This window comes from Acartia tonsa, chromosome 3 (assembly GCF_053477335.1).
Source record: "Acartia tonsa isolate MP-2025a chromosome 3, ASM5347733v1, whole genome shotgun sequence".
NCBI lineage: Eukaryota > Metazoa > Arthropoda > Copepoda > Calanoida > Acartiidae > Acartia > Acartia tonsa.
The window spans coordinates 16890896-17179253 of NC_137262.1; the positions used below are offsets into that span (position 1 = coordinate 16890896).

General features: G+C 31.4%; 10 protein-coding genes and 3 long non-coding RNA genes across 16 annotated transcripts; 4 read left to right on the top strand and 9 right to left on the bottom strand.

Annotated features, from left to right (window-relative positions):
• Positions 1 to 60846: 60846 nt before the first annotated feature.
• LOC145313491 (DDB1- and CUL4-associated factor 8) lies at positions 60847 to 130024 on the bottom strand. 2 transcript variants are annotated; one of them, XM_080152926.1, is made up of 20 exons: positions 129795 to 130024; positions 129524 to 129624; positions 128961 to 129101; positions 127149 to 127223; positions 124721 to 124836; positions 124342 to 124385; positions 123560 to 123646; positions 120006 to 120082; positions 119206 to 119273; positions 118244 to 118353; positions 117273 to 117364; positions 113169 to 113265; positions 112588 to 112704; positions 98907 to 99070; positions 98388 to 98480; positions 97615 to 97711; positions 69692 to 69788; positions 68643 to 68745; positions 68048 to 68157; positions 60847 to 62439 (listed from the first exon to the last, which is right to left on the bottom strand). In XM_080152926.1, exons 1-20 carry the CDS (start codon positions 130017 to 130019, stop codon positions 62327 to 62329), a joined length of 2127 nt encoding a protein of 708 aa, XP_080009052.1. In that variant the 5' UTR covers positions 130020 to 130024; the 3' UTR covers positions 60847 to 62326. The 2 variants fall into 2 exon arrangements, with proteins under 2 accessions (XP_080009052.1, XP_080009051.1); XM_080152925.1 differs by having other exon boundaries at positions 127149 to 127235.
• On the top strand, positions 76117 to 78453 carry LOC145313485 (uncharacterized). 3 transcript variants are annotated; one of them, XR_013877344.1, is made up of 4 exons: positions 76117 to 76212; positions 76598 to 76659; positions 77620 to 77722; positions 78309 to 78453. It is a non-coding gene; the product is annotated as an uncharacterized LOC145313485 (long non-coding RNA). The 3 variants fall into 3 exon arrangements; XR_013877345.1 differs by having other exon boundaries at positions 76136 to 76212; positions 77624 to 77722; XR_013877343.1 differs by lacking the exon at positions 76117 to 76212 and having other exon boundaries at positions 76539 to 76659.
• On the bottom strand, positions 81473 to 87681 carry LOC145313486 (uncharacterized). Its single transcript, XR_013877346.1, has 3 exons — positions 87579 to 87681; positions 86691 to 86791; positions 81473 to 82865 (listed from the first exon to the last, which is right to left on the bottom strand). It is a non-coding gene; the product is annotated as an uncharacterized LOC145313486 (long non-coding RNA).
• A 7-nt stretch (positions 130025 to 130031) lies between the features above and the next one.
• LOC145313493 (cancer-related nucleoside-triphosphatase homolog) lies at positions 130032 to 132042 on the bottom strand. The gene is made up of 5 exons (XM_080152928.1): positions 131933 to 132042; positions 131387 to 131518; positions 130940 to 131091; positions 130689 to 130758; positions 130032 to 130514 (listed from the first exon to the last, which is right to left on the bottom strand). The coding sequence occupies exons 1-5, from the start codon at positions 132003 to 132005 to the stop codon at positions 130405 to 130407; spliced, it is 537 nt and encodes a 178-aa protein (XP_080009054.1). The 5' UTR covers positions 132006 to 132042; the 3' UTR covers positions 130032 to 130404.
• Positions 132043 to 134055: 2013 nt separating this feature from the next.
• On the bottom strand, positions 134056 to 138257 carry LOC145313496 (uncharacterized). The gene is made up of 3 exons (XR_013877347.1): positions 138170 to 138257; positions 136469 to 136553; positions 134056 to 134845 (listed from the first exon to the last, which is right to left on the bottom strand). It is a non-coding gene; the product is annotated as an uncharacterized LOC145313496 (long non-coding RNA).
• Positions 138258 to 138583: 326 nt separating this feature from the next.
• On the bottom strand, positions 138584 to 143275 carry LOC145313492 (uncharacterized). Its single transcript, XM_080152927.1, has 8 exons — positions 143189 to 143275; positions 142380 to 142818; positions 141335 to 141422; positions 140633 to 140749; positions 139900 to 140027; positions 139321 to 139409; positions 139044 to 139168; positions 138584 to 138710 (listed from the first exon to the last, which is right to left on the bottom strand). The coding sequence occupies exons 2-8, from the start codon at positions 142737 to 142739 to the stop codon at positions 138601 to 138603; spliced, it is 1017 nt and encodes a 338-aa protein (XP_080009053.1). The 5' UTR covers positions 142740 to 142818; positions 143189 to 143275; the 3' UTR covers positions 138584 to 138600.
• Positions 143276 to 144423: 1148 nt separating this feature from the next.
• LOC145313489 (uncharacterized) lies at positions 144424 to 199760 on the bottom strand. The gene is made up of 43 exons (XM_080152924.1): positions 199730 to 199760; positions 164991 to 165116; positions 164662 to 164773; positions 164489 to 164528; positions 164249 to 164317; positions 164060 to 164130; positions 163848 to 163932; positions 163632 to 163714; positions 163327 to 163399; positions 162959 to 163025; positions 162727 to 162880; positions 162425 to 162568; positions 161919 to 162048; positions 161463 to 161545; positions 161103 to 161198; positions 160628 to 160773; positions 160333 to 160400; positions 159951 to 160066; positions 159433 to 159627; positions 158953 to 159160; positions 157338 to 157412; positions 156769 to 156842; positions 156503 to 156587; positions 156117 to 156254; positions 155685 to 155802; positions 155159 to 155256; positions 154874 to 154922; positions 154484 to 154572; positions 153917 to 154009; positions 153387 to 153500; positions 152895 to 153009; positions 151267 to 151335; positions 150653 to 150952; positions 150251 to 150385; positions 149658 to 149938; positions 149305 to 149455; positions 149005 to 149070; positions 148463 to 148779; positions 148055 to 148193; positions 147609 to 147691; positions 145915 to 146196; positions 145750 to 145825; positions 144424 to 145625 (listed from the first exon to the last, which is right to left on the bottom strand). Exons 2-43 carry the CDS (start codon positions 165049 to 165051, stop codon positions 145504 to 145506), a joined length of 5070 nt encoding a protein of 1689 aa, XP_080009050.1. The 5' UTR covers positions 165052 to 165116; positions 199730 to 199760; the 3' UTR covers positions 144424 to 145503.
• On the top strand, positions 166284 to 169191 carry LOC145314788 (uncharacterized). The gene is made up of 7 exons (XM_080154867.1): positions 166284 to 166366; positions 166549 to 166673; positions 167009 to 167079; positions 167755 to 167872; positions 168145 to 168258; positions 168728 to 168792; positions 169062 to 169191. Exons 1-7 carry the CDS (start codon positions 166297 to 166299, stop codon positions 169189 to 169191), a joined length of 693 nt encoding a protein of 230 aa, XP_080010993.1. The 5' UTR covers positions 166284 to 166296.
• Positions 170025 to 173314, bottom strand: LOC145315136 (uncharacterized). Its single transcript, XM_080155182.1, has 6 exons — positions 173253 to 173314; positions 172348 to 172438; positions 172064 to 172149; positions 171506 to 171582; positions 170711 to 170810; positions 170025 to 170464 (listed from the first exon to the last, which is right to left on the bottom strand). Exons 1-6 carry the CDS (start codon positions 173289 to 173291, stop codon positions 170339 to 170341), a joined length of 519 nt encoding a protein of 172 aa, XP_080011308.1. The 5' UTR covers positions 173292 to 173314; the 3' UTR covers positions 170025 to 170338.
• P32 (complement C1q binding protein P32) lies at positions 189500 to 195760 on the top strand. The gene is made up of 8 exons (XM_080152923.1): positions 189500 to 189716; positions 191430 to 191518; positions 191903 to 192025; positions 193070 to 193193; positions 193819 to 193863; positions 194044 to 194121; positions 194639 to 194725; positions 195493 to 195760. The coding sequence occupies exons 1-8, from the start codon at positions 189557 to 189559 to the stop codon at positions 195519 to 195521; spliced, it is 735 nt and encodes a 244-aa protein (XP_080009049.1). The 5' UTR covers positions 189500 to 189556; the 3' UTR covers positions 195522 to 195760.
• On the bottom strand, positions 196471 to 212465 carry LOC145313495 (uncharacterized). The gene is made up of 6 exons (XM_080152929.1): positions 212372 to 212465; positions 206538 to 206651; positions 205738 to 205806; positions 200329 to 200401; positions 197281 to 197387; positions 196471 to 196730 (listed from the first exon to the last, which is right to left on the bottom strand). The coding sequence occupies exons 1-6, from the start codon at positions 212456 to 212458 to the stop codon at positions 196659 to 196661; spliced, it is 522 nt and encodes a 173-aa protein (XP_080009055.1). The 5' UTR covers positions 212459 to 212465; the 3' UTR covers positions 196471 to 196658.
• A 27102-nt stretch (positions 212466 to 239567) lies between these two features.
• LOC145315137 (uncharacterized) lies at positions 239568 to 240843 on the top strand. Its single transcript, XM_080155183.1, has 2 exons — positions 239568 to 239778; positions 240041 to 240843. Exons 1-2 carry the CDS (start codon positions 239656 to 239658, stop codon positions 240335 to 240337), a joined length of 420 nt encoding a protein of 139 aa, XP_080011309.1. The 5' UTR covers positions 239568 to 239655; the 3' UTR covers positions 240338 to 240843.
• A 14792-nt stretch (positions 240844 to 255635) lies between these two features.
• LOC145315138 (LDLR chaperone boca-like) lies at positions 255636 to 264636 on the bottom strand. Its single transcript, XM_080155185.1, has 9 exons — positions 264553 to 264636; positions 263926 to 263987; positions 263347 to 263456; positions 263086 to 263158; positions 262037 to 262083; positions 261481 to 261549; positions 258997 to 259063; positions 256313 to 256363; positions 255636 to 255825 (listed from the first exon to the last, which is right to left on the bottom strand). Exons 1-9 carry the CDS (start codon positions 264572 to 264574, stop codon positions 255742 to 255744), a joined length of 585 nt encoding a protein of 194 aa, XP_080011311.1. The 5' UTR covers positions 264575 to 264636; the 3' UTR covers positions 255636 to 255741.
• Between the last annotated feature and the right edge of the window lie 23722 nt (positions 264637 to 288358).

A 288358-nucleotide genomic window follows, 5' to 3' on the forward strand; every position in this document is an offset into this window, starting at 1 on the left:
TTATACTTTAATTTTTGATAACACATCAAGTAAAGAAGGAAAGCTAATAGTATACTCCTATGTTTTAAGTATTTAAAAAAAACAGATCAAACTAAATGAGGATAATTTAAAATTATAGTTTAGATAGACTCTAGTTTATGATATCTACATTCAACAAACCTTTTTTGTACATAGGATCTGTGTCTAAAATGTCGCAGGTCATGATATTATCCTTTCATGAGTGTCCTATCATTCTAAACTCATTGAATATTCTAGTTTGACTGCACAACTTTCATGAACTCCCAAAGTAGCAAATTTTCTGTAGTTTTACAGCGTGATAACCTTGTTTTCTAGGTAATTATTTTGGTGTAATAATACAGTTTAAAGTGTCACTAGAATCCTCCTTTTGTTGTTGTATGTTGTTAACTAATTCCTTACATAATGTATATAACACAATGTACTTGCACAATCTACATAAAGGTGTACATTAACTTACGCTTATGTATATCAATAAACAAGAAAGTAAACTTCCATGAAATCATACAGGCAAACGAACATTGCCAGAAATAAATTACAATGCATTAAATATTTAACAAACTTTCCGTCTATCCCTAAGTTTTTTTTTTAAATAGGAAGGACATACTTAATTAAAGAGATAAATAGCTTATAAAACAGTGCCTACACGTCCTAATTATTCCAAAAATCATTTAAATATTATATCATGTAAAAAAAAGTTACCAAAAAATTTTCATATCACACGGACCTTCGGACTTTCTGGTAAATATTATTGAGTTGCTACGATTTCTAAATTGGACATAAATATTACATCATGCCAAGATAAAAGTCTATAGGTAAACTCTAACTTGCTTAAATTGGCGTAATAAGCAATCCGTCATAGATATTCAGAAAACAGACACAAGGCCTTAAGTCTAGACGCTCAGCTTGTAAATACCACCACAATATTACAGCACAACTGACATTTTCTTTCCATTGCCTGGCTCTCAACATTGTACAACTTCACTTTTGTCGTTTTGCTAATATTGAACACTTTGCAGATGTGATAATGCACTCATTCTACTTAAGTACAGCTTATGGGGTGGGCCTTTGTTTTAAAATATAATGACCTTGACCAAAAAAAAACCTTCAATATATGTATAATAATCCTTTTTGAAGAATTCAAGTTGTAATTGTATAACAACTAGGGAGGTAGGGGACATTTATGAAACATTGATTAGGTTGTACAAACAAGCAATGTCCATTTTTCCCCAAATAATTTTAATCTACATCATGTTGGGTTTCTGAAATAGATGTTCAAAGAAAATTTACCAATATTACTGAACAAATTTTTCTAAATAATCCCTTTTATTATATGGCAGATATAGTTTTGAATTTGTATCTGTATAGTGGGCATAATGTCAATGTAAATATAAGGAAAATTCATTCTTACACCTAATAATAGAAAGTGCAGCAATAGGATTATTTCATTTTTTCATATGTGGAAGTATTTAAATAATTCAAAAATATTTATAAACTTCCAATTTATTTCATTGCAAATTTTATATCTCTTAAAAACTGTCTACTCTTTAAAAGGACTTAAATCCTTTCACTCATATATCAACCTCTACTTAAACATAGTGAGGTGCTGCGCAACTTATACAAAGAAGAATTCCTGGAAATCAGATAAGTACGGAGAAAGAAGCATTTAAATATGTCTGAAGCCAATCCTTACAAAAAAATGTAGAACAGAAATGAAAAATACAAATAGAAGATTTTTTTATTGATTCTTTCTTCGATGAATTCCTTTTAAGAATTGATCTCTGATGTATAAATATATAGGTCATATCTATCTGAATAAAAAGGGCAGAAAGAAACATAGAATCTTTTTGTTCAAACAGCCAAACATTAAATGAACCATAAGATTAATGAAAATGGCAAACGTACAGTTGTCCTAGTTATGTCATCAAACACTCAACAGACTTAAACCCATTAAATGCCAGTTTTATAGTGTTATAAGTCTCGGGAGCAGCTTATGCTGTCTTGGGCTAAGGTTTTCAGCGGCCGAAAGTGGTTAATGTTTACTGTTGCTGTGGCTTATAGCTGATTTTTGCTACAATATTCTCAGCTCTGTCTGTGGCTGAGGCTGCCGAGCCCTGCACAGGGCTTAATTGTTGTGCTAAGATATTCTTTCATCCCATACTTTAACAAATCAACTAAACTAAAAAGTTTGTGGATGTTTGGGACCTAGAAGGTTTTAGGCTATTTAGTTGAGGGGGTTGTTCTACGCTTTTATATTATATGACCCTAGAAAAAAATACGTCAAAATTTTCTTAACAAGAAGCAAAATTTTTTAAAGAATATTTTACTCTAGCATGGAACAAAATATTTTGCTAAAAAGTAGGCTCACTCATAATGTTATATCGTTTTACATGATGCTAATTCGGTTATCTAATGGAATATTTTTAAAGACCACCAATCTCATAAATGTTACACATAGTAGAAGGCCAAAGAAGCCAAAAATTGTATTGTTATACTTATGTTTGAAGCTACTCTGTAACCAACCCTTTGTCTCCTTCCGCATAATAATATATCATCCGAGATTAAATTACAAACTTTGTTATTAGAGGGGAAAGGACAACGGATATGGTTTACAGATAGAAGAAAATAAATATCTTTTTCAGGTGGTTTTTCTTGAATTGAATCAGAACCAAAAATTTAGGTTAAGTAAAATAAGTTTTTTTTATTAGAAATAAAGGGGGAGGGTTATTTAGTGGTCATGAAATATGTATGGTGGAAAGCACCGTTTTTTTTACAAAGCAAAATTTTATAAGCCTTATTTTCTTATTTCATTATGCTTTTAAAATTTCTTTATTTTCCTTTATGATATTTAATATTTATATGTCCTTATTTCAACTCAAACTGTTGTTATCTTTATATCATCTCTCCATATGGTTCTAATTGTTCTTGTTCAATTTCAAATTAATTAATTTTTGTACCTTTACTTAATTTATAAGAACATATATATAAAAGATCAATATAAACTATTTTTCTAAAGTTTTCTAGTTATCTAAAACAAATAAAGATATTATCCTACACTATTTTCATTTCCAACTTAAGACATAACATGGACACAGAATGTTATTGTCAAAAATAACATTCAATAGAAAATCCAAACTGACTGATGGATTTGCTTCAACTCTCATTATAATTTAGGTAATTAGGAGATAATTTTATAGACTTGATTAATGTTTAATTTACTTATATTTATCGATTATTTAATATTTTTTTTTCTTTCATATTCTTTTTGTATTATCTGTCCTTTTTTTCTGGGAAAAACAGACAACTTAAAATACACACAAAGTTTAAAGTGTTTGAAACTACTCTCCTACCCCGCCATGCCTATAATCAATCAGTTGCACCAGTGTCACAGCTCAGTAACAGTATATTCATTATATAAATAATACTGTAAAGCTAGGGTGTTAACTTACAAAGGGAAGCCTTCCCTGAAAAGTTTGAGCCACTTGAAATCCTTCTTGTGAAACAAAATTGATCATTTATTCAGCGAAGGTATTGAATAAAATATACGTATTTTTTGTACTCTTCATGTTTATCCTTATAGGCATTCAGCCTTAGTAGCGTAACTGCTCTAAAACATATGTATGTTTGTTACTCCTCTGGTTGAATGGTTTCCTTCAATATTTTCCTCTAATCTCAAAGGAGAATTTCTATTTTTCTCATAAAAGATAGAACTTAGGAACCCCAGGAAGGGTGAACATACTGTGATGGATTTCCTTTACCTAACTAACTATCTAAGGGAGGAAAGATTACTTAATTACCTATCTATATTTTCTCATAAATTGTTTTAAGAATATTAGAACATAATAAAGAGTCAACAATTATTTTGTCTGATCAGTGATCATGCCAATTGCGTTTTAGTTTTGAGAAGCTAATGTTCAATTGTATGTTTTTTTAATGTAGTTCGAGTCTATTTTGTTGTTGAAATTGTTCAATTAATAAAAACCCTTTACAGTTTGTTGTAAAAAAAATAAACATTTAATCTATTTACTAGAAAAGAATCAAAGAAACAAGTTAAAAGCATATTTTATTTGCTTAAGATGTGTTTTTTGTACGTAGAGAACTTTAAAGCATTTTAGGCATATAGATGCTTTGCTGTAGATAGCTTTTAAAATTTTAAAACTTTTAGAAACCAGATGTGCACTTCAGTGGTTATGATTTTTGAAAGGTTAAGATTGAATCTCCAAGCTATAATGGGAATAAAACTCTACAATGTGTTTTTGACATCTCACAACCTTCTAACATAAACAGAGCTGATTTGTTCCATCAGTAGCCGAGCGCTATTGACCTAAACAACGGCCTAATTGTGATTGGTTTATAGCTTCTATTATTTTTGGTTGGGTTAGAATGTACAAATCCTGTATAAGTCTGGTGCCCCACAGGTACCTGGTAAGCTCAAGGTAAGCTTACTTTTTTATGATTATTATTAACTAGATTCTACTTTTATTAACTTTTTTCATGTTTCTGCGGTATTATTTTTCAGTAGTCAAGTTTACAGAGAGTGATAGGACAATGTATGTTTATTAAGTCTTCATGCATTTCTACCCTCCAATTTACCAGCAACCAAGATTGCTATATATTCCTTGTCCTTTTCCTATAATGTATGCAGATTGAATGTTAGTGGATGTAAAGGGTGGTTAAAGTGGCTGTGGGATGGGTGGTAAAACTTTAACTTTCAAACTTGAAGCAGTTTTATGCACCTTGCTTTGTATTTAGGCAGGCTTGCAGGGATAGATCAATGGGTGACAAATTGAGATTTAATTTTTTCTATGTTTCAAATTCGAATGAAAATCTATCTTTTTGTGGTAAGCATTGTAGTACTATTAAACGAAATTAAACAAATTCTCTTCTATAATGTCTAAGCAACCATTTTTCAATATTTTTTAGATTGTTTAATTGCTAGGAGCTTAAACTATTTTGATAGATTCCTCCAAACAACGTTTAAGGTTTAACCCATATATTATCAGTCTGACCAAACATTAATTGTATTTTGGCCATTTTGGTGCCAATATTTAAATTTATATAGAATATGGATTTTTAGTACTTAGTGGTGTATTTTCCAAATATTTCAAATTTTGGTTGTATTTATTTCTATTCTCCATGATTAATATAAAAGTTTAATTGTTTTTAAAAATTAAAATTTCAGATTTTGAGTTTGCATTTATCTCATATCTAAATCTTTCTTTTCGGTTATTCAAAACAATAAATTAAATTTAAAAAATTCATAAAAAATAAATATCAAATGTTGTGCTAAAGTTAAACTATTATTAAAAAGCTAAAAATGTCCTATGTATAAGTAAAGGGATGACGATCGTAAAAGACTAAAAACAATTAAACTACAACAAGAGCAGGAATTAGGATATTAAGAGAAAAATATTCACATACAAAAGAAATTTATGCTTCCTAATTTTTAATAAATATTTTTTCGCCCCTAACCGCCAGGGTAGGAAGAAGGAGGTCCGAAAAACAGCCCAAACCTACCTTAAGACATTTATAAAGCTTCCCAGAAAAGTTTATTCAGACTAGCAGTTTCCGAAATCAATAGACAAAATATAATTGCTACTGCATATTATAGTATAGGATGTGATTGTGCAATTTCAGGAAGACGAAAATTGTAAATATTTAGCATAATGCAAAAAAATCTTTACTATTATTGTAATGTACATATTATGTTTTTTTTTACATAAAATAATTCGCAGTCTGTCTTTCCATCATTAAAATTTAACAACATCTAATGAAAGTGATGTGCAGATGTTTTTCATACACATTTACTAATCTAGGACACAGGGATAGGACAATGAAAAAAATTGTTTACCTCAAATGCGAAAAAAATAAGCCATTTTTAACTTGTAATTAAAAAGATTTGAGTTTATATTGATCTTGTATTGTCTTCTACTTTCCTGGCAATAATTCATGGGTATGTCTGTTTTTAAAATGCGTATAATAGAGTACACAAGAATTTGTACAATGTTTAATTTTAAAAACTGACTCTAATTTTTTTCGGATAAAGTTAAGTCCTATGGCTGCTACAAAAAGGTTCTGAGATTGTTATCAGGTAAAAGAGGAGAACCCTGATAGGATTGTCCTACTATGTTTGAGTTCCCCAAAAAGCTTATTTTATAATCCAAAATAATGGATTATATCATTTTTTATACATAAGTGTGTATTATAGTTATTTATAAGCTCTTAGATGAGAAACATTTTAGGACTGATTTTTAAGCGTTCACTTCCCCAAAAATTTACTTACGTATAAGGCAAACATAAGGATCTTGGACAAAGTAGCTTCGGACAAAGTATCTTCAGACAAAGTAGCTTCAGGACAAAGTAGCTTTAGGACAAAGTAGCTTCAGGACATTTACTTAAGAAAAGTAGCTTCTTTCCTGAAGCTACTTTGTCCGAAGCTACTTTGTCTGAAGCTACTTTGTCCGAAGCTACTTTGTCCAAGATCCCAAACATAATTCTAAAATTTTGAGTTCTGTCAGTGGATTGTATTATAAAATGCTTACCTGAACAAATCTTAGGGTACACGAGTGTATTGTATATACATATGTGTGACTATATGTGTGTAACAATTGTTTAGATTGATGTAAATGTGTCTCTGGAGTATCTTCAAATACTAGCGCCATAAATTTTTCAGGAAGTTGTATATTTTCACGACAATAAAGTATACACCAAGAATGATAACATCCATAGATATAGCGAAGCATAGAAGTTGAAATATCTCTTAACTTTATGAACAGACAATTGGATAAAGCAAGAAATAGATTTATAGAGTTACTATCAATTGAATGGACATAGAAGGTAATAAAGCACTGGCGGTTAGGTCCCTAGAGGCATCTAAAAAATAAAAAATAAATTGTGGGTTCATTCTTTTCTAGGTGGTTATCCTTTACAAAAAAAGTAGTTTTCTACCCTGGACCTATAATTAGTTTCACCGTAAAGCGGACCCATATTTGTTCCGCGGTATGCTAGATCCTTTGCTTCTGACAAATAAATCTTACTACTTTATATAAAAGGATATGCTCATCAGACATGGAAATACTATAAACCATATCATACTTCTGACTAAAATAGTAGTGTTGAAAATAACATATACCAAAAATATGTCTAATTGATAAACGGACGAATGGACATTTATTATAATAGAGTAGCTTCGCTACAGACAACACATAAAACCCAGTCTTTACTAAATGTAAGAGATAGTATACAAAATATTTTATACATTGTATTTTAGGAAATATAAAAGGGGTATGAATTATAAATTTCAACATTTTCAGTTTTTTTTGTCCATCTGCCATTTTTTCCGAAATACTGATCAAAGAAATGTCTTTTTTACACAAGTTCAATTGTATCCACAAATAAGTAGAGCAACAAAAAGCCTAGATTTTTAGATGTTTAAATTATTTATCGGTTCTTTATATACCTTTAAGCTTATTTTTTAAATTTAGCACTGAACCGATTGAGTAGAGTCACATTATGGGTCCTGGGATGGTTTAAGGCTTTTTTTATTGTTTCCCTTCACCAAGAGGCTTCTCAATGTCCTTTAGGATCTTTCAAGTACTGAACCAATTAATTTCTCCTATATTCAGATTGCTTCACACAAAGAGAATGAGATGGTTTGAGGCTATTTTAGTTTTAGATTTTGGTCTTGGGGTGGTTTTGGGCTTTTTTACTACCCTATCTCCACCTCCTTTAGTTGCTAATGTGATTGAAAATGCGATTTTTATGTAACTGTAATTGTTGAAAGAAAATATTTCCCACACAGAAACGAGATGGTTCAGCAATTTTTGATAAATCCTTTGCTGCTGCAATTCTTGTTTTACAGATAATCAAAGGAAGAACAAGGATGAAAACATCCATACCAAATCAGGTAAAGAATTCGATGTTAATCAGTTGTGAAATTGCATAAAAGGCGGATGCTTTTGTATATGTATGTATATTTTATTTTGATATATGGATTACAAAGATTGCTTTGCTTATAACACTATAATTAGGGTCGGTCCGTCCGTCCGTCCGTAACGCATAGCTTTTTTCGTTAATTTAGGCATGTTAGAATTGTCCTATCGATTTCAAATTTTGCATGGTGATTCCTGTAGTATTTAGGTACGATTTAGAAAGCGTAGCAACTTTATAATCATTACCAAAATGTCCGTACATCCATTTTAAACATGTTAGATTTTTTTTTACTTTTTTAACAACAAATTTTTATGTGATCTAATTATCCGATTGATCTGATTTTTGGTATACTGATTTCTGGGACAACAAAGTACAATATTATAAGCGAAGCAACTCTATAATCAAGTCCTAAAAATGTAAGTATGTCCATAAACATTATTCTGTCCAAAAGGCAAGTTGCAATTAATCTGATTTTTGGTATAATTATTTTTTGAACAACAATTTTATTATGATCTTGCAATGAACAATATTATAAACGAGGATTTTATGGATGTTTTCATCCTTGTTTAATTAAGAAATTACCAAGAAGGTAAAAAAATTAACATATATATAAGGGTGGGTCGATTTTGGACATTTTTTTCTGAGACCAAAATACACCTTTGGATGATATATATATATATATATATATATATATATATATATATATATATATACAGACTTTATGTTAATAATGCTCTGAAATCATTTGGACGATTTTATTCTCTTTGTCATTACGAATGGAGAATATTTAGGCTAGGTCAACTCTAAAACGAATTGTTGAAATCTAGGGAAAGGGTGCAAAAATGGAATAAAATTCTTAGCAACGAGTTTAACATATTTTCTTTGTCAACTAAAATATTTTTATGCGTTTTTGCTCTTATAAGTAGGCATTGTTCAAACACAAGTGAAAATTAATTCTAACACAACAGTATAGCTTGCTGAAGATTTTTTTAAAAGCTCAACACAATTCAATATAAAAATTTAATTAGCAATTTTACTTTACAATCCTTTCTTCCACCTAATATTAGTCAGTTTCATGAGGTATTATTGCTGGACAGTGGACATCTATGATAAAAGTACATTTAAAGTATAACTATTGTCACACAAAGGATATCAATGATTTGATTCATGAATTTGTATAAAGGGTTTGTTTGTCTGTCTCTTTGTGTGTGGGTGAGTGTGTGTGTGTGTGTGTGTGCGTGTGTGTGAGTGTGTAACCTTGAGGTTAGGTTTGGGTGAGTGAGTGACAGCATTTAAAGGACACATGGAAATGGTGTGCCTCAAAAATAACAGAAAGACACTAAGCAAGTCTCAAGTTTTTCTTAAGGAGAATTAATGGGAGGGGTTACAAGAGTTAAGTTGTCATTTTTTTAAATTCTGGGTGGGGTAAAATGAGGGGTTATACATCCCTTTATTCCAACCCCGCCCCTTAAACGTTTTTAAAAGTATATATGTTGTTTTGATTAATACAGACGCCTAAACATTTATAATTAGAGCAAAAAAAAACAGTGTAATTTACAGAATAATATGAACTCCCTCGTCAGATAAAATCAACCATTTTTACAAATGATCAAACACTTTACTAAGGTCTAAATACAATAATTAAATCTGATAAAAAATTGCTGAACAATCACTAACAAAACATTTTAGCGCCTAATTGAAAATGAAATAATTGATATCTGGAAGATTATTTTGCTGAGCTGTGTGGACACCAATGAAATTGCATAAAATGCATTGAAAATCCTGACACACACTTCTTCCTTGACACTCACTCTTCCCACACACGCCATACCTTCTAAAAATAAAGATATTCTTGTTAGTAAAAACAAGGTTAACATAAACTACACATAATTTAGGTTCCAGGACAAACGCAGGAAGGACAAATATCAGAGTGGAAAAAGTTAATTTAGTATTTCTATACAATTAAGCCCACGCAGGGGTTAAGGATTTTAAAAAACCTATTAGATGTTTTAAAATAGGTTAGGTGTCCAATTCGACGTTTTTTCACTCCTGCGTTTGCCAATACAATTATTTTGATTATTCAAATGTAGAGCCTTACAATATACGTGTCTTGGCTTAACCTAATCAAACCTACAATAAGCATAACAATAGGTGCTTTTTCTAATAGATTGATTTAGATCAAATTTAAAGTTGTTTTATATCACCTATGAGTGAAATAAAGATGATTGTTAGAACAGTCCATTTTTAAATCTTATTTTAATTTAGGTAGATTGTGGCACACTTGACACATGCTCTCTCTCTTCTCTTCCTTATTTCCAAATTCTTTTACTTTAATATTACACAACTTTCATACAACATGCAAATCTCACTTTTATATTTATGAATGAGCATAGTATTTCTATATTAGTTCATTTTTGGTTTGTCTTAAGTCCACCATGCAGTGTACTGTTTTAATTATTTATAAGAGAACTTTAGGGATGATGAATTGAAGTACAACCTCCTCCCCCCCCCCCCCTATAAAAAAAGAATACAAAAACTGAATTTTTGTTGAAAATTTTTGACTCTGCTAGTTTGTACAGCTCCATCTAAAGTCCCTATGGTTGTTTAAGAGAACATGATTTGGTAACCAGTGTAATATCCCCTCCCTACCTGATTGTTAATATAATTTTTAAATCGAAACTACTCTATGGATATGACATGGCTGTTCATCTTTCTGAGTATGCTAACAACTACTGCACCAAGTGGCTTCGTCTATAGAACAAAATGGATCTTCAAGAATGTGTATAAATAACAGAACATAAACTCGTTTCGGAAACAATGCGTAATTTATTGGTTTAATTATTAGCAAGATCTTGATAAAAACTTAATGCTTTGCATAAAAAGATGTATAAAGTTTATCATTTGTGACGGATCTAATGCTATTATAGGTAATGCCATTGATCATAGGTATTTTGTAAAATATATTTAGTGGAAATACCTACTAAAAGCCATTTTACGGTTTTTACAAATGTTTTTTTCTTCACTTATAGACAAATATTTCATTTAATTTTTCACCGTTTATAATTTATTTTAATTCGTAGACATTTTGAATTCTGTTTTTAAAATAAATACTATTTATTTTTTTACAAAAGTAATACTAATTTAATTATACACGAGTTAGATTTAATTAAAATTAATCAAATTAAATGCTCGTTGACGGGAAAGTTAGTTTCACCATTTTCAAATAATTCCAAGCTGAAAACCTAATATTAATTAAAATAAATCTTTTCATTTCAATAGGAAAATGGTTTGGGTTTTGTGTGTGTCTGTGTATGTGTGTGTATCTGTGTATACATGTGTGACTGTGTGTGTGTGTGTGTGTGTACATATGTGACTGTGTGTGTCTGTGTATGTGAGTGTATCTGTGTGTGTGTGTGTGTATGTTTGTGTGTGTGTGTGTAGGTGTATCTGTGTATACATGTGTGACTGTGTGTGTGTGTGTGTACATATGTGACTGTGTGTGTCTGTGTATGTGGGTGTATCTGTGCATACATGTGTGTGTGTGTGTGTGTATGTTTGTGTGTGTGTGTGTGTGTGGGTGTACCTCTGTATACATGTGTGACTGTGTGTGTGTGTGTGTGTACATGTGTGACTGTGTGTGTCTGTGTATGTGGGTGTATCTGTGTATACATGTGTGACTGTGTGTGTCTATGTATGTTGGTGTATCTGTGTATACATGTGTGACTGTGTGTGTCTGTGTATGTGGGTGTATCTGTGTATACATGTGTGACTGTGTGTGTCTGTGTATGTGGTTGTACCTCTGTATACATGTGTGACTGTGTGTGTGTGTGTGTGTACATGTGTGACTGTGTGTGTCTGTGTATGTGGGTGTATCTGTGTATACATGTGTGACTGTGTGTGTCTATGTATGTTGGTGTATCTGTGTATACATGTGTGACTGTGTGTGTCTGTGTATGTGGGTGTATCTGTGTATACATGTGTGTGTGTGTGTGTGTGTGTGTGTCTGTGTCTGTTTATGTGGTTGTATCTGTGCATACATGTGTGACTGTGTGTGTCTGTGTATGTGGTTGTACCTCTGTATACATGTGTGACTGTGTGTGTGTGTGTGTGTACATGTGTGACTGTGTGTGTCTGTGTATGTGGGTGTATCTGTGTATACATGTGTGACTGTGTGAGTGTCTGTGGGTTGGCGTGCCTGTGTATATACATATGTGTGCAATGACGTACAAGCTTTTAATGTGATATTTTTCATTGGATGGGGGAGGGGGAGGGTTATTAAGGTAATAAATTTTGTTGCCCCTTCTCCAAAATATTTCATTCCAGGGGGTAAAATCTAATTTTTAGTGCTTTAAAATCACACTCCCCAAAAAATTAAGATGTTTAAAAGGTTTTGATGATGCCCTAAAATTGGTAAAGGGAGGGTAAAATATAATATATTTCCATTTAGTAAATTTTTGATAATTTCTGGACAATATACCCGAATTTTATATCAGCTTCGCTGCTGGAAGTAAAAGCAGAAGTTGTAATAAAGTGTTTGTTAAAATCAGTAAGGAAGTGAAAATAGGACTGTTTATATATTTTACTTGTTCCAAATAAAAACACCTTCTTTTTTTCATTGGCAGTGTTAAACGTTAGAACGTTTAATAAATTTTGGTTATGTTGTATAATTTAGCCAATTTCATAAACTTTTCACCCTAATATTAATCTGCAGAAAAGGTAATTTTGTTCCTACAAGTTAGGGTATACACTCTACATCATAATTCATCTCCATTGTCTTATTCCTTAGGATCCTTTGTGAAATGGATGGTTATTTAAATTTCAAATTCTATATTTGTATAAAATTTAAAATTGGAATAAATTAGGGCTTGGATTATTTAGAAAAGGCGTCGAATTGGGTCATCTCATCCAAATATTAAAATTATAAATGAAAACCAGCACATTTTAATTTCAAAGACAGGATATATATTTCCAAAGATTAAAGGAGGCATGTTTTTAAAAGCATTTTTTTAACAAGCAAAAAGGTTTGATAATTACTAATGAATTTCCTCGTTGGGGCGGGAATTAGCTTCGATTTCATGTGATCATCTAGATCAGCCAGAGCATCATCCGCTTGTTATGGGATACCCACGGATATTAGGTTAAGTAACATCCAACAGGCAAACAACCCATTGATTGTATGACCTTAGTCTGGAAGTCCTAAAAGTAATGATTTGCGCCTGTTTAAGGGTTGAGGCATTCCCTCTACTCTCACTATTAGTTTCACGTGCAAGAAATAGCATCAATAGTGACAATTTTTTTTACCGTCTCTAGAATGGCACAGTGTAGACAAGACTCGAACACGTCACCTACCCCGACGGCAAGCAGGCGTGCCAATGCCGTCCTACTAATGTTCGTTTGTCATACTGTTTCAGAGCTTTGCCTTTATGGATGTTGTCAACCTTATTTACTCAAGCTATATATATCCCAATCCTAGCACAATTACACATTAAGCTCACACAAAGATTAGAACCTTTCAATATATTAATTCAATTTAAGGTCCGACACAAATTGTGAAATTTTGGTTCTAATCTGTTAGACACAATTCTTTACATTTTAATTTATTATCTCAACAAGGGTGATAATAATCCATAAAAGCGAAGTAAAACAAGTCAGACAAACGAAAAACACTAACATAAACAAAAGCTGGAGAATAGTAATGATGTATTAATTTTTTACTTGAATTGAAAGTAATTTTTAACTCTATTGTATCTCTTTATCCTACATGTAATTTAAAGCTATGAAGACGTTTATTGAAATTAAGCACCAATAATTAGTTTTATGTTTAGCATAATCTAATTTAAAATTTGTATCTTGGCAACTAAAAATAAACAGGTTAAAATGCTTGTAATGGAATTAAGTTTGGAATTGATTTCTATTAAATTATATTTAATTAGGGGAACATCGACTTTTAATCTTTTTTTCTTTTTTTAGATTAAAAATATATTTTTAGGAGATTGGATTTATGTGGCGATGTCTCTCTGAAATTACCCTACCCCAAAATATATATAAGCTCTCCTTGGACTTGGAAACCTCTTTATAGTGCCTATAAAAAAGGGGGATAAATCAAAAAACTTTTAGCCGAAGTATCCTGAATTACGTCTTCTGAGAATATTCCATTAATCACAAAAAGAATTTGCTTAACACGAAACTGATTGACTTCTCTATTTAAGGAAAGCTTTACAATAATACATAATTCCCAAGATGGTTTTAGGCTATTTTTCTGCCACCTCCCTCCTTCTTTAAATACGGACCCCCTAAAAGATGATAGGGATGGATATATGGATAATGAATAGTTTGAATTACTTTTAATGGAATATCTAATTGTTAATTCTCATACAGACAGAGAGTCATTGTAATCCCACAATTTCAATTATCCAGGATTATAACTTTTCATCTCATCATTGCATTGGTTTAATTAAAGGAAATTAGAATAATATATTTGGTTTGTGGGTTTAATTGTTAAAAATAGATAAAAATCTAGATAAATACCCTTAAATTCAGACAAAACAAACCTCTCATGTGTAAATGGGATACCAAAGCTACATATTCTTTTATTTACTATGATAATTTATCAAAGTTTACATGTTTGCCTACATTTAAAGAGCAAGGAATAATAACAAAATAGGGCCAAAAAACTGATTTTATTCTTATGATTGTACATATTTAATATTCGTAGAAATGCTAGACATAGTATTTTCGTTTGAATGAGAAACAAAATACATATGGTTTTCATTCTAATCCACAGAATATTAATCGGTTTCGAATGAATACGAGAAATAGTCTATTATAAATCTCAGAATAATAGAATTCTTATTGACAAAAATAGGAATTATGATTATTATACCATGCATTTGAGGGGGAAGGATCTTATATTGAATGAAGTGAACTTCCTGTTGCTATTATATTCTTTCTTGTTCTTTTGTTCTGAACATGATGTAGAGCACTATATTCATTACATTCATTTATCTGGGACACATGCAGTTTTTACTATAATATGTATTTTCAGAATATAGCAAATACTTTTCAATATGTGATAAAAGTTCTTTAAGCTAATCATTTCTTAAACAAATTAAAAATAAGGTTGGGTAGTGTAGTTCTCAATGCCTATCCCCCGGAGGCGGGGGGCCTTAACCATGTGAAATAATGTGAGAGGGGGGAGACAATATAATGTAGCCCAACTTGACATAAATTAATAAAAAAAAACACGAAAAACAAATTCTCCGCCTTATTTTTAATTTGTTTTAATGCTCAACAAGGCAGTTTGTTTGAAAGCGCCATTTATTTCGTAGAAGAAAGGTTACTATGCAATTTACTCAAGTTTTTTTGTACTGTTCGCTTATATCCTATTGTCTTCTTAACTCCGACCATTTAAAGAGGCAAACACGTAAAATAAGTATAAGTATGAGGAGAAGCTGTACTGTAATTAATAAGTAACATAATATTATCTTATACTGTAAGCAACATCAAATACAAGGAAGTGCATTATGTATTTCTAATTGTTTTCCAGCTAACAATATATACTCATTTACAATATATGTTAAGTTGTATGTATAGGATGAACTGAAATTAAATTTCCGAATGTGTACACAGTTTCCTTGGTGTTTCTTCATCCTTTCTCCATATTTACTTCTAGCTAAAAAGCTTCAAACTTCCATAAAAAAATCAAAATTTAAAAAATTAAAATTTTGAATGTATAATGTATAAATCTATTATACATTAAAATTTTGATTTGTTTGGAAGTTTGAAGTTTTTTGTAGTAGTAAATATTAAGATAGAATGAGGAAACGCCGAGGAAACTGTATACACATTCGGAAATTAAATTTCAGTTCATCATGTATAGTGTGCTAAAAATATATTTGATAGGTATATGAAGCTATGTAATTCATCGTTCTTGGAGTATTTACAATCATATCATAACCTTACAAGAAAATCAAACTTGAAAAGACATAAAATAACTTTTAAAATCTTTAGTAGCGAAGCTACTCTATGATTCACTTTATTCTATAAAGAAAATCAACACTTTGGATGCAATTAAACAGTGTTTTATTCTAAATGCACAGTATAAAAAGGCTGATATATGTTGTTCAATAAAAATTAACCTTTTATCATTTCTGGTTATCTATAATACAAAGTAGCTTGATGTCTGTCTGTCCGTCCATCCGTCCGTCCGTCCGTCTGAAGCTTAAGATCTCGGTAACCACTGAACCGATCGGATTCTACTCTTTAGGGTATATACCTATTGGTCCTGTGGTGGTTTTAAGCTATTTTCTTGGGGGGTGGGACACCCCCAACCCCCCTAAAACAAAAAAATCCCCTCCCTTTTTTTTTCTGAAGATTTCCTTGGTCCTTTATGTTTTGTAACAGATTTCCTTGGTCCTTTAACGAATTTCGCCTTAATTTTTTTATCACCTCTGGGGGCAAAGCCCCTAGGGGCGAAGCCGCTAGTATTGATATATGGTACCTCCATAACCCATTTTTATTGGTCCTATTGTACAGTGTGGAAAAAATATTTTTTTTGTAATTGTACCTGTCCCTGTTTCCTTGGAATTTGGTTGCTTTGTGCATATTAGTTGTGAAGAAAAGTTTTATGTAAACTGCTGGATGGAAGATTTTGCATTAGGACAAATAAAATTTATTAAAGTTTGAGATGTAAAAACCTGAACATAAATATAACAACTACTGATTTTAATGTTTCTCCATATACAACTTTATATTGTTACTAGAAGCTTCGCCCCTTGCCTCTAGGGGCTTTGCCCCATGAGGTAATAAAGGTTGCTTTTTAATTAAGTTAAATTTTTTTAATGGGTCTTTTTGGCTCATAAGACTTACCATAGAATGTAATATTGTAAAACTGTCTGGAGTGGTAGTCTAAAATTTTATGTTATTATTGGCATTTGAACTTAAGGACATTCCAGAATTATAGAGCAGCTGCACTTATAAAATAAAGTAAAACTAGGATAAATAATCAGTAACTTGTACTGTTAAGACCATTCCACAAATCAGCATTTCACCATAGGGGGTTGATGCAGGGGGGGGAGGGGACATTGGGATGTTTATTACACTAGTCCCAAAGTTGTATGATAATATTTTCTTGTATGGTCGGTTTCGTGACATAGCATTTTAAGTGGCTTTTCGTCGTCTTTTCACAGTAGCCTTTGTTTTTTTTAGGTTAGGTTAAGTAAATATTATTGGTTGCCCCGCAGGGTTAGAGCTCCCTAAAGGGGCTAGAAACAGGAGAAAAGCTACTGTGAAAATTACACCCCTTTATAGGCGATTTCATGAAACCGACAATACCTACATTTTCTTATCGAGGACTTTTATTGAATTTGATTGGTTGGTTCAATAAATTAAGTGTCCAGACATTTCAACCACTAATTAAAATTTACAGATGGGAAGGGACAATTTCGTGTATCATCATTGGGGATGTTGAAAAATTAATCTGATATTGTCCTATCCCTATAGATCCTTGGGACTGATCTCATTAATTGTTTACTACATACTTTGCCAATTCTTAACAACAATAATTAGACTAATCGGAAACTTTTTTTTCTCTTTAACAACAAAATCAAATTCAGGACTTTGAATTTCCAATATAAAAAAATTGGCTTCTGAGCACTAGCAAAAAGTAGCCTAAGACCATCCCAGGATCTATATGAAGCTTACCAAAAATGAAGAACTTAATGGGTGAAAAAACTTTTTAAAGTTTTGGTCACAATATCTCTATTTTTTTGAGGAAAAATACGATTTGATCCAGCTTATATAAAAAATGAAATTAATTCGATGGAAAAATCACGAAACCTATAGGTTTTCTTCAGCTGTTGTTGGGGGGCAATACATAGTAAAAGTGATGTCCCCTCCATCTGCCCCCAAGATATTATTTTAGATTTATTTTGCTTGTTGGTCAATGTTATACCCTATTCCTGAATATGAACGCTAAAATGTATTTTCATTATTGATATTAAAGATACCAAACATAGAATACCTTTTGGCCAAATAAAATACTAAAAACGCTCTGAAGTATTTCAATTATTGTGATTAAAGATATAAAATTCAAATTAATTTATTAGATAAGTATGAACACTCTAAATGAATTCTATTATCGTGATTAAAGATACCAAACATAGAATACTTTGCACATTTTGCAGTAATCATGATAATATGTTAGCAAGACTAACAAATGGGGGAATAATGTTAGGGTTGTCGTCATATTTCAATTGTTTCTTTTTAAATAAAAAATGCACAAAGATTTCCAATTTTCAAATTTTTCTAGGGGTGATTATTCTTGGGAGTGTGGTGGTGCCCTCCCCCAAAAGAGTCATAAACTTTACCAGGACCTATTACACTGTAAAGGAGAACCATATCGGTTCACCGGTTAGCAAGATCCTTCGGTACACACAGACAGACGACAGACAGACGAACAGACAGACAGACATAACATGTTACTTTTATACAAGGAATTTATATTAGGTTTCCTCACAACCCTTGTTTTTATGTAATGCATCTAAAGTATAGTTATCTAAGCATCATATATGTACAATGTACATATGAAAATATACACTATAAAATATACAAATGGATAATTTATTACTTGGATCTTACACAAAATTTTCCTTTTCTGTATTAAAGTGAAACTTGCAGCAGGATAAAATAACGATTCCACCCTTAGACTCCCTTATCCCATCCCCTTTCATTATACTGGATGAACGAACTTACCAATACACGAGTTCCATTAATTGCCAGATTGAAAATATTTTTTACAGTGTTTGTATTATATGTTTTGTGTGTATACCTAATCCATTTTGTTAATCTGTTGGTAGAGAAGATGGTGATTATTATTACATATAATACGCTATATATTATACATGTAGAGGTGGTTAGCCGCAGCCGTTTTTCCATAAATATGTATGTCTCGCTATGGATGTATCTTATTTAAGGACATGAAAGCTTTTTTTTGGGGGGTGGGAGAGAAAATCTATTTTCTCTAAATTGGTTTAGGCAGGGTAATCACCCTTCCTTGGACGTCAATAATATTATTATTTTTTTATTATCAAATAACAGCTAGAAATCCCTGCATCTATAAATAAAAATGTACAAATATATGTAAATAATAATTGTTATTATAAGTACAAATCACATAACAACAATAAAATCATATATACAATTTTACTTTACTACAATTGTTGAAATCTTACCTTACTTACATGAACAATTCTATGAATAAAAAAAGGAATATTTTCTATATAAACTATATTTATATAAATAAATTATTAAGGAAGTTTTTCATATTCTAAAGTAGAAATATTATTTAGATTACTACGAAATTTTCTATTTTCTTTAAAAATAAAGGTAAAAATTAAAGCAATCTTATCATAGATTAGAGTGACATTAGAGTTGTAATATTGTTGTACATAATAGGAAATCTCTGAAGTATATATCCCAAATCTTCATCTCATTAATGTATTTCCACAATTGATGCAATCAACAAAAAATAAATAAAAAGATAGATGTTGTATAAAATATTTTTGTTATATGTATAACATACAAATTTAACAAAGACATTATTGTCCTTATGTAGCACAGCAATATTAAGCTTGAAAATTTAGATAACAAGGGTATCTAAATGTAAAAATCAGTTTTATTCACAAATAGTTAATTGGTAGAATAACCATTGAAATAGTTGGTGTGTTTGTCGAGGTGCATTTGAAAATTTTAATTTAAAAACCTGTAACATTTCTTTAATTTGATTTAAATATGGCCTTTCAACCTTATTCTTTCATCATAGAACTAGGAGATGTAAATAAAACAAGAATGCTATTATGAATAGGTGGTTTAATATTCTGTCGTACTTGGTAAACATTAAGGGGAAGTAGGAATTAATTTAACCAACAAAGTTCCTAAGTTTTCCTAACATTAAGATTCAAATGTACCATACATAGCCACTGATAATCTTTGTGATCAGTTTATCAGTTTATTATGTAAAGTTGAGACATATTTTCCTCTACGAATCTCAACAAATCAGACAGTCAAATGAATAAAGTGGATGTTAATATGGCCATTTTAGGACTTTTTTTGTAGATGCTTTGCTCATAAACTAGTGCCCAACCATTATTCAAAAATTAAAGAATACCAAAATTGTATCATATAAGAATTTTGGTAAAATTACTTTTAGAATATTTTGTTTGAAATGTACATGCGGACTTTCTAGGAATGATTAAAGAGTTGCTATGCTTTCTAATCGTACTAAACTGTTACAAGACTCATCATACCAAGTTTAGAAAGGAAAAGGGCAATTGTAACATGCCTAAATTGATAATCAGAGATATCCCTCACAGACAGACTAAAGGACGAACTGACAATAACTGTAGTAAAGCTTCGCTTTAAAAAAACTAGATGTATTGTACATGTTATTTCTTTTCTAAGCAATGTGTATTAGAAAGGGAGCATTCCTTGAGTCCTTTAGTCGTGCTCTTTGTAAAAATCTCCTATGCCCTTCAAACCTTAATCAGCTGAATCAGAAAAGACGACATTTCCTTTAATTTTACCTCCTATAGTGCGGCATTCATGTGCGAGAGTTTGTTGTTGTTCTCCATGAGCGCGTTTCTCTTTTGTTTATCAAAGAATACACAATGGAAATGCTATTTTACAAAGCTTCGGTTCAAAGCTGCACCATACATCTTTAATTACAAACAGGAAGAATGAAAGTAAAAGAACAAGGATTAGTTTATCCAATAGAAGAAAAATACATTTGTCTAAAAACATAATAATACAATATGTTTTGGTTCATTTAGACTGTAAAAAATGCACAATCATTTGTTAGCTTTATTAAATTTCAGTTTACACATAATTAAATCAGATAAATAAACAGTTCTAATATTTATAGTGATAGAATTTCAATTTGCTCAGAGTAATCATAAGAAAACAAGGATGACAACATCCATAAAAGCGAAGCTCTGGAAAGGTAGGACAAAAGGGCATTAACACTTGTATAGTGTCAGAACTGAATCATCAGAATATAAATGTATAAGAGTCAAAGCACAATTGTAAGTAAATTTGTTGAAAAATTGCTTGATGCAGGATACTGTTTAAGGACATACTTTCTTTTTTAGGACTTGATTATAGAGTTGCTTCGCTTATAATATTGTACTTTGTTGTCTCAATAATCAGTATGCTAAAAAACAGATCAATCGGATAATTAGATCATATAAAAATTTGTTGTTATGAAAGTGAAAAAATCAACATGTTGAAAATGGACGTATTGACATTCTGGCTACGATAATAGATTTGCTACGCTTTCTAAATTATACCTAACTACTAACGGGACGTGCGGACCTACCCTAATTATAGAAAAGCTTCGATTTTAAAAATAAGCGCCTATCTAAAATAGCAGCTAAGAAAACTTAAACTTCATTTTTATCGGGAATAGTTTTTGGAATATCAGTCATGCATTTTGAATTATGGAGTAGCTTTGTTGGTAAAAATAGAATAAATGTATATATGCATCAAACAAAATAATTTTGCATATTTATATTTTTATGTAATTTAACTGTTATTGTTCCTTTTTTAGTATCGAAGCTACTCTTTAATTCCAAGTATCCGTCTTAACAATTTCGCTTCATATGTATGTTGTAATTTTTGTTTTCCATGAATATATTTTCAATTTTCAATGTTTTTGAGGGAAAATTCTTTGTTATTTTGGATTATGTGTGCATTATTAATGATTATGTGATGTATAGAGAAGGCAGATGATCGAGCAGGACAGGTTTTTTTTCAAAGAACGAAGCTTTTATATAAGTAGGTCTGTTTGGGTAGTAATGTATTTTTGTCTACCTGTATGTCTCAATAATTTTACTTAGAAACTCAATAATTCTATTATTCTGAAGTGTCTAGAAGTTAAGTTTGTCTTATGTGAGTGCACAATCACGTTAATAAGTGTTTTGCGGACAACCAACCCTTTGAATTCACAACCTTTGTCTGGAAGATCCAACTGTGTTAGAGAACTCCCCCCCCCCTCCCCCTCCATAGCTTTAAAATGGATATCATTAGATAAGTTTTTACACAATTTTCGGTAATGGTAATATTTAGTAAGCTAATATATAAGTATTTAGAATACAGCTTCTCTAAATTAGACATAATCATCCTTGTTTAAACAACATGTAGGTAATCGATGCTTTTTTGTTGTCTTCAATAATGTTCAATTTTTTTAGTGCACCATTTTATATAAAAAAAATTTAATAGTAGAAAAAATACAGTCTGTTCATCCATCTGAAGCATATAAAAGCAAATACTAAACAATAGTTAGGCAGAGCTTGGCAGCCAGCCTCTAATTTAAACCCGTTTAGGTGCTTTGAAAAATCTTAGATTGCCATATTGGGGTGAGATTTAGACTTCAAACTAATTTTAAAAATTGTAAAGGGTTGATTTCCCTGAAGCTTACAAGCTGCTGACACACGACTGCCGAGCCCTGATTGTAGGATTGCTACTCTAGTACAAATCAAAGTACCCTCAAATGTTTACAATAAAAAAAGATTACATTAGCAAAAAAAGTAAAAAATTAATACAATGTTGGTAAAACTTTTAGACACCCTAGCTACATAAATCGTTTGATAATGATCCACTAAGATTCCGATAATTATTTTATATCCAACAAGGATGACAACATCCATAAAAGCGAAGCACTGAAACGTTAGGACAAACGGACATGAACACTTATGTAGTGTCAGAACTGAATAATCAGGATATAAATTTAAAAGAGTCGAAGCAAAATTGTAAGTAAATTTGTTGAAAAACTGCTTTATACAGGATAATGTTTATGGACATACTTACATATTTAGGACTTGATTATAGAGTTGTTTCACTTATAAAATTATACTCTGTTGTCCCAGGAATCAATATACCAAAAATAAGATAAATCGGATAATTAGATCACATAAAAATTTGTTGTTAAAAAAGTAAAAAAATCAACATGTTTAAAATGGATGTACGGAAATTTTGGTGATGATTATAGAGTTGCTACGCTTTCTAAATCGTACCTAACTATTAAATGAATCACCATGCAAAATTTGAAATCGATAGGACAATTCTAACATGCCTAAATTAACGAAAAAAGCTATCCGTTACGGACGTACGGACGTTCGGACGTACGGACGGACCGACCCTAATTTTAGAAAAGCTGCGCTTTTAAAAATACCAAGTCCTAACTGTTCCCTGAAGAATTGATTTATAGAGCATATCTCAATAATTAAAAAAATAGCTAATAAAATTTTGGCAGCATACATTTCAATCTAAGGCTTTGATTTCACCAATGTTCTCGTTCTTGTTTTTATAAACAGAGTTTAATTGTGTCCATAGCTGGCAAGGGTTTGTTTAATCTTTGTAAAGTTATGGGTAAGTTCTGCAACTTGAGTTTATTCCAAGGATAAGGTTAGAGGATAAGACAATGAACGATAAATTTATATACATCCCCAAAATAAAGGTGAACTAGATATTTTTTTTAGTTAATAAAAAAAACTACAAGCAACTGCAACCAATGTAAATGAGATATAATTATTCAAATGAGGCACAGCAGTCACTGCCACCCTCTCCAATAAAAATGCGGATTAACGTCACACATATGCGGAAATATGTTTTTTAACTCGTCAAAGTATTTCGTAATTGTCATTGTTTTGTCTAGAGTCTAAGCACAGTACAAATCCCAGTACTAATTTGTGTAAGTATGTTAACAATCTATTGGATACAAAATCAAAACTTTCCAAGACTTTTCACATAAGGGAAGGGAGAATCTACTATGAGACCTCGTAAAACAAAGTGTTTAGTACATTAAGAACCATCCTAGAAAGCTAGAATCGATATATTACTTTCTTAAAACAATTATAAAATCTTATTTTTAATCCCTCAAATAACGCCATTTGGTTGACCCTAAACAGTCGTCGGGGTTGGGGGGGGGGGGGGTTAACGTCCCACACCTCCAGTGTTTTGTATATATTTTTTGTGTGTGTCAAAGATAGAGGTCTATAACTAACTGACTTTTGAAATATGGGTTTGATACATAACTTAGATCTGAGCTGGATCTTTAAATCGATTATAGGTGATTTAAACCGGGGCGATTCATTCAGCGCGCTATCAAATTATTAAATACCAATCTTTAAATTGAAATGGCATGGGCGATTCAGCGCGGTCAGTTGCGCCGAACCGGCGCGGCAATGGTACTCAACTAGTGGCATTGCCGCGCTAAATAGGGGTGATTAAATAAATAAATATTTTTTTAAAATTAGTTTAATATTTTATTGCAAAACTATCGTGAAAACATTTTATAGTTATTTTTAAAATAAATTTTATATTTTTTTTATATAAAACACCGTACTGACCCAGTTTAAGTTAAAAAATTGTTTCGGCACGTATCGATATTTTAGTGAGTGCGCAGGCGATTTAACAACACCGCGCCGAAAATCTTATAAAAATCCATGTTTTATAGGTGCGCTGTGGCTAACCACCAGCGCACCTACGGTTCACCTCTGAATCGCCCTGATTCAGCGCACTATAAAAACGATTTAAAGATCCAGCTCTGAATCCTGACGAGCAAACGTTAAAGAGCTAAAATATTTTTTACCTAAACAAAGCATTATATAATATATATGACCAAAATACTAAAATATTCTATAGTAGTACTGAAAAATATGAAATGTAAGTGTTCAGAGCTGGATCTTTAAATCGTTTATAGGTGATTTAAACCGGGGCGATTCATTCAGCGCGCCATCAAATTATTAAATACCAATCTTTAAATCGAATTAGCATGGGCGATTTGGCGCGCCCAGTTGCGCAGTACCGGCGCGGCAATGCCACTCACCGAGTGCCATTGCCTAACCAAATCAGGGTGATTTATTTAATAAATAAATATTTTTTTTTAATTACTTTAATATTTTATTGCAAAACTATCGTGAAAACATTTTTATAGTTATTTTTAAAATAAATTATATATTAATGTTTTATATAAAATACCATACGGACACGGCATTTTATATAAAATACCTTACTGACACTGCTTAAGTAATAAAGTTGTACTGGCGCGGATCGATATTTTAGTGAGTGCGCAGGCGATTTAACAACACCGCGCCGAAAATCTTTTAAAAATCCATGTTTTATAGGCGCGCTGTGGCTAACCACCAGCGCACCTACGGTTCACCTCTGAATCGCCCCGATTCAGCGCACCTTAAAAACGATTTAAAGATCCAGCTCAGGTTAATTTCAGGTTTCAAGTATATTCTTGACTTAAAGACATAAAATTTTAACCTTAAGCTTATCTAACATGTCTACATGACGTTAAAATCCGCCCGACGTTTTACGAAGTGGCAGCTGACAGTGACTTCTGTCGCCGAATTTGATGTTTTGAAATATTTGATATCAAATACACAGAAAATATATATTTTTGAAAAGATTCTTTTTCTAGCTTGAAAAATAAGAAAAATACAGCCGTTTTAAGGTTGTTTGGTGAAATTTTGAAGCAAATTATGACTTAGACTGGCTTAAAGTTAAAAATTCTATATTAAAACAGGGTAACGGCACAAAACTGCACAAACTTTTGTTACCCTCTTTTTCTTTTGATAAAAAAAAACATCAGTGCATAATATGAGGAAGTGTAGAGAATGTTTGATATCAACTTTATATGTCATTCATCTGTTTGCACATACATGTGTGTGTGTGTGTGAGTGTGTGTGTGTGTGTGTGTAGATGTGTGTGTGTATGATAGAAAATGCTTGTCTTTATGTGTGTTTCGGTTATATACGAATCACGAATGTAATGAAAGAGAATAAGAATAAAAATTTGTCAGTGATTGTGCTGGAAAGTATGTGACGTCATAAAAACACGTCTAAAAAGGAAGGATGAGAGGAGAAGTTGGAAAGGAAATTCCTAAAAAAAGAGATGGTTTTAGACGTATTTCTAGGACGTCACACATGACACTTTCCAAGATTGTTTTTAAAAAAAGATTTATAATAGTTTGAGTTGAGTTACAAAACAAGGCATAGACCGTCTAATCCCTACCCTTTAAAATACACCCTTTATTTTTTTAAATTTAAAATCTAAGGCAAAAAATACATTATATCCAGGTTTAGTGATGATTAGCTTTCAATAAATTTATGTCGATACCATATTCGAAGAGAAGGGTAGATAGGGGCTGTCAACACCCTTCCCTTCCCACTGGATGGCATAAGAATGGAGAGGCCTTCCTTTTTACAGTTGACAAAACCCCATGCACGCAAATAGTCAATACTATGCTTCCAAATTTTTGGACAATTATTTTTCTAAAAATCCCTGAATCCACCCAATCTTTGGCAAACAGAGTTGAAATCAATCAAAAATATTTGATCTCTTACCAAATAGAGGGAGATCATACTAAATCATTTCCTTTCACTCAAAAAACTATAGAATACAAACTCAATTCAGACATTTTTGTATGTGTAGCCTTATTTTTGAAAATAAAGTAACATTATAAATTTTTTGTGATTTATTATGTTAAAACGCTAAAACATTACTACATTGAAAGCATTAATTATTAAGTACGTCCAAAGTCAACGAAAATTTCCAATTATATATTGATAGATTACAATAGTATCGATTTACAACATAGTACAAAGATACCTTTAACGATAAGAAATAATCAAGAGTAAAAAATGTATATATTTATATTATCAAAAAGCCAGCACGTTCATTTTAACATGTAGCTGTGTTAAATATTTTAAAGAAGGTGTATCAACTTTTTTTTTATAGCTAGCCGGTTCTTTTAGTAAGTAGTAGATGTAAAATTTTTCATAGAATTCAGATATGCAATCGGTTTTTTTGTAGACCTCTTATTTTTTAAGTAATTTAAGTTTAAAAAAAAAATTAAGTTGATTTTAAGGTACTAAAATGCAACAAAAAAAAGAAAGAAAATGGCCATTATGAACAAAAATAGTAAGATCTTTAATTTGACACCTTACTTTTTCAATTCTGTCAGGTAATTATTGAAAAAATCGATTTTTTAAAACCCACGAGAATAAAAACTTTGAACTTAATTTTATCATTTCACAGGTAAAAAAATATGGATTCATATATACCTTTAGAATCAGAAAAATATTACGAATCCATTGTAAGCAAAATTGAAAAAAAAAGTTTACAATATAGTATACTAGAGTTGGCTCGATATAACTATCTCCCTATTGGCTAGTTTTCTATATGCATATCTATTTCTCAATAAATCTATTTTCCTCACCCGGCATTACTATCTAAAAGAAAGTAAATATTTAATAATTTAAATGATTTTTAAAAGATTTTTTTAAATTATATTTTTTTCTTTACATTACCATCACCAAAGGGTTAATGATGATGATTACAATTTTAGTTTAATATTTGAACACACAAAATGTCGCCACAATCGAATTCTTTTAAAACATAGTTTTCTTAAATTTATCATATTATAAATTTAAATTTTCTTTTTTATGATTAGAAATTAAATACATCAATATAAGGTGAATAGCAACATGAAATGAAAAAAATGAATTTATTTTTAATAAAGTAAAATAATGGGTCTTATCGTTCTGGGCAATGAGAGTTTATTATGGATTATTGGAGCACTATGAGTTTTAATCATATATTCCTTGGAAAACTTGAGCTCGTTTATAGACATTTATTTCCTATATAGATCTGACATGGATCTTGAAGCAATTAAGCAGGCCGTTTTGTACATGTTAAAAATTGGAAGATTTCATTAAATAAAAGTAATCGCAAATATACTTAGTAAATAAACTACAATAAAAGGAACTATATGAAAATATCATATTATATTATACAGGCAACGTCTTAATTCTTGAATTGAGTATAAAAATGGGAAGGGGGTAAAGAGGGGGTAAAAAGGGAAGACGAAAGTGTTGCCTGAACAAAAAATATAATTGGCCATTCGTTTATTTTTTTTTTTTTTACTTTTTTTCAATTTTGCTTACAATGGATTCGTAATATTTTTCTGATTCTAAAGGTATATATGAACCCATATTCTTTTACCTGTGAAATGATAAAATTAAGTTCAAAGTTTTTATTCTCGTGGGTTTAAAAAAATCAATTTTTTCAATAATTACCTGACAAAATTCAAAAAGTAAGGTGTCAAATTAAAGATCTAACTATTTTTGTACATAATGGACATTTTTTTCCTTTTTTTTGTTGCGTTTTAGTACTTTAAAATCGACTTAATCTTTTTTTTAAAAACTTAAATTACTTAAAAAATAAGAGGTCTACAAAAAAACAGATTGCATATCTGAATTCTATGAAAAATTTTACATCTACTACTTACTAAAAGAACCGGCTAGCTATATAAAAAAAAGTTGATACACCTTCTTTGGGAATCTTAAGATTTGCCAAAATCTTTACTAGAAGCCATAGATTATATTTCAAGGGCTAGTCAAAGTAAGCTACCGGGCGTTTTTCTATAGCAATAAATATCTATCCTCCTCTGTATAAAGTTTTGGCTTTAACCAAAGTATGAATATAAGATTATGTACTTGCATTAACCTATACTTATTAATTGACTTTATCAAACGAGAACACGCAAATCTACTTTTTTAAATGACAGTGTCATACCAGCTCATACCAATAACGAAATTAATTCGGAAAAAATCACGAAACCTATAAGTGTTTTTCAGCTGTCGTTGGGGGGCAACACATCGTAAAATTGACGACCTCTCCATTTGCCCCCCAAATATTATTTTAGATTTAATTCTCTTGTTGGTTATACCTTATTCCTGGTGTCATACATCTTTTAATATGGTCATGGCTGACATATAATTTACCTAGGTTTTACATCGACATTAGTATGTTCATTCAGATGCACGAAAGTTTTAAAAGGTTTATGCAGGGATTTTACGGAATAAGACAATGGGCGATAAATTGATGTTTAACATCACTCCGTCCATGGGTTTAAATAAATTAAATTAATAGTTACCAAATATACCAACATATTTTATATATTTAGTGGATTTATTTTTGTATTCTATAGCAAAACCAAAAACAATTTCTCAGAAATTAAAACTCAAATGATCATATAGAATTTTTAAATTAATTTTGGAACCTTCTTTCATCTTAGATAAATAAAAAGAAAACAAAACCGAACAAAATAATCCAGGAAAACTAAATCCATTCTTAGAACCCAAATAACAATTTTAACTTCGTTTTAATTTTGCAAAAAGACAAACAAATTCGTAGATTTTCTTTTTCCTATCAATGTTTTCCTTTTTCTTTTCACGTGGTAAATTAAATAGTAAAATTCATTTTTTAGAATAAGAGTTAACTTCTTCTTCCCGTCTGCTACTTATAGAGGAAGATTTATCCTAATCTGACCCTTGCGGGGAACCCCAATTTTTGGTTCGATGGTAATATGATACAAAACACATGTAATAGTTATATGGAAAAAAAAATATGTAAGACCTAACATGAAAAGGTGAATATAAAAAACTATGGCAAAAAAAGTAGCGAAGCTCAAAAATAAAATAAAATGAAAAATTCAAACATAGTGCATAACAGACGATATGGTCAGAGGATATTTACAAAAACAGCTACTTAAAGACAAGAGAGAGGGGAGATTCTACTTGCAAATAACAAGATTTTGCTACAAATAAAGTTTGTACATAAATAAGAAGAATAACAAGTATGTTTGACTTAAATTTCTCATTCAGATTCTACATTTCCTCTATTAGTGTAGGTTTTTTTGCTGGTATATAATTTTCAACTTTGGGGTATAGTCCCTTTCGTGACATCGCCTCTAAAGCGGCGTTTCGTCGTATTTTAATAGTAGCTTTTCTCCTATTTCTAGACCATGCACGGCAATCACCTAACCTAACTTAAAATAACTTATCAAAAACTACTGTGAAAATACTTAAGAGGCATTGTCACGAAATGGACTATACCCCAACTTTGTTTCATAAAAACAAGGATACGAACGTAAAAAGGTGAAAATTAAAGTATAGTGTTTGTTATGCTAACTATTATAGTGAAATAAAATATTTCATTGTATATCAATTTCCATATTACAAAAATTTACCAGACAACTCATAGGATTTCGCCACCCTTCCATTTGAAAGATTGCAATTTTATGGAAATAGGATATCCTAAGTCTTTCATTTTCCTTTGTTACTATGTAAGGCGAAGAAACCTTAGGATTAGCCAAAAAAAAACAAAAGCTACAAGCCATAAAGAGATACTTTTTAAAAGCGAAGCTTTTCTATAATTAGGGTCGGTCCGTCCGTACGTCCGTCCGTCACAGAGAGTTAGCTCTTTTCGTTAATTTAAACAGGTTAGAATTGTCGTATCAATTCCAAACTTTGCATGATGATTTCTGTAGTAGTTAGGTAAAATTTAGTACCGTAGCAACTCTATAATCAATACCAGAATGTCCGTACGTCCATTTAAAACATGTCGATTTCTAACTTTTTTGACAACAAATTTTTGTATGTTAAAATTATCCGATTCTTCTGATTTTTTGGAAACTGATTCATATTACAACGAGGTACAATGTTATAAGCAAAGCATCTCTATAAACAAGTCCCAAAAATGTAAGTATGTCCTTAAACAATATCATCTATTTATGCAGTTTTGCAACAAATTTACTTACAATATTGTTTGTACTGATGCATTACTATTCTGCTAATTCAGTTCTGACAATCTACAAGTGTTAATGTTCGTTTGTCCTTCCATTTCAGAGCTTCGCTTTTATGGATGTTGTCATCCTTGTTTATAAAGCATACTGTATGTAAATACATATGTGTGTTGTGTATGCATTACTTTGAATTAGTTAAAATTGAGTTTAACTCCACCTGGAATTACAATACAGAATATTAGCGTCAGCTGCACCAAATATGACAATTATGTCTAAAAGTAACGCAGCAATACTTACAATTTCGTGAAAAATTTATATATTCTTTAAAAATAAGAAAAGATTATAAGGTTTATTAAATGCAATTATACATCATTAGATATTCAAATAATTTAGATGAAAACAGTAAAAGTGTCGAACTATGACGTCAGAAAAAAATTAACAATTAACCAAAAAGAAGCCAGTATTCACTGTGGTAAAATATATAGCGGCCTCTCATTGGTTAATTGTTAATTTTTTCTGACGTCATAGTTCGACACTTTTACTGTTTTCATTTAGATGTATACAGAACCTTTTCTGACAAAACTCTTATTCATTAAATAAAAAAAATTAACCCAGGTAAATTTTAAATTTTTTCATTTATGCCTCTAGATTTTTTTAGAAAGGTAAAATAAGCTACCAAACGAGTCATATATAGATAGTAATCTATGGATTTTCCACAATTTTACAATTTCAGCGCATGTTTAAAAAATCTAAAGATTTCAGAAAAAAAATATTAAGTTATACCTATAAGAAGTAAAATAATAATAACAATAGCATAGTATAGTATATGATGATAATACTTATTAAACACTATAATATGTCTTAAATTCAATTAAAATTGGTGACTTGCATACTCATAAATAAAGAGGTTGTTTGTCTGTCTAGGTCTATTCTTGCTTTAAATATTACTTTTCCCTTTCTCAAATTGATTTATGTGTTCAACTGAAATGCATAGTTTTTATCATAATGGTTTTATAGATTATTGCAGTCATAGTGGGTTGGTTCAAACCTTTTTTTTTCTTTTTCTAAATATTTGAAGTAAGTATTCTCAGGGAACAGGATTTTCCTATATTGTGTTTTAAGATCTCACTAACTGTTGGAGGGAATAGGTGCTCCTTAACCTTCATTATTGATTGTGCTTTTTTACTAACAAGCTTTTTATGTGTCTTGTGATGGGTTTTGGGTTTTTTTCCTGGCCTCATATAGTAGTTTATATTTTTCTGAATAAAATAAGGCTTTGTAGCAATAATAAAAGTGTTTGGTCCAGGCTATAACCAGTGGATGCAAACACATTTTGGCCACATCATTCCAATATATCTTTCAGAACATTTTGGAGAACTTTGCATCTCTATAATTTTCTCTATTGATCAAACCTTATGTGATTTACTCAGCTGTTATAAGAGATTTATGGCTGATTTTTTGTGAAGATTCCGCGCCAATGATCCCTTAACTGGTCTGGTAAGCTATTTGTAATTTTCAAAGGACATTAAATTTGGACTTTTATTTTAACAGTTGCTTATAAAGATAATTGAGCATCTACTTACATTTTGTTTTTGCCTATATACAGCGGTTTTAGTCAATATTGCGTAGAAGATATGTGATTTTCTCAGTAGAAATTTTTAGGTAGATGTGTAAATATTCCGTGAATTTATAGAATTCTTGTCCTTGTTTCATTAATCCCAAGCAATGCCAAATCTCATGTAAATCAATTGAAAACAAAGCCCCGTCTGTAAATAATGGTTTTATTCATTAATGTGTTTTTGTCCACAAACAATAAAGTTTGTTTGTAATAGAATAAAACAATGTATGCATACAGGCAAGGCTGGCATTATCCTTAGTGTTGTGTCATATGAAATAAAACAAAATAATTTTTAAAAATAGACAAAAATAATCAAACGTATGAAGACAAATTTAGTAATTATAGTCTTGCTTTCCTATGATTAAATAGCTAACATGTATCAATTGTTAAACCAACTGCACTAAAAACTATGTTAGCTTATGCTTAGACAAGTATGATAGTTCATCCGATAAAAAAGTCGGAAAGACAAACATTACAAAGTTTTAATTGAGAGCACTTTTAATGCTAAAGAATTTGAATATCATGTAGAAATTATTATCTATTATAAAAAAATTTTCAAATGCAAGATGCCTAATTTAGACGTACTTATATTTCAAGTCTTTTATATAGAGATGCTTTTTTGAAACATTGAAATCAAAAGAGTTCTCTTGCAATTTTGTAAAAATGTTATGAAAATCTGGAAATAATTATAGAGTCAAAATTGTACCCTACTGTTAAAAAAATCATCATGTTAGCTTTATTATACAATTTGTCTAAATTAACTATCAGGGATAACCGTTACAAACGTACTGACGTAGCTTGAATATAATAAAGCTTTGCAGTTAATAATAAACAAACGTTTTTCTAAAGTCTAACTGTCTTTTAATTACACTAAGCTTAAAAATTTGGCAAGTAGCTATCATTACTTTTATTTTATTCAGATGATAAGTTATGTGTCTAATCAAACATATTTCTGCAAGCCAAGCTTTTCCCATAAAACGTCTATAGATTAAACCATGAATCAACAAACCTTTATTTTTAAAAATTAGGTAAAATCTTTTAGTGTGGCAACTCTTTGCTTCAAAATTATATTTTTGTTCCTTTTTTAATTGTCTGATTTGTTTATCTTTGTATAACAATAAATTACTTTAACTGACTTTTATGATAACACTACTTTTTTTGTCTCTTTATAACAAACTAAATTTAAGTCGTATATGTATGTATATAGAGGGTACTTAATCAGAAAAAAATCCGGGAAGGACAAAAACTGTGGATACGGTGACAATTAATGCTTCAAGTTTGGCAGTCTCGTAATTATAAGAAGTTACACAAACACTCCTGAGGCAAAGTAATTTACTTTTCAAGCTGTAATGAACCACTTTTATAGATGCTATCTAAAATATAAAAATTAAATAAATTTCCTTAATTGATATTTTAACTTTTTGTAAAGGATATTTTGCACTAGAAATAAAGCAAAAATTTTAAAACTTGTATTTTTGTATTTGACCAAGAAAGTAAACCTTGATTTAATGTAAAATAGTTTCTGGGGCTATATAAAGAAATTAAAAGGGTTTTGTTTGAGATTAAGTTTTTATAATCATCACAGTGGCTAGACTAACAAAATTACTGCCAATAGATCTTACTCACAGTCACAGACTGGAATAAATATCCTGTAGAATACTATAGTAACAGGATGTTTGTCTGTCTGTGTGTATGATAAGTAAGATATTAAAAGGGGTAGATTGATAATTGTTCTAAAAAATATTTTTAGTCTTGGGAATATTTTTTGCATTTTAGAATAGAGTACACATCTTACCCCTAATTAACTAGGACGTCTAGAGGGAGAGGTGGGTACAATAATGGGGCATTTACTCCATTAAATGTATTTTATATTTTCATTTTTAAGATATTTATTCCTAAGCTTTGAAAGAGGTAAATAGAGATAGATAACTGGGGAGATTTTAACCACTAAATACAGAAATATAAAGAAAAGTAAACTAGCTATAGTGACACTAAAATTATACAATAATTAAGTTCTAGATATTTAAGAATAGATATATAAATTAATGTATTACATATCTAAACCTGTCTTGCAAAACATGAGCAGAACTTAAATAAAAACAAATTTACTGAAATAGTAATATTTTTGACATTCTATGTAGTATCTCCACTCCTTAGGTAAAAACATTTTGTATAAAAAATCGAAATAAGTACACCTTTGAGGATAAATGTAAATGTCTATACTTCCAAGCTGGCTTAGCTAACATTTCTTTAAGGCCTTTAACTGTTTGTTATAAGATACTGTTGCAGTTGCTCGTTCAAAATATGTGTTACATTGCAAACTCATCATTAAGTCTTTCTAGTATTTTTTAAAATGACTTTACTATGTCTATAAACAATAAACTTATAAAAAAAAGGTTGGGTGTTTGTATGCCGCCAGCTTGGATCTCAGTAATTACTGGACAGATTAAATTTAAAGGGAAGCTTCAAGTAGGTCATATATATATAACAATGTATTTAAGGGATTGCAACGAGAAAGTGCCCTAGAATACATTATACATTATTTTTTTTTTATTATTTATGGTTGTTTTTTGACCTCCTTCTTCAATGAAAACCCCCTAGAGGCGCAGCTTCTAGTGTATTATAATGAGACACAAAGTTTTAATGAAAGTTGATTGCATTGCAAAGTAAACCAAAAACTTTTATACCACAACTTTTCATCATTTACATTTAGGTTTGTTAGGCTTTGTTTAAACATTTTTTATAGCAAAGATACTCTATTACAAAGATATTTTATATGACTACAAAATTAAAATTAGAAGAAGAAAAAATGTTTTTGATTTATATGGTTGTCTCTTCTGTAAGAAAGATTGATTGATTTTAACATAATCTCATCATCAGATACATGGATAATTATTCTTCTCATAAGTTTGAGAACAAACATCCGCTCGTCGTCGGGAAATCTAAAATCTCTGCTTAATACCGCGTCATTATTAAAGACGTTAAAAATGGTTCCTAATGCTGCTATGTCAGGTGCGCAACATTTATATTTAGATTAGGGGGAATAGCTGGCCAAAAACAGGCGCAACACATTAGCATGCACAGTTAAAACTTCCAGACAAAGGTCGTGTAATCAAAGAATTGGTTGGTTTATGGGTGCTAATCACCTAATACCCCGGATGTTTGGACAGAAAAGGAGATATTTGGCTTACTCTAGTTATCCTGGGTTGCTGGACCTGACGTTAGAGTGTCATGTTGTTGTTGTTGTAGCCACGACCCAGCGCTCATCCATTTTCATCTTCATCTTGATTTTCATCAAGGAGTCCAAGAAATCTGGCTACTTCTACCGGTTTCAGCCATAAGTCTCTGGTGGTCAGGTTAGTTGGGTTTTGAGTGCAGTTGAAGAGATGGTCAGTATTGTGATTAGGTTGGTTACATTTTGGACAAAAGTCAAGAGTAGGATCCTCCCGAATTCTGGCCATGTAGCTATTCAGGTCATTACTGAAGCCAGACCTGTAGCGGGCTAATAGTGTTCTGGCTCTTCTGGGAAGTTGTTTTTCAGATTTGTCCAAAGGTGGGGCCGGCTCGTCAAGAACTCTGTTGTTTTCCAGGTTAGCAATAGAGGTGGAGACAGAGTTGGTGTGGATCTGTTTTATGAGACTTTTGTACACAGTATTGTCGAGGCCATCAGGAGGAATCATATTATTGATTTCTTCTCCAAATTCTGTGTCCAAGGTTTTTCTCATAAGGCGTGGGGGGTTGGTTACCACAGGTTTGTTATTTGGATGGTGATCTTGTCTGGTGGCTAGATGGAATTGCTTCGAAAGCATGTTGCAATGATCTTTAATTGGCATCATTTTGCATTCAGCATGTAGATGGTCGTCGCCTGTGATCCTAAGGCAGCCTGTGACAGTTTTCAGGGCAGCATTCTGGGCAGATTGGAGTCCGTCCCACATGTCGTCCGCCAGGTTGGGGCTCCAGACTGGGCAGCAGTAGTTGAAAATTGAGTGGCCAATAGCTTTGTAGGTGGTTAGTAGGACTTCTTTTTCCTTGCCCCAATCTGTGCCTGATAGGGATTTTAGAATGTTGTTTCTGGTACTAACCTTTGTCTTGATATCTGAGGCATGTTGTCTGAATTTGAACATATTGTCAAATGTTACACCTAAGATCTTAGGTTTCCTGACTGTAGGAACCTTTTCGTTTTTGATGTAAATAGGAAGGTCAATGCCAGCATCATTAGAGAAGGTGGAGAAGATGGTTGCTGTAGATTTTGATGGTGAGATCATCAGATTACGGGATTTGAACCAATCATCCAGGATGTTAAGATATTGGTTTATTTCGACACAAAGTGGTTGGTAGAGTGGTCCAGAATTCAGGATGGTATTGTCATCAGCATATCCTGTTAGCTTGATGTTGCCAGGTGGTTGTGGCATTTTGGCCATGTAGAGGTTGAATAGCAGGGGGGAGAGAACACCTCCCTGCGGGACCCCTTGTCGCATCTTTCTGAATTTGGACTTTGAGCCGCGAAATTCCACGTATGTTTGTCTTCCTCTAATATATGCACATAGAAAACGCTTGATATGACCATTCAGCTCCAGATTATTGATGTCTTCCATTAAGAGGTCGTGGTCAACAGTATCGAAGGCCTTTGACAGGTCAATAGCAACAGCTACTGTTCTGTTGACTGGTCTTTTCATGTTGAGTCCGGTGGTGATGTGTTGGCTGATGTCATTGAGGGCGGTAGTTGTTGACCGGCCCTTGCGAAATCCGTGTTGGTGGTCAGGTAAATTTATGGCAGCTGTTATTTCGGGTAATAAGACACTCTCTAGTATCTTGGCTGGTGGGGATAGTAGAGATAGTTAGAGTGTCATGGAAAGCAGCCTCGCCTGTATGCAGTAAATGACAGGTCATAAGTCATAAAATCGGGATGAAAATCATATTGAACGTGCAACACAATTTCCAGGTTTGCAAGTGTGTCAGTATTATTCTTGAGATAAATGTTTGCATAAAAGTTTGCTAATGTTGGTAAGATTTACACATTTACCATGGATTCTAAATAAATGGATAATTTTAACTTTTACACACAGAAAAATATAGAAAAAGTGACAGGTAGTGGATTGGTAGTGAGCCAAATTATCTCTTTTTAAAGAATGAAAAAAGCTAGAACGAGAAAAAAATTAATGTGATGAGAAATAATAATTGTTGAGTGTAGATCATACCCCAGTTATAGTGTAGCTCCTCTACTAAAAAAGATCTATTCTTTAGATTTTCCAGCTGTTCCCTTAAAATATGAAATTTTATCGATTTATGTCGTAAATGGTTTTAATGGCTCTTTCCTCTCCTATGTATTAATGTATGAGTTTTATATCTTAATTTTATTCTCTAAAAATAACTTTTCCGAAAATATACTATTGTAAAATACTGTTTCCTCTTCGATTAAAATTTTTGCCACGTAGTCAGTCTCAATAGAGTAAAATAAGTAGAGAAATATTTCACTTTGTTAGAATAAAATAAAACTCTTTTCAAATATATATTAGGAAGGTACAAAAGAATTTAAAAACAAATAGTATTAACTTATTATCAAATCAGGAAATTTAGATATTTGATCTTATAAACGAAAAATAATTATTATAGATTAATTATTTATTTGATTTTTTAGATTTTATAAATGATTTAGGTACAATTTAAAAACAATATTGAAAAGAGCAACAAATCACAAGAAAATACAATATTAATTTCCAAGAATACCTTACAAATACCGTCTGAAAAGCATAAGAACAAATGCAATAGTAACAATAGGTATTAATTAAAAACAAGATAGATTATATATTATAATATCATTTTTAAAAATAACAATCCAAAGCTATCTTTATACATAAATATAATCAATCATGTAACAATCCGAAGCTATCTTTAGTTATACACAAATAAAATCGACCATAATATGGTAATGTGAGGGGGGGGGGGATAATTAAACTTTCATCGGTTTTGGAAAAAAATAGCATGTATTAAAAACATCTTAAAGAAAGATTGCATTCAAACTTTTTTAAAAGTGGATTTCATCATTTTAATATTACTAGAGTCATCTTCTAAAGTTAATTTCTTCGAATCTTGATATCAGGGTGTTGAAAGAGCTTCAATCTTCATGGTAGAGTTGTAAATATTATTGATAAAGGACACTCTGAAGTTTTCAAATCAAAAATAATTTTCAAAAGCCAACAGTTAAGAAAACTAAATAGCGTCCTCCAAAAATACAATTATCAATAACATAATAATCAATAAATACAAAGCACATCAAGTAAACATCATCAAAATTGCCAAAAATCAGTCCATTATTTTAGGCCATATTGACCAATATTTTCCTTAGAAACCTGTCTATATAAATATTAGAAAAAGGCCTATGCGACCAATATCATCATTTTCTTTTATTTTCCCTAAGTGTCTTAAAATTCTAGTACCTAGTGATTTTAAACAATAACGTAAATTGGTATTAAACTTTTTTTTCAGACAGGACAAAGTAAAATATAGAGTTCTATTTTTATAAACTTAACCTTCTTAAAAACAAGAACGATTATGTAAAAAGTACAGATATCAACCCATTAGTTTAATCTAATTTTAAAAGGAAAACCAAAACGGATTTGTAACCCATGAGTAATCTCATATCTAAATATCCACAGAACCGACATATATGTGTTTCATAATAGGCCCTAAAATAAAAGCATGGGTATACATGTTATAATTGAAGAAAATTTATATTTTAAAACTGCTTCTTCACACACAGACACACACACACACACATACACAAAATAACTAACAGAAAACAAAAGTACAAAAAAAGTGCTACAAAAAGGACAATTGCAAATTTAATTTTTTTGCTTCTTAAATTAGTCCAAATTAGCAAGTTCACGGTAAAAACTACACTAAAAGCAACACATATAATACAACAAGTAATTAACACCATGAAACTGCTCAGAGCATCAAACCATATAATTTATTAGAGATCGAAATTAACTATTTTTGTCTGTTTTGTAGCACTTCCACGTAGAAAACACATTTTCAACTCTTTAAAAAAAGCTAAATTAACAAGTCAATTTGTTTAATTTTATTAATAGCTAAGATGGAATAAAAGAGGGCTTCAGACGTAATCCATAATTTAAGTCATTATAAATTATCAAACGTAACTATCGGAATTAAACAATTCTACCAAACAAGGCTAAATGAAAATTAAGTAATGAAATGTGTGAATTTGAGAGAAAAAGATTTTTAGAAAGAAAATTCAATAGATAGTAAAAACACTTTATACAAATGAAACGAACAAATACATCGACACCCGTACACACACATAGACTCATTTTCGTAGTACAAAAGTGCTACAAAATAACAAAAAAAAATTATATTGCCTTAATTATATGAGACATTCTTTGAAAGAAAAATCAATTGAATTTATGATTCCAAAATACTATTTAAGGACACAAAATTCACTGGATCACTTACGCGAATAAATACTTAAACAATGAAACACGACTTTTCTGTTCCTTTAAATAGTATTAAGACTTAAAAACTTCTTTACAAGTATCATTATTTTGTTGACCACAATTTCACTGTAGCTGATTTTAACTTTAGTTTAATTCGTAGCACTAACAAAAACATTTTACGATCTCAATTCATACAAAAAATACTGCCAATATTATAAAAAAAAGTTATGCAGAAAGTATTTAATGAACGCAAGCTTAACAAATTAGATAAATAATATGCAATAGATTTAATGAAAACGAACCATGATTGATCTTATAACGAACACGTGGTAATCCACTAAAATTCATTCACTTTTACAGCTGCTTTTTCAAATGAAAACAAGATTTACCCAAAATAACAGAAAAAAAACCTAATAATAATCATGATGACCTATACAACACGTGGCTATCAAATCAAACGAGGGGGGGGGGGGGTGAATAAAATGTAAATTTTTGGGAACAAGTACAATCTATAATTTAACAAAAAGCACGCTAATACCCTATTTACATGTTGGAATCAAAAATTCTAAAAACAGCTTAAGGAGTTGTTTCATAAATCCATATAAAACTAACTCCATTACTAAATCTATCCAGCGGACAAAACATAAATAAGAACAGGAGCAATACAAACTTAATGAGATTTGTTCGAAATACCATAATATAATAAGGAAGCAAAACTTTTTTAATGACAATTTAGATGTTTTAAAACACACACACAGAAAAAATATATTATAACCTATCGCAACCGTGTCCGCTAATCAAATGAGTGTTGGTGATCCAACAGGGTTAAAACCAGTTTTGTACGAGAGTACACATTGTGTACTACACAAAGAGAGGAGAGGTGGTCAGACCACCTTCCTTCTTGGTACTCGTACTTATTTAAACTTAATTCCCATATATAAAAAAGTTTTTTCAAAATAACCTAAAATGTATAAAAGCTTGACTTCTAAATACTAATTTTATTCTACAGTATCTATGCAGCATAACCTAATTTTAAATACTTCATCTATAAAAGTAAGCTTTAATTTTGAATGATAATTTAATAAAAAAAGAAAATAGTTTTTTTCATATAAAAATGTTAAATATTAAAATTTATGTATATCAATATATTTTAAACACCCCCCCCCCCTGCTGATATTGTCTCTTGCTAAAAAAAAAAATCTCTTCCAGTTTACTTTTAACATCCAACTAAACTCAAGGTTGATCATATTATTTTCTTCTTTTTTCTTTTTTTAGCAACATTTTCTGCCTTTATAGTTCTACAAATTTCTTTATTTTTACCTATCTTTTAATATGTAAATTAAATTAATATGATTTATGTCATTTAGACTGATGAGGGTGCAATGTCCACCGAAATATATTTCAATAAATAGCTGGGAAGTTAAAAGACTTTTTCACTTAGTGAATTTATCATTTAATTCTTGAAATTTAAGAATCCGTTCATAAACAGAAATTAACTTCTTTTATATTGATTAATCGGCGTTATCCTCTCAGAAATTTTGAAATTGAAAAAATATTGAAGAAAAAAATTTCTAAGAGGATAATACCGATTAATCAACATGTACGTGTACGTGATAGCTAAATAATTATCATAGTTATTTTAAAAGTGTTTTACTCATTTCTAAATTCAACATTAACTAAATTCTACTGGATCCAATAGTAATTTTGTACCACTCAGACAAACTCTTAAATTAACATTCATTACAATTTTGTATTTCCATTTGTCAGTGTCAAGTTTGACATAACTAAACAAATTTTGTCGAGTCCTCTTAGTCAATGTTTTTTTTCAGTAGAATAATTCTTCAAATTATTTACTACTAGCCGCTACGCCCCTAGAGACATATAGGGGCACTTAAGGTTGGGGGGGGGGGGGGAGGGGTTTATTTTTTCTAGGGGCAATTCTAACAAAATAGTTAAAAAATCTTCTCTGGACCAATGAGAAAAGAGAAACATATTGGTTCAGCTATTAGCGAGTTACTTCAGTAGAGACACACACACACACACACACGCACAGAAAGACAGACATTGTGTTACTTTTAGATAAGGATAAAATCAAAATAATAGCGTAAATTCAACCATCGGACGATTGGTACAACGTAGTAGTTTTCAAGGCGATAATGTCCTTTTTATTTCGAAAAAAAAGACCTTTGATTGTACGACCTTTGTCTGAAAGTCCAAACTTGTGATAAAAAAATCGCCCGTTTTAAACCAAGGAATTTCCTCTACTATTACTGTTAATGTCACTAATCTTACAAATTGATTTTAGGATTCTTGTGACGTCAACGGTGAAAAAATATAGTCCCACCTTAAAAGTATCATTAAATTTATTTTAACAATTCTTTAACTTTAGCAAACTTTTAGATGTAATACAATATAGTGATTATTTTCACTGATTTGTTCTATTAAATCGTTACAAAATCATATTTTCCTTTTTTGTTGTTCTTTCTGTACTATCAAACCTGTGCATTTTAAATTGAAATATTTCTAAACTATTGTATAACTAGAAAAAGTCACTAACAGAAAATGTTTTGAAAAAAAATACCAAATATTAGGTTAATCTTATTTTAACAAAAAAAGTTTGTAATGCTATCTAAATGTAATGAGCAATGTTTTAATCCAACGCTTTTAAACTATATTACGATTCAAAGCCCCGTTCAATAGCTAATCTAATCTTACTAATCACCTTTTTGTTGTTTAAGTTTCTCTTTATGATATATCTAATTAAAAATAGTAATAAATTAAAGTCAATAAAATAAAGTAAATTTCACTGTTTTACTAAAGTCAAACTGTAATTAATAAAATTTTTACTAATTTAGCCGCAAATGTAAGAGAGTAGATGCAAAGGGAGCAGAATATTTTTCAAAGCCTCTTACCTTTAAAAAAAATATGATTCGACACCTCCCTGACCAATTAGGGTGGTGTATCTTTTTATACAGGTTTTAACAAGGTTCAAGACGTGTAAAAAGGTTTTAGATACTATTACTAAACAGTGAGCAACTTATAAACCCAATGGACTTTTTACAAATATTTTGCAATGGTAGATTTTGTGCTTAATTACAATTGTTGTGTTGTTCTATAAATGATTGCAAATAATTCTGCACTAACACTTTTTTTACACAATAACACACTATGGGTTAATCTACAATAGACCAAATATTGAACATTTATTATTTTTATTCTCCAATTAAGGGAAGCTTTACAAGTCCCCGGGATGGTTTAAGACTATTTCCTACACCCTTTCCCCCTTCCAACGTACATCCCTGGATGATAGAGGCACAGTCGCTAGTTTTATCTTTAACTTTAAAGTTTTTAAAAAGTTTTTTGGGGCCATCAAATAAAATCATATGGAAATAGTAGAATTGTCGAAGGACTAATCAATAATCATAATTAAAATCCTCCTTAGACAAATTTTGTCTGTGGGGGGGATAAGGGGTTGAAGATTAATTAATCTCCTTACTCCTTCCCTACCATTTATTTATTTTTTAAAATGTTTAAAAGTCATTAATTAAATAGAATCTTCATAAAGAAATTGATCTAATGCTATTAAACCTAAAGTAGATATAACCAAGAAGTAATGTAGCAAGTTATAAAGGAGAAAACAGAGAGAGAATGCACTAATTTATAGGTTGCCTAAAAGTTTATTACATTTTTTTTTCAAATTGAATATTGGTCATTGTTTTTTTTTAAGTAGCGCATGTTATGTTTGTTATTGAGAGAGTGCTTCTTCTATCAAAGGCTTTTAAACAGCTGTAACCAACTATGGCAACTTTGGTTTGTTCTAAATCCTGAAAGATCTGTGTGAGTGTTATAAAAAATGTTGTAGCATTGCTTATCTTGGTTGGGATTGTATGTTTATTTTATAATCAACTGTAAAACAAAGTTATCTACATTTATAATTTGCGAAGCGGAGAATTAAGAAGAAAAAAAAACTATTATAAAAATTTAAGTAAATTGTAATATGCGAACGGACAAAGTAATTTAAAGAGTAGAAGGTTGTAGATAAAAAATATAACTTTTAGGAAAAAAATTTAAAAAGCCAAAATTACATTTCTGATATTAAAACAAAAATTCAGCTGAATATTTCATTCTTTTATAAAGAATTCACTTATACAGACAGTCGGACGACCGAAGTGAATGCAGAGAGAAATAGAGAAATCTTCACTAAAAAGTATAGAAGAGTAAATGAATTATCTTAATTATATTACTAACAATAAACCAATCAGGTAACTTATATAATTAATTCGATCATTTTTTAGGAGAATCCTAACAAAAAAATCACCTGCTTGACCAGCCACTTAAATATCATCTGAGCGTACTGGACGAACAGACTGACAGACAAAAGAACACATAGATTAGCTTCCCTACTAGTAATTATATACATCAAAACATAAACAATAAACATATCTTATACTACTACTTTATAGCTTTTATAATTATAATATAAGAAAGATGTTACAACTGTGTTCAATTCTTTTACTGCTACTTAGTGTTCCATTCCAAGTTTTTTTTGCAACTTAGCTGCAGATTCATAAAAAATATCCAGTAATTAACTAATCTATAAGAGGAAGAAAACAACATTTGCTAGATTGTCTGTCTGTCTGTCTGAAGTAACCGCAAAAAAAATAATTATGTTGTGCTTTTGCAAGAAATTGAAGCTGATTTTGTTATGGTAAATTTTTTTCAAAACAAATATTTATTGTGGGCGGTTACCCACTAAAACTAAGTCAATAGTCCTATCATATAAAGTAAAAAGGTTTTATCTATAGCTTATGATTTTAATAACTACTTAATTAATTAAATTATTCTATTTAGGAAAGCTTCACATAGGGATGATTTTAGGCTTATTTTAGATTTAAGCATTTAAGCCTTCCCATTTGAATGAAGATCCCTAAATGCTAGGACGTATTATAAAGTAAGAGATCATTTGGTTGTTAGAAATTTTACTCTAAAAAAAGAGAACTAAAATAAGAACGAAATCCAGTTTAAAAAGTGTGTACGGTCAGGAAGAGAAGGAAGAATGTTAGTAGACACTTATATAGTTGCTACGCATTTAAAACAAGGATGACAACATCCATAAAGGCGAAGCTCTATAACGGTAGGACAAACGAACATTAAACTTAAGAGTGTCAGAACTGAATAATTTTTAACAGTCGAAGTAAAATTATAAGTAAATTTGTTGAAAAACTGCTTAAATACAGTATATTGTTTAAGGACATACTTACATGTTTAGTACTTGATTATAGAGATTATAACATTGTACTTTGTTGTCCTAGGAAACAATATTAAAAAAATCAGATTATCCGGTTATTTTGTCACATAAAATTTGTTGTTAAAAAAGTTGAAAATCAACATGTTCAAAATGGGCGTATGGACATTCTGGTTACGATTACAGAGTTGCTATGCTTTCTAAATCGTACCTAACCACTACAGGAATCACAATGCAAAAGTTTAAAATCGATAGCACATAACATGCCTTAATTAAAGTTGTCCGTTCCAGACGGACGGATATACGGACCGACCTTAATTATAGAAAAGCTTCGCTTTTAAAAATACTGATAGAGCTTGGTTGAAATATGTAAAGTACATGAGATACAAAGCAACACAGAAACATAAATTATGCATTCAACTCATATGTTTGTTTCTAGAGTATTCAGCATTCAATGGATAGGTTCTTAAACAAAAAAATATTTTCAGAAAAAAGGGTTTAAAAGCTGAAATAATCTGTTAAACCAATAATTACTATTATTATTGCCTTTGCACAGTGGGGCATAGACAGGATTTAAGAATAGATTCGCGGGTTTTACAAGCCCAAAAAATAAATATTTATCGCATCATAATACAGACAGTTTTCCGCGAATATTAAAATGAAAATTACAGAAAAAACCAGTTTTGTTAGCCCCAAGGTGCTATACATGATTTTTCAGTATGGCTTAGAATCAATTCTATTCCAGCAGTTTCAAAACTATACTGGGAAACCTTATTCTTCAAAAAACTCTAAATTAGGCATGCAAATGTTATAATCCTATTTTTATTATTATTTCCCCCATAGTGCATTGGTTAGGTCAAATTTGGGTGAAGAAAAGTAGTTTCGTTATCACTACTCCCCTAAAATAAAAGCAAAGAAGGTTTTGTCTTTGAACCAGCGTTCATTCCCTGTATATCCCCAAGAATTATTTGGTTTTACATTTTATTTGTAAATGAGATTTATTTTTATGGATGCTATTTACATCCCTGTAGTGTGTATATAAGTTTGTAGTGAGTTTATGAATGATATGTCACCAGGGACACGAATATAGATCAATAATAACAAGTTTAATTATGTGCAAAAAAATACAGGGGGGTTTTAGGCTTTCTTAATTTTAAACTTAAGTTAGCTAGGCTTTTTTTCTATAACCTTCTTCCCACTTCTAAAAGAGATCTCGTAAATGCTGCAAACGCCACATCAAGGTGTGATTAAATCTTTTAAGGGGGGGGGTTTTTAATGCAACCATCTCGTAATCAGTGAGCAAATGGCACTTAGAATTCGAATTTCCATCTGAAATTTTGCATGAGTAGTCCTTGGTAGGTCTATTTTCCCTAAATCGAACAAAAAGTTGGAAAAGTAACGGCTAACGGCTCAGCTGTTTTGTCATTTTTTTGATATCTATATTGCAAATTAGTCACGAAACCTCTCTCAACATAATACTCTTTTCTACTCCAAAATGCTATCAAACGGTTCTACACGGTAGCTGTTGGTGCTAGAAGTTTTAAAAATGGTTATTGCTATCATTTAACATGAATTAAACCAAAAATATGTTTTAAAAAGTTGATTCCTACGTAATTGATGATGGAGATACCCTGAAAATAGGCTAAAAACGGCTGAACGGCTGAGCCGCTAGCCGTTACTTTTCCAACTTTTTGTTCAATTTAGGGAAAATAGACCCACCAAGGATTACTCATGTAAAAGTTCAGATCGAAATTCGAATTCTAAGTGTCATTTGCTCACTGATTACGAGATGGTTGCATTAACCCCCCCCCCCCCCCCCCCTTTGATAAAAATAATTGATAAACATATTTGAATGCAATTGTTATTAGATTTTTTTATAGCTTGATTAGAACCTTATTTATGTATCGTATTGTTTTTGAGACAATTTTCTGTGAGAACAAAAATATCCAAAAAATTATCAACGGGTCCCCTAAAAAAATTAGATTACTTTTTTATCCTATAAGCGGAAAAATTATTATTATACTCACATGCACATTCTTATACATCTTTACATCTCTCTAAGTACCTCTACGATTCTCTACAGTTGTTGTCTTAACTGTACTGTACTTATATTTGTATTTCATTTAAAATAAAAGATATATTAGAATTATTATTTTTAACTTTGGTATTTTCAAAGAAGTTTTCTTCTTCAAAACTAAATGTTTGAAAACAATTGTTCATTACAACATTTAAAGTTATTAATAAGCATTATCAACTATTAACCAAATCCTTGTAACTTAACTCAAACTGAGATCCATGCTGATGATAAAGGGATAAAACAATGGGAGATAAATCTTCCAAAATTTCTATAGTGTATTAAAATAGTATGGCTATATGAAAATATCAGGGAATTATTTGGGTGTAATTTCTGTACCATTGTGCTCTGCCTCCCTGGATATATGCAAAGCCTTGAAATATTGAAGAAATTATGGTTTGCCTTTCCATTCAACGCTTAACCAAACTGCAAGGATTACAGGGAATGGAATCAGTATCATGATGAAAATTCGGGTACAGTCCCTTTCTTGGCAACGCCTCTTAAGGGGCGTTTCGTCGTATTTTCACAGTAGCTTTTGATAGGCTATTTTAAGTTAGGATAAGTTAAGTTGGGTTAGGTGATTGCCCCGCCCCGCAGAAGTAGGGGAAAACTACTGTGAAACTACGACGAAACGCCACTTAAGAGGCGTTGCCACGAAAGGGACTACACCCGAAAATTCTTTACATTATGGCTTCGAAACCAATTAATATCTACTAGATTAGAACCAGTTCTTATAATCTATTAACTTTTCTTTTTTCTATCCGCGGATAGCTTTATATTTAATTGAGGTTTAAATTGCTAATAACCCTTTTACAGCCACTCTACGTGCAATCAATGCAGACAATACGGGCTAGCAGCTGTCAATCATTTAATAACTAGCCGTTTAATTTTAAGTAACTGAAAATAAATTTGTTTTGGAAGGCTTTTTATGAAAATGAATCCATGTTCATAGATTATAACCTCAAGAGTTTAGAGAAAGTACGTGCGGTGTGGGTGTGTATAATCTTTTTACACCCTCCTGATAAAAATTACTTCAATATAGTTCACACCCATATTTACCCCTACATGCCTCTAGTAAAAAGATAAATTGAAAATAATGGGGGGTATTTTTTTGTTTATTTGTATACTCCTATATATCATAATAGGTTAGGTTATTTTGGGTACTGGGTATCCCCGCAAGATATAGGCACCGCTGGGGTTTGGCATAGCCACCCACTCCGTTTTTAAAATCTATTTAAAGATAAGGAAGATTCATTGCTTAAAAGGCTCTTTGAGGGAAAGAGTCAATATTTATGCTCGCCCCCTTAATACAAATACTGTGTACGCGCCTAGTTTAGTGCATCCTATACCTTTCTATTATTAACTACTCCCTATTCTCATTTAATGTTGTAATCTTTAACTTTTACAGTTGCAGTACATTTCATTACAAATATACAATAGGTATTCTAGGTTTTTGAAACGACGCTACAGTAAACAAATTGGGTATGTCACAACGAATAGAAATTTAGAAATTTTGGAGAATTTATCAATTTTTACTTTCTGCAATTATTTTGGTATAATCTAGAAAGCAATAATAATTAATAAAAGGTCTATAGATATTGCAATTAAATTAAAACCTATTATAGCTGTTTTGCTGCCAAATTATGTTTAGTTTTATTTAAGAGTAGTCCTAAGGCGAACAAGGTCATCAAGCCTTGTTTGAAATTGTAGATATTTTCAATCCAGCAGATTTTACATTCTTATTTAATTCTTATCCTTATCAACCTTATAAAGCCAAAGTTAAATAGTTTTAAAATTTAAAACAACATGAATAAATGTCTTCACAATCTTTTGACCAAATACACTGTGGGCTACAATTGAATCAAGACAAAAGTAAGTGCCGAGCCCTGGGACCTATGTAGGGTGAAAATAGACATCAATCCTTGATGATTCCAGGTGGAGACAAAATATTTCAGCGGGGTCTTTTGTTTTTTTTTCAATTTTAAGTTCTGAAAAAAAATTGAAAAAAATATGAAAATCTTTAATAAAAAACAAACAAAAAATAATTTTCAATATTTTTTTTTCCACAAAAAGATACAAACAACTTATATAAATACTATAAGCTTTAAAAAAATCACAATTTTCAAATTTAGACTTTCACTAAAAAGATTTGTAGAAAAAACCTAACAACAAATTCTAACATATTTCTGATCAACATAGCAATAAAACATCTTTTGCAAAATCTTTATCATCAAAAATAAATAGCACTTATTAAAGACTTTTTTTCATTTAAACTTATACTTTTCACATTAATTAACTTTAAAGATTGATTTTTTTAAAAAGAAAGGTTGCGTGATTTTTTTATTCATAATTAATTGCCTAATTTTGAGATTCAGATAAAAAACTTTACTGCTTTATATCATGGGATACTCTACTAGCAGCGGCTACGCCTCTAGAGGCATATGAGGCCCTTAGGTTGGGGGGGAAGACGAACCCTCCCTTATAATTACAGTTTTTTTAATGAAAAAGTTAAAAACATTTATTTTTGAGAGTTAATTCTCTTGGGATAGTGATGGTACCCTTCCCCAAAATAGTAATAAACCTTACCAGGACATATAAGAAGCTACCATGTAAAGGAGAACCATATTGGTTCAGTGGTTAGTGAGATCCCCTGGTGCACAAAGACTCACATAGAACCTGTTACTTTATTATAAAGATACATATATACACAGTAAATCTACAATCAGAGTATGTCTGTTTGTTCATCCGTCTGTATAAAAATATTACAGAATATATTTATTTGGTACTAGCGGCTACGCCCCTAGAGGCCTTTAGGGGCACTTGAGAGGGGAGGAAGTGGTTGAATTCTACAACTAGATTTTTATTTTAGACTTAAAAAGAAAAAGTTATTTTTTGTGTGTGAAATGGGGTCCTTTTTTAGGGGTTGATTTCTCCTAGGATGGTGGAGGTACCCTCCCAAAAAAAGTTATAAAACTTCCAAGAACCAATGAGAAGCTACATAGAAAAAAAGAACCATTGATCATTGTTAATTACTATTCAGGGATCTAAAGGGATAAGACAATGACCGCTAAATTGATTTACATTCCCAAATATGATACATGGATAACCCTTCTGTATGTTTCAGTTAATGGTTGAAACGTTGGGCACTTAATTTAATAATCCAACCAAACAAAAATCGCAACAAGTACCCTAAGTAGTTAAGCCAACGAATAACAAATTGCTATATTAAACTATGGGGACTAGTGTAATAAACAGTCCATTGTCCCATCTCGCTCTGATTAATATATCTTTGCATCTGTATATTACACTTGCTATTTTCTTTATTTGTATTCTTTTAAACTTAACAGCTTCACTAATTATGGATGTTGTCTTTTTCCCTTGTTAAATCCAATTACCTAATTCTGGATATTCTTTGAGGTTGATAATTACAATTATATTTTATTAAATGGAAAAAGAACAATTTAATCAAAATTCAAGATAAAAATTATTTTATCACTAGCGGTTTTGCCCCTAGAGGCATCTAGGGGCCCTTGATAAGTGGGGGGAAGTTGACCCCTCCCCTACTTTCAGTTATAGTATGTAAAAGAAAAAGTTTTTTTAAAAATGTTGGGTAGGAACTCATTTTTTTCTAAACTCAAAATTTCTCAGGACCATGAAAAGCTGGAACCAAAAGGAGAACTACATCAGTTAAGCGGTTACAAAGAATCTTCGGTACCGACAGACACCCTCACACACACACACACACACACAAACAGACAGACACAGAAACTGTTACTTTTATATAAGGATTAATAGACACTAAACTACTCCTTAATATGTTGATCCTATCAGTCTAAAAGATAGGTCAATAAAGAAGAACTAAATTGGTCCAGTGGTTAGCAAGAACTTTAGGCACAGACAGAAAAAACACACAGACATCCTATCTTTTTTATACAGGGATATAACTTTTAAACGATAGGAAAATTTTTTTTTCCAGATGATATTTCTCTCACTGCTTTAAAGCACTATTTATGATACAAAATAGATTGATGTCTGTTTGTCCATCTTTCTGATGCTTAAGAACTAATATGGTTCTTTTTTTACTTTACTATGTAGCTTCTCATTGGTCCTTGGAAGGTTCACAACTTTTTTTGAGAAAGAGAAGAGAAATCGCCCCTTAAAAAAGGACCACAACACACAAACAAAACTTTTCCTTTTTAAGCCTAAAATAAAAATATAGTTGTAGAATTAAACCCCTTATTTCCCTCTTAAGTGCCCCTAAAGGCCTCTAAGGGCGTAGCCGCTTTAGCAAAAAAATATATTCTGTATTTTTTTTATACAGACGGATGAACAAACAGACATACTCTGATTGTAGAGTTTCTGTGTATATATGTATCTTTATAATAAAGTAACAGGTTCTATGTGTGCACCAAGGGATCTCACTAACCACTGAACCAATATGGTTCTCCTTTACATGGTAGCTTCTTATATGTCGTGGTAAGGTTTATTACTATTTTGGGGAAGGGTACCATCACTATCCCAAGAGAATTAACTCTCAAATTAAATGTTTTTAACTTTTTCATTAAAAAAAACTGTAATTGTAAGGGGGGTTCGACTTCCCCCCCAACCCAATGGCCTCATATGCCTCTAGAGGCGTAGCCGCTGCTAGTAGATTATCAATTAATATAAAGTAGTAAAGTTTTTTATCTGAATCTCAAAATTAGGCAATTAATTATGAATAAAAAAATCACGCAACCTTTCTTTTTAAAAAATTCAATCTTTAAAGTTAATTAATGTGAAAAGTATAAGTTTAAATGAAAAAAAGTCTTTAGTAAGTGCTATTTATTTTTGATGATAAAGATTTTGCAAAAGATGTTTTATTGCTATGTTGATCAGAAATATGTTAGAATTTGTTGTAAGGTTTTTTCTACAAATCTTTTTATTGAAAGTCTAAATTTGAAAATTGTGATTTTTTTAAAGCTTATAGTATTTATATAAGTTGTTTGAATCTTTTTGTGAAAAAAAATATTGAAAATTATTTTTTGTTTGTTTTTTATTAAAGATTTTCATATTTTTTTCAATTTTTTTTCAGAACTTAAAATTGAAAAAAAACCAAAAGACCCCGCTGAAATATTTTGTCTCCACCTGGAATCATCAAGGATTTATGTCTATTTTCACCCTACATAGGTCCCAGGGCTCGGCACTTACTTTTGTCTTGATTCAATTGTAGCCCACAGTGAATAGTATCACAAATGCTAGCTTCTAGAGCGCACTGACATGTAAGACATCAAACTGATTATAAAACAGAAATGATACACTCTAAAGAAAGGGAATGATGATATCATAAATGAATCCTTGATGTCAAATCCCATAGGAAAAAGAAAACTAAGTAGACTGAAGACAACCTGGAGGAGTTAACTCATAAGTAAAATAGTTTTGACAGTGGCTTTTTAAAATTTGAGTTGAACAGCTAAATTTGTTTAGTTCGTAGATTATTTGTCTCTTTCCAGTATTGTAACACAATCATTTATCATTAGTTGGATCTTACACTAAGTTTTCATTTCTTTTATAAAGTGAAACTTGTAGCTAGCTAAAATAACGATTGAAGGGATAAACGAACTAACTAACAAATAAAAGGAAAATACCAACCTAAATTGTCGACAATTTTTCCCCTGTCATAAAATCCACGTATATTCCACATCAATTTGTAATACTTAGTTAGAGGATAAGAAAGTTAGTTGACTTGGTGTAAGTAAAAAAGTTAGATTGTCCTAAATCTTATTCAACATAAGGGATACGGGCGAATTTTCTTTTATTTAAATGTTTGAAACTAATACAGTAAAAAATCTTGAAATTGTCAACTCTGGCTGTACCTTTATCGAAAGAAAGTAATTTAAATTCGATCAAAATTTACATTTTATTTCTTTTATAGTACATTTTAATTTTGAAATAATTTCTTAATTTTTTTGAGATTATTGGTAAATTAATTTATAGTAGAACTAAAAATGGTTTTGTTTTGTAAGTGTGAGCGTATTTACTACCACTATACTGAATACTTGTCTAAATCTTTGGGAGAAGACAAGATTTGTAAAACTTTTCAATAAGTTGCATGCACCTCATTTCATTACTGGTAACCAGGGATACAGGGAGAAGTATTGACGATAAATCAATTTTCCACAATAATTAAGTTTAAACTTTCTTCTCTTTTCTTTTCCCAGCCTCAGATCAGCGTATAGTGTCCAATAAAAAATGAAAATACAAAATAATACTAATGACCAACGATAGGCCAGTATACATTGTAATTGACCAATGGAAAAATGAATACTGGCCTATCATTGGTCAATTGTATTGTATGACGTCAGTTTACGCTGTTTCCAAAGTATTTTAAGGCTTTAAATTGTTGTAATGAAATAGGCACTGCGAATTTTAAAAGAAAAAAAGTTGACCCTTAAAATTCCACCTTAAAGTGATACTTTTCTAATAGTATATAGTCCACTAAGTCGTAAGCAGTAAAAATTAAAATCCATTACGTCCCTTCTAACGAGATATTGGCAACTTTTTGCACACATTTTCGCAAACGGCAATTATTTTCTTTATTTGGAGTTTTGGTTAATAACATTTTCATAAAAGTTTTCAGTAATAATCATTTAAGATCCATTGTTGAGAAGAAATGACTGAAAAAGTGTGTTTCCATGCAAAATAAGCTTAAAATCTAATGATTTTAAAAATTAGCGATTTAATAGTAAAAAAAAAATATTTTAACTTTTTGATAGCCTGAATATGTTTAATTTAGTTTTTTTATATAATCTATTCTTTAAAAAGACAGGCATATTCTTTCAGATTTGAAAAAAATTAAAAAAATTAAAAATCGGAATTAATCAAAATTAACCTATAGCCTTTAAAAAATACTTTTGATATTTTTAACCTATATAGTCAATAAAATCAATGGAAAATAAAATATTTTTATAAAACAAACTTTTGGAAAAGGTTTAAGATAACTTCATAAAAGTAGCATTTAAGTAGAATATTTTTCTTGTCTTTAAAAAAAATGCAAATTAAACATAGTTAACGACTATTTAATTAGCAAGAATGGTAATAAAATATTTCAATAACTGCTTAAACCTTTTTGTGGCCATGTTATTTACTTAAACAGAAAATCTATTTTGTCAGAATTATAAAAATAATGAAGTATTTTCAAAAAAGCTTGCAAAATAAACGTAATTTTATCAAACTTCCTCACAGTTTATAGAGGGTATTGTTGTAAAATGTTAATTATCAAAATAAAATCTTCAATTTACAACGTTTAAAACACCTAAAAGTAAATTCTAAGCAAAATTAGATTTATTTCCTAGATTTAGAGTAGCTGCGCTACTTAAAAAAACATCTAGTATTAAAACCAATCAGCTGATCAAATTGCTGTAGACATTATTTGTTGGGTTGTTATTAACTGAAACATTTATTTTCTTTTTAATTCTAAAACGATGCTTGCCATGCTAAAAACGCTACGCCCCCAGCAATCATTATGGGCACTAGAATTTAATCCCCTCTATTTTTTAATTTAAGTTTTACAAAAAAAAAAAAAAAGGACAACGTCTGTTCAGCGGATAACGAGTTCCTTTGCTAGAGACAGATATACATACATCCCGTTATTTCCATATAAGGACTAGCGGCTACGTACCCTTAAATCCTCTAGGGACACTTGGGGATAGGAAGGGGAGGGAGGGGGGGGGGGGTGGAGAGTCGCAACTACACTTAAGATCATAGTTTTTCAAAAATTTTAGAGGGTTATTTTTTGTTAGGAGCAATTTTTATATTGTGGAGGTACCCTTTCCCAAAATAGTTATAAACATGGCCAGGACATATGTATATAAAGCTTTAATGTAAAGAAAAACCATATCTGTCTAGCAGTTAGCGAGATCCTTTGAGACAAATAGATAAATAGACATCATGTTACTGTTATATAAGGATAAAAATCAAAGACACCCAAGCTTTTTTGGGATTCAAATTAAAAAAAAGAGTTATGCGACAGGTTTGTGGGTAAAATGATGCACGGAGTATCAAAATGCAGTTTCACACTAACTTGAAACTTATATTGTGGGATCAGAACAAAAATTTTAGTATTATTTTTTTATGAACATTCTTCTTATTAATATTTTTGACAAACTGAATTTGTGATATATTTTTATTCATGAAAGTACCCCCTTGCAAAAATTTCAGAACAAACTAACATGCTAAAATTTATTGGGTTATACTTTGATCATTGTCAAAATAAAACATTTATGACAACAACCATTAGTAGCAAAGCACAAAAAATCTTGTAATGGTCAAATGCACAAAGTGAGAGCAAATGAGAACAAATGAGAACAAATACAAATGAGAGGAGAGAATATGTAATATGTCTTTTGAAGCATGACCAACAGACAGACAAAAAGGCATTGTAAAGAATAAATGTCAAAAGAATCTTCACTGAATATTTCAGCTGTCTCCAATAAGACCTAAGAAAATTACATTTTCCCCTTAGTGTTACGGACTAACTAACACACAGAAAAAGTGAATTATAGAGTAGCTTCACCACTAAAGATTTGATTCTGAATAGTATTAGCTCAAACACCCCCTCACTCCTAAACAAAGCAGCTTCACATTGCTGAAATCTAATATGAATTATCATAAACATTAACAGTCCTTTTAAAGAAGATTGTAATTATAGAGTAGCAGCACTTAACTACTTAACTATAATTAAAGAAGAAAGTTATTTGTAGATACAAATTTATTTAAATATGCTCTGATGAAAATTCAATTGTAGCTCTCAGTAGAAAATAAAATATTAATAAAAAATAAAATAAAGGCAGCCGTTAGTAATATTTAAGTAAAAAAGGACCTAAAAACAAAGGTTGTTAAATAAAAGGATGAAGAAAGCGAAAATTTACTTTGTCTCACTTATAGTCGGAAATTTATTATCAAACAGGGGACATACACAGAAATTTTAAGACCTCTAGCTCTAATAGTGGCTCAGATAATAGGGGAGGGGGCGTCGAACACCACCCCCTCACCCCCGACCGATAAAGATGCGGTAAGGGGCCCGACTGTTAAGAATTAAGTAAATTATACAATATGACATTTAGTCAAATTTCAAACAAATATTTTTTCATTAATTCATTTATAAAAATTAATATTATAAATATGAACTCACAAAGAGACGTTGTATGTTATCATAATACATTTAGTCTGCTATGTAAAACAAAACAAATTTTTTTCTTCTTTCATTGCAGGGATGATTCTCGTACAAAAAAAAACAAAAAAAAATAAATTATTTTTAATTTAATTTGATATTACCGTACAATATTTTTTTATATACATAATTTAAGAAATATATTCATAACATCTTCACCTGTCATAAAGACGACATATAAAATCAACATCCTGAAATTTTCAAATTCATTTTATGCTTAAGAAGGAACGAGAAGGAATTGAATCTCAACATTAACTTGTTATTTTGCTTTTATATTTATCATATTTGTTTACAGTTTATTGGTAAAGTTTGGTAATACTTTATTTCGAGTCTATCATGCAGTGTAGGGGGGCTAATAATTTGCAAACAATTGACGTATATCTAACTTTTAATAACAGAGTAACTAATTTAGTCTCACTTTTATTCCTTTATTCAATTATAATATACGCCCCTAGTTGCCTCTAGGGGCACTTAAGTTTGGGGGAAAATCGACTCCCAGATAGACAAACATAAACTCTGATACAATTATTTAAGGATTTGTTTGTTTTATCTGAAGTACAAAGATTTCTGTTTTTCTTTTTTTCACGAATTTGTTGACATTATTTGCTCCAAAATGATTATAAACAAAGTGAAACTTTCAAACACTCGAAGGAAATGTGAAACTAGGATTATAAAAGGAGAAAATATTCATAAAATCACCTTAAAATGGGAGAGGTAGGTTGTGCTGAAATTCCGTAAAGGCGTGAGTTTTAAGGCTTAAAAACAGTAGTAGAACGATAAAAATTATATTAACTTTTTAAAAAATTGTCTATAGTTCTTTTCAATAAGGAATGCACATATTTAGTGAATATTATCGTTTTACTACTATTTTTAAGCCTTAAAACTCACACTCTTACGGAATTTTAGCACAACCTACCTCCCCCTTTCAACTTATAATTAGCCCTAGGCTAGTTTTGAAACACATTTTAGTTCTGCTTTTTTGGTTTAAAACTTTACTGTGCATTTTGAGATTTTTAGTTGCTTGATAATCCTTGTTTTCTATTTTCTTATAGGCATTAAAAAGTTTCACTTTATTTGTGATGATTTTGATTTTCTAAAATTACCTTTATTACGCCTTGACTTCTCTCTTTACTTGTACACAAATCTTATAATCCAATTTTACTTATCCACATAAACAACATAATAACTAGACAACAGAAAATAACATTTTTACTTTTTATATCTATTTGGATTAAAATAAAAGAAAAATCATTTTTACCTACAAAAAAGGTGATTTTTTTCAAAAAGTAATCGTTAGTAATAGATTTATTATTACTTGGATCTTACACCAAACTATTATGTATTCTAATAAAGTGAAACTTATAGCTGTCTAAAATACCCCCCCCCCCCTCCCTCCTACTGTATAATCGAACTGACCAACAAGTGATGTTCATGTTAGGAACCTGAATTGTAGACAATTTTTCCCCAGTCATAATATCCACGTATATTCTATGTCCATTAGTATAATTCTACTTTAATCAATCAGGAGCTTTTAGTGTAACATAATACTGGCTTACACTAAAAAAAAGGTTCACTTTGTTTTAAAATATGGACCTTTGAACGTTCATAAATAAATTGAAATCACACATCATAGAATTAAATGTACCCTGTCAAAAATGAAGCATTCTTACCATAGGTATACAATGTATACAATTTCAATGGTCTTTGTGACCAAGTTAATTTTTCCAGTGTCGATTTTTTATAGGTTTACGCGCGTTCAATTACAGACAGACATCCTACCTTTTTTATATCTGATCATTTTACACCAAAGGGTGTAAAAGGTTGATAGATATAAAAAAGGAAGAGTAAAAAATTGATAAAACTATAAACAAAATATAAAACCATAGATAAATTATATTTAGAAACATTTTAAAATTAGGTACCTGTCAGGTATAAGATATTATTACTAACCAACAAGCGAAAAAATTTAAAGTAATATTTGGGGGGCCGAAGGAGAGGTCGCTAATTTTACTAAATGTTGCCCCCAACGACAGCTGAAAATACGTACAGATTTTGTGATTTTTTCCCAAATTTCGTAATTAGTATAAGCTTGGTACCTTTGTCTTTATTGACAACTAGCGACTTCACCCCTAGCCAAAAGGGGCTTTGCTCCAAGAGGAAGTTTAAAATGATGTGAGTATGGGAATCATTACATCTTCTATTACCTACCCAGCCGAAAATAATGCGAAGAATTGCCAATCCTAGCTGAAAAAAATGCGAATCAGTCGCCAATTTTATCGAATAAATGGCGAATTCGCAAAATATATGCAAAAAAAATATTTCAAAAAATGGGAGGTATTTTTGTTTTTGGAGGGTTGGGGGTGTCCCATCCCCCAAGAAAAAGCCTAAAATCACCAGAGGACCAGTAGGTATAATCCCTAAAGAGTAGAATCCAGTTGGTTCAGTGGTTACCAAGATCTTAAGAGATGGACGGACAGAAATCATTCTACTTTGTATTATAGACTAGCGGCTGCGCCCCTAGCATCTAGGGGCTCTTATATATTAAGGAATAAAATAGCCTAAAACCCTCTCAGGACCTATAAGAAGCTTCACTTTAAAGGATAACTATATCAGTTCAATGGTTAGCGAGATCCTTTGCTACAGGCAAAAAAAAACTTACTACAGTATATAATAGGATTGTACATTTATAGCCTGTTTTTATGATATTTTCTTAGCAGAAAATCCTAGCATTCGTGCAAAATTATTATTAGTTACCGAATTAAACCAAAAAAATCAACCAGGACTGAATTATGACGTTTTAATTATTTAGAATTGGAGTCTTTAAATTTTAGGGTAAATACTTTAGAAATAACTACCTAACTATTATCTATACTAATCTTTGTTGCAACTGTAAAATGATGAAGTTTTGGTTTTACAGTAAAATTATGGGAGTCATAACCTGAAAATCTAATCAACCAACACTCAATTTTTAACCTTAAACAAGTGGAGGGGCAGGCAGGCAGGGATGGGACAGTGGACTCTAAATTTTGTAGGGATCTAACAGGATAATACAATGGCCAATAAAGAGGGAAGTCATTTTCTAGTAAATCCCGTAAAGGTGTGTGTTATAAGGCCTAAAAATAGTAGTAGAACGATAAGGTGCTCTATATATTTGTATTCCCTATTGAATAGAACAATAGAGAAATTTTTTTTTTTTTTTTTTTTTTGTAACCGTACCTGGAATATCTTAAAAAAATAAGAAATTTCTATCAAACGCTTTGTTTGGCTCAAACTGACAAAAATTTTAAAAAAATATAATTATAATAATAATGTTTTCTATAGGTACAAGGTAAAGGTTAAGAACAATCTATACCATTAAACAAAGGAAGAAGCCATTCTTTACAGGTTGATTTATTCAAGGTGACAAAAATTAGTTTTATGTTTGTGGAATTTCATGTTTGTTTGCTTTGAAGTAGAAGGTTTCAATGTGCATTGTTTCATTTCAATTTCACTACAGCGAACAACTACATTTTAGAACATTTTTTTCTGTAAATTAAACTTTCATTATCAAAAAACTAACTTGTTTTTCAACTATATTTTGGTCAATCTTTATTATAAAAAAAATATTCTGGCTTTAAAATAGGATTTGTATGTAACTTGTTGTGTTGGTTTGTTTCACTAAGTCATTGTATTAATGATTTGTTAAAGTTTCATTTTAATGTTCACTGCTCATACAACCTGTAAAGAATGGCTTCTTCCTTTGTTTAATGGTATAGATTGTTCTTAACCTTTACCTTGTAACTATAGAAAACATTATTATTATAATTATATATTTTTTTTTATTTTTGTCAGTTTGAGCCAAACAAAGCGTTTGATAGAAATTTCTTATTTTTTTAAGATATTCCAGGTACGGTTATCAAAAAAAAAAAATTTCCCTATTGTTCTATTCAATAGGGAATACAAATATATAGAGCACCTTATCGTTCTACTACTATAATTTTTAGGCCTTATAACACACACCTTTACGGGATTTACTAGAAAATGGCTTCCCTCTTGATGTACATCCTCAATGATGATAAACAAAATTACCCCTTCTGTAGAATAAAATTAGTGGTTGAAACGTTTAAACACTCAACGAAATAAATCAACCAGTCAAAATTCAAGATTGTTAAGCCAACGAAGAAGAAAACGTTATTGTAAGACTAGTGTATTAAACAGCCCAATGTCCCCTCCCTTCCTGCCAGGGTAAATTTTCGAGCTCAAAAGTTTTATAAACACGTTCCCTCATTCGGAGCCTTAACAATTTCGAGGATAAAAAAATATGACGTACAAAGTACAAACATATATCCTATTAAATTCCTAAGTGAAAGTTATTTTTCCCTCTAAAAAAAAATGTTAGAAATGAGAAATGTAATTTTCAGCAGTGTAAATGAAATTCTGAGGTTTTTCATCAGTTTTAATCAAACCTTAATTTTGATTAATTCGTGGTTACAACCAGGGTTTCACATCCGCATGATTTTTGAAAATCTGGCTGCAGGTTACTGGGCAGTAGAAGTGCGGTGTTTGCATTGAATGTATGGCTGCAGATTCTATATAATTTGGCGACTTATTAGAACTATAATGCCGCTGAAAGGGATGTAATGGCCTACAACAGGCAAATCAAAACGCCATAAATGAAAAATATTTATTAATATCATACTTTACACATAATAACATAATATAACAAACAAACAACACAATTTACTTCAATAATTTACATTTTAACTTTTTTATTTTAAATTTTCTTTCTAAATTTTGTTGTTTTTATTATTGACAAAAACAAAACATATTTCAGCATATTTTCAAAAACTTATTATGAGAGGTTTTGGTTACTGTAGAGCTCACGTAATCTAGAGCACTGAATTATTTTTCAAACTCTATTCTTAGGGATTCAACTGCTCATTTGGGGAGTTCGTTGTTGGTAAAACTAAATGAAAATTTGTTGATTACATTTTCCTCAACAGATTTGTTTGCAATAATTTGTTCATTTGACATGACACGCCAGTTTTTTTCTGTTTGTAATTTTGCACATTTATTCAGGAATATAAAGATATGTAAAGATTATTTACACTTATTTGGGAACCCTAAAGCTAATTTAAATACCTAGATTTAAAATTTTAAAATATATTCTTATAATGGATATAGAACATGTGGATATTGTAACAGGTGAAATTTTATTGTCAATTTAGGTTGCTTATATAGTCCTCAGTTGATGGACAACACATTCAAACATGATAAGGAGAGGGGATGAGGTAATGTCAAAGTCATAATGGGAAGGGGGGTATCGTTTCATTAGCCAGCTGGGAGAAACATTTTAACAGCGTATTCGAAATCTCTTACAAAATCCACGTATTGTCCATTATCAATTACTTTCTTTACCTTTACACGTCAGAAAAAAATAATACTTAAACAATAGCAATGCAGATCTCTATATTCGTGATAGAAGTGCAAATAATAAACAATTGAAGAAAATTGCAACCCTAAAACATCCCATTACTTTTATACCACAGAAAGGAACATGTTTTAATCAAAACAAATTACAGAACAAGGCTTTTAATCTATTTTAATTATGTTTGTATGCGAGCGTGTTTCCATTTTTCCCCTTGATTTAATCATTGTACCTTGCATAAGAAAATTGAATAAAATTTTTAGGAGAGACAATTATAATTGTTGAGGTATGGACATAACTATTAGATAAATAAATATTTATAGAATATATTGGTACATGTATGTAAATTGTAAAAGCTATTTTATGATAAATAAAGAGTTTTTTGATAAATATGAAGATATACATTATACAATTTAAATTTAAGAGTAGGACAGAAATGTCATAATGGTACAAAATTTAGTCCAACAATTTAAAGATTTTATTTACTGCTTAATTGTAGAAAGAGTTATAAATGGATATTTGTAAACTTCTTGTTAACCGTTACTTGGAAAATTTAGGTTTTTTTATAAAGTAAATTAGGAATTATTTAAAAGAAACGATTTTTTTGGCTTTTGTCTTAAAAATTTCTTATTTTTGGTTTAAAGAATTAGGAACATATATGGATCTATAATCGTGATCCAGAAAATTGCTTGGCATTGTACTGCACTCCGCCCAACCACAACCTAACTCTGGACACATTGTTGCCTGCGGGGCCCCTCATCATCCTCATCACTTGAGCCCCCATCTTCACCTCCACCATCCTCTCCCCCACCCCCGCTTTCGCCTCCACCACCACCTGCAAATAAAAAAGTTTATCAATTTATGTTAATTTTGGGGAAAATAAATTTATAGGGGTACATCCTATAATATAAAGAAGGAAGAGTTTTTGTCTGCAGCTTAAGATCTAAATAACTACAAAACTGCTTCATATTTATCGGGTGATGGTTATAGGCTATTTTATTTTCAGATTTCGGTCTTAAATTGTTTTTTAGCTATTTTTCTAGCCTCTCTGACCTTTAGAGTCCCTAGATGCTACGGGCGTAGTCGCTGGTATCATATAAACTAAAGTAGTTATTTGTCTCTGGTGGATTGATTGGTAATTGACAAGTCTATATCAAGTCTTATTTGTTGGGTTTTTCTTGGTCTGTGAATGTGTAATTCTCCAGGCAATATAAAAATGCGGCCCAAAAGGAAGGGTAGGTTCAAATGTAGGCTCAAATCACCAACTTTAGTTTTCTAAAAAGTCTACTTTTAAGGCTTTAACAAAATTTTAAGGCAAATTGTAATTAAGATTTTTTTATCTAATAATATCCGATTTCTGATATTAACTTTGATTTAAATGTGAAATAAATACATGTAATTTTTGTTGGAGTTTTGATATACATATATAAAATATGAATATTTGTGTGTGAGTATGTTTCATGATTATGTGTGTATTTGTATGTTTATGTATTTTAGTATTTGTTGTTGTATAAGATTTTCTGAATCAGGAACTTGGTAACACTAAAACATTCGTAAAAGTTGAATTAACCTTACCTCCACCCCATTTTCGGAATACTTTGAAAATAAGGGTTAGAGTATTTGAACTTCTATGCCTAACCCATACTAGGATCCTAACCTTGCAGTGCATATACGTGCAGTGCCCTAACACTGCGGGACTACCTAGTACCCAAAATAATCCAATCTCATTTTGATAAGGGGGAGGAGTGTTTTCTGAGCTGGATCTTTAAATCATTAGTGGTGAGCCAGATCGAGGTGAGCCAACTTTCCACCATTGAGAGCAAAGCATTTTATGAAAGGCCGCGCTGTGATTGGCTGAAATTCGGCTCACCCCGATCAGGCTCACCACTAAAATGATTTAAAGATCCAGCTCTGGACTCGACAAGGAAAATCGCCCACATATTCTATAATTTGTTTCATGGGTTTTAACTCTCTTATCAGTCCTTTCTTTTATCACGATTATCCTTTTTTAAAAGAAGCATCATCCTTAACCTGCCTGATGTTGCACTAACTTTTCAAATACTTGCAAATATTTTCTTCAATATTGCATAATCAGGGACAGAGGTAGATTTTCCAAAAGTCATCTAAATTATACTACAAGGATAAAAAAAACAAATAGGTGATAACGCATCCAATATGACAATAAAAAGGAAAAGAGAGCAGTCAACAGGAAGGGCCAAGTTAGTGATGAAAAAATGTTCATAAGCCTGAAGAATCTTTTAAAAGTAAAACAGCCTTTTACCCTAAAAGCATCAATAAAAAGCCAGCTTTTAAATAAAAATAAGATGGTTAAGTTTTGGTGTTGCCAATTAGACAAGCAAGGCTGAACAGCTCTTGACATTCTCAAAGCTACAAGTCTCTAAAAGTTAAATAACGCACCAAACATTTTGTAAGGATTTGGTTCACAAATTATTTTCAAAATTCTTGTGTCTTTACAAGTGCATAATACTTGAGACTCGCATATAACAAATCAGCTTCATACATACTCCATTTTAGATAGGTTATATTCAAAACAGTTTAAATTACGAAAACTAAATTCTATAAAGTCTCTGAAGCGGTTTACTTAAGACTTTTGTTATTACTTGGCAGTATTAAGGCACCTTTTTCAGGAAGGTTATGTTAAAAAATATCTATATCTTATAGTTTTGTTTATTTTTATAATACATTTTAATTTTTGAACTTAAGAAATGAAATAGATATTTGAACAAAAAAATTTTTGTCCGAAGATTATATTTGCAACCCTAATCTCTCTCTCTCTGTTGTGTGGAAAAATTGTATAAAATACACTGAATAAATGCATACAACAATGGGCAAATTTATTTCCCAAATGGTGTATGGTTGTCTTAAGTGCAGCTACTCTTGAAGGCACTCTAACCAACCCCGTTCTTGAAGCCCCTAAAAATGCTTTTTTTTGTTCAATTTTCCAAATATCAAAAAGATTAAACAATTGTATTGTACTTCTGTGGATTAGTTTTTATTCAGCGAGACCCGATAAATCTCCATTTTCCCAGGAGCCAACCAAAATTTTTTCGTTATAGTTTGGTTTGTGTACGAAAACATAGTTCATCTTATACATACTACATTAGAAAAAAAAAATGTAAAAGGTAATATTAATGTTGTCTTACATATGTTGTGTAAATATAATGTATTTGTTTGATGTTCTAATGTTCTGTATGTTATTATTTTAGTGTGTTTGTGTACGTGTAAGTTTATTGGCTTAGCTGCAATGTTAGGTAGTGACAGGGATTTAGGGATAAATAATAAAATACCTATTTAAATAAGGAATAACAACATGGTATGTATGTCATAGTTTAAGAAAAAAAATTAACCCTTAACAGTCGGGCCCCTTGCCGCACCTTAATCAGTCGGGGGGGGGGGGGGGGCGTCAACGCCCCCCCCCCTCCTCATTATCTCAGTTCCTATTAGAGCTAGAGGGCTAAAATTTTTTGTGCAAGTCCCCTGTGTTATGGTAAATTTCCGACCTTAAGTAAGTCAAGGTCAATTTCCGCTTCCTTCACCCTTTTATTTAACAACCTTTGTTTTTAGGTCCTTTTTTACTTAAAAATGTCAAACGGCTGTAATTTTTTTATCTTTAAAGCTAGAAGAAATTTTTTTTTGCAGAAAATGTTTATTTTTATTTAAATTTTATAATTGAAATATCAAAACATAAGTGTCAGGGGCCGCAGCTGTACTTGGCAGCTGCCAGCCGCCGCAGTCGGCGGTCGGCGGAAAAACGGCGGTGGATCTTTATGAAATTTTAATACATTATGAAGACATGTAAGAAAAGCTTAAGTTTAAAATTTGAAGTCTCTAAGTCAAAATTTGCGGCCACAGGAGCATTTTAAAGATTTCTGGAGACCTGGAGGATCAGGACCTGCAGGATCATACCTGGAACCTGAAATTGACTTGAACACCTGTATTTAATATGAGGATGTACTACTAGAGGATATTTGGGTATAGTCCTTTTCACGACATCCCTCCATAAGGAGCGATTCTTCGTATTTTTAAAATGGCTTTTTATAGGTTATTTTAGGTTAGGTTAGGTTATATTGTGTTAGGTGATTGCCCCACAGGGTTAGGTAATTGGCCCCGCAGGGTTAGAGCCCCCCGCAGGGGCTAGAAATAGGAGAAAAGCTACTGTGAAAAATACGAAGAATCGCTCCTTATGGAGGGATGTCGTGAAAAGGACTATACCCGGATATTTTAGTATTTTGGTAAGATAAAATGCTTTGTTTAAGTCAAAAACAAATTTTTGTTCTTTACCTGGATGACCCTGCCAGGTTTGCTGGCATCCTGTGCCCGCCAGGATGGAGATATTCAAAAAATTCCAACTCTCAGTTATGTGTCATACCCATACTTAAAAAGTCAAGCAGTTTGGGCTCTTTATCTTTCACACACAGAAAATGAGATAGAAAAAACCGGATGTTGGGGCGTTCAACGCCCCCCCCCCCCCCCGACCGTTAAGGGTTAATATGCCATTCATGGAGCTGAAAAGATCGTTAATTTTGTATTGTTAAAATCGTTGTATTAATTAGGGATGGCAATCCGTCAAATTTTTGGACCGCATTCGGATTCTTACAAGAATCCAGGGTGGGCATACAAAAAACCCACCCAAAAAAACCCACCCAGGTTTTTTTTTTTAAACCCAATAAAACCCCCATAAAAACCCTTAAAACCCTGGGTTTTTAAGGGTTTTTGGGTTGGGTTAGGCTGGGCTTTTTAAAAAAAACCTGGGTTTTTCCCCACCCTGCAAGAATCCGTCTAAAAAATGGCGAATTCCCGCGGAATCCGGATTCTAGCAATATGTTAAAAGGCTTTTTAAAAAAATTAAGTGCTACATACATATGTCCTAAAAATTAATGTTCTTGGTGTTCTCTATAATTCACTTTCGAGAATCGAACCAGATTTTAAAAGATTTTATATATAATGATGATAATCTTTGCCTTTAAAAAGCGGGAGTTGAAAGAAAAAAACTTAAGACGCTAATTTTAGCCTACCAATTAAGAATCCGAATCCGCTATTAAAAAAAAACGGATTCCGGATACGGATTCGGATTCCAAAATTGACCAAAAATTGGGCGGATTCCGGAACTCAGATTCGGATACGGATTGCCAACCCTCGTATTAATTTTAAATATTGCTTAGAAAATTATAGAAATTTAGTTAAGTTGCTGTAATGATAATTAACAGATTAAGAAAATCTAATTAAAGATGTTGATTTATATAGATTTTGAAATTGGAATGGTGAATCTAATGGAAATTATACATCAACTATGAACAGACTTTGTCTATGTGTTATTGTAAAATGTAAATACACATACCATGTCCCTATATCCCTGAATGTTAGTATGTTGGTTTTAAAGTGCATTCTAAAGGATTTTAAATGTATTTGTTTACTAGAAGGGTCAAGTATTCTTAAAAATAAACAGAAGATCTTACTAATAGCGAAGCTTTTAAAAATTTACAGTCTAACCGCGCGACGTCATATGTATCATATACCCTTGGTATTTATATCTAAAAAGCTAAACAACTCTAAATGTATTTTAGGCTGAACAATATATTGCACAAAGAACCTTTTTAAGTGTGATTTAAAAGATTAGTACGTCAATTCAAAGACAATTGGTATTAGCATAGTATGAAAATACTGTTTTCGAATGCTCCAATACTGAGAGATCTGCTACTCTATACTAGTTAATTTATGTCTGTATGATTGTTGCTATCCTTATTAAACAAGTTTATTCTACAATCTACACTGGGTAATTACTTCCTAATAATTTGTTTATTAGAATAACTAATCCTAATCCCTATTTGTTTACATCTAATGCACCTTAGTTTTTTTTCAAGAACATGTTTTATGGAGAGATGGGCATCTCCATAATCACAAGCTTGGTTTGTAGCATTTCAAATTTATATTTTAAAGTTTCATTTATATCTTCCGTGTTATTAATATTACATTAGCTGTACGTCTATTTTTACAATAATTAAAGATTATAACAAGATTTTTGGGATGTTATCATTCTTGTTTTTTTGGTAATGCAACTGGATTTTTTACAAGAAAATGTTTTTATGTGTTTTAGATGATTTTTTAATCAAGGTAAAAGAAAAGTAGATATACTTTATTTTAAGATAAAATTAAAGTATTTGATTTTGTAAGGCAAATATACATTTAAAAATAATATTTTGACTAAAATATGAGTTTTATGAGTAGGATACCCATTAGACTCTTTTAGGATTAAACAAAAAAAAACATTAAACCACTAAAAACACCCAACTAATTCATGGGTTTATGCCACGCAGTGTGACAAAAAAGTATATTTTCACACCTGCACTTTCAACAAAGAAGAGACCAAATTACGTTAATTGTAATTATAAAACGTAACGCGGCATAAAAACAAAGCTACGCACCTGCACTTCGTCTTTGTTCCACTCTTCTAAGATTATTCCACAGCTGATAGAGCAGGTGTCCGTAAATTGAATCTGAATCGTCAGTCTTATCCAGGCGGTCAATTAGGTTCCTGAAAAAAACATGGGGGATTATTTCTAATAATTTTTAAAAGAATTGCATAAATTGACAAATGCAGTTTAATAATTTACTTAAATAATGTGCTTATAATTTGCTTGTGACTTTTAAAAAAATATATATCTAAATGGTTTCAGAGCCCTCATTTACCCCCTTCCACTGTAAATAATTGACGCTGTAGTAAATAGTTTTGATATTTAGAGAAAAAGTTTCCGACTTGTCCCAATACTGTCAAACATTTTGTCAAGAAGGAAAGAATTATCTATATTTGATATAAATAATCTCTTATATTTCCTTATTTGAATCAATGGCTTAGTCCCTTGCATATAGGGAGTGCGCCCCAAAAGGACATAAAACTTAAAACAAATACTAGGAAAATCCTAATCGTTTTACTGGTTATCGAGGTTTTAATCTTCAACCTAAACGGACAAGCCTTATGTGAAACGTTAGAACACGTGCCTTAGTACTTTGTCAACTTACTTTTTAATAGTTTTCTTGATGAACAGCCTATTAGTTTCCTCCCTATCTTCTTGGTCAGTTATAGCTTTGTTGGGGTACCAGATCTTTACTTCTTCGTCTAATCCTAAAAGAAAAAAATAAGATTATGCCAATAGCCGTGAAATTTTAAAATAATTACGGTCATTTTTAAAGTAAGCTGCACTTAATTTTTTTACAGTAGCAGCCTAGAACATTTTAGTTTATTTTTTTAAAAGCAGCAATACAATAAATCAAACCAAATAAAAGATTTAGAAGCTTTCCTGTAAAAAGAATCAATCAATTGACGCCACTAATTTAAGGGAGGGGGCGGAAGTGACACTTTTTAAAACCAAAACTAAGTCAAAGGAACTCAACTAAATAAAGAGTTTTAGCTATAAGATTTAGCATGACAGTTGATTTAAAGAGTTACAATATGGAACTGTGAAGAAACGGCGTTAGAACCGCCGCTCTCGCCGAAAACTGCAGTTTCTCGCAGAATTTTTTTTGCCTTTCTCGCCAAATTAGACCATTTTCAATTATCTGAGATAAACTTTTTTTTATAAAAATTTCCCTTATATTTTCACTTGGCACTTGTAATATTTCAAGTGTCAAGTGCAAATATATTGAACGGCATCATACTTCTAAAAAGCCACACTTCTCCTGCATTAGCAGCCTTCTAATTTCCTGGCATTCCTTATATTTAAATTTGGCGAGAAAAGGCTAAAAAAATTCGCCATTTCTTCACAGTTCCATATCATACCTCTTAAAAGCAACTGCCATGTCAAATCTCAAAGCTGTGACTCCTTATTTAGTTGAGTTCCTTTGACTTTTAATTTTGGTTTTAAAAAGTGTCACTTCCGCCTCCCCCCTTTATTATAGACTTTCATTCATACTTGCCTTACTTCCTTAAATTGTTAATTATTGTTACTTTGACTTTAGTAAAGTGTTTGATATAAAAATAAATCATAATATCTGCTTATTTAATAAGGTATAGCAGTTTTCATATTTAATTTATCTTTACTTATAAATAGACATTGCAAGTTGAAGTGTACCTGACGTCGCTAGTATGGGCATGGTAGGGTGAGGTTCCAACACATTTACCACTCCATTATCATCTCCTTTTGATATATTCACTACACTTTCAGTCTCCTAAAAAATTAAATTAAGATAGTGTTTTATTATCCACAAAGGACTATGAATCAGAATAGTGTTCTTGGCCTTGATGCTTATAAAAATGAATAAGTCAACCATTTTGTTGATATTTATGTTATTCTTATTTTTTTGTCTGATATCTTTGTACGTCATAAATGAATATAATTATTAGGGTTTTCAATCCGAATCCGGAATCCGTTTTGGCCAATTTTGGAATCCAGAATCCGAATCCGTTTTTTAATAGCGGATTCGGATTCTTAATTGTTAGGCAAAAATTAGCGTCTTGAGTTTTTTCTTTCAATCTCTTTGAAGGCAAAGATCACCACTTCCCCCATCTCTCCCCATCTACACCACCAAGAAATAGGAGAAAAGCTACTGTGAAAATATGAAAATAACGCAGCTTTAGATTCTTCCCAGTACCCGGTAAAATTTATTCCCTTGATTTATTTTTATTTAAACTTTTTAAAATATTGCTAGAATACAGAATCCGGAATCCGTCAAAAAAATAGGAATCCAGAATCCGCGGAGAATCCGTTTTATTTTTGGACGGATTCTTGTAAAAATCCGGATCCAGTCCAAAAATTAGACGGATTGCCAACCCTAATAATTATGAATAAATTGTATTTTTGTCTATGTGATGTTTTATCATATTGAATATCAATGCCTTTGTCCGCTGTCTAATTGTTTTTGCAAATATATTCCAATCTATAAGAATAGTCCATAGAATAATAGTCACAGATGAAACATGAAATATGATAGAGTAAAAATATATACATTAGTAACTTTATTTTAAAAAAAATAAAGAGCAATAATAAAATATACAATGTGCTTTGTCCAAAAATATCAGAGCTGGATCTTTAAATGTGTAGCCGTTGCCGTAGCCGTAGTCGTGGCCGCAGCCGTAGCCGTCGCCACTGCCAGTGATGCCAATAAAACATGGATTTTTAAAATGTTTCAAGTTTTTACGTATTATTATCCTTTTTTGCATCATATTTTTACTGAAAATTCAAAAAGTGGTTGTAATTTAAAGATCGCATATAGCCGTGGCCACGCATAGCCAATTTGATTTAAAGATCGCTAATAGGTTAGTGGCTGTACCTCTGGCAGCGGCAACGGCTACGCATTTAAAGATCCAGCTCTGATGAATATGACAAAAACTTATTATTTTAACAAATATCAATTATCAATTTGTTCCCCATTGTTTTAGATTAGGAAAATATTACCTAATGTTTTGTTGCATAAATGTAATTTTATAGAAACAGAGACTGAGAGAAAAGTTGGAAGCAAATAATTTTTTTTAAATTTAATTTTCGTCAAAAAAAACATGTTTAAAACAGGCTAGAAATAAGCTACCTGTCTTTCAATCTAAAGTATTCTAAGATTCTAACCCCAAGTTTATTCCCTATCTCATATCTTTTATGTCTCGCAAGAGTAATGAGTGATAAGATATCGATGATAATAATAGAAATAATGGTAAGTTTCCTCATTCCATCAGTGGACCTACATATCCCTCTGGGGTATTATTTGCTTTGGGAATGGATTGGTAAAATTATGCGTTATTAAACTAACCCTACCTATTATCATTGCTTTAATTGCTATCGCAGACCTTTCTTTTATATTTAGTTTTTGTTATAGGGGGAAATCGTTATGATCTATGGTTGGAAAAAAGGATTCTTTAAAAATAATATATCATATATAATAAATATATATAATATATTGTCAACACAATAGAATATCAAGTGGACATACATTCAGTCTTTACTAGGTTTATATATTAGAGTTGATGGGTGAAGTAAATGCGAAAAAAATGGGATTTTAATAAGAAATCTGTATTAGGTTATCTTAATAGATTCAACTACTTTGTTATTGATATTTAAGTCTACTTTAAAATGAAAGTAAATCATCCAAAGGAATTAATGAAATAAAGTTCCTGTATGTTTATAGGTGCCTAGGATAAAAGATAGTTTCTTTCATATATTAAAACCTGAAAATGATTCAATGAAGATGTTAAATATTTTTTGCTAAAAATAGAAGATACAAAAAAATAACAATAAAAGGGAAAAACAATGGACAAGGACTAGCGATAATAACATTAAATAAGAAACCACCAAAGTTTTTAAAGCCTAATAATAGCAGAACAAGTAAATAAACTTTTGGAATCAGTAAAATTGTCAGTCCATTGTCCCCTCCTCCCTGGCTATAAGTACTATAAGAACACAAGTCATTTATGCGTTGATAAACGATTCGTGAGCACAAGCTATGACGAGTATTTATTATTGTATTTATTTTTATATTATCTAACTAAGACTTCTCTTACATGTACTACACAATATTGTTTTGTGACTATACAGATGTCACTTTTTTTTATACTTTTTCATATGTTAACCTTGAACTAAATAAGCAACTCAAGGGAAGTTATGCTTTATGATAGACCTTTAGGCTGTTTTACAAATTGAATAATTTTTAAGAAGAAAACTTTTCTCTTCGCACAAGACAATTAATCTATTTGATTTGAGTTGTAATTCTTTTTTTTTAACTTTTAAGATCAAGACTAATGCTATGCATTAAGAATAATTTACTAAAGATCTGAGTTTAGAATATTTACCTCTTAAGTACTAGTATGTTAATCTTATTGTTTATATATGATTTATAATAATAATGTTGTGTGGTTCACAGAAAACTATTTTCTCTCGGGATAAAATTAATCTATTATTTCCTTGCACTATTCCGATGTTTCTAAGTTGTAGAGAACATAGGTTTATATATTAATTTTTCCTTCTATTTTACTGCCTTTAATAGCGTGTAAAATGTAAATATTTGAGCATTGGGTGGTTAATAAAAGAGTAGTAAAATTATTAAGTGATCACAGTGTTTGCTACATCATAAAAATCACAGAAATATAAAAATTCTTAAATATTATTCAATAGATATTAGGAAGTTAAAATCAAAATGACTCAAGTTGACACTAAAACAAGTATTTACAAAAATTCCAAGACAAAAATATTTACTAGTTTTTGTCAATATTCCTTAGGCATGTTTATTGTTTATATGAAATCATCTTCAAATTTTAACTTTATTACTGTATGTAACTAGTTCCCTTCTCTCTTTATCCCAAAATTGTTATCATTTGTGTGTTTTCTTATCAGACTATTAATACCCAAATATTTTAAACATAAACCCCGAACAAACATATTATGCAAATCTGAATTTTCAAAATAGCAGCTTTATTATTCATTTAGGATGATTTTACAATAAATATGAAATGTAGATGCCTCTTTTGGTTACAAAATTCCACTGTTATTTTTTAATTAATCAGCACAAATAAAGCACAAGATCTCAAAAACAGCATTTGAGGGAAATACTGGTGAACAAACATATTATGCAAATCCAAAACAAAGCAAAAAAAAATAAGGTTTTTTGGCACTTTTCTCCTCTTTTAAAGATTGATTATGATAAAATAATAACTTTTTAAGGGATTTATGCATTAATTATTATGAAATATAGTATACGGTAGAAATTAATGATTTTTCTAAATAAGAAATGTTTGAAAAAAATAAATTTGATCCCTATCACTTTAGAGGACAGCTGCTGACCCCCAGTCTTATGGATGAACCTAAATACATGTTAAAGATAAAAGTTATCCTGAAAATTATACAAAACTGTTTTTTTGTGTGTTGAAAAAATCTATTTTAAAATCTTGATTTTGAAGATGATGACCTTTCAGATGCTCCTGTTGGTGGTGAGCCAAATGTTATCTAAGTACATGCCCATTACAACAACTTGTCTATTAACCTATGTACCATTTTTTGTAGTCATAGCAGCCTCCAATGGAGCCTTCCAACAAGAAATATAACCATCTTCTAAAAACTACATTATTCACCTTATGAATTGAAGTAAATAAAATTGCAATTCTTTTCTTTTTTAATAATGCTGGGCTGGAGGATGCTATAACTACAAAAATTGGATCATAGTTTAATATATAAGTTGTCATCATGGACATGCACTTTGATAACATTTGGCTCACCATCACCACCAATAGGGGCATCTTAAAGGTCATCATCCTCAAAATCAAGATTTTAAAATAGATTTTTTCAACACACCAAAAAACATTTTTGTATAACTTTCAGGATAATTTTTATCTTTAACATGTATTTAGGTTCATCCATAAGACTGGGGGTCAGCAGCTGTTCTCTAAAGTGATAGGGATCGAAGTTTTTTTTTTTTAAACATTTCTTAATTAGAAAAATCATTAATTTCTACCTTATACTATATTTCATAATAAGGCGGGGGGGGGGGGGGGAAGTTCTGACACTTATGCGTAAACAGTGATTATAATCTTTGTCTTTGGAGATAATGGATAGGTTATTTGGCAAAAAAGTTTCCTTTTGGGATGTAGTTTTCCTATTTTCAAAAAAATTTTGGATTCGGCCTCCAGGTTCCGGTACTCCAGGCCTCCAGTCGGATTCTGGACAGGTAAAAAAAAGATATTCAAGATAGAACAAAACTTATTTAACAAAAGTTGGTACTTTATGGATGGTATGAACTAATTTGAAGAAATTTTTGAAATCGGGCTCCAGGTTCTGGTACTGCAGGCCACCAGGTGGATCCTGGACAGGTAAAAATTGAAAATTCAAGATAGAACAAAACTTATTTAGCAAAAGTTTGTACTTTATGGATGGTATGAACTAATTTGAAGAAATTTTTGAAATCGGGCTCCAGGTTCAGGTGCTGCAGGCCTCCAGGTGGATCCTGGACAGGTAAAAATTGAAAATTTTTACTTTAAAAGTTAGAACAAAACTTATTTAACAAAAGTTGCTACTTTATGGATGGTATGATCTAATTTGAAGAAATTTTGAAATTGGGCTCCAGGTTCTGGTACTGCAGGCCTCCAGGTGGATCCTGGACAGGTAAAAATTGAAAATTTTTAATTTAAAAGTTAGAACAAAACTTATTTAACAAAAGTGGCTTCTTTATAGATGGTTTGAACTAATTTGAAGAGAATTTTGAAATCGGGCTCCAGGTTCAGGTACTGCAGGCCTCCAGGTGGATCCTGGACAGGTAAAAACTGAATTTTTTTACTTTAAAAGTTAGAACAAAACTTATTTGACAAAAGTGGCTTCTTTATAGATAGTATTAACTAATTTGAAGAAAAATTTTGAAATCGGGCTCCAGGTTTAGGTACTGTAGGCCTTCAGGTGGATCCTGGACAGGTAAAAACTGAAATTTTTACTTTAAAAGTTAAAACAAAACTTATTTAACAAAAGTGGCTTCTTTATAGATGGTATTAACTAATCTGAAAAAAAAATTAAAATCGGGCTCCAGGTTCAGGTAAAAATTTCAATTTTTACTTTAAAAGTTAGAACAAAACTTATTTAACAAAAGTGGCTTCTTTATAGATGGTAGGAAGTAATTTGAAGAAAATTTTGAAATCGGGCGCCAGGTTCAGGTACTGCAGGCCTCCAGGTGGATCCTGGACAGGTAAAAATTAAAATTTTTTACAAAAGTTGATACTTTATGGATGGTATTAAATACTTTAAAGAAAAATTTGAAATTGGGCTCCAGGTTCAGGTACTGCAAGCCTCCAGGTAGATCCTGGACGGGTAAAAATTGATAATTTTTACTTTAAAAGTTAGAACAAAACTTATTTTTACAAAAGTGGCTTCTTTATAGATGGTATTAACTAATCTGAAGAAAATTTTGATATCGGGCTCCAGGTTCAGGTGCTGCAGGCCTCCAGGTGGATCCTGGACAGGTAAAAATTTAAATTTTTTACAAAAGTTGATACTTTATGGATGGTATTAAATACTTTAAAGAAAAATTTGAAATTGGGCTCCAGGTTCAGGTACTGCAAGCCTCCAGGTAGATCCTGGACATGTAAAAATTGAATTTTTTCACTTTAAAAGTTAAAACAAAACTTATTTGACAAAAGTGGCTTCTTTAAAGGGCGAATATAGGTTGGATATAATATGAGCTTATATCAAAGGTGCAATTATATACATTATGAATAACTCAAGCAAATAAAGATATTCCATTGGATAAGGCCGTTATGGCTAAAAACCTAGACAAGTTGGGCCAATTCATGACGTCAAAGGAGTGGTTCCCTACAATATTCAAATACCCATATTCACAACAGGATGCGTGTAGAGTTTGCATAAATAGTGTTGTTATTTTGCAGTACAAATAAATGAGAAAAAGGTTTCTGGAAAAAAACTTCCTAGACAGTACTGAAAATCTGATTATTTAGGAAAATATTAATATTAAATACTAGGAAAATATTTACGGAGAAAATTTGTCCCCCCCCCCCTTCTACGCAAATGAAAGTCATGTTGAGATTAAAATAGCAGACGGGACGACATACATAACATAAACAATCAAAGTTTATATGTGTGTGTCAGGCCAAGTTGGCTGTACTTATCATTAGGTAATAATTTATTTTTTTAAATGTAGCGTATACAGGTAGTTCCAATTATGACTAAATTCCACTGGAATGAAACCAGTTCAAAGTCAAACCCATGACTAAAAATCATGTATTGTATTTTATTTTATTGTGGACAATTGAAAAAAATAAAATTAATCGATTTATTGGCCCCAACTAAACTGCAGAATAGATTTTGTTTCCTAAGTGAAATTAACATCAAAACCTAACTTTTATTACCTACTTTTCATCTGTTATCCTTTTGAATTTAGTGGAATGGGATTGATATAATCTAAACGAATAAGCTGACAACTAAACTAATTTATTTATAGGAATTTGTATATATGAGAGGTTTTAGCCAGGAAAGAGAACATTCAAGCCCTTTTTTCAGTTAATGGACCCTCCATGGTGTCTCAGACCTTGACCTGTAGAAGAATTTACCACTAGTTCCAGGTAAAATTGTTTTTAAACTTATATCAACAGTTTGTTTATTAAACCGAAATAGCACGAGAAAAAAGCCTTTAAGTTATCTTCTACTAGCAACTTGTATTCAAAGCAAAAATGTATAAAAATAGAGGGAGGGAGGAGCTGTCGACGACCACTCATGTTTAATTTATGAATCGGGAGTGAAAGTTGAACATCTATAGTAGTTAAATATTGTTGTGCTTTGCTAGGTATTTAATATTCGGGAATAGTCCCTTTTGTGGCAACGCCTCTTAAGGGGCGATTCATGTTTTTTTAAATAGCTTTTTATAGGTCATTTTAGGTTAGGTTATATTGGGTTAGCGGTGATTGCCCCACAGGGTTAGGCAATTAACTCCGCAAGGTTAGAGCCCACCGCAGGGGCTAGAAATAGGAGAAAAACAACTGTGAAAAATACGAAGAATCGCCCCTTAAGGTGCGTTAACACGAAAGGGACTATACCCCTAGATTCTCAGCCACATTTGTATTACAAAATTTTCCACGAATATTAAAACAAAATCATCGGCCCCTCTGGACTAACAAAACTTGTTTTAATCTAATTTTTCATTTGTATATCCACGTAAAGCTGTCTATAATAAGATGCTATAATAGTTATTTATTTCATCGTATTATAAATAGCTTTCCACGGATGAAAAAGGTACAATTATAAGATTAAAAACTTTTTTTTAGCCCCCTAGTCTATAACCTAACCTAATTATAAAAAAATATTGTTCTCGGGTGTTGGGGGGGGGGGGGGGGGGAAGGAATAATGGGTACCAAAATTTTCAAAGTGTCTTAATTTTTCTAGGACTACTGAAAATCTGCTATATAACGAATTTTTGTCCATCCATGATTGTATTATAGTACCTAAAGAGTTTTTTTTTTGTAAAAAAAAACGTTCATCCTTATTATTGCTGCGCTTCTTATGGACCTAATCACTCTTATTATCAGCAAGATAGAGTTGGAGGTGCATGAGAAAGTCAAGCTGCCCATGAAGAAGGTGCTGGAAACAGAGAAGAATGGTTTAACCATGGATCTTGCCACCCTTGCCAAGGTATGTACAGGGGACAAGACAATGGACAATGAATTGACAACAGGGGTATGGGGGTCCGACTTTTCAGCTTTCCGTGCACAGTAATATGAAGAAGAAAAAACATATAATATATTGCATTTACATTGTCATTCAAAGGTACATAGTTTTAAGTTATTTAAGGCCATTATGAATCAGCTAGTAGCCTTAAAAGTATAAATATTTTTTTTGGTGATATAATCGATGCCAGGAGCATTCTACGACAGGGGTGTATATTCTGCACAAGATTTGTTTTTTCCCCTGCCACAAATTTTAAAAATCCCTCCCCACATATTTTTTTACCAAGGAGGGAGGGGGGGATGGAAAAATATTTAAAGAACTCTAGGTATATATTATTCATTTATCCCCACACATTTTTTTTCACCAAGGAGGGAAGGGGGGGGGGGGGAGAATGGAAATTTTTTTTTCTCAGTTCTCTTAATTTTTATTTTTTTTCCAAACCACATATTTTTTATCCCCCCACCCCCTCTTTTAGTAGGGTCAATTTTGCAGAATATTCACCCCTGTTATACTGTGAGCTGCACAAAATCCATAATATTTTTATATTTAGATTGAGATGATCCAAAGCCAATATCTTGAAGATAGCTGTGACGTTAGCAATAGCCAATCCTTGCTACCTCTATACTTCATACATCATTATACTCGATTTCCAGAATAATATATTTAATTTCAATAAAATAATAATATAATACTAATCTAGCTCTATTTATATGTAAACTTGTAGCTGCTCTATTACTATACTAATGGTATCAAAGTCCACCATTTCTTTTAGTTTCACTTATATTAGACAGAAACCAGTATGACAGCCATAAGAGCGACAAAGAATATGCGAGCAAAAATAACATTTAACATAAGAATGAAAACATCTATAAAATCTAAGCTTGATTATACAATACAGATAACCTAGATAAACTCTTGAGGATGGGATACACCATTAGGTGTTTTTTTTGGTGTATCTCTGAACCAAATCTTGCTACTGACAACCAACCCTTTGATTGCACTACCTTTGAGAAGTATTAAGTGCATGGTAATGAGTTGCGCCTGTTTTGGGCCAAGACATTCCCGAGACTTTAACTATTTATGTCGCGTGCCTGACATAGCAGCAGTAGAAACCATTTTCTCATATTCATTCGAATCCGGTGGATAGGAACCGGTTCTCATCCATACGAAAAAACTATGTCTAGCATCGTATTATATACAGTTTTCTACGAATATAGAAATGTACAATCATAAGATTAAAACTAGTTTTTTTAGCCCCGTGGTGCCGAAGGCACCACGGGGCTAAAAAAACTAGTTTTAATCTTATAATTGTACATTCTATATCCGCGGAAAGCCGTTTATAATACGATACGAGAAATAACTATTAACGTATTTAGTTATGACATGATGTCGGGCCGAGATTCTAATGAAAGATGTCATAAATGTTTCCTCCTGCTGCTATGTCAAAAGCGCATCTTTAATAGTTAGAGTTGGGGGAATGCCATGCCTTAAAATAGGCTAACCTTTATAATGCATAGTTAAGACTTGCAGACAAAGGTTCTGCAATCAAAGAGTACGTTGTCTGTTACTTGCATCATAATCAGGGTGTATGGATAGCAAAGGAGAGTTAGCTTAGGCTCCAGGGATCTACAGGTATAAGACAATGGTCAATAAAGAAATGTACAATGAGTAATAAACCGTTATCATAAAACTCAGGGGACTAGTGTAATAAACAGCCTATTGTCCAATCCCTCTCTGGATAGACTCTCCTTGGTTGTTGGACCCGACCTAAAGTTTCATGGACAGAAGCTCATCTATTTTAAGCTGTAACAAAAGGGGACTGTACACAAATGAGAGCCACATTCCAAAAGTGAAAAACTTTATTATTGAAAATCTTTGACAGACATATGGACAAAGCAAATGAAAATCAGTAAAAGAAATATGGAGTAGCTTCGCATTTAATTAGTGTGAATGATGCACCTAAGTAATCTTTTATCAAATACTTTGAGCATTGATTTTCACAATGTTTCACATTTGAATTGCGCTTCATGGAAATACCCCTTTATTAAAAGCTTTATTCATTATTTTTTTTAACAGTTTCAGATATTAAAATTGAGAGGCTTTATTATTGTGTGGGTGTAATTTCATGTATAGGGATGAGAAACAAACATATGTAAAGAAAAAGTGGTGCTTTATTTAAAACTAGGGGCAGTTAAGGTAGGAGGAGGAAAAGTCGACCTCATCCCATTTAAAATTTGATTTTCAAAAGAGTAAAAAAATATATTTTTGGGGGTAGGGGGGAGAAGACACAATCCCCAAAAATAGTTTAAAACCTTCACAGTACCTAGAAGAAGCTACACTGTGAAGAAAAACCATATCGGGTCAGCAGTTAGCGAGATCCTTCGGGACAGACAAAAAAACGCTTATTACTTTATATAATAGGACTAGCGGCTACGCCCCTAGAAGCCTCTAGGGGCACTTAATTTAGGAGGGGGAAAAGTCGGCCTCATCCCATATTAAATTTGAGTTCCAAAAGAATAAAAAAAATATTTTTTGGGGGGAGGGGGGTGAAGACACCCACTCAAAAAATAGTTTAAAACCTTCCCAGAACCTATAAGAAGCTTCCCTGTAAAGGAGAACAATATTGGTTCAGCGGTTAGTGAGATCCTTCGGGACAGACAAAAAACGCTTACTACTTTATATAATAAGAAGAAGATTAAGTTTTACCTCTGAGACTCACCCTTTCCTTATATTCGAAGAAAGAGGGAGTGCTTTCTTCTTCGTTTTTAAGTAGGTTACAACAATCTTTTGGAAACCAAGCATAACAAACACCCATGGCCGATTAAGGGAAAAAAAGTAAATTTTTCGGTTGATTGATATGAACAAGCGTGTTCGATTATTTAAGATATTAAGAATAATAAACTTTTGGGGGCCCGGTGATGCTTCGGGTACAAGTCCGCTACACGCCACCATGAACGTACACTGAATTTGTGTTGTAATGTAACGTCCTCAAATGACAAGGATATCAAGTAAGGGATCATCCATTAGACAATCAACTCTTTGATAGCTTGACCTTTGTCTAGAAAAGCACGGTAATGAGTTGCGGCTATGTTGTGCCAAGGCATTCCCCCTACTCTCTATTTTTTTTGTCGCTCACTAGACATAGCAGCAGTAACATCTCAGTTCATGATGTGGTTTAGGGCCGAGATTCAAACCTAGCACTTCCCGACAACAAGCGGATGCACTACGTGTTACGCCACTGTTAAGTGTTAGATATACAAATAGTCTAACAATTATGCGGACAGATACGTTAAAGATTAGATGCTACATAATTAAAAAAAAATTTTTAAAATAATAAGTGTTCACTTCTTCTCCTTTTATAATTGTTCATCTAAGCATTCTATTTGTTTTTTTTTTCTTCACATTTTTTGATAAAAAGTAGTTAGGTATTAACTTCTTTTATATTTCTTAATTCAAAATCTAACTTATCAGCGACACACATAGTTGAAGTAGGGGGAAAGCAGTCCGACTGTTATGGATGTTTTAGTTAATTATGCTTCCTAATGATGGGAATGTTGACAGGAGTTTTCAGCAGTTTATCTTTAAACAAGTGCCAAAAAAATCATGTTTCATAAAAAAAACTTTCATATGGACAGACTGACATTTCAAATAATAGAGTAGCTTCGCTATTACGAAGAACACCTTCCCCTTTCAGTAAAATAAAAAATACAAAAGTTTTGAAATGTTTTGCATTTATTAGTTTATTTCATAACATAACAATAACATAATAGAATGTGTACTAAAGTTTTAATTTAACAATAATATTATTAAAGTATAACAATGTAAAAAGCAAAGTAATCCTTGGTAGGTCTAATTTCCCTAAATCGAACAAAAAATTGGAAAAGTAATGGCTAACGGCTGCCGGCTCAGTCGTTTTAAGGTTTTTTTTAGGGCAAAATTTTTGAAAATAACACCAATAAACTTTTTAAAATTTTCTAGTACCATCTGTTTAACTGCTAGAATCGACTAAAAAGGGCTGGTAGAAGCTATAAAATGCCAAGAGTACCATTTTTAGACCGAAGAATGTAAAACTATCATTCAAAAAGTTGATTCCTCCGTATTTAATGATGGATTTGCCCTGAAAAAAGCCAAAAACCGGCTTAACGGCTGAGCCGCCAGTCAATACTTTTTCCAATTTTATATTCGATTTAGGGAAAATAGACCTACCAAGGATTACTCATGCAAAATTTCAGATCGAAATTCGAATTCTAAGTGCCATTTATACATTGACTTTGAGATGGTTGCATTAACCCACCCTCCCCTTGCTTCACCGCTAGATGCATATTCATCACACTTGAGGAAGGAGAGGGTCAGGTTTGTCAACCACCATAAAGGGTGGGGGGCGTAAAGAAATTTAAACTTAAACCGTGAGCAAAATGGTCTAAATATTGAGCTAGACACTTGAAACTTGGTACATAAGCCTAGTCCTATAGGTACTACATCTAAATGGCGAAAAAATTCAAATTTTTTTATTTTAGGTTAGGTCAGGTAAGAAAAACCCTGCGGAAATGGGCGAAAATGGGGTTATTAGGCCATTTTTGGTCTATTTTGATGTTGAAACTTACCTTTAATTGTTTTTTATTACGTTTTTTCCTTGAATACACTATGTCTATTAAACAAGGACATTATTTAAAATGATTCAGCAAGTCGGGGACCGACCCCAGTAGGCTAGGTGAGTGGCTCGAAGGAGTAAAGTGCATTTTTTCTAAAGTTTGTGTGTCATATATCAAATCTGTTTTTTTTTTGAGTTTTGGTACCAAACTTGCTGAATCATCTTAAATAATGTCCTTATGAATAGACAAAAAGTTTCTAAGGAAAAAACTTAAGAAAAAAAATTAAAAGTGAGTTTTTACATCAAATTACACCTAACCTTAAAATAAAAAAAAATGATTTTTTTTTCATTTAGATGTAGTATCTATGGGACTATGCTTATGTACCATTTTCAAGTGTCTAGCTCAATATTTAGACCATTATGCTCACAGTTTAAGTTTAAATGTCATTAACCCCCCCCCCCCCGCCTTATTTTTAAAGAAAATAAAAATTTTACGGATAATATTTATTCTATTACCTAGCGACATCAAAATAGAAAGAACAACATCCATAAAAGCGAAGCTCTGAAACTGTAGGACAAAAGGGCATTAACACTTGTAGAGTGTCAGAACTGAATAATCAGAATATAAATGTATAAGAATCGAAGCAAAATTGTAAAGGGGGGAGGCGGATGAGCCACTTTTTGAAACCAAAAGTAAAACGCACATGATCTTAGCCCATAAAAGAGTTACATCTCTAAAATTCGGCACAGCAGTTGCTTTTGTGAGAACAATATGGAACTGTGAAGAAACGGCGGCAGAACAGCCGCTCCCGCTGAAAACCCCCGTTTCCCGCCGAAATATTTTTTTACTTTTTTCGCCAAATTATACAGTTCTAGAACATCAGAGATAAACTTTTTTCTCATAAAAATTTCCCTTACATTTTTACGTGACACTGGTAATATTTCAAACATGTCAATATTAAAACAAGGATGACAACATCCATAAAAGCGAAGCACTGAAACGGTAGGACAAACGGACGTTAACACTTGTATAGTTTCAGAACAGAATAATCCTAATATAAATGTATAAAAGTCAAAGCAAAATTGTGAGTAAATTTGTTAAAAACTTCTTGAACAGGATAATGTTTATGGACATACTTACATTTTAAGGACTTGATTATAGAGTTGCTTCGTTTATTACATTATACTTTGTTGTCCCAGGAATCAATATACCAAAAATCAGATCAATCGGATAATTAGATCACATAAAAATTTGATGTTAAAAAAGTAAAAAAATCATCATGTTTAAAATATACTTACGGACATTTTGGTAATGATTATAGAGTTCCTACGCTTTCTAACTCGTACCTTACAATTAAAGGAATCACCGTGCAAAATTTGAAATCGATAGGACAATTCTAACATGCCTAAATTAACGAAAAAAGCTTTTTAAAAAAGTAAAAAAATCAACTTGTTTAAAATGGACGTACGTACATTTTGGTAGTGATTATAGAGTTGCTATGCTTTTTAAATCGTACCTAACTACTACAGGAATCACCATGCAAAATTTGAAATCGATAGGACAATTCTAACATGCCTAAATTAACGAAAAAAGCTATCCGTTACGGACGGACGGACGGACCGACACTAATTATAGAAAAGCTTCGCTTTTAAAAATTGCAATTGTAAAATCTTACAAGTGTCAAGTGAAAAAATAAGGGAAATTTTTATGAAAAAAAAGTTTATCACAGATGTTTGAAAATTGTCTATTATGGCAAGAACAGGGGGAAAAAATTTCGGCGGGAAAAGGCAGCTCCATACTGCTCTCCACAAAAGCAACTAATGTTTAAGGACATACTTACATTTTAAGGACTTCATTAATATTATAAACTTATATATAATATTGTACTTGTCCCAGGAATCAGTATACCAAAAATCAGATCAATCGGATAATTAGATCATATAAAAAGGGGGGGGGTAAAATGTGGTGACTCGTCACACGACATACCAGCAATTTTATTTTGGGTGCTACTCCCTTAGTTTTAGAGATAATTGGATGAAATCTTTTGGGCTGGGTCACTAATTACCCCAACTATTGGTATCTTTCAAAAAAAACGGCGGCGGGACCGCCGCTCCCGCCGCCCGCCGCCGTTTTCCGCCGCCACCAAAAAATTTTTTTTTATTGCATTTCTCGACGAATTAGGCAATTTGGAATCATTTGAGACCATGTTATTTTTTTCAAATTCTCGTTTATCAAGGTATATCTTAAATACAGTGCTACTCCTGTGCTTTTAAAGATATTGAAACAAAATCTTTTTAGGTTGGTAAGTAAAAAATATTTGAATTAAGAAAACGGCGGTGGGACCGCCGCTCCCGCCGTCCAACGCCGTTTTCCGCCGCCACCAAAAAAAAATTTTTTATTGCATTTCTTGCCGAATTAGGCAATTTGGAATCATTTGAGACCATGTTATTTTTTTCAAAAAATTTTCCCCTTACAAGCAACCCTGCGGGGGGACTTAGTCATTTTTTTCAAATTCTCGTTTATCAAGGTATATCTTAAATACAGTGCTACTCCTGTGCTTTTAAAGATATTGAAACAAAATCTTTTTAGCTAGGTCAGTAAAAAATATTTAAATAAAAAATGGCAGAGGTACCACCGCGGAAAACGGCGGCGGGACCACCGCTCCCGCCGTCCACCACCGTTTTCCGCCGCCACAAGAAAAAAATTTTTTCATTGCATTTCTCGCCGAATTAGGCGATTTAGAATCATTTGAGACCATGTTTTTTTACTTACCCACCCAACACCTTAAAAGATAAAAGATTATGTTTAAAAAAAAAAAATTTTGGTGGCGGCGGAAAACTGCGGCGGACGGCGGGAGCGGCGTTTTCTTAATTCAAATATTTTTTACTTACCAACCTAAAAAGATTTTGTTTCAATATCTTTAAAAGCACAGGAGTAGCACTGTATTTAAGATATACCTTGATAAACGAGAAGTCCCCCCGCAGGGTTCCTTGTAAGGGGAAAAATTTTTGAAAAAAATAACATGGTCTCAAATGATTCCAAATTGCCTAATTCGGCGAGAAATGCAATAAAAAAAATTTTTTTGGTGGCGGCGGAAAACGGCGGCGGGCGGCGGGAGCGGCGGTCCCGCCGCCGTTTTTTTTGAAAGATACCAATAGTTGGGGTAATTAGTGACCCAGCCCAAAAGATTTCATCCAATTATCTCTAAAACTAAGGGAGTAGCACCCAAAATAAAATTGCTGGTATGTCGTGTGACGAGTCACCACATTTTACCCCCCCCCCCTATGTTGTTAAAAAAGTGAAAAGAAGAACATGTTGAAAATGGACGTACGGACATTCTGGTAATGATTATAGAGTTGCCACGCTTTCTGATAGTATCTGACTACTACAGGGATCACCATGCCAAATTTGAATTTAAGATATACCCACAGGGTTGCTTGTAAGGGGAAAATTTTTTGAAAAAAATAACATGGTCTCAAATTTGTATTTAAGATATACCCACAGGGTTGCTTGTAAGGGGAAAATTTTTTGAAAAAAATAACATGGTCTCAAATGATTCCAAATTGCCTAATTCGGCGAGAAATGCAATAAAATTTTTTTTTTGGTGGCGGCGGAAAACGGCGGGAGCGGCGGTCCCGCCGCCGTTTTCTTAATTCAAATATTTTTTTATTTACCAACCTAAAAAGATTTTGTTTCAATATCTTTAAAAGCACAGGAGTAGCACTGTATTTAAGATATACCTTGATAAACGAGAATTTGAAAAAAATGACTAAGTCCCCCCGCAGGGTTCCTTGTAAGGGGAAAAATTTTTGAAAAAAATAACATGGTCTCAAATGATTCCAAATTGCCTAATTCGGCGAGAAATGCAATAAAAAAAATTTTTTTGGTGGCGGCGGAAAACGGCGGCGGGCGGCGGGAGCGGCGGTCCCGCCGCCGTTTTTTTTGAAAGATACCAATAGTTGGGGTAATTAGTGACCCAGCCCAAAAGATTTCATCCAATTATCTCTAAAACTAAGGGAGTAGCACCCAAAATAAAATTGCTGGTATGTCGTGTGACGAGTCACCACATTTTACCCCCCCCCCCCCTTTGTTGTTAAAAAAGTGAAAAGAAGAACATGTTGAAAATGGACGTACGGACATTCTGGTAATGATTATAGAGTTGCCACGCTTTCTGATAGTATCTGACTACTACAGGGATCACCATGCCAAATTTGAAATCGATAGGAGAATTCTAACGTGCCTAAATTAACGAAAAAAGCTATACGTCACGGACGGACAGACCTACCCTAATTATAGGAAAGCTTTGCTTTTAAAAATAACTGTGGATTGAGAATTTCTACCCTTATTTTACTATTTTTATCATTATACAAAAGTAACAGGATCTGTGTATGTATGTTTGTCTTCCTAAATTTCTTCAGTGACACTTCATGGTATAACTTTCCTGAAAAATATGAAATTTCTTCAAAATAAAAAAATTAGTGACATGCACAGATACCCCCTTAAACCCAAATTGAGTGAAGTATAATACAGGCAACAATGGTGGTGTTAGTTTATTGTCAGAGGGGTGGATTCACCTTCCTATATGTCAACCGTCTAGCATACATACTTAAGAGTCAAATTATCTTTAATTCTTGAAATTACGAGCGAAATTATGCCATAGCAAGGGAAAAAAGGGACAGAAAGAGAATATATTAAAATTAAAAGAATATCATGAAACCTTTAAAAAATAAGGTTTATGTCTGTGTAAAGACTAGAATTGCATGTCATATGAATCTTCACTGAAAATTTCAGCTGTCTATCTTTTAAAAAGTTTTATGTCTTCTAATTCATGACCGACAGACAGACAGGCAAAAAAATTAAGACTAGATGTGCCTTTGTCATACATAGGAATTAGGGTTGGGCCGGATATCCGGCCATTTTCGATATCCGGCCAGTTACCTGATATTGAAACTATCCGGATAACGGATATCCGGCCGGAAGTCTTGTAATTAGCCGGATATCAAGCATTGGCCAGATATCCGGCTGGATACCGGATATTGAAACAATCCGGATACCGGTTTTCCGGTATCCGGTATCCAGCAAAAAAGTATTCAGCCCAACCCTAATAGGAATAGCTTAAATAGCAGCCGAAAAAATCAAATTTTCCTCATTGCGTCTCGGACTGACGCATGGACAAAGTGAATCATAGAGTAGCTTCGCTACTCAAAAAAAAACTCCCTTATTTTTACCTGTATTTATCTGTAAATTGTTGAACTTTATTTATCTGGTTTTTTAGACTTCATCCACTTTAAACATTTTCACCTGAAATTAAAAAAAATATTCTTTAATTAAGTCTTTTAAACTTTTGAGGTCTCAGCCAACTTCACAAGAATGAGAATATCCATGAAAGCAAAGATCAAATAAGATGGACAAACATATTGAGTAATATTTAAAGGAAACATTTTTTCAGTTGCGTGCACAGCATTTGTCATTCCCCTTAAACCAAAATCGAGCAGGGTGTAGACGGGTGTCAGATTCAGAGTGTGTTTTACTGACAAGAACATGAAATTGCTGGAAAAAATATTTAGTTGGTAAACAAGGATGACAACATCCATAAGTAGCGAAGCACAAAAAATCGTAAATGGGAATACGTATAGGTAGATTTAAAAGGTTTTTACTAAAATCAAGAATAGATTTATTGGAAAAAATAAACATGAAACCTTGTTTTATTTTGTATGATGACGATGGTCAAAGTAAATTATATTAAAGATGCTCATAACAATGGGAAAAACTATTTTGATACTGATATCCCATAAAAGTTTGAAAATTGGATCAAAATAGACAAAGATATGGGGAAATATATAAAACATATAAAAATAGCCAAAAACCTGATAAAAGGCAGCCTGGCCGCCATGGTTGTTTACGACAAAAAAATTAATTTTTAAATCCTTAACTTAAAAAATTGGGAAAATCGGACCATATATACTGAAGATATGGAAAAAAAAAGTGTTAAATATATAAAAAAAATAGCCTAAAACCTGCCAAAAAGGCAGTCTGGCCGTCATGGTTATTTTCTTTAAAAGACAGGAAATTTAATTTTGATATCTATAACTGAAAAATTTTTGAAAATCGGAATATAAACACTGAAGATATGGAGAAAAATGTTAAAAATATAAAAAAAACAGCCTAAAACCTGCTAAAAAGGCAGTCCGGCCATCATGGTTTTTTTCTTTAAAAGACGGGAAATTTAATTTTGATATCTATAACTGAAAAAATTTTGAAAATTGGACCATAAACACTGAAGATATGGAGAAAAATGTGAAAAATATAAAAATAGCCTAAAACCTGCTAAAAAGGCAGTCTGGCCTTCATGGTTGTTTCTTTAAACGACGGGAAATTAAATTTTGATATCTGTAACTGAAAAAAATTTTAAAATCGGACCATAAACACTGGAGATATGGAGAAAAATGTGAAAAATATAAAAATAGCCTAAAACCTGCTAAAAATCGGTCCGACCGCCAACGATGTTTTATAGTTAATTGTGCTCCTTAATGGTGGGAATGTTGTCAAAAAATTTGAGCATTCTATCTTTTATAGGAGCTGAGTAAATCCCATTTCCCCCATAGCGTTACGGACTGACGGACTGACGGACTGACTGACTGACGGACGGACGGACGGACAAAGTGAATTATAGAGTAGCTTCGCTACTAAAAATAATAAAAAAGTATACTACGATTAGAACAAAATTATCAAAAAGAGAGTAGCAAAAATTAGATGTATCCCAGACAGCTAATCCACAATAGAGTGAGACAGGGAGAAGGTTAATCAAAAAAGAGAAAGGGGAGGTTGAAGTGGTAAAGCTCCTTACACAACAATTCCCGTAAAAATAAAAACTTTGGTAGATTCAAAATAAGGTAGGTAAATAGAAATATGAGGTTAATAAAAACAATGCTTTTCTAAAATTATGGTTATTCTACAGTCTACACATCTATAAAGTTTAGCCTACTGGTCCAAACGTAATCATGAAAGCATAATAGTTCAATAATAAAGAGTAAATAATTTTCAAAATAATTGTTCAATATCCTGCCGAAACCACTTGTTATGAAATACTACGTACTTTAGAAAGGGTGTTTGTTATTGAAATCAGCTGACATATACGCACAGGGGTAGATAATTGCATTAAAAATACGTTTAGTAATGAATATTTATCAAAGTGGAATGTGTGACGTGTCAATGACGTCACACCAACGTACGCTTATTTGTAATTAAAATAATTACATTTAAAATTACGAAAATTAATGATTTTATGATCTTAAAAGATGCATGCAAATGTATTAATTAAATGAACATAAGTAAAGTAGTCAAAAAAAAGTCTTGTAAAGGGCTAAAATAAACGGTTTGTCGGCAATCTCATTTATCATATGTTCAATTGAAACAGAAAATTGCAAAATCTACTTAAGGATTTTTTTGAATTTTTAAATTTGGCATAGATATTCTAAAAGTATGAAATGGCACCTTTCATATAAGCTCATATCATATCGAACCTATATTCGCCCTTTAAAGATGGTAGGAAGTAATTTGAAGTAAAAATTGAAATTCTATACTTTAAAAGTTAGAACAAAACTTATTTAACAAAAGTGGCTTCTTTATGGATGGTAGGAAGTAATTTGAAGAAAATTTTGAAATCTGGCTCCAGGTTCAGGTACTGCAGGCCTCCAGGTGGATCCTGGACAGGTAAAAATTAAAATTTTTTACAAAAGTTGATACTTTATGGATGGTATTAAATACTTTAAAGAAAAATTTGAAATTGGGCTCCAGGTTCAGGTACTGCAAGCCTCCAGGTAGATCCTGGACATGTAAAAATTGAATTTTTTCACTTTAAAAGTTAAAACAAAACTTATTTGACAAAAGTGGCTTCTTTAAAGATGGTAGGAAGTAATTTGAAGTAAATTTTGAAATTTCAAAATTTTCTTCAAATTAGTTAATACCATCCATAAATTATCAACTTTTGTAAAATAAGTTTTGATCTAACTTTTAAAGTGAAAAAATTCAATTTTTACATGTCTAGGATCTACCTGGAGGCTTGCAGTACCTGAACCTGGAGCCCAATTTCAAATTTTTCTTTAAAGTATTTAATACCATCCATAAAGTATCAACTTTTGTTCAATAAGTTTTGTTCTAACTTTAATAGAAAAAAATTTTAGTTTTTACCTGTCCAGGATCCACCTGGAGGCCTGCAGTACCTGAACCTGGAGCCAGATTTCAAAATTTTCTTCAAATTACTTCCTACCATCCATAAAGAAGCCACTTTTGTTAAATAAGTTTTGTTCTAACTTTTAAAGTATAGAATTTCAATTTTTACCTGTCCAGGATCTACCTGGAGGCCTGCAGTACCTGAACCTGAAGCCCGATTTCAAAATTTTCTTCAAAATAGTTCATACCATCTATAAAGAAGCCACTTTTTTTAAATAAGTTTTTTTCAAACACTTAAAGTAAAAAATTACTTTTTATCTGTCCAGGATCCACCTGGAGGCCTGCAGTACCAGAACCTGGAGCTCAATTTCAAAATTTTCTTCAGATTAGTTAAAACCATCTATAAAGAAGCCACTTTTGTAAAAATAAGTTTTGTTTTAATTTTTAAAGTAAAATTTTTTTACTTTTACCTGTCTAGGATCCACCTGGAGGCCTGCAGCACCTGAACCTGGAGCCCGATATCAAAATTTTCTTCAGATTAGTTAATACCATCTATAAAGAAGCCACTTTTGTAAAAATAAGTTTTGTTCTAACTTTTAAAGTAAAAATTATCAATTTTTACCCGTCCAGGATCCACCTGGAGACCTGCAGTACCTGAACCTGGAGCCTGATTTCAAAATTTTCTTCAAATTAGTTCATACCATCAATAAAGAAGCCACTTTTGTTAAATAAGTTTTGTTCTAACTTTTAAATTAAAAATTTTCAATTTTTACCTGTCCAGGATCCACTTGGAGGCCTGCAGCACCTGAACCAGGAGCCCGATTTCAAAATTTTCTTCAAATTAGTTCATACCATCCATAAAGAAGCCACTTTTGTTAAATAAGTTTTGTTCTAACTTTTAAAGTAAAAATCTTCAATTTTTACATGTCCAGGATCCACCTGGAGGCCTGCAGCATCTGAACCTGGAGCCCGATTTCAAAATTTTCTTCAGATTAGTTAATACCATCTATAAAGAAGCCACTTTTGTTAAATAAGTTTTGTTCTAACTTTAAAATTAAAAATTTTCAATTTTTACCTGTCCAGGATACACCTGGAGGCCTGCAGTACCAGAACCTGGAGCCCGATTTCAAAAATTTCTTCAAATTAGTTCATACCATCCATAAAGTACAAACTTTTGTTAAATAAGTTTTGTTCTATCTTGAATTTTCAATTTTTACCTGTCCAGAATCCACCTGGAGGCCTGGAGTACCGGAACCTGGAGGCCGCATCCAAAATTTTTTTAAAAATAGGAAAACTACATCCCAAAAGGAAACTTTTTTGCCAAATAACCTCTCCATTATCTCCAAAGACAAAGCCTATAATCACTGTTTACGCAAAAGTGTCAGAACTTCCCCCCCCCCTTAATGCATAAATCCCTTAAAAAATTATTATTTTATCATAATCAATCTTTAAAAGAGGAGAAAAGTGCCAAAAAACCTTATTTTTAGTAGCGAAGCTACTCTATAATTCACTTTGTCCGTCCGTCCGTCAGTCCGTAACGCTATGGGGGAAATGGGATTTACTCAGCTCCTATAAAAGATAGGAAGCTGAAATTTTTTGACAACATTCCCATCATTAAGGAGCACAATTAACTATAAAACATCAATGGCGGTCGGACGGCTTTTTAGCAGGTTTTAGGCTATTTCTTTATTTTCCACATTTTTCCTCATATCTTTGGTGTTTATGGTCCGATTTTCTAAATTTTTTCAGTTAGATATATCAAAATTAAATTTCCGTCGTTTGAAGAAAACAACAATGACGGCCAGACTGCCTTTTTGCAGGTTTTTGGCTATTTTTATATTTTTTACATTTTCCCCCCATATCTTTGGTGTTTATGGTCCGATTTTCAAACTTTTTTCAGTTAAAGATATCAAAATTAAATTTCCCTTCGTTTGAAGAAAACAACAATGACGGTCAGACTGCCTTTTTGCAGGTTTTTGGCTATTTTTATATTTTTTTACATTTTCATCCATATCTTTGGTGTTTATGGACCGATTTTCAAAATTTTTTCAGTTAAAGATATCAAAATTAAATTTCCGCTCATTTGAAGAAATCAACAATGACGGTCAGACTGCCTTTTTGCAGGTTTTTGGCTATTTTTATATTTTTTACATTTTCCCCCATATCTTTGGTGTTTATTAATCGATTTTCAAAATTTTTTCAGTTAAAGATATCAAAATTTAATTTCCCGTCGTTTGAAGAAAACAACAATGACCGTCAGTCCCATCCACAAAATTTTGTGCTTCGCTACTTATGGATGTTGTCATCCTTGTTTTTGCTTTGTTTTGGATTTGCATAATATGTTTGTTCACCAGTATTTCCCTCAAATGCTGTTTTTGAGATCTTGTGCTTTATTGGTGCTGATTAATTAAAAAATAACAGTGGAATTTTGTAACCAAAAGAGGCATCTACATTTTATATTTATTGTAAAATCATCCTAAATGAATAATAAAGCTGCTATTTTGAAAATTCAGATTTGCATAATATGTTTGTTCGGGGTTTATTTCGAAATAACCTTTTGAAGCAATATGCAGCTTAATATATAGGTCAAACAAACATTTAGGATAAGTTTCTCATTTCTATACTTTTTGTTAAAAAGGGGTAGTTTCACGAAATGCATTTGAACTTAATTTAGTGAACCGCATTTTTTTCCCTTGTTAATGGGTTAAACTACATTTATACAGGGAGTAAGGGAGGGGACAATGGATCGAATATTCAATTTTTAGGAGTCTCAGACTTTGGGTGCTGGCTTAAAGGGAATGTGCACGAATACAGCAGATTCTGACTGACTTTGGGTACTTGCGCATCAATGCCCCGCTAACTAGCTGAGCTAGTTTTAAATATACAGACAGAAAAATTTGTTATTAATGGCTGGTTTTAACAAATATTTTTTCCCAAGAAAATGTCATTTCATGTATAGAAACTCTTCTACTGTGATATTTATGTATTAAATAATCTAAGAACCGCTAGAATTTAGGGGTCAGTTATAAATATATGAGAAGGGTTGAGGTAGTTCTAAACAAGATTTTACAGAATGTTTACTACATTGTGATGGGGTGATAATTTAATTTTCAAGTAAATGATTTTTTTCTTAGAACTAATTTTGTTCTAAATTAGGTTACCATGATCCCTTTACAATTTTAGTAAAATTTTCTTGATAAATCTGGTTTTCATTGCTTTTCAGCGAACCCTCTTAAATTGAATTAATTGCCCATTGTCCCCTCCCTTACTCCCTGACATTTATATAGCATAAATTTGAAATAACTTCAATTTTCTACCACGTAGTTTTTAAAATATCAAGACTTGAAAATAGTCTTTTTGTGATATATGCAATTTAAAAAGACGATTTTCAAGTCTTGATATTTTAAAACTATGTGGTAGAAAATTGAAATTCTTCGAAATATATGCCATATTAATGTAGTTTAACCATTTAACCAGAATAAATGCGGTTCACTAAGTTAAGTTCAAATGCATTTCGTGAAACTACCCCTTTTGTCTGACAAAGTTTTCAGGAATTGTTGACATTGTTTGAAAGACAATACCTTCGTGTTTATTTTGTTTAGTTGGACAATGTAACGTGTAATTGCTATCCTCATTCGGTGGACTAGCACATCCCAAAAATATATTAAATTTTAAATTAAATAATATCAGGACAACTCTACTCTATAAATAGGGTCATCCGCCCGTATGACAGTCAATTTACAAAAATATATTTTCTCATTGGTTATGAAAGTTAAAGTTCTTATTACAATTGTGCATTAGATCTTTTCATGAAAATACCCTTTCTCAAATTTCATTCTTCTGCTAACCTAAAAAGTTACTTTAGGGGCCTAGAAATACATGTACAAAATTTCAGCTCTTTATCTCTACTGGCGACCTAGCGCCAGGCATGTAAAATATCAACAGATAACGGTAGCACGGCGGTTTTAACAATATCTCGGTAATGTGCAGGTTTTAAGCTCTTCTGCATATTTCAATTTAAACACATAAGGCCTAAGATATTATATCCAAAAAATCTTTTGTCAAAGTCCACTCTACACCTAGCGCCAGTCAGTTTTCTAAAATCATGCATTTTATACCTGTGAAAAATGAAATCGCCAGCGCTAGGTGTAGAGTAGACTTTGACAAAAGATTTTTAGGATATCATATCTTAGGCCTTATGGGTTTAAGTTGAAATATGCAGAACACCTAAATTCACCTTCCAAGCCATTCTCTAAGCATTTTAAATTTTTTCATGAAATAACGGGATTTCAAAACTGCCTTTTGAAAAGGCCCAAAAAATATCTGTACCCCTGCTTAACCCCCTAACAGACCCCCCCCCCCTCTTTCTCTGCTCCTGTTACAGATAGAGACGTAAAACTTTTTTCTGGTGGTTCATGTGTATTTTTAGAGAAAATTACTTTTTCTAGTCATAGCGGTCAGACCGCTCCTTATCTGCTTTTAAGCGGCCAGCTGCTAAATATTAAAACTGCTGTAGAGCAGCCAATTTTAAAGCTAAGAAAAACAAACTATTATTTTTTATAACCAAAAAAATACCTTTTCTGACCATCGCCGATAACGACAAATGGCGGTTGGCATCGCTAAATAATATTTTTATCTGTTTATTGTTACAACTTAATAAGATATTATTTTCAGTTTTAAAAAAATGGGCGCTTCCAGCACCAAAACCGGCAAAAACAGGCAGTTAAACTACTGTACCCCTACTTAACCCCCTAACAGACCCCCCCCCCCCTCTATCTCGGCTCCTGTTACAGATAGAGACGTAAAGCTTTTTTCTGGTGGTTCATGTGTATTTATATAGAAAATTACTTTTTAGAATAGTAGAAACAGACTGCAGAGCCCAAATTTGAATTAAGTCCCCAATTAACTTTTTTTTGGGGAATTAAAAATTAATTTTTACTGTTGCTCCCGTCATTTTGACCAGAGCAAAAGGTCTTTTTTACTTGGGGTTATATTGTGGCTTTTAGACCAATTTATATAATTCACTTTATATTGATACGACGCCAACCGCCATTTTACCATCAAAATTGGCGGTTTCCGTTATTTGTCGTTTTTCGGGGATGGTCAGAAAAGGTATTTTTTTGGTTATAAAAAATAATAGTTCGTCATAAAATTTGGTTTTCTTAGCTTTATAATTGGCTGCTCTACAGCAGTCTTAATATTTAGCGGCTGGTCGTTAAAAAGCGGATAAGGAGCGGTCTGACTGCTATGACTAGAAAAAGTAATTTTCTCTAAAAATACACATGAACCACCAGAAATAAGTTTTACGTCTCTATCTGTAACAGGAGCCGAAATAGAGGGGGGGGGGGTCTGTTAGGGGGTTAAGTAGGGGTACAGAAGTTTAACTGCCTGTTTTTGCCGGATTTGGTGGTTATTTCATAAAAAAATTTAAAATGCTTAGAGAATGGCTTGGAAGGTGAATTTAGGTGTTCTGCATATTTCAACTTAAACACATAAGGCCTAAGATATGATATCCCAAAAATCTTTTGTCAAAGTCTACTCTACACCTAGCGCTGGCGATTTCATTTTTCACAGGTATAAAATGCATGATTTTAGAAAATTGACTGGCGCTAGGTGTAGAGTAGACTTTGACAAAAGATTTTTTGGATATAATATCTTTGGCCTTATGTGTTTAAATTGAAATATGCAGAAGAGCTTAAAACCTGCACATTACCGAGTTATTGTGCTACCGTTATCTGTTGATATTTTACATGCCTGGCGCTAGGTCGCCAGTAGAGATAAAGAGCTGAAATTTTGTACATGTATTTCTAGGCCCCTAAAGTAACTTTTTAGGTTAGCAGAAGAATGAAATTCGAGAAAGGGTATTTTCATGAAAAGATCTATTGTGCATATTTGTGCATTTTATAATATTAACAGCCATATCACTCCTTGAATAATCATATACATTTCTTAGATTTTAACAATGAAAGATAGTTTTTTTTATCGCCTATTTGCCACCCCCCCCCCCCTCCCGGAAAATTATTTTTTTTCGTGCAACCATCCAATATATTATTAAGTTTCTTTTCCTGTCGATGGCCAATGCAGTATGTACTTACACTTGAAGGGGGCCAAATTCCAAGCAAGCTTAAATCAAATTCCAACTACTTGTATACATATAAAATATATACCTATATGAGATTGAGATATTCTGGGAAAGAAAGATGTTAGAACATTTAATATCTTCTTTGACCCTAAATCCATATATAAAATCAAGTAACAGGATCTATGTCTGTCTGTCCTGAGTGATCTTTGTAACCGCTGAACTTATATGGTTAACCTTTACAGTGTAGCTACTCATTGGTCCTGAGAAGGTTTGTAATTATTTTGGGGGAGGGTCTTCTTTGTCACAACACTGTTTAAGTAACTCTGTATCCGATGGACATACGATATGTCGTAATTTTAGAATACCTAGGCTTATAATATTATTAGGGATATTTAATAATTTGATATTATTCTTGTGTATTTTCTCATATGAATATTTATTATCTGTGTAGGTATATAAAAAGGTCAAAGGAAAATAAATGTATGTAAATGATGTTTTTATGGATTATTTGAAGACTTAACTAATCCCTGGATAAACCCTGTCTTTTATTCTCTCTAACCTTTTATTATTCTTAACATTATTTACATTACGAGCATTTACACACACGTATCAGAGGACGTCTTGTTATATTATAATAAAAATGTCAAGATTTTTTTTAATGTAAACGTTTCCCTTTATAGAATGACTGGATTTTTTTCTCTAGCTAGAATAATTTTAAAATATGATAAAGAATCTATAAAATTGGCCAATTTAGACAGACAAGTAGACTTCTTGACAGTCTTTTGTTTTTATTTTCGAAAAAAAAACATACAATAACCAAATTTTTCTTGAAAAAACTGTTTTAAAGATATTAGGGACAAGATGAGAAAACGAAGTAGCGGGTTTTGTCTTATTTTCACAGTAGCTTTTCTCCTATTTCTCCTTTCAAAAGGTACTGTGAAAATGCGATGTTTTCTTTTTATGCTCCGAAAGTTCTTTAATATCAGGAAAATGTAAAATAAAATGCCTACCTTTGACCAGAAGAAAACATTTCCACAATCCGAGCCCGACACAACATATTCACTGCGGGGTCCAAAAAAGTTGACACCCTTGACGGTGGCACTGTTCCTAATTATAAAGACAAACTGTCATAAATCATAACATTCTTTTTAATTTGTAAGCCATAAGCACTTGGTTATAAAATTAACCAAGCCACTTTCTACAGTGTTCTGCATTTTCGCACAGGTATGTTAATTGTTACCTCAGCCTAGAGTAGTTTAGATTTTCTTGAGTAGCCCTGCAGATATTAGCCCAACAAGATTAGGACCCCCAAAGGGGTTAGAAAAAAACGACCCACCCACCCTAAAAGGGAGGTTGCACCAAGTGCATTTAAACTTGAATTTAGTGAACTGCATATTTTTTTCTGCATAATAGTTCAAACTACTTCTATAGGACATATATTTGAAAGAATTTAAATTTTCTACCAGGTATTTTTAAAAATATCAAGCCTTGAAAATCATGTTTTTGGGATATATGCAACTAATATGGCTGTCCTGTTTTCATAAAACCAGCATGATGACTATTTTGTTGGTGCCTAATTGATTTCTATTTATTGTAATATAAATTTAAATATGATAGATATTGTTCTTGTAACTTTGGCTTACAATCAAACTTTTTAAATGCACTTCATGCAACTATCCCTTTTCAATTTTTCAAAAAAAAATAAGGGGAGTGTGCGTTCTTTGCTCGCTCGGAGGAAAAAAGGCACCGAAATTCAATAAATTTTCTTTTTTTAAATTCTTACCTGTGTCCTTTGTATTGTTTTACATGTTCTGCTCCTTCTCCATCCGATGTTTTAAATAGATAGATATCTTCATCACTATAGGAACCAATAATCTCCTAGTCATTGTTCAACAATTATTATTTATTTATATGCATTCTATATGCATATAGTAAACTAGCGGCTGCGCTCCTTTCAATAAGAGGCTCTGTTTTCAGGAAGCAGAAAAAAAAGCCTAAAACTTTAAATAGGTAATAAGCTTTAGACAAAAAAAAATTACTACTTTAATAATAGGAATATGTATAGTGATTTAATTTAATAGGAAGATTTGTGTAAAGTAAGTAAAGTTTTTGGTAGATAGCATATTGTTTTTGTTGTTGTAGGTATTAGTAAAAATCCTGGAAATTTAATCATTTGAACCATAGTGTACTATCGTACGTCCCTCATCCCCCGGTCCTATACAGTTATAGAATAACTTTACTCCTAGAAAGGTATTTATATAGAAAATATAAAGTAATTTTAAAATAAATAAATGTTATGCATTCCTGTCCATCATAGCTGAACACCGCGCACGTAATATACGCGCGCATCGAGTCTTGTGAGCGCAGTGCACGCGGGCAAAATTTGGCAATCTCCCGTGGGTTGGAACCATCTATGTATCTGCGGTCAAATATCCGAATATTGTGCTCTCGTCCCGCGGTGCAAAACTGAAAAAGAAAATATTTTGAAATTTCCAAAGACTTCCATTTAAAGGACGTGTAATCAAATGGTTTATTGACATTGTTAGCAACGCCTTTGATCTAGCAAGTTTTGGCAAATAAGATGTTATCCTAGTGCAGAAAGTTTCAAGAACGGTTCAATTGGAGTAAGATACAAAATATGCTTTTGCTTATATTCAAAAAAAAATTATTAGTATTTCTAAGAATAGGCAGACATATCCAAATTTATAGATAGTAATTTTATTCAAAATTAAATTTTTTTTGTTTTGCAATTCAATAAAATAAGCATTATAATATTTGATGATATGATGGTAAACAAAACTAAATTTCATCTAGGTTAAAGTTCTTAAAACATAGAGATGTCTTTAAAAATGTCATTAACTTTATCTTAAAGTAATACTTGATATTTAGTAACTCAGTAATTTAGAGATTTATTTGTACCATTCAGCTCATTAATAATTTAAATTAGGGTATAAAGATGAAACCCAAAAGTATTCCTAATTATAAATAGAAATTAACAAAAGTTTTTAATTATTTGCTCCAAAATTTTTTAACATTTCATGCTTCTCGTCATTTTTATGGCCCTAATGGCCTTTAAAACAAAGTCTTCAATAAGCGTGTCCTTGAAACTTTTTCTTTTTTAGCATATCTTAGTACCTATTAACGGATTCTTTTAGGCAAGGAACATTAGAAAAAAAATTCCCTAAAGACCCAAATGTCCTAGCTTTGAAATCTGGACGACTAGAGAACAATTTCGTGGTACATTGGACTTAATTGGTTAATTCTGTCTGAAAGGATTTAGTACTTATACCTAGATATACTTAAGAATAAAGTGTTCAAATCCAATATATTTTGGTTTAATATCTATCTATCTGCAGTTACGGAATAAATTTAAACTCTTCTTTTAGTAGTATATTATTAGGTAAATTCTGTTTTGATTAAATGTCTATGCCTAGCCATTGATTTTTAAACGGAATAATGAGCTAAAAATATTAAATTTGCCACCCTGCCTATCTGCTAATCGTAATGTTAAGTTTCTCAGTACTGTTAATTTTGGATAACATTTTAGAATTTTACATTTTATTTTACTTCGGGATCAGTCATCAAAATCTTTATACCCTTGCGCTTTATGTTTGAAATCTAGCAAAATAATTTTGTGTTATATATATTTATCCCTGTCAATCTGGTTTTTGGGGTTTTAGTAGTTTTGGTGGGATTAAGTTAGTATGTTGATAGTCAGTTTGGATTTATTTTAGCTAGGTATCCCTCCCTGGTTTATTTAGATAAATAAGGAGCTAGTCCAGTAGGCCATCAGCTGATCATATGATTTTATGTGTTATCTATTGATTTTTAATTTTATTGTATTTTAATTGTATGAATAAAAATGTGTTTTATGTTCACCTAGACTAAATGTATGGATTATCTATCTAATTTTGTGTTTGTTTTGAAAGCGTAGCTTCTCTATAATTGGTTTGTCAGGGAGAACATTAATTATTTATTCTTAGGATAAATAATCTATAATACAAAGTAGAACGATGTCTGTCCGTCTGTCCGTCTGACCGTCTGTCCGTCTGTCCGTCTGTCCGTCTGTCTGTCCGTCCGTCCCTTAAGATCTCGGTAACCACTGAACCGATCGGATTCTACTCTTCAGGGTATATACCTATTGGTCCTGTGGTGGTTTTAAGCTATTTTCTAGGGGGGTGGGACACCCCCAACCCCCCCAAAAACAAAAAAATCCCCCCCCAATTTTTTTTTTTTTTTTTTTTTTTTTTTTTTTGCAGAAGATTTCCTTAGTCCTTTGATCAAAAATATTTTTTATTCCAGCATTTATTTTGAATGAAAGAATAGCAACATTCTCTCACTAAAAACAATAAATATTAATTTTTTACGAATTTCGCCTTAATTTTTTTTATCACCTCTTGGGGCAAAGCCCCTAGAGGCTAGGGGCGAAGCCGCTAGTATAATATAATTCAGCCTTAATTTAGTAACATTTAATATATTTTAATGATAGTATAGTTATGTAAATAAATATTATTGCATTATTCATGAAATTATGTATCAAAGTATCAAGTTTTATTTATGTGACAGAATACAGCAACCAATTTATATTTAAATTAAGAATGTAGGAACTGTTATATCATGCCAAAATTGTGATTTGTATAAAAGTTGAAATAGAAGAAAAAGGGAGACTAAAAACTAAAGAGATCTCGTAATGTAAGTATTTACATAGAACATTTTTAACACTTTATAAAGATAAAAATATATTTTTTAATTAATTGAGATAGAAATAGATAGTTTGGCATATGGGCTGGTTTTTCGAGTATCCATTTCCCTTCCCCTAAACCATTTTTAAGCATTTTAAGTACAGTCTAAATGTTATGTAAATAAATAGTACTTTAATTTGTACTTTTGTCGATGGATTTGAATTTCCGTTTATCCTGTATTTGAATGCAAAACTAGTCTGTAAAGAAGATAAATGCATTCAGATCAGAGGCTGTTTACAGTATAATCCATCAGCTGATATTGCTATAACATCACAGTCTATTTCAGAACAATGAAAAACTGCTTATATGTTTAAATATAACTGCAATATTTTGCTTTATAATAAATAATAACAGAGCATATGTCATTTTTATAAGCAAGGCTCATATATTTCAATATAAAAAAAATACTAAGATAAAAAACTTTTAACATTTATCTATTCTGAACTCTATCTATTTCATGAGCTACAATGAGCTGTCATTTCTTTCTATAATAAATACTAATACCAATTAATAACTAATAATTTATCTAAGTGGGCAAGGTCATTTATTGCCAATTAAGCCCCAATTAAACAAGAATTCTAAAAAACGTATTCTTTGAATAGTTTTGGTATTTATACAACTTTATGATTTTAATGTGTATTTTTAGAAAATCTAGAAAAACCACGTAACCTTAAATTAATTTAATATTAAAATTAATTTTTTACCCCTATTCTGTTCCTAGACAATGTCCTCATTCTTTTGTATTTTCTGACATAAATCGGAACAGACAAATGACTTTAAAAATTATCCCATTTTTCTTAATTTTGTCAAGTTAGCTTGTAAATTGTAAACTTCTACAAATAGACCAAGGTGAAAAGGATAGATAAATAGAGTAAGTATTCTATTTTGTGTTTTAACTTAAAGTCTACAAACAAAGTACTAAAAATTTCTTTTAAATCAAGTGAATTACATTCATTGTAATAATACCTCACGGAGAAGACTGTAATAAGGGCAAAGGGTGAATAAGTTTTTATAACATTCAACAGCATGGTATGCTACAGTTCAGATTTATCGAACATTTTGGGATGGAAGATTTCTGTGCACTACTGGGCATTTTAAGGGCAACCACCCCACGTCCCCTTTTTTACTTCTAGTTACCAATTCCTTGAATCATTTAAAAGCCAAAGCAATTATATGAAACTAGAAATAAAGATTTAGAAACTTTATCAAGTTTGTCCCAAATTTGAATCTAAATTTACATATTTGTCTTCTGATATACATAAATGTAATTTCTAAATATCTGTATATGAAATGTACTGTCAAATCTTCCTTTCAGCCAAATCATTTTTCAAGAAAGATACAAGAAGTTGCTTTTGATCAGGGTTGGATTATTCATAAACTTCAAAAGCGAATGGGTAGAGCCTTAATAAATGCTAAGTGCTATTTGAAAAAAACTTAATTTCAATATCTGCTCCCAACTGTCAAATACATCTGATTTATATTTTTCAATTTTAACCATTTACTTATGTGAACATAATATATCCCTGTAAATAAAGCAATTTAAGCCTTATCTTGATTAATGAATAAAATGTAATTTGAAATTATGTATTTAAACCAAAAATCTAATTTTAGGTTAGTTTTCTCTTTGTTGGATGTTTATTGTAAATTTACAAATAAACAGTAAATACCTAGATAGTATTTTAAATGGGTTAACACTTCAGACACAAGAAACAACATATTTTAAATTGTAATCATCAAATTTCTGACAAAGTGCTTAGTAAATTATTTTAGTGATACAGTATAAGCATGGCCGTAGCACCCCTAGCCGCTAGGTCACTTAAATCTAATAGAAATAAAAAAGCTTAAACCTATAAACCTTCTCCTTCTTTAAAATAGAGAAATTGTATGTATTTTATGCAATATACTTATAACCTTACAAATGTATGTCAAATGCATATAGGACTAGGATTCTAAAACAATATGTGTTTAAACAATTTAGAATATATAAACAGTGCTAGACATAAATGACTACCAGAACTAACCTAGAAGGTTTGTGTGCTTATAATTTACTCTAGTTTTAAGAGTTGCATCATTCCATTTCACAATAAATTTCCATCCTTGGTTAAAAGCAATACAGCTTTACATGGAGGGAGGGAACAATGGTCCCAAAAGTTTTATAATAACTTTTCCTTATTCGATGGCCTAAAAAACTTTGGGGACTGTGATTGCATTATGATGGGTTGGTTCTTTAAGTTGATTGTCCAAACGTTTCAGCCACTAACTAAAACCTGCAGAATGGGTAATTTTGTCTATTATCATAAAATTGTGGACATAATATAATCGGCCATTGTCTTATCCCTTTAGATCCCTGACAACTTTATGTAATTGTTAATATGTAAATAGGACTCGACAATGAATATGTGTTGTGTGTACAATTTAGAATTAGATAGAGGGCTAGACTTGAATATTGAATAACTATGCAGCTCCAATCAACAAATCAATCCAAACTTTTCACATTTCCTTCCCCCGCCATCAATTCTATTTAGTTTGCATTCTAAAATTTAACAATAAAGGGAAAAGTAAAACATTTTGTAGATTTTTAGTAAGTTAAGCTAGAAAAATAGCTTAGGACTTTAACAAAGCTTTCCTGAAATTACAGAAATATTGTTTAAACTGAAAATAAGAACTCAACGAATCTTATGAATACACTCAAAAAGTACAATTTTCCAAAACTTTTTATAATTTGATTTGGAAATTCATGCTTTCTGGACTATTTTAAGTGATCTGATCTAAACTAATAATGGGTCAAATTACCAAACAAATTCTTTATCCAACAGATCTTTTCAATTTTTCCCATCAATTTACATAATCCTAAATCTCTGTTGAGATCAGACTCATGTCAGAGCTGAAGCCTATAGCAGACATATTGAGGGCACTGATACAGGAAAAAATATTTCCAAGGTGTCATCACAATAAATATAAGTAGCAGCCTTTTCATTTTTATGACCTTATTTTCTTATAAAGGTTATAGATCCCTTTTTTCATAAAGATCCAATAACGCACATGATGCGCAATGGCCATAAAATTATCTTTTTCGCCCACTTATGTGAGCTGCGATATACTTATCCATTATTGGCTCTTCCAGAATATTTGTAGACATTCTTTTAATAGTGAAATAATGTGCAAATAATGAGCTAATAATTTGTATTTTTCTATTATTGCATTAACACCATGTGAAGAAAAGATTGGATTTAAGGAATAGCTGAATGAATTAGAACAGTTTGGTTAGTGACAGATATTGTGATGTTGCAAAAACATTTTTTTAAAACATAGTCAAATGTTTTGCTTTGTTCAAAGTACATAGGTCCAAATATTTAACAATTAGTGTTCTTTTAATATACATAATAACATATCCTATGATATAAAGTAATAAGCTTTTTTTTTGTCTAAAGCAAAGGATCTCGCTAACCGCTGAACCGATATGGTTCTTCTTCACAGTGAAGCCTCTTATAGGCTCTAAGATGGTTTTAGGATATCTAATTTTTTTAAAAAATAAGTATGGTTATGGTTTTAGGCTATTTTTCTGCCCTTCAAATATAGAGCCCCTAGATGCTAGGGGCGCAGCCGCTAGTATTAAATAAAAGAATTAAATATAAAATATTTCTATACACGAAGCGAATAAAATTTTTATGAAAACGAATTTTGTCATATAAATTTTATATCTTATCATTTTAAGAAGTTTAGATTATGGGATTAAAGTCGCAATCCTTATCATTTAGATCATGAATTTCATTTCTTTCCTTTAAACAAACCAATATCAAATAGTCGACAAGCTAGGGGTCTTAATTATTGTTATGATAATTTTTTTAAAGTTGAAGGTCAGTCTAGTAAGATATTTAAAGATAATCATATGCTGGACTCAAATAATTGTACAGGGTCAGGAAGATGTATAAAAGTTGAATCTTAAAATTTAGCTGGGCAGCAAATATTTGAATTGTACCCAACATATGATGGAATATATTTAAATATAATAATAGTGAGCTAGGCTTGTTAAGAAAATCGGAAAAGAGAAAAATGTAAAAAATTAAATGTATTGGAATTAAGCAACTTATATTATTCACTAGCGGCTACGCCCCTAGAAGCCTCTAGGGGCACTGGTAGGAGGGGGAAAAATTGACCTCATACCATTTTAAATTTGAGTTTCACAGAGTTAAAAAATATATTTAAGGGGGGGGGGAGGAGGGTGAAGATACCCTCTCAAAAAATAGTTTAAAACCTTCCCAGGGCCTATAAGAAGCTTCACTGTAAAGGAGAACAATATCGGTTCGGCGGTTAGCGAGATCCTTCGGGACAAACAAAAAACGCTTACTACTTTATATAATAGGATTAAAATTGATTAGAAAGATCTGCAAAATCCTCTAAATTTTTCAACCTTTTCATCACACCATTAGTTTCGAGACCAATTTGTAAAATTGAATGTGAACACTTCTACTAAAGTTCCACTCATAAGATGTGTCCATGGATATTTTATATAGTTATAACACAAAAGAATATCTATCAGAAAATACTTATCAGTGTGCTGTGATTGTTTAGAAATAAAATTACCTTGGAAGCTCATTTAAAAGTTCTCACAGACTTGAGACAAATTTCCGATGGGGTTGACATATTTTTCATAATTAATGAAAGTTCTATAACATTTCTGGTTCTTGTCAAAATATTTTGATAAATTGAAATGGGTTATGTTGTAGTTTATCTTAGAATTATCATTTTCTAATTGATTTCATCTTTTATTTATTTTTTAAATATTTAAACTTTTAAAACAAGTTTATAAGAATTTTTAAAAATTAAAATCAATTTTAGGCACTTTTTTGTGTATGTTATAGCATTTCTTAAATTTAAGGATTTTAGACTATTTTGCAATATTTTTAGAAGTACAAAACTGAAGAGAAATCATATAAGTTTAATTTTTTCTTTATTTTCTTTACTCATGTTTTACCAAGGTCTCTCAAATTTAATATGTTTAAGTAACATTTACATTTCTTTTTATAAAAATAGAGAAAAATATAAATTTTAACTTAGTTTCATAAACCGCTTAAATATGAATTAAAATAGATTTTTTAAATATAAAAGAATATAAAACAAATCCAAAGAAAAAGCATTTCACAAGATTACCTACTTAAAATAATAATTTCTTTAAAATTTTTATTTGATTGAGCTTGGTTTTAATTCATGGTTCGGGAGTCTTCATTTGATAGGATATATTAAGATAAACTAGATTTAGAAAACGTTAAGTAAGCTTAAAATGCTTGATTTTAGTAAAAAAAACTTTTTGAAATGAAAAAAAAGATTACACATCAATATCTATAACACAAAGGAATTTTCAAGATCATTTGTGTTTGTGAATTTTGAAATAAATATTCTTTTTAAGAAAATCTGCATGCTTGTTTTCTATACATAATCATAAATTACAAACCCCAGAGTACATAAATCATAAAAATATATATTAAAACAGCAGTCTATAAGAGGTTTTTTGCTTATTCAATGCAAAACAAGAAAGATTATGTCCATAAGTAGCAAAGTATAGAATTTGTGCTGAGATTAAAACAAATTGTTTGATAGATGCTTTTTTGGGAAAGGTAAAGTTTATTGGCCAGGATTATTTACACATAAAGCATCTATCTCTCATCCTATAGGTATTAACATTTTTTGTTATGTCTTTAATATTGTTTATAAATTTACAAATAATTTTCACGATTCATCTAAATCCTTTATCTTTTAAAGAAGGTGTATCAACTTTTTCACTTTTCATTTAAGATAGCTAGCCGGTTCTTTTAGTAAGTAGTAGATGTAAAATTTTTCATAGAATTCAGATATGCAATCGGTTTTTTTGTAGACCTCTTATTTTTTAAGTAATTTAAGTTTTTTTTTTTAAATTAAGTCGATTTTAAGGTACTAAAATGCAACAAAAAAAAGAAAGAAAATGGCCATTATGAACAAAAATAGTAAGATCTTTAATTTGACACCTTACTTTTTCAATTCTGTCAAGTAATTATTGAAAAAAAACAATTTTTTAAAACCCACGAGAATAAAAACTTTGAACTAAATTTTATCATTACCAAGGCATAAGAAATAGGCATTATATATACTGTTAGAATGAGAAAAATATTACAAATCCATTCTAAGCAAAATTGAAATAAAAAGTTTACAATATAGTTTATAAACTACAATAAAAGGAATTATATGAAAATATTATATTATATTATACAGGCAACCACCTTATTTTTTGAATTGAGAATAGAAATGGGAAGGGGGTAAAGAGGGGGTAACTAGGGGATGACAAAAGTGTTGCCTGTACAACAAAATACAATAGGCCATTTTTTCATTTTGTATTTTTTTACTTTTTTTCAATTTTGCTTACAATGGATTCGTAATATTTTTCTGATTCTAAAGGTATATATGAACCCATATTTTTTTTACCTGTGAAATGATAAAATTAAGTTTAAAGTTTTTATTCTCGTTGGTTTAAAAAAATCAATTTTTTCAATAATTACCTGACAAAATTCAAAAAGTAAGGTTTCAAATTAAAGATCTTACTATTTTTGTTCATAATGGCCATTTTTTTCCTTTTTTTTGTTGCGTTTTAGTACCTTAAAATCGACTTAATTTTTTTTTTTTAAACTTAAATTACTTAAAAAATAAGAGGTCTACAAAAAAAAACCGATTGCATATCTGAATTCTATGAAAAATTTTACATCTACTACTTACTAAAAGAACCGGCTAGCTATCTTAAATAAAAAGTGAAAAAGTTGATACACCTTCTTTTGATTATTTTTCATTCTTCTTATTCAAAACAAACTTAATAACTAGCAAAAGTACAAGTTTTAGAGAAAATCATATTTTTATCCTGTATATGTATATGAACAATCTTTATATAGAACAAACATAAAAGTGTAAAAGAGGAAAGTAATAGTAGATAAGTAAAATTCAAATTCGGAAGGTCTTACCCTTTTCTCAAACCCCTGGTGAATAGCTTTGCACGCCAATACTTTAAAACAGTAGCTTTACCAAAAAGTTCGACTGATCCTTTTTATTATAAAAAATCAACTAAAACATGCTTTTTTTGCCTACCCATTTATCCCTGTTAAAATCAGACATGTAATTATTCTCAAGATTTCTCGGGGGAGAAACCAGAAACTTTCACAAATAAAGAAAAAGTTAATTCAATCATGGTCAATTATGGTTAGCAGCGCAGCAACAATAATATTTACACTTTGATTAATGAATTAAATACTGATCGGTCCGTCTGTCTGTCCCTTATGATCTCCTATTGGTCCTGTGGTGATTTTAAGCTATTTTCTTGGGGGGTGGGACACCCCAACCCCCCCAAAAACAAAAAAAAATCCCCCCCTATTTTTTTTGTTTTTTTTTGTAAGAAATATCCTTGGTCCTTTGTTGAAGATTCCCTTTGTGAAAGATTTCCTTTGTGGAATATTTTTTTTTTACAAATTTCACCTTACACTTTTTTTTACCATCTCTTGGGGCAAAGCCCCTAGAGGCTAGGGGCGAAGCCGCTAGGTATATAAAATAGTAAGATTTATTTTGTCAATTACTACTGAATAATTAAAATATCAATCTTAGGGAAAGTTTTATGCTATTTCAATCATCGCAGCTCCTAATTAAAAATATTATATTGCACAACCAATGAGATTTGATACATTCATGCAAAAAATGATTACTAGGTTACTTATTAAACTTTAAATGATAATTACCTAGGAAACTAAATCAGAATCAAATTTTAGATGAAATCTGAAATTAAAAACTCTTAAAACCCAAATATTTTAAATTATGTAAACTTCTTTACTTAAGCTTAAATCCTTGAAAACTCAACTTCACTATTATTACATGATATAATATGAATAAACAACTTTTTCCTTCTTGTTACATACTTTTACTATACCTCAGTTTTACAATCATAATCCAATGCAAGCATTTTTATTCTGACTGTCAAATCTAGAATCTTACCAGTAACAGCATTTTTGGGAATAGATAATAAATAAGCAATAAAAAGTATTTTTCAGTATAGATTTTTTGGAAATAGTCCCTTTCGTGGCAATGCCCCTTAAGGCGCGATTTGTCTTATTTTTAAAATGGCTTTTGATAGGTTATTTTAGGTTATGTTAGGTTATATTGGGTTAGGTGATTGCCTCGCATGGCTAGAGCCCCCCACAGAGGCTAGAAATAAGAGAAAAGCTGCTGTGAAAAACGTAGAATCGCCCCTTAAGGAGCGATGCCACAAAAGGGACTTTACCCGATTTTTTTATTAGTTGAATAGGTATCATATATAGATTTGTTTTAAAAATCCTCCATTAGATTCTTTTCATGTTTTACCCATGTTCAGAAATTTTAACTTTTTTATTAGCCTTTTCCCTTTAACAATAATATAAAAAATGCTATAAATAGCTCTAAATAAAAGATAATTATGTTATGTTACTTATAAATAATCCATTTAAATGTAATTATATTAGATTATAATATATTTTCCTTGTACCTTAAAAAGCAGCCTTCAGTTTTTTTCTCTCTCAAGAATAAAGGAAGAAAAATAAGGAAGCTATTAAGAAGCTACAAAATAATAAAGAAAATCTAAGAAGCTATTTAATTGGATTCTTTAAATTAACACCCTTAATTTTCATTATAGCAGGTATTTCATGCTAGCAATTTTTTTAGGTTAACGTATCTTTCAAGCAATTCGGTCCACCATTTTATTGTATAAAGCCGTCAAGAAACAAATGCGTTCAAATTATACAAATGAGATGGTATTGCAGGTAAATACAAATTCGTCAGCTGTTTTGTTTTATTCTAAAGTACACAAATGGTACAAATGCTTCCTTGGACTTCATTTAATAATCAACTTATTCTTAGATTTCTTAGTTTCTTTACTTTAGCGATTAAATTATTTATATCAGGGGTGATTTTGAAGTAACCTTCCTCAAAAGAGTCAAAACCTTTTCTTGGACCTACAACAGGCTTTACTGTAAAGGAGAACCAAATCGAGATCTTTTACTTTACACAGACAGATATCCTATTACTTTTGAATAAAGATAAGAAGAATTTTGCGTTCACCAAACTACCTGTCCCTTACCACCGTGGTAAATTGTAATGAGACATATTGGCATACCATCAGGAAAGGATACCAGATTATGTCAATACGATTACAGAACTAACTCAGATAGTATTGGGTAATAAGGCAAGGGATAGGTAAACCGTAAAATTATTGGTAAAACATGCCAGGCAAAGAAAAGTAACTGGAGGCATGACTGTATGACTTTCAGGCTAAAACCCAAAAAACAATAGACCATCAAATTATAGAAAATATTTATCTCTAAAAGGTTATAGAAAATGGAGAGGGTTTATGTAAGCCCACTAAAATATTTCAAAAAAAATAAGAATTAATTTTTATTTAATGAAAAAATTAGGCAATTGTTTACCTATTTATTTCTAATAATATAATAACATCTTTTATTCTTCAGAATCCTTATTCTAATGTAAAGAACCATTTCCCTATTCATCCATCCAGCCACATTTATACCTTTTAATCTCATGGTAATTAAGGATGGGATTTATAGATGTTCCTTTCACAAAGAAGTTTTAAAATATATTTTAAGTTAACTAAAAGCTTTGGTCCTAAACGAAATAATAAAAAAAACTTTTTTCCGTTAGATCAATTTAATCATTATGAGACTTATATCCTGGGATGTTTAGTAGTAAACCATCTTAAAACATAACATAGGTTTTTCCTTAATACGATCCAACAATCTAACACTAAGTTATTTATGTATATGTAATATATGTTTCTATTTTTATTGGCCAAAATTATAAATATGTTTATCCCTTCTGCCGCCGTTTCATCAGAATTCCATATTGTACCGCATTAAAGCAACTGCCATGCATAATTTGACCCTTGTAATCCTAATTTAAAGTCTTCAGGGGTGTATATTCTACATGGGATCCCCTGCTCAGGGGGGGGGGGAATAAAAAATAAGTGGTTGGAGGGAAAAAAATGTAAAAATTAAGAAAACTAAAAACATTTTTTCCATTTCCCATCCTACCACACATTTTTTAAAGTTTTTTCACCAAGGAGGGGGTCCTTGGTGAAAAAACTTTAAAAAATGTGTGGTTGAAGGGATAAAATAAATAAAATATAGAGTTCTATAAATATTTTTCCATTTTCCCCCTACTGGGTGAGAAAAAACTAGGGGGGGAAGAAAAATAAAAATTTTTGTAGCAGGGGAAAAAATAAATCTTGTGCAGAATATACACCCCTGATTGTCTTAGAACACATGACTTTACGGATAATTAGATTATTAGAAAATTAGATACACCCATCTTTTGTAATCATATGAACCTAAAGGTTTCATTGTAAGCCATTTGTAGGCAAATTCTTTGTCTTGTTAGGATCTTGTTTCTTATTTTTGTTTGTCTCTATCCCGCATAAAAGCAGGAGTGAGTACAGACAGGATTTAAATACTTAATCCTAGAGCAATTAAGATTAAACTTTCATACAAATCAAGCTTTAGAGTCATTTGTAAACAAATTACAGAAAAATTAGGATAAATAAATAAGTTAAAAAATTGTCTTTCCTACCTTCCATTTAAGAATGGATATAGAATATGTTGAAATTGTGAAAGATTCTTGCATACCCTGATAAAATGCTTCTTCCAAATGGCTAATATAACAATACACGCCAACCACAAATACTTTACCCCATCCCTTACCCTAACAATAGAGAAAACTATTGACCAATATCTGAGGACTAAATTAGCAACCTAAATATTTGACAAACATTTCCCTGTTACAATATCCACAAGTATTAAGGCTATGGATACTCTGCTCCAGCCTATGGAGGATATGGATACACTGCTCCAGAAAATGGAGGCTACAGCTCATCTGTGTATGGAGGAAGGTTATGGAGGACAATGAAATGCTCCTAATTCTCCCTATGGAGAATATCTCATGAGTGGAAATTATTATCCAAGTTATGTCTACCAGAATATTGGTAATGGACCAGCTGTACATGGATCTAGCCCCAGCCCTCATCATCCGCAAGGGATACTAGACCTAACATCTATTTTATGAATAGTAAATATTAGGTACACTATTTTATTTCATAAAAATTTTTTTGGAATTCTTTTTTAACAATATCCAAGTATTCTATATCTATTCATTTCAGGAATAATAAATAAAAGACTAGTTTAAGAGTCAAACCTGATTTTGATTAGCAGGATTCTTGTGTATGCTGTAGATGGGAATCTTCTTGTCCTTTTCATTTTTTAGCAGCAGCAACTTATCAGACTTCTGTTCCCGAGTGTCACAAACTAAAACCTGATATAAACAAGGATGACAACATCTATTTAAGCAATTCATAACCAAGATAAATTGTTAATAAGGTGTAGAATAGATAGATATTTCAATATAATAGATTTCAGTTCTATAATTCATTCTAACAGCTGGAGCATTTATCTAACCTACCTCATTATCTATGCCTATTTGTAACTTAGTGTTAGGTTCAATTTAAAATTTTCTATTAAATTAGGAAACCTGCCATACCCATATATGATAATGGCTTATGATATAGAGGAAGAAACAAAAATTTTAGAATAATTTCAGGACACTACAGTCAATATGTATTTCCTTGATTGTTTTCTTGATTAGACTGAACATTTTTCATAATTGTAAGTTTGATAACAACTATCAGTTAACTTGACTTTCTGTTATTTGTCAACCAGTGTAAGTTTATTTGCATAGCTCTGTCTGTTTTCTATCTATCAATCTGTCTATCCTAATACCTGAGCGTCTTCGCCAGCAGACAGGACTACTTGATTGTTATCAACCAGAGTAAGTTTATGTACAGAACCACGATGTTGGGCCAACTTGATTGCTGATCTAAAAAAAGTTTACCTCAAATTAAATACACAAGGTAGTTATATCACCTTGTTAACAATAACAAATTACATTCTTCTCTGTGATATTATAGGTCATAGTTCATTTTTTAGATCGTTTTTACCCCCCACCCCAACCCTTAATCAATTTAGGTTTTATGTGACATTTTTCTATTAACCGAGTGCCAACCTTTTTTTCGAGTTTTTTACAATTAAATTATTTGTTTTTTTATTCCTACTGAAGCTTCAATCCCAAATTTTTTAGTTCTTTAGAAGATTTACCCCTATCTGATAATTTTTGATTGTCCTGTTGTGTGTTTAAAATTGTTTGTGTATGTGTGTGTATTTCAGTTGTGTGTGCTTTGGGTTTTGTATTTCCTGAGACCTAGTTTTTGCAAGCAAAGGAAATTAACCGGAAGGAAACAAATTTGTATTTGAAAAAGAAAACCTGTATCCAATCTTACTTATGCCAGGGATGCAGGGATAAGAAAATGATCGATATATTAATAAATTATATTAAACCTAACCATCAAGCTGTTTTTAAGGATCCCACTGAAAAAAACACAGCCTTTGTGATACTTTAGTATAAAGTTTTAAAACAATATAATCCACTTACATATTCCTATTTCATTACAACTTTTCCAGTTCAAAGTTTTAGATTTTGCATTCATAACTAGGTTTTTGTTAAATGAGGGGACTGTGTATAAACGAGACCAAGTAATCTTAATGAATTTTAAGAAGTGATGTCAAGATTTTTTTTGGAATATATTATTATAGTAAAATGAACGAGAACAAAATAAAATTCTACCACGGTCTTGTGAAGAAATTAAAAAAAAAAAGATTTGGCACTATAAATTATTAAATACAATATACATCATATATTGATGAAAAGGAATGGTAATTTGTAATTATCCAAATTAATCCGAAACGATATAGGTTGTATTTATGATAAATATATCATATACATATGTACTTGTACACATCTACCAAATATTTTGCTAAAAATATACACAATATTAATAGTTTTTTGCAAAAATCTTGAAAACTTTTTAAGTGGATAGTTTTTACATTTTGTGAGTGGAAGAAGAAACATTAGATAAAAACATCAATAGCAGCATCTGAATCATAATAAAATATTTATTTTAGAAACTCAAATAAAGCAATTAAAAAATCGTTCGTATCCTGGAAAAAGCACAATTATGTGATAAATTATTAGTTTTACAATTGTTTTCCTACCAAAATAAAAAAATGAGAGGAAGAATGGATATACAAAAAAAGATATGGGAAGAAGAAACCATCTCAAAATATGACATTTGAATAATGAAGTATAGCTGCGCTACAAATAAAACTTTCATAAAACACCTTAATTAATCTCTACATATTGCTCGCTTTATTTCTAATAATAAGAAATGTGAGCTTCTAGTATTACAATTAAGAGAAACAATATGCATGTTTATGAGGCAATCATAAAGAATGATTTACAGATAAGTAAAAATTAGGACACTTGTTCCAAGATATTCAAAAAATATTTTAAATCTTAGTAAGCTATTAGGATTCTTCAACTCTGGATTGTTTTGACCTTAAACTAATATACTTAAGTATGGTTACTAGTAATCTCTGTTGGCCATTTTAATCTGGGAGGCCTTTTTAGGATTTCAGTTGTGTACTTAATCAAATGACTTTTAATTTGAAATTTCCCATTTATTCAGGGATCGGCAGCTGCAGGTAAGCCACAAATTTGAATCACTAAGAAATCTACTGAACAAACATTGTTACTTTGGAAAGAGGTTTAAACACCCAGAGAAATTTCAAAGTTATAACATCTCCATTGCACTTTGACTTATAGGTGGCTGAAGTTAATTTTAATTAATCTCATTTTTCTCAATAATATACATTTTTAACAATTCACAAAAAAAAGATAGGTAATCGGTTTTAAAACAACATTTTAACGTGGTAGTTCCTATTTGTAAAGTGACTGTGTCACCCTCATTTATTATTTTATTAATGATTATTCCAGACATATTGTGGAGCACAACAAAGGTTGGTAAATTATTCCTAGAATGTAAAACAATATCAAAACAATTCTTAATATTTTTTTTAGTGTTGACTTAATTTTTATATATTATTAGTAAACAAGGATGACAACATTCATAGGCTTGGCATTAAAGTCATTTGTTAAGTTGATGAGGTTTAGGCCCATTGTATCTTTTAAAAATCTTTTGACTTTTAATATTCACATTAATAAAAGTGTTTCAGATTTAATTTTTGGAATGCTCTAACTTCCTGATTGTGATAAATTGTTATGACTTATGAGAAAAGAAATAGGTATTTGAAAAGCATTTAATAATGTTGGCCATTTTTCCATTAACTGGATAAAATAATCCTCTTTGGTTGATTTACTCCAGGTGAGCTAGCTAAGAGTGCTACAAATTATAACATCTAACTTATAACAAAAATCTTTAGAATCAGCAGCTAAAGCCAGCTTTCCTACCTTCGAATAAGCTGTAAAAAATATATAAAAAAAACAAAGGCATTTGACTAGCAATAAAAACTTCATGGGAAAATAAGACAGAGTTATCATCAAATGGGACCTCTTAAAAAAATTTACTCCTGGTCCCTAAAAACAAACATTAATTTTCTTGAAATATTCCAATTGATACCTTATGATACCAATTGATTTACTTACATATTTCTAATATTTATATGAAATAATATATTTCAATTTTAAAAAAAATTTCAGTACAAATTGAGTTGCTCTTGTAGTTTCTGGGCAAATCTGATCAACTCTTGAGAATAGTTGAGGCGGAAATCTTACAAATATCAAGTAGTATCAAGGGATACAGATATTCAGTCTTCAAAATTTATGATTTAAGAGAAATCAGTCCCTTCAGATCTTGATAATATCCACTTCCATGGAAGCATCATGTGCGTCATAAGGTTTTTTATCTTCAAGGAGCGTTGGTTCCCTTCCATTGTTATTCAAAATAGAATGTATTGTATATGTTTTATAAGCAAAAGTTAGGCATACGTTTTTATTGTCATAATAATTTGATTTAAGATTTTTAATGATCTTAGCTCTAATCTATCAAGTTGAACATATATATGTACATTAAATCATAACATTACTCATTAATGTGTGCATTTTCTTCTATTACTAATATTTTGTGAATAGAAATCCATATCATATCTATAGTGCCATAATGTCATTAAGTAGATGTAATATCGTGTAGGTGAAATTTTAATTAAACCATATTTTGTCAATAAGTAATCTATTTTTTATTTCATTTTACACATACACATTTATTATTTAATTTATTTCTAATTGATAAATTGAAAAAAAACTAAACTTAGAAAACTTTGTTTAAGAGACAAGTTATCAAGTTTAGAGTCTAAGAGTTTGTTTTAGTAATCTAGATCAGTGCTAGAGACATAAATTCTCTGAGAATAAGTTTATTAGTATTGCTTTCTAAATCAAGGTTTTTGTTCTGTAGATAGCTGACATTTTAATTACATGATCTATAACTGAAAGTCCTAATATGCTAACTCTCACTCTTCCTCTCAGTTTCACGTGATAACATAAGGTATACAATATATACGGAGTAGGACAGACTCGAACCCTACACATCACAGTCAACTCGCAAACAAAGCAATAAAATGACTAAATGTTGTATTTTAGTTACTTTGTTTCTTTAAATGTTTATTGAATTATTAATATCAAACAGACCCTGGACTATGTATTGTTTGTCAGAATATTTTACCTTCTAAAAGATACCGAAATAGTAGTGGGAAAATAAATTACTTAGTTTCTTTTGTTAATAACATTAAGTGGACTTGGAGAGATAGATTTCAGTACCGCAACATTTAACAATTTATCTTATATTTTTATTTTAAATTTACTACTTTGGCCTTTTACAAGTTAGAAATAAGTGACAGCATGCTGTAACTAGTTTAACAATAGAAAATATTTTTTAAAAACTTTTTTGAGCCCATCCCCTAAGTTAAGTATCCTACCTCAATGACCCCGCAGGGCAAAGTTCAGCCAGCCTAACCTGCCCGTCCCGGCTACATGAGGTTATCAACAGGTCGCCAGGTAAAAATTTTGACTGAAATATATATTTCAATATTAGTATTATTATACTTTTTAACTTTAAGCGTAAAAAATTTGATGAATAATTTTAAATAGACTATTCTATGGCATCGTTTTTTTTTATAACTTTTTATACTTATTATACTAATTTTAACACGAAATCTTTTATAGTTTAATGACAAGAATTGATAAAAAGAATATTTTTAATTGGATGAATTATGAAAAACCTTACATAAATGCTAATATTATGTTTCAATTAGTGATAATATCTCTTTTAGTCTTTGCAGGCTGGATTTTCGATGGATAGTTTATTTTACATACCTCCTATTTAGTATTAACGAAAATTATTATGAAGCTAAACTTTTTTGTAAGATAGAGTAAAAGTGGTGTTTATTGGCTTTTTAACTTAATAATCTTGCTATAATATTCAAACAGAAACCTAAACAATAGGCAAAAAAAAAATATACTATCAAACACTTTACTTTAGTCTAAAATGCTTAAATCAAACCATACCTATATCTAACAAAAAATATGAAAATAATAAATATAAAAAAAATAAGCTTAACAACTAGCTAGCCCTTTATATAGAAAACTTCTTCTAAAAAGAACAAAATAATATAATACAGTTTCTCGTATTCATTCGAATCCGTTGAATAGGAACCGGTTCTCATCCATACAAAAAAACTATGTCTAGCATCGTATTATATCCAGCTTTCTACGAATATAAAAATGTACAATCAAAAGATTAAAACCAGTTTTTTTAGCCAGTGCCTTCAGTACCTCGGGGCTAAAAAAAACTAGTTTTTATCTTTTAATTGTACATTCTATATCCGCGGAAAGCCGTTTATAATACGATGCGAGAAATGACTATTAATTATGTAAGATCTGAACTAACCTGAAAGACATTTTCTCTATGTCCAGTAGGAAATGTCGTAAGCTTGCGTTTGTGCTCCCAGTCCCAAACAATAATCATCAAATCATCTGATCCGGACGCTAATTTGGTACCTGATAAAATTATGCATTGCATAAATAATGTTCATCACATCGTGTTCCTTAGAATTATCTTATTTATACCTAGGCATCAGACAGAAAAACGGTGTTGAAAATCTATAATTGTAAAATTATAGTGAATTGTAACTACTGTGAAAGAACATATTTACTTCTATCACTTTTTTTAATCTTAAGAAAACATGTTAGAATCAAAGAAATAGCAATTTACTACTTTCAGTTTTTTTTACTATTTATATTTACATTAGGGATGGCAATCCGTCAAATTTTTGGACCGGATTAGGATTCTTACAAGAATCCGTCCAAAAAATAACGGATTCTCGCGGATTCTTGATTCTTATTTTTGGCGGATTCCGGATTCGCATTCCGGATTCTAGCAATATTTTAAAAGGCTTTTTTTAAAGTAAAAAATTTAAGTGCTACATATGACCTAAAAATTAATGTTCTTTATAATTCACTTCCGAGAATCGAACCAGATTTTAAAAGATAGATAATGATGATAATCTTTGCCTTCAAAAAGGGGGAGTTTAAAGAAAAAACTCAAGACACTTATTTTAGCCTACCAATTAAGAATCCGAATCCACTACTAAAAAACGGATCTCGGATTCGGATTCCAAAAATTGGCCCGGATTCGGATACGGATTGCCAACCCTATTTACAATTAATTTTAAACAAGAACAAGATTAGTCCTTTCGTTCACACTCTACAGACATATAAACCTAGAAATTATTATCAGCAAAAATAATAAAAATCTAACAAGATACGCTAAAATCTTTATAGACACACATAAATCCTACTGTTTTTTCTACATTAGACATCAAATGACCTCAAAAATATAGTTATTCCAACCTGATTCGTTAAAATGAAGAGAATTAACACAGCCCTCGTGACCTTCCAGTTTATAATTCACGTGCAACCTAATTTGTATTCTTATCATTAGTCAAATCAAAGTAGAAATATCTAACATAGAACAAATTGCCAGAATTTAAATATAGCTTATAATCTGTATAGCAGTGTAAATACTTTAATTCATTACTAGCGGCTTCGCCCCTAGCCTCTAGGGGCTTTGCCCCAAGAGGTTTGATCAACCTAATTTAATATTTAGTATTAAAGATTTTAGATTTAATAAGAAAAAGTAAAAAAAAATTTTTTAGGGGGGGGTATTTTTCATTTTTTGGGGGGGTTGGGGGTGTCCCACCCCCCAAGAAAATAGCTTAAAACCATCACAGGACCAGTAGGTATATTCCCTGAAGAGTAGAGCCCAATCGGTTCAGTGGTTACTGAGATCTTAAGCTTCAGACGGACAGACAGACGGACAGACGGACAGACAGACGGACAGACATCGTTCTACTTTGTATTATAGATTACACTAAACCCCAAAGTTTTATAATAACGTTTTAATATTCATTAGATTTTTAACTTTAGGGACTTCTATTGAATTATGATTGGTTGGTCATTAAGTTAAGTGTTCAAACGTTTCAACCACTAATTTTAATATACAGAAGGGGTAATTTTGTGTATCATTGGGGATGTACATCAATTTATCGGTCATTTTCTTATCCCTTTAGATCCATGATTCGTAACTTGTTGCAACTGTCCAATACGCGTTAAAAAATTGTAGAGGAGCTTTGTTTTGTAAGTAATTTTACCTTTGTACTGTAGGAATAGAACTGTAAACACTATTTTGCAATTTTCTTCGTTTACCATAATTAACTTCTGCATGTATCTAGATAATTAAATATGGATGTAGAAATAAGTAAACCATGCCAAAAAAAAGGTTGGCCATGGCATATCTAATGCAAAAATAAATTATTTATTAAGTAAGATCACAATTTTTGTAACTAATATCTTATAGGGTTTAACCAGAGTCCTGCAAAAAACCTAAATATGCCTCGAAGTTAAACACAGCTTTGCTAAAAATTGTAGACCAACATATCTATTCGTTAGTAAGGTATCACTGGTCACGCACACACACACACACACACATTAAGCTAATTCATTTTTTGAAGTTAAATTGTATTTAACCATTTTCTCTTAGACCTGAACAGTTTTATTTTTTTTACATATTGTCTTTCAGAAATTTATTCTAATATTTTATTCCCCCGACCCCTTCTAGAATAATTAGGACAATTAACACCCCAGCATCATATGCGCAAATTATTAGATTAGCTAAAAATAAAAATAACAATTAAATTAACCTGTTGACATTATTTGGACATTTTTACACAATTGTAATGGGAAAAATTATTTTATAGGTGTTGTAATCAAAGCACCCTCTGATAGAAATCACCTATAGTTCCACCGAAAAACAAAGTTGAAAGAAAAAACATTCTTTTTTAATTTGCAATTCAATTGTCATTTTTTTATGTACATGTAGCTATTTCTATTACTTTTCCTAAACAATTTTATTACAGGATCTCGAATGAAGACTCGCTCCCCTTATTTGAACAATTCAAAATGCCCAACGAGAGCCCCATAGCAGTCAAACTTAAAACGATTTGTTATATTAAATAGATATTTGTAGGTGTTTATATTAATTTTTACCATAAACAAATACATAAAACTTTTCATCAATAATGAAATAAAAGGTACAGAGAATCCTACTTACATAATATGGACATACATAAAGCAATAAAGGGATAAAGCAATTGCTAACTTCGTTTAATCTGACCATTATCAGATATAGTGGAAACATATTCTGAAAATAATATTTTTTTATCTTTTTATGTGCAGTCACTCTATTTTTGTTGATGTCTTATTTGATGTGCTTAGCTTTTATAAATGATGTCATCCTTGTCTTTAATCTATTTAGTAACAGAAACTTAAGTTGATAGTTTTACTATTAAGCTTTTTAGATTTATTATGCCTGTCTGACTTAATAGGCCATTGGCCCCTTTATCATCCATTCTACGAGACATTGATTTATAAAATTGAATAGTAGAACATGGCGGAAAAAGAATTTTATGTACAGTAAAATAATAAGTTATACATTAATCTTAATGACATTGTCCTCTTGTTGATTTTTGTTTAATAAAGACTAATAAATTCAAATGTAATTATTGAAAAACTTGATTTTTAGGGGATGTCATAACTAATTAGGTAAGCCTTTACAATATGCGTGATTAAAATATTTTAAGTCAAATATCATCAAAGTAAAGAATATATCATTTTTCTAAAAAAATCCTTTGGTTTTTTTAGAATATTGTTCCTTGTCCCTGATCCGGCCTGGCCATTAGACTGATTGCATCATTAGGCCAATCCGATAATTAGCACAGACAACGATTCCTATGCGTAAACAAGGGAGGTCATCGAAAGCTATTCTAAATTCAGTGTATGTACGTCGTTGTATAATTAGAGAGTTTTAATTTAAAATCATTGACATGTGTAGCGACAGATGCTAAAGATCAAGTTAAAAGTCTGTAAAAAAAAGTCCAAACTTTTACTATTTTTCTTCATTACAGCTCTGAAGTTACATGTCTAAATCTCCTTTTGTTGTTGTTAAAATTTCACATCTATATTAAATATCTTTTTGCGTCTTTAAATTTTAACTGTATTCTATCTGAATTTCTGTATATGAATGTCCTTGTTATCTGCCTTTTTACGTTAATTTGGGTAATATGACAAATATGTTCAAAATAATTTGTAAGTCCAAGATTATAGAAAATGGTGAAACATAGAAATTAACAAGATCAAATAATAGGAGAATGGAGGCTTCAAATGATAAAATTTAATAGAATGTTTCAATTATGCGAGAAAATTCAAAAATAATACAAGTAGGCAGTGATGTTAAATATTGATGGCTGATTTCAAGATTTCAAACCAATCAACTTACTAGTTCTACAACCAAGTTAATTATCTCGTTTGGGCAGTGTCTCCGATATCAAGAAATTCAAGTGAAAACAAACCCTTTGATTACTCGGCCTTTGCCTAAGTCCTAACTATGGAGCGTCTGTTTACAGGCCAAGGCATTCCGCCTTATCTCACTATTAGTGTCACGCACAAGAAATAGCAGCGGTAGGAACCATTTTTAACGTATCTGGTATGACGCAGTGTGGTTCAGGCTCAAACCCGACACCTCCACGACAGTAAGCATATACGCTTTTTCGCAGGTGTGTTACTGGTTCCACTGAGCCCCATCCTTACCACCCCTTTTTGTTTTCATATCTTGTGCACATTCTTTTGCTGTACTTAAAGTACATATTTGACATTCTTTATTAAGAATACATGTCTTTGTATTAAATAAGGCCTGCAGCCATCAAACAGGAGATTTATTCCAGGTCACTTTCGGATTAAAACACAAGAATTTTACTAAGATAAAAGTAAAGAATAATAACATAACATTTCCTTATAACAGGACTAAGAAAAGTTCTAATTTGCTATACGGAAATAAGGATAATTTTCAAAAGTCCAACTTTTTCAATAGATATTGATTTTTTTGTGCGAAATTCTACCCTTGTCCTAATCCTTATTAAGAAACGTTTAAAGTATTTAATTTGAAGCTTATCATTTATAAAATTCATAAAGCTAAAACTTAGCGCATTTTTTCGACAGATTTTCATTTACTTTAAACGACAATATGAAACTGTTAAAAGTGTGCCAAAACAACTTTCCATTGCATTGTAGAAAAGAATTACTCTCATAACAAAACTTGGTCTTTACTTTTAGTATTAGGAGAGTGTTTGTTTGTTCATCTAATTTGTTGGACACACAAATTGAAAAATGTAATTTGTATCTGGGAGAAATCTTTCCATAGCTTTAAATGAAACAACAAAAAGATCAAAATTTTAAGACAGTACGAGAATAATATAAATATCCTATTATATAGAGTATTTTTTTATTACATGTATAAACACAGTTTATTTCTTTAACTTTTTATTGATGGAATACATATGTTTCTCTATAAAAATAGATCATCAGTTCCAATTAAGATGTATAAAATAAGAGTTAAAAAAAATATGTCCTTGCATTTTGATTTAGAGTAGGAAGGTTTTTGGGTTAAGAGAAGCTTCATTTAGGTCCTTGAATGGATTTAAGCAATTTTACACTCTTTCCCACACCCTACAGATGCAAAGGGCAAAGGGCGCAGTCATCTTTTGAAAGTATATGTTTAACGTCAACAAGAAGCTGAAAATAGTAATATCATCAATTTAAAAAAAACTGTTATGCAACCCTTTGACTTTAATCTTACGAGAATTCGACATACCTGTTTATAATTTCTAATATTGAATGTGGGTTTATGATGAGGTTTGTTCAGGATGGCATCCGCGTCACTCTCTGCTTGGGCATCCATCTACGAAAAAAATATAAGTCGCGCGTACGGGTTAAAATTAGAACTAACCCTCCCCCCCCCCCCCCCCTCACACACACACAATTAATTCAAGCTGCACCTTTACGGATTGGGCCCTTTTCATTTCACTATAAAGTCTATGTTTTTAAGTGAAGCTGGGTTCTTAGAGGTTTATAGCAGAAATTTGGGTTATCATTCATAAAACTATCCTTTAGTAAAAGAGCTTTGTTCATATACTTAAGACCATTTACTAGACAAAATATGAGCTTAACAAAACCTTATCTAATTAAAATCAGATATAAATGTCTAAAACTTAAGCAAGTGTTAAGATTATAATTAAAATCTAATTTATAATTAGAAAACTTTAGAAAATACAGATAACATGTCTGTGTATCTTTTAAGTGTAAATTAACTTTAAAAATCTTTTTCTTTGCCATGTAAAGCTAGGAAGAATTTCATCTGAATTATATCAATTTTGCAAAAAGGCAAAAATCATTTTTTAAAGACATTATTTCCACATTTTAGTGTGATTATAACAGCTGTAATTGTTATAAACTTTAAAAAGAATTTCAAGGACAAAAATATGGACAATTCATTTTCAAAGTTAAAATATCTCAGAGATTTAAATCGAATAGTGATGGAACATTCAAGAGGATTATGAAGGAAAGTGTAATGTTTATTTGATTTAATAACAATACCTGTCCATCTTCCTGTATACCATTTCCTTCGTTTTCATCATCTTCTAAACAAAATTAAATCAGTTAGAAAGTCTATATTCACTTGGATACGCTGTTTTGAATTAGATCATTTTCATTTTTTGTTTTCCTTTTTTAATTGGTATGTAAATATTCCAGTTTTAGTCATTTCATTTATACATTCAAATATCGCAACAAAGACACGAGTGCAAGTTCAAATCCATACGATCCAACGATTTTTGTATTTTTTCGTGTATTTCTCCAATAAAAAACTCAGATTCAAGGGTAGGACCATGATCATTGAATTAATCAACCCCACCAACTCCTAGATCTACTTTTCCAGTAAAGATAACTATAAATCAGTTTCAACGTATATATTTACCATCTTCCGAAGTGTCGAGTCCCAGTCTAAGAATCCGGCGGCCACCAACCCGATCTTCCAGGTCTCTATCCTCTACATCAAAGTCTATGGAACTGCTACTACTGCTGCTTGAAGAACTAAAAACAATGTTTTGATTCTACAAATTCTCTACATTAATCAAATGTCTTATGCACTAAGATAAATGTAAAATACAGAAGATATAATTCATTTAAATTCAGAGAAGAGCTTAAGTATCCCCTTGCAAGGTTGAAAAACAAAAGGAAGATTCTAACATGCATAGATATATATCCTTAGAGAAAGTACCAACGTACACATTTAGTGTAGAAAAGCTTTGCTTTCAATAAGTAAAAAAATGTCTGTCTAGTTTGAATTCTATTTACCAGGAGTATAGTTTTCTTAAAATTAAGTATCAGTATTCTATGAAAGTTCTAGTTCTAGGGAAAGAGTTTAGGAAACTTTAACTTCCTTGAAAGCATGATTATGTCACTGGTATGTGGTGATAACAAACAAGCTTTAATAAAATGTAACTTTTTGTTGAAAAGTATTTGCTTTTCTAGTAAGCAAAATAATAGAAAATATTCAGAAAGTTGTTAGTGCTAACATGCCAAGTACAGGTGTCTTTTTTCAGTGTCTAATTTTGGATATTACATAATTCACGAAATCTTTATATTAGTCCAGAGGAGAGCAGTTTATATCTACTTGTAGGGGGTCCTGAGAAAATATTTGCCCAGCTAAAACAACGCTACAACCCATGTTTAGACAATGATTAATAATAAGTTTCTTTCGTTGAAAATAAAAACAAACAAAACATTCCAGTAAATTGCTTTATAGTATAATCTAATAAGAGCATGAAGTATACAACAATTTTCTCAACCTTTTATAAGTTTAAAACAAGTTGAAGGGTGGATATAACCCTACATTTTACTAGTAGAATCCCTATTACTCCAACCTCTTAAATTCCTTTATTTTCATTGACGATTGAACGGTAAATTACATTTGGTACCAAAAGTTTTAATACGGCGATATCTTATTCCTAGGATCAAAAACTTTGAGTGCTTTATTGTATTGATTGTTTGATTCCCAACTGGTAGTGTCTTAACTTTTCAACCAATAATTAAAATCTAAACAAGGGTTAATTTATTTAAATTGTCATCATTTGGGATGGACTACAATTTATCCCTGTGTTATACTTCTTTTTTCATTTTTTTCATTATTTGTCAAAAAATCTTTTTCTTAAGTATCGATAAAAATAATGTTGCCGTCAAAGGGTTAAAGAATCCCCCTTTGTTTACCATTACCATCACACTTCCGACATAGTTGCAGTAGAAAATATTTTTTAAGTCTTTAATTCTGATTATTAAGAAATACAATCTTTTATAAAGGGAATCGAATATTAGCTTACACAATAATCCGTAAAATTGTGAGCAAGCTTCCAGTCAAATGCGCTTATTACGTATAACTATTCTTAATGTTTGACAGTTTGACCTAATAATTTTGAATGGAATATTTCTCACAACTTTACGGATTATTGCGTCAGCTACTACCTATTCCTTTAAAAAAAAACCAAGAGATGATGATATGTGCTCCACTTAAAGTATAAAGAATATTCCTATCTAAAGTTTATTAGAAATAAGAAAGATGTGTTTTTAAACTTCCTAATTATTCATGAAAAATTCTTAAATTGTGTCGCATAGATATTGTAAAAAAATAGAGGATTATGTAAACAAAAGGGGTAGTTGCACGTAGTTTTTAAAATATCAAGACTTGAAAATCGTCTTTTTAAATTGCAAAAAGACGATTTCAAGTCTTGATATTTTAAAAACTATGTGATAAAAAATTGAAATTATTTCAAATATATGCCATATAAATGTAGTTTATCCCATTAACTAGGAAAAAATATGCGGTTCACTAAATTAAGTTTAAATAAATTTCGTGCAACTACCCCTTTGGTTAGCATAGAAAAACAGTAAAAAGGATCACGAAGTAGCGGGTTTCGTCATCATATTTTCAAAGTAGCTATTCTCCTGTTTTTAGCCCCTCCGGAGGTCTCTAACTCTGCGGGGCCAATTTCCTGACCCTTATGGGAATATGATTAACATATTAACAAGAATATACCTAAATATTTAAATTAACTCGTATATGCGACCTCTCACATAAGGCACATTAATATTCTTTTAAAAAATTACATCAAAGTGCAAAAATTTAAACTCTTTCGTTATGAAGACAACAGATTTTTAATCAGCCTTCTTTTGAAGAAAAACCTTTTTTCTAAGGCCGTGGGAGTTAGTAACAAGAAGTGTAAAAAATTAAATCTAAACAATCTTGCTATTTTTGTTCATTTTTCAAATCACTTTTAAATTCTATTTATACGATATACTCAAACACGCCACCACCACTTTTTTTCCCCCATCCCTTAATGAATGTTTACCTGAGTTGTTCTTGTAAATTTATGACCTCATCATCCTCGCTACCCTCTGAAGAACTACTATTGCTTGAATCATCTCTAAAAACATACCTAGTAAAATGTCTTCATTATCTGTCTGGCTTATTTTTTCTTAAACAACTAAAATTTTTGACAAGATGTATTTACTTTACATATAAGTCTTAAAATGTCAAGGACCAATACAAATTATACAACACCTCCCTTAAACAGTTTTTTTTTAAAGAAAAGACAATTTTACAGACTTATATCATTATCTTTCCTTTTGTAACTTACATAAATGCCAAAATTCATTCCCATATAAACAACCCCTTAAATAGTGGATGTAAATATTCATTTATTTCCCTGGTATCTCATTTATATCCCTGGTATGATTTTAGAAGATTTTTAATTTTTTTTGGAAGATTTTATAATTTTTATTAATTACTAAAAGAAAGAAAAATTATACCAGGGAAATAAATGAAATTTAAAAACCAAAATTAAACCACATTTTACTAGCATAAAAATGAGTTTTTGTTTAAATGAGAATGATATTCCTGTCCAGTTTTTTGTTTAGGAATGAATAGTTCTTACCCTCGTGAATAAATGATGACCTATCGGTCCATCATTTATTCCCTCGGGTAAGAACTATTCATTCCTAAACAAAAAACTGGACAGGAATACCCCAAACATGCATATTTTTGAAAAATAATATAACATCTTATCTGCAATACAATACTATGTGCATCAAAATCCAACAAAAAGTTAATTGCATTTAAGTGAAATAAAGGTGTCAAGGATTATGATCAAATAATGTAATTTTTTGAATCATTGTACAAAAACGATTATTTGATATAAAAAAATGGATTTAAGACTTTTAAAAGTTGACTCCCCAAATGCTATTTAACCTATTCTTTCTCAAAAGTGAATCTTAAATTAATTTTATAAAATTTTCTTAATTTCAATCCCCGGCTATACTCAAAAAACGCCTATCTCAGAAAACGCCCATCTCAGAAAACGCCTATCTCAAAAAACGCCTTTTTCATAAAATGCCTACTACATTTTTAAAAATTATCTTGTATTGAAACATGTCAGTCTAAGAAGGTATTGTGAATATTGTACAATATGTACATTATAAATCTTTATTGAAATATTTATTCCTGAATTATAATTTCACTCTTTTACATTCCTTAGGCACTTGATCACAACTAAATAGGCGTTTTCTGAGATAGGCGTTTTTTGAGATGACCCCAATCCCCTACTTTAAAAAAATGGCCATTAGAGGAATGCAACTAATAAAATATTTATGAGATTGTCTGAATGTTTCATGAAAAATGAAAATAGACTTCCCTAGCTTTAAGTTTACAAAATTAATTAAAAATGTCTAACAAAAAAACCTGGCTTTACCTATACATAGTTTTTTACTTTCCTATTGAAATGAACAAAAAGCTAGAAGTATTTTCTATTTTACACACATAAAAAAAAATCTATTTAATTACAGGATAAATTCCTATTTTCTTTTCAGTCTTTTTATAAAGGTAAATTAAAAGAACATGGTTTACTTTTTTACAGCGAATTAAGAAATCAAATACCTAATAGTAATATATTCTAATTTGAATGAAAACATATCTCACAAAAAAAAAGAAAATTGGTCTCATTGGGCCTATAAAGGAAAACAATTAAAAGAATATTAAGAATTTCATACATTATACCAAATATTTAACAGCTACAAAATTAAAAAATTACAACATATGTTGGTAAAATGAAAATTAAAAATTATAGTCTATTTTCAGAGTAGTATTTTATAATGAAATGACTTACTTTTCAGGTTGGGAGGTCTCCTTTTTTGATTTTGCTTTTCGTTTGCTTCCAGTTTGTTGTGGAGAATCCCCATCTTCACCACTATCACTTACATTTTCAACAACACTTGGAAGATCCTCTTGGGATTTGTCTCTGTAATTTCTAAAAAAAAAAAAATGTAAATATTGCAATTAATACCTAAGATTGCATATATCAATGGCTAAAAAACGCTTAATATCCTCATATAAAAGTAACAGGATATGTTGGTTTGTCTAAGCATAAGATCTCGGTAAACACTGGACAAACATTGTTCTTATTTATACTATAGCTTTTAAGGCTCAGGAAATTATAACTATTTTGTGGAATTGTAACTCTGCCCTCCCACCAGGACAAACCGCCCCTGGAAACAGTGAAGGGTCGACTTACGCGGCCATTTTCTCAAGTTGCCTTAGAGGCCTATAAGAGAGTAACCACTATTGAATATAGAAGATGTAGAAAATAACATCAAATACCTCTAGTGTTAGCAGTAGCACAAGCACAACCAAAAAACTTTAAGCACCGAAAATATCAACAATATGAAATACCTGTGATTTAATTTAAGCCTCTTGAATTTGACGACCCCACTCCCTGAAGAACTAGTTTCTTCCCCTCCTGTAGTTTCATCACCTTCTTCTCCTTTGACATCCTCCTATACTCAGGGTTATGTTTAATCTTCACAAAAAAACGTGTATTTTACAGAAAAAGTTACATTTGACAAAATTTTATTGGGCAAAAAATAAGAAAGATCTTGAAAGTATATTAAGAAAAGTCCTACTTTTTTCTAAATGTCAACTATGGACAAATTTAAACATAACTCTCCTGGTCAGATGCTTGTCTGGAAGCCTTGGTTGGTTCACTATCTATCACTTTATCACTCTCATCTTTATTATCACAGATATCATTCTTGCTACCACCTTCTCCATCTACTTTCTCGGCCGTGTTATCAGTATTATTGTCTTTATCAACTTGAGATGCAGTCTGATCATTTGTGCCCACATCTTTCTCACGTTCTGGTTTGTCTTCGGACTTTTTGTTCTCCATTTTATTTTGCCATCTGAAAATGTAAAAAAATATAATCTATTAATAACACAAAATGTTGGTTGTCAAAGTTTTTCAGATTCTTTTCAGAATGGTACAAGTATTCCAACTGAGAGAATAATTAAAGTGAATATAAGTCAAAACGTTTTCCTAGAATTGCACTTAAAATTAGTTATTCAGATTATTGGTTGACAACATTTTTTTTGAGTTTCTCTGCTAATATCCCAGTCTTCTTTGTTGTAGCAGTATGCAAATAGATCAGCTACTTATATTCATTCCACTTCAATGTTCTTTTCATTTTTGTCCAAATTTATATTTTCACTCTCCAAAATCTTGCTTTACATAAAATCTTACTGTACTTGTAACAATAAAAGTTTAAAACACAATTTTAGCTTTTTGATTCATTAACTTTATCTAACATTTCTTGAGGTAAAGAATCTCTGTTTTGAACGCTAACCGTTATTATTTCTGTATTGGGAAAAGACTTTACTTCTTCCACTAAAAATAAACATTTTTATGAATTTACTTTAGCTACGTTTTTACGATATAATATACTAGGTAGAGCTGTTTGAAGCATCAATTTTAGAAAGAGCTCAACGGATTTAGTAGATAGTAAGATCTATAGTTATACATACCTAGTTTAATATTAGAAGATAACAATAAAGTCATTACCTAATGGAAGAGGATTTGCTGAAGGTTTAGGTATTGTAGCTATAATTACACCTTCAAATTCATTAAATACCTTCCTGCAATTTTATCACTTAATTTTGTAAGTTCTTAATAAACGTTATTGTCAAATGTAAAAACAACAATTTACATACATTGCTTGCTTCCATATATCCTAACCTTTCCCAGCTAAAAATTTATTTACTTAAATGTTTTTTTTTTCTTCAAGCTATTCTATAAGTTAAACTAAGTGATAATTTCCTGATGGCAATTTTAAATTTATTGCTGTACGACTCCATCTTTCCAATTTCATCAATAATTAACACAGAACTATTGATATTCTTTAAACACGGCAGGGCAATAGTTTCAAAGTCTTCAACGTGTACAGTATACGCACCAACTTTAGGTCCTTAAATCAGGGATAAAGGAGTTATAAGTAAGCCAAAATAAATTTTCTTCCTATCCTAAATTACATCTTTAAATAATAATTCAAACTTAGGTTACTCATTGATTAAGAATAAAGTCTAAACTATAGAAGCTGTTTGTCCTTCAGTCCTTACTTAATAGACCATTTTAAACTTTAAATCAATTGCATACTAGCAAAATTTGAACATTTGAAAAACTTAAATAAGTTTTGATTTTTTTGTGATATGATTAAAAATTACAGTTGCATTAGGAGCCAATTTCTTATCCTTAATCCCTGCCTTTTACACGAGAATTTTTACGCGCGAGGATGCCACGTTTTGTTTTGTCACCATCCAAAGTTACAATATCAAAACCAGTTCTTTGGCCGCCCACCTTTACTTCCTCTGTATAAAAGCCTTGTGCATCAGGACCTGATAAAGTTAAGGGATTATGTTAAAAGAAAACTTTTATGAGATATCAGAATTAAAATAAATATCAAACGGCTTTTTATGACACCTTGATTTTACTAAAGCATTTGATACCTTAATCCTATACCTGATTTTACCTAAAGGATTCAGTTCCTTGTTTTGTTTTGAGGAATAGTTTAAACCAAGATAGCTGGAGATCGTTGATAACAAAAACTATCCCCTTAATTGCGCGAATTTTGTCTGAAAGTTTTAATTCTGCAGGCTAATAAGTTTTGAATAAGATATTCCTTATTACTCTTACAAATGAGGTCGCGTATCTGATATAACAGCAGTAGGTATAACTTATTAACGTAATATTGAGAGGCGGTTCAAGCCGAGATTCGAACCCATCTCCTTGATAGTAAAATGGTAACCTACCAACTAGTTGAGCTAGCTTTATACAGGCTGTAGTTTTCCCTATTCCAGGAGGTCCTGTCAATAACAACCGCATTTTTGTTTAAATCTGAAGTGAAAAAATAGGTAAAAAAAAAGAAATCACTAGACGTACAATACATTACATTACAATACATAATTCAAATTATGGCGCAATTTAAACAAAAATAATAGTTTAAATTAAAACTTTTACAACACAAGTTTATTAATGTATATAATGTATTTTTATTATTTATGTCTACATTTTATATAATAATCAATACATAATTAAAATAATAATGTTTTTCATAAAATATTAAGATTAATTTAATTACAGGGGTGTATATTCTGCACAAGATTTTTTTTTTCCCCTGCTACAAATTTTTTTTATTTCCCCTCCTCCCCCTAGTTTTTTTTCTCACCAAGTAGGGGGAAAATGGAAAAATATTTAAAGAACTCTTTATTTTATTTATTTTATCCCTCCTACCAACCCGTAAACCTCCTAAAACCCACGACCGTAGCTCAACACGTAGCGCATCCGCTCGTCGTCGGGAAGGTGATAGGTTCGAATCTCGGTCCGACACCGCGTCATAACTAAAGACGTTAAAAATGATTCCAACTGCTGCTATGTCAGGCGCGCGACATAAATAGTTAGAGTAGGGGGAATGCCTTGGCCCAACACAGGCGCAACTCACTACCATGCACAGTTAGGACTTCTCAGACAAAGGTCGTGCAATCAAAGGGTTGGTTGTCTGATGGCAAATGGACGCTTTACACCGCAATCATAGGGCTTAGGGCTGACAACCCTATCCCATATCCATAAGCCACATTGTTACAGAAACACTGACGAATTGTCAGCGGCCTATGCTCCCCCCTGTGGAGTGAAAAGGGCTTGTTACTGTTACTGTTATCCCTCCTGCCACACCTTTTTTTTTAGTTTTTTTTCACCAAGGAGTGGGGGGGGGGGAAATGGAAAAAATTGTTTTCAGTTTTCTTAATTTTTACATTTTTTCCCCTCCAATCACTTATTTTTTATTCCCCCCCCCCCCCCCCTGAGCAGGGGATCCCATGTAGAATATACACCCCTGTTTAATTATGAAAAAAAAATTAGCTTTTAAACAATATCAAAAAATGCTTCTGTGTAAAAAATATTATTAGATGTTCAAAACAAAATTTCATAGTAAGGAGTACCTAATTTATTTAAGACAAAGATAAATTCACCTTTCTAATATATTGGGGGAAAAGAAAGTTGTGGTTTATTTTGTCCATTATCGTTTCATTAGTTTTATTTCAAACCCTTAGGAAACAGGTAAATAATTGAAAATAAAGACATCTCAGTAATTGTTATTTTGAGAAAGATTGATTGTTGTAAGTTTAATTATTGAAATGTTCAATATTACCATCAGGGAAATAACAAAACAACTTCTGCAGTACTACTTGACCACGGACAATTATTCTAAGGGAACATGAACATGGCAGGTTAAAAATTCAGAAAAGCGTTTTAAACACATTGCTCATAAAATGATTGATTGAAACAAACATGATCAGTCATTTACAACGTTAAGTTTTTTTTTAAACAGCGGTTCTGAAAAAAAATAAACGGCCTAGCTAGCGCCCGTTTATTTGCCATGGAATTTGACTTTAGTTAACTTAAGGGTATGTACGGAATCCCCACTTACTCGACTCTAAAAGTATCCAAAAGCAATATTAATTGAATTTCATTACCTTTGCATACTGACATCCCTGTTCTAACCCCATTTTCTAAAAGTTAATCTATCTTTTAATGATTGTGTTTGTCCGAGAAAATGGCAAAACTCAGGAAGGTAGAGAACAATGGACCAGAAAAATAATCTAGACCCATTGTACTTCCACTAATAATTCTACGTCTAACAAAGGCAAAATGGGGGGAAGGATGGATTTAATTTTTCTTCGTTGTCCTATCCATTTATCCCTGGGTAAAATCAGATGGCCACAACACCAAAACACCCTGATCACATTTTCAAAATAATAAGATAAGAAATTGTTGTTCAATTCCTAGAAATGAGGGATTGGTGTATAATTTACATATTATATTAAAATTTTAGAAAAAAGAATACAGGGATATGACGTGACAGAAAAATCTGGGTTAAGAAATTATAATAGTTTAACCGTCATTGATTATCCCCTTCCTACCTGTATGTAGCCAATAATTGGATGTTAACTACGTTGTCAACATTTTTAAAATGAATTATTTACTTTCAATTCTATTTTCAACTAGAGAACAGTGCAGTGCAAAAATATAACTTTTTTATTTGCAGATAACCTAATTTTGTTTTCAAAACAGTCATTACTCCTTATTGTCAATGTAAAATATTGAGAGCATAATAGATTTCTTCAGATAAAATATCCCTCTCTAACCCACTAGGTATTATATGTGAAAATTTTACATTCTCATTTCTCTCCAATATTTGTTCATTTATATTTAAGTATTACCTTTGATAAGAAATATAGATTTTTCACACTAACATCACAATACTTAAATAGTTCAAATATCGAATGAAAAAATCTATAAACCTCTCACTTTGGAGAAAAGGAAGGAATTCGAGGGAAAAATGTTTTGAATGAATGATATATCATATATATATTATATATATGTGTGACACATATTACAAAATCATCAGAACGTAAATTAATGCTTTTAACTGCCACTTTCCCTTTGCTATTCAGAAGCAGTTTGTGAATATGAAAAAATTATGCCAAAGCTATATGATCTATTCCTAATGCCTCAAATATTAAAGAAAACCATTGAACAATTAAGCAACAATCGATGTCATTTTAATTAATTTTCTCCACGAGCATTTGTTTGTTGAGCAGCGAGCAGTTCATCTGTGTTTCTATTTCAATATTTGAATGCTTGAATCCAAAAACAGACAGATAATCCTGAAATTTAAATATATTTACAATAGATTGTTAATACTACAAGAGATATTTACATGAAGAGAGTTTGGTGACGTTTGACGTTTCTGAAAATATGATGAAGAATTTCTAATCTCATTACAAATATTATCTAAGAAAAGAAGAACAAATAAGAAGCCGTTATGATGATTTTGAAAAAAAAGAAACATTCAAAACTTGCAAATGTTACACAAGTTTTAATTAAAATCTTAAGTAAGAAAAAAATGGGATTTCCAAGTTAAAATGCATTTCATGGAACTAACACCATATAGGTACTCGATTCTTATTTAAAGATGCAATAATCCTCGAAGTCTAATTTATTACATATGATCTAATTTATCTAAATATCCCTTTGGATATTGCAGTCCCATAATTTAAATATTTTTGCAATACAGATCAAACATTCAAATCAAATACAGTATGTTCCTTTAGATTAATGACCTTACATAATTTTATTTTAGGGTGCTTTGTAAGTAATTTTATGAAAAATAATTTATACTTGACAGTACTTTAAATTTTGAACATTAAAAAGGAAGCCCCTTTCTATGACCGTACATACTGTAAATTGTTAAAATTTATGTGCGTTATTTCAATACAAAATAATTTCAATCATTTTTGTAGTTTCATACTGTAAACAATATTCAAATACCCAATGTTCTGTGAGAGATATGTTATTTTATCCACCAGACACAGAAATTCAATTCTATTATTCAAACCAAACAAGGACATATAATCTTATAAAAATAACATTATAATTAGAGTAAACAAGAAAAGTTATGCTGCAACATTTTGATTTTGAAATGTATATTTAGGCAGATATTGTAAATTAAGCACTACAAAGCAGCAAAATACTTGCAAATTTGGATTATTTGCAAGGATATAGAAAAATTAAATATCTTTAGATGGTTTAACCCAGTATTACTCCATCACTTAATATATTTTTTATATATTTATATTTGTTATGTTAAATACATGTCGCTGTTTCTTATTCAAAGATGTTGTTATTGTTTTGCTTGCTTGAGTGGGTAGATTTTATTATAAATATTTTATAACAACATAAAATATGGAACAGTAATAAGGATTCTGACATAAAAAAATAATAGAATAAAAAAAGACAACGGCTTAAATAAAAGATGTAAATTAAATCAAATGGAAGAAAGCTTCTAACTTAGGTTATTAGATTTCAACAAATTTTGTTTAAACTTTTCTTATAATTCTTTATTAGAATACAAATACTTATGCCTTCATAAAATACAATTTTGTAATACTGTCAAATTCATAACAAGCCAGACAAGAAAAAATATAAAAACAAAATAAAGTACATACTTAGTTTTACCCTATAATATTACTATTGTAAAAATACCCTCCAATCAAAGTTTAGTAAACGTAAAGTATAAAAAAAATAAGAGGAAAAAATACAGTCTATATTTAGAATTTAAGTAAAATAAAAGTACAAAATCAACTTGATGGAAAAGGTATGTATAATATTTGTTTATTTTTGTCGTAAAATCAGATAAAACTCGACAAAAAATCCTTAAAAATTTAATAGACTTTACTCATATCTATTCATAATTGAATTTTTGTTTGGTGTATTAACTAATCGCTTACCTGCATTGAATCTGGTAGAACCCAGGATGCAAGGACGTACATCTTGTAGGCTGCTCCTTTCATCATACCATACAATCCAGATTCACTAAACAAAAAAAAGATTTTTGGTCTATGTTAAGCTTTTGCATTGAGAGGTAAAAGCAAGTTTCACAGAAAAAAAAACATTATCGTTTATCTCTTAGATCTACTCTCAAAATCAAGGACTATTTTATTAAATCTTAGAGTTTACAAGATACTTAATAGTTTATAAATACAAAAATCTAAGATTTATCTACAAAAATAAATAAGGTATTATCATTCCTAAAGTACGTTTTATAAAACTTAACATAAAATATATATCATACATTTGTACTTTAAATCAAAATATTTTTTGCAAACAAAATTAGAAAAACCTTTTACCAAATCAGTTTTAAAACAACTTTTTACATTAAGTAAAAGTTGTAACTGTAGATCTATTGATTAACAAGAATAGAAGATTAAATATTTACTTTTAATCAATGCATTTTTATGATTAATGCAATCCTTTAAATATTCGAATACAAAACCGTAAAAGAAAAACAAAAACGCAGATAATTGAAATCTGGAATATGGTGATTTTTCTATGCAAAAACTTGTCTAATTTGATCAAAAATTAATCGACTTCCAGGTAGGTCTTCGGGATATAATGATATTAACATGTGCTGAAAAATTTACTGAATCAAAATGCTTAAAATATACCTAAATAAGTATAATTCACAAAAAAACATATCCAAGGAAGTTAAAATTTTCAATTACGTGATATCTTTAAAATATCTTTTGGGATTATTTTATTGTACCTTTTTTTATAGGAAGCCTGGTAAGAACTAACGAAGTGACAATTTTTCTAAACAATTTTAGTTTGATAGAATAGCTAGGATTTATTTTTCTTACTGAACTGTTCATACCAATATAATTTATATCATAACCTATATAAATACTTTTATATAAAGACTAATTTTCACAATCCCCTAAGAGGGAGAAAGAAACATCTACCTATTGAAAATTGAAGTGTGTGTGGTGCAGATTTCAATTTTGCAAAAAAAAATATTGGCTTCGTTCTATTGGGATCTATTAAGAGAAAAAAAATCCCCTAACCCACAATAAATAATGATAACTAATGATAAACACTAAAACTACCCAAATATACTTTTACATATCTACGTTTTAGAGATAACTTGGCTTAACTACAAAAATTGTAAAGACCATTCTAAGATTCTTTAAAACAAGAAATATGTTAGCCAGGCCCCAGGGTGCTGTGGACAAATATTAGATAGTAGGGGTACAATATTTACAAGCTACTTGCAGGAAAATACCATTATATCTAATATTGTATTACCTTTGCCCAAGATAGATATATAATACTTTTGCTGCATTCACAAATACATATTATTACACAAATACAAAAAATGCAATTTATAGATAAAAATGAAATATTATAGAAAAATGCTCACAATTTTTTTTACATACCATTTGTACTTTTTGGGGATACTAGTTACATAATATGCAGTATTTTTTACACATGCATTGAATACTTTGTGATGCGAATTGGAGAAAATGCCTTAGATTTATGTTCCACATGAAAAAGGTGAAAGAAATTACTAATTCCTTACCTAAACTTTTTTTTCTTTAATAACACATCAGGTAATTAAATGAAATAATGAAACAGACAATATGAACCCTTACCTTGGTGGATGGACAATATGAACCCAGCAAGCTCCAGGTTTGTAGGCAGGTCTTGCCTGGATGTTAACATAGAATAATAAGTCCAGAAATAGTTAGTTTAATGTGTCAGAGGTTATTACTTATCAACCAAGCTACTAAGTGGCTATACAAAGGTGTCTCCAAATACTTCATGACGACTTAGAGCCAAACCCTAAGAAACTATGGCTAATCAATCAATCAACTAAGTCAAATGAAAAACTTTGCCCTTAGACAGCCGTTTTTTTTAGGATTTTAATCACCAAAGTTCCTTAAATTTTGATAATAAAATAAAAAGGATTGGTTGTCTGTGTTAGTACGACTGACTTGTGCCACTGGATCTATAAGAAAGTCATTCTGGAGTTGAAATTATATTTATATACCCCAAATCAATCAAGAATCTATTGTTTATTATTCTATGCCTGTAGAATATGATATCCTCTGTAGGTTGTAAATAGTTCCGTGTAAAAATCTATATATGACATGTTCTCTGGTTTCACCACTTCCTCAACTTCACCATAACGAACTAAGATAAGAAGGACCTTCTATGAAAGCTGTCATGACATAAGTTTACTATTTATCAACTATATGTATTTTTCTATTAATCACAGGGTCATGGTTTTAGCAATGCAATTCAAGTTTATATGTTTTGCGAAGGTTTTCAAACTTTATTAAGTTTTTTGAAAATCTACAAAGTCTTATTTTTACAGAGCAATTCATTTATTCCTCAATTTCCATTAATTAAGTCCAAGACATCGTTACAACTTTAGTTTTTGACATCAGAATTTCATTTTGCAGGCACAAAATTAAGAGTTCTGAAAATCAACAAAAAAAGCTTCAAGAAAAATAATTTTTCTACCTGGACTTTTGACAACTTTGGCAATGGACCTAATGATATTATCATTAGACAAACACCAATGCTGCAGTGCCAGCTGGGCATCACTATCCTCCATCTCGGCCATAGGTCCAGCACTTGAGGAGAAACTGTATGGTGTTAGCAAATGGATATTTCAATGCAATTATAGGAAGACTTAAAGGAAAAGCAGTGTCATATATATGACTTTCATTTAGTAAAATTATAAAATATGTTCATAATTCACAACTTATTTTGAATGCATTTAAATATTCATTAATGCCTGCTGGGTAGAGATAAGCTTATATCTTTAAGTATCGAAGTGGATGGTGACGTTGGATAGTTCAACTTAGAACAAACCATGTCTTTTAACTGAAATGTAATAGTGAGATTAGATAAATAAAAAATAAAAAAATAGATAAATAAAAATGAACTTTAAAAGTTGATTACCTACCTAAGTAAAAAATATTAGCATTATTGTAATGTACATAGCTTTTTGATTAACTCAGAGTGTTACGTATTCAATAAAGAAGTAAATAAGTTTTAGATATTATTGATTGAATATATGAAATAGCCAATGTAGAGAAAACTAAAACAACTAAATAAGACAAATTATCATATGTAAAAGTTGGTTTATTACAACTATTTTAGATATCAACGAAAGGCGTCTTATTTTTCCCAATATTCCGTAAAATGGGGTGCAAGCTTCCAGTTAAATGCGCTGATTAACTGTTCTTAATTGTGCATTTAATTATACTATACATTTTGTCAACATTAAGTACAGTTAGACCTAATAAGCGCATTTGACAGCAAGCTTGCACCCAATTTTACGGAATATTGCGGGGGAAAATGTAAAATCTACCTGTCTCTGAACAAGATCTCTTTTGACAGTTTTGAAAGCCAGAATGGAAATGGCCAGGGTGAGAAAGAAGTCAAAATCATCGGGAAACCTTCGACGCAGAGAAGCCAGAAAGCGGAAGAAACAGTAAGCTAAAACATTTAGTATATTTAATACAAATTAAAATTCATTATATATTTTTTAGAAACTCAAAGGGATTTCAATAAAAAAGAAAGTGGACGATTAATTGATACAAAACCATCATCAAATTACACTTTCTGTAAATTAAAATTATTGATTGACTCTAAGGCTTTTTTGCTCAACTATATTTCATTTGCTCAAAAATATCTTAGATTAATAAACCTTGAACAGGCAAAATAAAGTTTTTATATTTATTTCTTTCATCGTATTATAAACCGCTTTCCGCGGATATAGAATGTACAATTATAAGATTAAAACCAGTTTTTTAGCCCCGAGGTGCCGAAGGCTAAAAAACTGGTTTTAATCTTATGATTGTACATTTTTATATTTGTAGAAAGCTGGATATAATACGATGCTAGACATAGTTTTTTCGTATGGATGAGAACCGGTTCCTATCCACCGGATTCGAATGAATACTAGAAACATTATTAAGTTCTTCTATTTTTTTATATGATATTTCCTTAAAAAATCATACATGAGAAGTCTTTATCTAATATTGCCATAAAGTCAAAGTTATCTATAAGTTTCTTATAAAAAAAAACATTATAAAAGTTACCTATAAAAGAAATGACAACTGTAACGCAAATGATTGGATATAGAACCAGAGAAAGGTAGACAAGTATTACTGGAATTACTTGTTGGGTTCCTTCATTTATCAGCTGATCTGTACCTTCTAAAATCAAAATATTTGGTCAAAGAAATATATAAAAGTCAGGCAGGAAATGTTCAATAGAAATATTTTAAATACTGAGCTATTATTTAATTGCTAAGAATCCACTTCTTTTCCACGGAAAACAAACCGGTTTGTAACCGCAAAATTATCTGTATTTTCGATGGCTTTGCAAAATATTAACAAATGTATATAAAATATCATGACAAAAATGTATGGGATTTTATTAGAACTACAAAGTTCTGTCTAAAAATTACTAATTTTAACTAACCAATCAAAATTCAATGAACAATGAACATCCATAGTTTTTGAGCAAATGAATAAGATAACATTGCTAAAGAATTTTGGGTAACAGGGTAACTTAGTAGTCCATTGTCCTCTCCCTGCCAGGAAATGTTTGTACCATTTTCCTTTGCTTACCTACCTATTCATTAAGATGAAATTAATTTTATCTGCATGAGCAAACAAAATCCAAAATTAATATCCCTCACAATTTCTCATTACATACAAATTAAAACAATAAAGACAATGCGTATTTTCTTATCTGCAATTAATGTCTTTATGAATGAATATTAATAAAATAAATACCTATAATAGATAAGGAATTATTTGGTTTCACCATAAATGCAAAGAGAATGGTGGGTAGAATAGTCGGGGCTATAGTTAGAATATCAACCTAAAATATAACACAAAATTAAACAATGATCTAGTCACTTTAAAAAATGAAATAATAAGGGATAAAAACTTAAATATATTAAATTTCATATAATATATCCTGTATATATTCATTTTTTGTTTGGTTTTGTTAGTGTAAAGATATACACAGTAGCAGTGATTTTATTTTTTTTATGATATTTTTTAACAATTTGACTAGGTGCTTTTGTATAATTCTTAATGCCAATTTTCATTTATTTACGTTGTTGTTATCTATTACAGATGCGATTGATAATGAAGATTTTTTCTTCAAATATATTTCATTATAAAGCAGCAGTAGTTACTAGGTAATTTCTAAAAGTTATGGCTGAGATAGATTTATAAATGTTAAAAGTTTAATTTTAAAGTGATAACAAAATTACGTTATCTGGCCCATTAAAATTAAGTTTCTAGAATATGACCCTAAACTTCATACATATCTTAGAATTAGGTCCAATGTTACTACAAGAATATACCTATAACTCTGAAATAGGAACATGAATTGTATTATCTGGCCCATAAAACATATCAGTGCAAATCATAAATGCATCTGCACGCACAGGGACATGAGAAAAATGTTAGATATTAGCAGATTTTTTAAATAGTTTTACCTAAACCTTTCTTGGACCTATAAGAAGATGAAAAAGTGACCAGAATGGAAACCTTTTTTAACAAAATTTACTTTTCTATCCTAATTTCCTTTTTCATATCCGTGTGCATTTAAAGAACAATAACTACTATACTTTAGGTAAAAACTCTTATCATGTATTATTTTCATCTTTTGACCTGCTTTCCCTTATTGTAATTCATTCAATTGCAAAGACAATCTTTGTACTGTTTAGTTTTATTCTAACGAAATTCTAGAATCTTGAATCAAAAACAAAAAACAAATGTATGCAAACTTTCATTTATAAGAAACAGGAAAGTAAAAAAACTTTACCTTAAATTGTTGCCAATTAGTCTGTATTAGTTTAGCCGCCAGTGAATAGGCAGCAATTGCCTGCAGCTCCGGGCTACATAGCCGCCAATAGACAGCCGCTATATAGATAACTATCTGCCCGCAGTTGTACACCATAACCTGTCGCGTACTAGATCTATTCTTATGCAATAATATCTCCAATGCTTTGGCTTCAAACTTGACCTTGACCTCAAATATTGCCAGGGTCGCCAGCAACAACAGGAAGGTCAACTGGGTCATCATAGGTGCCAGGAAGGTGTAATATTCACTGAGCAGGTTAGTTAATTTAGGATCTAGTCTTATGTATTGTGTCACTGTATCATAATCGTCTAGTTTAGCCATTTTAATTTTTTTTATGTTATCACAGTTTATATTTTATTTCTAGTTGGGTTGGGGTTAATGATTGATATTGGGATTCGTCCTGAAAATATTAAACACAATAAACCACCAACACATATTTCTTAGAAGTAAGGGTACTCTATATTTAGAAATGTCCGTCCGTATGCCACGTTTTAGGGGAAACGTGATTTTCTCGGCTCCTATTCGAGATAGAAGGCTAAAACTTCTTGTCAATATTACCTTAATTATAAAACATATAAAGCAGTCGGACGGCTTATAAGCAGATTTTTAAGCTGCTATCATATTTCTTCCCACATATACTTGGTGTTTATTGTCTGATTTTCAAATTTTATATTTACGGATAATATTAAACGTATTAATTCAAGATTTCACCGTTAAAAAAAAATGCATACATTATTTTGTATTTCTTGGTCTCTTTTTTTATTACCTACCTAAGATAAGCGATGAACTAGCCCAAAATTAGTTTCTTCGTGACTACTAATCCGTTGATAAATATCAGAGGAATTCTCATCACAGTTCTAATACAGTTGCAAAGAATAATACATTAATAATAGATCAGCTACGCTAAATTTATTTGGTCCGTACGTTAAAAATGAACTTCAAAAAATTAGTGAAAAAATTACATTAAGTAGGTACTAAAATTTAGTTCATGTTTGTATGTTGGTCTGTAACGTAATTATGACGTAATTATCTAATGCAACTTTCCTGACAGATCTAATAATATCCAGTATTTGAGTCTTTACTCCTCCAGTTTCTCCAAATCCCCTAAAATGTAAGATAATACGATTACATACACGAAAACTGCAAGTTTTAAAAATGTAAAGGGATAGTTGCATGAAGTGCATTTCATAAAAATTATTTCAAGCATAAGTTACAAATATACCATTAAATAAATATAATTTTGTATTACAATAAATAACAAACATTTATACATCACTTAGTGATCATGTTATTTTTTGTGAAAATAAGCCAGCTTATCACAAGAATACAATTTTCAAGTCTTGATATCTTTAAAACTACGTGGTAGAAAATTAAAATTATTTCAAAAATAAGCTCATAGATGTTGTTTAAACCATTGATAAGGAAAAAATATGCGGTTCACTAAATTCAAGTTCAAATACATTTAGTGCAACTACCCCTTTGTCTCTTTTAAAGCACCCCTTGCATACATTGGAATGGGAAAATGTTTTGTCACAATTACTTGTTTTTTTACAAATGCAGAGCAATAGTCTTTTTAGGGGCAGGTCTTAAGACGACCTTAAGGATATACTCTAATAATAGAGCAGCTTCGATATTAATTATAAGGTATTTTATTAAGGTTTTAGAATATAGATTTATACTGAATAAGCTGCCACTATGAAAATACCTGTTATGTTGAGCAGACCATCCGAATTTGGCAAGAAACCTTTCCTCATGCAATACACACATAGCATTCAGAACTAGCAGTGTAGCTTCTATAGAAACAAAAATCAATATTTATAAAAACAGTGGAAATAATGTCTTCAATTTTGACAACTAACTTCAAATCAATTCGATGAACAAACGTAACTTTTAAAATCATTTGCTTTGCCATTAATCAACTTTTCAGTGACAGAAATATAAACAGAATCTTTTTTTGAATACATACCTAGCAAGCTGTAGAGACCAAATGCCATTTTTCAAACACTCTGAAATTGCCAAAAATTAAATATGTAGGTAATTTTTATTGTTCCAAAACCATATCATAATTTTGTGAAGTTTAAAAAAATCTATTGTGTCCAAAGGTGATTAATATATAGTTCTGTATATGTATGGATGTGATTTATATACAATATGGTTTGTCCCAATTAGTTACTGGGCCAAATGTCATTAAAATACAAAGTTTATATATGTACATAGAAAATATAATATCATGAACATATGAAGTAATGGGTAAAAAAGTTGCATAATTGACATGACATTAATCAAATGATTACACAAAATTAAAATCATAAACAACAACAAAAAAAAATAATAATTTTCAAACCTTAGGGTCTGTTACAATAAGGAAAGGGATAAAAAATATAAAACAGAATAGTAAAGAATAAATTTAACAAATTGAAAAACAGAGAAAGAGTTATAAATGAATTTGTTCTAGAAGATATATTTCATATTCCATATCTCTTTTCCTGTTTACAAATAAAAAATCCAACTAAAAGTCCATCATTCAGTCATCATACTTATTAACAACCAGCTCAAGTATCAATGGTTTAGAGGGGGTATCATAAAATACAGAAAAAATTGCACAAAAAATCACAAAAAAAATTTAGCCTGAGTTTGAACTTGAATGAATACTGTAGGAAAACACAATGGACATTGAAAATATAAAAAAATTACAAAATTAATATACAGACTTATTGAAATTTAATACTCATGCATACTTTTTAAAGATAACAATAACTAATACTTTTTCAAAGTATTTACATATTAACAGATTTTTGCCTTTTCTAAATTTGTGAAAATAATCAATAGTATTAACAGAGAGTTTTATTTTTTTAATCAAACTAAAAGTAGAATAAGACAGAAGTAGATTTAAGAACTGATTTTGGTAAATAACTCCTTTAAATTAAACTTATATTTCAGCATTCCATTATTGTATATCATACTGTTTTTAAAAGAAATTTGATTTCTATTCCATTAGTAATTTTTATGTTTAGATTTCTTCAAAAACGAAAACGGGTAATTTTATTTTTGTCATTTTTTTTCCGATTAAATATGTTTATTAAGTCTACTGGTGATCCAAGCTGTCAAAATCGAAATCTTTGATGTTGATTGGTGGAGAGCTTGGAAGACCTGACTCGTCCAGGCTTATTGGTTGTTCTTCCTGGCCAAGGTGATGACCAACTCCACCTAATTAAAAAAAAATTTTCAGAAGATCAGTACTAATTATAATTATTCTGTTCATCAATTAAGATTATTGTGATGATATTATGATATATATAATAAAGACTTCGAAAAAGCTTTATATATTTACCTGGACCTTGGGCCGCTAGAGGATGCTGGAAGTCACCTGGAAACAGGACACTGCTTTGGAAGCCTGATGGATGAGCCTATAAAAAAAATCAAAATTAAAATGTCTTTAGGTATATACCTAATAAAAAAAACTTAAACAATTTTTAAAATTTTCAGTTTACTTTACCTGGAATGGTGAAAATCCAGTGCCAAATCCTTGGAACGGCCTTGGGGGCGTGGCCATGCCTGGTGGGGGTCCTCCCAGCCCGCCACCCATTCCAGATAACAGAGGCATTGGGAACAGCGGGTTTTGACCCCAGCCCAGCATTATTGGAGGCGGGGTAGCTGCCTGCATGGGAGAATTTGCTGTGGGAAGTGGCGATGGTGCAGTTTGAATCGATCCATCAGGCGAGTTGTTTTCAGCCCTGGCAGGAGGAAGGATCATATCGGGTGATCTTCTTATATCTCCCTAAAAATAATGTTTTTAGTGCTCCTAAGAAAGGAACTCTAAAACTTGTATCACTGCATTTCCAAAGATACGTTAAAAATTGAAGATTTTTTTTTTTTATAGAGCGTACATATTTCTTATTTACCGTAAAATAAGGTGAAAATCAATGTTATATAATTAGATTGTCATTGATCATTAAGTATTAAATCATAAATTTCAGCATTAGATATCTAGCATTTACTTGTCCCAAATTGGTAGATTTCTTTTCAATTATACTTAATATTTTTGTTTCTTTTTAGTAGCGAAGCTACTCTATAATTCACTTTGTCCGTCCGTCAGTCAGTCCGTCAGTCAGTCAGTCCGTCCGTCAGTCAGTCCGTAACGCTATGGGAGAAATGGGATTTACTCAGCTCCTATAAATGATAGAATGCTGAAATTTTTTGACAACATTCCCATCATTAAGGAGCACAATTAACTATAAAACATCATTGGCGTTCGGACCGATTTTTAGCAGGTTTTAGGTTATTTTTATATTCTTCACATTTTTCTCCATATCTTCAGTGTTTATGGTCCGATTTTCAAAAATTTTTCAGTTACAGATATCAAAATTAAATTTCCCGTCGTTTAAAGGAACAACCATGAAGGCCAGACTGCCTTTTTAGCAGGTTTTAGGCTATTTTTATATTTTTCACATTTTTCTCCATATCTTTAGTGTTTATGGTTCGATTTTCAAAATTTTTTCAGTTATAGATATCAAAATTAAATTTTCCGTCTTTAAAAGAAAACAACCATGACGGCCAGACTGCCTCTTTAGCAGGTTTTAGGCTGTTTTTTATATATTTAACATTTTTCTCCATATCTTCAGTGTTTATAGTCCGATTTTCAAAATTTTTCAGTTATAGATATCAAAATTAAATTTCCCGTCTTTTATACAAAATAACCATGACGGCCAGACTGCCTTTTTGGCAGGTTTTAGGCTATTTTTATATTTTTAACACTTTTCCATATCTTCAGTGTATAATGTATATGGTCCGATTTTCCAAATTTTTTAAGTTAAGGATTTAAAAATTAATTTTTTTGTCGTTTTAATAAAACAACCATGACGGCCAGACTGCCTTTTATCAGGTTTTTGGCTATTTTTATTTGTTTTACATATTTCCCCATCTTTGTTTATTTTGATGCAATTTTCAAACTTTTATGGAATATCAGTTTCAAAATAATTTTTCCCAATGTTATGAGCATCTTAAATATAATTTACTTTGACCATCGTCATCATGCAAAATAAAACAAGGTTTCATGTTTATTTTATTCAATAAATCTATTCTTGATTTTAGTAAAAACCTTTTAAATCTACCTATACGTATTCCCATCGACGATTTTTTGTGCTTCGCTACTTATGGATGTTGTCATCCTTGTTCTATCTATTAATTTACCTGTTGAGGCGAGCCCCTGTTACTAAAATGTTGACCTTCTCTACCCTCACCTCTCATATGCAGAGGCGGCTGAGGTCCTAATCCTAAAATTACAAATAGTATGAAAAATCATTTCAAAGAAGCAAGTTTGATACCATATCATGCCTGTATTACTTATATAATTTTTACTCATTTAAAAGCATCATGTCTTTTTATTTTTAAACCAACTGAAGATTGTTTTAACAAATAAAAATAACATGTTTAATTAAACTGTGTTGATCACTCTATGACATAAGTAATAAGTATGGAGGGCATACTATTTGGTCCTTCACTAATAAAAACAAACCTAGTTGTAAGACTTTTTCCTTTTTTGGTTGCAAAGAGATAGGCACATATTATGAAAAAAATTGGAAAAAAATCAATCAACGCCAACAAAAAGATTTATTATTCTGTTTTACTTCTTATACCTGGAAGAGCGTTCATAGGAGGGAAAGGATCTTGAATTGGTCTTTGTTGGTTCATTATTAAATCATGGGGTGCACCTTCTCCCCCACCCCCCATCATTATGGGACCAAACATTCCTGGCATTCCTCCAAACATTGGCCCCTGAAATAAATAATTTTCTAAGATAATATTTACAGAAAAAGGATTTAAAATGAAGATAACTATGGTGCATAACTATTTGCTATAATAGTTGAAAATTTTTAATTCCAATGAATGTTAAGATTTATGTTAATATTTATATTATTAGATCATTACGTAATTTACTCAATATTCATATTAAATAGATTACTTTACAAGTATCAAAATGCTACTGTTCTAAAATTATCATTAGAATTGTAATTTCCATCCATGTGAAAAGAAAATAATCTTACCCCAACTTGCGGCATATGTTGAAATCTTGGATCCATACCCTGAAAACCCATCCCCATACTTGGCAAGAACGGAAACATCATTGGGTTGCCGCCGCTGGCAGTCGAAACCGCCGCTTGTTGAGCCGCAAATGCAGCCTGCTGCGCATGCAGGTGTTGCAGCAAATTCATCTGGTTAATATCCATAAATGGGGTTGGCAGACCGCCGCCGCCGGTCATTATGGGAGAAGAGTTTCCGCGATCAAAACCTGGAGGCGGCTTGGACGACGGTTGACCGCCTACACTGCCTCCTGGTGCAAGGCCAAATGATGGAATTTGACCTTAAAAAGAAGTCAATACGTAAGTTACGAACGGATAATAATATTTCAATTAAAATTAAAAATATTGTTGATAGTATATTCGCCAACAGGCATCAAGATATCACAATTATCAATTAGTTTAATGGAAAATCTTATCCAAATATACCTTCTTATTTAAAAAAAAAACATTTCACTAACTAATTATCTTTATAAAATTAATAACACCTGGAAATAAAAATGTCCTACCTATTGGTGGCTGATTTTGGGGCACAGGAGTTCTATCTCTGTCATCTCTATTACGTTCAGATTCGCCTATTTTATCACAGTTACCTACAGAACTGTTTTATATTTATTGCCTTACTTAGAAAGTTTTTTTTAAAAAATATAGGTCATAAAAAGCATGCCTTACTTGAAAATTCAATTTTATAACAGTTTATAAAAAAAATATATTTATAGCTGTAAATAGCTGAAATAAGTTAGTAGAATTTAAATAACAGATCTTTCTTAAACACGTTGATTATAAATTCTATAGTTAGGTAGGTATACCTAGCATGCTCTTCTCAAGATCCTCCGCATTAATAGCAGCTGTTGGCAGCTTTTTACCAACTGACACACCAGTCCTGGCTGCTAAAGCTGTTATGTCAATAGCAGGAGTAGCTGATTTCTCGTGCATACTTCTTGGGGCAAATTTCTCTTCCTATTTTTAAATAATACCTATTAGATTAAAAATATGTATAAATATACTTAATTGGATTAAACTTTTTAAATAGAGATCAAGTCATCCTGACTTGTTATAGGTATAAATAATAATATGACTAAGAACTCCAAATTCTCTTTAAACCTCCCCTTTTCATATTTTTGAAAGATTTATTTAATTAGGTACAATAAATAAATTTAACCTGATTTGGTTGTTTATTCATTGGAGGCATAGTTGCACCAAGCTTGAGCAGGTGATGCAAAGCAGCTGGAAATTGTGAAGGATCCGGCTGTTTGCCTGGACTAACTCCTCTGTTCGGAACAGGCGGCGGCTGTTGCAGGATATTCTGCAGTGGTCCACCAATTGGCATCTGTTGGGGTTGGGGATGTTGTGGAGGTGGTCTTCCCTGACCTTTCAACAGCTGTGCCAAGTCGGGCATTTGTCCCTGCTGTTGTGGACCTAGACCAGGACCAACATTGTTACCTAAAAGAAAAGAAACATTATTCAACCAGAATGATAAAAATAGCACATTAAAAATGAATACACAAATCTCTTTTTCAATCAAAAGACAGATTTCACACATAAAAGGGGACTATATACGAACAATGGCAAGTGATGTTAAGCACCTTCTATCATTAATGTAAGGCAAATTTTAATTGATATACTTGGTTTCTGTTATATACCTATGGCTAAATAAATAAAAAATTTAAGATCTACAATGGTATTGACAAAAAAAACTTTAAAATGTTTAATGAGTTCCTAGGAGTTATTTGCATTTCTGAAAATATTTCCTACCTCCAGTGCCACCTTGTTGAAGCTGTGCTAAAAGTTGCATCAGTTTATTGTCATGGTTTTGTTGTTGAGGTGGGGGTGGTGGTAACACTCCATGCAGAGGTCTTCCTGGCAAAGGATGGTCCGGACCAACCATACCTTAAAACGATAATTTTGAAAAGAAGCTTATCTTGTATTTTAATTAACAATTAGGTCTATTTCTAGCTTATCAATAACAAGCTAACAATATTTTTAACATTTAAAAATCAGTAAGGAAGATATAATCTAGAAAACATAAAGTAAATTGTTTTAAAAAGAATTAGTAAACCATTTGTTATTGTTTACTATGCGCATAGAGAAACCGTTGACTGCACATATTCTAGAGTTGTACAATAAAAAAAAAATGTTAACTTTTAATGGAATTACCTCTAGGCGGAAATCCAACCGGCGGAGGCGGGACCGTAGTTTGAGCGACCATGCCTCGTGTTGGAGGCATTCTGCCTGCGCTTCCAGGGGGCAGCGGTGGTGGACTTTGGAACACATTTGTCCGCTGGTTATTCGGAGTCCCCTGTTTGTATTGGGGTGTTGTTGGACCGCCAAATCCTCGCGGCGGAGTCCTATTATTTCTATCGTCACCAGTAGAGAGCTGCCTCAGTCTGTTCTGTTTACCAACACTGTCAGAAGTACTGATCTTTCTGGGCTTGGAAAATCTGTTCCCTGGATGACCTAGACAATATAAAATCATACCAAAGGCAACACACAGACTGTAGGTATATAAAGAATATCCTTTCGTAACCTAAAACTGATCTTGTTTTATTAATTGCAAGATCATGTGACCCATCGTACAGCGAACGTCCAACACTCTATAACTGTCATTCATTTTCATACTCTTCTAATTGATGCAATATGAGTGTTATATCATAGTGTGAAATCCGTTATATATTAAAGTTTGACGTGGTTTAACCGACACTTAAACCAATAAACTTCTTGACGTATATATATTATAAGCTAGTCACTAGTCAAATTATTACTAATCATACCTGGAGTTGAGAAGGGGGAATTGGCTGCGCCCCCATCCTCTCCAGACTCTTCATAGTAACCATTCTCACCTGAAAAAAATATTATCAATAACGAATCAATTTAGACCAATCGATTAACTAAATATCAGTCAGGGTTAAGGAAAAGATTCTGGAAACAAAAAAAATGTTATCAGGAATACAAATTACTTAATTTAAGAGAATAAAGAAAGTAAAATCACTTATTGGTCAGTTCGTTCATACAGTAGAATCGAGGGGATGGGGAAAATTGGGTGGATGGGGGTATTATTATTTGGCCAGCTACAATTTTCTCTTAATTAGAGTTCTTGATAATCTGGTTTAAGATTCAAGTCATAATAAATCCATTTTTAGCACATACATAAAAACAAGCAATCAATTGGTATATATCTATGAACGATGTGTTTGAATTTACTGCGTTTACAAAGCCAGGGGATGAGGCAGAAAAAATCTTCTAAAGGTAAGTTTTCAAGAATCTTTATCCTTAGCAATAACCTCAATTTAGAATAAATTAATATTGACAGTAAACTATTTAATACTAATTGAAAGCCTACAATGAATTTAGAATCAGGCATGATAAGTACCTATTTGTACAATTTGTAGAAATTAGAAGAAAAGAACATTTATTCATATAATCAATCACTGTAGCATCAATTTAAAATCTAATACAATTCTATTATCTACAAACAATAATTTATTAAACTACTCAAATAACAAGAATTTAAAGGCCATCATTTTAACAAAATAGAAGTCTAAATAAAAATTTTACAAAATACATCATGCACCAGTATATGTAGGACAATCTCAAGTAATCTTGTAAGTGTGACATTGACAAGCATGTAAAAAATGCATTTATTGCCATAAATTTTGCAAGCGGTGGAGCCGTGTTCCCCTCAAATAAAGCAATTATGTGATGAAACATTTGGGAAATATCTAAATTGGCCCCACCCCACAGGGTTAAAGTCCCTTAGATTAATGAAATAAAAGTTTATTAGGCTTGACCTGAAGGCTAACATAATATGCATTAGATTATCATCTAAACATTTTTTATATACGTGTCATTGTTACTTTGATTTCAGATCAATGTTTAATTCGAATACTAGAAAAATAATCATAAACACCAACAACTTTTTCAACTGAATTATAATTAAACTCAACAACTCTTTTCTTTACTTTCACAACATGGATAGATTCTACTAATTTTACTTTCTCCCCCTTTTCCTTTTTAGTCATTTTCTTGGTCTTATCCTGAGCTTTTTCAGTCTTTTCGGCCTTTTTCTCCTTCTTTTCAGTCTTATCGGACTTTAGCTCTTTAGAATTTTTAGCTTTCTCCTTTTTCTTGGCTGTCTTTCCACTCTCAATGTTGACAGTAGCAGACAAATCAATTTCAGTTGTTGTCTCAATAATGACATCATCAGAAGAAGAATAAACAGGATTATTATCAAGAAGAGTGATGCTGCCATCCATCTCAACTTGAAGTTTAACCTTGCTATTCGGGGAAGCAAGTACTACTGACTGCGACTCCTGATCTTGCCGCGCAAGTGCAAGTGACTCTTTTTCTTGTTGGGACTTTTTTTTGCCGCGTCTTTTCTTCTTTTTAAGGTTCTTCTTACCTTCGTCAGACTCGACCTGTGATGCTTCGGATCTTGTGCGGTCGCGGGCGGCGGGTGTTGCCTCGGAACGGCTGCGGTCACGCCAGTTGGTGATGCGGTCTAGCTCACTATCATTCTAAATATAAAAGTCATAATAAGCAATAAATAACTCAGAGATAATACATGATTATAAAGAAAAACAATTCTTACTCAATTTCCTTGATTTTAAATGCCTATAATCGTGGAAAAAGGCTTTATACCTAGAGTTCGTTTATTTCTATACAATAATCATGATTGAAATAAGTTTTAATGCATATCAATTAAATATCAATTTGCTATAGCATGCTGTTTGTCTATTTATAATAAAGTTGAATAGGAATCGTCATTTTTGTTTATCAAGAGGGATAAGTTCTTAATAATACTTATCTTTTTTTGCAGCCTATCATTAAGTTAATAATCATGAACAAGTCTGTCGCAGATTAAATATAGGTATAAAAAACTAATTAGTCTTACCCTTTCTGATTGGCTGCGCTGCTTCGCATCTACAGAATTTCTTTCTGGGCAGTTCTTAGCCAGATGTCCAACCTCTTTACACAATCTGCACGCACGACGACGTTGTGGGCATTCCTTCACACACAGAACATAATTCAAATAAAAAAAAACAGTAACAAGTAGTTCAACCACCTTTGGAAGAAGGTTTAAATTGATGTTTACGTAAATCAAAATATGATACAAATCAAGACAATAATTTTTATCTTTTCTTTATTGCAAACACTTTCTAGTACCTCTAGTGTTTCTTTTTCTTCATTCTCACTAAGGAATATCTATGTTTAAAGTTCATCTTTAAGGTGAAATTAGTTGGGTTTTTTTTTCTAAACTTGTTACTTTGGAAAAGAAAACTAGGTGCATTATCGAGGCATACCGACGAAAAAAAAACTATTCCCTTACCTAATCTTTGTAAACATTTGTTTCGTGGAAAACCTTTTTTGTTTATTAAATATAAAAATCCATAGATCTCTGTTCTAATAAATAATATTCTGTGCCTTAATGATATGACCGATTTTGCCGCACATGCGACAACCGCGGTCCACTGGCTTGGGACCGTCTGTCAGCAAATTTCTGTTGAAGAACACATCCTAAAAATACAAGATTGTTACTGAAAAGTTACCGAACATGCATATTTTCTTTTTAATCTCATAATAATCCTTTGGCATATGTATTGTAATGTATAGACTTTACATTTTGTTAGTATTGTGGAAAAGTAAAAATTTAGAGCAATTTCCAACAATAATAACATTTTTAGGATTAATTTACATTTTGACTAGGTTGGTGAATACAGAAAAAAATAATTCACAGCATATTTTTTTCTATTTGTTGAAAACAGGTCTATCTACATAAAACCGCAATAATTACAAAAAATAGTCTTGTTAATATAATTTTAAAAAGTATTGTATTTATCAAATAATATTTACGTCTCGATAACATGGAAACAGGCTTTTTCTTCTAATGAACGAACAGTATTGTCCTTTTTGATAAAATTTTTTACATCTGTATAAAAACACCAAAAGGCTTCTTGCTGCGCTACTTATTGACAGTTTTATATTATTTACCTCTGGATAATCTCGTCTATAAGAATTCTTCTTAGGATTACCAAACAAGTTTCTTGCAATAATGAATGTTCTCTTGATGTACAGATACACTGAAATTATTTGGATATTAAAAAGGAGGGAGGGGACATTGATATGATATTATTGTTTTATCTCATTCGTTGTCTTAAACCTTTCAATCTTGGATATTAATTTTCAAAAAATACATAAAGTTTCAAGAATAAAAGAGGCAAAGTTAAGCATTAAGAAAAATTAAACACCATAATTTATCAATAATAAAATCTTAACTTTTGTTTTTATGGTAAAACATGTGCTATTTTCACTAGGTATCTACTTAGTACTTATAAAGACAACAAACTTTAATGCCATTAAAATTAATAAAATACAACTCACTTCGTCTTCTAACACCAGAACCCAAGTTGTGGCTCAAATCAAATGGATCCTAAATAAAAGAATAAAATTGCTAGAGATACAGTATTGATTCTATACTTTATGACTAACTCATACTACTTAAGTCTAGTAATATGAAATTATAAATATTTCTTTTCATACATGGTATAACAAAAGTATTTCTTAGTACCTACAGTTAAAATAAAATACAGAGCTATAAATCAATATTAGTCTTCTGTTATCTTATCAGGTAGGATCAGTATATTAATTTCATAATTTAAAACCTACCTCAATGGCAATGCATTTAGAGTTCCACATTTTCTCAAATTTGGTCAAGGGATTATGCTGACGGATGGACACCACCAACTTTTCGTCATTCCATTCAACTACAACAAACACGATTCATTACACAGGATAGAAATAATTCTCAAATTATAAATAGTTATTTTCTCGTTCCAAAACAAAAAAAAGCAAAATAGCCAACAGATTTGATTACTGCTTTATTTGTCGGATTCGGATGATTCATCTTCCTTTCAGAAGTAGAAAAAATGAGTAAATAGAGAAGTGTTAGTGCAGTTTTCCGCAGATATTAAAAGAAAAATTTTTAAGATTAATTAAAGTTTGTTGGACTAAGGGACTAGAGGCCCGGGCCAACAAAACTGGTATTGATTTTAGGTTCTTATTAAATTATTCAGGAAAATTATGTATAATACGATAGGTACAATAGTATATGCTGTTTTAATATGGCTAAGAACCAGCACTAATTAAGCGGATATTAATCGGTTTCTAAGTCATATTAGAAAAAAAGTAATACCTGCATAGAAATCCAGAAACTTAATCCACAATTCAGCTGTAGATAGTTTATTTGCGCTGCACCAATTAATCTTTTTCTTGTCCTTCTGATACCAGGCGTTCCACCCTTCAACAATGTTCTAAAAAAATTAGTATGTTTATTTCTCTTTATTTATTATTTATTTAATTTTACTGAAACCCTAAATATACAAATTTTCTTTAAATTAAATTCCTTATAATAAAGTAACAGGATGTCAGTCTATCTGTCTGTTTATTTGTTTGTACCAAAGGATCTCGTTAACCGCTGAACTATTGTGGTTCTCAATTACAGAGAAGCTTCTTATAAGTCCTGGGAAGGAGCTAGTTCCCTTCGAGGCCTCTAGGGGCGTATCCGCTAGTTAAATTAAAAATACTAAAAGCAAACTCTTTACAGAACTTAACCTGAACAACTCACCTCCGGCTGTTCACCTTCATACATCTCCTGAAGCACAGGGAGGACAGGTGGAGATATTTGTTGTAGAAAATGAATCATCATCAGCATGTAGGCATAGCTTGACAAGGTCTGCTTGCTTGCATCTCCAATATCACATTCCTATCAAGAGTTTTGCTTTAAAACTTCTTGTCTACAAGTTTTTTCAAAAATATATATAGGAAAGGTTTTTGATTAGGTAGGTATTTAAGGAATAAAATAGGTCAAAATTTCTTTTATTTGATTTATTTAAGAACACATCATCCTAATTAAAATCTTTGTTGTTATTTACTAAAAGTTTTTTAATGTCATAAAGATTTTTTTTAAAATATCAAAATATCTCTGAAATTCAGCATATAAAATAAACTTACCTTAGCAAAATGCTTGACAATATAGCCCAGGGTAGCAAATCTAGTATCCAATTGTGAATACAGTCTTATCATATCTGTATTCTCCCTAGTAATAAAATAATACATAGGTATATTATAATTTGTAATTTTTTTTGTTCACAATCGACCCTGTCTAATATATATTTATAAGAAAAGATATTATAAAAAAATTCAATAATCACTGAAAAAAACGATAAAACTACCTAGATCTTTAGAGTTATTAAGTAAACTAGGTAATAAATTGTTACCTGGCTAAGATATTGTAAAGACTGATGTCAGCTTCAACATTCAACTGATCATACCATAACTTTACAATTGGTACCTTAACAAAAAATAACTTTAAAAGGTGAACTTTTTATGCTTATGCAAAGTAAAAAGTTAGATGTCTGTCTGTACCAAAATATCTCTCTCATAGGTTTTTTTTACTATTTTGAGTGATAACCTTCACCCTACCAAATAGAAATCATCCAAGTTAAAATTGCATCCACCCACCAAAAATACCTACTCTCTTTTTAAAACTAAATTGAAAGTGGACGGTCAATCTCCATCCCCCTCTTTAACGTGTCCCTAGAGGCCTCTGAGAGCGTAGCTGCTTATTAAGATTATTTTGTTTTGTTTTTGGGGATGTTTAAGATTCTTAAATAAAAAACTAATTTATAAGAAGGGTTAAGGCTAAATCAGGCGGCCAATGTAACGATTTCTACATATATTAGTTGGCGTAATTTAGCATAGGTAATTTTGGCATATATATGAAAGAATTATCCCCCCCCCCCCTACTCCCTTACTCCTTTGAACAAGTTTCAGAAATTATCTTTACCTTAGCGGAAGTAATTGATTGAACGTTCTTAACTCCAACCATTCTTTTAATCTTCTTTCCTAACTCTTCAATAATCTAAAATAAAAATAAAAATGGTTAAAAGTAAAGGCAACATGTCAAGTACCTATAATTCTTTAATTATTACTATAATCTTCGTTCAGTGTTGCTATCCATCAAATGTCATACTAAAAATTCTTCCTTAAACAAGGATGACAACATCCATAAAAGCGAAGCACTGAAACGGTAGGACAAACGGACACTAACACTTGTATAGTGTCAGAACTGAATAGTCAGAATATAAATGTAAAAATGTCGAAGCAAAATTGTAAGTAAAATTGTTAATGTAAACTGGATACCAAGTCATGTCGGCCACCTTTGCAACTAGGTGGCGGACAGACTTGCCAAGCTAGGTTCCTATGGAGGCGACAGCTATAGGACCAGGCCAAAACTATACTTACCTGTGTCGCTAACGTACATTAATTCTACTATTAAGGAATGGGGCCTAAGTGAACTCCAGAAAAAATGGCAAACCAGGAAGAAAAAATCAGACTGCAGGCAGACTAAAATGATGCTACCCAGCATACGTAATAAAGCCTGGAATTTTATCCAAAATTGGACAAGAAGAGATGTCATGTACATAACTCAAATTCTAACAGGACATGCATGTGTTAACAAACACCTCAAAGAGATGGGGTTTGCTGACACAAAAGCATGTGAACATTACAATGACCCCATTGAATCTATTGAACACATCTTAGGAAATTGTCCCAAATACAATCAAATAAGGGTAAACATCTTCGGTAATAATATCCTATTAGCTAAACACTTTTGGGAACTCAATTTGAGGGATTTGGTAAAATTCTTCAAGAGAACCAAGAGATTTAGCTACTTTGAATAAGTATTAGCAACCATAATGTAAATATATATACATATTTATTTAGGTAAATACTGTATATACTGTAAGCTATACTGAGATAGGAAAGGGAGAGAGAGCGAGGAAGGTGGAGAAGATGAGGTATGAGGTGACGGACCTCAAGTTGGCTGTGCAGTCCAGGAAGATCACCACCTCACCCGAGGTTATCAGGCAGGTAAGTAAAATTGTTGAAAAACTGCTTGATACAGAATAATGTTTATGGACATACTTACATTTTTAGGACTTGATTATAGAGTTGCTTCGCTTATAATATTGTACTTTGTTGTCCCAAGAATCAGTATACCAAAAATCAGATCAATCGGATTATTAGATCAAATAAAAATTTGTTGTTAAAAAAGTAAAAAAATCAACATGTTTAAAATGGACGTACGGACATCCTGGTAATGATTATAGAGTTGCTACGCTTTCTAAATCGTACTTAACTACTACAGGAATCACCATGCAAAGTTTAAAATCAATAGGACAATTCTAACATGCCTAAATTAGCGAAAAAAGCTATCCGTTACGGACGGACGGAAGTACGGACGGACGGACCCTAATTATAGAAAAGCTTCGCTTTTAAAAAAGTATTAATTGCATTTGGTTTATAAGAAACCTACAACATTACATGCTAACACTCAATAAAATTTTTGTAATAGTCTTTAATTACTAAGTATAATAATAATAAAGGCAAACCCTTACTTTAATAGTATCAATCTCTTCAACAAACTCCTTATCCGAGAAGGTCAAAGAGATGTCCAAGTCGGACCTATGGGTTGCGAACCCGTTGGCACATGACCCGAACAGGGTTAGCACAGCGTTGCCAAACTGACGGCTGATAAATCCATTAAGATCTCGCATGATTAGGTCTCGCTTGCGCAGCTCTTCTTCAGTTGGTAACAATCTCATTCTAAAGGAAAAAACTAACTTTAACCTAATTAAACAAAAACAAGATTGATTTGAGACTTACAGTAACAACATACAAAGTAGCAAAAAATAGAATATAAATTGTATAAAGAAAAGTCAAACAACTATTTATCTATAAAAAATTACAGAATATCTCATAGAGGACGAGCTCATCACATTATTGGAGAGACTTAAAATTTTTCCAAGTGGTTGCAAACTTTTTGTGCAAAAACACTTAAGTGAATTACATAAGAGCTGAAATAATCATAAACTTACTTGATTCTATGAAACATTTGCTCCAACATTTGCAAATATTGTTTATTCTGGGCAGGAAGAGGTTTAATGAGAGGCATAATTTCACAAGGACAAGCCTCTGCCTTGTGACCCTCAGTAATACACACAGAACAGAAGTCGACCATGACACATCCCTCCAGAAGGTTCTCGCTGTCATATGAGAATGATACCATGTTCCTAAATATTTCATATAATAAAAACTTTACCTTCCAAATTAATTTTATGTATATACTATTTTAAGCATATCATAGCAGATTTTAAAAATATTCAAATACAATCAATTAATACTTTATTATCATTTAGTTTAACTTATCTGTAATTTGTATGGTCTGGTCATAGACACTAGGGTTGGTTAATGAAATAAAAATTAAACTTTTGCTAAACATTTTAAGGAGACATAAAGACAAAATTGTTCATTTTAAATTTTTTCCCTATTCTTGAGTTTTCATTATACTATCTAGGATTCACTTTGAAATACTGTTTAAAGAAAATGAACTTACTTAGGAACCAAGGAAGATGCAATCTTTAGCTGTTTAGTAGTCAACTGCGTGCCCTTAGCCGCCAGCCAAGACTCCAAAGTCCATTCGGGTATGCCATCTTTCTCTACCTCTTCATCCTAGGGACATACACAGTTACGTCGAATATTATCCTTGCAACTAAGACGATTATTGTGTTATTTTTAAGTATGTAGGTTAGGTAAAACAATGGATGATAATATCATCATTCCCTAAATATTCAGCTACTGGTAGCTTAATATTAAAGGCAAACCAAATTTCATCACCAATCACTAAAAAAGGGCAAAATCTTGGTATCAACTTGTGCATACATACTTATCAACAGATGCATGTAGTAATAATAAAGTTATTCTTAAAAAAAAATAACCTGGTCAGGGAGAATCTTCGTGACAACTGGTCCGTGACAGGTTTGGATGGTTCCAAAATACAACAATGCTATAAAGAAATAAAACATAATTTTTAGAAGGTTATATATAGGTAACAATAGCATGATGGCATTTAAAGGATGACACAGATAATAGCCATGTATTGTAATGGTTATTAATGTGGAGATTACTTACATATGAACATCATTTTTCCTTTAGGTACTTTTTTGATAATCATGAATTAAATTTTATTAAAATTTTTTTTGTGTTACCGAATGTTCTGAAATAGAATTTTACCTGATTTAAAAGCCACGTCAATGTAAGAGAAAATATTGGAGTGTAGTACAGCGCTGGCCAGATTCCTCTTGGGAGAGAATGGATCCTCTATTGCCAACTTCTTAGATTTCCAACCCATGTTCTCATGAGTTCTTATCTTAGTACTCCTAATAAATTTACATCATTTAGACAAAAACAAAATAAAAAAAAAACATTTTGTGTTGACTTTGAGTATTAAAACTATTTTTAACCATTTGACAAAAGTTTTAGTATTTGTATAAAACATAAATAATAAACATAAATAAGGTAAAACAAAGCACAATTATAACATAAGTGTTGTGTACAAAGATACTTATGCTTAAGTTAAATAAAAAACAGTATGATAAAGAGAAATGCCATGGCTCATCTACGAATGATTGATAGTTTTAAGCTATATTTGCATGTCTTAGAAAATATAGAATAAAGAAAACAACACAAACTTGTATAATTTACATACCTAATGCTAACAACATGCACAGGGTTCAGTCCATAAAAGTTAAACAGTTGAATCCATAGCTGAGCAATACTTTCAGTATTTTCGCTCTTCCATTCCCTGATAATAATGATTGTATAAATTGAAATAATACAAAAATTATGTCCAAGGATATTAGGTAAAGGTTTAAAAACCCGAAAGACAAAAATAATGATAGAAAAAAAGAGAAGATAAACAGAAGTAAAAATGTAAGTAAATGACCTTATTTAGAGTAAAGGGTAATAAAAGTTTATTGAATTCCGCAAAGATGTCTTGAAACAATACCTATATCTGTGTATTTTTTGGGCAATAATTTAACTTCATAATAAAATAACACAAACTTACTTTAGTTTATCATAATCTGGGTTGTAGCTCTTGACATTTTCTTCTTGTGTAATAAAGTCTTCGTGAATACAGGGCAAAACAGGCTAAATAAAGATATATTTATAGATTTTAATTTTTATTTATATTGAAGCCTTTATTATTTTGGAGTTGTAATGATAAATCCAAATAAACTATTTTATACAATACAATCGGCTACGCCCCTAGAGGCCCTTGAGGTCGGGGGGGGGGGGGGGGGGGGGGGGGGGTAGTCGACTCCCCACCCTCCCTCCTTTGTAATATCTATAGTTTTAAAAAGAAAAAGTTTCGGCTCCCTAATACCAAGGGGAGTCCAGTAAGTCGTATTTAAAATATTTTTCCGTATTTATTTTCTAGGGGCGATATCTCTTGAAAAGGTGGTGGTACCCTCACCCAAAACAGTTATAAACCTTCCAAGGTTAAAATATTTAAACCACTAACCTGTTCTAGTTGTTGTAAAAAGAAAATGAGTAGAATAGGGAAGGCATGGGGCGGAAAGGTTCCATTTTTCTCATCATCAAATCCTGTTATACTTGCCCAGTGACGGAAGTTGATACCCAGTTGTTTAACTCTAAGAAAAATTATCAAATTCAAACTTTTTTTAAGATAATCCTAAAATAGAACAATGTTATTTTTTCAATACTTATTTGGAATTTTTACGTATTATCATTTCACAGTTATGAAGTTATTCAAAAGATCACCTTCATTAATATTACCCACCGTCCTTATAAATATTGCTATAAAGATGAATATTCTAACTGCAATATTGAAATGAAAATGGTCATTAAAATAAAGTATTTTATAATGCATCACTGCCGTTTTTTATTGCATGTTTCCACTGTTATTGAAATATACTAAATGTTCTTATTTAGGTACTATGACTTAATAGGTATTTTATTATGTATCTTTTTACTTACAACATACTTATAATTTTTAAGTATTCTAACCTCGAATCAAGTCCTGCATAGTCCTTGAGCAGTTGCGATGTTAGGAAAGCATTGTTGTTATGCAGAGATAATCTCACATTATGGCCCTCAAATGTTTTCAACAGAATGGAGGGATGCTTCGTTGCAAAATCATCTTTCACCTCTCTAAACAAATATGTACATATGTCAGGTATAATAAATAACGCAATTTAAAAAGCACAAAATTACTTCTTCAATATTTTGTTGACTTTAGGAAATAACTGATAGGAGCAATTATGTAAGAGTAATAAAAAAATAGATTTTAACGGTATCGTAAACCTTACCTGAATAAATTAGCATTCTGCAGGGCTTCCAGGGCCTTGAGCAGGACAATGTTTGATTTGAAATCCTTGCTGTCCATCTCCATATCCAGGTTGACATCTGAATTCTTGAGACCAAATCCGGACAAGGATGAACCACACAATCTTACATTGCATTCTAAAAACATTATTGGTTTAGTTTTGAGAAAAACGTAATTTACAATCGTAATCTACAATACCAGAAAAAGAAATGTACCTGGAAGCTCTGGTTTTAGCAGTTCATTTACTTGATCAGCAATCTTAAGTCTTTTTGATACATCCTCCTAAAACAATAGGTAATAATTTTGATCCATTCATGCACATTTTTAAAAAGTGGATAAAAACATCTCAGTCTAGATATTTAGACATGTTCTTAAACTTCCAACGTCAAAAAAATGTTTTAATATTTAAATATTTTGGGCTGTTCCTTGAATTGCAAACATCCGAAACATGATTTAGGTAATTTTTTCAACAGTTTTACGTTGGTCCAGGACAAAGATATTTTTGTAAACTCCCAAATAAGGGAAGTTGCCAACTACAAAAAACTTGGGCTAAGGAGAAAGCATAAAACAAGAGAATACACACCTCTGTAAGTCCAATATTTGCTGCTGTACTTGTGAGTAGTGTACTTAGTCCATCTAGATGTAACTTTGTAGGACTAAAACAGAAATGAATATATTACTTTACTGAAATGTTAAGAAAAACTTGATAGGTAGAAAAATAATAAACATTGTCATAAGCATAATTATGGTTTTAAAAGAACATATAAAGTTGTCTTATTATTTAGTACGAGCTATACATTTGGTTTGTGTTTTTACAGTAAACATAATTCTTTTTAATACTTAAAATGTTCAAAGTTCCTATTTAGTTAATATAATGGACAACAATACCTTGGAATCAATTTCAATGTTTCTTCGATTACTTTGAGCTTGACCAATCTTTTATGCCTGCTATTTTCTATATGTTCTAGGCACTAAACATTTATTATAATTTAAACATGTATATATCTTCAAAAAAAATACTATAATTGAATATACTTCGAATTCACTTAAAAAATTGTTTTGAACTTGTTCACAATTATAATATAATGAGAGAAGGACACTTACAACTTTCAAGTCATCACAATGGTATTCACAGAGTCGACACAACCAGTTTTGTCTGCGAACTTTTTGTGGCTTCTTTTTCAGGAAACTGTCATTTCAAAAGTTATTTTTAGTTTAATTAACGGATAAGTTTTATGAATGAAAAAATAATAACAATGTAGAAAATTTGATACTTTACAGCTGTATTATATAAATATACAACAAGATAACTTTTCCTTATGCGCTGATGTTCGTCAAGATGTTGTTTTAAAATTTCTGGAGGACTATATTCCTCGACCCTACTCTCCTGAATAAACAATAATTTAATAAATTAAATACCATGAAATATATTTTTGATGAATGTTCCTCATATTTTCTGATTTTAAAGTTAAATCAAATCTTTTAACAATAGTTAAGTAACAAACCTTCAAAGCTTCAGCTTGTATCAGAGCTTCAATAGTTGGATATTCTTCATAAGAGTCGGGAATAACTTTCTACAATCAATTAATAAAAATTTAGAACAATATTTTAACTATTTTGTTTTAATGATCTTTCCTGTAAGGATAATGTGTTTAATATGTTAACAGAAAAGGCTTTTAATTAAAAATTTGAATTAAGCGAATATTATGAGTTCATAAAAATGACAAGAATTTATTAATACTTACAGAAGGTGACTCTTCCTTTGTTTCAGGTTTGTCATGGTCCCTGGATATTTAAAAGCATAATATTAAAAGTCTTAACAAATCAAATACCAAGTATTGGTAACACAATTTACTTATTATGTATTTAAATATATTGAATCTAAATCTAGTTTAGTATTTTTTAAACCAAATCATACCTGGAACTATTTCTCCTGCCAGGGTAGCTGCCAGGAGCTGAAGTACTGGGAGCAGGTGTGGAAGTGATACCCGGGGTGGGTAAACTCCCGACAGGTGTTGAGCCAGGTCCACCTGTATCAAGAAATAAAGGTATTAGTAAACGAACAAAAATATGTGATATTACTTATTAAGACAGGTTGAAGCTTTTAAGACATAACTAGCTAACAATTCTACTACTTGCAATAATACTGTTTGATTCTTTCTCCTTATAAATACATCATGTTTAAATAAATGATTAATTGTATATATGATCTATATTTGGAGAAATACTCGTATATTTAAAACTGACCTAATCCCAAGTTCAAGCCAAGAAGGCCTTTAATCTGACTTTCAATTGTTGCCGAATCCATTTTTGTTGTTGGTTGGTTTTCTAGTTCTAATAACGTTAGTCATGAAATGCAAAATTTGCATTATCTGAAAGAATTAATGGTGTAAATCCAGTTTTTTTAGGGGGGGGGGGGGGATTTAATTTCATTAACATTATTAAATAAAACATCATATTTGTTGTATAGACACAGGTTACGTAATGTAAAAGCCCCTTTTAGTGTTATATCCCCTTAGATTTTTTTCAAGTTGCCTTTAATAGGTGAAATAAGTGATAATACAAAATTGGACGGTGCAGTTCTGAGTTGCATTGAAGAAAGTTCGATTCCCGGCTATTTAAAGACTAAAGAATAAAGTTTTAAAGATCAAACCGACCCTCAAAAAAGAAAATCTTCGCTGTAAAAAAAATAAAATTTAGAAAGTGAAAACAAAGCACTAAAAATATAAGACGCAAAAACACGTAAAATTTAAAATTATAAAAAAAATAGATAAAATTGGACATGAGGCAAAGTTCATAAAACATTTTTGATTAAAAAGTTTACTCTAAAACTCTAACATAATTTTCATCAAATAAGTAAAAAAGGAAACATTTTACTATATTCTGAAATTGAAGGAAAGAAACATAAAAAATAGACTCACGCGCTAATGCCGCTACACATTATAGCGGAATATACGACGACATTTAGGTCAGATAAGGAAATAGGAACAAGATGATTTTAATGTTTTGCTTTGATCTGAAAGTTGCTGCGCTCATAACACCAAAGGGAACTGTTTTTGCAGGGTCGATTAATGGCAGTAAATAGCCTTAAACCATCAGAAGACAATCAGTTCTGTGGTTATCGAAATTTTTTTAGACAAAGAAAAACATTACTACAATACATATCGAATATTCATGGACAATTATAGTCTATTCGGATTTTAATGTAAAAGAAATATATCAAATAAATTATTCACCTTTTAATCCTGAAATACAAATGATAAACTTAAAATTGGAAGATTTTTGAAGATGCAATTGGAAGATTTATTGGATCCAAGCGGATTTACAACGGTCATTTTTGTTCGGGAACTTTTTTGTCTATTACATAGTGGCCAAACGATTGTTCCCTGTGTAAAGCTATTCCTTCGCATTTTAGACTGATTCGATTTAATTTGAAATTACATGAAGATAAGAATATAAATATGAAATTTAAGTCAGCTGTAATTAAAATAGTTTTTTCAATTTACTTCTTTTAACGAAAGTAATAGACATATTGTTTCTAAATTTCAGAATCATGCAACATACTTTGAAAACTCTGATTTGTTTTTCAATGATAAATGCAACTTATACAATTTCTACTGCAGGTTATTTTATTAAGATTATTTAATCATGCATTCCTTTCCTAGAAATGGCTTGTACAGGTTTGGATAGGATATGCTGCGCGAAGCATTCAAAAAAATTTTGCACCTCCCATTTTCATTATTAATAATGAACTAGAGATTTTTTCAATAAGACAAAAAAAAATTTAAAGGAAGTTTATTTGTAGAACCTGGAAGAAACTTTCTTGTATCTGGCTACTCTTCTGAGCTTGCTGTTTATTCTGAAGTGAATGGATATCCTGAATTTAAATTTCTATGGGATGTAGATCCAAATTTAATCTGGCTTCAGCAGGTCATCAGTTTTTTTAGATCTAAAGAAACGTTCGTTAAACCATTTTAAGTTGTATGTACATTTTCAATGATTAGTTAAAAAAATAAAGATTTAAAATTTAAAATTGAACTAAAATAAAAAGAAGAGGGTCAACGCCACACTCTCTTCCTCTTCTTGAAATGTCCCTATATAGAGGTCTCTCGGGACAAAGTCGTAAATATAACTTTAACATGTTGATGTTTATTTTCAAATAAGATGAATTTTGAAGGGAGTGATAGGACAATTAAATTTAAAAAGATGATTAAATCAACGCAAAGCGTATGACTTAATATGGAATTGAATGACAATATTTTCAGGTTGGAAATGATTTATATGGCATGCACAATGTTGAACAATTGAATGGAGAAAGAGGTGGTGTTATTAGCAGGTGAACAAACATTAATAGCTGGTTAACTTCGTGTATTTATCAAGGACATCAATGTTTATAAGTAGCACAGCAACAGGGCAACAGGACACTGGGATAGACGTCAGTCGAGGTTCACGTTGGACGGACGAACTCAATGGCTAATTTGTAGCTTCACTTCTGACCCCAAACAACAGTGGAATAAAGTATGTACACATTTATCGAATTGAAGTGTTAACCATACTAAATCAACGATATTTACACATAATTTAGGTTAGGTTACAAATGCTCAAAATAGATCTTCCCAATTTATATTCCCTTAATGCATTTTGGGTGAGGAATCCTAAAACAAACTTTATACATCAGATAAATCAATATAATTTTAAAATCAGGCAATTTTACAAGGAAATCATTTTTACTTGGAGCGAAGGTAGTCTATACTTTATGTCTGTCTACTACAAATACATATAACGATTAGAAACACAATATGCATATCAAATACATACACAAATTGCAGTTCCTCTACCTCTCTCTGTCACTTTTTGTATCTCACTAATTGGTAGGTAATATATCTTAAGTTTTATTAGAGTTATCAGAAAAATAACAGTTAATTGTTTAATATCAATCTAAAATATCATGAACTTTATTGCTGCGCTATACAATACATAAAACTATGGACATAATTTTCTTTGTTAAAAGATGGAGAATGGAGGAAGATATGCTAATAAAACAAGAAGCTCTGAGCTTGCTTGAGCCAGGACCAGTACATTTACTTGTGGACACTGAACATAACCTTGCCTTCACTGCTAATTATGTCAGGAATAAGGAATAAGATTTTTAACATTTGATTTTAAATAAAATTTGAAGAATTTTTTAAAAATCTTTGTCCATTTGTTTTGACCAGGGATATCAAGAGATAAGACTATACATGATATATTAGTATAGATTTATAATTAATATAAAGATAATGTGGTTGTAAAACTTTGGGTACCAGTATAATTTACAGCCCTATCTCTTTTAACACAAATTAGCAAGTAAAAGAAAAAAGGATTTTGATCAGTACTTGTCCTTTTTCCCTTATCTCTAATTAGTGCTTCTGTGACAGTTGTTCAGCTAACAGCTGAAGGCCATCTTGATTATGTCAGCCAGGTCTTGCTCTACAGAGATGAATTTTGTAGCAGAGATCAATCCAGGCCTAGCCAGGTTAGGGAGCAGAAGCAGCTTATAGTTCCTGACGTCATACATGACGTCATACATGACGTCATACAAGAAAAATAATCAATGATAGGCCAGAATACATTGTAATTGACCAATGGTAAAATGTAATCTGGCCTATCATTGGTCATTTGTATTGTATAGCGTAATTTTTTATTAGGCACTATAAGCTGCTTCCACTTTTGTCATTGCTTAAAAGGATTTGTGCAATGATTAAGAAAATAGATAGCAAAGAAAATTCTTCATTTCTAACAATGTTTCATGTATATTCTGAAAACATAAGCATTAAATTCTGCCAGGTCTTTAATGCAAAATAAAGGTAAATTCAATCAGTATGCCCTAGGCATTAAAGTATGTTTTATTGCATTTTGGTTAACAATAACAGTAATACCTATTACATGGTTGAAAAATTCATCAAATTCAACAATTGGCAGTGTATCAAAATACATTAATTTAGGTTGTCAGAAATGGTGACTTGGTTTGGATTTTGGATAAGGGTTGTGACTTTATTTATACTTACAGGTTATTCAGAATTTTTATGCAAAAATACAAACAAAGATACTTCCTTGCTATTCAAGATGAGCTTCACAATTCTTTGTGAAGATTCTTCTGACCTTTCAGTATCTTTATTAGTACTTACTGTTCTTTTAACTTTAAAAAGACTGAGAAAATAAAATTGGTATGAGTACTGATATTACAATGGACGATGCTAGATTTGTATGGCTGCTATTTGAGATAAACTTCTAAAATATCTTTAAAAAATAATTGTAATCATGACAATATTTGTTTAGGATCCAAAGATTGGAGGAAGATGACAGTGTCTGGTCACTGACTTATTTAAGCACACATCATGTCCATGAAGGCAGGGATTTGGCACATGAAGAAAATATTTTCCCAAACCATTCTTACAGTATTTCTTAAATCTTTTTAAAAGTAACTTTATGATCACTAGAATGTTGTTTTGATAATCGTGTTACAAAACGATTTGTTGAATAAGCTGTTACTCATACAATGCCATATCTCTTAATTCCTGACATATAGGTTATGGCCCTAGACATATGACAATATCTGGCAACATGGCTGTTGTGGTTTGTCAATCTAAAGGTCATGTTCTCGTGTTTGATGTTGACCCTGAGAATGGCAAGCTTTATGAGAAACAGGCAAAGACTAAAAATATTTGGATAAAGTTGTTTACAATAATATCAATTTTAGTACGAAAACTCTTCATAAATAGTATATTTTAATATATCCACTATTAATTCACTTAAATTGCTTAAAACTTAGAGCAATATCATACCCTCAATAAGGTTAGGTTATATTGGGTTCTTAGAGCCCCGCAGGATTAGGGTCCCCCACAGGTGTTAAACGTATAACCTTTTCCCTCTTTCTTCAATGATTAATAGTCTCTCGGATTGAAAGCATTATATTACAATTGTAAATAACTTTTCCATTGATTTTTTTCTTAAAAATAGGACATTGAGTTCACAAATGATGCATATTCTCTCCCTGAGATCATAATTAACAATAACCATGTCTATCTGAGTTCTAAGGGTGACAATGGTGTCATACTTGTCTATGATATTGAAAATGATCAGCTGATTAAAATTCAAGAATATCCCCTGTATGGATATAATCCCACAAGTATTGCTATCAAAGAAAACATCCTAATAGCTGTTGATGGTCAAACTAGCATTGTTGAGATTGCAATTATTGATGAAGAGTCAGGCATGCTGACTGCTGGAGATTACAATTCTACACCAAATAATTCTGCTTATTTTGTTATGTTTCTCAATTGATTAACATTTGTTACTATATTTAATGTGGTATAAAAGATTTCATTGTTTTATTTGAATTTCAATCTGTTAATTTATAAAATGAAAATTGACTTAGTAACCTGTATTACCGAAATTTTGCCGAGAAAAGCCTTATGTACTTTTAGAAGTTAAAAGTCGAATTAAATCTAACTTTGCATTTCTGAATAATCCAATAAGTCATAACCTTCCAAAATTAAAGTATATTTTATAAACGAGAAGATATTCATTAAAAATATGCTTAATTAATGTGATATTCAATAATTTATTTGTAAATTTAGTAGATAAATATTTTGATTAATAGCACAGTATCTTGCTTTACTATGTGATGTTGTATCTGGTAAATAATAAACAAGAAATTCTCCACAATTTGTTACAGCGCCCTGAAATTAAAATTTGTATTATTATTAAAATAATGTAATGATTGATATTTAAAGGCATTATTTACTTTACATAATCCCTGCTAAACTCTGTGTGGGTTAATTAATATCTTAATAAGAAAAGTTTTGTCATATTATTGAAATTTGATGACAAAGTAACTTTATTTTAATAAATAAATATCTGTTAACATTTGAATTACAGAGCTAATTTTCAGGAAAGATTTTCATTTTAACTCCAAATAATCTTACATTGACAGGATATAAGCACCGTCTTGCTGGGTCAATAAAGTCTCCATCAAAGCAGTAGGTCACTTGTTGACTTTCCCCAACTGTCTCTGGCCAGCGGTCACTTAATAACAAAGACAATTTTGTCTATTTGTTTGGTAGCAGAGAAAAGATTTTGGCGGATATTATCAAAAATTCAGTGATTTATTGCTCTTTTAGTTTAGTAATACGCATTAGTAGAAAATAAAGTTTTCTGATGATTTATGAGCTTGAGAATAAAACCTCCTAAAGTATTTAACAAAATCAACCAAATATGTTTTTTATTGCTTTTTCTTCTAATGCAAAAATCACACTTCACTCCTTCCTGTGCGATAAAAATGCATCTTCATACTTTAAGGGTCAATAAAACAAAATAACTCAATGAAAAGCACTTATTTGATGATTTGTTACTAATTAAACAAGTAAACATCGTAAAAAATATAAATATAATATTTGATCACTCTATGTAGCAATGATATTACTAGCGGTTACGCCCTAGAGACCTCTTTGGGCACTTGAGGAGGGGGAAATTAAATTCGATAACACAATTTTTTATTTTAGATTTGAATAGAAAATATAAAAAAAAAATTTGGAGGGGGGAATTTCCCAAAAATAATCATAAACCTTTCCAGGGCCTATGAGAAGCTACCCTGTAAAGGAGAACCAGTAAGAATCAGTTCAGTGGTTAGTAAGAATAAGATCCTTCGGTACAAACAAACAGACAGACAAACATCCTGTTACTTTATTAAAAGGATTCCAAAATTACAATTTTGAACTGACCTAATCCAACCAGTGAGCTTGGTGGCACATTTATTAACTCCAGGTGGATAGTCAGGCATCCTAGTACCAGCAGGAGGCTAGAAATAAGAATATAAACATGGATAACAACATCCATAATATAAGAAAAATGAGAATATGGATAAACTAATACAAAGAGCAGAAGTTTGAATATTGAATAAAATTTTGGAAATTACTAAACCCTTCACATGAATTTTTGTTGTTCTTAATATCTATATTGCATGTGGCATCATGGACAGACGGACAAATCACATTTAAATTATATACAGGAAGCTCTTTGCTTTGGGAATCTGTACAAAAAAAGCCGACAATACTGAATAACAGCCTAAAATATCACATTTCTCCTATAATGTTATGAACTGACTGACGGACAAAATACGTTGACATTAACTTACCCTAACTACCTGGCTGGTTTTATAAAAAGGAGATTATATTTCTGAAGAAACAGAAAAGATAAATATTGTACAAATAAACAGAATGAAATAGTATAGGTATAGAATATCCTTGCTGAGTAAAAATTGGTCAAAAATAGAAACCTACCAGGAACCTGTACCAAGCAGCACCAGACCAATCAGGGCTAGGTATATTGTCATCTGTACTCATATTATCGACCCAATTTTCTGAACCTTGAAAATATTTCTTTTTGAACAATGGCGTGCGATTGAATATGACATTTGCCCGAATCACAAGCATCAAAATGACCCCTACACCGCTAATCTTAATCTTCATGATCCTAGCCAATGAACTCTAAAAAGACAAACATTCCAAACATAGGTCTATCGTCTAAGCTTTTTTATTTTTTAGTGCTCGTTTATTGTTCTTACTTTGTGTATTAACATTTCTGGTATCATCATTTAATGTTATGTAAGATAAGCATTCAGTTGGAAGGCTAGTAGCATTAACAGCAAAAACAATCTAAATAAAATTTTGGTTCATTTTGTTTTGAAAATCTATACTGAATGATTGTTTTGGTTCTAAGAATTGGGTTTTCAAATGTGGAAATGGTTGGACTGTAAATTACACCAAAAGTTTTATAACCACTATCTTATGCGTTGGCTCAAAAACTATTAAATTTTGATTGCTCGGTTCCAAAATAGCAGTCTCCACCAATAATTTTAATTTACAGAAGAGTAATTTTCTTTCTCATCAATGGGGAAGTATATCAAATAAACGTCCATTGTATAATTACTAAGCTATATAAGTTGGAAAGAATTTTAATGTAAGAGGTGGATTTGAAATCTGCATCAAATTCCAATGATTTCTTATAAAATTCGTTTTTTGTATAATTCTTTATTTAAAAGCGCAAATACAATTTAAGTTAATTAATTTTGACATCTGTGATAGGTGGATTGAAAACTACCTGCGCTCTAAATGGTTGAATGATAGTTTTCAATCCACCAATCACAGATGTCAAAATTAATTAACTTATATTGTATTTGCGCTTTTAGACAAAGAATTATACAAAAAAACTAATTTTATAAAAAAAATCCTTAAATTTGATGCAGATTTTAAAACTACCTCTAACATTAAAATTCTTTCAAACTTATATATCTTAATAATTACTTAGGATTCCTAGGTTTTCTAAAATAAAGAATTGTCAAATGCTGTTTAAAGTCAAAATGCCATAAATTACAGAATTTAGAAAGCCTGTGAAAAATGAAAATCTAATTAATGTACAGTTTCTTTGTTTAGGTTAGAAAATCTTTAAAAAAGATATTACTAAATTAACCTTTAGACATATTACCAGTATTACGCTAACCCTTGACATTTTTAACTGAACTATAATTATAAGAGATAAGGAAAACAAAGGTTATTATATCCGCAACAGCGAAGCTAGAAAAATACATCTTATAGTTTGTTTTTGCTACATTCATGTTCTACAAGTTGTTTCACTATATATAGTCATCGTATAAATTTTAAACAAGGATAATAACATCCATTTAACAATATATTACAAAACTCTAAGCGAACTAAGGCTATATAGATAACCATAAATTTTGTGTACCCTTATAAAATTCGAAAGCATATTTCTTTCACTTGCTGAGAATATTACATTTGAATTTCCCACAGAAATAACACCTTCTACGAATTGTGACGAATTCTAATGTAATGTAGAAGATTCTTGTCAATAATGGGAATAATCACAAAAAATCATGGAATAATATGTTACGCGATGCATCTCTATATTCAAGTCCTAGGTATGTACTTAAACAGATTACTATATTTGTGCAATTTTGCTACAAGTTCATAAGCAATTTTGTTTTAATCTTTTAAATTTTAACCCTTAACGGTCGGGGGGGGGCGTTGAACGCCCCCCCCCGTCCGGTTTTTTCTATCTAATTTTCTGTGTGTGAAAGATAAAGAGCCCAAACTGCGTGACTCTTTAAGTATACATAACTTAGAGTTGGAATTTTTTGAATATCTCCATCCTGGCAGGCACAGGATGCCAGCAAACATGGCAGGGTCATCCAGGTAAAGAGCTAATTTTTTTTTGACTAAAACAAAGTATTTTATCATACCAAAGTACTAAAATATCCTCTAGTAATACATCCTTATATGAAATACAGGTGTTACTGTTCAAGTCACTTTCAGGTTCCAGGTATGATCCTCCAATTTTTTACTTAGAGACTTCAAATTTTAAACTTAAGCTTTTCTTACATGTCTACACAACGTATTAAAATTTCATAAAGATCCGCCGCCGTTTTCCCGCCGACCGCCGCGGCTGACAGTTGCCAAGTACAGCTGCGGCCGCTGAAATTCATATGTTGATATTTCTAATGTTTAATTTAATGTTAAATTTTAATATTCAACATTTCAAGTTTTGAACTCAACAATTGATTATGCTCGTTTCTTCCATCGTTTGAAAGAGCTTCGCTTTTTGGATGTTATTTTTCTTGTCATTCACGGTTTTACATTACTATAAACCGGAGTGTTTGAGAACCTAAGCCTACCGCGCCTATTAAAGCCGCAACTAACAACCAACAGCCGCACGAAACAGCATGGCTTCCAGGAATTAAAGGTTATGTAATTAACTAAACATAAGCCACAAAATTGCAATGGCATGTATGGAGTTGAAACAAAACTAAGATGCATGTAAAAGTATATAATTTTAAAAATCCATAGGATCTAACCACAAACAAAAATTTCCATACTACATACAAATATAGACGTACAGTAGTACAGAGAAGCTTTGCTACTAACCACATGTAAAGTTACTAAAATAAAACAATGGACCAAACGGAAAATTTATTGAAAAAGGAATTCTTAGAATATACAACAAGAACATTTGAAATGAAATGCTGAATATATTTTCCAGAAAATGACAAGCATAAAATTAATAAATAATCATTAATAATGTTATACTTATTATTTTGAAACTAAATATGACTCATGATAAATAAGACAACTAATTTGGTCGATATGTCAAAAAACTTAACACATGATTTGATAAAAGGAGATCATTTTATTTTCATATTAATAACTCAATTTAAACAAGAGCTTTTGAAAAAGAAAGTGGAACAAATAAACCTCAAGCTTTCAATTAAATAAAATATCGGGGGAAAAATTGACTTTAAACGCGGGGAAAAATAGCCACAAGTTTATATAAAGAGAAATGAGGGGGAATGTAAGATGTAATACAGCACAAAGTTTGAGTAACATTAATCGATCAAACAGACAAGTATTACACTAAATGATTCTTACAGAGGTTTTTATTATGAGATAACACAATATGCATTGAGATAGATAGATATAAGTTTATATTGAGTTAAAGATACAACATTCTATATTTATTTTTTTAATGAGAAGGTGCTTTACTAACTTTAAATTCTCTTGAAAATGTGATTTACAGTATTTTTTTAGCAAATATAGAATGCTTTACAAGTTACTAATCTATAATTTACTTTTAATTAAGGAATAAATATTACATTACATATTAGTATTGTAGAATTATATCCTTTCCTTAACAACCAGTCTTATTCAACAATCATCCCCTCAATTGCCATTAATTATTTAAGGGTTAATCAAGAAATTTTTCCATTCTTTAACATTATTCCTTAAACATACAATAAAATATTTAGAGTAGGTTGGTAAGGATATTCAAATAGGTTTTTAGATAAGCGAGGTTTTTTTAATGAATAAATATTATTTAATTTTCTTTCATACACAGTAAGTTCATAAGTTTAAATAACATCGAAGATGAGATTTCTTAACAATTGCAAGTGTTTATTTAATTATTATGGTACGTTTATAAGAAATATTACCATTAAGGACATCTTTTTGTTCAGTTCTAAGTTGAAAAAGCTCGCATATTTCAGTTTTATTTTATTTTAACATTTTAAGCCAAAAAATGTCCAAAAATAGTAAAATTGCATCAAAGGAATGAAGATTATACATACATTACATATGAAGGATTCTTTAAATTGATTTTAGCAGAAACATTGAAGTGCACACTTTGGTTAAATATGCGCAAAGTAAAATCAAAAGACGATTCTTAGTTTTCCCGCCAAATTTGATCTATGTTCTGTTGAGATAGTATAGGTAGATAACTGTTGAGTGCAAGGGGAACCATTGTGATGGGAGAAGAAGGTATAAGGGTACTGCTGCTGGTGATGTTTAACCGCTCTTGAACAGTAAAATAGCCACTTGACCCAGGTAGAAGTAGATGAAATGCCTAAAAAATATAAATATTAAAACAAACGATATTTTTGTGCATTGTATAATAATATAGTTAGATATGAAGTACCTAAAAATACAAAACTTAGTAAAAGTTCTTATTATTTTTTGGCCATTATATTTCACTTTGCAAAGCATTTAATGTTTATTGATTCACTAGGTATTTACTTGGATTGCGCAATGTCCACATTATTCCCGTCTTCCTTACTGCTTAAAAATCCCTCAAGGTTGAATAAAATCAGAATTTTTGTGAATATTGATAGAGGCGCATGTTTATATTACATTAGCATATCAATATACTTGTGCGTGTGTGTGTGTGCATACTTTAGAAAATTCTTCTAAGTAGCAAATGCGTCCCTGGCATCTAGGGGTTCTGTATTGAAAGGGTGTAAAAGAGGCAGAAAATAGCCTACTACCATCTTAAGGCTTAAATCGAAAACTAAAATACCCTATAATTTTTCCGGAACTAAGTAATCATTTTCTAAGAAGGACAACTCAAATCAGCGTTTTTTCTTCCTACTTTTTAAAAGCGAAGCTTTTCTATAATTAGGGTCGGTCCGTCCGTACGTCCGTACGTCCGTCCGTACGTCCGTAACGGATAGCTTTTTTCGTTAATTTAGGCATGTTAGAATTGTCATATCGATTTCAAATTTTGTATGGTGATTGCTTTAATAGTTAGGCACGATTTAGAAAGCGTAGCAACTCTATAATCATCACCAAAATGTCCATACGTCCATTTTAAACATGTGGATTTTTTTACTTTTTTAACAACAAATTTTTATGTGATCTAATCATCTGATTGATCTGATTTTTGGTATATTGATTCCTGGGACAACAAAGTATAATGTAATAAGCGAAGCAACTCTATAATCAAGTCCTAAAAATGTAAGTATGTCCATAAACATTATCCTAAATCAAGCAGTTTTTCAACAAATTTACTTACAATTTTGCTTTGACTCTTATACATTTATATTATGATTATTCAGTTCTGACACTATACAATTGTTAATGTCTGTTTGTCCTACCGTTTCAGTGCTTCGCTTTTATGGATGTTGTCATCCTTGTTCTTAATGTGCCTAATTATTTGAACTGTCGAACACTTTATTGTTAATCGATCTGAAAGCTGTTCGCTTAAAGTTGCTGCCCTTCCATTTGTCAATTGGAATATCTTGAAGAAATTTTTTTATAAACATATAACCTATACAAAATTCCTGTGCAAAATACACTTAAGATTTTGTAAAGAAAATATTGAAAACTTATAAAATCATTTTTAACCCGGGAAAATGTTCATAAATCTTTACAGACAAACTCAATTCATGAATGTCCAAATTTTACTGATAAATTAACTTAAGGAATACATAGGCTAACATGTTGTTTTAAAAAGAAAAGTAAAGTCTTACATTTATTTTTTTAGTAGGTAATTTAAATGTAGTTTGTATGAGAATATTTGCAAATAAATATATTATGTCCTTTACCCATCTCCTGAATTAAGACACATTTTACTATGAATTTACTGGACAAAAAACTCGTCCGGTATTTTCATTTCTAAAAATAAACCAACCAATATACATGTTTATTCTTAACAAATATATTCTGCTATCCAATCAATATGTAAATTGACAAACAACGTGTAATATTACCAGGGCTCAGCAGCCACAATCTAATATGAGCCGACAGTTAAACCAACAATCTGCAGTTTAACAACAATACAGTAGTGAAATATTAATCTGCAGCCGCTATACATACGACTAAGCGCCCTTACTTTAATGATAATTGGACTTTCTCAAGCAGACAGGCTACTAATCCTTATTTTCTTGAAAAACTGTTCATCCAAATGTAAAAAAATCTATAAAAGGCAACTACCGAGCCCTTATATTACCTACAGACAGCTCTAAACAAAACTTTAGTTTTACATAGAATAGAATATTTAATGAATAGATTGAGAGAGAAAAAGAGAAAGTCAAGAGAATTGGTAGTTTATACAATACAAAAAAAAAAGATTTTTTATAGCGTAGCTATTCTATAGGTAACTAAATAAGTATTTAAACATAAAGATTTAATAGTAAATGCAATTTTTCCTTAAAAGTTCGTTATGCAACAACAAAACAGATAATCTAACCTTTAAATGTTAGATTGCTTGATATTACTGCGCTATTTTCATGATAATATTTATTTTAGCGACATTAAATGAACATAAGAAAAGGTTTATGCAAGGTAAAGAAAGAATAGAACCTTACATAACCTTAAATATGTATTTTATATAAAGCTTACTAGAGAAACTAAATTCTTTTTATCAAAGTTTTGATAAAAGAGTTTGTTAACTTTTTTACTTAGTATCTTAGACGTATTAGTTATATTTTGGTGAATTAGACAACGATAAATCGTGTTACTATATTACTTAGTAGCGGCTACGCCCCTATAGGCACTTTAAATGTTTTTATTTTAATTTCAAATATCTTATTTGTTAAATAATTTCGTATTTTTCGGCTATTTCTCTTGGAAGGGTGGTGGTGCCTTGTAAATAAGAACATATGTTCATCGGTTAGCAAGATCCATCGGTTCAAACAGACATCCATTTTATTATAAGGATATGTCTACAAAAGCTTATAACAAAATATTTTTCTAATCGCGCAGCTACTATAAAACAAGGAACTGTCTGTTCATGGCTGCGACATTGCTGCGCAACTTTTGAACCAAAAAATAAATTAATAGAGAGTAAAATATATTGCTAATTATTATATCCACTTATGTAATTTTCTTTTCTATGGAATAAAAATCCAATTAGCGCGCACAATAATTTTCATTCACTTTTAAGAAGCTGGGATATTTGGAGTTTACAAGTTTTTGTACAGATTTATAATTTCAAAGAGAAATGAATATGGTAAATATTTCACTCTTTAAAAAATCCCGCTAAGAATGTGCATAAAGAAAAAATTACCCAAAACCACGTAGTATCAGTTTACAAGAAGTGTGTTTTGGTTAAGGGAGGAGGGGGGGGGGGGGTCTGTGCACTTGAGACCCTTAGAGGGAAAGCAACGAAGGTTCAAATGAGTTAAAATAAATAAAAAATCCTTAAGATAAAAAATGCCCAATTTGACCAGCCTTAGTTGTATCAATTAAAAGGATATCATTACAGTAATATAATAAAATAATATTTTGAAAAGAAAATATTTAATATTCTCTACTTAATTAATTTTCTTTTGACAAAAATGAAAAGAATTATAAAAGCACATATGTAGAATATTTAACTTTCGTTATTGCATTTCTTAACTTGCATCTTATGTAATAACAAGAATACCTAGTCAAATTCATCTGTAACATAACAATATTCCGTAAAGTTATGTATCCTAACACTTGGGATATAACATTAAAATTAGGCAATAAGTTTGTTTCAATTTTACGCTACACACAGACAGACATCCTGGTAATTTTATATAAAGATTATTTGGCTTTCTTGTTACTTATTTATATTCCTTATTGAGAACTATGTCAAGGGAATCATGTCTTTCGTCAGGTTTGACTTTCATATTTCAATAACAAGTTCAAACAAAATATTATTAACTTTATTGGAAAAAGTAAAACAAGTGATTTCATTTATTTCAAATAGTTTTGTTGTGGTTAAATTTTATGTAAATATTTTTATATTTGTAAAGCATCTCATCGACAATTAAATGTTTTATGTTTTTTTTGAGAGAAAAAATGTCTCGAGAATTTTTTAAAATTGTTTGAACGATGTTTACATTTCATTTTCCTAATCCTTTAATGAACAGAAACGTCCCATGAATGACGATAAGTGTTTAATTCCTATAAGGTCAGGAATTTGCTCTAATTCGTGTACAGTCCCCCTTAACACAAACATTTTTTTACCTGGTTTCATGTGTGACATAGGATCCAAAGTTTCTGCCAACGATGCAATGCCAGGTTGGGTTGAATTTTTTGTCGAACTCCTTCTTGATGTAGGCGGCAATGTCCTTCTCAATGTTGTACTTCTCCAATGCCTGGAAAAATATAATTTCGTTAGGCTACTTAATAACAAAATAATGACGATTGTGCCAGGTTATGACATAACTACCCTTTCTCAAAATCAATTTATGTAGCTGGGTTATATTTTTAATTTCAAATGCTGCTTTTTCCTTGAAATGATTTATACACATTTAAAAATAATAGTACTATTCATATTTCATACTACCTAATGAAATGAAGAATTAAGTGATCTAGAATTTCTTGTTAGCTATGACTCAAGTTACCATATAATAAGAGTTATCAAAAATATAAAGGAAACGTTCGAGTTTTGATATTAGTATTTGTTTTTAGAAAAATGAGGCAGATATGGAAATAAAGAGGTTTAATGCCGTTTAATGACCCCAAATGGACTTTGACAATACAAAAAAAGTTGAAAAAGGCATAGATTACGATTAAATTAGTATACTGTTCTCTTTGAATAAAAATTCTTATATATTATTATTAATATTAGTGTCCTTTCCCTCACTGCACTGATAGTACACAGAATAGTTATTTCTTTCATCGCATTATAGACCACTTTCCGCGGTTATAAATGTACAAGTATAAGATTAAAACCAGTTTTTTAGCCCAGAGGTGACGAAGGCACGGGCTAAAAAAACTGGCCTTAATCTTATAATTGTACATTTTTATATTCTTAGAAAGCTGGCTATAATACGATGCTAGACATAGTTTTTTCGTATGGATGAGAACCGGTTCCTATCCACCGGATTCGAATAAATACGAGAATAGTTATTTCTCGTATCGTATTATAAACGGCTTTCCGCGGATATAGAATGTACAATTATAAAAAAAACTGGTTTTAATCTTATGATTGTACATTTCTATATCCGTAGAAAACTGGATATAATACGATGCTAGACATAGTTTTTTCGTATGGATGAGAACCGGTTCCTATCCACCGGATTCGAATAAATACAAGAAAATATATTATAATGATAATGAACTAATCTCAAATTAGTATTCTGTTATCTTTAGTATAAATTATTGAGTACTAGTGTCCTTAACCTATCTGATAGTACAGAGAAAATACAGAAATATGGTAATGAACTGTTCTTAAATTAGTATTCTGTTCTGTGTTGGTAGAAATTGAGTTAGTTCTATCATAATCTGCAGGGTAGAACAGGGCAATTAGAAATAGCAACCACTGGACTGATGGTTTTACAATTTTCACTATATCTTCAGATTAATTATGGCAGAGTTTTAGAACAATTGCACAGGGAAGGGGTGAAGAAACATGAGCCCATTCTTTAACTTCTTCTACAGCTAAAGACAAGGTTGACAATCAAAGGGTTAGTTGTCTGGACAAATTGACATTTTACACAGCAATTATGAGACGCAAAGCAAGTTTCAAGGTACGTGGAGATGGCTAAAACCCGAAGTGCACCTCTCCCCGAGAGGTAATTACACCATGCTACCCTGTTGAACTTTTTCCTATACTTTCCTCAACCAACTTCAGGAGCACATTAGCTCACTGCTTATTAGGACGATTCCATAAGACCTTAAGCCCCTAAAGTAACTTTTCAAACGGAGGCTAACAAAATCAGAAAGCCTGCTGTGATAGTCCAAAAATAAATGAATCTATAACCAATTTGAGTTTGCAAGCACTCTATATGGGGTGCACAAATTTTTAAGACTTCAGCAGTAGGTGTGTAGGTGTGGGAGCGCACGGGAATGGCAAGGGTGGGCAAGTTCAAGGGAGCGTCGTCATAATAAAGCTTAAAACCTCATCCCCCCTCTTTTACAGCCTCAATTTCATATATAAAAGGATATTGGGACTGAAGCTTAGAAGGAAAATCTAAGCAAGGGATTGATTAGGACCTTAAAGAGGTTAATTATGCAATGATTATTCAAGAAATGAAAAAACCTAATACACACAAAACAAATCTCTGCTCAGTCCATTTGAGGATGCCTTTTTTTCTCTGAATATATGAGGAAGCCTTTTTTCTGAATATATGAGAATTTATCCTCCTTTATCAAAATTGCTCTTTGTGTGCACAAAGTTAGAAAGAGGAGGGGCTAGGGATAGGGATAAACTTATTAGAAAACAAATATCACATCTTCAGGGTAGAAAACTATCTAAAGTATCAAAAGTTTTATAGCCAACTAATAATACAAAATAAGCCGTGGGCTATAGAATCCAAAATAATCCAACATTATAAAGAAATCTTTTTTTGGAATAATTCATTATCTGAAAACTTTATACTGTCCAACGACTTTGCATTTTTTCTATCTAAATGTACTTTTTCCATTTACTTCTGATGACAATTAGAAAACAAATCTAGTTTAGCTTTTCTCCAAAATTACTTTATAAACTTAGTCCAGGTAAAAATATTTCTGGCTTTAATTCGAATGAGATAATTTTTATTCTAATTTTTTGGGGAGCTGGGGGATTGTGGGAGAAGGAACTTATCTCGGGTCTGTATCACTTGATTAACTCCCCACCCTATATCAGTCAAGAATTTATCAAGTTTGAAATCCATCAAGATTCTGTTTCAATGAACAGTAAAAGTTCTACAACCCTTGATAAAATAATGTGGTATTTATTAACCCCCATGTCTATATACATATAGTTATGTTATCATACCAGAGTGTGTTCTATTCTCAACCTCCCTAAAAATCCAATATTTAATTTGTCTCCAAACACTCCCACCCCCAACACCTTTCCACATACAGAAACCATACTTTACACAATTTTGAACCAGAAATGCATATCTCAGTAGAGTAGCATCTCTACAAGTTCTTTTGCGTGTGTATCCTATATTATAAAGTACTTATCATATAATAGATTTAGATGAAATATTTTTAGAGGTCAGCATGGACTAAAGTAAATCAATCAAACGCATTTTCAATGCTCTTTCTAATTGCGACCAACAAATCTTCCAATAAAATATTTTTTAATGCAAGCTTACAAAATTGTAACAAAGTTAATAGTAAAATTGTTCAATCATATAGTGACAGTTGAGTGAAAATATACCTTAGTTGTGGCAAAGAAACCTACAACATGTGTTTTTTGGTTATGAATGTTGTCATCCTTGTTTCCAACATAATGAAAACACTACATCACTAGTGTGCATTTCAAAATTCATTTAAATATTATGTTCATTCAGCTGATCTATATCTGGCTTTATTATCAGCTCCAACTATTCTACAACTTTATTTGTCCGTCTTCCTGTCCATATTTAAGCTAGAATTTAAAACAGATTATCCAACGCAGCTGAATTTGTCCGTATATCATTGTTTAAATGTTTACTATTGGTCCATTGGCTAACACGCAGAAGACTGCGCCGCTTCTCTTATTTTATTTTTATATCACATTTCCCTATCTTAAAATTCTTTAGCTTATTACAAAAATTTTCTATATATACCTTTAAAAAATATTATACAGCATGACCCTCAAAAAAGTATTTTTAAGCATCTGCAGCCCTTATTTCTCAATGAATTATAAAAAATGCTTATGTCCTTGTTCTCCATAGTATTCCACATAAGTAGATATAAAAATATTTTTTTTTACCTCCATTAACACCGGAGATTTTTAGAGCTAAAGTTTTGAAAAAGTGACTGAGGAAAAAGTAACTTTTAACATGAAACGACTTTTTTAGCAAAATTAAGGTAGAAATCCTTTTATTTTTGTTACTAGCAGAAACTTTATACAAAAATGAAATAAAAAATTTAGTTTTTGAGTAAAAAGCATTTTTTTACACATATTTTTTGAGTCTTTTTAGTTTAATAATATTTAGAAAAACTTACTTATTAGGCAAAATTGTTTAAGATTAAAAAACCAAATAAATCTTTATGAATATAGCAGGAAAATTGTTTTTGTTTCACAATCCTAACATTAATAACAAAAAAGTTATAAAGAAAATAAAATTAAAACATAATGATTTTTTTGTCTAAAAAGCTTAATTAACCCCCTATTAAATTATTGAGATGTCAGAAAAGTAGGCGGAGCAACTGTCATAATTAATCCTTTTCTCAAATAAGGGTTAATAAATAACCTAAAATTTGCAAATAATCAATTCATTCAGTAGTATTTTTTGCCATTAAAAATTTATATTTTTTGGTGGAATAAAAAAGAAATAATTAGTTAACTTGTTTTTCTTTGTGTATCATTATTCAGTTGCCAGAAAAAAATTAAATAACCATCCAAAAAATAAGAGAAACAAAAAAAAATTCTTTTTCTCAGTCACTTTTTCAAAACTTTAGCTCTAAAATTCTCCGGTGTTAATGGAGGTAAAAAAAATATTTTTATATCTACTTATGTGGAATACTATGGAGAACAAGGACATAAGCATTTTTTTTATAATTCATTGAGAAATAAGGGCTGCAGATGCTTAAAAATACTTTTTTGAGGGTCATGCTGTAGCTGCGCAAATTAAATACAGTATACACATTCGTATGCATATTTTTAAGAATTCTTTTTGTTCTTTGAATGAAATAGTATCAAAATTGCATTGCAGAAAAAAAAACTTGCAATTCACTTGTACAAAAAGCCTAAGTGGAACAAAATACCTTTACAATCTCACAAAAAGACATAAATATACTAGAAAACAAGTATCAAAATCTTTTAACAGTAATGGATTATATATCAATCTCCCCATCTTCTAAAGAATGATTTAAATGTTGTAAATATTGGAGATGACATTGTAAATTAATTTAAACGGAATTGATCCTACCTTAAAAATCATTACTGTTTCTAAAATTTATTGTCTACTTAATTTTAAGTCTTTTATAAACAGCACTGTCCTTTTGAAATATGTAGTACAATTTATCTAAACAAGGCGTTTCTACATTTAGGGTCGGCCGTCCTTGACGAAAAACGAGTATTTGTTGATTTCGGCATGTTTAAGTCAATGTATGGATTACTACCTTTGAATGATATTTGTAATAAAAAAAAAATTTAAAATTTAAGGCAACCTCATAATCATTTCAAATAAGTCTCTGTGTGCGTTTTTAACATTATTTTTAATTTGACTCAGACTAGCTTATATTTTTCCATCATTAAAATCATTTGATGGTGAATCCACGAAATGATTCCATGCATTAAGCAGAACATCTTCATCATCAAGTGTTGTTTGTGATCAATTATTTTCAGAGTTAAACTTCGCTTTAGTAAATGTAGTCGAGCTTGTTGAATTTGCATTTGGGGACATTTATTATTTACATTAGGTCATAAATGCATTATTTCTTATCGACCCTCCTTTGCAATAATGTAAGACATAGATTTATTTAAAATATGAAATCATTGCGTCTACTAATACTAGGTATATATGTATGGTACAAGTCTATCTCTACTATCTGACAGGCAGGCTATATTTGAAGAAAAGATCTGCTTTAGACATAGAATCCTTTGTTGATGATAATGTATTGCTTGGCTGTGGGCTGGACTCAATAAATTAATTATGGAAAAGGAATAAATATAAACTACATTCCCGCTGTTTCTATTTGCCCTGGGACGGAGAATGGTATTGTAAATAACAAATTGAATAAGGCAAACATATCCATAATTTAAAGTTTAAAAAAAGAGAAAATCGTGAATTATTATGTAGGACTAAATATCTATGAAAAAAATTTCAGCTTCCAAAATTAATAAATTGTGAATTAACCTACCCATTCAATTAAAGTATTACGCTATTATTAGTATAAATGGCATAGAGGGAATATACAGAAGCAATTTCTGAGTTATCGCAGAAAGATTTAATGGGTCCCCATAATTTTCAGTGAAAAATAAATAGTAAACAGGAAACGTATCTCTGTACGCGTATAAGATTAATCAATAGGAAAACTATCCACCCGTCTATTCCAAGCAACATATTATACTAATCAGACTTTTCTGGTTATATGTATCTATACATTTCAGAATCTTTAGTACTTATATAGATTACCCATATAAATTAAATTAAATCAATAAATATTTTTACTTACAAGAGATAGCAATTAGATGACAAAATCTTCCCTCCGGGTATAGAAAAAAATAACTGCCTTTAGTAGCTTATCATAGTAAAGATAAAGATTGGAAATGGATTTAATTTTCATGCTTTGTGCAAAGTTTAGATTACCAGTTTAAAGTCTTATTTTGTCCTATTGCTGTATCCTTGAGTTATAATAGGTATTTATGAGAGAGAGAGAAAACAATCAATAAATTCCAGAAAACAAGAATTATTTTTAAATGGACAAGTATTAAAAAGGAAAGTTACCTTCCATAAAAGAACTTTAATGGGGAAAAAGAAAGAATAAAGAAATGAAATATAAAGAAAACAAAAAATGAAACAAAGATCAGATTTTTGACATACACCAAGTTTGTACCTAATGAAATTAACCAGTCATGAGTTTACATAGATCCAAATAACTAATTTAAAAATCTGTTCTGTTCCACCATATTTTCATTAAAATACATATTCCCGTCCAATCCGTGGATAATCCCTGTCTGAGAGATTAACATAATATAATTAGAGAAGAGAAATTGTTCTACAGCATTTTCTTGCACTCTAAAATTTTTTATTTTTTTCTGACTATTCCTTTTATTCATTTACATGAAATGTACTGTATGTGCGTCTCTATCAATATGTTTGAATTAACTGCTCACCTTTTAGTTAGCTTTAGAAAAAGATTCTTCTAACCTCCCAATCTAAATTGTTTTTGAAAAAATTTAACTACAATCCCCTCACTACTTTGTGGTGCTCTAGAGGACTATAGGATTGTAGCCTTAGGTATAAACTAAAGGAGGTTGTCTTAGTTAAAAAATCACACACCTTTTTTCTAGATTAACCGATTATAAAACTGTAAGAGATTTTAGGTGAAATAATTTTTTACAGTATTCTCTGTGTTTAAAAATGAGGGGTGGATAATTCTGGATTAGTTAACTGAAAAGTCAATATCTTTGCTTTCATACTTTCAAAGAAATAATTAGAATAAATAAAATTATGTGATAATCTCTATTCCTCTACATCATAATGATCAAGAGGTATTGGCTGAAATCTAACCATTATTTCTACACGTATAAAATAGCCCATATCTGCATATTTATGCGTAAAATGTTGTGTTGAGGAAAGAAGAATGGGGATATATTGTACAATTTAAAAGAGACAATTCATTTCAATAATCAAATTAGTCAAAGTAACGAAATATGCTTAATGTTTTCAAGTGTAGGCACAATGCAGGTTTAATACTATTCTTAATCAATAACACTAAGGACACCTACAACTTCCCCTTTAGTAAGTAATTTTAGGGATATTACTTTTCAATCATAAAATGGTAGGTAAAAGAATCCTATCTCCACTAAAGAATTAACATCTTTTGATGCACCCATATATATTAATTTCCGAACAAGAACAAACCCTCACCTGGGTGGCACAATCAACTGCGTCCTGCTGCATCTCCTCGGACATGTCCGCGTTCTTAATAACTGCTTTCCTATCAGCCATTTTTAAATGTGTTTGTGTGAGGTTAAGGTCTGAAAAATAATATATTGGCGATGATTTAAGGATGTATGTATAGTTATAGGGGACTACATATATAGGTAAATATATCCAGTCAAACAGAATATTGAACCTAAGTTTTCCCCAGCCCCTAACACAAAGTGTATGCCTAGAACCTAAATATACTAAGCTTCATCAAACATAATGTACACATAAATTTAAACATAAATTTAATTGAATCAAAGCCGTTATCAAACAATCACAATGAAGATATCAAATAACAATTAAGTAAAAGTACATTAAAAATCTAAATGTTATCAAAGTACTAAAGTTGCCTAGTTATTTATGAAAATACCTTATTAAATATAAATATTTAATGAACATGAAAAAAAGTGCAGAATTCGTGTTAAATACAAGTAAAAATACTAAAAATTGTGAGATCATTTACTCATATACTTGAAATTCACATAGAACTGATATTAAACGTTCTTTATTCCATCATTACATGAAATTACAACTCTATTCTATTCTATTGTCAATTCATTAACCTCCTTCTCTCGTCCGAACATTTTTCAGAGTAAATACCGTTCTGCATTTCTATTGGTGGCTTCTGCCAAGTTTCTGCCATCTTAGCGTCCTCTCATTGGCCAGATTTTCTGTCTTCTGCCATGCTTCTGCTTGAGGCCTGTTCTGTGATTGGTTGGAATTACTTTCTTCTGGCAGGTTTCTGTCACACCTTTATTTTACATTATAAATATAAATATTATAAATTTGTATATATTATTTTTTATTTTATATTCAAAGATAAAGCTTAGAGATTATTAAAAAATTTTATTTTGTTTTTTAAGTTTTTAAAGAATTGACAGTGCAGTGCAGCGGTGACGAAAAAAGAAATTGAAAAGACAATGATCTGTATATGACAATAAAACAAAACAAATTGCAATATGAGAAAAAAGTATTATTTATATGTATTTAATAAAAAACAATAAAAACTGTAAATTGCTGAGGTAAATTAGTAAAAAATGTTCTAAAACTACGTTAATTTAAAAACCTTATCAAAAAATCAACTTAGGCGCTTTTGCCGCGTAAAATTTTACTCTGAATGGCTTCGTTCTAGAAACTTCGAGTGAATTGACCAATAGATAGCCAGTAAATACTTTGTTCTATTCTCTGATTGGCCAATTCTAATGTTTTGATTTTGTAAGAATTCATCTCAACACATGTTTTGATACTCCATTTTCGGCTTAGCATTTGTGGGGAATCGTTCTCTCTCATCTTAGAACTAGATTTTGCGAGATCATTGAGAAAGCTTAGTTTTATATATCTTTTAAACCGGGCCATGCGGTGATAAAGAAAGGCGTGTTATTTTTATTTTCTCTATTTCCCTAATTTATTTTTTTCTTGCATTATATAGATTTTATTTAAATAATAATTTTATATATATGTTTTAATTTTAAGATCGTTTATTTGGTGACATTGATTTGATATATTTTAAAAGCTTTGTACCTAAGCCTTTACCTGACATTTATTCGATTCTAATTTCATCACAATTTAGCGCATGGTTTCTTTAATTTCAAATACTTCTCTGCTGTTTAATTTTAGGATTTAATCGATTAAAGTCTGTGGATGTATTTAGGCTTAGTTAAATTTTGAATATCAAGTGTTATTAAGCCTCAAATATTTGGATAAAAAATACATTTTCACACCTGGTTTAATTCTTCCAATTATTAGAAATGCATTGAACGTCCTCTTTAACTTTAGTTTGAAGTTTGTAATATATATAGAGTAAGTATGTTTCTGTGTCAATGTAGGTACGGTTAGCTGCCTTTATTCCATACCGTATGTTTCTTATTAAACTTACAATGTTATATGTACTGTAAAATAAGATACTATTTCCAGACCTGACTAAGAAACCCATAAAATGGCTCGCAGATGTCTTGCAACTGGTGTCAACAGACTCATTCAGAGCTCTAACAAATCTCTGGCTCCCAACAGACTTTTGTCCTCAGCTGCCCTGAGAATTCAGAACCCATCTCCTCTCACTGCCTTTGCTGCTCAGTCCAGAACTTTTGCTACACAAGGTAACCTTTTGAGTTGTACATAGTTTGATTTCTTTTTAAGATGAAAATAAACCTATTTGAATTTGGGGGTTACGAAATTTACAGTAGGTAGGTATATTTGCCTCGTGACACAAATTTGTAGGGAAGGGGTTCTGTACATCTTAATATAAGTGAAAGTTTAATTTTAGGAGTATTAAGAAATAATTTTGATATAAGAGGGGGGGGGGGCGGGGGGGGGGGGGCGTAATGACATCTAAACTTTAACAGTGAGCAAAATGGTCTAAATATTGAGCTAGATTCTTGAAACTTGCTACATAAGCCTAGTCCAATAGGTAATACATCTATATGAAGAAAAAATTCAATTTTTTTATGTTAGGTTAGAAAACCCTGCGGAAATGGGATTTTTAGGCCTTTTTGGTCTATTTAGGACTATTTTGATGTAAAACTTGCTATTATTGTTTTTTTCTTAAGTTTTTTCCTTGAATATACATTGTCTATTCATAAGGACACTCTAAAAACCTATATTTTGATATATAACACAAACTTTAGATAAACTGCACTTAACCCCAGGGTTGGTAAAAACTCGGGTTTTTAAAAAATAACCCAACCCAGAGGGTTTTATTAATAAAACCAGTTTTTTTGGCTTTATTGAGTCTTATTGTTTTCTTGGGGGTTTTCTTGTTTTTTAAAGATTGTTACCTAGGTATTTTTAAATATATGGATAAATCCTTATAATAAAGTAACAGGATGTTTGTCTGTTTAAAGGATCTCGCTAACCACTGAATCTGTATGGTTTTCCTTTATAGGGTAGCTTTTCATAGGTTCAGGGAAGGTTTATAACTATTTTAGGGGAGGGTACCACCACCCTCCAAAGAGAAATCGTCCCTAGAAAATCTCCCCCCCCCCCACCCACTCCAAAAAGAATTTCTCTTGAAATCTTAATTGGGTTTTCGAATTCACTCCTCCCTCCTCAAGTGCCCCTAGAGGCCTCTAGGGGCGTAGGTGCAGTAATAAATATTGTCGGGGGGGGGGGGGGGGTTAATATTTTTTCTGCAATATATTTTAGAGGGTGGTGGTACCCTCCCCTAAAGTAGATATGAACCTTCCCAGGACCCGTGAGAAGCTACATTGTAACTGAGAATCATATCGGTTCAGTTGTTAGAGAGTTATTTGGGTACATATAGACAGACATTTTGTTACTTATATATAAAAATAAGCTGTTAAAATGCATTTATACCTACAGTATTTAAACTCAAATATTTTATAATTTTTATTAGTTGTTTAAAAATGTAACTACTTATGAGTCAAAATAGAATTAACATTAAAGAATAAATGTGCATGTTAAAAACCTAACTTTTTTATGCCAATCCTGCTTAACCCCAGTGAGCATTCCGCTAGCCTGCTGGGGTCGGTTTCCGACTTGCTGAATCATTTTAAATAATGTCCTTGTGAATAGACATAGTGTATTCAAGAAAAAAACATTTTAAGGTAAGTTTCTACATCAAAATAGACCAAACAGGCCTAAAAACCAAATTTCCGCAGCAACCTAACTCTAAAAAAAATCTTGGAATATTTTGCCATATATATGTAGGATAAGTCTTATGGACCAAGTATCAAGAATCTAGCCCAATATTTAGACCATTTTGCCCACTATTTAAGTTTCGATGTCATTACGCCCCCCCCCCCCTTGTCATACTCCATGGAACGCCCCTGATATTTCTATAAATTGTTAAGGTGATGCTGAAATCGTCAAGTTTTTGACTGAAGAAATTTCCTCTGAAAGATCTAACCAGAAGGCCCTACCTAAGCTTGCAGGATGGGAGGTAAGTTGTTTATTTTATCTCTAAAAAAAATACACTTGGAGAAAAAATACACTATGACTAAGAGATATAAATGGTCATTCTTAATTTTGTCTTTAACCATGAAAGGCTTAATGATTAGATTTCCTTTTAGCTCCATGATATTCTCAGTCTATTTTTCATCTTAGTATTCAGTTTCAGATAATAACAACTTATGTAACTCCCCCTCACCCTTCTTATAAAAATCTTAATCATTTCAAAGAATTGATTTATGATTCAGGCGTAAAAAATTATCTTTCATTGACCTATCTGTATTTTGGTATTTTTTATGTTCATTTCATTACTTACCTTTATTAATATGAATTACTTTTATTTAATTCACTCAAATTCTTATTGTTTTCATTTCAGTCCAAGATTGACGGAGCTGAGGTGACCCTAACCAAAGCTGGACCTGGTGGCGAACAGATTGTAGTCACACTCAATGTGAATCACACTGTTGACTCTGCTGAACCCGATGATGGACAGGGAGAGGTAACGTAGCTTCTTTACTTTAACAGACTTTTGAAAGAAAATTTGCGTTTCTTCCGGAGCCATAGATTTTTGTAACACTCGACCTGTCATATAAATAGGGAAACTAACTACTTTTAACTGCATTGGATCCATTAATGCTTTTCTGAAAACTTTGGGCACGTGCTTTATCCCGAGTCGTTTTAACAATTTTTCAGACAACCAACATGTTTTGCTACTTTTATGAAAAGATTTAAACTATAACTGTTATAAAAAAAAAACATGAAACGGCTAAAGTAAAGGTATTTATAACGAAAACCTTTAATTCAAACAACTTGGATCTGTTATTCAAGGGGGGGGTTTTTAATTCAACCATCTCGTAATCAGTAAGCAAATGGTATTTAGAATTCGAATTTTGATCTGGAATTTTGCATGAGTAATCCTTGGTAGGTCTATTTTCCCTAAATTGAACAAAAAGTTGGAAAAGTAACGGCTAACGGCTGGCGGCTCAGCAGTTAAGCCATTTTTAAAACTATTTTTAAGGGAAATCATCACGAAACCTATCTCCACATAATACTCTATGCTGCTCCAAAATGTATTCAAACTGTTCTAGCCGCTAGTTGCTGGTACTAGAAATCTAAAAATGTTTTTTTTTTGTATCATTTCAAATGATTTAACGCAAAAATATGTTTCAAAAAGTTGATTCCTACAATATTTATGGCAAATTTGCCCTAAAAATAGCCAAAAAACGGCTAAACGGCTGAGCCGTTAGCCGTTACTTCTTCAACTTTTTGTTCGATTTAGGGAAAATAGACATACCAAGGATTACTCATGCAAAATTTCAGATCGAAATTCGAATTGTAAGTGCCATTTGCTCATTGATTACGAGATGGTTGCATTAAAAAACCCCCCCTTATATTCTATCTGATAACAAAGATTGTTACCAAAATATTTATCTAAATCTTTCCATTTCATCTCCAATAAAATACGTTTAGTTTTACTTTGTACTAGCTTGAAAATCGCGAATGTTAAGGAATTTTTTTTATTAATAACGAGTAATCATTATAGGCACCTGAAATGCTGTCAAGACCTAATTTCGAAGTTGATATTGTGAAGCCCGGCGGCAAGACCTTGTCCTTCTCCTGTAGTTATATCCACCCAGAGGAACAGTCTGGAGAGGCAGATGCTGAAGGTACTCATTTTATCAAATAAGTATGTGTCATTAGTGAAAACCGGCTTTCATATCTGCAGGGGTGTATATTCTGCACAAGATTTATTTTTTTTCCCCGGCTAAATTTTTTTATATTTCCCCCCCCCCCCTTATTTTTTTCTCACCGAGAAGGGGGAAAATGGAAAAATATTTTAAGAACTCTATATCTTATTTATTTTATCCCTCCTACCACACATTTTTTTAATTTTTTTCACCAAGGAGGGGGGGGGGGGGAATGTAAAAAATGTTTGCAGTTTTCTTAATTTTTACATTTTTTTTTCCCTCCAACCACTTATTTTTTATTCCCCCCCCCCCCCCCTTTGTGCCGGGGATCCCATGTAGAATATACACCCCTGCAGCGGCCCTGCTGATATCTGTCAAAAAGCTTCTTTTAAATGTTATAATAATGTGTTTTTTTTAAAGGAGACTTATAAAATAATATTACGTATTCTTAGATTAACTTGTGGATTTTCTAGGATATCTCGTCTCAAATAATGAGGTCTAAAGATAATTTCATATTTTATCTTTAAAAGGCTTTGGTAAGATTACTTAGGTATTCTCTAAAGCAGCATATGTCTGTAGCACTAATGTTTTGATTATTTTTTAGAAGATCTGTTCGCTATTGAGGAAGTGACAATGTTCGAAGGAGACAAGGAAAGTTTGCTGTCATTTCTCTATAAATAGATCTAACAAAGCTAATTTTAAACTACGTACCTACCGAAGTAAATTATGTAAACCTTCAGTATTTTAGTAAAACTGAAATATAAATATCAAAAATATTTTTCTCTTCGGATCTTTCTTTATTAATGAAATGACAATTAATTTTGTGAACAGACTGGAGACCACAATTACGCCGTTGCTGGAGATATTTTGGATGGATACCTGTATGATCTTTTCATGTCTATGCTGGGTATGTATTTATAAAAATAAACTAGGGTCTATGCCCCCCCAGAGGTCTCTAGATGCATTTGTGATGATCGAGTGGGGGAGGGAGGGAGGGAGGGGGGGGGGGTGGTTATTTAAACCCCCCTATTTAATTTTAGCTTTAAAAGAAAACATAAAATTCGTTTTGGTGAGTCGTCCTTTTCTATGGGTCTTTTCACCGAGGAGGTCTTTGTACCTTCCAAATATTTATACAGTATACCTTCCCAGAACCTATTAAAGCTACGTTTCAATGGAGAATCATATCGGTTTAGCGATTAGCAAGATATTTCTGTAAAGACAGATAAACAAACTCGCAGACATCCTGTTAATATAAGGATACCGAGGATATTGACGAGTGAACCTTTTGGTTGGAGTGTTACTGTTCATTCAAAAGAAATTAGTTTATTGAAAAACTTTTAATACTAACTGCCTTAGGGAAGGAGTTACTTATCCAGTCCTCTTAATTTATAACCAGGTACCTTACATATATTTATACTTTTCAGAGGAGCGTGGAGTAGACAACGCCTTTGCAGACAAGATGGCTGATTGGTGTACAGCTCATGAACATTCTCTTTACATTAAATTACTTCAGGAAAGAAATAAGTTTATTTTCTGAGATCATTAAGAAAGAAATTCGCAAAAGGAGATGTACTGTGTTTGTACTAAATAAAGGGGGGGGTTTTTAATGCAACCATCTCGTAATCAATGTATAAATGGCACTTAGAATTCGAATTTGGATCTGAAATTTTGCATGAGTAATCCTTGGTAAGTCTATTTTCCCTAAATCGAACAAAAAGTTGGAAAAGTAGCGGCTAACGGCTGGCGGCTCATCCGTTTAGACATTTGTTGGGTATTTTCAAGCGAAATCCATCACAAAACCTCTCTCCACATAATGCTCTTTTCCGATCGAAAACGTTTTCAAACGGTTCTAGCCGGAAGTTGCTGGTACTAGAAATCTAAAGAATGGTTTTTTTGTATCATTTCACATGATTTAAAGCAAAAATATGTTTCAAAAAGTTGATTTCTACGTAATTTATGAAGATTTGCCCTAAAAATAGCCAAAAAAACGGCTAAACGGCTGAGCCGTTAGCCGTTACTTTTTCAACTTTTTTTTTCGATTTAGGGAAAATAGACCTACCAAGGATTACTCATGCACAATTTCAGATCAAAATTCGAATTTTAAGTGCCATTTATACATTGATTACGAGATGGTTGCATAAAAAACCCCCCCCCCTTATGTTAAGATGGGTGGGGATTAAGAAATTCAACTAGGTTGGAAAATCTACACCCCGGATTTAACATAACAGTTTTTAAAAGATTAATTTAACAGTACAAAATAAACTTATTTTTGATTTCTAGGATATTGAGAAGTTTGCAAAGATGTAAATCAACTCGAAAAGATGAATTTTTCTCAATAAGTCAATCCATAATGAGAAAAGAAAGACAAGCCTGAAATATAACTATCGTTGCACAGCAATTTTTACTTGCATTTCTGCTGTGTCACTTTGTATACAGTGTTTCTTGTTAACTATGAATTGAATACTAAGCATTTGCATTAGTAGGTCATTCTTTGCATTATGGAGAGTTTATCATATTTTTATTATGCAATAAATATTTACCTTGTTTTAACATACTCCTTAATTTTTAATATCAAAGCTACTTTTGATGCTTTGTCGGTTGGTTGTTACGATTTGTTCTGTAGGATTGTTTTTGTATAAAGGGGGGGGGGGGTTAATTCAACCATCTCGTAATCTGTGAGCAAAAGGCATTAAGAATTCGAATTTCCCCAAATCGAACAAAAAAGTTTAGTCGTTTTTGGGCTATTTTTAGGGCAAATCTGTCATAAATTACGTAGGAATCAACTTTTTGAAACATATTTTTGCTTTAAATCATGTGAAATAATGTAAAAAAAAATATTTTTAGATTTCTAGTACCAGCATCTACCGGCTAGAAACGTTTGAAAACGTTTTGGAGCAGCAAAAAGTATTATGTGGAGATAGGTTTCGTAATGATTTGCATTGAAAAAAAGCCAAAAAATGGCTAAACGGCTGAGCCGTTGGCCGTTACTTTTTCAACTTTTAGTTCAATTTAGGAAAATTGACTTACAAAGGGTTACTCATGCAAAATTTCAGATAAAATTTCGAATTCTAAGTGCCATTTGCTCACTGATTACGAGATGGTTGCATTAACCCCCCCCCCCCCCTTTCATTGTTTCTCTTATTTGCAAACTGCAATATACACAAAAGTGTGTTCTCAAGCAATAAGTTAAGTTCCAAGCTCGAACCCGTCATAAGTGAAAAAATTAATTAAAAGGAATGAGTAAAAGCAGTTTAAATCCTGATGCGAAAAATATATATTTAACAAATAAGAAAGCTAAAATAACTAGGTAGTAAATAGCAATAAGTAACAAAAATAAATAACAAAGATTTAACAAATAAATGATAACAATAACAAACGATAATAACAAGGTCAATAAGATGAGTTATGACTAGAAAAAATAGAAATCTTTATATATCATCTTCTTTACTTCTGGTTGTTTATATTAGAATAGGCATTGTATAGATTTCTTAATTCTTCACCAATTATAAGGAATGTCTAGAGATTTGAAACAGAATTAGTTTTTAATAAAGTGATTTTCTTCACTAGACACAAATACCCAGTTATCTTAAGGGATAAGTCAAAGAACCATATTAATGCATTTCGACTATTGTCATTAATGAAAGTAAAATTATTGTAGTTTAAATGGTGGATAAGGTTGGACACGAACATTTCTTTGCAAGTACCCTTAACCCTTTTTTTTAGGAAAATTTAAACAATACATCCTAGGATTTTTTTTCGTAAAGGAGGGATTGAATAAGAATACCAACCCAAATCGATTAATCGTTTCAAGTTCTAACAAGGAGACCGCTACTGTACTGAAACTGCTGTGCATCAGCTTGTTAAAAGTTGTCCCTACTGTCAAATGTGAAACATTTAAAGTAAGAGTAGGCAGGGAATGAATTGGCATAAAAATAGACGCAACTCATTACAATGTTAAAAGGTCGTAAAGTTAATGGATCAGTTGTCTGCAATAGTAAGGATGTTAATATCTTGGGACCCACTATAGTTCTTCCAATAGTTGGGCTTTAATAAACTAATTCAGTTCCTCGATCATGGATGGTGTGTGTTGTCTTGATTCTATTTCATTTGTCTCCACATCTCCGCCAAGGTTTTTCTGTCTCATAGCAGATAAGGCCTCGATGATATTTCCACCTAAAAAGTAATAGTTTTATCACATTGTATTATAGACAGTTATCTGCGGATATGCAAAAGGGGGGGGGGGGGTTAATGCAACCATCTCGTAATCAGTGAGCATATGGCACTTAGAATTCGAATTTCGATCTGAACTTTTGCATGAGTAATCCTTGGTAGGTCTATTTTCCCTAAATCGAACAAAAAGTTGGAAAAGTAACGGCTGGCGGCTTAGCCGTTTTGCCATTTGCCATGGATATCTATATTTTAAATTAGTCACGAAACCTATCTCCACATAATACTTTTTCCACTCCAAAACGCTTTCAAACGGTTCTAGACGGTAGCTGTCGGTACTAGAAGTTTTAAAAATGGTTATTGCTATTATTTAACAGGAATTAAACCAAAAATATGCTTTAAAAAGTTGATTCCTACGTAATTGGTGATGGATTTACCCTGAAAATAGGCAAAAAAAAACGGTTGAGCCGCCAGCCGTTACTTTTCCAACTTTTTGTTCGATTTTGGGAAAATAGACCTTCCAAGGATTACTCATGCAAAAGTTCAGATCGAAATTCGAATTCTAAGTGCCATTTGCTCACTGATTACTAGATGGTTGCATTTACCCCCCCCCCCCCCCCCCCCCTTATAGGATTATTCCTGTTTTGGTGGATCAGAGGTTTTAGTAATGAATCCGACTCAATACTAACAGGATAAAATCCAATGTGCAGATAACAATATTGATAACGAATATATATTGCATCATATTTTTGAAAGCTTTTTTTGGTACCAACACAACAAGAATTAGTCCTTAATTTTTCTTATCGGCGGAAAACTGTCTACAATACTATACATTGAACAAAAATTTGAATATTTTTCCTTAATCTACTTATTAGATTTGATTCTTTAGAAAAGCGACAGGGCACGTAATGAAAATTATGGTAATTTCCTTTATACTTATCACTTGAAACACATAGATTACACAAACATAGATACAGGGGCGTCCAAGCTTTTTATTTTGGGGGGGGTATTTACCCCCCCAAATTGTTTGGGGGGGGTAAATACCCCCTCCTAAATGGTTGGGGGTGCCTACGGCACCCCCAGGGTAGGGGTAAATTTAGAATGGGGGGTAAAATGAAAAAAAAATTGGGGGGGGTAATCGCCCCATTACTCCCCCCCCCCTTGGACGCCTATGCATAGATACATCCTGTTACTTACAAATATTATTGGCAGTGAGAATAGTAGGAAAAATTGAAGTAAAAAGTTAAAGGTTTAATTGGCAGATATAAATTTTTATTAGGCAGTAAATGTAACTATGCACTTAACAAGATAATATTATGTTACTTAAATTGCCAACGAGTTTTTATTAAAATGTTGACTTAAAATGCATTTTCTTCATGATATATAAAGGCATTTTATGGCTCTCTAGGTAGAGGGAGAAGGTCAACTCCCTCCCCCCTCTTTTACTTTTTGTTTTACTAGCGGCTTCGCCCCTAGCCTCTAGGGGCTTTGCCCTAAGAGGTTTTATCAAACTAATTTTTCGTGTTTTAGATTTTAAATAAAATTTAAAAAAAATTTTTTCTTTTGGAGGGGTTATTTTTCATTTTTTTGAGGGGGGGTGTTAGGGGTGTCCTACCCTCCAAGAAAATAGTTAAAAACCTTCCCGGGACCAATGAGAAGCTACCCTGTAAAGGAGAACCCGATCAGTGCAACGGTTAGCGAGAACCTTCGCTACAAACAAACAGACAGACAGGCATCGTTCTACTTTGTATTATAGATATGAAAAGCTTCAGTGTCAATACAAACAAACAGACCATTAAGTTTGTTATTATAAGAATGTAAAGTAAATTGGACTCGATAATGATATTTCATTATTCAGGCATGATTTAATTTATGAAGTGTACATTCAGTAAAAATTTTTGATCTTTAATTGAATTTTATTGCAAAATCACACTCTAATACCTAAATCCGGGAGGAAAGGTAAGGATATGAATAAAAGACGGTTATATTAATAAAAAAGGAACCAATTTGTTTTTATTTTAATTAAACCTTACTTTTTTCACTTTAAAACTTTAAAGTTAAAATATTTATCCCTGCCTTACAATTACTATTGGTAAAATTCAATCATATAGACAGATATTTTGAGATTTAGATAATTGTATGCTTTAGATCCCTTCATCCCTGTTATAATGCATTCAATATCGAACTTCTTAACAGTTGTAGTGGAGCTTTGCATCGAAAACCCCTATTCTAACTGGTATATCATGTGTTTTAAATTAATTGAAAATAAATTAAAAGGCTTCCGCATATCTTTAAAGATGATCCAGGGGTGTATATTCTGCAAAAAAATCTTAATAATCAAGCGTATTTCTTAGTGAAGTGAATCAAGCAAATTTAGCTAGGTCAGTTTTATAGGCAGTTGCAGTTAAAAATTAAAAGCCTCGATTATTTGTTATGGTCGAATTTTTAAATAATCATATTGCAATTTTGTTACTTTGCTTAAATTAACAAGATTAAATGATAGTTCTGTCAGTTAAATTTCCAAACGAATTATAACTTTGAACAAAGCAAAAACACATTTTGTGGGTAGATGCAAAGTAATTTAATTTGCATTTAAATATAGTGGAGCCAAAAATATTCTACAATAAGTTATTTCTGCACGGCAAATAGTAAAAAGGTACCTAATTTTGTAACATTATGTCTTACACGAAACTAACTATTTGATTACACACCTGTGTTTGAAAGTCCTAGCAGTGCAAGTTGATGATTTGTTTAAGTTTTTGGTCAAGGTATTTTCCCTACTCTGGCTTCTTATGTCGTGCATTAAAAGGACAAATTTTAACATCTTTAGTTATGACGCGGGGTTCGGTCGAGATTTGAACCGGACACTGAGTGAAATGGTCCAGACTCGAACCTGACACGTTAAGCTGGTCATATTGCTATAAATATATTGTACTGAAGTTGCTACCTGAAGATACAATTTGATTTGCAAGTTGGCTGCTCTTAACAAGTTTCTCGTTGATTGGCCCTTGCAGGTTTTCCTGAAATAACACGCAATATTAAGTGACTGAATGTTTAAATGTCTGTCTGTTTTTCTAAAATCTCAGTAACTGCAGCCGTTAATTTGATAGTTAAACAGTTTTTCAGTGTTTTTTTTTAGTAAATCGGTATTTACCCTTCCTCAAACTTGGAAACGCCTCATTTTACCCCCCCCCCCCCCTCTAAATATAAAAAATACATCATAGTACCCCACTTCCTCAAAACTTTGAAACCGCTCATTTTACTCTCATCAAAAAAGCTTGTGCGTCCTTAAAATTCTCAATAATAACTGCAGAAAAGTTTGACATATAAGTGTCTATATGTTGAACATACATTTAAATAGAAATTTGAAAATGTACATCCTTGGCTTGCGCACATATGCTATTTTGGATACGGATATTAGGGTAAAAAGGCATAGAGCACCAAGAATAGTTATTTCTTTCATCGTATTATAAACGGCTTTCCGCGGATATAGAATGTACAATTATAAGATTAAAACCAGTTTCTTTTGGCCCCGAGGTGCCGAAGGCACGGGCTAAAAAAACTGGTTTTAATCTTATGATTGTACATTTTTATATTCGTAGAAAGCTGGATATGATACGATGCTAGACATAGTTTTTTCGTATGGATGAGAACCGGTTCCTATCCACCGTATTCCAATGAATACGAGAAAATGCATTATGATCAATATATCCTGTCTAATATGGCTGTATGGTTGATTTACATTTGGTTAACAAAAAGCTGCAACTAATTTTAGCAAGTACAATTATGTTAAAAAGAGCTCAACACGATCTTGGACGTTTTTGTTTGTTAGTTGCGCTCAAATTAATTTACGACATATTTTTTGGTCTCTTATACAATCACTGACTGGAACTAGGAATTTTGGAGATAATTACCCCCTACAACAAATTAATTCTTCTCGCAATAGTTAAAGACCTATATCTTACAGATTAGCGGCCTTGATCTGCCATTTTTTTCACAGTGCAGCTTCTTTACAATTGTGTCAAAGAAACGCCTTTCATTACATACGGACCTAATAACTAAAGGAGAAGTTAAGTGTCTAGAATTGATTCTTATCAAAGGTCAACAAGGCTGTATACTTTTCATTTGATTTTAAAAGCAGGGATTAGCAGCTATTTTTACTTGTCTTGAATAGTTTAGAATTTTGGTATGTGCTGTAAACAATAAATTTATATATATATTAGTGATGGCAATCCGTCGAATTTTTGGGCCGGATTCCGGATTCTTAAAGAATCCGTCAAAAAAAGTGGCGGATTCCGGATTCGGATTCCGAATTCTACCAATATTTTAATAGTTATTTCTCGCATCGTATTATAAACGGCTTTCCGCGGATATAGAATGTACAATTATGAGATTAAAACTAGTTTTTTTAGCCCCGTGGTGCCGAAGGCACCGGCTAAAAAAACTGGTTTTAATCTTATGATTGTACATTTTTATATTCGTAGAAAGCTGGATATAATACGATGCTAGACATAGTTTTTTCGTATGGATGAGAACCGGTTCCTATCCACCGGATTCGAATGAATACGAGAAAAGGATTTTAAATTTTTTTTTTTAAATTAAGTGCTACATATGTCCTAAAAATCAATGTTCTTGGTGTTCTCTATAATGATGAAAATCTTTGCCTTCAAAGAGGAGTTGAAAGAAAAACCTCAAGACGCTAATTATAGCCTACCAAATAAGAATCCGAAATCCGCTATTAAAAAAACTGATTCCGGATTCGGATTCCAAAATTGGGCGGATTCCGGATCCGGATTGCCAACCCTAATATATATCTATAATCCCAATATAAAAGACAGGGGATGTTTATATGTGTGTCTATCCATTAAAATCTATTGAACTCGTTTGTTTTCTCCTTTCTACACACGCTTCATGTAAGGTTTTATAACCTCTCACTGGTTTCTACTGCATCCATTTAAGTTTCCCCTAGAGGAAAGTGACGGAGCAGCTAGCTATTATGATAAGCATACAAACATTAACTTATCCTTCCTAAAGTCTATTTATTAATTTACAACTCACTGCTAACTCAATATCTGATTAAAGGTTATGCAGGGAAAGATGTTACAAGTTATATTTATGTAATTTCCAAACCTTTTCCTCCCCAAAGTTTATAGGTCAACAAAGGCAGAATTTCACATTTATACTTTGTTGCATAACATATTGTTGTATGTCCTATACCTGAATCAATGCTAGTGAGTACACATTTTTGTTTGGATATAAAATGCTTAGAACTTGAATTCTACTATCTACTTTCCTTTTTATGTGCATCGTAAATAACCATTTTATACAACGCTTTAGAGAGAAAACATACATGGGGACAATTGGCCAAAATCCCCTCCCCCTCTCTTAACTTTTCTTTTCACCCTCCTGGAAATAACCATCTCCCCACCTCCCTTCTAATTCAAAGTTAGGGTTACTGTACTAATGTCTGGCTTTTGTCCACCTACACGTGTACCGTGTGTCTGAATTTTGCATGCAATACAGGGAGTAAGGGAGGGGACAATGGATCAAATATTCAATATTTTAGGGTCTTAAACCTTGGGTACCAGCTTAAAGTATTGGTGAAGGGTTTAGGCTGAATTTGGGGACTTTTTTAGCAGACAAAATATTTATATTGAAAATAATTAATTCGGCTGGTTCTAACAAATACTTTTTCATAGAAAATGTCAAAATGTCCTAGAAAAAAACAATCTAAGAACCCATCGTGTTATCTTGAATTTTAGTGGAAGTTAATAATATATAGGAGAAGAGATGAAGAAGTTCTAAGAGCGATTTTTTTCTAATGATCAATTACAGAATGTTTATTTCATTGTGATGTACTGATAGGCTAATTTATAAGTAGATGCTTTTTTCTTAGAACTCTTTCTCACTTACTTTGTGAATTTCTTCAAATTTTCTGGATAAATCTGGTTTTCATGGCCTTTCAGCGAAAACTCTTAAATTGAATTAATTGCCCGTTGTCCCCTCCCTTCCTCCCTGCATCCAATATTTACATAGATCATATTGGGCGATGAACCAACAATACTAAATTATGTTCATTGAGAAAGTCAATTATGGAGCTACTTCTATTTTATATAAAATCACACTTTTACTCTCAAAGGTGTCAAAGCAATAAAAATTGTTTAATGTTTACCGAAGGTCAAGAATTTTAAGTACAATTAATAAAATTAACATTAAATTAACACTTACTATCTAAAGTACTTAAATGAAAACTTTTGATCCAGAAAAGGAATAAATATTATAAAAGATTCAAGGTTTGTATGTATTGATTCATATACCTATTGATTTCATCCAATTTTTCTTATAAACAAGAATGACAACATCCATTAAAGCGAAGATCTAATATCAGGCGGTAGAACAAAAGAACATTGACACATATAGAGGGGACAGCTTAATAAACAAAATTGTTTATATACATTACATACATATGGACAGATCTTTATTGGACAGATGAACGGGGAAAAACTACACTTTCAAAAATTAACCAGGTAATTTTATAAAGAGTGGTAATAACCATTCCAAAGTAATTGGAAGGGTTTGTCGTTATTTCAGTTTGTTTATCCAACCTACGTGCACAGGATTTTTAGCTCATTATTTTGACAACATCGGCATGATTTTTAAAACCCATAATAGCATTGAGTATTGTTTATAATGAGGGGCGGAGGGCGGTGTTAATGAGGAAATTAACTAAAATGATTTTTTGCTGAAGATTTCCCTGGTCCTTTTACGAATTTCACTTTTTTTATCACCTCTTGGGGCAAAGCCCCTAGAGGCTAGGGGCGAAGCTGCTAGTATTAATATAAAATAGTAAGCTTTTTTTCTGAGGTTATAGATTTCAATAACTTCTTTTTATGGTTTAAGCAATTTAACATCCTCTTATCCATTTGAATGAACTAGGGGCACATGCGCTAATAAATTACATATTTATCCAATACAATTATCCTCGTTTCTTTCAACTATTCTTAAATCTACCTCTAAAAAAGAATGTGTGCATGGCAATTTAGAATTTGCATTATTTGGTCTAATTTAAGGGTTATGTATTTGCTTTTTGCATGTTAGTTGTTTTTAAATTTGGTAATGAACCAACAAAATGCATTTAAACAAGGAAGATTTCGTAATACGTCAAAAAAGCGAAACTTTGGATAGACAGACGGGAATATGCCCCAAGATAATTGGCAACCAAAAAACATTTAAAATTTAAAAATTGAACATGTCAAAATTAAATGCATGCAAGATGGTCAATTTTGAAACATCATGACCTTGATATAAATCTAAATTGATGACTATGAAAATATGGTGCAAGCGTTTATATTTTCCTCATGGCTCGGCAGTTGCATCTGCAGACAACCTGCAGTCGCATCCCAGCTGCATCATATGGAAAATATTAAATGTAATCCGCCAAAAGCAGGTTATTGCTTATAACAGCAAATAAATCAACTGAAACTCTCATTAAGCAGATCCAAGCAGACGAAATGGGCTTTAAATCGGCGGCTCGCGAGCCCTTTTTAGTACGTTTTACAATTAACATGTTGAATATATAAGTGAAATCTGTTTGGGGGTTTAACTACCGCAACAGAAAATATACTTGAACTGCCTGACATCAAAACATGACTAAAAATTAAAGACCTATCATTCCTCACATAATTGAAATACTAATTGGACAAACACACAAACTTAAAGCAACTTTAGTATAAAGAATATAGAAATGATAGACCAATACACAGACTAACTTACCAATGACAGGCCAGTATGACGTCATTTTTTATAGGCACTACAAAAAGCTTCGAGAATTTATTTTTAGTATATGTTCATTTTTTACTCCTTTTAAATTACTAGCAAATTTAGTTTTTTAATGCATAATGTTCTACATAGATGATTAATGACCATGGTCCACTAAAAACTTGTTAATTTTTTTATTTTTAATAGCTTAAATTCTCAACAAATCCGCCGCTCCCTCGCCCTTAATCAGATGCATTCTTAACTTTAACCTACAAATAAACTGGTCAAACTTGCATACAAAAATAGTGCAAATCAAAATGGTCTACTTTCACTTGAGCCGGTCATAAATTTCATACTATAAATACATTCTATAAATGCCAAAATAGATATAGCAAGGAAAATTAGGTTACTTTTCTAATATTCAAATGAAATATATCAAACTGAAAACTATACTGAAATAATTATTAAACCTCCTCATATGTGTTAAAATATTTTTAAAAGGAGAGAGAAAGAACAGAGCGAATTAAGTGGCCAAGAAGAAAGATGACAAACATACACAACCACGTATAGAGTAGCTTCGCTGCTTATATTTACCAACCTTGATATCCTCTATGAAAAATTTCTCCATGTTGGTATCAAACTCAGGGGAGCTCAGAATATTCTCTACCTATACGAAAAGAATAGATAAATGGTCAGGTACCCCAGAGTTGTGCTAGATGCTGGACCACACTGTGTCGTACTCTTTACCTTAAAAATTTACCTTCTGGTCAGAGGCGTGCAGAAGGCGTGTGTACAAACCTCCCTGGCAAAATCAAGGTGTACACCCCCATACACCCCTCTACCCCTACCTTGACAAGGGTCTACATCCCCCTAATATAACCAAGGAGGATGTCAGAGTAAAAGAAAGTCATAACACCCCCTAATTCGATTTTAGATAAAGGAGGGTGCCAAAATTTTCAGGTGCGGTACGTACGTCGTACATCCCCTGACAAAACCCTCTGCACACTTCTGCTCTTTGTCATATGACCGGAGTGTTAAAATTTTGGGAATAGTCCCTTTCGTGGCAACGCCCCTTAAGGGGTGATTCGTCGTATTTTTAAAATGGCTTCTAATAGGTTATTTTAGGTTAAGTTAGGTTATATTGGGTTAGGTGATTGCCCTGCAGGGTTAGAGCCCCTCGCAGGGGCTAGAAATAGGAGAGAGGCTACTTTAAAATACGAAGAATTGTCCCTTAAGTGGCGTTGCCACGAAAGGGACTATACCCCAAATTTGAGAGAGTATGAATTATTTCTTTCATTGCAATGATTCTAAATTTACCTAATTTTACAAAGTAGCATTAAAAGTATTTGACAAATTTTGATGTAAAGTTTTAACATTGATAGAACAATTGTATGATACCTCCTGCCTGACTGTAGGATCATCAGTGATGAATGGTAGAATCATGTTGTAGTGTGGGAGGACCCCCTTCATCAGAGTCATGGCCATGGTCAGCAACAGCGTCCAGGGGCACACCTAAAATCATTAAAGTATTAATCTTCCACCCTATGAAAGTTGAAAAAAAATCAGAAAGGATCAGCAATACATATCAGCCTTAGCGTCGGAAATGTTATCACAGCAAAATCGGTACAAAAGACCATAAAGTAATTTGCTAGCAGGCAAAAAAGGTCCCCACCACCTGAAATAAATGTCTGGATTATACATCTATTATACTCATAATTTATTGTATATTAAGTGTAAACTATAGCAGCTCTATAGCCGTGTCCAAAAGATTAGAACGCCCATTAAAATTCAAATATTTAAAATTTTATGCTCTTGTAAATGAATCAACAGCAAACTTTTTTTTGTCTCCATTTTTAGCTAATGTTGCTATTTTTGCATTTATCGTTTCATTTAAGAACATCTGTAGTTTGTTTGTTGACTGTTAAGGAAAAGGGAACAAACTTAATTGATTAAGGTTAACAAGTACACGAAGACTCAAATTAGTACAAATTTATTAAGAAAGATCTATTGAGTTTGTTTTAGTAGAGGTGCTTCTATGGCAAGCTTTTTAAAAATACAGTTCTCCCATCTCAATCTTTATTCAAACTTTTGATGAAGCTAAAATCTGGTCCTGCGGGGACTATAATCCTACGGTGCTTTACCCTTATGGGTACTGTCATTACAAGGCTTTTCTATCCCCTACTTAACCTAACAATATAATTTTAAAATGTTAGTTTGTGGTCCAAATATAATTTGAGGGTAACTGCCCATCTAAATAAACAAGCTTAAAAAAGTAAAAAAACTTCTTGAAAACTTTTGAATCTTAAAATTAAGGTAGTACAAGGAGGGGTATAAAACTAAAACATCCATTTTTATTAGAATAATATTATCGAACGTACGGACTGGCATACCCTAGTTAAATAGCTTTCTGCTCTAATAGAACGTGAATTACAGAAGTGCCAAAAACGAGACAAATATTAGCAGGAAGTCTTAAAAATAAAAAATACCAGAAATAAAATTTCGCACAATCATCTTCCCGCGATCATTCTCGTATACACTGAGTAGAGTGTACAAACATTTTATTTTTTGATTAATTGGTACAATTTTGCAAGTTTGCTAATTTATAGTTGGTAGATACAAATATGCATGGAATATAGGCCATAATAGGAGGGAACAGAACGAAGCCTTTGTTTCAAACATAAAATAGCATAAAACTATTATAAGGCTTATTTGAAGCTTCTCTAATATGAAGAAAAACTAAAAGCAATAGTCAAATTTTCACTCAGAATTTCGAACGAGGCTAATGCAAACCTAATGAAAACTTTTTAAGTATTCTCAAAATGACTTGCACTTTTAGTTTGGTGCAATTTTACCACATGCAAAATAAACTTCCGCGCGCTTAAAATTTTTTGCGCAGTTGCTATGCGCTCAAAGCTAACATACAGTTCACTGTAATTAGCTGCGTCATTAGCAAAACAAATCCTAAGCGTGGCTCAAACTGTAGAAAAAGATGATCTATTTATAAGGTGTAAATATACTAATAATAATAATAAGACATTGCTTTTGGGTAATAGATAAAGAAGAATTAAGGAATATAAACACTGTTTCCAGTATGGCTTCGAATCCGATCAATACCCGCTGGATTAGAACCGGTTCTAAGTATTACTGAAAATGGGCATATTTTAAGGGATAAGACAATTGGCGTCACATCCCCAATTATAACAACAAATTTACCTCTTTCGTAAATAAATTAATTTGCATGTATCAATGGATCTAGGATATATGTGTATATATTGAAAGGGGAACATTTGTCTTCAATTTAGGTTGCTGTTCTGGAGGGGAGGAGGTAGAAGGGGTTATAGTTATTTTAGCCTGCTAGCAGTATCATTAAAAAATCAGAATTGTAGAGTAGCTTAAGTCATAAAAAAGTATGATTGAAACATAAGGAAATAATCTTGGAAATCTGTCATAATTTATCTTCATATCACAAAATTTTATACAGTATATACTTATTACCAGTAAATTGATGATTTATTTTCTACAAACAAGGATGACATAAGCCATTAGAATCGAAGCAAAGAAACTTTAGCAATTTGTTTTTTATATTATGAACATTGAAACAGGCAGTAAGGTGTAGTCAGTTACAAAGGAAATTTTTTTAATAGAAATATTAGCTTTCTTATTTTTACAGCAGAGTTTGGAGGATTAGCATATCATACAAAAAAGGTGAGATGTACATATGTACAACATTGTATTAAGAACAATGATATGCTTTAAAGATCTATCTTAAATAGAAGGCGAGAAATTGACCTTTCCCATTATGTAATGTTGGGACCGACTGTCAGACAGATGTTAAAATTATAGAGATGCCTTATTTCTTAAAAGAAGCTTTTTGCACACAGAAGTAATACAATTTAACAAACAAATGTTTTTAATTTGACATATAATAAAAGCCCTATTTACACACTTATTTTTGTTAATTTTGTTGATTCTTTTTAGAAGCAATGATTTTAAAAAGTCCAAATATATGCTCTTATCTTAAATACAGTCATGATAAAATTGTACTATCAATTTCAAACACGACATGATGAACCATGTTACAGTTTTGAAAGCATAGCTATAGTCTATGATAGACCCAATTTTCTGCATTAAACAATTTTGTCATTGTATTTTAAAGAAATTGCTGCATTTGTAAGAAATTGTTTATTAACATGCAGATAATATGGAAGCAAAAAGGTTTCTTTATGTGTCGAATCCCTGTTCATTGTGACTAACAAAAAAATCTATTTAACCACAAATGGAGACAGGAACATATATTTGGAAATTTTATTCGTATAATGTTTGTATTAAATTTTTGGGTTTAGCTCCTCCTCCCCTCTAAATTTAAATTGTCTCTTATTAGTGGTGGTGCAGCCACAATATATTTTAACTAGCGGCTTCGCCTTTAGGGGCTTTGCCCCAAGAGGTTTGATCAAACCAATTTTTCATAATTCAGATTTAAAAGCAAAATTTTAAAAATTTTAAAATTTTTTTTTTTTTTTTTTTGGGGGGGGGGCTAGTCGACCCCACTATTTTAATTTTAGTTTTAAAAAGAAAATTTTTTTTTTTTTTTGGGGGGGGTATTTTTTTTGGGGGGGGGGGGGGGGTGGGGTTGGGGGTGTCCCACTCCCTATGAAAATAGTTATAAACCTTCCCGGGACCAATGAAAGGCTACCCTATAAAGGAGAACCCGATCGGTTCAGCGGTTAGCGAGATGCTTCGCTACAAACAAACAGATAGGCAGACATCGTTCTACTTTGTATTATAGACTAGCGGCTTCGCCCCTAGCCTCTAGGGGCTTTGCCCCAAGAGGTAATTAATGAAGAAAAAAAATTAAGTACCTGGCGAAAAGCCCCCACTCCACCAATAATTTTAAATAATAGAAAAACAAATAAAATGGGGGGGGGATTTTTTTTATTTTTAGTGGAGTTGGGGGTGTCTCACCCCCAAGAAAATAGCTTAAAACCACCACAGGACCAATAGGTGTATACCCTGAAGAGTAGAATCCAATCGGTTCTGTGGTTATCGAGATCTTAAGGGACAGACAGACAGACATACAGACATCGTTCTACTTTGTATTATAGATTACATTAGGAATTAAACAGCTCAAACATTAGTAGATCATAAGCCAATAATAGTTATTTATCGGCCTCTCGGGGCTAACAGAACTGGTCTTAATCTCATATTTTTAAAATTCTAATGTTTGTGTAAAGCTGTCTGTGATAAGATATTATCCATGATTTTCCAGTATGGCTGAGAACCGGTTCTGATCTGGCGGTAAATCGGAAAAATTACATAACTGCACTTTCTAAATTTCTAAATTATTACAAAGATTTTATAATCAAAGTACTAAATATCCGTGTCCATTGCAAAGTATCTACTCCATTAATTTACCAAAATATCCGCCATAATTCAAAATTATCACTTTTTTCACCCTTCAGCGATTTTACATTCTCTTCAGTAGAGCAGCTACTCTATAATCAAGAATTATCCGTAAGTTCAACTTACCGATCGATAATCTTACAAGTACTTTTATACTTATTTTTTATTTGTTTGTTTTTTGAGTCTTAATACCAGTTAGCTTTTAATTTGATATAAAAGATTTCGCTTATTTATCAAAAAATATTGCCGCGCTCAGTGGAGTGCGCAGGGGGTTATTTCTTCAGGAGGTGAAAAAAGTGGAAGTGAAAATTCAATTTTTAAAGGTGGTGTTGATACTTCCCCTTAACCCTTCCGTAAGCTTACTGCTTCGCTACTTATTTAGAAAAATTTGTACTTGTTTTCTTATATTTCCTTGTAATAACAAACAGTATTTAGTTAAATGATTTTTGGTTTCCTGTTTTACACTATGACAACAAAGCTTATTTGTAAGTCTTATGACCAATGGTCTGATGGTATGTAGTAAAAAAGACCCAAAATATTTTTAGTTTGAAAAATTGTGATGTGTTTTAAAATTATCCGGTGAATTTGAAATACATGCATGGGATAAATTTTGGATAGAAAAGAAAAGTAATATTAAGCAATTTATAAATTTATGTTTGTAAAAAGATATCATTACATCCAATCCCTCCATGGAATCCCTTGATTTTGCGAAAAAATGATCATTCTAGCGCTAAAATTACTTACTTTACTTTTATGCAAGAAGATCAAAGTAAAGATAGTAAATTATTATTTAGAACAAGAACGTCCTTGGAAGGTATAGAATGAAGAAAATTTGGATCTACTGCAGTTCACGGTAAAATATTGCTGGTAAGCAATATTTCCAAAAATCTATGAATTTTAAAGGCTGCTAGCTGCCAAACGGCTGAACGTACAGATCATACCCACACACCATTTTAAGCGGCATAAGAAGGCCTACAAATAATCTGGAATAGCCAAGATTCAACTATGCACAGGGAAAGCTTCACTGAAGAAAAAACGCGTAAAATAGGTCTTTTTCGCACATTTCTCTGCACTGCGAGATAATTATGCATTATTGATTTATGGCTATTCCAGATTATTTGTAGGCCTTCTTGTGTCGCTTAAAACAGTGTGCGGGCATGATCTGTACGTTTAGCCTTTTGGCAGCTAGCAGCCATTAAAATTCATAGATTTTCGGAAATATTGCTTACCAGCAATATTTTACCGTGAACTGCAGTAGATCCGAAAATTTTAAGCAATGTATTAGATTCCACCCCCCCCGAAATTTACCTTTGAAACTAACCTCAACTCCCCCCCCCCTCCATGAAACATTAAAATTTTACGTTTAAAAAGTTTGTAAGTCCTTGATTAATCCGACACTAGTGTAAAAACTGTTCTTATCGTATATCAGGTATAGGGATTATTGGGGGAGAAAGTGATGCAGAAACAAGGATAACAACATCCATATGTAGTGAAGCACAACAAATGTTTGGATGGACCGACGAATATAGTTAGTTAAAGAGTAGATATTCATTGTCATGAAATATTTTAAAAAACGAAATCGTTTTAATAAAATATTGGTATTTGTAGCATGGCCGACAGCACTTCGGACCAAGTATGTTATATACTGGATGCTCATCAGTATAGTGAATCTACATAAAATATGTCAACCGTTTATCTTGAATAGCAACCAAGAAAATCACAATTATCACATACCGTTACTTACAGACAGTCGAAAAGACGGACGGACGAATATTTCGAATTATAAAGTAGCTTCGCTACTAAAAAAAACAGCGCCAAAATAAAAAAATCACCTCCGTCTCTGATAGAACATTGGAATGTGGATGTAGCTCGTAGGCCATTCTATCAATCATGCCTGCATCAAAATTTAAAATTGCCATTTTGTCTGAAATTTAAAAAATGAGAATCAAAAAATTTTCATAAAGAATTATGGTCTGATTTTCCGTGAATAAAAATATACAAATTCACGATTTCATAAAATTATATGAATCAAGAATCAAGACGGAACAAGGAAAACTATATCCACGAATAGCTATCTTAACAGTTTTTATTTTATCTTCAACTAGCGGCTAGAGGTGATAAAAAAAAATTAAGGCGAAATTCGCAAAAGGACCAGGGAAATGTTCTGCATAAAAAAGGACCAAGGAAATGTTCTGCAAAAAAAAGGACCAAGGAAATGTTCTGCAAAAAAAAAGGACCAAGGAAATGTTCTGCAAAAAAAAGGACCAAGGAAATGTTCTGAAAAAAAATGGGGGGGGGGGATTTTTTGTTTTTTAGGGGGTTTGGGGGTGTCTCACCCCCCAAGAAAATAGCCTAAAACCACCACAGGACCAGTAGGTATATTCCCTGAAGAGTTGAATCCGATAGGTTCAGTGGTTACCGAGATCTTAAGCTTCAGACGGACGGACGGACGGACGGACAGATAGACATCAAGCTACTTTGTATTATAGATAACCAAAGTTATTCATTCATTCGTCCGTTAGAAATAGCTCTTATTGTTTATCTTACAACTTTTATATTCATTATCAGTTTTATGAGAAAAAAACCTCTTAGTTAAACTCTACCATCAGCTATCCTTTTGATTTCCGCACGAACAGACCTCTATTTGAAGATAAGTTTCGTGTTTTAGGAAAGAAATTGTAAGATGCAATTTCTGAAATTTTGCACTAAATTATATTGTATCGTTTACCTAAAAAATCGAAATGAGGCAGAGAAAAAATATTCTCAAAAAAGGAGAACACGACAGACAAACAGACATAATTATGCATTTGTTTACTTGGCTAAACTATCATCTTACAATTGATGTGATTGAATTGATAACATATAATTTTCACGGTCTTTTCGACATTTCAATATGAAAGTGGTGATAGCTTATATTCCATTTTTAACGATATAAAGCTTGTTTTCTTGATGTTTTCAAAGTTAGATTTACAATTAAAACTATAAGAAACCTATATTTACCATAAAAATTGACTCTATACTATAGTTGAATCTCATTCTTATGTTGGTTTAAGAATATTAAAAGGTTTATAGTTACCCTGTCTCGATCCAGATAGAAAGTATATTCTAGACATTTTGTACTAAACTGAAGCAGCCAAGGCTAAAGTTTGATGCAAAAATTCAATTTTGCAAACGTGATGTATAAATTTTCTGGTTTTTGGTTAACTTCAAGTACAATTACATTTTTATTTAAGAATATGAAATGCATAATATTTTATTGTAGACTGCATTTTTTGGCACAGATACATATTTACAGTTTATAATTTTAACACCTAACATGTATTAGTAAAAATGCAGGGATATAAAGGGATAAGACAATGGCTGATAATGTACATCCCCAATGATGAATCACAAAAATTCCCCTTCTGTAGATTAAAATTAGTGGTTGTATAGTTTAAACAGTTAATGAGCCAACCAATGAAAATTCACTGAAGTCTCCGAAGGTGGTAAGCCAACGATTAAGAAAATGTTATTATAAAACTTTGGGGACAAGTTTCCCCCAAAACGTTTCAGATATACAGACGGACAGACATTTCAAATTATAGAGTAGCATCGCTACTAAAAATACAGATATATTTGTAAAGTATAACTTATTGCGGGGGTTAGTAGGGATATATTGCCCCTTAAAATTAGTTTACCCCCCACACTAAAGCAGAGTGTTTCATATTAAGCCTTATTATAACATTCTTAAAACACATATCTCTTCAAAATAATGTAGAAAAATTTAAAAAATGACTTTGACGTGCTGTAGTTAAAAATAGTTGTTTGTAATAAATATGTCTGTTAAAAATGCTTTAAGGAAACGACAATTATTTAAATTTTTAGATGGTATCAAATATACTCTAAAGATAAATGAAAAATATTAATTACATTATTATTCCCATTCTTAGTGTTTATACTTTTCTAAAAATTATTTTATTTTACAAAAGACCCTTAAATTTTTTTGGTGGACAACATTTTATTTCCATTGTTTTATTCCTTAAGATCCCTAGTAAACAACTAATTTAATAATCTATTAGTGTGCTATTATAAGTAGTTAAATAATTCTTTATAAGCCTGGAGACCGAGAACAAAATTAGTGGTCAAGTTTCTTAGAAGCACGGCTACTCTATGCTGTAATTTCTGTATGTCTATCCATTGTTTATATTTTTATCATCTGGTATAAAATATTTTAAACTTTAAACAGTAAAAAAACAGACATTTAACTGTAATATAATATTATTTCTGATTTGAAGAAATTGTATGCAACAGTATTGACTAATTCTACATCCACTAAATAAGCCGTTTTACATTCAAAATTTCAAAACCTTTTATAACTGTGCTTCTTATGGTTTTACCTGTCCATGTTTGCAATTTTGTCTGGACTAAAATTATTTTTAATATTCTGAAATGTTCTTATAGGGCATTTAAACAAAATTAATTATGAACTTAATTAGTTTACTAAAAATATTATTAAATCAATTCACTTACCAAAACAAACAAGGGATAAAATTGTCATATTTATACAGGGAAATCAATATCGTACCGGGATCTAATGGGATAAGACAATTTATGAAATTGATGTACAGCTCAAATTACGATGAAAAAAAATTATTCCCTTTCTCTAGATTAAAATTAAAATTATTTGTTTAAGAGTTTGGACCCTGGAGATTGTACACCCCAATCAAGATTTATTAAAAGTTTTTTTTAGGATTGACAGTTCGGGTTTTCAAAACTTTGTGGACCAGTATAATTTACGGCCCAATGTCATCTCCCTACCTTATATTAAGCAATAAAATAAAAGCTAAACAAGGACAATGATGCCAAGGAGAAGCGAAGTAAAACAATGAAATCACAATTAACACTCAAGGTTTACTTGGAACAGTTCGTCCTCTAGATTGTAAGGAGGGAGATTTGTAGGAAGTAGGAACCTACAAATCAAGAAAATAAATCATGCTTTCTCTCATCCATGCTCCTCATTCCTGTAAGAGTGCCATTTAATAGGGTGGCTTAAAATGGAACATATGCCATATTCAATAAGGACTGGGTGATGTAATAACTGAGTAGCTTCCACGAGAATTGCGTGACAGCTTAAATTGTAACATGCAATACATTCAGCTGTGCGTGAAGCTTACCAATCCAACGATTGGCCAAAGGATTCTCACAACCAATCTCCGTGTGCATCTGAATCCTAACTTCAGAGAATCAGGGCTACTACAACAACAACAACAGTTTGTCCGTCCGTTGGCATGATAGAGTCACAAAAAAAATAAGATTTTCTCAACAGTCACTTGATACTTATATTTTTTGGAATTTGAACAACTCATTACATAATTAAACTAGCGGCTGCACCCAATACATCTAGTGACCCTGTCTTTAAATGAGTAAATCGGGCGCAGGAAAAGAGCCTAAAACCATCCTTAGACTTAAATCTAAAAATAAAATAGCCTAAAACCAACCCGGAACCTATGTAAAGCTTCCTTAAAAGAGAGAACTCAGTCAGTTCTGTAGTATTGAAATCTGGATTTTGAGACTTTATTATATAAAAGGATATATATAATATATTTATTAATAAACAGCTAATTGGATTAATAAAAAGTTTTAATTTGACATATTTATCACCTCAAAAATAAAACAAGTAAACAACACAACAGTCAAAAGTTAACTGATGTAAATAAATAAATAAAACAATTCTAAAATGACATTTAGTTATGCATGGAATCAGGCAAAAATAGGTGTGCAAACATTTTCGTAAATAAACGTTTTTCATTTTAGCAAATAAAAGCTAGAAATAAATCTCAATAACGGCAAAAGTTTTTTTTTAGCACACAAATATTCTTTGTGTGATTAGTATCCTTATCAGAAAATTGCTGAAATTCATACACCAACCACTCAGCATTTTCAGATTATATGGCATTATCTAAAATTATCCTGGAAGGGAGGCACACCCAAAAATGTGTACCGCAACATAAAGTACATTAAAGGCGTTTGTCTGTGGAATTAAAGGATAATTACATTTATCTATAAAAACTTAATTATCATTTGATCTAAAGATTTTTAAAAATTTACTGGGGAAAGTAGAAATAAAATGAAATTGAGCGAGTATAATACATTTAAATTCTGTTTAATTTTACTAAATTTATTAGATAGTTTGAATCTTTAAACAATCAGCCTATCCTATTATATTTTTCAGATTGTTCTATTGTCTGTTTTTTTTTATCACTGAAAAGTCGTTTGTTTTATCCTACATTTAACAAGCAAGTGTTGCATGTCTAACATACCTTTTATTTAACTAAAATATTTATCTTGTAAATAAATTAGATTTTAACAGTGATCTTTAAACGCTTTATTTGGTTTAATTAGCTCAAAAATAGGAAGAGTGAATTATCATAGAATTAAAGCTCCAGTGGGAAGGGTGGTGTGGTGACTAGAACATTAAATTTATGGGGGGTGGGGAAGGGATATCCCACACCAGCAATCTTGAATTAAAATTTGAAAAATGTACAGAACATATGTTTGGGTGCAGGACAGGTTATATAATTTTATATCCCACACTCCTCTTATGGTTAAATTATTCAAACGCGGCCAATGGACAATGAGGTAAAAAAAAACAATTGAATTTATAGACCTACAGGTTCAGCCGTTTTAGAGTACAACAGATTGTTGAAATGATTTGCAAAGGCAGGTGTCATGCTTATTTTCTTGCGAAGAAAAGAATTATGTTTAATTCTAAATGTGTTTGAGAGAGGGGAAATTTAAATCTTTTGTTGCAATACAATAGAGGCAAGAAACGATGTCACTAGTTTTTTAAAAAGTACAAGTAAACAATGATCGCATCAGTAAACAGTATTTATTTGTTCAGCAATCCAAATCAGCCACCACATATTTTATTTAAAAGTAGAATGATGTAAGTCAGTTTTTGTCTGTCTGTCTTTGTGCAATCGATAATTAAATAAATCCAAATATTAGAGGGGGTTTCCTTCTAATATTTACAGGCCATTAATTTTCTTACTATTTAAATTTGGAGAATTTTCATTTAACAGGCTTAACTTATGGATAATAAAAAATGTTTTGTAGAAATATTGGTTGACCTTTTCACTAGTTGTTGAGAAGTTTATGTATCCGAAAATTTGCCTAATTAAAGAAGAAGGTTTAAACTGCTTTGATGTTTGACATGGGAATTTCAAAGTTGAACTAATACCCTAATACATCTAATGTCATGTTCACTCTAATGCACATGACAAGCCTCTAAAATGCGACTGATTGACGTTTGTTGCCGATTGATTAAAGCAAAAAAGTGGTCTTTTCAATTGAACATGCATAATCTATACATTGCATTTTTTCCCAACCAAACCCATAAAAAATTACCAATATGTACAACATAAAGTCAAACACCTTATACGTCTGCACAAAATAATTTTTAACAACCTCTACATGAATCTATCAGTTTTTAAATATTTTATTTCAATATATATTTGACAAAGAAAAACATTTGAATTTTAAAATTTTCAAAGAATTTTTTTAGGAGTGTGGTAAAGAGGCACTCCAACTTGGAGTTAAATTTGTTATTGGATGAAGGTAAAGAGGAAATGGGTAAATCTAATATGTTTTTTTTTTACAGAAATGTTTTTAGAAGAGATTTACCCCTCTTATACCCCTTTGATGTGTTTGCTTGAGTTACTTCCATCTTAAGATCTATAACAAAAAACTTTAAATACCAATAATTTTGAAAATCAAAATAGGACCTGATCCTAAAACCCCTAATCAAAGAAAAACCCAAGGTGTTAATTTTATGGTTTGAACGAATATGTAAACTATCATGCAATAATCCTTGCATTTTATACTTCATAAACATCATTCTTTATTTTGGAGAGGAATAAATGTTGTTCAAACAATTCCGCGTAAGTTTTATATTTGCCCCTTGCAATGCATGCTTCAGTAATTTCACATTATATCTACGATCCAATAATAGCACCATTTTGTAAGCATGCAATGCATTCAAATCCAGCAGGGAATATGTTTGCAATTCTGATAGCTTATGGTCGCTAATTTATATTTTGGTCATGCTAAATGATTAATTCCTATTGTGAATTTGATTGACTTTTACAAAAGGTGTGCATGCATGGACTTCTGCATATCAAAATAGTTTTACGCAATCCTTACAATAAAGTAACAGTATGTGTGTTTGTCTGTCTGTGTGCCTGTACAGAAGGATCTCGCTAACCGCTGAACCGAACGAGTTTTTCTTAAAAGGATAGCTTCTCATACATAGTTCCTGGGGAGGTTTATAACTATTTTGGTGGAAAATACCACCACCCTCCCAAGAAAAATCACAAAAAATCTAATTTTTTACCTATAGAGACTTGAACGCAATATAGATAGGTATCGTATTATCTAAAATAAAATAAAACATTTAAAGTGCCACTAGAGGCATCTAGGGGCGTAGCATGTCAACAAAGGGGAAGGAGTAGTACGTAATAATAGGCGTTAACTTATGTTCTTGATATTGTAATACATTTCGGACTTGATAGCACATCAAAGAATATTGTTTTTTGTTATTTCTTGCATTTTAGACGCCTAGCATGCATGGTAGGGCAGGCAGATGTATTCAGATAAATGATAGTCAATTCCAGCGCAACCAGGGAAGGGGGGTACATTGGACTTTAAATTGTACTTGTTTTATCAAATCTGTTTTGGGTGGGACTAACTTCCAGTGTCTAAACTCTTCCACCAAGGAGGGGCATTCTTAATTAGGGAGAACATTAATTTTGGTTTTCTCCCTTAAGATCTCTAACTTCAACAGATCAAAGTTGAAAACAAACCTTTTTTTAATATAGTGCTTTAATTTCGGTTGGGTAATGGTTAGTAAGGATTAAATCTACCTGCAGGAACACGTTTTAAAAATATAAAATAATGGTTATTGATTATATAAATTGTTTGTGATGTTAAAGAAATTAATTTTTTTAAAAATGTTCTTTATATTTAAAAAAATTTCATCATTGATGTAATAAAGCCAGAGTACATTTAATTACTTTATTTTACTAAGCAGCTTTAATTTGCACCTACTTTGGCATATATTGTAATATCAAATAAAAGTGTTATGCATTGTGATTACTAATTACACTTAGTTGAAATAGATCAAGTACTACGATGTCAATAGATAGCGCTGAAGACAATCAAAAGAATATGCGCGAATATCCGCCCTATATAATACAACAGTACAGTAAAAGAATATCTAAATCAACAATTATGCAATTAAAAACATATTAAAATCCGCTTTTAACAAGTTATGTAATACGTGATTGATTTTTATTTAGATTAATTGTGTTCTATTGATGTAATTATATTGTAAAAATACCGTAAAAACAATTCCTGTCATAAAATTATGCTCCTTCCTGTAAAGAATATTTACAAAATTTCAGACATCTATACATAACATAGGGATGGGAGGGGGGGGGGGGGTATTGGACTGTTTATCACTCTAGTAACTAAAGTTTTATAATAACGAACTCTTATTTGTGTACTTAACAACTTTAGGAAATGAATTTTGATTGGTTGTTTTATTAAGTTAGGTGTCCAAACGTTTAAACCACTATTTGTAAGTTACAGAAGGGATGATTTTGTTTATCATCATTTGGGATTTACGTAAATTTTTCGGCAATTGTACTATTCCATTATACTGTAAATAACAGCAGCGGGGATACTTTAATTAGGTATCTTGAGGGATATGACAATAGATGATAAAATCGTGTACATCCAATAACTTAAAAAGCACATCTTCCGTAGATGCAACTATTGGTGGAAAATTTTGGACACTGATAGTTAGATCAACTCAATCAAGATTTAATAAAAGAATCCAAATTTTTAAAGAAAATGAATGAAAGATGATTTTTACAAAACTTTGAGGACTAGTATATAATTTACAGAACTAGGTTCCTCCATCTATAGAAATAAAACTTCAAAAAAGGTTCATTTATAAAGACAGGAAGAAAAATTCGGATAAAGTAAAAATATTAAAAAAGATAAATATTCTAAATTGAATATTTTGTGAAAGGAATAAGTCGCTGACGTCAAAAATGAGGGATGAGGAGATGAGGAGTGGGAAAGAAAACCCCTTAAAAAGAGATGGATAATACCTCATTTTCATGACGTCACATGCTAAATTTTTGGGCGACTTTCTCCTTTCACAATATTTGGATAATTGATTTAAAAAAAATATTTATAACACCACAACACCATTATAACTTAAAAAGTCAAACACAGTTGATACAGCTTTTGCTCCATATAGATAGACAAACTTACAGATTGGCATCGTGCTATTATAACAGAATTTCAAAATTTATATTGATAACAATTATACCATCACATTCCAAAAAAATAATCATTAATTATTTCTGACTTTTAAAAATAATGCATAATAATATTTTTTCATACATTTTTAATTTGATATGTCATTGCCAAAAGTATTGGAAGTCTAAAGTTGAACAGAAATACCAATCCTATGGGGGTTAAAGTCATGTACCAAGAGTTGTAAATCTTCTTGATCTAGAATAGTCATTTATCGCTTTGTATTATAGCCAGCTTTCCGCAGATATTAAAATGAAAAATTATAAGATTTAAAACAGTTTTGTTAGCCCCGAATTTTGTTTATTTTAATATTCGTGGAAAATTGTCTGTTATATGATACCATACATGATTTTTCAGTATGGCTGAGAACTGGTTCTAATCCACCGGATATTAATCACTGGAAACAGTTTTCTCTCCTGTAATAACCACCAAACAAAACAAATATTGCTTGATTACAGTGAATTAAAACTAACAAGTAAATGGTTGGAAATTTGATTCCATTCTCAAATCAAAATCTGTCAAGTTATGATTAAAATTTCCATAATTTCATCATTTGTCGACGATGTTATGTAAATAAAAGTTTTTTCCTTGGCTCTAGAATTGACTATTGAATCTAGGGGCGTGGTGACGCTTCGGGTAAAAGTCCTCTCCACTTCACCTTTGAACATACTCATTTTAAATTGCAATGTAACGCGCTCAATCGCCTAGGGTATCAACACCCATCAGACAACCAATCCTTTGATTGCACGAACTTTGTATATGAAGGCTTAACTGTGCATGGTAATGTGTTGCGCCTGCTTTGGGCCAAGGCATTCCCTCATACTCCAACTATTTATGTCGCACATCTGACATAGAAGCAGTAGGAACCATTTTTAACGTCTTTAGTTATGACGCGGTGTCGGACCGAGATTTGAACCTATCACCTTCCCGACGATGAGCGGGTGCACTACGTGTTGAGCCACGTTCGCGGGTTTTGGCCCTAGGATACTTGTTATTAATGCATGATAAATTTTTTTAAATTTATACATGGGTAGGGGAGGGAGGGGGGTTGAAAGAACAATGCCGGTTAAATCTTCAAATCTTTATAATTTTTATTTTTACATTTTTACATAAAACTACTAGAAATATTTTTTTGCCTATTCCTTTGTTCCTGATTTGAAAATAATTTGTCCTTAACTGATTGAAAATTAAGAGTGTCAAATTTAAAAATTTAAATACCAATTTTAGATGTAATATTTTATCATTCTAGCTTCCCATACCATTGTTATGTAACCTTTAAACAAGCCCCCTTAAATTTTTAAAATATATGAAAATAATTATATTTATAGCCAATGAAGCAAAAAAAAACCGTCTAATTGTTTCTGAAACGTATATCTAAAGTTATAGATACGCTACGCTTCATTGCTAATAAGAATATCCAATGACGCTTGGAGGTCAATTGAGTGTTTAATTTTGTACAGTACATATTTTGTTTTCTCGAGTTTTACCTTAATTATCTTTAAAATTTCTATCATTGGTTACTTAACCTTCCACTCGTTAACATGTGAAATATTTTGGTCTTTTTGGTGACTTTCATCGAATTATTTTATTCTACAAGGATATTTTTGTCTGAAGCTTATGATCTAAATAACTATTGAACCGATCGGTAGGTCCTGCAGGTGGTTTTATGCTGTTCTATTTTTAGATTTACATCTTGGGAAAGTTTTCAGCTATTTTTCACCTGTTCTTCCCCTTTGATACTGATCCCAATATGCTAGAGGCGTATCCGCTAGTATCTAATCAAAGTAATATCTAATCAAAGTATAGAACAGCAAGATAGTCGCTATTTTCTTTGTACGATGATGCTTTGCTGGATGGATGAATGTTAGAAGGCAATTTATTTTAGTGAAATAATAGTGGGTTGAAAACACTTTCAACTCTACATAGGAAATTGCGAGCATCATTTTTTAGTTTTTGCGTGTAGGAAGTTATGAAATGTTTACGGAAGAGTGAACAAAGTAATATTTTTACACACAACTGAATTAGGGAACCCACAACTTTTGTCATGCTGAATCAAAGAAACCAGACCATAAGATCCAAAAATTATTAGTCCTTTTCATGCATTATTGCAGACGGTAGCGTGGCTATTTAGTAAGCAAAATATTCCAGGTAAAAGTGCATTGCTCAATTTTCATCAACTATCCTTTAAAACATCAGGGCAATTTCTGTGATACCCAACTTAATTTATAATATTAGATGCGAAGTATCTCTGTAAGTATCTGCTTTAAGAGTATATTTTGTGGGGTAAAAGGATTATCGCAGAAAAAATTTACTTTCTTGGGTATCGAAGTTTTAGCTCATGATTTTAATTTTTTTTTCACCTAATACCACTAAACAAATAATAATAAAGGTAGAAAAAATTCTTTCAATGAAAATTTACGCGTCTGAAAATTTTCAAATCATCATTATAAGCAAGTTTAACTATTTTCTTTTAAAACAACCATTGAAAGAGGAATAAGTAAAAAAATGATAAAATTTAAACGTCCCCAACAGTTTTTAAAGTGAATATTTTCTAAAATTAGTGTCTGTACGTACGTCCGAAACGGTTAGCTCAGTTCGTTATTTTTGGTATTTTAGAATTGTGCAATCGATTCAAAACTTTGGATGATGATTTATGTAACAGTTAGGTATAATTTATAAAGTGTAGCAACTCTATAAAATTGTTATAAGAAAGTCCGTCAATTTAAAACAAGCTGAATTTTATCTCATTTGACAACCACTTTTTGTATAATATAATGATCCTATCTGATTTTTAGAACATTGATTCCTAGGATAACAACGTAACATATTTTAAGCGAAGCATCTCTATAATCAAGTCCTAAAAATGTAAGTATGTCTTCAAACAGAATCCTGTATTTACGCAATTTTTAAACACTGTGTATAGATTGAAATTCTGCTTTTTAAGTATTGACACTCTACAAGTATCGATGTTTATTTGTTCTACAGATTGATTTCAAAGCTTCGCTTTTATGGAAGTTGTCATCCTTTTTTATAATTTAAATTTCTTATACCCTTCACCTAATTTAAATCTTTGACAAAAGTCTTGTTATTTCGTTTTAGGTTACCAGGTTAATTAGTTTCAAAAAGTCTCTAAAATTTATATAATTGTCTAAAAAAAACCAGGAAAAGGAAAGTTATGTTTGTTTCCTTTTTTTCTATGCAAATGAAGATTTACTTCCGTTTTACTAACCCATCACTTTATCTCTGAAAACACCTTAATTAAACACTTCTTTTAGACTTCAACCTTGTAAATTACAATGTAATGTGTCATTTAAAAAGAAAACAGACAAGAATTAAGAAAAACAAAGGACGATAATTTAGTAGTGGCGATGCTGTTCCAATTATATTTTTAAAATGTACGATCAATAGAGAGTTTGAGAAAGGGTTAAAAAAGAAGACAAGGAAGCTAATTTTGGTATGAATATGAAGACTCATAGACGTCCAAGGGGGGGGGGGTAAAGGGGGTGATTACCCCCCCCCCCCCCCCCGAATAAGTTTCGGGGTGGCACCCCCAAAATTTTGGATTTTCAATTTTTACCCCCCCCCAAATAAAAAAAAATGCCTCTAAGAAATATAGATTCCCTCCCCCCCCAAATAAAAAAGCTTGGACGCCCCTGTGAAGACTCACCAGTGATTAAAAATTCAATTACGAATGCATAAATGAATCTTCATTTCCACTTAGAACACAAATTGTCGTTAGCGCGGAAAACTTTACTGAAAAAAGATTATAATGCCAAAATATAGATATAAGAACAATTTTATCTTCATTAATATATTATTTGTTACATAAAAAACTAGTTTAAAACTAATTAGATATTTCTATTACACAATTTTTACAATTTTTTAATGCAATACTATAACTATTACTATATTACTATTAACTTGTTTGCTTGTTGAATGATATATACACTGTACTCTGAAAATGTACACAAGTTTAATTGTACAAGTGCAAATAACTACTAGAACAGTGGATCTAAGTGTTGAAAGTGTGCAAAGTTAAAAAATATCTTTGTTTTGTACATTTAGCCCTGATTGGCCGAAAGACCGGGCAACAAAACTGGTATTGATTTTATATTTTTATTTGTAGAAAATTGCCAAAAATAATATTCGATACATTATTTTCCAATGTGGCTTAGAACCTGAATTTACATAGTATAAAATAAAGTTATTTTTTTTGTTACTGTGCAACTTTTGAACTGAGTCGTTGTTGGTTTTAATGTTCACTGTCGAGCTAATGTTGTCTAACTAAACAGTGGTTGCCTCGAACAAAATAAGATTACTTCAACGCGCAGATAATACGCACTCCAAATACAATAGATATGGATTCATTAGAATACGTAATAATAATAAAGAATACATAAAACCTCAATTGTGCAGTACATGGACTTGTTATTCGCAAAACCAAAGAAAAAGTTATACGCTATAAAACCTACTTCTGCTAAGTAAGATGGATGAAATTTAGATATGTATAAGGAAACAGGCACAACTAATTTCCATACCAACACGTGTATGGCAGTTTGACAAAGTAAAACTAGATAGATTATAAACTGTCCATAATATGGAATACCTTGACCCATAAACAGGCACTTCCCAATACCGTGCAATTTTCGATTTTAGGGCAAAACAATAATTAACAACTATTTAACAGCAAAGCAATATATATTTTGATTTAACCTATAGTGCTGCATTTACAGTAAGATTTTTGCAACAGATATTATTTTCAACGTTGCCTAATAATAATTGTTTTAAAGAGATATAGGTACTTTTACCCCCTTAGTACTATTTAATGGTTCTAAGTAGTATAAGTTTGTATATGTATATTTTCTTCTTGAACTGACATACACAGTTTGTGCATAAAATCTGACCACTAGCTGTGCAAAAATACGGGAGACATAGTACTGCATATTCTGCTTATCATATTTTGATGATATGGTGTGATCATATACAAGCAAAGGTTTTAACATCTACAAATAGCAAGTTAGAAAAATTAGGGTTTTAATAAAATATATAAACAATAAACCATTTTCACTCTTACTAAAAAAATATATGTAAAAAATTAAATCAGAACTGAAAACTAAAAAAGCAGAAATCAAAATATCAATATCTTTTACTGCCGACGGACGGAATTTTATTTTCTTTCGTTTCTACCAAAATCATGCTTTTCTCGCAGCCAACTGCCAGAAAACCAATGCTATTAAATTTGCCACATTGTTGTATGACATTGGCGTCTTGCTGACGACGTGCTGCAGTTTCCTGGCAATTTCCTTTTTAAATCCAAAGTCATGGTAATTCTGCAGTAGAAATCAGCATAGAAAAGCATTGATATTTGTCTTTATGGATCATGTATATGGTGTAAAAAGTGATAATAGTAAACTTAATTTATATATGGATAAATATCTACAATAAATATGAAATATGAACTGCAACAAAAACATTAACTCCTATCATCTAACAATTATTTTATCATATTGTTAACTATTATATCTCATAACTTATCATAATTATCATTTTGAAACTATTTAACCCACTGTGCAATTGTTACTAACTATTTGCTATCTATGTTTGCATTTTGTTTAATTGTTCGTATTTTTATTAATTTATTACAACAATATATATTTAACATTAGTGGCATTGATTATAGGGTCAAGGGCCTTCATCTGAAGGTAGTGTAGACAAAAAGGTTTTTTTTCTTGAGGGGTATAATTTTTATGCAGGCCATGTTGTGATGTTCGTTCCAACAACTGCAATGTAGTGTAAAATATAATTTTTTCACATAGATTTCTGATACGATTTAATTTTTAGAAAAGACATTTTAATGAAGAAATCATTGAATCTATAATTTTCTCACACTTTATTTTTTGTGTAGTTTGTTCCAACAACTAATATTTTTTCACACTTTATGAATAACAATATTTTGATTTAAAGCTGAATTCTGAGATTTCTTTAGATATTTCAACATTTATATACAAAAATATGAATTTGCAGTCATTTATCTTATTTGTATTTTAAACATTTAACAATTCTAACCAATAACTAGTTAAACAAGCTAATTATACTATTGTTAACAAGGGCGTTCAGTCTTTTTCATTTGGGGGGGGGGGGAATTCGTCTTTATATAAAAATCTTTATATCATATATCCAAGGGGGGAATAACCCCTTTACCCCCACCCCATTGGACGTCCTTGATTGTTAAGATCTTTGAGTTAAAGGTATAGAATAATGGACTTTTTATATAAAACTTTCTTCAATTATAGAGAACAAAATTTACATTTGATTCTTATAATCATTGGAGGAAGAAATGTGTTTAGATTAATGTTTCCATGCTAAAATTTAGGTTTTAGCCAGTACCCGAAATTATCAAATCTTGGTTACTAACACTTCGAGGTTCTTTATTCTTGATAGCTAACCTAAATTTAGTGCATCATTTTAGCTTACACAGGTTGGATGAGTCTTTAATTATGTTAATCATATTTAATTTATTTATCCTCTCAGAACCTTTGAAACATAAGAAATTTGACATAAACTATTTTATCTATTTAATTAGTTCAGCTACTCTATAACTAAGTTATTCGAATACCGGCCGACTTAAGTAGTACCAAGATCCCTACAGTCCAGCCAGTAGCGGCTCTGTCGGACCTGGTAACGTCAAAGAGAAATCACCTAGTTCAAGATTATTAACTATTATGTTCAACCGTAATAATAAAAACATATGTCAATTATTAAGATAAAATTATTATTAATATGTTTTATATAGAGGTAATAGTATATGAGGTGAATACAAGGGGTAATATGTAATTGGATCATTTTATCGCCCATTGTTTTATCCCATAAGATTGCTGGCAACAACCTTATTTAATTACAATTGCATTGCTGCAAGCAGACATGCGGTTTCTTCTCCCCTCTATACATATACATCCTAATAATCAACGGATGAAAATTCTGAAAAAATGACATACCTATATACTAAAGTGTTTGTACATGTCCACTAAGACATAGTTAACGTCTGGACTGATCATTTTAAAGTTTTCAGAGACGTTTAGTATTTTTTTAGGGAAGGTCTTAGGATATTTGAATGATCCCTAAAAGAAACCCCACCCCAAAATCATTTTTCCTTCTTAATTTGATGGGGATGGCGCGATGGGTTGGATGGGCATATCACAACTAATTAACCTGATTATTACATCAACATTATGTAAAGTACAAAGCTTTACAACTATTTAGAAACCCATAGATTCCAAGTAACGCAATTAAAGAAGAAGAATTAAATTATCTAAGCCTGGCATGAGCAACCAAGGGATTATACTGACAGTTCAGGAGTAATAACTGAAACAAATAAATATCCCCAAGGTTTATTTGTTTTGTCTCTGATATGTCTATTGTGGTTCAGTTTGAAATTGTAGTAGATGTAAGAGGATAATAACATTACCAATGTTAGCAAAGTATATTTAGTTTTTTCTCTAAAAAGTCGCTAAATTATCCTTTTTACCATTTACTTCCCACAATATAATATAATTATTTTTAAAAAGAATTTTCTCTTTTTTTAAAGAAACTTTGTTCCTAGTCTGTAATAGCCTTGCCTGCGGGAATGAACCAATAATGCAAAAAATGCAATTTAGAATACGTCTATGAAAATAGGCACCAATTTGTAACTTTTTGTAAGTTATTTAGATAATATCCTTTTTAATTAACTTAAGTGAACCATAGATGAACCACCCTTTTCAGAGCTGAATCTTTAAATCATTTTAGTGGTGAGCCAGATCGGGGTGAGCCGAATTTCAGCCAATCACAGCGCGGCATTTCATAAAATGCTGTAATCGAACACAGTAATAGTGTCTGACTGATTATGACGTAATAAAAAAAATTAGCCAATGAGAGGCCGTTATTGACCAATGGTAAAATTTATAGTGGCTCTAATTGGCTATTTTTTTTGTTACGTCATAATCAGTCAGACACTATTACTGTGTTCCTGTGATCTCATAGGTGGAAATTTGGCTCACCCCAATCTGGCTCACCAATAAAATGATTTAAAGATCCAGCTCAGAAATTAAAAGACTATGTATGTTTTTATATCCAGTAACATTTTAAAATTCTTAGGTAAACCTTTTGTTCAGGTTCAGGTTCTAGTCTAGAGGTTGGTTAAAAAGATTATATCATCCCTAATTTTTTCTTATTATTCTTTTTGATAACTAGCCAAAAAGTAGCATAACATAGAAATTGAATGAACATGACATTTAATATACCACACTTTCCTATAAATTACAAATCTGTTATTATCAATCAAATATGGTGTGACTATTTAAATTGGGTTTTAAATTTTGGCCGAATCATTGAATTTGTAAGTTGACAATGTATATTACCAGTCTACCAGCAAATAAAATAACCTCCCCTAAAATAGTTAAAAACCATCCCTGGGCCTAAGAAAAGATACATTGACTGAGTTACCATAAAATTTTAGGTCAGTGGTTTATAAGAATTTACTTGAACACTTGGGAACATTAAATTTTTTGCCGATTTTGTGCAAAAAGGATAGGAATGGATTTAAGCTATTTAAATGGCTGCCTTTTATCCAAAACCAAGCAGAATTATTAAAATTCCAACAATATTAATTAGAATTAGATAGTAATTGATAATCTTTATCCAGTATAATTCCTACATTTTTATGACAATTTTTATCTTGTTATTTTTGCTATTGTAAACATTACAAGGTTAAAAAATGACAAGTATCCTTAAAAAGTGCCAAAATTTTTTTACCTCTTCAAAATCTCTTTTTATGGACGGTCCAATTTGAAGTAGGGGGAGGTAGAAAAATATTGTTTTAGGGATATATTACTTTTTTACCCACCTCCCTCCTATAGAGCCCCTTCACATAAATTTGGCAGGTGGTAATGAGTCTTGGAGAAAAGAAAAACCGGATATAAGCATAAACGTCTAAGTGGGGGGTGGGGTGAAGGGAAGTGCCCCACCTCCTCAAAAAACAACTAATTTTTAAATACCGCCCTGAAATAAAAAGCTTGGACGTCCTTGATTAAAAGACATCTAAAAATTATTTTTGATAGGGTCCTATTTTATACAAGTCCGTGTTCAACTTTGTGAATTGCTTTATCATGGAAATAGGGTTTTGTCCAGGGCTCGGCAGCGGCCCGTCAGCAGCGTGTATGCCTCAGTGAAATCGCAATGATAGTATAACTTAAAATTCAGCTGGATGTCTAAACCTTTTCCTAAAAATACTTTCATCTTTTCAAAATTTCACAAGCGAATTTAAATTGAGGCTTATGCGCGGCTGCCGAGCCCTGGTTTTGCCCAATTTGTTTCTAAACATAAACAATTACAAAGAGGATGTGAAGTTGGTGAAACACTAGAGTGTGGAAACAGGAACAGGACAATAGACAATAAACTAAAATTCCCCCTAACTTATTCTTACATGTAGCTCGCAATCGATATTGGGGAGAGATAGAGCAGATGAAATCAAACGTCATTGCCATATATACTTATTTTATATTTTAACTGAAAAAGACTTTGTAAAAAGGCAAAAAGAAATAAGTGCTAGGATGTTCACTTTTCTGTATTGTGATTTATAAAAAAATATTATTTTTCAGCTGTCCTGTGAAAATAATTGCAGTTTTTTGACGGATCAAGGAAGTTTCGCTAAAATTTGCAAGTCACTTGGGCACAAACAAAGGAATGAAGATTTAATAAAAATAGCGAAGTAAGAAAGCAATCTATAATACAAAGTAGAATGATGTCTGTCCGTCTGAAGCTTAATATCTCGGTAATCATTGAACCGATTGGATTCTACTCTTCAGGGTATATACCTATTCGTCCTGTGGGGGTTTTAAGCTATTTTCTTGGGGAGTGGGACACCCCAACCCAAACAATTTTTGATGCTGTGAGTATTGGTGCCAAAAATATGACGTAACAAAAAAAATTAGCCAATGAGAGTCTACTATAAATTTTACCATTGGTCAATAACGGCCTCTCATTGGCTAATTTTTTTTGTTACGTCATATTTTTTGCACCAATACTCACAGCATCCAATTTTTTTTACATTTGATACTGTTCCAGTCCAGGGCAGTTCCAATTTTTTTTCCCGAAAATTTTGAAATTGATACTGGGGCAGCTCCAATTTTTTTTAAAATTACCTCTTGGGGCAAAGCCCCTAGAGGCTGGGGGCGAAGCCGCTAGTAATCTATAATACAAAGTAGAACGATGTCTGTCTGAAGCTTAAGATCTCAGTAACCACTGAACTGAATTGGCTCTACTCTTCAGGGGACACCCCAATACCCCCCCCCCACAAAAAAATTCTTTCTTTTTAAAACTAATATTAAAAAAGTGGGGTCTATAACCCCTCCCCCCAAAAAATTTCCCCTCCCCCAATTTCTTTTTCGTCTTCTTTTAAATCAAAATACGAAAAATTACGTTGATCAAAGTCTTGGGGATTTTATTGAAAAGTGAAATGAAGTTACCGTACCTATGGTAATGAAATGCACTATGTCCCAATTTAGGTTCTGACACAAAAGTCAAAGCACCTTCATACGCACTGTGACAAAGTAGAATGATGTCCGTCCGTCCATCCGTCTGAAGCTTTAGAACTCGGTAACAACTGAACCGATTGGATTCTTCTCTTCAGGGTATATACCTAATCTATTGGTGCTGTGGTGGTTTTTTATTTTTTTTATATATTTTTATACATTTTTTTATTTTTTTTATACCTACTTTTTTATATTTTTGAATTTTTTTTCTTTTTAAATTTCTTTTCTTCTTTTAAACTTTGTTTTATCAAATTAAAAAGATTGTGAAACCTTCCTTCTCCTGTCGGGTCGAAGCCCCAAAAAGGCTAATAGCAAAGAAATTTTTAAAAAACAAAAAGAGAAAAAAATCAAAGGTTTTAAAAAATATAAACCAATATAAATAAATATAAAAAATTATAAAGACATATAAAAAGTATAAAAAGTTATAAAATGTTATAAAATACAGAAAACATCAAAAAAATGTAAACAAATTTTTAAATTCTCCCCTGAAAAAAAGCTCCTAGAGGCTAGGGGCTAAGCCGCTAGTACCCATATAAAACAATAAAGCCTTTTGTCGACATACAATAATGGTCTATATTGACTTAATTATAACTAGCGGCTGTGCCCCTAGCATCTATGGGATTCTTTATTTAAAGGGTTATACAATATACATGAGGCAGAAAAATAGCCTAACACCATATGACGGGTTAAATCTAATATCAAAATAGCCTAAAACCTTTCCTTGACATATAAAAAGATCCACTGTAAAGGAGAGCCATATCAGTTCAGTAGTTCGCGAGATACTTCGCTACAGACAAAAAGCTTGCTACTTTATAAAATAGGATAATAAGATTAACTTTTTGCTAACACGTAATTCTCTTTTAAATATCATCATAAATGGCTTCTAGGCTTACATTTGTAATGACTGAGTGCTAGAGTTCTTTTGTTTCACTATTACATTATTTGGCGTTCACAAAAATTTACCAGATTTTATTCACCCCATACCTAAACAAACAGCTAAAAATTAGCAATTGTCTGTTTTGATTTGGAGAATCCTCATACGCATATGAAGTGATTAATAAAGATTTTATGCACAATAATACAAAGGAAGCTACAGCTACTTCTAACAAGCTTCTAACTACCTCCCTAAAAATTGGTAACTTTAGAGTCGGACCCGCTACCCAAACTTATTAGTCTGTCTAATAAAGTTTTTACAAGGTCTTTAAATTTAACATTTATTATGGGTAATAAACTATTGGCGAGAAAATTACATTGCAAATTCCAAAAGGGAAGTTTACAATGCGGCATGGTTTCTGTCAATTGCGGATTTGTTTAGAGCTACACAAAATGTTGCAAAAATTTTGACATTAGGGTTTCTTGAAAACCATTAAAATTAGTAAAACTATTACTCTGCAAATTCACATTAACCAAATGCAAAATAAGATTACATTTAAAATAAATCACAAAAATTCAAACGAAGATGTCAACATCCATAAGTAGCGAAGCTAAAAAATTATGAATGGATATTGGGAAAAAATTTACTATAGAGCAGTGTCATACAATAAACATTAAACTTTCAAATCACGCAACCTTTAAAATCACAAAAAAATCTGTGAATCGATCTAGCACCGCAATTAATGGACAAATCTTAATGAAACTTGATGTATTTATGTAAAATATGGGTATATTTATTCCTTGTTAATTTCAGCCATCAATCCTGAGTAGGAATCAAGAAAATCTTGAAAACCTAAAAATCTAAGAATCGATCTAGCACCACAATTAATAAACAAATCTTAATAAAACATGGTGAACATATGTAGAATGTTATATTAATTAATCCCTGAATATTTTAGCCCTCTATCTTGAAAAGGAATTGAGAAAATTACGAAAACTTAAAAATCTAGGAATCGATCTAGCACCCCAAATAACAGACAGATGGACAAAACAATATATAGATTAGATGGGCATATGTCATAGGAATTTTCCCAAAACATTTCAGCTGTCTATCTTGAATAGAAGCTGAGAAAATCACGTTTTCCCCAATTCATTAATTTCGGACAGACAGACAGACGGACGGACGGACAGATGGACAGACGGACGGACGGACGGACAGATGGACAGACGGACGGACGGACAGACATTCGGAATCATAGAGTAGCATCTTTACTAAAAATAAGAAGCGTTTCTGTCTGTTTAAATTTATATGCAGTTCTCGAGATCCAAGTTAATAAAAAAATTATTTTGTGTTTTAATTAAGGCTTTACGTTCGACGGCTTAAAAGAAGCAATAATTAAAAGAAAAGACCAAGAAGCTAATTGTTAAATGATAAATTTAATAACATAGGTATGTATAACTAGGATCTAAGTGTACTGTATTCAAAAAAAGGGTTGGGGAAAGCAACAAATAGCTTAAAACCATCCCAAGACTCAATTCTAAAAATTAAAGATCTTAAAACCTCCCCAGAAATTATGTAAAGCTTTCCTAAACTGGAGAAACAAATAAAACCTTACTACTTAGTATAATAGGATTAGCTTATATAGTACGGACAAAAAATAATTTTGAATGACATTTAACTGTAATAAATTAGATTTTTATTACCATGTAATTAAAATAGAGACAAGTTTGTTAATAAGTAGCCCAGCACTGACAAAAGCATTATTTAACAAAAAAGGAAGCCTTTCCAATTTTAATTTTACAGAGAGTTTTTTTTGTTACGAACAGCTGATTTTTCCTCAAGAGTTAAGAGCAAACTAAGTGAAAGAAAAGGTGCGCTACAAAAACAAGAGAACATGTTCATCACTGGTCACTGGTCAGTGAGCATAATGGTATCATTAATGACTTTGTAAATAACAATTTTGTATCGTGGTTGTTTTTAAGAAACATTAATAGAAAATACTGTAGGAAAAGCCACATAAGGAAACCATGCTAAATTGTTTTTTTTGCTTAGCAACTTATTTGCAATTATTGTTTAGGTAAATTTCATACAGATATGATACTAAAGTAGTCTGATGTTTGTCTGTACGTCGGTCGTCTCAGATTTTAAAACGGAAGGAATGATTGGTTTTTTTTCTGGTAAGTTTTAAAATATAATAAGAAGAAGTTGTGTGTGCGAATGGGGCGTTTGTCCATAATTAGGTATGGAGACCGCTCTTCTATGAGTACTACTAAAACCTAATTTTAATGCAATACACATAGACATTCTCATCGTCGGTTCGCTTGTTTAGAATGCTTAACCCTCTATTCCCACAAGTATAATACGAATTTGGTTGAGCTGGTGGAAGCTCAACAAAAGACCCACGCGAAGTATTATGTTGCTTTAACCTAAGAATAAATGGTTGGTTTTGATATTCGATCAGAATCATATAAGTATATTAAGTATTAAGGAAGGAAAATGTTTTTATAAAGTGTATTTATATCACAAGTGCATAAGTTAAGTATGGAAATATTTACAGGATAAGTGTTAAAATTATAAGTAGAGTAGGACAGAAATATGCCCTAAGTCCCAAGCAGTGAATTGTGCTAAGTGTTAGAGTTCTAACATAAGGCCTGAGCTCAATTCATGCTAAGTACTAAGGGGCCTAAATTTAAACTACAATGCATGCCAAACAACTAAGTCATTACCTTTTAAAGCCAGAAAGAGAAGTTGATGGTAGGAGAGTTAGTAAATAACTGAATAAATTCAAGAGGTACATGCTATAACATTAGCTCTGGACCAGGATTTTAGTGTTTGTCTGTGCAATTAAATATCTGTGTGTTAATATGTGACGTAAATCAGGCATAGTTGTAGGCATACATATATGTACTGGTTGTTTATATGATTACATTAACTATAAACATAATATCTTTAATAAACATATACTATTAGCAAATCACATACAGATTACCATGAATAGGCTTTCGTTACCCATATATGGTGTCATATAGGTAGAGACAGGCCTATGAATGCATAAATTGATACAAATAATGCCTTGGGCCTAGCTAAAGTAATTGTGTCTTGCCCCTGAGTGCTACTAGTTAATTGCAGGGCACGTGTCAATCAAAGGTTCATAATATGATCTATATAGTGTTGATTTTATATCAAGCATAGATAGATAGTTGTGGATGCGAAGCATTTCTGTAAAAGTCTCATATGTACGTTCAAAGAATTTGAAAATTGAGGATCGCATCTCCAATGGGGGTAAGTTGTTAAAAAAGAAAAAAGAGAAAAAGAAAAAGTTTAGTAGTCCCAATATATAGGCATATATAATAAACTATAAATGTATTCCAAGCTAAGTTAAATACGCTTTCCATTAAGAAAGTATGATTTGCGTATCTTCATAGCTGGGTATACAAGATGATAAACCTCCCAAATAGAATACATTCTTTTCTTGAGGGGTTTAGTTTTATCTAACTTTGTCACATCAATAAATGTTTTTGCTTTGGTTGTTCTGGATAGTTCAGCTTCTTCTGATGATGAACTAGGTGGTGAAGTGCTCTCGTTCGAAGTGTAGGTTGAGGTTGGGGGTGAGGTAGATATGTAGCCAAGGGCGTCCACTTGTGCTACCTCGTTTCCATTCTCGTCCAAGGTGATTGAGTGATTTTCCAGGTCATAGTAGAGTTGGTTGAGGTCATCGGTAGAGAGGGATAGTGTGCTGCTGGAGCTGGTGTCACTATCGGTCTCCACTCTACTATCTTCTCTGGTATTCAGGGCTGAATTTAACAAGAAATTCCTGATGGTGATGGACAGGTTCTCTGAGAATCCATCGTACTCAGGTGTGGTGATGATGTTGTTGTTCTCGTCTATTGTGTCAAGGTGTTGACAGGAACACAACCGCAATCCGTCCAAGGTAGGGTGGTGGTAGGGCTCCAATACTCCATGATCATCTAGGTTATCTCCAGGCTGGTCCATGGTAGATCCTAAAAAGAGTTAGTGCGCGTGCTCCAACCGGTTCCTTGGGGTATCCTGGCTATGGTAATCTAAACAAAAGAAGTTTTAATAATCTTTTATTAATCCTTTTATCCCTGGGATATTCTAGAAATTCTTTCGTTACAGATAGACCTATAATGGATTGGTTAGTTATCTCTATTTCTGTTAAATATAACTGTTTCCTGAATATAAACAATATTTTATATAAAAATGTATAAGTACAATTAGTATTTACATATCGTATTATTTTCTTTGGTTACATTACTCGTATGTATGTAAAAATATAAGATTTTACTAACAATAGTTGGTAACCCTTTGTTTGTATATTTTGTATATGTACATATGGTTTATACCATTGTTGGTATTAGCTGTATTTATGTTATTTTTAACATGAATAAATTTTAATCATTTTAAAGACTAATATCTTACATTACGTCGCTATTAAGTGTACCTTTTAAACTTAATATCTATAAAATATATCGTTCGACGTCCGTAATTAAATTTTACGTAACAATAAGTTGTCAACCCTTTGTTTATGTTTGGGCGGTCAAAAGTGATAGGGGTTGGATTTGAGCGAGGTTAAAAAAAGCTGGCGGCCCAGTAATTATGCTCATTTATATAATAATTGTCTTTGCGAGCGGAGCTTGCGTTCGAGTGTTTAATTTTACCGCTAAATTCCAAGAGAATTTATATAAAAGTGATAAAATATAGTAACCCGTTTGTTTTATATGAATGTTTTTATGTTATAGATTGTTGATGTGCTCATTATTGCATTCGTTAGCCATTATTTAAGACCCAAGAATCTTATTTTTCTTCGTCGATAAGACCTTTATCACTGTATTTTTAAACGAAAGTGGGTTTGAAGCAATATGGGTACATCTTCAATATATGACAATTTTGTTCTATATAATATTTGTAGTTTTGATAGGACATATCTGAGTCAGCAAGTAAATTGACGTACCTTGTTTTGTTTACGTTTTCCGTCTGCAAAAGTTAAATTCGTTCATCGTAAACAAAACTTATAATGACACAGATATATTCCATCATTCTACTCGTTTTAACTTTTGATTACAGCGTTCCCTTTGTATAATCAAAACTTATTTGAGTCCTGATTCAAATCTTCTAAAACAATTTTACTATAGGTTTTAAAATAAGATTTTCTTTTTACTTAATTCAATTATAATGACGTTAATTGATAGATTATTTACGTTACGAGTAACTCAACCATATTATATAAAAAAAAATGGTCGCTTACAAAAATTATATTTAGCTAGCTTTATCTAAAGTGTTTTTAAAACATCATTGAAGATATTCAGATTTAGCTAGTACATAAGTTTTTAATTGCTTGATACATCATAATGAATATGTTTTTGATAGCTCAGCGATAGCTATTTTTAAGCGTTGAATCATGTAAAATTAATTACATATTCTTTAACTTAATTGAATCTAATAAAACAAAGTTTTAATGTTTAAATAGCTTAACGATAGCTATTTTCAAGCGTTGAATCATGTAAAATTAATTACATATTCTTTAACTTAAAGAATTTTACTTTTAGATGATAAATCAAAGTTTAATGGTTAGGAGGTTCAACCATAGTTGCTTAAAAAACAAAAAGAAATATTCGTGTGTACAGTCTTTTTCATAAAATTAACTTTACTATATTGCCTTTCAGAATCACTAGTCCTCTATTTTAAATTTACATTCGCTCATAATGTATGTGCCTGACAGCCTGGACGCGCATCAGAATATTAAGGAAAGATTCGAGGAATCAATGAGGGCGGCTGCGGCCACTCTTGCCAATTCCTCGTTTCTTGAAAACTCCTTAGACGACTCGAGTTCAGTGTACAGCGACCAGTCTGGGATGCCAAGCCTTGCTGATGTCGATGACTATGGGGGCGCAAGTACTGTAGAGTCCGAAAGGGATCAAGGGGAGATGTTCGGCAACGAGCATCTCTCACTGATGCTTAGTAGAACGATACAAATCATCTGGTCTCTCCTCAATTCGGTGATGCAGAACTCCTGCGGTGACATTGGTGACGATGTTGCCGGAGGTGATTCTGGGTCTGCCGAGTTGGGGAGAGACCAGAAGACGAGTCAGGACACCTTCAACATGGATGGCTTAATTAACATGTTGTTGGGGTTTGGCTTGTTTTCATGTGCTCTTATAGTGGTCTTCTTCGGCGCTGTAGGGCTTGAGACTCTTACACGTATTGACAACACCTCAGACAGGTCGCTGGCTCGCTGGATAAGAGATGTATGTACGCGCCTCCGAAACATAGGCGTCAGGACCATTGAGCTTCTCCACTGCAGTAACAGGACCAACAGGACTAGAGCTGGGGTTATGTCGCCAACTGCGGAGCCGTCGGACACCATGTATGAAGCCGCGTCCTCTGAGATTGATGATATTCTGTCGGATACACAGGTGAGTTTTCTTCTGTTGTATATTTCTTTTTTTTTTTGTATAATTTTTTTTCTAGCCACCCGATTTGTATAATAAAGCATCATGTTGGTGTATGGTTGTTCTGTCCTATTCTCACTTCCTCAACGTTGACTTTCGGCTCTTCCATATATATCGCTTCACCGTTTGTCATCGTTTTATGTCGCCAGAGAAATCCGCTCGGTTACCGCAATTAAGTTGAGATACCAGTTAACATTTACTAAAATCTTAAGTAGCAACCTAATATTATTTCCCTCTGGGAAAGTTAAGAGTTTGCTCGTGCCGTACGTTTCTCATTGGGGTTTAAATGTTAGATCAAGACTTTAATGTTTTCCTTTTGTTTTAGGCTCCCTCTGCTAGTCCATCGACTCCAGCAGAAGTGAGGTCCAGAATTGGCCTGTTTGCCGTACACTGTTTGTCTGCCACTGAGGATCGGATTACTGGAAGAAATGTGCCTGTGGGCTTGGAAACCTCGACGGGAAGTCCTGGTTTCCGTCCGTTGATTGTTGATCAAACAGAGCGTTTACATGTAAGTATCCATGCTTTAGTTTTCTATTAATTTTCAGAAAGAGGCTGCATATTTGTACACGTATCTAGAGGTATTTGCAACTAAAATTCTTTTATTGGTAGAATATTAATCTTAAAATGTATGGTTGCATAAGCATTTTTGAACCGATCTAAGATTTTAATTCTAGTATAAAGTGGGTTGAATTGCTACCTAATCATATAGCTTTACAGGATTTTAGGCATTCTCATTTCCTGATTTTCCTAGACTCATTGTTAATATTGCGATTAAACTAATAAGATTTAGTATATTTTAGGCAACCAACTCCATCCCCCTGGCACAGTTTTACACCAATATGGGGAGGTGTAATCGAGTCAGCTCTGAGAGGACAGCTGAGGTATCCAGCGACAGCTCTTCCTTGAGCTCTATTATGTGCTTAAGTCGCATTGAATCTCCTTCTGCAGCTGATTTGTCTGTGGTAAGTTTGATAAGCTCTTATAATATTTCTTCGTTGCAAAAATTACGTAACTTAGACTAGGCTATTTAGCTCAGCTAGCTATGCTTTTAGACAATAACTTTACTTTAACTATGGTGTAATTTCTTCCTAATAGTTAATAGCAAGATTCTAGATAAAGTATTAGTAAAATTGACTCATAAACATATATGGATTAACGTTGATAAATTTTCTTGTGAACATTTATTAACATGGTTGTCTAATAATGTCCCTTTCTTAATTTTAGGATGCGGCCAGTTTAGTCCCACTGGTTGACGATATCGAGGACCCCGATCTTCCGCCGATTAGATTTAATGCGGTGACTGATGAGATCGAGTACCCCACTCCACTGCGGGTCCTCAGTTTAGAACGTTTGCGCCGCTCCATGCGTACTCCAACGCCTGCTATCTTGGAAGAGATAACATCAGCGGAGAGTAGCTTCAACTCAGCTACGCATTCCTCAGATAACAACAGGACAGAGGATTCCGGCGTCGAGGGAGTCCCTCGACGTCGGGGTCCCATGTTCCCTAAACGCACGCCGTGAAGTGGCGCTGTTAGCTTGGTTGAAACTATGACATACAAATTTTAAGACAATGACCAGTTTTAGACAACATGTGACTAAATTTACAGATTTTCTATTCTTATGTAACTAGTCAAAATAGTAATCACTATGAAGTAAAGACTTTTGTTATTAGACATTATGACCTTTTTTATACTGTACAAAACCAAACATTAATTTACACTTCTGCCATTATATTATGTACATATATGTTTAGTCTGTAAGGATATTTAGTATGTAAGGAAATGATTATAAGGTTGTATTTTCTTTATGCTCATAATTTAAAACTTCATTCAATTCTTAATTACTTTCTTCGTAAGCGAACTAATCCTTTTTTTCTTTCTCAATAGTATTTTAACAACTGTAATTACAGCCTTATGTCACAGTTTATTCATTCTTGTTAGCTTATAAGGGTCATGTATATATAGATATTTAATCGAACTCGCAACTCAGTACCTTTTCTCTAAATTTCATTTATATCCATCCCTGTGCATTAATCGTGAATTTTAATTGTGCTGTGATATAGAGAGGACTTGTAAATAGCATATATATTTTTTTTTTGTAACTAATATCTAAGTAGACTGAAAGACTGACGTTAGACAAAATTATTTACATACGCTTATTCAAGTATTTTTTTTTTTTTAAGAAAACTCATGTAAAGACTGTTTGTAACTCAAGTAATTAAAGTAATATCATTGGTTGGATGATCTCATTAAGGAAGTTTTATTTAATTAGTAGGGCTTAGAATAAATAGCGTTTCCCTTTTAAATTTCAATACAATAGTCACAAAATTTAAAGTCTCAAGGTAAAATGTTCTTATGTCCCTTTAGATTTAAAACTAAGTCTTATTTCCAACAAGTAGAGTTAAGTGTTAGGCTTCCGTTAGCTTGTTATTAGGCTATGTGCTTTTTATATGTATAAATTCAACATTTATGTATAAACTCAACGTTTAGCAATCTCGAAGTTTTATTATGTGCCATTATACAGCTTATGTCCAAATTATATTAACTAAGATGTTAAATTGTCAGAAAACTTCTTACTATCATAATGTTTTTCAACTACTGTAAAAATAAAAGTTTATGTTCTGTTTTCAAAATTGATTTAATTTTAAGTTTTCACCAAAGAAAAATATTTGTCAAAGTTTTTATACCTTTCTAAAGATTATTTACTTTTTGTTTAAATAAATATAGCAATTTTAAGTAGCGTATACACTGTTATTTACTGATTTAGTATTTGTTGTGTATAACTCCCGTTTACGTAGCTACTCTATAAGTATTACTGTCTGTTCCTTAATTTAGTTAGATACATAATTAAAGTTTATTTTTGCAAGGTGCTTAGTTTAGCTTACATTCACTTGGTTTATGATAACTTGTATAAATAACAAAATTTCTTGTTATGTTCTTTTTGATATCTCTACTATGATTTATGCGATTAATTTTCTATCGTTTTCAATAATTACATAGAGATATATGAGAATATAAGTATTTTACATCAATACACATATGTACAAGAGGTTTTATCGTATGCGAAAACTTTTATATCGTTAGGATACGTCCGTACGTCATTGTTAGAAACTCAGATTATAAGAATCAGTTGTAATCTAGTTTACTCTTCGTGGATAGTGGGGAGAGTACAATGTCCAGAAATAAGAAGGACTGTGTCTCTCAAATTCTCTATTTGGCGTGCTACTGCCCGTAATTCGTCTGTTATAGTCTGTCGGTTTCTATACTCTTGCTGTCTATACCGTATAACCAAACGGTTGTATGCGTCTCTATAAGTGTTTCTAAGTATACGACAGTGCAAGTATCGTACAATACGACTAGGTTGGCTGATTCCACAACTAATTTTAAACGCTAACATTTCTTTAATCATCGTAAGCAAGTTATAACAATATTCTACTAGGTTTGCGAAGGTCTCATGTAGAACCCGTTGTGATCTAGGCATAGGCCTTCGGAATCTAGTTTGCATTTTATAACTTTTGTAAAATATTCTGTTAAGACTTACGTGTTATGCGATAACTGTAGTACTTCACAAGGTTGGTGATTTCCTCACTTGTGGATATGTTATAGTAAACTGACTCAATTTCAGGGTAAAATTTAAGTTATCGTTATTGTTTACTACTACTAAAATTCTGAGTGGGCGTTTCCTGTCCGAAGTTATAATTAAAGTTTTTGACATATTTTTTTTGTATGTAGAGTGGTTATAGTTTCTAATAACTAATCAACTCATCATAATTCAAGGCGTATATATATAGGTTGCCTATTAGTACTGCTATGTTTGTACACTTTGTACAATTTGTATTAAATGTTTTAAATAGTTTTTGTGTATATTTTAGGGTGCGTATTTAACATTTGTAACATTCGTATTTTTGTACAATCTGTATCAATCGTTTGACTCTGTTTGCCTATACAGATTCAAAACTCTCTATATGCAAAAATTTTGTTTCTATGTAAGTGTTTTTTTTTTGAAGGGATCGACTCTTTAGTCGACGTATATTGCATATAGTTGGTCTCCCCGTTGAAGAGAAAAAAATGTATATTATACCACTGAATATATAACTTTGAGTGGGAACATTTATATGAATATGATAACTTAGTTATCAGATTAGAATAACATATTATCATATTGTTCACAAGTTTACAGGGTAAATGGAAATGTAAATTACGGTTGTGAACTTGTGCCATTCCGAAATCTGACATGTCTATCATTTATTTTCCTAAGTCGTCGACCTCCGGTAATAAATACGGAATCGAGTGTCATGTCCTCGTCGTCACTTGAGTCCTCTATGTCCGAATCAGAATCTAATGGTTTCTTATTTTGTGACGCTTCTTTTCGTGTTTCTAAGGGTGAGTGTGCGCGTATTCCTGGTTGTGGATCTTTTGAATTAACCGGAAATATAAGCGGAAGTGTGTCATTTTTAACTAATGTGGCTATCTCTTGATTTGTGAGTTTATTATAAGGCTTTGTGATAATATCCCTTATTTCCTCTGGGAGGGTGTCAAAATGTTCGTCAATTGGCTTGAACTTTTTGATTTCGTTGAAAGAGTATTTAAATATTTCAGTCTTCTTGTCAGAAATTCTTTCAAGCGTGCAACTGTTAGGGCTTACATCTAAAATTCTATAGGGTGAAATATGATAGATAGGTCTAAGATTGGGGTTAACACCAGGTGTAATAGTGTTATTTCTAACCAAGACAAGGTCTCCTATATCAAATTGTTTGTGTATGCGGGTTTTGTTAATATACTTTAGTCTTGCCTCCCTTCCCTTTTCAATAGCTTTTGCTGAAATGTCCAAGTTTTCTTGTATACCGTCTGAGAGGTCTTGCACATAAGCTTCTGTGCGTGCTATTTCAGGGTGATATTCATCCGGTTTTATTGCTCCAAAGAACAATTTAGACAGGGAGCTACGTGTCCCGAATAATAATTCCATGGGTGAAAATCCAGTTTTTGGTATTTTAGTGCAATTATATTGTCGGACTATTAACGGTAGTAGATATACCCATGAGGTTTTTGAGTCTTGCGCCAAAATTTTAATGATTGGCCATTTTATTACTTTGTTGCTAGCTTCTACCAATCCTTTAGAGGGTGAAAAGTACGCCGTAGAATACAAAACTCGGATGCCAATAGAAGCAAAGAATATTAAATTTTGCTTATCTAAAAATGATTTTGCATTGTCGCACAATATTTGTCTGGGGGAGAAATTAGGATAGAAATAAAACATGAATTTGTTTATAAATTCACGGGATGTGAGTGATTTCATGGGATATGCAAGAATCATTCCTGTTAGTTGGCAGACTATAGTGAGGATATGATTATAACTACGATATGGGGGCAAGGATTGTATATAGTCAATACTTACACATTCAAAAGGTCTTGAAATTGTACTATAAGTTCCTACTTGTTCTAGTTTTGTAGATGAATTTTGAAGTTGACAATTTAAACAAGATCTAGTGTAATTTCTAACATATTTCTTAAGGTTAGGGTGGAAGAAATTTTGCATATTCAAAAGCATTTTAATTTCTCCACTATGTACTAACAAAAGATGAGTATAGCATACTAATACTGGTAATAGTTTGGTTGGGAGATAAACCTTTAAATCTCCTTTTATTTTTGTAAACAGAATCGTGTCCTTAAGTTCGTAGTTCTGTCTTTTATAAGTGTAGGTGTTTGATTTAAAGGTTAGACAACGTGTGTAAATATCAGAGTATTCCTCTTTTTGGTTTGCAATTATATTTTCTATGCTAATCCTTTCTTTTAGGATTTCCAAAGGTCTTAGTACTTTGCCTATAACTCTATGTTCTGCGGCAAGTGAATTTATGGTGATTTTGGGTTTTTGTTGCTTTGGCTGTGGGGGTTGTTCATCATAACCCAAATAGTCGGGGTTATCCATAATGAACTGTGTCCATTCCTCAATAGTCCAAACTTTATATTGGGGTAAGTTATCTTCAAACCCAGATTTAACAAATTTAGGTAGGGCTACCTTTTTAATGCTTGGTAAAGTAGCCTTATATGCCCTTGTTAAGAAATCTGCCAAATTGTCTTCTCCTCTTAAGAAAGACATTGTTAGCTTCGGTATTAGAGTCAACAGAGTGGTATTCCACCTCTTCAATTTATTAACGGCTGTTAATGCTTTAGGATTAAAGAGATAATAAGCACACTTTGCGTCTGTTAACAAAGTACATTCACAGCTTGGACCTATTAGAATTCTAAACGAGTTTGCTGCATAAATAATTCCTAGGATTTCAATGTCTATGATATGTAGTCTTGACTCAGCAACGGTAATTTTCTTTGAGGTGTATGCGATAATTTCAAACATAGACGCTAAAGATTTTAAATTAAAGCTATTGGTTGATGAAACCATTGCGGGTCTTACTATGTGTTGCTCTTTGTGTCCATATAGTAAAAATACAAAAGGGGGTTTTGTTTTGTCTGAACAGTGTTGAGTGACAGGTTTGACACCCTCTATATTTGTGATAACTATCACAGGACGGTACATAGCTACACTAAGAGCTTCAAATATGAGTTGTTGCGGATCTAGATATACATATCCATGCTCTAGTTTGCGAATAAATTCTAAGAATTTATCCCTATCATTATTAAATACAAATTGAATATACTTTTGTCTCAACATCGTAGAACGTATAATTTTTGATGCTCTTTGCAGGATAGTGGTCAAAGGTGTTTGAACTTTATTTAGTTCTAGAAGCAATTGTAAAGATATCCCGAGACTATTGTGTACAGTGTCTTCAGGATAGCCCAAAGTTTTACTAGCCAAATATTCAAACTCAGGTGGTCCATCTTCAGACATACGCTTCGCATAATCCTTAATGTTTTCACCTTCATTCTGCAAAGGTAGGGGTAAAATTGGTAACCTATTATCATAAATAACATGGTGTACAGGGTCATCGAAGTTTAGCCCAGGGGGTAGGGTTTTAGCCTGTAATTCTGGTGTCACTATTTGCGCTAAGACTGCCGAATATGAGCCAGTTGAGGTGCCGGCTGCGTCTGACAAGATAATCTTAGGTGCAGATAAGTTAACTAATTTGCTAAAAATTGGTCCTGAAGCTAAAGCTTTCTTAATGTCTTCGAATGCTTGTCTTTGTTCTGGAGTTGGGACAAAAGTTTTACCTATTCTAGTAGAAGTAAGTGAAGTTAGAATATGTGTAGGAGCCATAATATCAAATCTTAAATGTTTATGCATACTTTGTAGTACTCCCATAAAAGATCTCATTATAGTAATATCAGTAGGCATGGGAATATTTAGAAGTTTTTGTACTCGCCTTTGATCTACACAGCAATAATTATGTGAAATGAAGAACCCAAAGAAATTTACCCTACTTTTAAAAAGTTGTGATTTCTTTAAACTAATCTTTCCTTTATGCGTGTGTATTCTCCCCATAACTTTCTTCAAAATCTTAAAATGTATATTCAATGATTCTGATCTAGTTTTAGCTAGTTCAGTTGAGACAATGAAATCATCGTAAATGTGTTGGACTTCTGGGATAGGTGAGTATACCATCTTGGCTAAATCACCATCCATTACAACATTACCATTATCATCATAAACCAATTCCCAGTGTAATATCTTTTCCATAAAGCGTGATAGACTTTCAGGTGAAGTCTTAATGCCGGTTGGTAAGGATGCATGTCTAAAAGCTCCTAAGGGGGTTGCAAACAATGTTAGGTCTCTGCAAGAAGGTTCTAGCGTTATACTATGAAAGGCGTTAGCCATATCACTACTACTATGCACAAATTTGTCCCTTAGAGACTGAATCAAATTTTCTGCTGTGGGTAGCAGTGCAGGTTCAGATTGCAGACAAGGATTCAATTGTTGAAAATTTACAATTAAACGAGGACAGCTCCCCTGATCCGACTTTGGAATCAGATAAGCTGGGCTTGCATAGTTGTTATAGGAATCCCCATCCAAATTAGCTCTTTCAATGGTGCCGTTCTTTAACAAAAACTCTAAGATAGATTGCATTTGCATTTTCTCTACGGGTGATAAATAATATAATTTCTTATGCTGGGGTAAAGTTTGACCAGGTTTTAGTCTAATTGTATAATTGCCTAGATATTTACTCATGTTACCTCTATCAGTAGAATGTGTAGATATGATATCAGGGTAAGATTTTAGGAATATGTCTTCTATATAATGTCTTACCTCTGGTGGATAGTCTGACAGCACCACAAGATCCTCTGGTTTAACAAACTGATCCTTAGGCACACTGTAGCCAGTAGGTTCTGTTACATAGTCCATGAGGTTATCGGATTCAGCTATATGTTTTAAGCCAAGTTCAATAACGTCATCACTATTTTCAAAAAGCTTATTCTTTTCAGGATCAGTAGCGCTTATTGGATGTACCATAGGAGATATGATAATCTTGTTTGGTGTTCTTTTGTGGTTGCCTATCTCTATTATCCCTGTTTTCTCTGTTGTAGGTTTTAGGATAGGCTGGTTTAGCAGTAACTTCTCTAACTGTTGGCCTTTTATAATAGCTTGACGTAGCGGCAACTTTAGCAGGTTGTTTGTCTCTGTTCATTCTTGTATCCCTGTCATGTGAGTAGTTGGTGTTGTTCGTCTTTTTATGAAGCGATAAGTCTCCATTGTAACTGGCTGATACACCATTCTGCTGTAGGTCCAGATCTAGGTCTTCAGTTCTAGGATACATGGAAGCGGTCAACTCATGATATGTAGGGGATCTTCCAAGATCATGTGTGAGATTGTGATGGTTTTCAGATGCTATATTGCGGCTATTTGTTGGTAAGCTACGTTTGAGTGCCTCCACTGCAGTTATGTTGAATACATTCTGTCTTTCCTTCTTGTCTGTATAATGAACAGCGGCTCTGCTGGCAAGATTCTGAATTGTACTGACAAGCTTAGGGAATGACATGGCTTTTGTTCCCTTAAAGGCTATCAGCTTAGCTTGAGCTTCCTGTGGGCTGATGAGTATATCATACTGTAGCAGTAAGCTATTGTAGACACTTTCAATAGATAGTCCAAGATTGAAACTCTGCTGGATAGTAGTATATGCTTCGCCAGTTGTGGTTCTAAGCATAAAGGTTTCAAATTCTGATCTTGAGAGGTTACATAACTCCTGAGCAGTGTTCATCTCTGATAGGTAATCAGTAATGTAGGGTGGTTTACCATCTCCTTTGAAGCAATGCTTGAGAGGGAAGGTTCCATTGGCTAACTTAAGCTTTTGATCGTTGCTTAGGGTGCTCTTACTTGCATAGCTGCTTGGTGGTTTAATTCCAGTTTGGTTGGTGAAGTTACTGAAGTGTCGTTGAGTGCGTTTGTCATTCTCCACTTGTACAATACGCTGGGCTTCTAACTCAACTTCACGTCTTTGTTCCTCTTTGTATTCCCTCATACTCTGTGTGTAGTTGGTACAGAAGTTCCTCATCATTTCTGAGTCCACACGTAGGTTGGGGTTACAAAGTCTTATTGTATCCAGGAATTGTGGGAACAGGAAATTTCCCAGAGGATCTGCTAGTGTTGCTCTAACATATCGATCTCTGATCAGTGCGTCTGGTGAGTCCTCTCGCATGGGTATGGATCTTACAGATTCCCTGTCTGGTTCTGGCGTCTTGGTTCTCTCACCATTCTGTTCTGGTTCCTCCTGGTTGGGCATTGGTTCCTCTCTTCGTGTATCATCTCCTGCAGAAGCTGCATCAGCTGACGGAGTTCTTCTTCCAGGCGTCGTCGAGCGTCCTCGACGTGGAGTGTTCGCCTTTTCAGCGTTGTCATCTTTCTTACTTTTATTAAATAATGGCATTACAGCTAGCTTAAAGCTTTTAAACTTTCTATGAGTTCTTTAAAGAAGCTTATGAGATGTTGTACTATTTTAGGATTTAAATAGCAGAGGTACAAGAAGAAACCGACTAATGCGCTTAACGTTAAAACAATCAGGAATTGTTTACAATAACAAATTTTTCTTTTAAAATTGTTAAATATAGATGAGTATGTATTGTCTACTTCACCTACAGTTGTTTCTACGTCGTGAATGCTTGCGTGTGAGCTTGGAATCTTATTCTGGAGTGTGCGCTAATGCACTCTTAACCTTAATTAAGCTCAACTGTAGAAACACTTTTACTTAGATTTATTCTGTATTTGCTTACAAAGCTAATGTGGGTTAGTTAGCTATACAAATTAGCTATAAGGTTAGATAGAATGTTAAAGTTTGCAGCGAAGTTAATTTGGGTATGCTAATATACTATCACAAATTAACTGTTATTTGCTTAGGCGTCGACTTTTCCTAGCAAATGTTATTGTTGAGAAAAAAAAACAGCAATTTATAATCCTTGTTGAATTCTTACTTCACTCTAAGGATATGTAGCTTACAATCTGCTTATTCCTGTAAGGCTTTATGAATATAACTTACTAAGGTTCACTCCCAAAGGATCGTCTATATTCTAATAGTATTGCAACTGTTTTGCCTGAATATCAAAGATCTCGCACCCAATACTTATAGTTGTATTAGGGTATGCCTACCAATCCTACTAAGTATTATTCGCGAATTATTACGGGGCTTCACTTGTGATTTCAATCCTTATAACTATATTATTGAGACTCAATTTAGATTATCCTATATATATGAATATAATCAGTCTGTTTTCAAGGTTATTATAGACCGGATGTGCTCTACTTAATTAGTGAGAACACAATATTCTATGTGTCTTACTGAAGTGTGATATCCTACGCAAGGTGATCAATCTATACGCTGGAAGTTGTCAATCAAACTCCTTAAAGTAGACTACAAGGTTGGTGTTATTGCTTGGTCAAATATTATTGAAAATCAAATTAGCTGAATTAGTGCACTTTTTTTTTTTCTAAAAAGGTAACAATTTTAGATTATAAAGACTATGAACTATATGTACACACTTTATTTTACTTGGTTATAGATTTTATACTAATAATCCTAAGTAAAATTAAATTTTCTCAATGGTATAAAAGAAAATATTCTTTCTTTGTTTTAATCCGGATGTTTTATAAAGACAGTAGAGTACTTCCAATATTACTTGCTACTTCTTTTAGAGACGTCCCAAGACTCCCAAGATAGGCTGCTGCAACCTTTTGCTGCGTTTGGTTACTAGAACTTTGTCTCTTATAAGTGTGCTTTTAAATTACATATAGGGCTTAGGTTGTTGACTATACTTTTAAATCACTAATATTCACTATCACTAATGATTGATGGTTTATAACTCTTCTCAAGTTGTCTGTTGAATTCTGGCGGCACATGAAATAGAAATTTTAGCATTAGCAAAGCAAGTAAAAATTTAGTTTTCATGTCCTACTTATTGTTGAGTGAAATGTTTATTGTATCTATGTATGTGTTTGTAAGGAACATACAAACAAAAGATTTTCTAAGTTAAGATTGAATTAAAAACTTTCTAAGTCAAAATAAAATAGAATCACTCTAAGTCCAAAGTTGGAAAATTTTGACTAAGTCCAAAAAGTTTCTAATGAAATTATTCTAAGTACAAAATCAATAAATTTTGGCCTAGGAAAAAAAATCAAAAATTATCTTAAGTACAAAAAGTTAGCAAATTTTTGACTAAGTCAAAAAGATTTTTTTTTTTTTGAAATTATACCAAGTACAAAATTAGTGAATTCTGACTAAGTCCAAAAATCTTTCAATGAAATCATGCTAAGTACAAAAATAGTGGAATTTTCTTGAGACAAAAGAAATAGAATTACTCTAAGTCCAGACGTGGAATATTTTGTCCGAGATGAAATTTCCTAACAGTTCATTCACAAAGCTACTTTAGAGATTGCCTATAAGTCAAAAGAAGTAGAATCACTCTAAGTCCACTATTGGAATATTTTGACTAAATGCAAATCTCGCTAAGTTAAGGATTTTAAAATTATAAAGTATTAGAGTGTTAGAATTATCCTTCACCAAAAGAAGTAGAATCTCTCTAAGTCCATAATTGGAATATTTTGGCTAAGACAAAAATACTCTAAGACAAAATTTTCTTTTAAGTGTGGAAAATGAAATTTGTTAATCTAGTTGGAAAAATCGTAATTATTACAAGTCCGAAATTTTGGTAAATTTCCAACCAAGTTCACAATTTCATAAAAATTACTATAAGTCCAGAAATTCGAGATTCTCTCTGTAACAAAAGAAATAGAAACGGTGCTAAGTCCAAAAGTGGAATATTTTGCTCAGAGTCTCAGGAAGTCTCTGGAGTTATTTCTCTGATTGCATACAGCAATTTGTCTACACTTATATCATTCCAACCGATCGATGTTGAGAATATCTTTGAGACTTTGAAATATTTTGTTTAACTCAAAATTTTTGGAGGCTATGGTTATTTTGATACATCCGCGTATAAATCAGAATTGCATTAAGAATATAAGTCCTAGGCATGTATAAGTAAGTGCAAATCTCAGAAAATCGGTTCTAACGGCACCAAAGTATTAGTACAGTTTAACTTGTGTATAAATGCTACAAGTTTGTAATAATCTTTTGGCCCTTTACTACGACTCAAGAGTACTAACTGCTTTCGGCATATTGTTTCAGAAACATGGCTCCAAAGACAATATGTATCCCAACTAACAGCGTTTCCCGTGTTCTATAGGATTTGCTCCTAAGTTTTCATTTAATAAGGCAGTTCAAAATGGTCCTTTACAAATAGTATTTTGATAGCTTATAAATGAAAAGTTACTCCATGCTTGATTCTTAATAAGTTCTGGTTTAAGTATCAAAGATTCAAGTATTTCAACACTTAGAGAACTTTCGAATAAGTAAAAATCATACTAAGTCCGAAGATTTATATATATACTCCGCCACCTAGCACAACTCCCAAATTTCAAAATTCTGACTAAGTCCAGAAATCAAAATTTTGCACATAGCTCAATCATAGATTATTCCAACCCAAGTGTTTTACTAAAGAGAGGCGGACATGGAGGTGCCGGTGTGCTGGTATTCTCTAGGGCCTCTAGAGTGTCAACCAGTGCGAGTGTCCTTATAGGGCGGCGACCAATGGCCACAAATATGCTAGCATTCTCTAGGGCCTCTAGAGTGTCAGCTAGTGCAACTGCTCGTACACGAGGCTCTCAATTGCATTTGTGTCGTGCCTTTCAGTCCCTATCTCTTCAAACGCCTCATAGTCCTAACCTTGCTCTCAAATAGTATCACAGGTTTTGGTAAATCCGATTCTGCCATAGCTACAATTATTCGATTTTGGTAAAAATACCTGCCTTAGGCGGTTCGGGTACGGTAAGGAAAAAAGAAAAAAAATTTATGAAGTAAAATTTTTCTAAGATACAACCGGTAAGTTGCACCATTGTGTGTGCGAATGGGGCGTTTGTCCATAATTAGGTATGGAGACCGCTCTTCTATGAGTACTACTAAAACCTAATTTTAATGCAATACACATAGACATTCTCATCGTCGGTTCGCTTGTTTAGAATGCTTAACCCTCTATTCCCACAAGTATAATACGAATTTGGTTGAGCTGGTGGAAGCTCAACAAAAGACCCACGCGAAGTATTATGTTGCTTTAACCTAAGAATAAATGGTTGGTTTTGATATTCGATCAGAATCATATAAGTATATTAAGTATTAAGGAAGGAAAATGTTTTTATAAAGTGTATTTATATCACAAGTGCATAAGTTAAGTATGGAAATATTTACAGGATAAGTGTTAAAATTATAAGTAGAGTAGGACAGAAATATGCCCTAAGTCCCAAGCAGTGAATTGTGCTAAGTGTTAGAGTTCTAACATAAGGCCTGAGCTCAATTCATGCTAAGTACTAAGGGGCCTAAATTTAAACTACAATGCATGCCAAACAACTAAGTCATTACCTTTTAAAGCCAGAAAGAGAAGTTGATGGTAGGAGAGTTAGTAAATAACTGAATAAATTCAAGAGGTACATGCTATAACATTAGCTCTGGACCAGGATTTTAGTGTTTGTCTGTGCAATTAAATATCTGTGTGTTAATATGTGACGTAAATCAGGCATAGTTGTAGGCATACATATATGTACTGGTTGTTTATATGATTACATTAACTATAAACATAATATCTTTAATAAACATATACTATTAGCAAATCACATACAGATTACCATGAATAGGCTTTCGTTACCCATATATGGTGTCATATAGGTAGAGACAGGCCTATGAATGCATAAATTGATACAAATAATGCCTTGGGCCTAGCTAAAGTAATTGTGTCTTGCCCCTGAGTGCTACTAGTTAATTGCAGGGCACGTGTCAATCAAAGGTTCATAATATGATCTATATAGTGTTGATTTTATATCAAGCATAGATAGATAGTTGTGGATGCGAAGCATTTCTGTAAAAGTCTCATATGTACGTTCAAAGAATTTGAAAATTGAGGATCGCATCTCCAAAGTCACAGTAAGGACCTTGTTAAACATTTTTTTGACATAAAAACTGCAAAATGTATTCCATACAAGAGATCTTAGATTTGTTAAGTAGTTAGAAATTCGCCTGTATTACTTTTGACTGTTTTACTTAATTTTGTAAGAAAAACACTATGGAAAATAAATTTTGCACAGCAACACATTTGAAACAATTGTTATAGCATGATGTCTGTCTGTATATTTGTTACTTAATATCTTTAAAACAGTTGTAACAACAATTCCTGGCCTAACAAAATTACGTCAAATAAAAGTAAACTTATTTTTTTTTCATTTCTACATTTACGGAAGTTTAATATTTAAAACATTTAAAAGATTATTATAATTCAAGTACACACAAAATTTTTAATTACAATTTTTATTTAGCCAAATATTAATTAAAATATCATTAACAAATAAATATTAAAATCAAAAACAAGCGAAACAATTAAAAAATTCTTTCGATAAATATAAATGTATTTTCATCTCTTCATTTAGTCATGTTAGAATTGATCTATCGATTTCAAACTTTGCATGGTAATTCCTGTAGCAGTTAGGTACGATTTAAAAAGCGTGGCAACTCTATAATCGTTATTAGAATGTTCGTACGTCCATTTTAAACATGTTGATTTTTTAACTTTTTTAACAACAAGTTTTTATGTGATAAAATCATCCGATTGATCTGATTTTTGGATTCATGATTCCTTTTACAATAAGGTACAATATTGTGAGCGAAGCATTTCTATAATCAAGTCTTAAAAATGTCAGTATGTCCTTAAACAGAATCCTGTATTTAATAAGTTTTGAAACAAATTACGCATAATTTTGTCAAAACTTATATAGTCATATTTTGTATATTCAGTTCTGACACTCTACAAGAGTTTCAGAGCTTCGCTTTAATGGATGTTGTCATCCTTGTTATGTGATTGAAGACGAGTGAGTTAATTACACTGTATGATAATTACTGGAAGTAAATTTACCCTTCTGCGGATAGACAGCAAACACGAGGCGTATAGAATAGGTGCGCTACAAAAAAATGACGAATTATGCCAAAAGCCATGTCATTAAAATGACAGATATGAAAATATCAACCCTATCTAACATTTGAATACAAACAAGGATGACAATATCCTTTAGAATTAGTTGATTGATTGAAGTAATAAATATAACCTAAAAATAAGTTATTGTTTGAATATATATTGTATATGTCTAATGACACTTTTACATTTCAGTATTAAGGCTACTCTTTAAGTAACTAAGTATACATACCCGTATGTGGGTGCGTCAACCCGTTCGCCTAATATTTTTCATCATAGTGTATTGATATATAAAAACAAGGATGACAACATCCATATAAGCGAAGCTCTGAAACAATGAGACAAACGAACATTAGAGTGTCAAACTGAATAATTAGTATACAAATGCCCGAAACAAATTTTGAGTAAATTTGTTAAAAACTGCTTAAATACAAGATTATGTTAAGGGACATACTTTCATTTTTAAGACTTCATTATAGAGATGTTTCGCTTATAACATTGTACTTTGTTGTCCTAGGAATCAGTATTCCAAAAATCAGACCAATCAGGTGACCATAACACATAAAAATTTGTTGTTAAAAAAAGTTAAAAATCTACATGTTTAAACGTACGGGACGGGACGTACGGACATTCTGGTACGGCGGTACGGACGGGTCGACCTTAATTATAGAAAAGCTTTGCTTTGAAAAATATCGTTATCGTTGGATATAATTGCTTTGGTTTTATTTCACTCATCCATAGGCATCTTTTATTATTTTAAATACAGGAAATTTATTAGAGCGTTGATTTTAATATGAGAATAAATCGTACAAAATATTGATACAACAATATTTTTAAAAGCGAAGCTTTTCTATAATTAGGGTCGGTCCGTCCGTCCATACGTCTGTAGATAGCTTTTTTCGTTATTTTTGGTATGTTAGAATTGTCCTATCGATTTCAAATTTTGCATGATGATTCCTATAGCAGTTAGGTACGATTTAGAAAGCGTAACACTCTATAATTATTACCAGAATGACCGTAATGATTTATTTCGCTAACAAAAAGACATACATAAAACACGGCAAAAAAATTAACGAATAGTATAGGTACTTTTTATCATTATCAACAAATCAACAAAATTGTTAATTAGAATTTGTTTTCTCGTATTTATTCGAATCCGGTGGATAGGAACCGGTTCTCATCCATACGAAAAAACTATGTCTAGCATCATATTATATCCAGCTTTCTACGAATATAAAAATGTACAATCATAAGATTAAAACCAGTTTTTTAGCTGGTGCCTTTGGCACCTCGGGGCTAAAAAAACTAGTTTTAATCCAATAATTGAACATTATATATCCGCGGAAAGCCGTTTATAATACGATGCGAGAAATAACTATTAGCAATTTTTAATGTTAAAATCTGAAAATACGCGTTGTTGTCATGATCCTATGACCTAGAAATATGACCTAAATATTTATAGAGTAGATTTGATACTCAAAATTACAATTCATTTTTCATAGCTTGCTGTTTGTTCTTTGGATATTTTCCTTCTGGTTTGTCTGTCACATGTTTTCCGTAGAACACCTTAAAAACATCACAAAAATGATAATAATAGCCAAAAATGTCATAGATTATCCAGAAATGTCTCTAAACTAGAAAAGTGTTAAGTATTGTTTTTTTCCGCTTTTGAGCAATTTAAAAGGAAGTTTGACTACACTAAAATTTTGAAAAAAGTTATTCCTTCTTCCAGAAAGGCTATTTGTTTATCAATTGGAATTGGTTGGTACTAGGTATCACTTCCCATATACGAAAACAACCTTAGAGGCAAGTTCCATTGCTTTATAAAAAATGAAAACAAATATGATTAGATAATAAGTTTATTGTTACTTTATATTTTCATGGTTATGTACATACATTACTTTAAAAGTCGTCATCCTAAACCTTAAAATTTAAAGTTGTATTTATCCATAAATCTAAATTTACCAAAAAAAAAACAATAGTTTACATATTCTACATTTTAGATATTCTTTAAAAAAAACTTCAAGTTGCTTAGTTTAATTATGAAACTTACTTTTTGTTCGATTTCAACATCAAAACATCTTTCTTGTTCAATAAAAAAATCCTAAAAAAAATAAAAAACATAAAAATTACAGTTTACTTCTTGAACTATGAAAAAGATCACATTATTAATTGGTCATGACCTAAGTTTAAATGCTTTATAATTCTTCTACAAATTTTTAAAGTCTAAGATTGTCAAGGTTAGCTTTTTTTAGTGCCTAAAAAGACTTCATACTGGCATACTTTTGGTCAATTAAATGTATACTAGCCTGCCATTGGTAATTTGAAATCATTGGTCATTTTTATTGTATGACGACATTTTTTAGGCACTATAAACGGCTTCTTGTCAAGGTGTTTTTTTCTGACCCCTCATATACCCATCCTGGAAACATTTGTATGGAGATTTTTTATTTTCAAATTCATGCAGGTTTTTGTGCTTATTTAGATGCAATTCTTGCAAAAATATATACAAGTATATTTGCAAACTTTTGAGGGGGGGGGGGGAGGTAGGCCTTGGCTCAGGTGCAGCTACATTAATAACTAAGATTTACATACAGTTGGGATAGACAAATCTCTCTGTTAAAAGTTGTAAATTTACTTTAACTATAAAGAAGGTTTGTAAAATTATGTATAGTATCAATTCCGTAGGTTCTTAACCCTTTTTTCAACCCTTTAGCAAGTTTGTACAAATTTAGTATCCTTTGAAAGAAATGTATACACACGCATACATTTATGACAGATACAGCCGTAAGTCCTAATTGTATATCCTTAGATGACTCAGCACATAATCTTAAAACACGTAAAATTATCACGTATTAAAAAACAAGAACAAATTATTTCATATATAATAAGCACAAAGCAAAATTTGAATTAGCTTTATGTCTATATGCTCATGAAGTTTTCTGTATGACAAGAATATAGATATTTGTAGGAAGCGGCATTGGTTCACTGAAGCTTATCGCTCTATCTTTAGAAAACTTACTTTAGTACCAGAATAAAATCAACCTAACCCACTAAAAGATTGTATTAGAGAAAAAAAGAGAGAGGGGGGAGAGCATAAAATTGTTACCCCATACTTTCCATATGTTCAAACAATCTGAGAATTAATAAAAAAAATCTAAAATTAACCTCTTAATATTTTGTGTTCATTATTTAATTTTTTCTGTATAATTACTGTACAAAATAAACTTCGGGGGCGTGCGCAAGCAGGGAGTGTAGTGTGTCCCCAATATGCCTTGGTTTTTAGTTAGGTCACAGGGGTACATAATGGATTTTAGAGGAACGTAAAATGTAGTTTGAGTTTGTACATATTTCCTAATCCTATATAATATTATCGAAATACATATCTAATGTGTAAAGAAGTTTTCCTTTAGATTTTTTTGTTAAGATAATGAAAATTTAGTGTGTGATGGACATATTATAAGTAGTTGGATTTTGATGTTGATTTTATTTTATTGGGGTGCAGTGGTTTATGGTTTGGTGTGAGCCTTTCAAGGGTTGCGCAATTTAAATTTTATAAAAGGGTGTTGGCAAACCTTCCAACTTCCCTTCTGCACGCCCTTGGTCAATGAAATAAAGATCATTAAATAGTATATTTACACAATTCAAGCTGTATGACACATTTACGGAGTAATGTCTTTTTAATGCTTCTGTTCTTTTTAATGAATCTTGCCTTTGTTTTCCAATTAGGGTGTGACCGTTCGTCTGTCAACTGTTCTTTCGTGATCTATTTAAACATTTATGAACCCTTTTCCTTTTCTTTCTTGTCATTTATACTTTCGCCTAAAGAAATTAAGTCTCACTTTATAAAACACCAAAGATATTTTTTTAATTAAAATTTTTAACATTTATTGCTTTGCTAGCTATGGATTGGACATGCAACAAATGAAAAAAAAACCTTTTTTATGGCTGTAAAAGTATATTGTATGAAATCAGCTACAGTAGTGTGTTAATTACAAAATTTCCAGGGAGGGAGGGTACATTGGGCTGTTTATTACACTAGTCCCCAAAGTTTTATCATAACGATTTCTTATTTGTTAGCATAATGGATTTGGAGACTTTTATTAAGTTTAATTAAGATAAGTATTCAAATATTTGAACCACTAACTGTAATCTTATGGATAATTTTTGGTATCATCATTGGGGATGTAATCTACTCGCAAATTGTCATATCCCTTTAGATTCCTGAAATTCTCAGAGGGTCTTTAAGACACTTAAGTACATATCTACCACCCCAACCCCTCTCCCCTGCTAATGTCATTTAATTACGACAAAATATTTTTAAGGAAGTAAAAAGTGTTTTTATAGTTCCTAATTAAAATAGAATATATTATGTACACTTTTAAAACACCTTTAATTTTTATATTATTTGTCTGTTGGTTCTAGTTAGATCTAAAAATATGCATCTATTTAATTTGTACAACAAAATAAATTTTGCAAAAATAAATTTTTATGCTTATTTTAGTTTAAGTTTTAATATTAATAATGGTTAGTATATCCTCCCATAGAGACAGAAATAACTTTTTAGTTTCAGAATTAAAAATACTTCGGTGGGGTGCGCGTAGCCAAAATCGAGTTGGTTCTAATATAGACGGTAATAGGGGGTTTATTTTATCGTCAAAGGGTTGATACACCTAGCTCCTAAGTATCCACTCTTCTACATAATCAACACAATTTAAAGTAAAACAGGCTAACTACCTTTGCTTCAAGTGCCATTTCCATGCTATGAAAGGTAAACATTATTCTATCATCTTCTATGGGGAACCTAGACAAAAATATTAGTATTATTCTATGATTTCCATATTAAGTAAGCTACACTATGAAATTACACAATATTCTATGGAATACAATTTTATGAAGAACATTGATATAATAATATTAATTGATTTCAAAGATAGGAAAACTAATTATACCTGATAACCATTCGATTCAAATTGAAAGATAAACAAAATCTATTATATTCTATAAGAAATTGAAACATTTGTAAATATCATTCTATGATTTTCAGCTAATGTAAATTGTGAAGTAAAATTGTCGTTAATTTTTAAAAAATTTACTGTGTGTAGCAATGAACTACCCTATTACTGGCCTCTTGTTTCTTGACTAAGATAAAACAAACCGTGATTGCTGACATAATCGAGAAATTTTTCATTGTATATTTTTTACTTTTTGTAATTTTTTTCATGCTAACCAGTGCAGAATGGGTAACCTGATTCATTGTCTGTATTTCTATGAAAAAACTAAAGAATAGAAAAAGATATGTGAACAAAGAAAAATCATGGACATAGAAAACATTTTGTAGGTAAAAAGAAGTTTATATAAAAATCAATAATATTGTAATGGATAAATATTGTTTAAAGTCCATATTTCATAATAAACTTTAGATACTTTTTATGGTTCATGACGCAAATTTCATTATTAATCAATAAATCTGTGCATCTCCCAAAACTTAGTAAAAATCATCTACCAAAGTCTCATAAAACCAAGTCTCCCTTAATACAAAAAAAATAATTCTCCAATTTCTTTCAATTTGGTTTTACCTGTTTTTTTAACCTTAAATCCCTGAACAAACTTACGTCAGAGACGGCAATAAAATATGATTTATTGTTATCATGTTTAATATTGATATATAGATAGATGTCTGTATGTAGATGAATAATCAGGTAGTTATTTCAAACTGTTTGATATCGGATTAAGATTTATTTTTGGATATTTTGTATACCTAGTTTCACATTTTATGTAACGCCTCTAGAGGCAAGGGGGTTAAGTAAATCCTCAACTTTTCATATTTAGTTTTAAAAGAAAAATATATTTTTTTTTTTTTTTTTTGGGGGGGGGGGGTTGAGAAGATCTTTTATATCTTGGGGCGAATTAACTTGGTATATTTAGTTTGAAACCTTCCTAGGACCTAGGAGAAGCTACAATGTAAAGGAAAACCATATCAGCTTTGGGTTAATATGATCCGTTGTTTAAATAAAGACAGAAATACATCGTGTTAATCTAATAATACAAAGTATCTTGATGTTTTTCTGTCTGTCTGTCCGTCCGTCCGTCCCTTAAGATCTCGGTAACCACTGAACAGATCGGATTCTACTCTTCAGGGTAAATACCTATTGGTCCTGTGGTGGTGTAAGCTATTTTCTTGGAGGGTGGGACACCCCCAACCCCGCAAAAAATGAAAATTCCTCACCCCCCCCCCAAAAAAAAAAAAAAAAAAAAAAAAATTCTGGTGCTGCCAATAAATTATGGGCAGCACCAGAATTTTTTTTTTAATTTTAAATTTTATTTTTTTTTTAAATGACCTCATGGGGCAAATCCCCTAGAGGCTAGGGGCGGAGCCGAATTTTTCATATAAAGATACAAATGGAAAATAAAATATTCTGTTACCTATAGTTTTATGGGTACTTTTGTACAATATTCTAATTAGCAGAAAAATTTATTTCTCCTCCAATGACCTTTCTCTGCTACAGTTTTTAAGATAAATTGGGTATTTATTATAAAGGTTGATAATAAATTTTTTTTATTCTATGGAGAAAAGAGAAACGTGAGTATTTTGATTCATTGTTTAGTCTATAGCCAAAGTTATAATAAAAACCTGGTACTTACTTTAAAATGAGGGCCTAAATTAAGTAATAGCGTCATATTTAAAGTTAATGTGAAATATTAAAGGAGTTATCAGAATAATGAATTAGATTTTGAGAATCCGGTTAATACGTTTCTTTAAATTAGGTCATCAATTCTAAATTTTCTTCCACAACTGAGTATACTATAATGTGAAAACTCATTATACAAATTTATGTTTATCATCAGAAAAGTTTGGGAATCAATTGAGTTAGTTTTCAAACAAGTCTTACAAGTCTTGTGGCATTTATGGTTTTTGAGAAATATTTTCAAATTGCTTATGCATTTTGGTTTTAGTTTTAAAAAAATATGTCTTAAAAAATATCATAGTGCTATATTAGTATTTAGAGAATTAAATTGTAAATTGAAGGGAGGGCGGAAAATTCAATTTAAATTGTTTACTTTTCCCTGCATAATTATTTGATAGAATATCCCACATAGATGATATTTCCTTCTTTCAAATAATATTAAGATCTTAGTTACTATACCTGTTGATAGTCCAATATCCCAAAAAGATGAATCAACCCCTTTCAAATTATTTTACCAAGTAAGTTATTTTACCTGCTAGCCTGAATGTGATTATTTGAGAGTCCAATATCCCACAAAGATGATATTTCTGAAGTTTCCTCCCTGGAAAAAATTACTAAATCAAATAAACGTTTCCCTTAGTTATATCATAAGTATAATAAGTCAAAAAAGCAAGAATAATTGATTGAAAAAAATCTAATAAAAGTAAAATCACATTACAAGGACGTCCAAGTTTTTTTATTTGGGAAGGGGGTAGGTAAAAATAAAAAATCTAAATTCATATGGTAGAGGTAATCACCCCTTTACCCACTCTCCCCCTTGGACGTCCCTATTCTTATAGGAATTGCAGATCACTTTTTAGGTGGTAAAGGCTTTAAATTAGGGTTATATACTTGATTTGCTATTAATTATGAATAACTTAGACGAAGACCAAACTGCATTACTTTTGCACCCCTTTTGACGTCATATTCTCCATCTCCTTTTTAGGGGTTTTCTTTCCCACTTCTCCTCTCATCTTCCTCATTTTATGACATCACAGAAATCAAAAGTGACACAAAAGTAATGCAGTTTGGTTTTCGCCAAAACTTACATTGTGGGATTTCCAGTTAAACTAACCAGGACGATCACTGTTTTCTCCTAAATAACATTTAAAAGATTTGACAGAGCCTGGAAACTTTTTTTTAACAGCTATAACTAACAAACTATTTATACTTTTTTAAACAGTGGCATGCAGTAAGAGGGATGTAAACACCCCTCCCCCCCTCTATAAAGTGAAATTAGGTATCGCTGCCTTCTCCTTATTTTACCACCTTATGTTTCACAGCCCCCTGTCTACGCTTCAAACTATAAATAAAGATTTTTATATCAAATGAAATAATTTTAAAAGAAAAACTTTATAAAGAAATGTTATCATATTTATGTTTTATTCAAATTCAACCTTCAATTAAAAATAAACAAAATTGATAATTTATAAAAAAATTTATCATAAATTAATTTTATTTGTCTGGCTGATAAAACGATATCATTTTTCAAAATTTATTTGATTTTAACCGCAATTTTTTGTTGTTTTAAAATTAATCCATTATCTGTTTTTGCTTGAACAAGTATATGATGTGCAATGGATGAGGAGCTTTTTTTCTTTGCAGACATTCTTTTAAAATTGCAGTTTTGAAGTCATTATTTTAACTACCTTTTAAAATTTTATGTATTTTTTAAAACATCAGCCCATCCTATGCCCATAAGAAGTTTTGTATTTTACTTTTTCTTCCTTTTACAAACGCTTGCCAAAATTAGATTTTAAATCTAGGGGAATTTATGTTTAAGGGATAAGACAATCGAGTTTAATTTGATGTGAAAACCCAATGATAATAAACAAAATTATTCCTTCTGTAGAATAATTATTTGTACAAAAGTCAGGACACTGCTAGTCTGTAACAACCAATTAAGATTTAAAGCTAGTACCTAAAGTTTGAGAGAAAATATCAATAAAAATTTTTGTTGTCAGTATAATCTATAGTCCATATGACTTTCCCTCCATTACGAAATCAATGGACCATACAAATCGAATATAATGGGAAAACTAACAGACTGATCAAGATATATGATAGATGTAGAGAAGCCTCGCTTCTGAAACCCAACCTGTCCCATATGCACAGCAAGTTTAGGATCCTTCATCTGTCTGATCTTATCTATGTCAAGTGGTTTTCTAGGCCTTAAAGTAAAAACAAGGATGGATATATTAAGTTCTAAAGATACAAGAAAAGGTATGTACAGTAAATAATACAAAGTAACTTTTTCAAGCAATTTTGATGCTTTTTTTGTTAGTTTAGGTGAAGCAATGGTTATACGAATCTAGCAGTGGCTACTTAAAAAAATAAGGATTTAATTTCATCAAAGCACCTATCAGGATGACCGTAGGGAAGTTCATCTGGGGGAAGCTTCTCATCATCATTCTCCTCCCATTCATTGTCAAGATTATCAAAATCAACATCTGTATATTCTAGAACATCCTAAATAATAAGACCATACCTATTTCTTATTCATTTTTTCTCAAGATTATCAAAATCAGCAATATTACATTAAAACATCTTAGATGGAAAGGTTAAGAAAGATTTTCTTTTTTAGACTTAGGAGGGTATATGGTAGAAAAAGACAGAGGTCTTAAGAGATAAGACAATGGCAGATAAATTGATGTATGTACATCCCCAATGATAATGCACAAATTATGCCATCTGTAGATTCAAATTAGTGGTGGAAACGTTTGCACACTCAACTTTATGAACGAACCAAACAAAGCCACTGAAGTCCCCAAAGTTGTTAAGCAAACGAATAAGAAATAGTTATCATAAAACTTTGGGGACTAATATAATTAACAGCCAATAGTCCTCCCTCTCTCTCTAAGAAAAAAGAGCATAAAATTTTAAAATGTCAAAAAACACCGCCCATACAATAAACTTTTTATGTAATATAGTACTTTACCTTTTCCTTCCATGATTTTGGCTCAGAAATGGTAACTTGTATTAGACTGGCACAAATCAAGACTAGAAGAAAAAAACATGCTTTTGGTTCTTGTATTTGAATATCTCTAAAACTAAAAACTTATGCATCTAAGCTTTTAGGGCTACTAGATATTTCTGAACTATTTTACGAGGTTTTTGGGTCAATTTCCAAAACACACGCCTCTCTCTCCCTTTTTTAAAAATAAATTTAAATTAGGGTGGAGTGTTATTTTTTTTCGGGAATAGTCCCTTACATAACATCGCCCCATAAGGGGCGATTCGTCGTATTTTTAAAATAGCTTTTTTTATAGGTTATTTTAGGTTAGGTTAGGTTATATTGGGTTAGGTGATTGACCCACAGGGTTAGGTAATTGGCCCCGCAGTGGCTAGAAATAGGAGAAAAGCTACTGTGAAATACGAAGAATCGCCCCATAAGGTGCGATGTTACGAAAGGGACTATACCCGTTTTTTCATACCACACTCCTGCGGACCTATATCTGCAGTGCTCCCCTGTCCCCAATATAGACTAACATAAAATGCCTTGTGTAAACTACAATCACACAAAGAACTCCCTTCCCTTATTTCAAAATAAAATAATGCTGTTTACCTAAAATAACGTTGTTAAACATAGTTTATGGAATCTTTAATATTGTTTACAATGTGTTTATAATGGAAAGCACTAAATATTACTAATCAGTCTTTTACACGTAGATTTAGTTAATTGGTAAGGGAGTGACAATCGCAAAATTTTTAAATTAAAATATCATATCCATAATAAAAAAGAATTATTTGTATATCAACCACATGTGTTTGATTTACAGGACTAAGGGGAAGGCTAGTATTAAAAACTTTACAAAGCATGTAATTTTGGAATTATATCTATGTTATATATTAATAGATTTTTTACTACCTATTCCGGTCTGCAATGATTTACTATTGTTTTCCAGTTAGTGTTTCCATGTCCCATAAGCTGACGTGGTTTTAACCCCATTAATTTTTAATGATCTAAATATTAGTATGATTTTATAGTAAATATTTTATTTTACTTATTAATGTTTCTAATAAATATTAAAGAGGGGTATTTTCAGAAAAAAACAAGGAAAAAGAATTTTTGGATCATGGAAAGAAAACGAAGTAGCGGGTTTCATCGTATTTTCACAGTAGGTTTTGATTGGTTATTTAGGTTAGGTTAGGTAATTGTTAATGATCACAGGGTTATAGGCAATAGGCCCAACACGGGCTATCTGTAGGAAATATGACAAACCCACTACTTGGTTTTCTTCCATTATCCGAACTTTTTTTTGCCAAGTAATAATATACTGATATTATTTTTGATAAAAAGAACAGCAAATTGTCTGACTCGGGGTTATTCTTTTTAAGGGGCGATTATTTTGAAAGAGTGTATGTATCCTTCCCCAAAGTAAATATAAAAACTCTCTGGAAGCTCAACTAAAAATATCAGATCTTATGGACATTAATATGTAAAAATCACGCAACCTTTTTCATGCAAATTCTTGATCTAGTTTTGGTACCTTCTTAAACGTTTCTAAAAATTGTTGAAAATTAGAACTTTTAAATCTTAGGTCTCATTTGTGACCACGCATATAGTATTATACTCTTCTATCTATCTACACTTTACATTGCAGAGGTGAATTCTGAGAAACTAAAATAGAACAATAAAGGAATTCTTTATTATTATGTAAAAGTGAAAAAAAAATTAAATTTTTATGTTCAAATAAGGAACGTGTTTGACTGTTTCTTTGTGGCAATTTCATTCATCTTTTAAAGGTCCCAAATTCTAAGCTCATTTTCTGTCTTTAACTGATATATGATTGCTTTAAATCTAAGTAAATAAAAAAATAGAAAAAGAACACAGGCAAACGGTCGATTAAGATTATTGGTTAAAAAGTTTTGACACTTCCTGTTGGAACCAACCAATCATTATCGAAGTCCCCAAGTTTATAAGCTCTAAGAGGACATATTTAAAAATATATTAAAAATTGGGGTCTTCTCTAACCTGTTTTAATGGCATATACCAATACCATTTTAAACGTGTTAAAAATGAGTAGGTTACAATATTCTTCTTTTTGTAAAATATTGAATTTATCCTGAAACAATAATCTATAAATAATGTGGTGAAGGGTATTTTGCCAATTCAATAAATTTTGCAATAAGCATAACTTTGTTGCACTACACTTCTACAAGCTTCAAGTGCTATTCTTCAGAATAGATACACCACAAACATGGATAATTATTTGGGAAAAAATACAGTGCATAGGATAGACATGGACATACGAACATTTGATAAAACAATTAGATTGATATTTCAGCAAATATTGTACTGTTTTCTTCAATCGAAATAGCATTTACCGACCTTTATTAAGTATCACTTTTGTTTGCTTTTTAAGAGCGAGATATAAATATTTACAAATATACATTGCAAGTCTTAAAAACCTATGAATGAAGAGTAGTGTAAGAATATCACAAAGATGATCGATTTATAAAGTGTACGAGCCAACTCAAGGCACCCATAAACAACTTTTAATTATCAGAATCTTTTATGCCTACAAATCATGCCTAACCATGTATCTGACAATTGTTCCAAAATTTTGGTCTTCTTTTTACAGTTGAAGTAGTTTGCTGGTACAGACATACGTTAGATTGTACAATAGGTTGCTTTGTAGTTAAAACAAGGATGACAACATCCATAAGTAGCGAAGCTAAAAAATTATGAATGGATATCGGGAAAATTACTATAAAGCAGTGTCATGCAATAAACAATAATCTTAATAAAATAGGGAAATCAGGAAACCTTGAAAATCACGCAACCTTAAAAATCACGAAAATTACAAAATCTAGGAATTGATCTAGCACCGCAATTAATAGACAAATCTTAAAGAAACTTGATAAAGATATGTAGAATGGAAATTTAAGCATTCCCTGAAAATTTCAGCACATTATCTTAAAAAGAAGTTGAGAAAATCACGAAAACATGAAAATCTAGGAATCGATCTAGCACCCCAAATAACAGACAGTTGGACAAAACAATTTATAGAATAGACGGACACATGTTATAAGAATCTTCACTAAAAATTTCAGCTGTCTATCTTTTATAGGAGCCGAGAAATTCACGTTTCCCCCACTTTGTCTAAGACGGACGGACAGACGGACGGACATTTCGAATTATAGAGTAGCTTCGCTACTAAAAAGTGGATGGGAAGTGGGATTACAAGATTAGTGTTATAAAGATGTCATAGAAATAGTGTTTCAAATTAATGGCTATCGTGGTAATAGACAAAATAGCTTGTCGATGTTATGTCAGCAATGGAAACTCTGAAAAATCCCAAAAGATCGAGAAAAAATTGCTTACTTGAAGGTTATCTACGTACAGGTATAACATTTTGGAGTCAGATTAAAAAATCGTTTTAAGGACTATGAAACACTCTAAAAAACAGCTGAATGCTACTTAAATATTAGTTAGTATAGACTCTGTTATTGCTATGCTACTTATGGATGTTATAATCCTTGTTCTAACAAATTTTTACTAGATGTTTATCATAGAATTCATTATTAAATATGGTTCTGTAACACTTTTATTACATATCATAAAAATGTGTGGGTTGTATGAAATTAAAATAATAAAAGCAAACCTATTCTATATTAACTGTTGATCCGTACGTTCGTCAATAACGGATAGCTCTGATCTTTGATCAAGGTATGTTTGAATTGTCCTATCATTATGAAACCGTAAAATAGAATTCCTGTAAATGTTTACATGATTTTCGAAATTGTGAATCATAAGACGATTAGGAAAAATGGTTTAAAACCTTTTTAGTATTGCTTTGAAACCGATTAATGTCCGGTGGATTACAACCGGTTCTCATCCATACTGAAAAGTTAAGTATAGCATCGTATTACAGACAGTTTTCCACGACAATTAAAATAAAAATCATAAAAATAAAACAAGTTTTGTGCCTTAGAACTAACAAAACTGGTTTATTCTTAAAATTTTCCATTTTAACATCCACGGAAAACTGTCTATAATACTATGAGATAAATAAGGGGGGGGGAAGTTCTGACACATTTGCGTAAACGGTGAGTATAGGCTTTATCTTTGGACTGAGAGGATAGGTTATTAGGGATAAAATCATTCTTATATGATGAATTTCCCCCAGATTTAAGATTTTTTGGATAGGCCTCCAGGTTCTGGAGCTCCAGGCCTCCAGGTGGTCTCTGTACAGGTAAAAATGAAAAAAAAAAATTTTTTTTTTAAGTTAAAAATCAACTTATAAAACAAAATATGCATATTTTTTCTTCAAATATGTGAATAATATTAAAAAAGATGCATATTTTGTTTTATAAGTTGACCTGTAACTTAAAAAAAATAAATTATTTTTTTTCAATTTTACCTGTACAGAGACCACCTGGAGGCCTGGAGCTCCGGAACCTGGAGGCCTATCCAAAAAATCCTAAATCTGGGGGAAATTCATCATATAAGAATGATTTTATCCCTAATAACCTATCCTCTCAGTCCAAAGATAAAGCCTATACTCACCGTTTACGCAAATGTGTCAGAACTTCCCCCCCCCCCTTATTAAATAACGTTTATTAATAATTCTTCTTTTTTACTATTTTTTTGACGAATAGACATCGAATTTTTAATCAGTTATTTAAAAGCGCTGGTACTCTATAACTTTTTTATTATTAAGCTTTTTTATGGATGTTGTCATCCTTGTCTACATTACAAATATTTTATGTTTTACAAAATGCAAATGTTAAATAATTTTAGAAACTTATCTATTTGATCTATTTTATTTCTGTATTTTTTCTATTTTGGTTTAAAAATTGTAAAAAAAAAAACATATTCTGCGTTGAAAGTGTATCTTTTTCCATGTGCGATTTCATTTTCTAACCTATTAAACTGTCTTAAATACATCTAGTCCCATCGCCAAGGGTCGTTTAAAGTTAATACAAGGATGACAACATCCATAAGTAGCGAAGCACAAAAAATCGTGGATGGAAATACGTAAAAGTAGATTTAAAGTGTATTTATCCCAAAAAAGTTTGAAAATTGGACCAAAAACACCAAATATATGGGGAAATATTTAAAACATATAAAAATAGCCAAAAACCTGATAAAAGGCAGTCTGACCGCCATGGTTGTTTTCTTTAAACGACGGGAAATTTAATTTTGATATCTATAACTGAAAAAATTTTGAAAATCGGACCATAAACACTGAAGATATGGAGAATAATGTGATAAATACAAAAATAGCCTAAAACCTGCAAAAGGGCAGTCTGGCCGTCATGGATGTTTTCTTTAAACGACGGAAAATTTAATTCTCATATCTATAACTGAAAAAATTTTGAAAATTGGACCATAAACACTGAAGATATGGTGGAAATTTGAAAAATACAAAAATAGCCTAAAACTTGCAAAATGGCAGTGTGGCCGTCATGGTTGTTTTCTGTAAACGACAGGAAATTTAATTTTGATATCAATAACTGAAAAAATTTTGAAAATCGGACCATAAACACTGAAGATATGGAGAAAAAATGTGAAACATACAAAAATAGCCTAAAACCTGCTAAAAAGGGGTCCGACCGCCCTTGATGTGTTATAGTTAATTGTGCTCCTTAATAATGGGAATGCTGTCAAAAAATTTCAGCTGTCTATCTTTAATAGGAGCCGAGAAAATCACGTTTCCCCTATTCTGTCTTACACGGACAGACGGACGGACGGACAGACGGACGGACGGACGGACATTTCGAATTATAGAGTAGCTTCGCTACTAAAAATGTATAAACGGATTAGATTAAGAAACCCTAAATTTGTAACCATCAGAGGTGAAATACAAACGCTGAAGATGTTTGAAAATAATGTTTACTTTCTTAATCTTTGAAAGGGGCATTAGCATGCTCCACTAGGGTTAAAAAGAAAAGAATAAAATTACCTAAACAACTTTGTTTTGATTTTTATTACATTGATTAAAAAAAAGATTTATATACCTAGGGTAAGTATTTTTTCATTTCTAAAAATATATGTTGAAATATAGCACAATTGTAGAAAATTAAAATAAACAAAAAGTGTGAAAGGATAAAAACAGCCTGGTATTTTTGTTACTTATAGAGAAGCTGTACACCTGAAATGTTAAAACTCCAAAGTGTAAGAAAAATATTCGTGTAAGGTTTGTTATTGTATTATTCACTATCTGCATTGCTGAGTATTACTAACAGAGTTAGTTAGTTGTAGAGTCATCACTCCAGTATTGAAAAAACAACAACAAGGGAATAAACTTTCAGGGAAACGAAGATTATTTAGAAGCAAGTTTATCAAATTGCAATAATATTATAACCATAAAAAATATAAAAAATTTCAAATGCACGAATTTATGAACAGATTAAAAATTGTGACCTGACCGGAAAGGAAAATAGAAATGAATTGATGTAAGAAATGCTAATCTCTCCATTTCACCTCAAATCTTTTCATTTTGTTTTGATTAATTAAAATCTTAGGTTGTTCTTTTATCTTTATACACAAAATTATAGTTAACAAGGATGACAACATCTATAAAAGCGAAGCTCCGAAACAGTATGCAAACGAACATTAACACTTGTAGAGTGTCAGAATTGAATAATCAGAATGTTAATGTATAAAATTTGTTGAAAAACTGCTTAAATACAGGACATACTTACATTTTTTGACTTGATTATAGAGTTGCTTCGCATATCACATTGTACTTTGTTGTCTTAGGAATCAGTATTCCAAAAATCAGATCGATTGTATAATTTTATGGCATTGACTATCTGCGACGTACGGACGGAACGACACTTAATAGAAAAGCTTTGCTTTAAAAATCAATTTTAATGTAGGATACTATTGTCTTCACAATTTGTTTAACTTTAAACTCCTTTTGGACCAAAACGTAAGTAAAACAAGCACGATTATCTGCAACTAATTTGTCTATTGATAAAAAGTGAAAGTAAATAGATAGTGTGCATTTTATTCTTTAACTCATTATTTCTCACAAACTTTTAAAACTAATTCTCTTTGCCAATTAAACCTGCAAAACACTCGACTATGTACTAAGTTGTTTTTAACAATATATCTATCTATAGTTTTGTTTAGCTTTTTTTTTCATAAATAGCAGCTGCGCCCTTAGCCTATGTGGATAATTTCAGGTTGTTTTTTTTGTTTTAAAATATTTTGACTATTTCTCTTGGTATGTTGACCTATCCTTTTTAAAAAAAACTGCCTAGGGAAGAATTAGAGGCTATAATCTTGAAGGGATAGAAAATAGCATAAGATCATCACGGGACCTCTGCGAAGCCTCTCGAAAATAAAAACTTAATTAGTTCTGTTGTTCGCAGGATTATAACGAACAAACAAAAAAATGAAAAACATTGTTCTTGTTTGACGTACAAATTACTTTGTAAAAATTATTGACAGCTTGAAAAAACAATTTGCACAAAAAATCCATTTCAACAAAAAATGTGCTTGTGTTATAATTTAATTGTTTCAACAAAATAAAAAAAAAATATTTTTCTATCAAATTAACAAATAATTAGAATAAATAATGTAAAAAGTTTGAAAGTTACAAGTCTCTAGTTTATGTCAGTTTCTAATTTACATCTTTTTAGATCCTAGTTTTTTTCTATTGTTATTTATGGTTTTTGACATTTTAGCTACTCATACTAAAAAATATCTAATTACATGATTACATGGAATGATTGTATGTTTTATAGCGCTTCCCTAAAAAACCAGAAACCTCCGCTGGACTAATAGAATGAGAATACATATTATAAATTTTTATAAATCGGTTCTTTTATATGAAAGGTGGTACTGAATTAGACCTCCTAAACAATAATCAATGTTGAAGGACAAATCGTTTTGCCTAATAAACGAAAGGTTGAGATCAAAAGTTAAAAAGTTTTCTACCTACATATGACCTATGAATATTAATTCCTAATATTAAGATTGAGGAAGTGAGAGATGTACTGAAAGTTAGGGATCAACAACCGTCCATGTTTATGGTATCTCGACTCTGGCTGCGTTTTTTTTGTTGAAAAAGTGCGGATTAACGACTGATACAGATCATTTTCTTACAGGGGGCTGTGCATTTCGTGGGGTTAGGTCATTCAAAAATATATTCTGCACTTCAGATTAAAGGTTTGGCTAGTTACTGGCGGCGTAAACATTAGATTTTGCCAAATAACACAGGTATCTCCACCAAACGCGGCTGTCGATTCCTGGTATATGCTGACTTTGAAATTTATATTCCAATATAAATAGATAGATAGATTTGACTTATAGATAGATTTTGAATATAAATGCTTCCTGAAGCTAGAAATTGAATTCCACGCCTGATTACATTCTCACTTTACAAACATAAAGGATATAATAATTATGGATATAACATCTTTGATTAAATTCTTACATTATAAACATATTAGAAAAGATAATAATAGATATCACAAAACTCTTCATTAACCTTTTTTTTTCATTTCTTTCCCTTTTATTATCTTTCCTTTTGTTATCCTTTCTCTTTTTTATGGTTTATGATTATTTATTCCATTATACAAAGAAACCATAAGAATCTTTCAAGTGTATAAGTTTAAAACAACTTTTATATTGAGGGTGGAAAAACTAAAGTTGGAAAAATATACTTTTCTCATTTATTTATGTGGATAAATAAATAGATTACAATCCTATTTTAATAGTTTTTTTATGACACCTATATGTTTAAAATGAGTGGACCAATGGCTTAATGCATTGAATTTGACAAGGCCCAATCTGTCCCACTGTGAGAAAGACGATTCCCTTTTATCCCATCTCTTTTTAAGATATTTTCTCCCCCCCCTTCCCTTTTTCTTTTCCCTTTATATGACGTCATATAGGAATCGTCTTCCTCACAGTAGGACAGATTGGGCTTCGTCATTGAATTTGACAGAACAGAAGACATTGGACAGAAGGTTTTTGCTTTCTTGAAATATTTACCTTTTCATATTTTAGTTTGTTTGAAAAGGAGATGACTCCTTATTTTTATTCTTAGTTAGAATTTTCCCTAAGTATATGATGTATGTAATAGATCGGCATCCCATTCTTTCTCCTTATTTTTGCCATGGATTGTGCAGGAAGTTAAATAATTGTAGAAACAGCAAATAGTGCCTAATAAAAAATGACGTCATAAAATAGAAATGAGCAATGATAGGCCAGCATACATTGTAAATGACCAATGGTAAAATAGATTATTAGGAACTATTTGGTGCTCCATAATTGTACAGAAGATAAATATATCATCAATTGTTCTAACCCTGTATGTATGTATAATTATCTCTATAATAATTAAATAAACCTCGGATAGGAACTATGAAATAGAATCATATGTAGGTATAATATATGTACATGTAATAGGATCATATCACATAGGGTGTACCTTACATTTATTAGATTCAGGGATAAAGGAATATTGAATTGTACTATAGAATTTTAAATTGGCATAAATAACAGTTAGGTATAAATTTTAAAAAGTAGCAACTCAAATGTTTAATTTTATCATGATGATTTTTTGAAAAACATTATGATATAATTATCCTTTTCTTTTTATTTTTAAAATAGAGGATTCTGGAGCATTGTGTAATTTTAGGATTCATTATTTAGACTTTAAAATAATGTTTAATGTCAAATGTGGGCGTTATCCTCTTGGGAATTTTTTTCTTCAATTTTTTTCAATTTTATACCCCCCCCCCCCCAACTAAATGACTGGATTAGGTTAGGCTAGGTTAGGTTATATGGCTAGGCTAGGCATTTTGAGAAAAATTTCCTTAGAGGATAATACCCAAATGTGTTGTTACTATACATTTGTCATTATTTGTATGTTTTCTCTGATTTGATGAAATTTGTTATTATAGATATCGTATCCTTATTAATTAAATTCTTCATGAATGTGATATATTTATTAATTATGAGACTATTTGATTTTTACCTATCTGTGGTATCTATGATATGAATCAGAAATTAAATTTGAACTTATTACCCGGAAGATATTCGCGGATTTCTTGATTAACTTATTATTGAATCTTTCCATGTATATAAATATAACTCTGATAAGTGTAAGTACAATTATGTATTACTGCGTATTATTATAGTTTAAGTTATTCATAACGTAACTGCTCTATAACTAAAACCTGTTTAATAAAAATTTATCAAACGTTGCTTGTTTCGATCGATCATACTCACACTTAAACTTACATTTATATTTAGAATAAGAAAGAACATATCTTTGGTTTGATGGATTAAAGAGATAAAACTTTGTATGTCAAATTACAAAAAAGTATACTTAAAAGTTTTATATAGCATACAAAAGTTAGGTCTTCTACTTTGCTGAGAAGCTATAAATAACTATCATTGCTTAATATATCTTGTCTGTAAGTCTTTCACGTTGCAGTTTGGTAGATAGTTAAATGGTTAAATATTTTGTACTATCTCTTTATTCTCTCTGTTTAAGTTTATAAAAAAAGTTACATATTTCATATAAATTAAAGTTTACTGTTTCAAATCATCCCAAGAATTATATCTAAAAATGAAATAGCCTAAAACCATCATATAAAGGCTTACCTTAAAATAGATAACTTAATCATTTCAGTAGTTATTAAGATCTTAAGCTTCAGACAAATTACCTTTTCTACTTTGTATAATAGGATTGTCTGACTCGAAGTATAATTTAGACTTTTTAATTATTACATTTATGTATTGCAGTGATTAATTTTTTATGACACCTTTTTGGGACCTCAAAAACATAATATTGTACCTATATTTTTTGAAATAGTGTACAAAAAAAGACCATTTATGTCTAACCTGAACTATATAAAGATAAATTTAGTATAAAGAAATGAATTGCATCTTTTTACAAAAAATAAACACCCAATAAATATAATCTTGGATACAAATTATTTTGTTTAGAAATACAGTGCGTGCGTCATATCTATTGAAAAAGATCGTATAATACCATTTTCATTATCGTCTCCATGACTAAGAGTCACCTTATTTTCAACCATAATCAAAACCGGTTTGAAACTGGGGTAGAAAACACATCTACGCTGTTGATATTTAATTTATATATGAATATTATAGAATATTTTTTCTCGTATTCATTCGAAACCGATACATTTCCAGTGGATTAGAACCGTTTCTAATCCAAACGAAAAAAAATATGTCTAGTATCGTATTATATCCAGTTTTCTACGAATATAAAAATGTACAATCATAAGATTAAAACCAGTTTTTTAGCCGATGCTTTCGGCATCTCGGGGATAAAAAACTGGTTTCAGTCTTAAGATTGTATATTTTATATCTGCAGAAAGCTGTTTATAATACGACGCGAGAAAAAACTATTCTAAGACCCTATTCCATTTTGGACTCTCCTTAAAATGATTATTTCTAAGTCGATATGAATTATTATTCCATGTTCAAGAGAGACTGGCATTATGTACTAAAGTCATATTTTTTTTTGAGCTGGGGACTCGTAAACATAAATGTCATTGTAAATATTATATTTCTCCGTGTGCATTCCTGTGACAAAGATTAATCTAAAAATAAACTTTTTATTTTTATTTGAAGGAATAAAAAAGATAAATAATAAATAGGAAAAATGTCAGTTAAGGCAGAAAGTTAGTATATGGGCTAGAGATAGCAAGCGATGGTCATGCAAAACTGTCAATTTATTATAATATCATTTGTAGATAGAAATAACCTATTAAGCGTGGACTATTAACTAAACGAGATTTTTGTTAAAGCGAAGCTACTCTTTTTATAAATATTTGAATATCAATAAATCATTTATTAATTTATCGGGTCTCTTATAAGTTATTGGAGGTATTAATCCTTGTCATAGACGTGCAAGGACCTTGTATAGAGGGGGGGGGGGGGGGTGGCATTTTGAATAGTTTGCTAAATATTTCTCTCCTTGAATATTGTCTTTGGGAAAAAAGGTGGGAGCATTTTGCTTTAATCCTAATTTGGGATAAACTATGTCCTAAGTATATAGATAAAGTTTTTATTCGGAATTAGTTGGTTTTAATTTTTGCTGTATTAATATGTAGACCAGTGATGCATATATCTGAAATTCCATCTGCCTTGCCCAACATATATCCTGGAAAAAAAGGAGAGGAAAAGAAAAATATAAACTCCAAAACAGAGAGTAAGAGAGATAGAGATAGGGGGGGGGGGGAGCAATATAATATATTTACATAGTAGAGAAGGAATGAAATTAATTTCATAATATAAAGAATGTAAACTCAATGAATTGTCAATTAAATACTTGTTATGGTTAGGGTAATCCTAGAACAAGATATATCTAAGTAAGTTGTATAGTTGGTGTTTATCAATTTAGCCCTTCAGGAAATCTGTGATACCTGTAAAACTTGTATTGGAGTGAAACACATATATTTATAATTGTACAGGAGCTGTGCTACTAAATATGGATAGGTAGATGTAGAAAAATACAGACTGTAAAATCCATTGCTATTTATTTCCCTTAACTGTATACAATAAGTATTATCTAATAAATAAGGTTTACCCAAACAATATATACTCAGTGTAAGAAAAGCGGAATAATTGTTTATCGTATTATAGACAGCTTTCTGTGGATATTAAATTAAAAATTATGTGATTTATTCCTTTTATGTTGGCCTCGAGGGGCCGTAGGCCCAGTCGAACATAATATTTTTATTTTACTATACAAGGAAAATTGATTATAGTACGATATTATAAATAACTTTTCAGTATGGTTCAGAACAGCGGATATTTATTGGTTTCAAGGCCATACTGGAAAAGTGATTATTTCATTGTCTTAAATTAGTTATTGAATCTGAAGAATATAACTCAGCTATAATTAAATTAAATGTTACTTTTAAGTCAAGGTGCTTTAAATATGAAAAACAAAAATTGAAATAATCATCTGCTTTTTATCTTTAAAGAGTAAAAGATATAGTGTATTGTACTTTAATAGTGATTAAATATTAAGCATTTTTATCCAGGGCGTCCAAGCTATTTCATTTTTTTTTTTTGGGGGGGGGGTGTAAAAATTCTTATTTTTGAGGGCACCCCAAATTCATTTGTGGGGGGAGGGGGGGGGGGTAATCACCCTTTTACCCCCCCCCCCACTCCCCTATTGGACGTCCTTGATTTTTATGTAATTTAATGTTACTTTTTGTTTTGGGAATGAATCATTACAATCAAAATTAATACATGTATAACTTTAGAAATCAAACAATATCTGGCATATAAAGTTAGGTAAAACACGGAAAATCATTTGAAAAGAAAGAGGAAAACTTAAAAGCTTTTGTTTACAATTAATTACAAGTATCTTTTTACTTTTTTTTTTCTTGACAGTGATGATATGGAAAAGTTTTTATTCTAAAATACAAATTTGACCTAAAGTAATATCTACTTATTAGTCTACTCTATACCTCAAAAAAGGTTTCTCCCCTAGTCTCAAGTTTGGGTATAGCACACCCTCGATTATATTTTGTTCGGAAGAGGATGTTAGTTATAAAAAAGCCTCAAATCTTTTTAAGGAGTTGGGGGTTAATATCTCCTTCTCTCCCTGATTATGAATTGAACAAAAAAAAACAGCTTCTTACAAAGATAGAGACCAAATCAGTTTAACTGTTCATTGGAATTTGCTTAAAACAGTTATCTTTTTTCATCATTTATTTCTAAATTCTATTATACAATATATGTTTTACGAAAGACACAACTCAATTTAAACATCCAAGATATGAGACAGGTATCCAAAATAAAACTTGAAATATCCATACTATGGCTGGCTCAGTAACAGCCCATCATGACAATATTTCTTGGATTAGGCATCATTCTAGAAAACAAAAGGGTTAATGCTACAAACTCTATTTTGTCTCTAAGATATCATATCACTGACAATGTAATGTTGTAGAAAATAATACAATACATGACAACTATGATATAAAGTCAAGGCCTACCGTTAAAATAGGTTACAATCTTAGGTTCTTTCACTCAAACCTTTTTCTTGGCCACTTAAATCACCTTCCCTTATTTTGGAATAATACACGGCAACGTTGTTGAAAAGAGACTATCCAAGGAAAAACACACAGCTCAATTGCAGGAATATATTTCGATAAGTATCATCTAATCCTTGTCAACCTACACAAAATTAACCATATTTCATGTATTTATAATAAAATCATATACATTATTTTTAAAAAGTAAGTTATTTTAAAGTAAAGAAACAAAAAGTGTTGAAAAAGTGATTGAAAATACACAGAAAAAGTTAAGTGTATTTTAGTGAGTATGGTTATCCTTTCTTTATCATAGTTCTTTATTGTACAATAGTTTGTTTGAAACTGATCCATTTACCCGCTAGTTTTGGTTTAAAGGGAAGGGGTAGAAGGGATGGGGGTTTAAAAATTAAAGTACAAAAGAATCAAAGTTGTGTACTATATAACTTTTTTTTTAAATATTGCAATTAGCAGAACAGAAATACATTTCCCTTATTTTCAGAATTTAGAAACAAATATTCTAGCCCCTATTTACGGGGGGGGGGGGGGTACTAGAAATCTGCAGGGCCTGCTCTTAAATTTTACTACCCCTGCAGGTTTGTTCTAACCTTATTGCGATTATGGGTATTTTTAAACATTGAAACCAACTTCTTTGTATGTGAGTTCAGATTTTTAAAATGTTTCAAACTAACAAGAAGTGATACTGAGCCAAGCAAAGACCATTTAAAAGGCAATGTTTGTACTGTTACCTCTGGCAGGAAGAAGGAATGTTTCTAATAACTTTTTCCAGGATGCATTCTTGTCAAATAAAAACAATTTCTATCTCTGCTATACAAGGATTTGGAAAGGTTAAACAAGGATGGACATATTCCATTCAAGGAATTCTTAATTCTATAAAAGAAACTGGCGATCATTCCAATAACCAACAACAATGAATAAAAAAGAACAGTAAAATGATATATAGAAAGAAAAATAAAGAAGGACAAAAGTGATGTTATAAAAATAATAATTTTACGGATAAAAAAAAACGTGTAGAAAAATAATGGATACTTTTATTAATGTTATAGAATAAGTAGGTTATTGATAGTTTTTTTTCTAATGGTGTTATAGGTCGTACGGGGGCTAAAAAGTTTACAATTCAGTTTTAAAATGTGTAAAAGCATAAAAAGAAAGGTTATCTACTGAAACAAAGACAAACTACGTTAAATGTAGATAATCTTCGCTTTTGGTGACACCCACAGTATTTATGTTAAGAAAAAGTATTGAACTAGAGAATCTGTGCATAATAGATACCAAAACAATTTGCCTACAAATAGAGTTAACTTAGAAGTAAATAATAATACACTATATATTGAAAAACATTTTTTAAAGCATTTTCTTTATATCTTTTGTAGTGAAGCTACTCTATAGTTCACTTTGTGTGACCGTCAGTCCGTAACGCTATAGAGGAAACGTGATTTTCTTGGCTTCTATTCAAGATAGACAGCTGAAATTTTTAGTGAAGATTCCTATGACATATGCCCATCTAATCTATTCATTGTTTTGTCCACCTGTCTGTTATTTGGGGTGCTAGATTGATTCCTAGATTGTCAGATTTTCGTGATTTTTTTCGATTCCTATTCAAAATATAAAGCTGGAACTTTTAGAGAGTAATTTAAATGGCATTCTACATATTTTTGCCAAATTTTATTATTATTTGTTTATTAATTGGGGTGCTAGATTGAATTCTAGATTTTTAGGTTTTCGTGATTTTCTCTATTCCTCTTCAGGATCAACGGCTGAAACTATCAGGGATTAAATATGCTCATATTTTACATATTTTCATAAAGTTTCATTCAGATATGTCTATCAATTGCGATGCTAGATCTATTCCTAGATTTTTAAGTTTTCGTGGTTTGAAGGTTGCGTGATTTCAAAGGTTTCGTGATTTCCCTATTTAATCAGGTTTAACGATTATTTTATGACACTGCTCTATAGTAATTTTTCCCCCGATAACCATTCATAATTTTTAAGCTTCGCTACTTATAGATGTTGTCATCCTTGTTTAAGTAGTAGCGAAGCTTCTTTTTTTCTCAGAATTGTAAGTCTGTATTTACTCGCTATGGTTTCTTCTTAGTTGGTTTGTCCGGACTTGATATCAAAATATTATTTTTCTATACTTGGCAACTTGTGCAAGTTGTAATTATTGTTTCTAATCTGTTTAAAAGTTCATCAATAATTTTTAAAAAGATTTTAGATGTTAGATAAGAATAAAGATAGGTACTTTAAAATGTGCCAAGGTGGGTGGGAGAGGGGGGGGGGTTGAAGGTTGGAGGGTGAAGATGTATTATCCAAAAAATAAATAAGTAAAAAATCTTGGACGTCCTTGATATGTGCTACAAATATTTTATGTAAACCAGTTGGTCTATGGCTTAAATGGTTTATTGCATGGCCTACTGATTCAAAACAATTTATTTTCAAGGAAAGATTAAGGCGGCTATTTATAGAAGTTTGAAAGTCCTATATATCAAAATAGTTGACACTATATGTGATACTTAAACATTTGTGTATGGCTTACCAATATATTTATAAAATTATTACTACTTATTTTGTATATAGTTTTTCCAACATTAATTTAATGTAATAATAAATAAAGAATTAGTAGAGGCAAATATATAATTTATCATTACAGTCAAGTAATGCTCCAATGTTTTTGTGTGTCTTATGTAATGTGGTTCCTAAAGTCGATAGACAAAGTTAAGGAACAATATGTTAGAAGTTTTGTAATGGAAGATTTTTTTCAGCAACCTTACAATAGTAAAATTTTTTAAGCTCGTACAATAAAGAGGAGATGATCAAAATAAAGCACTAATAATATGTATTTCACGTCAATTTTGGTATTTACAATAGAACCATGACTAATGGTGTTTAATTTAAGAAATATTGTTTGAATTATTAGTGCCAGCTATTAATCATCATATAGTAGACTTTATAAGATTCTAAATAAAAACAAGTAACATAGGAAAGGTTCATTATGTAAAATAGATCCCTTATACTTTTCTTTAAAAAATCAGTCAAACTTGCATATTGAATTTCAAATTTTTCGTTATTATTAGATTTCATAATAATCTAATATCTTTTTTGTTATCATCTCCAGTCCAACAAATGAAATAATTCAAAATTTTTATTTCCTACACCCGGTCAACTGTCTTTCAAACTTCTACCATACATTTATGAAATATACCTGAATATTGAGATCTTAGTTCTAATTTACTGATTAAAGAGAAAAATAAAATGAGATAATTAAGATCTTCTGAAATGAAAGTTTGTCACAAAATGAATATGATTTTCATGAAAGCTTGAACTTAATTATATAAGTCAGGTTATGTAGCAGACTGAACCTTTTTACATTGACTATTTCATAAATTTACTTTTACAAATTCTATTTCAACACACCTTTAATATTAATTAATATAAAAAGGATTGAATCGGCAACCTAATTTTTGACTTTGATTTCTGTATGTTCAAATGATTTCAGGATTATTACAATTTGCAAAACAATTTGGAAAGTAAGCAAAACAATTAGTTAATACTGTAAGAAAAAGGAAATATTTTTACAATTTAAGGATGACAATATCCAGAAATAATGGGGCAAAAATATAAAAAAGATAAGAATAAAAAGAAAAAATAGGATAGAAGAACGATTGATTGATAATATAATTTTGATACTATCATCTACAAATTTTTGAAATTTGGACCAAAAACTCCAAATATATGTTGAATTCGGTAATACAAAAAATTCTAAAAAGCTAAATATTACATACTTAAATATTCTCATTATGATGGGAATGTTAAAAATCAGAAGTCTAGCTTTTAATCCCATTTCGCTTTTAGGGTAGGCGGACTGACGGCCGAGCAGACAGATAGACTAGGTAAAATAATCACAAGTACTAATTTATGTGTTGCAGGTTGCCCTGATTTAGAAAAAAACTCAGGGCGAGACATTTCCGAGATCATGTGACTAAGACAAATAAACCTTACCCCTTCTAATATACATATATTTCGGCACACTTTTCCCGTATAATTGAGGGAAAACGTGAACTAATAATAGCTCTCAAAGGATACAGGCTAAATACACATTAAATTCTCATGTTAAGGGGAAATATAAAATTATGATATTTTTACAATTAAGTTATTTACAAGGTTCAGCACAAAACAATTTGGCAAAAACATTTAAAATAGACAAAAAATCAAAAAACTTTTGCCAACCTTTCCTTGTCCAGTATTTTTTTGTTTATTGGTGCGTTTTTAAAGATTAATTAACATCAATTGTTGCGAAATGTTTTAGCAACCAAACATGCCAAAAGTATCTCATTAAAATTGTCTCTAGGGGAGAGAGGTTGAGGTCAGGAAAATAGCCGAAAACCACATTGATACATCTATAAAAATTCTCTGAAAAGTACAGCCCATTGAGACCAGTATTTTCCGAAATCTTTAGCTTCGAACAAAAACACCTTAGACAAATATCCCAACTGACATAACTTTCAAAATTATTAGTTTTGACTAAACACCCGAGGAAGAATATGAAAGAGTACGCAATTTTATCAAACTTGAAAACATTTTCCAATGAAAAGAAAAATTTGCGTTGAAAATTGTGTTTGCAAATTGTGTATAAAGCTGCAATATTGCAATATTTCTCTAGAATATAGGTACAAACAATTTCTTTGAATATCTAGATATAATAGAAACAAGGATGACAACATCCATAAAAGCGAAGCTCTGAAACGGTAGGACAAACGGACATTAACACCTGTATAATGTCAGAACTGAATAATCAGAATGCGAATGTATAAGAGTCAAAGCAAAATTATAAGTAAATTATTTGAAAAACTGCTTGATACAGGATAATGATTATGGACATACTCACATTTTTAGGACTTGATTATAGAGTTGCTTCGCTTATAATATTGTACTTTGTTGTCCCAGGAATCAGTATACCAAAAATCAGACCAATCGGATAATTAGGTTACATACAAATTTGTTGTTAAAAATGTAAAAAAAATCAACATGTTTAAAATGGACGTACGGACATTCTGGTAATGATTATAGAGTTGCTACGCTTTTTAACTTGTACCTAACTATTACAGGAATCACCATGCAAAATTTGAAATCGATAGGACAATTCTAACATGCCTAAATTAACAAAAAAAAGCTATTTAAAAAAGTAAAAAAATCAACATGTTTAAAATGGACGTACGGACATTTTGGTAATGTTTATAGAGTTGCTACGCTTTCTAAATCGTACGTAACTACTAAAGGAATCACCATGCAAAATTTGAAATCGATAGGACAATTCTAACATGTCTAAATTAACGAAAAAAGCTATCCGTGACGGACGGACGGACGTACGGACGGACGTACGGACGGACGGACGTACGGACGGACGGACCGACCCTAATTATAGAAAAGCTTCGCTTTTAAAAAACATACAGTCCTAAGATTTCTAACCCAATCTATTTATTGAATGTGAGGGGAAAAATCATTATGAAATATTTAAACCTCTATAAAAACATCTATTTATTTTCTGCTAAGTCTTTAAGAGGCTTACATTTTTACTTTTTATTTTACTATAAATAACAAATAACATGTTAGTATACAATAGTGGCTCAAATGTTAGTAAAAAAGTATTTTCTTTAGGAATTCACATTCGAACTTAATTAAGAATGTTAAAATATAAAAATTTAATACTGACATATTTTCATTGAAATGAAATGTTTATGTTTCTAATTTTGTTATCCCTTGATCTGTAAATAATATTGCAGTATTCAAAGCTTTGATGGTAAAGATCAGATTCCGGGCATAACATCCTTTCTTTTATCAGCTACAGGGACCACCAGTAATCTATGTCTCTAATTGATACTCAAACAAATATACAATTAATTTAAAATTGAAGCAAAAGTCTTGAACACAACTTGCTTTTATTATCAAGTCTATTTTTGTTTCTAGCTTGGTTAAAAAAAAATCCACAAAAAAGTAAGATTTAACTATTAGATAGATAAGTAAAAAACAATATTTTTTACAAAGACAAATTTGCTTGCACACCCAGTAATATGCATTCAAAATTAATCTTTTTTTCTCAAAGACATTTTTTCTCTTTCATTTGTTAGCAAAAAATGTTTTGGAGTTTTGTATCTAATAGATTGTTATTCATGTAAATGAAAAAAAGTATTTAATGCATTTAACAAAAGTATCTAAAGGGATATTGAATAGTAAAGCCTAAGTATTTGTTGAGGTAAGAATGTTTTATTGGTTTAAATATTTATCTTTAGCGTACACTTATATATATACATATTAATATTTTTTGCGAAGCTTCTCTAAAACTAGCTTTGTCTGTCTGTTCTTTCATCCGAAAATGCATAGATTTAGGTTTCCATAGTTTCTCGTTCAACCATTCAATATATAAAAAAAATCAATGTAAATTACGAACCCTTAAAATGTGTTTAAAAGGTTTATGTGTTTTGAAGCATGACTGAGAGACAGACGAACAAAACAACAAATATAATAGATGCGAATATGTCATAGGAACTTTTACTGAAAATTTTAGCTATCTATCTTCAAAAGCAGCTGAGAAAATCAAATTTCACTATAGAGTTACGGACTTACAGACGGATAGACAAAGTGAATTATAAAGTAGCTTCGCTACTAATACAAAATAATAAAAACATGATAATTAATTATAGAATAAAAATGCATTGTTTTTCTCCATGGTTACTGTGATTAATTCTACTCATTGTTGTTGTTTTTTGTCTGACTTCAGGTTAGAATCCTTCAAAATTTTCTCAAAACTGGAAACAATATAGAAGTCTTCATTAATCAGGGAACAAAAGGTATGACAATGGACGATAAATTTATGATTACCACAAATTTTAACAAACAAAAATACACCTTATGTAGATAAAAATTATCAGTGGAAAAGTTTGAACACTGAAGTTGTAAGTGATTAATATCTAATAAAAGTCACAAAAATGCTTCTAAGTAAAAAAGTGATTTATTTTCTTCTCCAAATTCTTTAAGTACACTATGTAAATTAAGAGTATGATTTAAAAATATTTTTAGTAGCGAAGCTACTCTATAATTCACTTTGTCCGTCCGTCAGTCAGTCAGTCCGTCAGTCCGTAACGCTATGGGGGAAATGGGATTTACTCAGCTCCTATAAAAGATAGAATGCTGAAATTTTTTGACAACATTCCCATTATTAAGGAGCACAATTGACTTTAAAACATCATTTGCGGTCGGACCGATTTTTAGCAGGTTTTAGGCTATTTTTATATTTTTCACATTTTTCTCCATATCTTAAGTGTTTATTAGTAGCGAAGCTACTCTATAATTCACTTTGTCCGTCCGTCAGTCAGTCAGTCAGTCAGTCCGTAACGCTATGGGGGAAATGGGATTTACTCGATTTTCAAAATTTTTTCAGTTACAGATATCAAAATTAAATTTCCTGTCGTTTAAAGAAACAATCATGAAGGCCAGACTGCCTTTTTAGCAGGTTTTAGGCTATTTTTATATTTTTCACATTTTTCTCCATATCTTCAGTGTATGGTCCGATTTTCAAAATTTTTTCAGTTATAGATATCAAAATTAAATTTCCCGTCTTTTAAAGAAGACAACCATGACGGCCAGACTGCCTTTTCAGCAGGTTTTAGGCTGTTTTTTTTTATATTTTTAACATTTTTCTCCATATCTTCAGTGTTTATAGTCCGATTTTAAAAATTTTTTCAGTTGTAGATATCAAAATTAAATTTCCCGTCTTTAAAGGAAATAACCATGACGGCCAGACTGCCTTTTTGGCAGGTTTTAGGCTATTTATAAATATATTTAACACTTTTTTCCATATCTTCAGTGTATATGGTCCGATGACTAATGACTAATAGTGTTCAATTTAAAAAATATTGTTTGAATTATTAGTGCCAGCTATTAATCATTATATAGTAGACATTATAAGATTCTAAATAAAAACAAGTAACATAGAAAAGGTTCATTATGTAAAATAGATCCCTTATTCTTTTCTTTAAAAAATCAGTCAAACTCGCATATTAAATTTCAAATTTTTCATGATTAGTATATTTTTGAATAATTCAAAACCTTTTCTGTTATCATCTCCAGTCCAACAAATGAAATAATTCAAAATTTTTATTTCGTATACCCGGTCAACTGTCTTTCAAACTGTTATCATATATCTTCAGTGTATATGGTCCGATTTTCCAAATTTTTAAAGTTTTTAAGGATTTAAAAATTTAATTTTTTGTCGTTTTAAGAAAACAATAATGGCGGCCATATTTCCCAAGATCTTTGTTTATTTTGATCCAATTTTCAAACTTTTATGGGATATCAGTATCAAAATAATTTTTCCCATTGTTATGAGCATCTTTAATATAATTTACTTTGACCATCGTCATCATACAAAATAAAACAAGGTTTCATATTTATTTTATCCAATAAATCTATTCTTGATTTTAGTAAAAACCTTTTAAATCTACCTGTACGTATTCCCATCTACGATTTTTTGTGCTTCGCTACTTATGTCATCCTTGTTTTTCATATTCTTTTTCAAAATTAACATATAAAAATGTAATTTTCTTCAAGACATTAAACAATATGTTATGTTAATATTTTCATAATAATTGCTTCTTATACATTTGTATTTCTTTTTATAATGTCAGAGATCGTTACAGTCGCTTTTTTCTTCTAGATATTAATTTTCAGATTTAAAAAAAAAATTTCTAGCTAATCGTGTTTGAATCCTATTATTTCAATTATTCTACTTAAAATTTGTGCAGTGAAAATATTATGAAGCAGGGAGATGACAATGACTTAAAAATAATTGACATCCTTTGTCTTAACTTAAAATTTGTTCAAACTTACAAAATTTTACAAACTTTTTCTATCGGTTTACAAACCCTGAAATAAAGATAAACATTCAACTACCGTAACCTAACGGCTTAAAATGAAGCGGCTAGCAATCCTTGCACAGAACTTATATTGTTATGCCAGCAACAAAGTTTAAATGCATAATATCAAGTGCCAAAATAACAAGAACAATCAAGTATTAAAAGTTTAGCTATAAAATTTAAAAAGAGAATTAGATGTAATTAAATCATATTTATAACAAACAATGATTGATGGTAAACATGTAAGGTTTGAATCCTGGCACTACACCAATCAAATTAAGGTATCTACAAAGTCAGACGATTAACCTACTAACAAAAACACAACAAATCATTGAGTAAAGGGATAATACAATAGAGATAAATTATGAAAAAGTATGGTCACTGCTGTGTTGTACAACCGTTCAAAGACAAGTCTATGAATAAAAAACCACGTATGCAGTAATTTGAGAACAAGTATAATTTACAGTCAAGTCTGTCCTCCTTGGCAAAAATATTTTTATTTATAGTCTACTCAAAAATATAAATATTTATGATAATATATCGGTTGACATCATGACGGACAGAGCCAGCACAAAGAATGGGAGCTCTACTAAAAATATTCTCTACTCTACTTAGTTCTGCTGTAGTTTCAAAGAGGCAATTTGTTCAAGGGAATATTTTTCATAAAGTCATATTTCCTCGGAAAAGTGAAACGGCAATTTTTGATAGACTTGTAAGCTTTCTAATACATTGGAATAAAGTGGATGGGTGGAGTAAAGAGTTAAAACGACCTAAAACTCTCATTATGAGCTTATTTAAAAAAAATACAGCCTCTATCTTTATTAACAGTTGAAAAATACAATCACGATTCTTTCTTATTCTTGGGTATGGACAAATAATTACAGGAGACGGACATTAGTAAATAAGGATGATTCTCTTTTTTTAGGGTTTTTACTTATCAATTTTGCCATGTTCTTTCTTTCATACTGAATTTGTTTTGAATTCTTAATTACTAAGCAAAACAGTTCAAATATATAAAAAACGAATTTTAAAAAGTAAAAAAAATGGTCCTATGACAAACGCAGGAGTGGATACTGAACCTAACCTAACCTATTTTAAACCATTTTTTAGGTTTTTTAAATGCCTAACCCCTGCGGGGAATTTATTTGTATATTCATATCTTAACTTAACCTAACCTGTAAAGAAATACCTAATTAAATTAATATTTTAACACTCCTGCGTTTGTCCACTCCGACGTTTGGGACTACTGCGTTTGTCCTGGAACCAAAAAAATCTATTAGGGGAATCTTAAAATTCAAAGTTTACTTTTTGTACATACATCTATGTCTGTTTTGTAGCCTTTCTTTTAAAATTTCAACTTATACTAAAAATCTATAATTTTTAAGTTAATTCAGCTAAGGTTTAGATGATTATACCCACGGACAAAATTGTTTTAACTGCTTAGCT

What these genes read in the sequence shown, in the direction of transcription:
- LOC145313491 (XM_080152925.1), bottom strand. Translation starts at nt 130,019, where the DNA reads ATGGAGAACAAAAAGTCCGAAGACAAACCAGAACGTGAGAAAGATGTG. An exon ending in ATAGAGAAAATGTCTTTCAG is followed by an intron (nt 117,365 to 118,243) that starts GTTAGTTCAGAT and finishes TATATATTTCAG; the next exon opens with TCAAAATTTTTACCTGGCGA. An exon ending in ATGTTTTCTTCTGGTCAAAG is followed by an intron (nt 69,789 to 97,614) that starts GTAGGCATTTTA and finishes TTAATTTTTTAG; the next exon opens with GAGACTGAAAGTGTAGTGAA.
- LOC145313493 (XM_080152928.1), bottom strand. Translation starts at nt 132,005, where the DNA reads ATGCGGTTGTTATTGACAGGACCTCCTGGAATAGGGAAAACTACAGCC. An exon ending in TAAAAATTCTCGTGTAAAAG is followed by an intron (nt 131,092 to 131,386) that starts GCAGGGATTAAG and finishes CCCTGATTTAAG; the next exon opens with GACCTAAAGTTGGTGCGTAT. An exon ending in TTAAAATTGCCATCAGGAAA is followed by an intron (nt 130,759 to 130,939) that starts TTATCACTTAGT and finishes AATTGCAGGAAG; the next exon opens with GTATTTAATGAATTTGAAGG.
- LOC145313492 (XM_080152927.1), bottom strand. Translation starts at nt 142,739, where the DNA reads ATGGCTAAACTAGACGATTATGATACAGTGACACAATACATAAGACTA. An exon ending in GAGATCTTGTTCAGAGACAG is followed by an intron (nt 139,410 to 139,899) that starts GTAGATTTTACA and finishes ATTACATTTCAG; the next exon opens with TTAAAAGACATGGTTTGTTC. An exon ending in CAAAGTTGTCAAAAGTCCAG is followed by an intron (nt 138,711 to 139,043) that starts GTAGAAAAATTA and finishes TTCTTATCTTAG; the next exon opens with TTCGTTATGGTGAAGTTGAG.
- LOC145313489 (XM_080152924.1), bottom strand. Translation starts at nt 165,051, where the DNA reads ATGGATTCGGCAACAATTGAAAGTCAGATTAAAGGCCTTCTTGGCTTG. An exon ending in GACGAACATCAGCGCATAAG is followed by an intron (nt 163,933 to 164,059) that starts GAAAAGTTATCT and finishes TTGAAATGACAG; the next exon opens with TTTCCTGAAAAAGAAGCCAC. An exon ending in TATGCAGGACTTGATTCGAG is followed by an intron (nt 162,049 to 162,424) that starts GTTAGAATACTT and finishes AATTTTTCTTAG; the next exon opens with AGTTAAACAACTGGGTATCA.
- LOC145314788 (XM_080154867.1), top strand. Translation starts at nt 166,297, where the DNA reads ATGCAACATACTTTGAAAACTCTGATTTGTTTTTCAATGATAAATGCA. An exon ending in ATTTAATCTGGCTTCAGCAG is followed by an intron (nt 166,674 to 167,008) that starts GTCATCAGTTTT and finishes CAATATTTTCAG; the next exon opens with GTTGGAAATGATTTATATGG. An exon ending in GACTTTATTTATACTTACAG is followed by an intron (nt 168,793 to 169,061) that starts GTTATTCAGAAT and finishes ATATTTGTTTAG; the next exon opens with GATCCAAAGATTGGAGGAAG.
- LOC145315136 (XM_080155182.1), bottom strand. Translation starts at nt 173,291, where the DNA reads ATGTCAAGGGTTAGCGTAATACTGGTAATATGTCTAAAG. An exon ending in TACTGGTAATATGTCTAAAG is followed by an intron (nt 172,439 to 173,252) that starts GTTAATTTAGTA and finishes AATTTTATTTAG; the next exon opens with ATTGTTTTTGCTGTTAATGC. An exon ending in GGTGCTTATATCCTGTCAAT is followed by an intron (nt 170,465 to 170,710) that starts GTAAGATTATTT and finishes TTTTAATTTCAG; the next exon opens with GGCGCTGTAACAAATTGTGG.
- P32 (XM_080152923.1), top strand. Translation starts at nt 189,557, where the DNA reads ATGGCTCGCAGATGTCTTGCAACTGGTGTCAACAGACTCATTCAGAGC. An exon ending in TGGAGAGGCAGATGCTGAAG is followed by an intron (nt 193,194 to 193,818) that starts GTACTCATTTTA and finishes ATTATTTTTTAG; the next exon opens with AAGATCTGTTCGCTATTGAG. An exon ending in TCTTTTCATGTCTATGCTGG is followed by an intron (nt 194,122 to 194,638) that starts GTATGTATTTAT and finishes TATACTTTTCAG; the next exon opens with AGGAGCGTGGAGTAGACAAC.
- LOC145313495 (XM_080152929.1), bottom strand. Translation starts at nt 212,458, where the DNA reads ATGGCAATTTTAAATTTTGATGCAGGCATGATTGATAGAATGGCCTAC. An exon ending in ATCCTACAGTCAGGCAGGAG is followed by an intron (nt 205,807 to 206,537) that starts GTATCATACAAT and finishes CTTTTCGTATAG; the next exon opens with GTAGAGAATATTCTGAGCTC. An exon ending in AAATCAAATTGTATCTTCAG is followed by an intron (nt 197,388 to 200,328) that starts GTAGCAACTTCA and finishes ATTACTTTTTAG; the next exon opens with GTGGAAATATCATCGAGGCC.
- LOC145315137 (XM_080155183.1), top strand. Translation starts at nt 239,656, where the DNA reads ATGGGGAGGTGTAATCGAGTCAGCTCTGAGAGGACAGCTGAGGTATCC. An exon ending in CTGCAGCTGATTTGTCTGTG is followed by an intron (nt 239,779 to 240,040) that starts GTAAGTTTGATA and finishes TCTTAATTTTAG; the next exon opens with GATGCGGCCAGTTTAGTCCC.
- LOC145315138 (XM_080155185.1), bottom strand. Translation starts at nt 264,574, where the DNA reads ATGTTTAACAACGTTATTTTAG. An exon ending in CAAAATCATGGAAGGAAAAG is followed by an intron (nt 263,457 to 263,925) that starts GTAAAGTACTAT and finishes CTTATTATTTAG; the next exon opens with GATGTTCTAGAATATACAGA. An exon ending in TTGCTGTGCATATGGGACAG is followed by an intron (nt 262,084 to 263,085) that starts GTTGGGTTTCAG and finishes AATGTTATTTAG; the next exon opens with GAGAAAACAGTGATCGTCCT.